This window comes from Polyodon spathula, chromosome 4, assembly GCF_017654505.1.
Source record: "Polyodon spathula isolate WHYD16114869_AA chromosome 4, ASM1765450v1, whole genome shotgun sequence".
In the NCBI taxonomy this organism is placed as follows: Eukaryota; Metazoa; Chordata; class Actinopteri; order Acipenseriformes; family Polyodontidae; genus Polyodon; species Polyodon spathula.
In genome coordinates, this window is record NC_054537.1 from 54,446,307 (window position 1) to 54,734,664 (window position 288,358).

At 38.6% G+C, this 288,358-nt stretch overlaps 2 protein-coding genes across 2 annotated transcripts; both read right to left on the minus strand.

Annotated features, from left to right (window-relative positions):
* Window positions 1–69,613: 69,613 nt before the first annotated feature.
* LOC121314639 (serine/threonine-protein kinase Nek11-like) lies at window positions 69,614–201,178 on the minus strand. The gene is made up of 9 exons (XM_041248090.1): window positions 201,107–201,178; window positions 199,702–199,787; window positions 196,498–196,617; window positions 189,093–189,186; window positions 188,777–188,915; window positions 155,665–155,798; window positions 153,276–153,336; window positions 132,359–132,455; window positions 69,614–70,547 (listed from the first exon to the last, which is right to left on the minus strand). The coding sequence occupies exons 2-9, from the start codon at window positions 199,782–199,784 to the stop codon at window positions 70,346–70,348; spliced, it is 930 nt and encodes a 309-aa protein (XP_041104024.1). The 5' UTR covers window positions 199,785–199,787; window positions 201,107–201,178; the 3' UTR covers window positions 69,614–70,345.
* A 6,128-nt stretch (window positions 201,179–207,306) lies between these two features.
* Window positions 207,307–235,026, minus strand: LOC121313952 (serine/threonine-protein kinase Nek11-like). Its single transcript, XM_041246725.1, has 8 exons — window positions 235,015–235,026; window positions 234,207–234,398; window positions 230,231–230,349; window positions 229,713–229,777; window positions 219,699–219,825; window positions 215,413–215,562; window positions 210,325–210,496; window positions 207,307–207,429 (listed from the first exon to the last, which is right to left on the minus strand). Exons 1-8 carry the CDS (start codon window positions 235,024–235,026, stop codon window positions 207,307–207,309), a joined length of 960 nt encoding a protein of 319 aa, XP_041102659.1.
* Window positions 235,027–288,358: the final 53,332 nt, after the last annotated feature.

The window sequence follows — 288,358 nt, forward strand, 5'->3', positions numbered from 1 at the left end:
ATATTATACAGTACATAACAGAAAACTTCATCTAGATACTACTGCTTTTGAGCATGTGAATTATAAATTTGTACCCAACTTACACTGCACAGGAAACAGAAAGGAACTGTCAGGATATTTTAATCATTTCTCATCTTATATTGGGTAATTCCCACACTTCAAATGGTTGCCAAAGGTTTTTCTGATTAGCTTTCCTTTAATTAAAGTTTCATTTTATATGTTAAGTTATTAGTCAGCCCGAGTAGGATCATTTTCTACAAAAAAAAAAAAAAAAAAAAAAACACTCAGAAGAGTGCCAGTGCAGTGTGGTGTTTGCTGTTCCATAAATCCTCCCTCAGATGTCATTTCATCTCAAAAATTTTACTATAAATGGTAACGTTCAATGTAATGTTTATGAATTTTTTTTTAAAAAGTACAAAATATATGTTACAATCAAACAGCCTTTGGGGACTATTTTTTCTCAGTGGAAGGATACATAATATATTATTTTTTTTCCTTAAAAAAGCTAGTTTGTGTAATTATTTAAAAAAAAAATGTAGCCATTTTATAAGCAAAATAACCCACGACAGGGTGTGTGGTAAGACAATTCTTACCACACTTCCTGGGTGGTTGAAGGCACTTGGCCTGCAGCTTCATGCCTCACAACGCACCCAGAGCATGCGGTAAGAATTGTCTTACCACACACACTGTCGTGGGTTATTTCTTACTTACATGACATAATCCATACAATGATTCCATTTCAGATACAAATTGGGTAAGTGACTCCTCTGCCTCTACAATCTGATGTGGAGTTATGCTATCACCTAATAAGAGTGACACAAGTTTGGCCCAGTGAATCAAGTATTTGTCTGGCAAAACTCCTTTTAATACCGGTATACTGTAGTACAGCAGCCACATATATCATTCATAGGCTTTCCACTACCTCCTTTGTGTTAGTGATATAGGCACTCTAGAGGCACCGTATTGAGGTTGTATGTCAATGTCAATGTCAATGTCTTCCACTGATCTACCAACGTACCATGCCATTTGATGGTATTCACTACCAAACCATAATACAGCCAGACTCCGATCCTCACCCAAGAGAACACAGTGCATCTAATCTGGAATGCATCCATCAATGATATCAAAACATTGCATAAGTGAGAAAACTGAGGGCCCTTTAATTCCCATTACAGGAGTGCCTTATTCAAGAGCATGTTCAATGTGACCACTCACAGTGCAAAGAACAGGCCAAATACTAAATAAGGACACCCCATCACAACTAAAAGTCAGAGACAATGTTTCAGGTAATTGAAGTTGACAACCAGGAGTGCTAGCCATGTTCTCATACATCTAACCATCATAAATATTATCAACTGTGTTGGAATACGGTTTATGTCAGTTAAATCTGTGAAGAAGATGTTTATTAACATGTGATAGTCCATCAAATTTATTAACTGCTCTTCGAGTGGGTATATAAAAATTACTGTTTCTCAGGTTCTCTTTTGCATTGTAAGTTATGACACATTTTACAGGACACTTCCCCTTCACATGCTAATCTCACGGAAAGATCACACTTTTCACAAACATGGTGAAATTGTATATGAGGCAAAGTGGTTTGCAGTGCCCAGGTTGTAGGGGTGATGCAGTGCTCAAGACAAGGACAAACAACAAAGTACTGGTAAAATGATGTTTTTTTTTTTTGTAATCCACAGTCTGATGACAACAGTAAACAATAAATGATAACAGGCAATACACAGTGCGGTGTATTGCCCAGTTTAATCCACTTGTTCATTTCTCGTGTTCAGTGCTGTGTTCCCTTTACACAGCACCCTCACAGGTGGGGAGGGAAATTTAACACCAAGAATCATTCTTTCTCTTTCACAGTAATTTAACATCTGCAAATCCTTGTAAAACAGATACTTTGAGGAAGACACATTTTGCTTTCCACTAATTACATTTACAACCTTCATGATATATTCAACAGCATCATCTGTAAAGCCATGTTTAAGTCTCTATGCAAGAAGTAATAGTTTGTTTTGTTTTTTGGTTTGCTCTGCAGTTGTTTCCTGTTCATTGTTGTCTTCCTCCATGTGGTCTTATTCTCTATGCTATTCATTGTTGTGTTCCTGCAAAAAATTAGGGGACGCATTCAATTAATACAACTGTAAGTCACCCTGGGTAAGGGCGTCTGCTAAGAAATGAATAATAACAATTTAATCATATCAAAAATATGTATTAATTATACAATCTTTTCTTGTATTTAAACATAACTTAGGTTACTTTTTTCAACAAAATCAGCCTTTGTCAAGAGTAAACATACAATCACAAAGAACATGTATCGTCAGTGGTTTAGCCAAGTGAACTAATTACAAACAATCAGTTGTTATATAATACAAACGCATGTTTCTCACACAATCCATCACATTGTCTTCTGTTGTAATTAGTTATATTCAGATGTCAAAAATAAAAGTCAGAATTGAGTATTTAATAGAATATCATATAATACTTCTCACAAATTCAACTGAATTTTAGATTAACTCAAGGGCTATCTATGTAAAAAATGTCAGTATCAAATAAATAACCAAACCATTTACCTTACCTCTTGGACCATCATTGTCTTCCTCCCTGCCTTTATTTTCACTGTCTTGCTCATCACTGTCTTCCTCCCTGCCTTCATTTTCACTGTCTTGCTGTTCATCACTATGTTCCTCTCTGCGTTCATATTCACAATCATCTTCATCGTTGTCTTCCTCTCTGAGTTTAAATTCACTGCTCTGTTCATCACTGTCCTGTTCATCGCTGTCTTCCTCCCTGCATTCAAATTCACAGTCATGTTCATCATTGTCTTCCTCTCTGCCTTCACATTCATTGTGCTGTTCATTGTTCTCAAACTGACTTCCTCTGAAAATGCTCTACGTTTTGAATGGACTTCCGGCTTATTTCAAGATATCTCAAACTAGACAGGAAGTCAGTTTGAGATATCTCAAATTCAATTAGAGATATCTTGAATTGAATTTGAGATATCTCAAATCTCAAATATCTAAATTATCATTTAGAGATACCAATTTAGATATTTATTGAACACACAGCTTCTGTTAAAATAGACAAATTAATTTATCTGGTTAACTAAAACTCATAGTTACCTTTAAAACGCATTTTGAATATTTTTTAATGTTAAGTAAATTTTTCAATTCTGAACAGACCTCTGAACTCCCCAAGAAAAGAGAAAGACAAAGCCCAATCAAAGACTTTTGAATGATTCAGGCAGTGAAGCATCTACACAAGAAAAACCTCAGGTGCATTTATATTTATTATTGTAATAGAAAGTAATTTCCAAAACGTGATTTTGAGTAAGTTTTTTATATTTTTTTGGAGGGTTTCAAGTGATTTTAGTATGTCATTTATTAACTTATTTAATATTCAATAAAAAGTTATTAGATGTATTACATTATGATTAGTTGCTAAAAGTGGGTAGACTCTCTCTGTGCTCTGTGCAAAAAAAGCAGGAAACAAAACTCTGAAAGGCCAAAATTATAAAAATCCAATTATCGTTTGAATTGTCACAGACAGATGCTCAGACTAAAGTGCACAATGCAAAAGTGAAAAAAAGGAAAAGTTTCAGTCACATCTTGACTTCAGTGCTACCAAATAGACAGTATACTGTAACCCTTCATATAAACCATAGGCAGGAGCACCAATATCACACACAATAGCCTATTAGCCACACCTGTAAATTGATCAAATAAAGCAAATATATAAATAAGACATTATATAAATAAGATTGTTTGAAAACAATCATTAAATGGCTTAAAACATATAAAAAACATGTAAAATATAACAAAACCATTGTTTTTGATAGTTATAATTTAATTTCTAAATAGCATTACTATTTTAAAAACATCTATAATTTGTTAAGCTTGTGAAGTAAACATGTGTATTCCATAGAAGAAAAAGGACACCGCATGCGAAGAAGAACGTGAAATCTGGGAGAAGAAAAAAAAAAAAAACTGTGACACCCTCCAGTAGACGGTAAAGATTGTGAACCTTGAAAAGGAAAACCATGATCTACAGGAAGAAAAACAAAATCTAAAAAACATGTTAGTCACTGGTAAGTACAAAGAAATGATAAAACATAACATGAAAGCAAAAAATAATCATATTTCTTTTTCCTCACAATTTGTTCTATAAATATTAAATCCATATCTGTTTTTAGTTAGTGACTATCCTGTCAAGTATACTGGGTTACTAGGGAATTATATTCCATGACTAACAGAGTATGTTATATAAAATCTTCATTCTGGAGTAACTCACAATGCAGGACGCTTTAATTATGTTTTCAGAGCTAACATTACTTTTAACAAAAATGAAAAATGTAGCCTCTAATTGGAAAAGGATGCCATTGGTGTTCAGCAGTGCTGATGAAGAGAGCAAGGCTACAACCTCCCCAAGACCATGCACAGCAGTTTCTCTTCTAGCAGTGAAACCTACTGCTGAGACTGTCATACAGTTTTAGTCTGACAACGAAGCAAAAGTAAGTCACTTGTGTAGTGAAGTAGTTTTAAATAATTGTATTTAATGCATTACTGGTTTGTCATATTTTGTGTGTAAACCTGGTGTTACTACTGGGGGGGGCCTTTTTAAATGGAAGTGGTGATATGAACAATTAATATATATATATATATATATATATATATATATATATATATATATATATATATATATATATATAGCGCAAACAATTAGAAATGTTGTTCATTAGAAATGTCATTCATTCAAGTCAAATTCATTCAATTCATGGAAAATGCTAAATTCATTGCCCATTAATTCTATTACTATACACTTCTGGATGCCTTCATAGATAATAATGATACTCTTTCCAATCTGGTTTCCGTCCTGCTCATTGTACAGAAGCTGCTCTTCTCTCTGTATCTAACTCTCTGCTTTCTGCTCGTGCTGCCTCTTTGAAATAATTTCCCTTAAATAAATTAATGGTTCTACACACTATGCAATAGCGAATAAGTAATAATGCTGGTCAGTATTTATTGCATAAATAAATGTAAACATGTAGTGTAAGAGTATCAGTATTGGACATCGCAAAAACAGGGGGTCAAGAAGAGTTACTTCCTTGCAGTGAACCCTGGGCAACGTCTCTGATGGCAAAAAGCTGGAGGTTACTGTATTTTTAAAAAAATATGAAATCCCTTTATTTTTAACCATGATGTGTAGCAGTAAGGTGCACTTTGACTATCTGTTGTATAATTTGTCTTTTAGGTGGAAATATACAAAGGCTCAAATGTATTTTGTGACAGAAAGGTGTGGAGAACAGCCATTCATGTCAATTCTGTGACAGCAATTGTTAAAAACTTGCTGTTAGGCGTCTTTGACCTGCAAACCCTATTGACGAGCAGCCTTAAAGGTGGAAAAACCAAACCCATGATGGAGATCAAAAGATTGGATCCTGCCAAGCTTGAAGCAATTTACAGTAAGTAATATAACATTGTTTTTGTGGAAAATAAGTAGTTTTATATTAAGTCATTGTAAATGTTAGAAATTAAACAGTGTGTACAAATTATTTGCTTAATATGCAAAGTCAAAATATATCAGTAGAGATACACTTTAAAAAAGCCATTTTGCTCTCATTTGAAGGTAAATGTTTAAGATGGCCAGTAAATGTTAAAGCGGCCCATATCGTTTATTTACTTTCCTGCATTCTGGAGCTCAATTTCCAAAGATTCACGGGACGTTTTTTGAGGCTGTAAGGAAAGAATAGAGGAAGCAGAAACAAGCTTTTTAGTGAGACAGAAGCAGACAAAGAGAGCCCGGACTTAGGATAGAAGGCAAGCCAATGGCCCAAATTAGAGGCAGGCTTGGAGGATAGAAAGAGATCACCGACTGATGAGCCGCCTTTACGTAGGACTGGGCTTGGTCGAAGGCTGAAGCCTCGAGGATCTGAAAACACATAAAAGGGCTCTGACTCAGCAGAGGTGCCTCTCGGGGCAAAAGAAAGTCTGATGAATTAGGACCTGAAAGGAGAGATAGAAAAGGGTTCCCTGACTGATGTGGTACTGCACTCGGACAAGGTGAGGCATAGGCCTCACTTGTCCGAGTTGCTCTTGCTGTGTACAATTTTTTTTTTTAACTGTGTATATATGGTGATTTTAAAAGCCTTTCCCTCTGGATCAAAATTTCCTCCATGGTTTATCAAAATAATTCTTTCAGTTAAAAGTTTACAGATTTAAAAAAAAATCTAAATATATGCATGAAAAACAGCAATGCTAATTCTATTTAAAATTAACTGGTGTTTCTGTAGAACTAGAAAGATTTCAGCAAATCTCAAAGTGGTGTAAAAAGCATTTAAAATTGTCCTATGATTTTTTTTTAATAATAAATTGCTCAACTGATTTAAATTTTTATTACACTTTAGATGCCACATTGAAGAAGTTTCCCAACAGCGAGAGGGCAACCTGGCATCAACTCAAACCTTTCAGAACTTTGGTTTAAATCTGAGAGAGTAATGATGTATATGTATGATCAATGACTCATTGAGTATTATATATAAATAGATGGGGCACATTTGGCACATATTTTTCTAATATATATATATATAGATATATTGGCACATTGGCACATTTTTTCTTAACTTTTTTCACAGTATATTGGCATATTGAAGAAATGTCTGCTAGCTAAGAAATTAATTAACATACTTAATACATAATATATTTCTTATTTTTTTCCTTAAAAAAGCTAGTTTGTGTAATTATTTAAAAAAAAAAAAGTAACCATTTTATAAGCAAAATAACCCACGACAGGGTGTGTGGTAAGACAATTCTTACCACACTTCCTGGGTGGTTGAAGGCACTTGGCCTGCAGCTTCATGCCTCACAACGCACCCAGAGCATGCGGTAAGAATTGTCTTACCACACACACTGTCGTGGGTTATTTCTTACTTACATGACATAATCCATACAATGATTCCATTTCAGATACAAATTGGGTAAGTGACTCCTCTGCCTCTACAATCTGATGTGGAGTTATGCTATCACCTAATAAGAGTGACACAAGTTTGGCCCAGTGAATCAAGTATTTGTCTGGCAAAACTCCTTTTAATACCGGTATACTGTAGTACAGCAGCCACATATATCATTCATAGGCTTTCCACTACCTCCTTTGTGTTAGTGATATAGGCACTCTAGAGGCACCGTATTGAGGTTGTATGTCAATGTCAATGTCAATGTCTTCCACTGATCTACCAACGTACCATGCCATTTGATGGTATTCACTACCAAACCATAATACAGCCAGACTCCGATCCTCACCCAAGAGAACACAGTGCATCTAATCTGGAATGCATCCATCAATGATATCAAAACATTGCATAAGTGAGAAAACTGAGGGCCCTTTAATTCCCATTACAGGAGTGCCTTATTCAAGAGCATGTTCAATGTGACCACTCACAGTGCAAAGAACAGGCCAAATACTAAATAAGGACACCCCATCACAACTAAAAGTCAGAGACAATGTTTCAGGTAATTGAAGTTGACAACCAGGAGTGCTAGCCATGTTCTCATACATCTAACCATCATAAATATTATCAACTGTGTTGGAATACGGTTTATGTCAGTTAAATCTGTGAAGAAGATGTTTATTAACATGTGATAGTCCATCAAATTTATTAACTGCTCTTCGAGTGGGTATATAAAAATTACTGTTTCTCAGGTTCTCTTTTGCATTGTAAGTTATGACACATTTTACAGGACACTTCCCCTTCACATGCTAATCTCACGGAAAGATCACACTTTTCACAAACATGGTGAAATTGTATATGAGGCAAAGTGGTTTGCAGTGCCCAGGTTGTAGGGGTGATGCAGTGCTCAAGACAAGGACAAACAACAAAGTACTGGTAAAATGATGTTTTTTTTTTTTTTGTAATCCACAGTCTGATGACAACAGTAAACAATAAATGATAACAGGCAATACACAGTGCGGTGTATTGCCCAGTTTAATCCACTTGTTCATTTCTCGTGTTCAGTGCTGTGTTCCCTTTACACAGCACCCTCACAGGTGGGGAGGGAGATTTATAACCAAGAATCATTCTTTCTCTTTCACAGTAATTTAACATCTGCAAATCCTTGTAAAACAGATACTTTGAGGAAGACACATTTTGCTTTCCACTAATTACATTTACAACCTTCATGATATATTCAACAGCATCATCTGTAAAGCCATGTTTAAGTCTCTATGCAAGAAGTAATAGTTTGTTTTGTTTTTTGGTTTGCTCTGCAGTTGTTTCCTGTTCATTGTTGTCTTCCTCCATGTGGTCTTATTCTCTATGCTATTCATTGTTGTGTTCCTGCAAAAAATTAGGGGACGCATTCAATTAATACAACTGTAAGTCACCCTGGGTAAGGGCGTCTGCTAAGAAATGAATAATAACAATTTAATCATATCAAAAATATGTATTAATTATACAATCTTTTCTTGTATTTAAACATAACTTAGGTTACTTTTTTCAACAAAATCAGCCTTTGTCAAGAGTAAACATACAATCACAAAGAACATGTATCGTCAGTGGTTTAGCCAAGTGAACTAATTACAAACAATCAGTTGTTATATAATACAAACGCATGTTTCTCACACAATCCATCACATTGTCTTCTGTTGTAATTAGTTATATTCAGATGTCAAAAATAAAAGTCAGAATTGAGTATTTAATAGAATATCATATAATACTTCTCACAAATTCAACTGAATTTTAGATTAACTCAAGGGCTATCTATGTAAAAAATGTCAGTATCAAATAAATAACCAAACCATTTACCTTACCTCTTGGACCATCATTGTCTTCCTCCCTGCCTTTATTTTCACTGTCTTGCTCATCACTGTCTTCCTCCCTGCCTTCATTTTCACTGTCTTGCTGTTCATCACTATGTTCCTCTCTGCGTTCATATTCACAATCATCTTCATCGTTGTCTTCCTCTCTGAGTTTAAATTCACTGCTCTGTTCATCACTGTCCTGTTCATCGCTGTCTTCCTCCCTGCATTCAAATTCACAGTCATGTTCATCATTGTCTTCCTCTCTGCCTTCACATTCATTGTGCTGTTCATTGTTCTCAAACTGACTTCCTCTGAAAATGCTCTACGTTTTGAATGGACTTCCGGCTTATTTCAAGATATCTCAAACTAGACAGGAAGTCAGTTTGAGATATCTCAAATTCAATTAGAATTTGAGATATCTTGAATTGAATTTGAGATATCTCAAATCTCAAATATCTAAATTATCATTTAGAGATACCAATTTAGATATTTATTGAACACACAGCTTCTGTTAAAATAGACAAATTAATTTATCTGGTTAACTAAAACTCATAGTTACCTTTAAAACGCATTTTGAATATTTTTTAATGTTAAGTAAATTTTTCAATTCTGAACAGACCTCTGAACTCCCCAAGAAAAGAGAAAGACAAAGCCCAATCAAAGACTTTTGAATGATTCAGGCAGTGAAGCATCTACACAAGAAAAACCTCAGGTGCATTTATATTTATTATTGTAATAGAAAGTAATTTCCAAAACGTGATTTTGAGTAAGTTTTTTATATTTTTTTGGAGGGTTTCAAGTGATTTTAGTATGTCATTTATTAACTTATTTAATATTCAATAAAAAGTTATTAGATGTATTACATTATGATTAGTTGCTAAAAGTGGGTAGACTCTCTCTGTGCTCTGTGCAAAAAAAGCAGGAAACAAAACTCTGAAAGGCCAAAATTATAAAAATCCAATTATCGTTTGAATTGTCACAGACAGATGCTCAGACTAAAGTGCACAATGCAAAAGTGAAAAAAAGGAAAAGTTTCAGTCACATCTTGACTTCAGTGCTACCAAATAGACAGTATACTGTAACCCTTCATATAAACCATAGGCAGGAGCACCAATATCACACACAATAGCCTATTAGCCACACCTGTAAATTGATCAAATAAAGCAAATATATAAATAAGACATTATATAAATAAGATTGTTTGAAAACAATCATTAAATGGCTTAAAACATATAAAAAACATGTAAAATATAACAAAACCATTGTTTTTGATAGTTATAATTTAATTTCTAAATAGCATTACTATTTTAAAAACATCTATAATTTGTTAAGCTTGTGAAGTAAACATGTGTATTCCATAGAAGAAAAAGGACACCGCATGCGAAGAAGAACGTGAAATCTGGGAGAAGAAAAAAAAAAAAAACTGTGACACCCTCCAGTAGACGGTAAAGATTGTGAACCTTGAAAAGGAAAACCATGATCTACAGGAAGAAAAACAAAATCTAAAAAACATGTTAGTCACTGGTAAGTACAAAGAAATGATAAAACATAACATGAAAGCAAAAAATAATCATATTTCTTTTTCCTCACAATTTGTTCTATAAATATTAAATCCATATCTGTTTTTAGTTAGTGACTATCCTGTCAAGTATACTGGGTTACTAGGGAATTATATTCCATGACTAACAGAGTATGTTATATAAAATCTTCATTCTGGAGTAACTCACAATGCAGGACGCTTTAATTATGTTTTCAGAGCTAACATTACTTTTAACAAAAATGAAAAATGTAGCCTCTAATTGGAAAAGGATGCCATTGGTGTTCAGCAGTGCTGATGAAGAGAGCAAGGCTACAACCTCCCCAAGACCATGCACAGCAGTTTCTCTTCTAGCAGTGAAACCTACTGCTGAGACTGTCATACAGTTTTAGTCTGACAACGAAGCAAAAGTAAGTCACTTGTGTAGTGAAGTAGTTTTAAATAATTGTATTTAATGCATTACTGGTTTGTCATATTTTGTGTGTAAACCTGGTGTTACTGCCTTTTTAAATGGAAGTGGTGATATGAACAATTAATTTACCGTATATATATATATATATATATATATATATATATATATATATATATATATATATATATATATATAGCGCAAACAATTAGAAATGTCATTCATTCAAGTCAAATTCATTCAATTCATGGAAAATGCTAAATTCATTGCCCATTAATTCTATTACTATACACTTCTGGATGCCTTCATAGATAATAATGATACTCTTTCCAATCTGGTTTCCGTCCTGCTCATTGTACAGAAGCTGCTCTTCTCTCTGTATCTAACTCTCTGCTTTCTGCTCGTGCTGCCTCTTTGAAATAATTTCCCTTAAATAAATTAATGGTTCTACACACTATGCAATAGCGAATAAGTAATAATGCTGGTCAGTATTTATTGCATAAATAAATGTAAACATGTAGTGTAAGAGTATCAGTATTGGACATCGCAAAAACAGGGGGTCAAGAAGAGTTACTTCCTTGTAGTGACCCCTGGGCAACATCTCTGATGGCAAAAAGCTGGAGGTTACTGTATTTTTAAAAAAATATGAAATCCCTTTATTTTTAACCATGATGTGTAGCAGTAAGGTGCACTTTGACTATCTGTTGTATAATTTGTCTTTTAGGTGGAAATATACAAAGGCTCAAATGTATTTTGTGACAGAAAGGTGTGGAGAACAGCCATTCATGTCAATTCTGTGACAGCAATTGTTAAAAACTTGCTGTTAGGCGTCTTTGACCTGCAAACCCTATTGACGAGCAGCCTTAAAGGTGGAAAAACCAAACCCATGATGGAGATCAAAAGATTGGATCCTGCCAAGCTTGAAGCAATTTACAGTAAGTAATATAACATTGTTTTTGTGGAAAATAAGTAGTTTTATATTAAGTCATTGTAAATGTTAGAAATTAAACAGTGTGTACAAATTATTTGCTTAATATGCAAAGTCAAAATATATCAGTAGAGATACACTTTAAAAAAGCCATTTTGCTCTCATTTGAAGGTAAATGTTTAAGATGGCCAGTAAATGTTAAAGCGGCCCATATCGTTTATTTACTTTCCTGCATTCTGGAGCTCAATTTCCAAAGATTCACGGGACGTTTTTTGAGGCTGTAAGGAAAGAATAGAGGAAGCAGAAACAAGCTTTTTAGTGAGACAGAAGCAGACAAAGAGAGCCCGGACTTAGGATAGAAGGCAAGCCAATGGCCCAAATTAGAGGCAGGCTTGGAGGATAGAAAGAGATCACCGACTGATGAGCCGCCTTTACGTAGGACTGGGCTTGGTCGAAGGCTGAAGCCTCGAGGATCTGAAAACACATAAAAGGGCTCTGACTCAGCAGAGGTGCCTCTCGGGGCAAAAGAAAGTCTGATGAATTAGGACCTGAAAGGAGAGATAGAAAAGGGTTCCCTGACTGATGTGGTACTGCACTCGGACAAGGTGAGGCATAGGCCTCCGAAGCCGGGAGCAGAGAGGCATCCCAAAGGTAACCTGCAACAAAGAGAGATGGATTAGTCTGGAACTTGGCACTGAGAGTGTAAACTCTATTTCCCCATGTCCCGGGGGAAATAGAACAGAGCCTCGGGTGACGAGGTAAGATTTGTGCATGAGCTGTGACAGGATGGTGTGGCCGGGGGTCCCCTCTGGCTCACAGCGGTGAGAACCCCCCAGAGCTAGGACAAGGTCGCTGAAGCAGACCTGAGGTCGTGGAAGTGAGACTCACTTGCCCCCCAAAGAATGGACCCCAGGCTCCATGCAGAAACCCCACCACGAGAGAAACAACAGGAGACGCACCAGTGTATATCATAAAAGAAATAGCTGAAAAAGACAGGAAAGGAAGGGACATACAAGACAAACTGGAGACGTTAAAATAATGCTAGTGTGGTATGGTAATGTGATTACCTGCCACTCAGTGGAGAGGAAAAAAAACCTTTGCTAGAAGGGGAAAACCTCTGGTGTCTCCGGCAGTCAGGTAGCCCCCACTCTGGGCATGCAAACTAGTCTTTAATGGGCTATTGCTATGCCGGTATGGGATGAACGGATGTATAAATTGATTACTGCAGAGGACCAGCGCCCCATGTTTTTTGATTAGACTGAGATTGATGTTGGCTTTGAAAGTAGCTGCTCCGATCTGAACTGAATGGGGGGTATAAGGTTAGGGAAAAAGGCCGGTTTTGGAGACGAGGGTGGTCAGAGAATCTTATGTGTTATCTAATACAGGATCAATCAGCAGTTTGCTACTATCATGTCTGCTTGGAATGGAAAAGGTGATCTCACATTCAGAGATTTGTGTTTCGTAAATCCAGTCATTCTCCTATTAGTAGAACTCCTTAACTCATAATCAAGACAGATTTCCAGTCTCGTACCACGCCTCTCACCATGTATTAAAATTTGTAATGTTGAAAGGATGAGAGGACATATGACTAGAAAACTGGAGAAGTCAAGCGAAATGGCTGCCACGATCCGAGTATTGGAGGAAAGCTGGAAGAGGGCAGTTGCAGATTTAAAATGGTAAACTAAAGCAACTTTTGCGTGCTGCAACGTTAAGCAGATCTGAAGAGGGAACCAAGATCTGCTGTAGTGAGACAAGATTAAGAGCAGAGAGTAGGATCTGCTAAACAATGCAGAGATATAAGGAAGTAAACGATGGAGTACTGTCAGTAGTGTGCAGAAGCCCAGCTGTAGAGAGCAGAGATCTGCTGTAACAGTTGTCTGTAATAGTGAATGGTGGACTGCCATCGGTAGTGATATTGGTCTTTGAGTTTTAAGTTGGTTTAGATTAAGCAGAAGATGTGGCTGCCTTTGGGCAGAGATAAAGAATGCATAGATCTGAGACCATCGTAGAACCAGAAAGGATAATAATACGTTGCTTTGAGGCTGCTGAGTAACCTATTGATTTGATCAGGAGCAGTCTATGAGTTTATTGTCCATTGCTGGATAGGAGGGTGACTTGACAGAAATGTTGATAATCGTAGGAAATGGTTTCCGTATCCGACATGTGTCTCGCATCGAATGAAATCTTAACTTCTGAAGTAAATTGGTCCTGATTTGAAAATACATGACTTCTGCAGTGAAAGAGGACCTGCTAATATATAAAGATGGTGTTATACTGCCATCTAGAGTTTATGATTAGAATAAAACCATTGACATAGAAAGTGATGCAGGGTAGAATAATTGATTATTGTGATTAATAAATCTCACAATAGGAATGTTTATACTAAATGCTCTGATGGTGTATCTGGTTGTATTTGGCAGAGAGGGGTAGAATGGGCTGTGAATTAGCTGAGTCTGCAGGCTTGGTTTGTGGACGGCTGAAAATGCTGTTAAGAGGACTGACTCGGGGAAGACCGATGAGCAAATCTGGTTATCTGCTGCTTTGATGGTGACGGTTTTAGTGGAGAATGTTTTTTAGTACTCTTAGAACACAATACCCCCGTATCTACGAGAGCTTGATAATGTTAAATGACGGCGGTGTGGAACTTGAAGAAAAGGGGTGAGTCGTTGGAGGGGCTGAGATGTAGTCTTCATAGAATAGTGAAAGCCTGTTCCAGTTTTAAATTAATAATGCAGACATTTTGATGTCCTTCCTGGATTGCGCAGATTTGCTTTTCTGAGCTTCCTGGCTTGATGCTGTAGAAAAAGAGCAAGGAGTCATGAAATGAAGGTTTTACCCCTGGGGGATGATGCAAAATTCATAATTGAAATGGCCCAGTAAGGATAGCAGGTCCCAGTTTTGTAAAAATTTTTTAATAGAAATTAAGAATCCGAGGTTGCTGAGTGTACGTTATTGTAAATGTGCGATGATACATTACGAAAACATCTTTAGTTCAGTAGCAGTGAAAACTGGAAGAAAGTCTGGTACAAATAGCAATGTCTGTTTATGAAAATAATCTTGACAATACAACAACTCAGCCATTTCTTTTAGTACTTTCAAGCAGTCTTAAATTAGAACCGTACTTAAAAATGAGATCTTTCAGAAAATAAATTAAAATGAGTTGGAAAATAGCTTTGAGAATCTAGCCCTTAATGTTGCAAAAATATTGGAAGTAAAGCCATATGTGGTCGCTGAACTTGATTTCTAACTACAGGTGCGTGCTACAGACCACTGAGGGTGACTGATGCCAGGTTTAAGTGCTGAGCCAAGATGGCAGCCATGACTGGAGTCGCGAATACTGGGCTTGACAGAGATTGCTGCAGCATTGGAAGCGACCTGTTTGTCCATACAGTATCGTTGAGCTGTGTATTAATTGAAGCGATTGAGACGGCAATGGGGTCAATGAGGGGCTTTAGGTCTTTGAAAATGTTGTTTATGAAGTTGAAGATGGGACCTCTTTTGCTGGAGAGGAGGGTGGTGCTGCTGGCCTGTCCTCTGAGCGAGCAAGTTTGCAGAAGCACGCTTGAGGAACAGGTGAAGCAGATATAAGGTACAATAAAACATTGAAGAACGCCATACTATCTTGTCCAGCCGGGATGTTGACATTGTTGTCGTGAGGGGTTTTTAAAAGTGTGGCCAATCCTTATAAAATAGCTGCTCCATAGGCTGGGCTTGCTGGCGGGAGCATTCTGATCTCTGTAGTGCCGGAGCAGCAGGTCTGGTTGCTGAGAGAAGTCTGCATTAGAAGTAGACGGTACTGATTGCAGGCGAGGAGTAAAGAGAGATTCAGCAGACAAAGCTTTGTGGTAGATTTAAATAGAACTAAGGCAAGGCAATCATTGACGAGGGAAAGTCCATGTCTTATCGGCGGAGCTTTGAAAGTTTCAGAAGTGGAACAGTTTTTTCTAATGAAGACACAGAGAAAGTGAGTAATGGAGCTGAGCTCTGAATGGTGCTGTTGCTGGGCTGGAGACTGGATGGAGCGTTGGAGCTCCTGCAGCCAAGCAAAGAGGCTGAATGATAAGAAGAATGATTGATAATATCTTGGCAGCGCTGTGCATAGAAATGACCTGCAGTGAAAGGAGCAAGGCAACAAAGTTTAGATATAGCAACATTAAGCTGAAGCACGAATATCGGCATCTAAGCGTTTGCTACAAAGTGAAAACACTAGACAGGGGAAGTGCATAAAATTGTGCCATAAATAGAGTTAATAATGATAGACATTAATTAAGCAGCCCCAAGACCCGCCCCCTGAATTTCACAAATGCTAACATATAAGACATATACAAATGGTGCCTGGTCCAATCAGAGGCTAAAAGCTTGGGATGTCCACAGTACAAAGCACACCAAAAACAACACTGACCACATTCATTCTAAGGTTGGAAACAGAGAAGTGGAGGGGTTTTAGATGTTAATTGCTGTGTACAATTTTTTTTTTTAACTGTGTATATATGGTGATTTTAAAAGCCTTTCCCTCTGGATCAAAATTTCCTCCATGGTTTATCAAAATAATTCTTTCAGTTAAAAGTTTACAGATTTAAAAAAAAATCTAAATATATGCATGAAAAACAGCAATGCTAATTCTATTTAAAATTAACTGGTGTTTCTGTAGAACTAGAAAGATTTCAGCAAATCTCAAAGTGGTGTAAAAAGCATTTAAAATTGTCCTATGATTTTTTTTTAATAATAAATTGCTCAACTGATTTAAATTTTTATTACACTTTAGATGCCACATTGAAGAAGTTTCCCAACAGCGAGAGGGCAACCTGGCATCAACTCAAACCTTTCAGAACTTTGGTTTAAATCTGAGAGAGTAAAATATGATGATCTTACTGAGTCATTGAATAATTATATATATTATATATATATATATATTATATTATATATAATTTTTTATATATATATATATATATAACCGTGTAACCCGTGTAAAAAACATTGAAAAAAGTTTCAGTTACCGTATAACTTTTTTCACAGTCATATATTGGCATCTTTGAATTAATTCTGCTAAGAAAATTAATTAATAATAATTAATTAATAATAATAATAATAATAATAATAATAATAATAATAATAATAATAATAAGAATAATAATGATAGATGGGTGCCCAATCCTGGTCCTGGAGGGCTGTAGTCCAATTTTTTAGGTCTCCTTAAATCACTAACACCTTCAGAACTGGAAAAGTCAAATGGGTCCAATTGACACAATAATTAGTTTAATAGATAGTGAGCTGCTGGGGTGGAATGAAAACCTGCTGTCCTATGGCCCTCCAGGACCCAGATTGGGCACCCCTCTTCTATGAGCGCCACAAGTATTGACTTTTTTTAATTTGCCCAATAACCGATTAGTGCAGGCTACTGTTGTAGTCATGATTGTCATGTCATCCATGTATGCTCGAATTGGTGGTAGTCACATTCCAGAAGTCAAGCACTCTCCTCCCACTACCCATTTTGATTCCCTAATAATTACTTCCATAGCCATGGTAAAAGCCAGTGGAGAAATGGTACATCCTGCCATTATTCCAACTTCTAGGCATTGCCATATACTGCTGAATTCTGAAGTTGAAAAACTATTGCAAATCTCCAAAGTAGGCTTTCACTAAATTTGTTATTGTCATCGGTACACTGAAAAGATCAAATGCTGCCCAAAGAAGTTAATGTGGCACTGAACCATATGCATTAGCCAAATCCAGGAATGTCACAGAACTCTTTCCTCTCCTTTTTAGCTGATTTAATTTGTTGCCAGATTGCACTAATGTGTTCCAAACATCCTGGGAAACCTGGAATGCCCACTTTTTGTACTGAAGTGTCAATGAAGCTGTTCTTTAATAGGTAAGTTGACAATCTCTGAGCAATAATGCTGAATAAAATCTTGCCTTCTGTGTTTAATAGAGAAATAGGACAAAACTGATGATTATGATGAAAATTCTCCAAAATACATCAAAGTCCCGAGAATTTCAAAATACTGCTTGTCTCAACTAATCGTGTAGCACTGACAGTATAACACAACATGCTTGCAAATTGAAGATTATAGTTTCAAATTCCATGCATGCCAGATGCAGGCAAATGTTCCATTTTAAAACAGATATAAATCATTTAAATCTGTTCCCTAGTATATTTCCATGCTGACAAAACAAGTTAATTATAATTAAACTCAGAGGTCCTGTAATATAAATATGCGTGGATAAAAGTGCCTGGGGTCTGCAGGAAAAGGTCATGTTTACCTTACTTTGGGCAACTTATTTCTCTTATTGTATGACATGGGCCCAGATGATATCGACAGGGACAGAGACACAATCAACCAATTTAAATACCCCTCACCGCAATTAGTGGTGGAGAATTACACACCTCTCACAATGTATAGCAGATTTGGGTCAACTCTGCGTGTGTTGGCTACACATTCCAAAAGAAAATTAATGGCACATAAAGACCTCAGCCTGGTACTAGTCATGGTGATGAGGATGCGCAGAAGCGAAAACTGAAAACTATCAATATGGAATTGAAGATTTTGGTACAAGCAGTACTTGTAACACATGACGATGTTTTACAAACTAAAAATACATCACCAGGACAAATGAATAAAATATGGAATGTGTGGTGGATTCTTAATAAACAAATATACCACTTCAGAGTTTGTAGTAGGTTGCTTATAGAACACATCATCATCAGTTACAGTGTTTTGAATATTAGTTCAAATATCTTGTTTCGTATAGAATAATTCCAGGCGTACAGACTTTTCAAACTTCAGAAACAATAAGTTTTATTTACTTACATCCACGACAGTCAAACAGGTTGATAATCCTTCCATTGTTGTACAGCAATATGTTCAGCAGCAGTACAGCTGCATACAAACAGCCTTCAGTTTAACTATGATTTATATCTTCTTAAAGTCTTATGCAGTTATTTCTATTTCTTATGTGTGTCGGTATGTATGATTTTAAAGCCTATCTGTATGGTATATATGGTTGAAAAACTGTACTTGCTCTAGCTGTAAACTAACTGTGTCATCTGTCCCTCTGTCCTTTTTTTTTACCGTTTTCTTTCCAACTCGAATTTAACAATACTGCCTGAGCCAGTATTATTAAATACCAGAATTCCATATTACAAAAAATACATTCTATAGGCATTACTAAAGTAACGGTGGAGGATGAGCCCTCATTGTATAGAATATCATTCCATCTTTTCTTAATCTCCTCCACCGCTCTTTTAATAATGCCTACACTAAATAAAGACTCTCGTTCATAGGCGCAGACCTCGAGGGGGATGAGGGGGTCAAGTTCCACCCACTCTTCATAGTGGGGGAGGGGCCATACATGTATTTGTCCCCCTCCACATGCACACACACTTTTACCACCCCTTAAAAATATTTTTAAATGGTTTTATGATTCAGAATTGTTAACTTGTTTTGTTGGGACTGTAACCCACTAGATTCTCCATCCCTCCTTATTTGTGAACCTGACACGCCTCATTGCTTGCACACGAGTCATTGATGAAGCTGATGCGTACAATAATGTTTTTTATTTAGAAATGGAAATTCGATTTTGTTTTAGGAAGCAACCTGCAAAATAAACAAACAAACATAACAATAGGTGCAACAATGCAACAACTCCATGGAAGCAGTGAAAAACTGACAGAAGTTAGTGAGGTAGGACTTGTTAAATTTTTTTATATATAAAATAAGGGCTACTCTTATACACAAATGATTTTGGGAAACTTAATGCAGCTTCTGTTATTTATCGAAAACGCTTTGACATGAATATGTTTAATTAAGGGAACGTGAAAAAATGCACAGTAAAAACAAAAATTGAGATAGAAAAATGTTTTGATGAACTAGTTTATCGTTTTGCGAAGGTAATCGCTGTGACTAGTGTAATTTCAACCTGATACACAACTTTTTTCTAACTTGTATTATCTAGCTAGCTACAACACATATGAAACCTACGCATAGATAGTTGTGATAGACTGTTTAGTAAAGAACTGTGTAAAGCAAGAGACAGAGAAGATGTATGTATTTCAAATGTATTATTTTAATACAGGTTTGGCTATATCGACTACTTCTTAGAAACCTGCTGCTGTAGATGCAAGTAGTTAATTATTTGTCATCATTTTGCTGCAAAATCTAAAATAGCCTACGCCATTTACAAGTATTATTCTGACTTTTAACAATAAAACAGTGTTTTCAGGCCGAACGGTTTCACAGGCTATCGTTAGGTTGTTACCATAACCGTGGTTCCCTGAAAGAGAATGACAACCATACCACTGCATCTGGCAAACCTCATCTGAATAGACGGCTCAGTTCAATGGTAAGACCCAGAGTTGGAGCTGGGCTGGGTACGGTTGCCATAATAGCCCATCCACTTGGCTCAGGAGGTCCTTGCACAGCGGTAGCTACCACGGTTGACCCGACAACATGTCGGAGAGGAGACCAAACTAGGGGCGCCTCGGCCATCTGGATGCAACCTGTGCTCCCTCCACCCTGATTCTCTCTCGTGTCAGGGGTAATAATGGTAGTGGAGGGAACACATACAAGAGCCCCTGTGACCAGTTGTGGGCTAGCATGTCTACTCCCAGCACCCCACAACGAGCTGTCTGGAGCTCTTTTGGACATGAGGTCTGCTGACTTGTTGCCCACACCGGAGAGGTGAACTGCCCTGATGGCAGGCCACCTTGGTGGTTTATGTAGCCTACCACTGTAGTATTGTCCATCTGGACCAGCATATGTTTGTGCGCTAACTGCTGGCGAAAATGAGATAAAGCCAGGGTTACTGCTTGCAGCTCTTGGCCATTTATGTGTGCTTGCTGCCAATGTCCCTTCCACTGACCTCTTATTCCTCTCCCATTCCAGACCGCTCCCCAGCCCAGGCTGGAGGCATCTGTAGTGATCACTTCCCTTCTGTGAGGGGATCCGAGGGGAGATCCGAGGCGCAGATTGCCGGGTCAGAGCCACCACTCCATTGTCTTCCGGCATTGTCTGGACACTCGCACCAGCTGCTACCGATCACGGACCAGGTGCACTTTGAGCGTATTTACCCAGGCTTGAAGTGGGCTCAGTCTCAGCAGCCCTAGTGGAAGGATTCTCGAGGTGGCTGCCATCAGCCCCAACAACCTTTGATATATTCTGACCGTAGGAAAGCATCCTCTCTGAAAAGGGAGAGTGTGGCATTCGATGACCGAATCCTGTCTTTCGACAGTGAGGCAAGCATGCTCACAGATTTCAGTTTTATCCCCAGGAATACTGTGGACTGAGACTGTACAAAGTTGTTCTTCTGTTGATGTATAGAGAGCCTTATCTTTGTCACATGATCTATGACCTTTTTGTGTGCGCCTCTGCGCGTGCTTTGCAACGCTCGCAAACTAGCCAATTGTCCAGATAGTTCAGGATCTGAATACCCCGCAGTGGAGCCAGTGCTGCATCCATGCTCTTTGAAAATGTGCGGGGTGCCAGCGACGCCAAACGCCAGCATGCAGAATTCATATGCATTGCCTTGAAAGGCGAAGCGCAGATACTTTATGTGTGCAGGATGGATCAGGACATGGAAGTAGGCGTCTTGCAGGTCGATCGATGTGAACCAGTCGCCCAGCTGGATGGACTGGAGGATACGCTGTTCTGTCAACATGTTGAACATCCTCAGTTTGAGGAACAAGTTGAGGACCTTGAGGTCCAGAATAGGTCTGAAACCGCTGATCCTCTTGGGAACCAGGAAGTACCTGGAGTAAAAGCCGCTGACGGCATCGCTTGGGTTTACCAAGCACACATCGTTCTTCTGTTGAAGATTTGCGATCTCCTGTTGAAGGAGTATCGCACTCATTGGTTTTGACGGTGGTGAGGAGCACACCCTTGATGGGTGGCGGACCTAAGCAGAATTGTAAAGCGTATCCGTGTCTCATTGTCGATAACACCCAGGATTCCTGGGTGCAACCTTGCCGTGGGTTGTTTCCTTGGGTCAGTCCGGTTGTGAGGGGGGTTGGTGGCAGCCGGGGCCCCTCAGGGGCGGTCTCCCTTGGGCTTGGGAGGGGACAGGTCTTTCTTAGGCCCCGGTCTCGGTCTCTAGCCAGAGAACAGGTTACCCCTGGTCCCTTGCCTCCAGCTCTTCATCTGCTTGCTTGTTTGTTCTGGGGTGGAGGGCGGCGTTCAGGTCCAGTTGCCCCTGCAGGCTGTGAAGGCCACCTTGGGTGCTGACGGTAAGCAATATTTGGAGTGGACTTCTGGGACCTCTCAAGGCTCACATCAATGGACGGCCCAAAAGTTTGCCCTGGTGTATCTGGGGCATTGAAAAATGCCACCTTATCAGTCTCTACCACCTTGGCCTGAGTTAGCCACAGGTGTCTTCGGGCGGCTACCAGCGCCGCTAGAGACCATCCTGATGCCTGACCTAACTCCCCCATTGGGTCGGTCATCGCCCTTGTTAATGCCAATAGCTCCCCTGTGTCCGTCTTGTTGCCCTCTCCTGCAGCCTCTCAGCCAGCTGCGCCTGGTACAAGACCAGTATGTCCATAGCATTGGCCGCTTTTGTTGACAGTGCTTCTGTGATACATGCAGAAGGGGTGGTATAGAGCACCCTGCTGTGGCCTGCCCAGCTGACGTGGTGGGTTCGGACACATCTAACCTTGAGCCTGTGAAAGACAGCTTGCCTGGGCTCGGAGGTCTGTGTGCCAGAGATGGAGATCGGGACTGGGGTGGTTGGGGCTGCCTGGTGGTATGGGGCAGTCTGCCCTGAGATTTCAACAGGGTCTCCAGCATGGGCTGCTGAGCCCTCACTGTCTCCGCCAGCTCCTGGAAATGCAGCTCAGCCGAGCTATGGCATTTCTGTGGTGACCCCAACAGAGAGCGCCTGTGCCTCCATGGGGAAGGAGAGCGGTGCCTCCCAGGTGACCGTCTACCCCCTGGGGAACATCCCCTTGAGCAGTATCATCTGGGCGGCCACCATCTCGCCTCTATGGATGGATGTTTGCGCCTCTGCACCGATGACGGAGAGGGTGAAGGTGATCCAGGAGTGTCCCTGGTCACCGTGGCAGACGGGGTTCTTGGGGACCTTTGGGTGGGGCCCTGAACCACTGATCTCATTCTCCCTTGCTCTGGGGAGAGAGACTCTGCTGGGGAAAGGGCTGCCCTCCTGTGCCAAGTTCTTCTTGAACTTGTGGCAGGGAGAGCAGTCCAGCTCACCCGCCAGATCTCTGGCCGCGTGGTCTAGCCCTAGGCATCTGGCGCAGATCAAATGCTCATCCTGCTTGGGGACCTTTGCTGTGCACTGGTTGCACTGGTGGAAGCCAGCAGAGGACCCAGTGGAGAGCACTAACATGGCGCAGGACGTCTGTGCCGAGTGATGCGTCGGTGCCAAGTGTTGTAAACTGGCGCCGATTAATCAGTCTGTGTCGGTGTAGAGGGTGCACTGAACGGTGTCGGTGCCCAGAGAGTGTGGACGAAGACATGCTGAGTATATCGGCTTCGGAGTCAAGAACACGCGGTCAGTGCCGAGGTCGGTGCTGAGAGCGACAGCGGTCAGTGCTGAGTCAGTCGGTGCCGAGTCAATCGGCGTCGACAGTAAGCGCAGCCGCACTTAGGAAACCTGAGGCTTGGGAGGGGCATGTAAGCCCAAGCTGCAAGTAGTTGAGGCCGTGTAAATTGGTGTAGGGGACGACGCCGAGAGCCCACGGGGTCACCCTGCAGCACCATAACACGGTTGAAAAACTGCACAAGGTAGTGGAACAGAGAGTAATGGCCGCTTGCCAATCTCAAATAGACCGGTCGAAACTAGCTCTAGTCAGTAAACTGACGCGAGAATAAAGCAGGAGCACTCTCAATTAATGCTCGAAAGCGTAATATTACCATGTACAAAAGTAATTTGAAGGTTTAAAAACCAACAAACCAGCCATATTTGGACAAAGAAAGTATGAGGCAATCTGTGACCTGTCTCAGTGAAGTGAGAGAGAAAATGGCAACATGCTACTGTGAGGACGACCCTCCAGCAGGAGGTGGGAGAAACTTCTTCCTCACAGCAGGGCCCTGATAGGGCAGTGTGATGGAAAGATGAGTTCTGGTGATGAATCTTCCTCCCGACCTGTGAGGGCTCTAAAGAACGAGAGGAGAAGTATCTGGAAGGGCTGGCCTGACAGTTCGTTTCCGGGTCAGGGAAGTGGGTCAGCCTGGAAAGAAGCGCGACTCTGTTGTAAGACCGTATTGATTTGAAAGGTAAACGAGAGGCAGCTGCAACCGTTTACATAGATATCATGCGGGATTACATATAGGGGCCAGGGCAACGCTGATCTTTTCCTTCGTTTGGGTAACGTGAGGAGAGAAGGACTGAGAGAGGAGCTCTCAGAGTGTATTACGTGTTGTGTGTGTCTTTGTTTGTTTATAATTGTCTGTCTTTTTCGCACCACTAGACAGTTAACGCACACCTCCGGAGCTGTCACCACGTAAAGCACTATCCGGAGCACCACTGCACAGAGCACCTGCACGTTTGAATATCACCCAGGACTGGTGACCGTGCCTTTGTTTGTGTGTGAGACTGTACTGTGTTAGCCATCCCCGCGCTTTACACATTGTTGTGTACGGCCGGGGATTTATTATTTGATGGTCGCCAGACCTGGAAACAGCACAAATAAACACTTGTTCACTGAATCACTGTTGTCTGTTCATCACTCCTGCATCGCATCACCGCTACACCTGTTCCTCTTACCAACCACTTTGCCACAGGCAGCTTTTTTATATATGCTCAGTGACTGATGGTCAGAGAGTGCTCATTCCGTTCGGTAATGGTTGTCATTCCATTGAAAGGAAACCCTGGTTATACTGCAAGGAATCAATTAAGCGAGTACAGCACAGTACTTTTTCTGTGCAAAGGCATTATAAATGAAACTAATATATAGTTTAGGCAACAAACAAGTGTGTGTGTGTGTGATGGTGGGGGGAGGGGGTTTGTAAGGTGTGAAATTATAGAGATTAACATTAGGTACATTAAGAACATTTCTTATGCTGTTTCAATACTCGTCACCTGTGTTCAGAAGAATTTGTCGTGACATCACATATTATTTTCCTAAATCGCCATACGTTTTGTCTCCTCACCCCCACCCCCCACCTTACACCTTACATGTCCTTCTCTCATTAGAACCTTGCTTTGCCACTGTGGGGAGACCTTTTTAGGTGCTTCTAAGAAACAATTTTTACATGGATTCTGTATTCTCTATTTGCAGACTTTCTGTTTTGTTGTGCAAGCTATAAAACATGTATTGAAAATTGTAATTTGCAAAACAATAAAGTAACGGTGTCGTAGGAAATAAGTTGACCGGGAAATAAGTTGATCACGCAAGCGCAATAATGCAAAAGGAGGCAAAAGTAAGGTGGGGCAACAGTTTGATTAAAGGGGAGGTTCACTGCATGGCTTTTTATTTTTATCTGACCGTTTTATTTGCAAGACTGTGAATGTTGGTGTGTGTTCGTGCCACTGTGTGTAATTGACAACTCTTTATGTGATAAATTGTTTTAAACCCCTGTCTTTTTATGTTTCTATAACATCGCTGTCAATCAAATGTAGTTTATGTGTGAGCGCTGAGATTTGTATTAAATGATCTTACACGTCAAAATGTTGTCAATCTTTAATCAAAATTAAAATGTTTCAGTAACATAATCTAATAATATGCTGCAGCCATAATATTAGTATGACAAGGTTGTATTTTTATATTTGAATATTAATATAGCTGTAACTTTATTGCAGTTTAGAAGTGACAAAATGTAGGCTTACCACTGCCAGTTAAAAAAATAATAATATAGTACATTTTTTGTCTGCATGTCTTTAACATTTATAGGGTGAAGAAAATTAACCACAAATAGCCAGACATTTTTTTTTTTTTTAGAAATGAATTGGGTTGTGTATTGAATTAAAAAAAACTCATATTTGCACGCAATATATTAACATAAATGCCATATTCTTCATAAACTTTACAATTGTATTCCTTGCAGTAATATGTAATATTACTAAGGGATAAGATTTGTACTATGTTAAAAAAGCAAAGACAAATACACAAATGAAAAACGCCTAGGTAGATATGATTGCTCATTATATGTCTTACATGGTTGTTTCACTACAGGAATTTACCATCATGCTGATATACAGTAGCCTACATATACTGTATGATTTCTCTTTCTTACAATAGCTGTCTTGGTTGGTATTGAACTACAGGTATTTACCACGGTTTAGCAAAGATGTTAACTGTTTAGTGTTTAACTAATTAATGTATTGTTTCTTCCCAAACTTTTGAAATACATGCATGATGATAACCAGTCTCCTGTTTGTTTTCTGTCCTAATTATACAAAGAACTGTATGTAAAAATAAATGAAACAATAAAGTGCATAATACAAAATAATAATAATAATAATAATAATAATAATAATAATAATAATAATAATAATAATAATAATAATAATGTATAAGCAACATTTTTCAAGTACGTCATGTAATTTATTTCCACAGTGGCCTAGTTAGTAATCAGCATGGAGCTCAATTTTTTTCCATGACTGAAACGCATGCTTAATTTTTGCAAAATCACTTGCATACCTGTCCACACATTAGTGCTTCCCAAAACAAGTACACCCCCAGAAATGCAAAATAACATTAAATATGTAACACATTTTGCTAGTTAACCTTTGTTACACAAACAGAAATACACATTAATATCACAGGCTACTTACAAATTTAATTTTAAATTATGTATTTGTTGCTAATATATATTACAGCGATATTCACATTCCTTTATCTGGCATTATACTGTCAAATATATCCAATCTACTTATTAATATAAATTATACTTACAAAATTAATTTAAAAATCTTTATTTTTTGTTAGGCTAATATGTCTGATCTACAGCTATATTCACATTCCCTTATCTAGCGTTATACTGTCAAAGACATCCAATCTATACATTCAAATATGTATTATACTTACAAAATTAATTTAAAATGATTTATTGTTTGTTAATATATCCGTCTACTTATTTCCCAGCCTAAGCTCATAGACATTAGAAACAATGGAACCTCCCCTTTAAATTGTAGAGCTTGATCAACTTATTTTCCGATCGACTTATTTCCTAGGACACCGGTATTATAAACCGTAATTTACAAACTGACTTGATCAGAAGGGTTAAAAAACAAGCTCTTTGCAAAATGTTATTAAATGTTTCTTTGTCCTTGAAAACAGTGTCTCCTTGCTGCATACAAGTCTCTTTGCCTTGACTTTTATATAGCCCACTGTCTGACTGCAGCAAAGTAATGCCTGCTTTTCAGAGTTCTTAAAATAATCACGCAAATACGAGGCCCGCAATTACTGGCAGCTTTAATAAATTAGACAGAATATTTAATAGACCTCATTGCAAAATCCACTCCCACTTTTAGAAGTTTCATTCAGAAACACCCCAGAATTAGATACGCATATACAGAATTGCATTTGCATCAAGAGCTACAGCACAGAGACGTTGCCCCTACAAATCACATATTAATTGTGTGTTTGTGCCATTGCTTGTGTTTTACAAATCCCATCCAAGAATTCAGAAGCCTCAGCGCCCGTTTTACCGTCGTAAAACATGCGCAATCCTTTTATAAATCTGGGCCTCAGTGTCACCCAACTCCCTTTACCCAGACAAAGGATATCTCTGTCTTTATATGCCATGTGGCTGGAGCCTAGTTAATCAAGGCCTCCAGCCGCATTCTCGCATGTATTTTAGCAGGTATAGGAAATTAACCCCATCCCTACGAACCACCACAAAAATACCACCCAACACTATTTACAGGCATACAGGTATTAACTTTTTTGTCTACATTTCACCTAAGAGTGTTCAAACCTATAAATTAGAAGTGAAATGGTGCTTTTGGCTGATTTACTTTTGCTGCGCCAATACCCTGAAAGCACATAAACTATCCTTGCTGTATAGAGATTCAAAGGGGCAATTTACAAGCAAAAACTGAAAGGCGTGACAACAAATCTCTCGCGCTTTTATGGTCATGACAGTTCTGCTGCCACGTTTACATGAGAGTTTATTTTAGAGAGAGAATTTAATCATCCAAATGCAAATGATCTCATTAATAATAAAATAAACTTGGAGGAGGGAACAAGTTTCCTCATCCATCCAGCAGACCTGGTGTTACGTGCTGTCAGAAGGGGTGGAAGCTTGAAACATCTTGTGGGAAAAAAAGCTACATTATTCGTAGTATTATTATTATGATAATAATGCTGGTAATAATGATCTAGTAGTTCTTATGCATCATTCATAATTAGGGCTAGGAGTTTGTCACGGAAAAGTTGGACGTAAATCACGGAGCAGTCACTGTCAATGCATTCAAAATCACAGAGAAAGTGACAGAGGGAGAATAAAGTCACGGGGATAAAAAATCACAGAGAAAGTCAATGGGATAAAAAATTAAGTAAAATAACTGTCTTTAATAAAAGCATATTGCGACGTTGGTGTTCACAGGTTCAGCAAAGAAGGACGAGACAAGCAAATTTTTTAATTGCTCTGCAACGGTGACTACTAACTAACAGTAGCATTTATAAGCGCTGAACTAAGCAGAGAATAAAGACGCAAACAGGGGAAAGGGTAATAGACAGCAAGCGTAACACACTGGGGGAGAGAAATACACATGAGGATCACACAAAGAGGATGTGGGGCTGACAAGAGACATGTACGTTAAATTAAGTGCAACCGTACAACAATTAAAACACAAGTGGAACAATAATTTCAATTAAAAAGAGGAAACTGTTCAATGTATGTCCCACAGGGAATGCTGACAGTTAGTATAGTACACACACACATAATTTATGAACTGTTAACATTACTTTCAACAAGTATTTAATCGAAGAGCTTAGTTTGATTCAGAATTTTTTTTTCTTCTCCAAAAAAATAAAAAAAAAATAAAAAAAGGACAGCAAGTACGGTGTTGGAGCTAGTTCAAAATATGAAATTATTTATTAGAATTAATACAGAATAAATGCATTGTTTTTAAATGTGAAATTTAATGTTAATCAGAAACACTCCAATACAATCACATACAGATTGAACACAATTTACTAACATCCCTGCAAGTCACGCACATCAGCAAAAATCGATGATACTAGCAAAAGACCCAAAATCCGTGACACCTGCACCACTGTGACTAAATCCCAGCCCTAATTATAATACACTAAAATGAATAAATAAAGTTATAAACTGCTGACATCATTATATTGGTATAAATCGAAATCTCTGTATACAATTTATATATATAATTTAGCACCGACCCTCACCAGGAGAAGCGGATTGATAATAATGGACGGTAGATATTTAACTGATTTGTATTAGTAAGACTGGGATAAGGAAAATCTTACGCTACAGTCTAGACGAGGACAACAGTGTGGAAGTAACGTTCCCAGAGAAGAGCATTCTTTAATATAGAGGAAGTGGAGGAGGTATCGTGGTATTTCATGAAAGTCTATCGTGAAGTATTTTGCACGAATGTCGAGTTTGTTGCTATGGGACTAATTAGGCCAATTAGCGCGCCCTTTACTGTGCTTTACTAAAGCGTAATGACACTTAAGTCGCACATTTTTTTTGCCATGCACTTTTGGAACGAGCACAATCATGAGTCATTTGTGCGTGACACGTCATGCATGCACTATAGTAGCATGATTAAAACTTGTATGTAAACCCCGCCATTGTCAGTTCTTGGCACAAGGAACTACCCTTCCTCTCAATCTGTGTCATAGATGATAACAAATAGACTCTTGTTTCCTGCAGAAAACCACTGGTGCTATGCATGGTGATGTGGTTGAGTGCAGCTTTGTATACTCCAGCTAAGGGTTTCTGCTGTTGCAGACATCGGTCGATCCACAGTCTAAAAGAAACAGAAAACAAATATTATATAGTACACTTCACAGTTACCATATGCACAACACAACATCCCCATTTTCCTACCTCAATGAAATGTACAGTTGGCATACACCCAGAGAATTTAGCTTTCATATATAATTTAGAAATACTGAAAATGCTTGTCACAAATTCAACATTTAAAATCAATTTGATAATTACATTTGAAAAAAAATGTTTTTTTTTTTTTTTTACAATCAAGTCAACATTTAGCTGACAGAAATAAATCTCTGAGGTTAGCAATTAAATCTGAAAAAATAAATCTGGGTTTTGTCAAAATAAATATATATGTCAACATACAAATGATCTCTGTCCATCTGACCAACCCCCTGTTAAATTTAATTTAGCTTGTAAAATACATATTTATTTTGACAAATTCCAGATTTATTTTTCCAGATTTAATTGTCAAATTGATTTAAATCTTGAATTTGTGACAAACATTTCCTATCAAGTAATCATTGATCATTGAAATGCAATCATATACTTAAATATATAACCATTACTTATATAATAATAATAATAATAATAATAATAATAATAATAATAATAATAATAATAATAATAATAAATAATTTTATTTATAGATCGCCTTTCATACCACAAGGTTCAAGGCACTGCACAAAAACCAGAAAAGATAGCAAAACACAGAAAAATTCCATTAAAATTAATAAAACTGCATAAATTGATGAGTACAAATAAAATAGGTTAAACAGGTTAAATGCACACACAGACATACACATACATAGACAAATACATACATAAACATACAATATATATATATATATATATATATATATATATATATATATATATATATATATATATATATATATATATATATATATTCTATTATAAAAATAGGTCTTGAGCCTAGATTTAAAAGTAGATACTGTATGTGGACCCCTGACATGGTTTGGGAGACAGATCTACAACTGCAGAGCCCGAACGCAAAAAGCACCCTCTCCTTTCCTCTTGAGCCTCACCCTCGGAATAAAGGCCACTTTCAGTCGACCTCAGTGCACGCAGAGGCTGATAAAGAGACAACAACTCTGAGAGGTAATCTGGTGTCATTCCATTTAATGCTTTAAATGTAAGCAATAGAATTTTAAAATCAATTCGATATTTCACTGGAAGCCAGTGCAGAGAAGCAAGCACAGGAGTTATATACGCTCTCTTTTTGGTTCTGGTAAGGACCCTTGCAGCTGAATTTTGCACAAGCTGCAGCCTTAATAAAGCTTGCCTAGTAAGTCCAGACATTAGTTAGAGTAGTCCAGTTTGCATGAAATAAAAGCATGGATTAATTTTTCAGCATCACATAAAGACAGAAATGATCTAATTTAGTTTCTTAGACTTTTGTAATATTTTTAATATGTGACTCAAAACTTAAGGTAGAATAAAAAAATTCTCACTTCAGACTTCAAATTAGGAGTTAAATCACCAAAATCTATTTTTGATAAATCAATTTGATGCTGAGAGCCTACTATCAACACTTCTGTCTTATCAGAGTTTAATTGCAGACAATTTAAGGATATCCAAGTTTCGTAAGGCTGATGTTGTGTTAATGTCACCAGGTTTCACAGAGATTTATAAATGTGTATCAGCATAACAGTGAAATTGTTCTCCATGTTTATAAATAATCTGGCCCAGGGGTAACATGTATAAAGAAAATAATATCGGGCCAAGAATTGAACCCTGAGGTACAGCACAGGTTAAATTTGCTAAACCTGACACGGACTCCCCCAGCGAAACAATATCAAAGCTGTACGCAGTGCCTGTGATGCAGTTGCGCCGACCCCCGACCTGAAGACAGAGAGAGAGACAAAAGTGTCACACTTACATCTGACTTTATCGCTTGTGTATTACACTATATTGCGAATATTTTACGTGCTTATTGTAATTCTACTTACGCATATTGTGCACTCAGCCGTGGCTTTCGTCTTAGCGGCCTTGTGCCACGCACGAAGCCAGCGGCTACGCTGCTCCTTCCTTGGGATCGAACGCCTTAAGTCGGCTACTTGTGTTCTCTCTTAAGCTGCTAGCTTCGGTTGAAGCTTAAAAATTAAAAGACTTGTTTTTTGTTATAAAAATGATATTAAAATAACAGTAATTGTTTTGTTACTGTATTGTGTGAGAATTTTTTTCTCTGTGTGTATTTTCTGATTGTTTCACAGGAATAATAACGTGGCTGCTGGGCTCAGCTGTCCTGAGTTAGACCGGGACACACGCTTCAGGTCAAGCTGCTTGCAGTTTTTCCCATAGTGTCTTGTTGCCACATTAAGCTCTGCTTGCAGAATAGTGTGGATGCTGTCATGGATCCAGTAGTAGGCTTTCTTCAGTTTTCGAACTGTTGGTTAGCCAAGGGCGTTATAGGTGGGTGTCCCTATAATCACTCCTGTAGTAACTGTAGGTCACAGACCTGCCCCCATTCTCGCTGGTACTTTGTACAACAAACAAGGTTACCTCTTGCCAATTCACTAGCAGTCGCAGGGCTCAGCTCTGCTTTGGGTCTGACTGCTTGCAATCTTTCCCGCAATGTCTCGTTGCCGATCTGGTCTCTGCTTGCAGTGCCACTGCTAAGGCTGTCAAGGCTTGGACAGCGGGCTTCCTCCAGTCTTAGGGCTGTGTTTGGTTAAGCCAGAAACTATACAGGTGGGCATCCCTGTATATTGCTTCTTCGGTAACTGTACATCACTGATCTACTTCCGTTCTTAGTGAACGAGGTTACCGTAATGTACCATGCCCTGCACCATACCATTTGCACTGTACCGTGTGTACCATACCATGTGTACCGTGCACCGTACCATTTGTACTATTTCTGTCCTGCTGACCCTGTAGTTTTTTAACCTCTTCAGCTACAGTGAACAAACAGGAAAACAGCACATTATTAATAATGAACACATTTTGCCCTTTAAAAGTTTACCATATAAATATGTATGGTAATTTTACGGTTTTATATAAATACTATGTATTTACCATTGTTTACCATGATTTGCAACGTTTTTAAATTGGCATTACCACAGCTGTGTGTTTTACACTGCTTTCACTATGGTATTACTATGGTAACATTTTATAAGGGTTACAGCCATGTTTCATGTACAAATGAAATTGCCATAACCCTAAGGCAATTTCACACATAAATAATCCTGTTAAAAAGGCCTGCCTATTACTGTTTCTCTAATTTAATAATAGGAACAGCTGCCACACTAACAAAATATTATGGCCACAATTTGGAAAGGGGCAAGAGCTCTGTTGATGATAATTGATTTTATTAAAGTAATATAATTCATGGATCAATTTGACTCATCATCCCACCTGACAGGAGCCACAATCAATATTATGGGTAATGAGAACAATCGACCCCCAAGAAAGGCAGGTTGAGAGGCAGGGTTGCTGTAAGGGGTGGAGGAGAAATAATTATTTTAAGAAAGGAAACCTACATGTTCATACCAGTGAGAAGTTAAGCAAAGATGGCTGCCCTTACCATTATGCCTCTGCTAAATATAAACAGAAGGGACTGAATACCTGCAAAAAATATATTCACTAAATTATTTAATAGAATGATAAAATAGATAAAATGATAAAATGATTTCCATTACATGAGAGTAGATGTTAAAACTTCATGCTGATTTTAACTCGACTCTTGTCAAGATAAGCATCAACTAAGACGTAGCTTTACAGTAAACTAATGTGATCCATCTGCATCTCCATCCATTTGCATTTCTTTCCATCTGATGATGTAGATATTCTTCTGCCTGGTGTTGATTGCTGAAGTGTAATGCTGGCTCCAGGGATCAGCTCATTTTGCCTCCCCAGCGCATCAGCACACACAACGGCTGCGATGCTGGCTGCAAGGATCAACCACAGTGTAGTCTCCCCAACTCATCAGCATGACAACCATCTGGACTGAGTTAAGTAGGGTACATCTCTGGGGCCTTCAAGTGGGCACCTTCCGTCCCCGGTGTTTCGTCCACTAGCCCACGACACCTCAAGAGGGCTCTAAAGTGATTCTGGTGACCCAGCATCACCCCCCTCCGACCCTCACTCAACTCAGCCCAGCTTACTTACCCTTACATCAGCATTGTTTTCTTTCTATTGTGCTTGAGATCCCCAGCCAGAATATTTCCGTCACAACCACAGCCAGTTGCTGCTCCGTTCTGCTGCTTCAGGTAAGTTTTTCACCTACGCAACTCTTGGCCACTGAACCCGACATCTCTGAGAAACTGGGTTGCAGAGTGTGCCACAAATCCTCGACAACCCATCTCCACTGGGTAAACCCGGACTCTCCATCCTCGCTCTTCTGCTTCAGCAGCTAGTTGAGCATACCAAAGTTTCTTCCTCTCATATGTCTCATCCACAGCATCCTCCCATGACACTGTTAACTCTACCAGATGAACAAGCCAAGTCAGACAATGTCTGGTCGAAGGTTAGTGGTGGCAATCTCAGGTGGAAATATAAGCCAGCATTTTCCAGTCTCTAGCAGCTTCCAGTTGTCCTGGGCAAGGGTTGGTTTTAACACCGTTTCTTGGTGGATGCTTTCCTGGATGGAGGAATATTGTCTTTTCTGTATAATGCTTTGATGGAACTGGTGGCAACTTATTGGTCAGGTTACGCTTGTCTTCCCAGGCCAAACATCACAGCATCTGGTCATGGCACCAAGTAAACCATCCTTGACTAAGACCACCTTACATCCTGTCAAAATGTGCCATAATATTGCAGGTTGTGAACACAAAGGACATGAGGGATCCTCATCCATCCAGAAGTTTAGGTTCTGTGGTGATGGGAGAACATAATATATTGATCTGATTAGGAAACTGATCCTGCTCTGTTCCATTGTCCATAGGTCTTACCAGCCGATCTTGATTCTTCCCATCTCATCCATTCTCCCTGCTTGGTCTGGGAAACAGCCTTTACACACCTGATCCTCTCCTCTTGCTTTTGCACCTTGTTGACTACCATCTTCCTCCATTGAGCTAGAGTTGCCTTGTGCCATGTAGGAGGAGCTGAACTGAGACCAACACCCCCTCTTCCATGCTGAACTTGCCACATAATATCCCCAATTCAAAGGGCAGCCTTAGCATCTTCCACAGCTTTCTTTCCTGCCCTCTTTCTTCCAGTTTCAACATTGGTGCTGCCTCCCTTACGCATTTGTCGCATGAATCTACTAATGTCATTTCCATTCGGACTTTGGCGCACTTAAAACTCCTCGGTTAGAGCAGAGACTGGTAGCTGCAGTATTCCTTTACCATAAAGTCCCACTCTGCTGAGGCAGCGTGGAACTCCCAACCATTTCATGATGTATGAATTGATTAAAGAGTCAAGCTTCTCAACTGTTGTCAAGGAAACCTGATACACAGTCAGTGGTCACAACAGTCTTGGCAGTAGACCAAACTGAAAGCACCAGAGTTGCAGTTTGTCTGGTAAATCGTTGCTTTTCAACCCTTCCACTGCTTGTTGTCTAACTTCTCCCACACTAACTGTGTCCTTTAGATTCCCATCATACCATCTCCCAAGACTTTTCACTGGCTTCTTGGACACTGTTGGTATTGCCTCACCATTAACATAGAACTTTATATTTACTACTTTACCTTTAATTGTAGAGATGCTCCTTGATTTAGTGGGCTTGAATTGCATTCGTGCCCGTTCGATGTTATTGGTTAAAACCTCTTATGCCCCCCTGTTCCACGGGCGGGACAATGGTACTGCAATTACACATTATATTTCAAAAATCATCTGTAGTATTATTACAAAAGCAAAACAGCAATAAAAACTGACTCGATATCAAAAATGTTGTTTTCCTACCGTCAAACTGCAAAGGAATTTTTCGAATTCGCCATTTCACCGCTGAGATATTCCCTTTGCAATGTATCTAGTAACTCATGGTTCAAAAACAACTCCGATCGACTAGCTGTGCGTTTCGCTGCTCTGGCCTTACACATATCTGTTGATGGTGAAATATCCCTGATCACATTGTAGGGGAGGTCACAAGCTGTCCATTCATACCTTGGCTTTGTTTGTAGCCTAATCCATTGAAGAGTAATCGATGTGCCTACGTAAACAAGACGCATATTTGCAAGCTAGAGCGCAGTGTTACGCACATAGGATCAAGGTTTCTTACCATTTTCTGATCATTTTTCAATTTGTAAAATTTATAAAATCGAACAAAATGGTGAGCAGTGTTCCAAAGCATCCCAAAAGAAGTAGATTCAGTCTTTTTGAAGTTTTGGAGGGGATGGATAATAATGAAAGTGACGGCGAAAATGAACTTTCTGGGTTGGAGAGCGCTGATTCAGTGTCTGTGAAGCAGCATTTGAAGATGGATTGGAGCCTCTTCAGGATTTGTAAGTATAATGGAGCCACACTATTATCCATTATTATTATTATTATTATTATTATTATTATTATTATTATTATTATTATTATTATTATTATTATAATACGGAATTTTCAATAGGCATTTTTACTGCAAATGTTATTAGAAAATGCAACCATTTGACTCTCAAGGGACACATAGAAATAAATTTTTTTTAACAATTTTTATTGCATAGTAAAGAGCAACACCATGTCTCATCTGTGCTGTGCTGCTGTATACTGTCCCTGATCTTTACATTGTAGTACAAGTTGCAAGAAGTAATTGTTGCTTCCCGGCCGTCTTTATTATTTTCTCATTGATGTTCATTGATTTAGATTATTGCATGGGAGTGTTTAGCAAACTTTTTTATATTTCCATGATTACAAGGAGTGATGCTACTCACCTAGAGACAGTGTCGGTTTCTTAGCCTTTCAAGATAAGCTGTCTGCCTGCTCCAACAATCACTCACTCATTTCCTTTGTTTGCCACATGTCAATCAAAGTAAACATGAAAGGAACTGAGGTGTTTTCAGTCTGGCAGCCTGATTTAGAGCAGCAAAGGTGTATGCAATATTATTATTATTATTATTATTATTATATTATTATTATTATTATTATTATTATTATTATTATTGTACACATTTAGCAGATGCCTTTATCCAATAATAAACATATGTTCACCTGTCAGCAGTGCTTGAATGAGTGTAACCACTTTATTTTGGAAAAAAAAAAAAAATCTACACATTATTTCACTTCTTGACATTTACATAATTTCAAGAAAGTGAGTAACAAAAATACAGTCAGGTACTGAAAATTAAGAGCTACAAAAAAATCTCAGTAGCAACATTCTCCTGCACAAGCACACAGTTATGTGAGAGCAATGTGTCTGACAGTTGTGGCATATGAACTGAGAGTATTTGTCATGCATACTCATCATGGACACATTTTGGGCACCCCAAAGCTCTCCAAAAAGGCCACCTTTTGAATGAAATATTGGACAAATAAGTAAAAAAGAGGATTACAAAATCTAATTCATGTGGCAATGTATAGCATGTGAGGTGCCAGAAGGTAACCTGCTCAAGAAACTAGTGTATGACTGGCCATAAAGATTTACACAATATTCATTTTTGGAGCGGTTTGGGGACCCTTGGGCCTAGCTTTGTAAAAACTCATGTAGAATTTGATCCCTTTATTCAATCAGTGTCAAACTTTAGTCCAATGTAGTAGACATGTTGGGAAAGCACTGGAAAAAAACCTGGCTCTTTCATATGCTACAAGGTGAAAATATGACAATAAAATATAAACAAATGAAATGTGTTTCTTGTTTTTTGGGGGTTTTTTTTTTTGGATATCTCCTTCCAGAGTGGTACTGAGTACGACTTATATCAAATCTGAAGTTTCGGTCCTAATGGCCAGGGGGTTACCTTGAATTCAAGCCCTGAACCATGCCTGTGCTGTCTACACTTTGGAAGATAATGTGATTTATTTAAGGCCCTAGCCCTCCAGGCAGAAATTGCCTGTGGGAGGCTGGTGGTTTAAGAGGTTAATTTGCCCAATAACCATTTAGTGCAGGCTACATGTAGTCATAGATGTCATGTCATCCATGTATGCTCGAATTGCTGGTAGTCGCATTCCAGAAGCCAAGCACTCTCCTCCCACTACCTATTTTGATACCCTAATAATTACTTCCATTGCCATGGTGAAAGCCAGTGGAGAAATGGTGCATCCTGCCAATATTCCAACTTCTAAGCATTGCCATGTAGTGTTCAGTTCTGAAGTTGAAAAATTAAATGGCAAATCTCCAAAGTAGGCTTTCACTAAATTTGTTATTGTCATCGGTACACTGAAGAAATCAAATGCTGCCCAAAGAAGTTCATGTGGCACTGAACCATATGCATTAACCAAATCCAGGAATGCCACATGGAGCTCCTTCCTCTCCTTTTTTAGCTGATTGAATCTGTTGCCAGTTTAAGCTGATGCATCTAAGCATCCTGGGAAACCTGGAATGCCCGCTTTTTGTACTGAAGTGTCGATGAAGCAGTTCTTTAATAGGTAAGCTAACAATCTCTGATCAATAATGCTGAATAAAATCTTGCCTTGTACGTTTAATAGAGAAATAGGGTGAAACTGATTGATGATTGAAGAATCTTTTACTTTTGGTATAAAGACTCCAGCTGCTCGGCACCATGCTCTTGGTACAATTTGTTTTTCCCATGCCACTTTCATCAATTTCCACAGGATTCATAGAACTCCAGAAGCACTCTTGTACACTCTGTATGGAACTCCATTAGGCCCTGGAGATGATGATGCCCTTGCTTTTTTCACAACTTACTCTACTTCTTTCCACTTAGGTGCACAGCCCTCCATTTGCTATTCTGACATCACAGGGTAACCAACGGGAAAGCATATACATCACTAATAATACCAAATACTTGTACATGTGAAATCACCAAAATTGTATTCAATAATTAAAACTAACTACTGTACTGTAGGTCTCAACAGGAATACTTTACTACACTCCTAACTCATTCCTAAGAACAACTATATAAAAAGCATCTTTCAATAAATGTCACTTTTACCAGAAACCGTGTGTCAGAACATGGACAGAATTATAACAAACAATATCATAGCAAACCCACTTAATATGGATTAAGGTTATTATATAGGATCCAAAACAGAACTAAAATGCATTTGAAAATGCAGGGCTTAATGTTTTCCACTGAGATGAAATGTATGGAACTGACATTTTGCCCTCTGAAAAAAAAATACATTTGCCTTTCTTACAAGAATGCAGACACATTTTTTTGTTTAGTTAATTCAAAATGTCTAAAAAATAGAACTAGATAAGACAGAATTGTTGTAATTAAATAAGTATTTAATTAATTAATTGAGCAATCAAAATGTTAATTAATGTATCACCTTTCAGCACACACATTCCCTCTCACCTGCTTCTGAAGTGCTCTGCTGAAAAAACAACCTTGTCGGGCAAGAACTTTTATCAATATTTTTTATGCAGTCTTCTGAAAAAAAAAAAAGCGCTCAAATGATTCTACATGGTGTCCAGCACTTCAATCCCTATCATGAAAGATGCTCACAGGAGTGGCATAGGAACTGTTTAATAAAGCTTATTTCAGACAGCACTTCAGCAATGGTTGAGGAGTATAAAAGCAACAATTTTGTACCTAGACTGGACGTACCTGTGTATAACCACAAACAACTAAAATCAATTCTTATACATTATATTTAAAAGAAAGAAACAAAAAAACAGTCCCTTTCAACTTCAAGTTTTCAGAGGTTTATTTCTATTTTTTCATTACCAATCTGAAATGGTACCATTATTGTAGTTCTTGCCAGCTTTTAAGCTCTATTCTGCAGATAGAAGCAGACAGTTGTTCTCCAGAATTTCTGTTTACATTATTATAGTGCTGAGAGAATGGCTCCAAAAGCAGTCATTAACAAATAATAAGTAAGGAGAATGCATTCCATAAACTTGCTAATTTAATAGTAGCACATCACTAGCCTTTGAAAATGCATAAGTGAAACTATGGTAATTTTAAATCACATTATGGGGTTTACCAGCAGGGAATAATGTTCTAAGCTTTAGTCTGTCCGTAGTGCAAGACATATGCAGTAGTGTCTTCCTTCCATTTCAGTCTGAGACTCGTATTCTCAGGTTTTTCAATTGCAATCAATACATTATTGTTTGTTGCAATCACTGTGAAGATGATATCTTAAAATGCTAAACATCATTTTCAACTGCAGTCAAGGATCCAAAGATTGCTTCTGCTGCTTATGAATGTATTTAGAAATGTCTGCCATTATTCCATGATTCGATAATTAACTACTTATTTTCATTTGCAGCTAAATTTAAATTTTTAAGGTCTTAACTCACCTCCCATAAGTTTTCCTGATTTTTTAATGTGTAAGTTAAGAATAATGATGGAGAACTGTACTTTATATAAAATAGGTGTAACTAGAACTGTCATGTATTTTTGGCATGTCACCTCTACATCACTTTCTCTAAGACATAAATAGCTATATGTTATCAGTTACATCACATTTAATACATATTTAAAGGGCAGGTGGCAGATGGTGTGTCCCTAGTAACACCTGTGGTGAATCACTGTGTTCAGACAGAAGTTGGTGTTTATTATGACATCACATGGGTAACCAATGGCAACTTGTTATCACATTTCCCTTTGCATATGATAACACGATTTATGCCCTTATTAAAAATAATAAGACTGCAAACTTTACTAAACATATTCTCACATAATATTTCTTGTTGTTTATCTTGTGGTTTTCTTTATACATCTGCCAGAATCTGATTTCATGTATGTACCTGATTAAGATTGTATTCTACTAATGAGAAACAGTTTGCTGCATTTGTGCCCCATTCCCACAAAAGTTATGACGGCACAGTGGCTGCACTGATGCAGCATTTGTGTCTGTATGAACTACCTATAACAGCTCTGTGCCGGCACGTTTTATGTCAGTAATAAATCACCTCAGGAGATGGTTTAATAATGGCACTGTGCTGCTATATCTTCTGTGTGAAGAGGTTATGATGCCACTGTGCTGCTATATCTTCTGTATGAAGAGGTTATGATGGCACTGTTCCACTATAGTGGAGTTGTGTTCTACCTAAACATATTTGCATTCATCCGGCATAATACCAAATAGTGTGATCAGAAGAAAAGCGTCTCAGTTGTAGTCAGCGTGCTTGCAAATTCTTTCGGGCATACATAGTTTGTTTCTTCCGCCATCTTTGAATCTTGTCTGCCAAAAAGTCGCGTTTCAATGGTTTTTTTTTTTTTAATTTAATGAAAAAGTCAACAAACGACCTGTTTTTTCTGGACAGTAGTGTGTATGTACTAAAGGCTAAACTTTTGAAGAATGTAGTGAACACATACAAATGAATTATATAATGACATTGAATTTAGTTGAGGGCACCACTGTTTTAAATAAAATCTATGCTCCGAACAAACATCTTTATTTTTGTATAAGAGCCTGTTGCTGAGTATCTCAACCTATGTATATATTAACTAGAGGTGTATCATACAATTTTTATTTTCTTTATGTTTATGAAAATGGTCAGAACTATTTTTGCACCCTTAGTGCATGGTTACACACAGTAAAAGGTGAATGGAGACGGTATTCTGCTCCACTGCTGTAGTAATTGCACTAATTAGCAGTACACTGTTCTCTGATCTTCAAAAACAAAGAATGTAAAACAATTCAAATATCAAATCAATACGGTTATACAATATATTCCACATTATTACATTGTTATTACAATTGTGCGTCACTGTTTGGCACAACACTGGTATTCAGATGGAGTTGCAAGCCACCAGAGAACTGGAAGCGTTGTCATGACATATAGAGATCCAAGTTGTTGTCTGCTTTTCTAGAGCTGGACAAAATGTTTCCATTAATTTTTTCAAATGTTGCTCAACCTATTCGAAAATGTTTTCTACACTCCTTGTTAGAGCATCAGGGGAGTGTTCAGTCTAAATATCTCACTGTGGTGGCGGTCCTTTACCCAAAACATTTCACACGCGTTATACAGAGCATCTGAAATGCTGTTTAAAAAAAAACAAAAAAACAAAAAACAACTGGAATCTTTTCCTTTGTAACATATGGCTTCTTCCTCATACTAAAAAAATGCACACCCCACATTGCTCCCAAATCTCCTGTAATCTGGCTCCTAACTGCTGGTTGCAGATTAACATATTATTTATCAATAAAACAGAACTCTGTAAAACTACACTCATTGACTGATACATTTCTTCCAGTTGTTGTCTTGTTTCTTTACAATGACAACAGTGGCATGACTGAAGCATGAGGATTCTATTCTAACAGCTGTGTGAAAGCCTTGTCACTGGAAATTGGCAGACTATGAAAAAAGTAGATGTCGCCTTTACTGCGAACGAACGAATTTCTGAAATTAAAGGGCGGGCTTATGGCGGCAGTTGGCATTTTCTATCTGTGAACTTTAATCGTTGAACACCCCGTATATTGATGTCTTTATTTTAAATGTTTACTCTTGTTACAGCACTCCTCTTGGTCCAGGCCTCTGGCTGACTTTTCCCTTCCTTTCCTTACAGTCTCCCTAACCCTAGGGACCCTATCCCTAACCCTGATAAATCACTCTTGCTTACTTATTTAGTTATAGGAAGAGGGCCAGTCCTGTCTCCTTAAGGAGAGTCACAGTGCAACTCGCTTCTCATGTCTTAACCAGAGCGGTCATGTCCCTGGTGGCCCATACAGGGACCCTTTGTTTCTCATAATTCATTGGTTTAATTCATTGGTTTACAGTTTTGGGGACCTAGTCTCAAAAATGGAAATCAGAACTTGTCATCGCTAAACTTCTCTGAGATTGGCGGTAGACCCCATGACTATCAGAGAGCCTGTAGCAGAATTAACCACCCCGCCTTAGTGACCTGTACATCTCCCAGGAAGGGGCAGATCTTTCTGGAGTTAGATGATGATGAAGGTACTCTTACTGACAGTGATGTGATAGGGCAATTGACTGATCACTGTTTCCACCTCACAGACACGGATTGAGTGCAATTGGAAACACAGCTGTCTGTTTTTGGCGGGAGGGCCAGCAGCAATGCCATTGACTACCTACCTGGACAACTGCAATGAATTCCTTGCGCTACGGCCCAAAGACGCAACCATATAAGATCATGGCAACCATGTCCACTATGCTGAAAGGCTCAGCAAAGAGCTTTGTTGGAGTCGCAGAGTGCAAGGGAATCCACTTTCCTAGGGGACTTCTGTTCAAGACTGACAGAAGTCGGAAAAACGAGTTCGTTTTCGATGCCAGACACCAGCTTTCTAGGAGGTCTCAAGAAGCCTTTCTGCCGTCCGACTTCCAGACCGAAGTGGAAGACCGACTCCGCTCCAGAGTCCAGCTGCCTGACGAGCAAATCCTTGACTTCACCTATGACTATCGGGCCCTATGTCTGCGCTGGAAGCCAGACTTGGAGGAGGCTAAAGTGGGTTGTCACATTCCCAACAGCTGTCTAGCTGTCTGAGGGGAATGGTATGGTGTGAGTAACACAAAATAGTTATTTTTACATTTGGGGGGAAAAAAAATCCTAGTATCTATTAATCATGGCACACTAATGATCCAAGCAGAAACTGCAATAGAAAAAAAAAATATGTTCACACACACACACACACACACACACACACACACACACACACACACACACACACACACACACACACAGACACAAATACCATGGCATAGGAATAGTAAGAAATTCAATATTTAAAAAAAAAAAAAAAAAGATTATATGAAATAAATTTAAGAAATATTGAGATATGTAATGTTTTCATACAGGAAGGGCCTGGTTTGCAGATTGGACACTGGAGGATAGCATAGAGATAGAGCGAGATGTAAAGTGAAAATCTAAGAGAGAAGATGCAGTTTCTTAGGCAGAAAAAAGGGACTAGATTTACAACAGTAATCAGCAATTCACAGAATCTCGGAACTGTATATTATATTATTGAATTGCTACTGTGTAATGCAATAACTATACTTGAAGTGTAGAAATGAAATTACAAAGACAATAAAAATTTATTCACAAAAAAAAGTTTTTGAAAATAAAAGATTTCACTCTGAATATCACCATGAGTCTCACTTAATGTGATATTAGATCAAACATTGCCAAAGAGAAAATAAAAACCCTAGAGCTTCCCTGCAGCTTGGATTTTAAGTTATTCACAATATTTCCATACTGTCCCAGTTTAAGGACTTAAACATCTGGTCACCTTATGTTTTATTATTTTGTTGCCAAAAACAAGTAATATTTAACACAAACAAAACATGTGAGAAGGTTTGAGTGCAGTACATCTGATAATCGGATTTGTTTAATTAACAGTCAGGTCATGTTGACAGTCAGTAGTTGTTTACCGTACTGTGAGATGACCGATTTAATAACTCACCATCCTCATTACTTTTTTTTTTGTTTTTTTGTATAAATCGGATATCAAAATCAGCAAGGGAGCACTATACTGCCCTGGAAAGCAAGGTCAATTAAAATACTATATTTGCCAAACGGGGCTCACAAACAGGTAGAGGAAATTTACACAAGTGGGATAAAAGAAAAATCATATCATAAGTTTATTCTGTGTCAACTCGACCAGAGCTTTCCACCTCAAGGTTTAGATTTTGCTATTATTTTGTGTAGTAAAAGATACAGGTCAGGTATGAAACCAGGCCAGATATTTAAGCAAAATTATGAAGATTTGTTGAGATACACCCCCTTTTGTGTGGGTGGGGGGGGGGGTGGGGGGGGGGGGGGGGGGTGGTACTTAAACGCTGTCGACTCATTAAAGTCTTTATATAGTGTTGGTGCCCCATCTGGACAGAGAATTAATAAACTGTGAAAGAGACATTACCAAGTCAATTATTTCACCACAAGTCCTTCAAACGCTCATCTATAACCATGAATGCTTGTTTCAGAACTTTGCAAGAATCCATTTTTAAAGATGGGAACAATGAAGAAATAACAATACCTCTATAGCCTTATGACAAACCACTTGCATATAAAGATTACACACATTTTATGGTTTTGGTTTTATGGATTTATTTATTTCTATAAATTTTAAGGTTTCTCTTGGTTTAAACTCAAACTATGTGTTAATATAATACCCACAACAACTTAAATGTGTGTTGCATCACCCCCAACAAAAGGTGTGTAGCTCAGCAAATTTTCATCATTGAGCTTAAATATTTGGCCTGGTTTCATACCTGACCTGTATCTTCCACTACACAAAACATAAGCAAAATACAAATCTTGAGGTGGTGATTTTCACAGATTATGGTTGATTTGATACAGAATGACCCAATAACCTGTCAGCAGGTAGGAACATACAGCAAATTACTCTAGTGAATAAATTCCTTTAGTAGTCTGTATTGGTTTTGTATGTGCAATTTTTTTGTTTGTTTTTTTAATTTAGTAGTCAACAATTGTTTTGTATAATTTTCTCCCCAATCTGGAATAACCAATTATTTTTAGGCGCAGCGCTACCACCCCCGCGCTGACTTGGGAGAGGTTAAGACAAACACACGCTGTGCTCTGAAGTGTGTGCCATCAGCCGACCGCTTCTTTCACACAGTGCAGGCCCACCATGCAGCCATCTGAGAACTAGCGTCGGAGGACAATCCGGCCAGACCACAGGGGTCGCTGGTGCGTGGTGAGCCGAGGACACCCTGGCCGACCTCAGCCCCCCCCCCCCCCCCCCCAGTTGTGTGCCTCTCCGTGGGAGCTCATGTCCACAGTTGTTAGTGGAATAGCCAGGCTATAGGGCGCACCCTACACTCCATGTGGAGCGCCTTTACCGGGAGCCCCTTTCGTATGTCCTAAATTTAAGTACATACCTACAATGAGCCATAAAAAATGAGCACTGCTGTCTCATTAAATTCAGACACTGAAATATGATTTAAATCAGAGGTGCCCAACCTATGGCCCGCGACCTGCTTGCTGGCACAGCATAACTTAAAGCAATTCATGTGTTTTGTATTATAATTCACATTTCGCATAAGGTAGTTGCAATGTTTTTATTGTTTCATGCAAGCCACATAAACTGCTCATTAATGAAAGCCCGCCAAGCTGTCACCACAATTAGAAACAAAATGAGGTAGGCTACCTAAGGTAACCATGGCAATAACTCTCATCGCAGAATCGTCAAGGTGGAGTTTTTAAGTTTATTTTAGCCGTGGCTTTCAACTCTACTTTATACAAACTCTTACAGAAGAAATACAAAAAATACAACGCCAACCTTTATATTTCCTGTAATCAACTAGACAGCATTTCTTTCGACTTCTTGATATCTACATAGGCTCATGTAACTGCACTGTAATATCTGTACTACGACTGCACAAGAAAGAAGATTTAAAATAAAAAAAAAAAAACTTGGGGTGAAGTTGAAAGAAATGCTGTCCAGTACCATGAAAAAAAAAAGTTGATTACAGGAAATAAAGATCAAAATAATAATAAAAAAGCTGTTGACATTATATTTTTTTTTCTTCCGTATGTTTTGTGTAAAATAAAGCTGAAAAAAAAACATCACTAGCTAAACTAAACTTTAAAACTGAATCTTTACGCTTCTGCAGATTTTCCGACTTCAAGTCACATGCAAATGAAATCCGTCTGTTTGAAAACCCCTTTGTGGCCGAGGTGGTTAATGTCCCTGCTTCTCTTCAAATGGAATTTATTAATCTGCAGTGTAACTCAGGTTTAAAGGATATGTTTCACGAGAAGAAATTGGTTGAGTTTTACTCCCTGCTTCCCAACGATCAATACTATGGATGAGCGTACTATGGATGGGCGTTGATACCTGTTTACTACAACCTGGGTTTGAAATCTTTGACGTACTATATATATATATATATATATATATATATATATATATATATATATATATATATATATATATATATATACCTATAATAGTATATATAAGAAGTATATTCTTCTTTATTCATAATTAGAGAGTGAGTTCTGTGTTTTTTTATTGTTTTTTTTTTCTTTTTCTTCTATCTTTGGCAATCTGATGCTTGTTTTGTTTGACAGGTACAGTGTGTTTTGTGACATTTTAATTCTGGTTTATCTATTTATTTTATTTTGAAAGAGATAGTCCTGTGCACAGAATCAAGCATTTGCAATCTAATAACAAGCTAAATGCAAATAAATAAATACAGATGACTTTAAAGTGGCAGACATTGAAAATCTATATTTATGGTTCTTTTAAAGTCTCTTAAAAGAAAATATCTTATTTGTTTGGACCGTGCAAGGTTGCTCTTAGGTTTATGTGGCTCATCCAATCAAAAAGGTTGGGCACCCCTGCTTTAAATTATGCTGTACCCTTTATTCATTTAGTCCAGTATTTTAATATTCACATTAACATTTGTAAAACATTAAAAGGTGGAAGGTAATTACTCTCAGATAGTACATTACAGCAGTGAAAAGCTTAATGTGGGAAATGACCTTATAAAATCAGCAGTTACCAACAGAACATATATCAGCCACACTTACTTCAGAACCCAGACAAGGAATTGCTGAGGCGTGGTAGGGAATGTAAATTTGATTAGCCAATTTATTAATTTACATTTAAAATACTGACATTTGTTATACAATGTTGCCAGATACAAATTACAAATGCTTATAATTATCTCATTTGAAGCAGTTATTAACATTCAATAAATCTTTACTTCTGTAGCACTTTGAATTAAATGTTATATTTATACACAGCTTTTCTGTCATATATAGATGCACTTACTGATATATCCAATATGGTTATTAAATGATAAATAGTTGGCTGATGTAATTGCTTTTGTATTTAGAAGTAGACTTTAAAGATGTACTTGAATCCTTTTTACTTCCTGACTCCTAGTGCAATTTTTCTTTCAAATGTCGATGGGTTAATGTCTGTCATTAGTCTGTCCACTGATTGCCTGGATGTGTCTCTAGTTAGTGATGGGTAATTAGAGGATCTATGTCAGCAGCATTTATCTCCTTTGAGTTCATTTAAAATTAAAATAAAACACAATTTCGGCGAAGGAGTCAAATATAGACAGTAATCCATACATCTTGAATTATTAATAGGAAAGATGTTTTGTTCCAAGATACTGTACCATACCTGTATGGATGGGTGTTGAACTTTCCATCGTGAGTGGTGATGATGGGGGAGGCAGGGGGGGAGTCTAGCTGTGAAGATGTGAAATCAAAATTCCAGGCTAGTGTTAACAAGGTAAAAATGTTCCAGAATATACAGTATAGGAAGAAATTGCAGTATGCTCAACTAGCCACTGAAGAGGAACAGCGAGGATGGAGAGTCCGGGTTTACCCAGTAGAGGTGGATTGTTGAGAATTTGTGCCACACTCTACAACCCGGTTTCTCAGAGACATTGGATTCATTGGCCAAGAGCTGCGTCACACAGTGAAGAACTTATCTGAAGCAGCAGAGAGAAGCAGCAACTAGCTATGGTTGAGACGGAAAGATTCTGGTTGGGGAGCTCAAGCATAATAGTAAAGAAAGAAACGCTGATGTACAGGTAAGTAAGCTGGGCTGGGTTGAGTGGGGGACAGAGGGAGGTGATGCTGGGACACCAGAATTACCGTCAAGCCCTCTTAGGGTGTTGTGGGCTAGTCAAGGAAACACCAATTACGGAAGGTGCCCACTTGAAGACCCCAGAGATGTACCCTACTTAGCTCAATCCAGACGGTTGTTATGGTGATGCACTGGGGAGACCGCTGTGTGGTTGATCCTTGGAGCCAGCATCACAACCGTTGTGTGTGTTGATCTGCTGGGGAGACAAAATAAGCTGATCCCTGAAGCCAGCATTACACTTCAACCATAAACACCAGGCAGAAGAATATTTACATCATCAGATGGAAAGAAACGCAAATGGATGGAGATGGAGACGCAGATGGATTAGGGATGAACCGACTTTTCAATAGTACGATATATATCATGATTACAAATATTCGTGATAATGGTATCGTTAACATTTTTTAATTATTCGATAATTGTAGAAAACAATAGTCACATACTCACAGAACAGATGGTTTTCTCTCCAAATAAGGGTACAAAATTTTAGCAGCCATGAACATGATCCCCCCGACGTTACCTTTTAGTTAAAAGCTAGCAAGGTAAGGAGTAATATATGTACGATATTTATAACCCATTAGCTTTTGTAAAAACATTTAACATACATTTGTTTAAATAAATTTAAATAGTTGCTGAAAAACCCCACTGACTTGGGGTTACGGAACGATAAATGTCATAAAAACGGTGTCTGTGCGTCACTTGTACAGAAGAAGCGGAAAGACTTGTAATAAGCTCAAAACGACCAGAGGGAGGACGTAGTCCTCCTACCAGCGAATCAGTTTTGCAAATTCTTCGTAAGTACACTCCTCTGTGTATTCACTGTGCAAAAAAAATAAAAATAAAAAAAATTAAGTGCCACCTCACCTTGTATCCAGAGCAGGGCGACAGGCTTATATTCCTGGCAAACAGCCTGTAACTAAACTGTGCACATTGAAGAAAACTGACTGTATAGTTTGCTCTGCTTTGGAGTTTCAAAATTAACTGTTATATAATGAATATTAACAATATTCAATAATATTAAAAATGAATAAATAAATGATCAGTGATGTTAAACACAGCTGGTATGCAATTTGAGCTATGTAAATCAATGTATTATTATTATTATTATTATTATTATTATTATTATTATTATTATTATTATTATTATTATTGTTTTAGGCCTGGATTTCCGCATTGTGTTTCACAGATAGTGAAGGTTAGGTGGTACAGTATTAACAAGATGCAATGCATGATGCTGCAGCTGTAGCTGAGTTTGAAAGATTAGATTACATTCCAAACTACTGTAATGTGTTTGGAATAAATATTTTAGTAACACTCCTGTACTATATTAAATTTGCTAGGCTTGTTGCGAATGTTGCGTTTTCTTTTGCTTTTTCTCCTGACTACCAAGGCGTAATTACCCCTCGCATTCAGTTTTTGTGCACAAGCTTTTACTGAACTGCAATGATATTAAAATAATAACACCACAGGAAGAGGAATGCTCTGAAAATATATGGTAAAATCATTGATATTTACTAGAATGATTATGTTTTGTGTGCACAATTAATCGATTGCTGTTTTGAGGCTTAACTGACAGCCCTAGTGTGTACTTTCACTACACAATATACATATATATATAGCAGGGAAATACAGTACCACAAGATGTACATCCAATCCACAGAATGTGGCAAAAGCACAACAACTAAAGCAGGAGCAACTTCAAACATGCCCTTCCATACTTAGCACCCACTGGAGTTAAGATGTCAGCAGTCAACAAGTAAGGTCTTAAATAACTATTTTTTTTTCCAGTGTGGCGCCCTCCCTATAATGTTCTCCGTTCCACCCTCAATTATCAGTATATAATTTTAATATGTTCATTAAAGTGTACATCTTATAGGTTATTATGCCACCAGAAAGACAGGCTGTTAATACCGGTATTGAAATATGTTTTCTTAAATAATAAATAACGAAAAAAAGGAAGAAAAAGAGGAATATGCATAAAGAACATCATGCCCATACTGCTCTATTCCATACTTGCAGGTTATATAGTACAAAATTATTTATTTATTTTGCAGACTATTTGAAAAATAATTGAGAATAGTTAGCAGTATGTGTTTAAAGCAAGTACTTTAAATGTATTGAAAGAAATACAGATGCTTCATATTTTGTAATTATATACTGTTTCTAAGTACTTTTAAATAAATAAAATGTGTAAATAAAGCAGGAGGAGGAATAAGCTTGCAGTTCCATTTTGACAGGCTTAAATAAAGGGATCATTTGTTGAAACTATGATGACAATTTAATTAAGATTATTTTTCTTCCTCCTGTGTGCTAGTGTTTTTTCATTCTTGCTAGAATCTTGCTCTTTTTTTAAAGTCTGTAGCTTCCTTGTGTTGCAGACCATATCCCACTGAGAAAAAAAAGACACAACTTGTTATTTTTTTCTTTTTATTCAGTTAAAAAAGTAATTGAAAAACAACCACTACTATCGTGATAATAATCAATGTATCGTGAAAGAGTTGGATCTCAACTATTCGAATCGTGAAAATTTATTATCGTTTCATCTAAAATGGATCACATTAGTTTACTGTAAGGCTACGTCTAAGTTGGTGCTTATCTTGGCTTGAGTCGAGTTCAAATCAGCATTAAGGTTTAACATATACTCTCATGTCATGGCCCAATAAGCCGCTTACGACTCCCACGTCAAGCAAGGCGCCAGTTTGGTGGCCCGGTTGTCCTCGAGCCATATTCTAGCTTCAGCAACCCTCTCAAAGGTGACCAAAAACGCCTCAGTCATGCTAATTTATCCACTAACTTGCCAAAGAACTGTGCCAGCTGTGTCTGCCAGCTGGCGTCTCATTCCTCCATCTGGGCTCTGGATCCATCCCTGGTTTTCGGAATCTCATGAAGACACCAACTGTGACTGGAGTATTTCGTTGGAATTACCCCTGGATCGGGTAGTAGTTTATTTACACAAATAAAAGGAATAAAACGTCCAGGGTCAGGGCGTGAGGATTAATCAAAAACAAAACAGGATCTGGTTGAAGCGCGGTGACTCCACCACTCACCTGTATGTGCTTTGTTCCGTAATTGTAAGTCCCGTATATAATTTAAAAATAAACAATAATTGTTAATTATTTTTTTATAATCCTCGCCCGTGCCCGCCCCCCCCGTCTCTCTCTCTCTCTCTCTCTCTCTCTCTCCCTCGCCCTCTCTCCCCCAGCCCCAAAGTACAACAATGCAGTTCTCTTTGTACTCACAACCCCGCCCCTGAGATCAGTGAAACACCTATCTGTGAACGGCAGGTGTTTTTAATAAACACTTGACCTGGGTGACCGGGTTTAACATACCTGCACTGTTGCCCCACACAAAGATGGCATCCTGGAAAACCGGTCATGTGATCTTTGTGAGGGAATTCTTGGCTTGGCACAGCGTCCTCTGTTGTCGGGAGGCTGAATAACAACACAAGACCCTTTTCTTCCATCACAATAGTATATAAATACTAAATAGTAAAAATACATTATGCAATTTTTATGGCACTGCATTTTTAACCTTTATTTATTAACTTTACAATTGTACTGGGTAAGTAAGTTTGTGCACTGTGGTAAAAAAAATAATACCAATTTCTCCCATCTCTTTTATGTGACATTGTTTTCTATATGTACATTTTTGTGTAGGTTAACTGAGTTTTATTGAATTGATATTCATTGATTAGTACTGATTTGTTTCAGTGCCTCCTGTCTAGGGGCTGGCTGGCAGTCCAGTGTTAAAAAGGAAGTAAAGGTGAAAGAAGTAAGAGGGTCAAGGTATGGAAAAAAGGTCAGTCATTAGAGAGATTAAAGTCTCTCTCCAAGTTGGTGGATAGCTAAAAACATAACTTTAAACCATGAAGAGGTTTTTAATTCTGAAAGACAAAGTAAGAAAAGAATCTGCAGAATCTTTCTCAGTTGATTGCAGTTAGAGACAGAAAAGAAAAAGGGAGGACATTTCTGATGATGAAATATTTCATTCACATGACCTGAAATTACCTCTGGATGTAGTGGAAAGTGACAGTGATATTCACAGTGAGAGTTTGCAGTCAGCAAGTGATGTGCTTTTGGACAGTGACTGTGAGGAAACTTTTGCATCTGGACCAGCAGTGAACCCACCTGATCCTGAAACGGAACCCACTGCCAGAACTGGACCACAGGGCATGCTGTATTAAATAATCATTAAGCTGAAGGGACTTAGTAAAATGGGTTGTTACTGATTTATTTATATATTCTTATGCTTTTAAGATCTATACCTGGTTTAACATCAGCTTATTGGTGGTTAATGATGCAAATGATTATGTTTTATCATGCTACATCCAAATGGTTGCATTTATTACAGTGAATGTCTCCGATTGATTTGGAGCAGTGTATTTTCACTTTATTGTAAACACTGAAATAAGCAATCTTTTTATAAACACAAATCTTGTGTGGAAGTAAAGTATACACAAGTCATTGTAGTATAGGAGTGAGATGGAGGCTTTTTATTTAATAATTATTTTTTTGATATTTCAAGATTTCAAAAAGAGGAACCATGGAGACCAGGGGCTCGTTTCTATATTGTGAGATCATACGTTGAAATACGATAGGTCTTTTGACTTACCACCTGCAATCGCCATCAGTTATCACTTGTTTCTATATTCCAGTCGAATCATAGTTGGTGTTGTGTCTCCATACGACAGGTAGACTAGCCATGTCTGAAAATACATGAGCCATGCAACACAATGAGTGTGTTTTGAATGGTCTTGGAAATCACACTTGCGTAATCATTAGTCATGATATGATTATAGATTTAAGTAACCTAACACCCCATGTTCTATCTAATTTACTGTACACTTGTGACAGAGATCGAATAACGCTTGATGTTAGATCTCCCTTCTGCCCTGAGAGGGCTCTAGGTAAACAGAACAGAGTACCCGGGACTAAAAGGCATGACACTTTATTACTGTGGTAGGTGGAAGCCAGCCCGCTAGAAAAGGGACTGAACTCAATGACCCAAACGGGAAACGGCGTGGCATCTGCGGACTGGAGGAGGGGATGCGCTCGTTAGCCAAGGGGTCATTGAGTTCAGACCCTTTTCTAGTGGGCTGGCTTCCACCTACCACAGGAATAGAGGGTATAAAATAGGGGCGTAGCAAAGTAATCTGTTCCTTTGTAAATGGTTGGATTTGACCTTGAAGAATATCGTACTGTACTAAAAACCATGTTTGTTTTGTGTTTGATAGTATTGGGTGTAACTGTTGTTTGTCTCAGTAGACTACCAGTAACATGATCTGGAACTGTAGCACAAGCCAGCATCAACCCGGACATCACTTTCACCCCTGCATTTCACGGAGTACTGTAATCACACCACTAGCACCTAATCTCACTCACTGTCTTGTGTTTGTGTTTAATGTGGGTGTATGTAAAGCACTGTGCCTTCACAAGCACCGTGTTGCAGATTTAGGGTTGCGTAGCTGTTGTTCCTGCAGGGCGGATGCTCTCCTCTTGAGTGTAAGAAGCACCCCTCTGTGTAGCATGGCATGGCAGTCACCCAGAAAAATCCCGAATCTGAAAGAGAAAATAACCATCAAGGTATGGGATATTGCCGTCAGGCAGTAGGATTGGCTGAGCTTTATAGCGAAGATGCCGATAGGCCGAGAAGGCTTCCAGATCGACCTCGCGGCTTGATGGTTATTTTCTCTTTCAGGGAACCGGAGTTGCATCCGCAACCTATCGTTCCCTTTCAATTCGAAAATAACCATCAAGGTATGGGAACAGTGTACCCAAGCCTTTGCGAGGGAGGATTCTCGGCAGTAGGACAGACTTACGTCATAACGCAACTGCGTAGGCAATATATCTAGGCATATGCAGAGCTGCGCCTCAGCGTCTATGCTTGCAATGACACCTGTCCTAAGGTGGGGTATTAAACATTACATTGCATCCTGAGGTGCCATAGAGTGTAGTACAGATGCTACAAATAATGGAGCGGGGGAATCCAGCAGTTTAATCTGTAAAACCTCATAAAGGTGTGAGGTGTAGCCCAACTGGCTGCCGCGCAAATGTCAGACACTGGCATCCCTCTAAAGAGGGCCCAGGACACTGCCATACCCCTAGCGGAATGCGCCTTCAACTGCCCTGGTGGTGGAAGGCCTGCAGACTCATAGGCTAATTTAATAGCATCCACTATCCAGTGGGAAAGACGTTGTTTTGACAACGGCTGATCCAAGGTCTTAGAACCATGGCATATGAACAGTTGTTCTGTTTGCTTCACGGTCGTTATACGGTCTATATAACAGCTCAATACCCGCACAGGGCAGAGCATGTGTAACCGTTGTTCCTCTGGAGAGGAAAAGGGAGGAGGATGGAACGCCATCAACTCGACTGGATGGTTCATGTGGAACGGGGATATGACTTTTGGTAAAAAGGCTGGATTTGGGCGCATGGAGACCTTAGGAACCGTCTCCTGTGAAGCGAATACATTATGGATGCACTGACAGTGCATGTAACTCGCTGACGCGTTTGGCTGACACTACTGACAGCAAAAACGCAGCTTTCATAGACATGAGCTTCATATCCACAGTGTGAAGAGGCTCGAACGGTGCCTTGGTAAGGACTTCTAGCACCACGTCAAGGCTCCATGACGGTAAGCTGGTCATTCTTGGATGTCGCAAGTGTCTTGCGCCTTTAAGGAACTAAGATGCCAGAAAATGGTAACCTGGTGATAATCCGTCAATTCGTACATGGCAAGCTGATATGGTGGCTAAATACACTTTAAGTGTAGCGAGAGACTTCCCTTCATCCAACAGTTTTTGAAGAAACTGCAATATCACTGCCATAAGACAAGAGATTGGGTCATGGCCCCCCGCCAGACACCAATCCTGGAACAACTGCCACTTGTACGCATACTGCGACCTAGTAGAGGGCGCCCTAGCACTCTGAATGGTCGAAATTACCACCTTCGGTTCAGGTGCCAAAGCCATCCTTCGGCCTGGGACAATAGGTCTGCTCGCAGGGGGGAAGCTCCTACGGTTGACCATGCAGTAACTGCACCAAGCTCGGAAACCATATTCTCCGAGGCCACCGAGGAGTGATTAGAATCACTGTCACTTGCTCTACCCTGACCTTCTCTAAGAAGGCGGGGAGCATCGGAGTCGGTGAAAATGCATATAGGAGGACTGGCGGCCATTCGTGAGTCAGTGCATCAACTCCTAGGGGGCTGTCGGGGTCCCTCCCCAAGAACCATAGGGGGAAGTGCGTGGTCTCTCGCAAAGCGTAGAGATCCACTTGCGCTATGCCGAACCATTCCCAGATGCGTTCTACCACCTGAGGGTGGAGACGACATTCCCCTGCCAGAGGCTACGTAATTGACTCTGCCCGGTAGGTGAACCATGCGCAAAGAGGTCAAATGCGGCTGTGCCCATAGCAACAGCCGTGTTACCATTCGGTGAAGGCGGGGGGACAGTAGGCCACCCTGGCGGTTGATATATGCCACAACCGTGGTGTTGTCCGACCGCACCAACATGTGCCTGCCTAAAAGCACTGGCAAGAAGTGCCGGAGGGCGAGGTCCACTGCTCTGAGTTCCATAGCGTTGATGTGGGCTGACCTCCAGGGTCCTGACCACACTCTGCGGGTCCCTGAGCCGTTCCAGACTGCTACCCAACCTTGGTTGGAAGCGTCGGTCGTAACCACTTCCCTCCGGAAAATGGGACCCAAGCGAACGCCTTGGCGGATGTTTGACGGAACTTTCCATCAGCGTAGTGCTTCCCAGCAGGTTCGGGATACCATACCACATACCATACCATAGTATACATCTGATACAGTAGTTCAGCATTGTAGTTCCTTTTAGTGTCCTTTGTAAGCTGAAAGTGCCACTTCAGCTCTTCATACTGAGAAAGCACTCGATCAACACATTGGCTAATTGCGAGCCATCTTGTGTCAGAAAGCTGCAAAATCTTCAGTGGGGCTTCTTCAACATTAATGGTGGCATAGAGATCGCAGTACTTATTTTGACACTGAGTGCTATGGGAAAACCACGAGTACGTCTGTGATACCATGTACTCAATGTTTCGAGGAAGTATGTCCATTGCTTTAGATGAACAGAGCTGCAGTGAATGACAAACACACTTAATGTACACTATTTTTGGATTCACCTCCCTTAACTTTGTTAGTACCGAATTATTTTTCCTACACATTGTACTGCAACCGTCTGCTGCCAGACCAATGCATCTTTCCACTTCCAGTTGGTTTTCCTTTAAGAATTTGAATAAGCCTGTTGCAATGCTGTAAGAATCATTGGCTGGCAAGCTAACAATCCCGGCAAACGATGTCATGATACGTTCAAATTTTCTGCTGAAGTACCTTAACACCACACAGAGTTGCTGGTTTGCACTGATGTCTGTGCTTTCATCTACAATTAAAGAGTATGGCTCTTTGCCGATGTCTTCAAGCATCTCCTGATGAACAACAGGCCCGATGACAGATTTTATAAGTGCATTTTGTTCTATGAAGACTAATATCCTTCTTTGCAACTTCCCTGACTCTGCATCCCAAATGATTTACAGTGAGGATGCTGGAATGGCAATATGGGCTGCCAGCTTCAACTCACACATTTTAACGGAATTGTCAACTTTTTTCTTAAATCCCGTGTCAAATAAGCTTCTTGCATTTGAAAATGGAGCCGCGTTTCTAGTGTGTTTTTCTGTCTTACAGTGAGCTAACAGATCGCTGTGATCTGCTCGGACTTCACATTTACAGTACCTACACGCTGCTCTTGAGTCATTGGCAGGTACACTGCTAATCCACTCTTTTAACCCTTTTTCTTTCTCCCAGTCTTTGCAGTATTTTTTTCTGTATTTAGCCCACTTACCCAGTGGCATCTCTGGTTCTTTACTTTTTTAAACTTCTTTACTTTTCCTGCTTTTTAGCAGTTTGGATATGTCTACCATTTCTTAAAATGGCTGCTTTTCCCTGTCAATTAACACAATCTCTCCTGTCCACTCGCATGGTCATGCGCAGTGGTGGTTGTGGTCATGTACCACATGTTATTTTATTGGGAAACACAGTTTTACATTGTTTGTGTGCACGGCAGTGGGTAGGCTGCAAACGTTTATTCATTTTAATAAAGTTATTCTTTTATAAATTAGCCAAAAAAACAATGAGACTTCTTGAAAGTAGCCCAAAAAGTAGCAACCAGCGACTCCTAAATATTTCTTGTGGCTGACTTTTTAAAGTAGCCCAATTCCGCAGGAAAACCGCAGACCTGGCAACACTGTCTCCCCCTTTATTCCCTACACCAGCCGATTTAAATACAGCCAAGTACCCATAATGCATCAGCCAGTTTTGCTATTAATTCTGGGTCTTGTAGTTACTTTTGCCTAACCTGGGTGCTGCATTGAAACCAAACTGACCATTTATTTTGCGGTGTATTTTTAGATCGCCGTTTATCTGTACAATATTAATATTTGCACTATTTTTATTATTGTACTCTCGTTGTACCACCTTTCCTCCACTATATATATATATACAGCTCTGGAAAAAATTAAGAGACCACTGCAAAATTACCAGTTTCTCTGGTTATACTATTTATAGGTAAGTGTTTGGGTAAAATGAACATTTTTGTTTTATTCTATAAACTACTGACAACATTTCTCCCAAATTCCAAATAAAAATATTGTCATTTAGAGCATTTATTTGCAGAAAATGACAACTGGTCAAAATAACAAAAAAGATGCAGTGTTGTCAGACCTCGAATAATGCAAAGAAAATAAGTTCATATTCATTTTTAAACAACACAATACTAATGTTTTAACTTAGGAAGAGTTCAGAGATCAATATTTGGTAGAATAACCCTGATTTTCAAACACAGCTTTCATGCATCTTGGCATGCTCTCCACCAGTCTTTCACATTGATGTTGGGTGACTTTATGCCACTCCTGGCGCAAAAATTCAAGCGGCTCGACTTTGTTTGATGGCTTGTGATCATCCATCTTTCTCTTGATCACATACCAGAGTTTTTCAGTGGGGTTCAGGTCTGGAGATTGGGCTGGCCATGACAGGGTCTTGATCTGGTGGTCCTCCATCCACACCTTGATTGACCTGGCTGTGTGGCATGGAGCATTGTCCTGCTGGAAAAACCAATCCTCAGAGTTGGGGAACATTGTCAGAGCAGAAGGAAGCAAGTTTTCTTCCAGGACAACCTTGTACTTGTTAAGACACATGAAAGCTGTACTTGAAAATCAGGGTTATTCTACCAAATACTGATTTCTGAACTCTTCCTAAGTTAAAACATTAGTATTGTGTTGTTTAAAAATGAATATGAACTTATTTTCTTTGCATTATTTGAGGTCTGACAACACTGCATCTTTTTTGTTATTTTGACCAGCTGTCATTTTCTGCAAATAAATGCTCTAAATGACAATATTTTTATTTGGAATTTGGGAGAAATGTTGTCAGTAGTTTATAGAATAAAACAATAATGTTCATTTTACCCAAACACATACCTATAAATAGTAAAACCAGAGAAACTGATAATTTTGCAGTGGTCTCTTAATTTTTTCCAGAGCTGTATATATATTAATATATTATATATAGTATATATATGATATATAATATATATATCTAGAATATATATATAGTATAGTATCAATTAAAACTAAAAACCTGAAAAATCTTCAATAGATAAGTATTCAACGCATATAATGACATATAATGTCATAACATGACATGTAATAAGCTCAGGTGCAACCAATTGCCTTCAGAATTCACACAATAAGTTAAATGGAGTCCATCTGTCTGCAATAAAAGTGGTTCACATGATTTCAAATTAAATACACCTGTCTCTGTAAGGTCCCACAGTTGGGTAGTGCATTCAAAGCAATGATACTACCATGAAGACCAAGGAGCTTTCAAAACAACTCTGGGATAAAGTTCTGGAAAGGCGATCAGGGGAGGGATATAAAAAGATTTCAAAGGCACTGAATATTCCTTGAAGCACAGTCAAGTCGATCATTAAGAAATGGAAGGTATACAGCACCACCCAGAATCTGCTTAGATCAGGCTGTCCTCCCAAAATGAGCAGCCGGGTAAGAAGGGCATTGATCAGAGAAGCCACCAAGAGGCCAATGATAACTCTGAAAGAACTACAGCGTTCCATGGCTGGGTTTGGGAGAAACTGTCCATGTGTCAACAATAACTCATGTACTCCACAAATCTGGCCTGTATGGAAGAGTGGCAAAAAGGAAGCCATTTCTGAAAAAAGCCCATGTAAAATCCTGCTTGGAATTTGCAAAAAGGCATGTGGGCGACTCTGTAAAGATGTGGAAAAAGATTCTGAGGTCCAATGAAACAAAAGTTGAATTATTTGGCCTAAATGCAAAGCGTTATATCTGGTGCAAACCCAATACAGCACATCACCCAAGTACCACCATCCCTACTGTGAAGCATGGTGGTGGCAGTATTATGTTATAGGGCTGATTTTCTATAGTAACATGACAGGAAGGGGGTTAATATCCTCCCTTCCCAAAACATGTGCAAATGAACATTTGTGTTAATTGGTTTATTAGCAATTATCCCCTGCACCTGGCTATCATTGTGAATTAGAGCCAGGTGCAGGGTATTTAAAGAAAGCAGCCAGTTTGTTCAGGACTGCTGCTGTGTGGAGGGCCTGGTTGATGGTGCTTTCAACCTTAAGAAAAAAAAAAAAAGAGAAAAGGTACTGTGTGTTATGTTTTGTTCATAGGTAAACAGCTTAGCTGTCCTGTTTTATAGTTTAGGTTCCTGTTCATGTTTAGTTAGTGCTCAAAAAAGAGCTAGGTGTTTGTTTTTGTTTGTTTTGTGTTATTAAAAGTGCGCGCAAGTGCTTAAACTGCAGTTCTTGTGCCTGGGTCTACGTCCACAAATGTAATATAATGGAGGAAATAGAGTATTTTATTTCAATGGAAATCTTGAACAGTAAAAAAAAATAAAAATTTTGAGTATATAATGCTGTCTCAGTTAACTTATATTCCAAAATATATCAGCACAGAAAAAAACAACAACCACTGACAAGCTGTGAAAATGCAAAGTAGTAAACCGAAAAACTATAAAATGTCCCTTTTCATGAATTCTTTTCTCATACACTTGATAACAATACCCATTACATGTTCTAATTCTGCAACTTTTCCACATAATGTCTGTTGATGCAGAATCCAGTGTAAAAAAAAAAAAAAAAAAAAAAAAAAGTACTTCTCGCTAAGAAAGATCTAAAAAAGGTCGTGAGACATCGGTTAGGTTAGAAAACCAATATACCTCGTGGAGACCAATCAATAGGTTCAAAAAGGCCAGCACTCTGCTAGCCAATCCACTCTTTTGACCAGTCATATGGCGCACCTCTGTTGTTATCACTGTTAGTTTCTTCCAAGTTAACGCAACACTTTCCATAGCTTCTTAAAGTTAAAGTCATTTCCTGTGGTTGTGTTGTTCAAGCTTAAACTTAAAAGATCTTCAATAACATTAAAGTTAATATTACCTGCCATTTCGGTAATACGCTCAGCAGTGTTATGAGACAGTCTGACATTAGAAAAACAATTCTATTTTTTCATGGCATACTATATCAGCTCTTTTAAGCATGCACCTTTTAACAAATTCACCATCTGAAAAAGATTTGGCAGCAAATGCAATCTCTTTGCTAACAATACAACTGGAATCCACAGCACTTTAATTTTTTCTTCTCATTTTCAGAAAAACCTTTTGTTGAGACTCCACAGCTTCTTTTCATTTCCAGTAAACAAAAAATATGTCACTCTGTACAGTGTGTCATGGTGACGTTGTATGTTATAATCTTTCATAACTGCAACCGTCACACTGCAAATCAGACATATTGTCTTGCTGTCAAAATTATTAATTGAAGAACTAATCATCTGGCTAACGATTTTGTTATCTTCTGTGTTCCACCTCCACCTTTCACTTCAGTGACATCTCCAGCTACTTTGTGGCTACTGATTTTAAAGTAAAATAAGCAGTTTAAACAAACCATCTCTTCGCTATACAAATCAAAATGAAGTGTTCTGTGCTGTTACATGTGTGTGGGAGGAAACATAACCTCCATGTTGTTTGATTGGCTATTTTACTATCTCTGTGAGTTGTGATTGGCTTAATGGGTATGTCATTCATACAAGTGCAGACTGCACATGTTGAATACGCATGTTATACTAAAGAGGCAGGTTGTTTTAAAGAAGAATTCCAAAATGATACAGTACATCAATGCAAACTATGACATTCAGCTTTAACTGCAACCTATTCAATAAGCTTCAATTTACAAAAAAAAAAAGCCTTGCTTAAACTTACGGGGAATTATATAAAATTTCTCACACAGAGGACAGGTTTACAGGACATGTGCTATTGATTGTACTCTCGCTCCTCCTGTACCTGTCTGTTTTTGCCTCCCTCTCGACAACACCCTCCCCCATAGCCATTTCTACTCGCTCCTCTACTTCCCCCCCCCACACTCTCTCTCGTGCCCTCTGAAATTATCGCTTGGCATTCAAAAAAGCTGACTTTTATCTCTGCTTATGCCTCTCATCTCTTTCTTGACTTCTTAGCTCTCACTGAAACCTGGAGCTCCCATGATAACACTACCAATCCGGTCCTCTCTCTATGTCCTGTCCCACTCTCCTCACCACTCTGAAAGAGGTGGGCGAATAGGACTTCTGCTCTCTCCCTCCCTGCTTTTTCCTGTCCCCCTGCTCTCTCCTCTCTCTCTGTTAGCGCCTTGGAGTTTCACACTGTTGAACTCACCTCCTCTTTTCACCTGCTCCTCATATTCTCTATCTCCTGGACCCCTTACTCACTGTCTTAATGAGCTTGAGTTCCTCCTCCCTCCCCTCTCCCTCCACCCCTGTTGTTCTATTAGGTGACTTCAACATCCACCACTCCAACCCTAATCATTCTGCTGGATTTTTTCCCCTTCTTTACTCCGTTTGCCATCCATTTCTCCCCCACCCCCCCCCCCCCCCCCACTCACACAGCGGGCCATCAACTGGACTTTGCCTTCACCAGGAACTGCTTTCCCCCCATCCTCTCAGTCAATTCTCTCGATATCTCTGATCACTACTTTATCTCCTTCTCTCTGTCACTCCCATCCTTTCCTACTCTGCCGACCCCCTCTGTCACCTTTCGTCAAAAGCTCTGCTCTCTCTCCCCCTCTGTCTTTTCCTCTGCTGTACTCTCGCACCTCCTCTCTATTGACTCCTTCTTCCAACTCTCTGTAGACACTTCTATCTCCACCCTCTTCTCCTCCCTCACTTCCTGTCTCAACTGCCTTTGCCCCCTCACCCCTTTATCTGCCTGTGGCAGAGCAAAGCTCTGCCCTTTAAATTGGCAGGGATGGGGTTAACTTCCCCTACCTGCCTGAGTTTATTATGTTCAGGTGGCTGGGGTTGATTAGTTGATTAGGTTGATTAACGATCAATCAGCGCCCAGCCACCTGATATAAAAGGAGGCCTCTGCTTCTCATTTGGGGAGAGGGAGCTGAGGAAGCAGGTTGGTTTTTTTTTGGTTGTTTAGAAAGTTTGAATCCAGTGAAGGCATTGCCCAGCCTGGAAACTGTTATTTTTGTAAGTTTTGCTTTTTATCTTCTTTGTGTTGAAATTGCTTTGTTTTGGCCCTTGTGCCCTTTCATTTTGTGTTTATAATAAAATAGTTATTTTTTTTGAACTGCAGTCTGTCTCTGGGCCTCTATCCACTCGCCAGCCTGCCACACTGCCCGTCCCTCCCCGTCCCAGCCCTAGCTCTCCTCTGTGCTCTGCTCGGCTCATACCGAACTGCCCTCTGCTGAAAAGATATGGAAGAAAATCAATCTCCCTGCTGCCTTGGATCTCTATCGCTCGCACCTCTCTTCCTTCTTCTGTACACTAACCTCTGACAAACACTCCTACTTCCACTCAGTCATTCAGTATTCTACTAACAATCCCTGTAAATTTTTCTCTACCATGAGAGTTGATCTTTTAGCTTGCTCCCATGACTTCTGACTTGATCAAGGGCGTGACAACATGCTGGGCAGGCTCTTTGACCAAGCAGCTGTGGTTAATGGTCTGGTGGTCAAGCCCAGATGCTCCACCGCGTACTCTCACTTTGAAATTAATCGAGATCTGTTGTACCGTATTGAAAAAATACCCCAGACAGGGCGAGTGTGTCACCAGTTAGTCATTCCTCAGCCCTTTAAGGAGTATTTGTTGCAGTTGGCTCACTATTCCCCTGTCTGGTCATTTCGTAAGGGACAAGACCAAAGCTAGGCTTGTGACACGGTTCTATTGGCTGGGGGTGGATGGTGATGGGGAGTGTCCTAAGAGCCCCACTGGTGCCATTGCCACTAATGGAAGCTATGTTTGAGCATATTGCAGTACATATAGTTCGACCGCTAGAAAGAAGTGCGGCGGGATACACTCACCTATTGGTCATTTTGGATTATGCTACGCATTCTCCAGAGGTCATTCCCCTCCGATCTTTGTCGGCTAAATCTGATGCCCATGAGCTAGTGAAGGTTTTCTCCCAGGTTGGGATCCCCAAGGAGATACTGACCGACCAAGGCACCAAATTTATGTTCCCAGCTAGTCCTCAGAACATGTAAACTTTGGGGATTAAGAACTTTAGGACCTTGGTTTTTCACCCTCAGAGCAATGGTCTTGTGGAGCGTAAGACCCTCAAAAACAAAAAATAAGACCCTCAAAAACATGATGCACAGATTATTGACAGTTACATGCGCTACTGGGATCAGCTGATCCCTTCCCCTCTTTGCTATCAGAGGTACCTCTGGCTTCTACAGGGTTTTCACCATTCAAAATTTTTGTGTGGACGAGGCTACCGGGTGGCGCATCCAGTAAAGGCACTCCACGTGGAGTGCAGGATGTGCCCTATAGTCTGGGGATTGCAGGTTCGAGTCTAGGCTATGTCACAGCCAACCGTGATCGGGAGTTCCTAGGTGGTGGCGTACAATTGGCCGAGCACTGCCCGGGTAGGGAGGGCTTAGGTCGACAGAGGAATCCAAGGCTCACCGCGCATCAGTGACCCCTGTGGCCGATAGGGTGCCTGTGATTCTGCAGTGGAGCCGCCAGATCTATGTTGTATTCAGGCGCTATAGGTCTGGTGGCCTTGCTGTGGATCCGCAGTGGAAAAATGATGGAATGGCAGGAGCATGTTTTGGAGGATGCGTGCTCAAGCCTCCATTCCCCGAGTCGGCGAGGGGGTTGCGAGAAGTGAGCCGAGGATACAAACTAAATTGGGGAGAAAACTGGGGTAAAAAATTGGAGACTACTAAATTAAAACAAAAAAAAAAATGTTGTATGGGTGAAGTCCCCGGGGCATACTTGAACTGGTCAAAGAGATGTGGGAGGAACAGCAGGATAAGAGTTTGTAGGAAAGTGGGCATATGACAATGTGTAGCAGGCTCAATGCAGACAGGAGACCCAATATAATGGGGGGCTCCGTTACGCACGTTTCAGCCGGGGGTTGAAGTGCTTCTATTATTAATCAGCTCTGAGTCTAAACTTCTGGCGAAGTGGCAAGGACTTTATAAGGTTACACGCCAGATGGACGGTGGATTATGAGATCTGCCACCCAGAGCGACAGAGAGAAAAGCACATTTATCATGTAAACCTCTTGAAGCCCTGTTTGCAACAGGAGGCTTTGTTAGTGGTGCAAGCAGATGACGTCACAGACCTGGGACCTGATCTTTCTGTGTTGGCGAAAAAAAGCTTGGTACAGATTGCAGATAATTTGACACCAACACAGAACTATCAGGATTGGACGCTGGTGGTGAAGTTTCCTGATGGGTTTTCTCCTGTTCTGGGGCAGACTCAAGTAGCCCACCATCACATTGAAGTTGAGCCGGGGGCACCAGTTCGCCAGAGGCCATACCGAAACCCTGAACGCAAATGGCAGGTAATAAAAGCGGACAGCGTTTTCGACTCCCTTTGGGTTGTACCAATACGACCATGCTCTTTGGGTTGCACGGAGCACCAGCCACTTTCCAGCAGATGATGGATCGTATTTTGCGGCCCCATCAGCAGTATGCCGCTGCTTACATTGATGATGTGGTTATCCACAGTGAGGATTGGCGAATTCATCTGTGCAAGGTAGCGGTGGTACTGCAATCCTTGTGGGAGGCTGGGCTCACTGCTAACCCAAAGAAATGTGGCATTGGGAAGAGTGAGTCGGAGTATTTGGGGTATTGAGTAGGGAGTGGCCAGATCAGACTGTTGATTGCTAAGGTGAAAGCCTTGGTTGACTGGCCAGTCCCTATGACCAAAACTCAGATGTGCTCTTTCTTGAGCCTAGCGGGCTATTATACGAAGTTCATCCCGAGCTTCACCACACTCGCTACTCCCTTGACAGACCTCACCCGGAAGGCTGCCTCAAATATGGTTCAGTGGACGAAGTCATGTCAGAGGGCCTTTCTCGCTCTGGAGTGAAGGCTGTGTAGAAAGCCAGTGCTTTGGAGTCCTAATTTCAGTAGGAGGTTCACCCTGCAGACAGATGCATCGGAGACAGGTCTTGGGGCAGTGTTGTGTCAGGAGCACCCAGTCCTGTATATCAGCAGCAAGCTCCTTCCCTGTGAGAAAAACTAAGGTACCATCGATGAGTGTCTTGCAGTAAAATGGGCAGTCGAGTCATTCTGGTACTACCTGCTGGGGAGACACTTCACCCTGGTAACAGGTCATGCCCCCTTATCAAGGATAACAATGCCAGAATCAAACGGTGGTACTTGGCCCTGCAGCCCTATGCCTTCGGGGTAGTCCACTGAACAGGGAAACTGCATCAAAACGCAGATTTTTTTGCTCGGGAAGGTGCAGGTGGTGCCATTCTGAAGGGGAGATCTGTGTTGGCTGTCTGGTGCATGCATGGTTCTGCAGGAAGAGGGCAGCAGCCTCTTAAGACCCGCCTGTCAGTCATGTTGATGACACGGAAATGTGGGGAAGAGGGTGTGTTGGCTTTCCCTCTCTCTGAGTGGCTGAGAGGCAGGCCTTGGGGGATTGGTCAGCCCATAAGTACTGCACTTGCCCCAGTGTATAGTGCATAACAGAGTAGGACGGAGACCCAAGCTGACCGGCTTACCGGCAGTGGGGACACTGCGCAAGCAGCACCTTTATTTGTAGTTTTATTACTGTGTTTTTTATTTTCCCTTTTCATTTCACTTTTTTGTTTTCATTATTATTGTGAGCACCTGCGAGTGCACCAACACCAACCTGACTGTCTACCTGTGTTGGTAATCCTGTGGTCCTGATTACCATTGACGGTATTCAGGCCACGGACAATAGCACCCTCTGCAGGCCAAAATAATTCAGTGCAGCGGAGTGGCATTTCAACTACAGTTCTGTCTCCTGTGTGTCAGTGAATCGCCCACCACCCTTCCACATACCGCATTCTGACACCATGATTGGTGAAATTAATTGTCAATTTTCAAGAGAGAATTCCAACATCAGGGACTGAATGCACTGATATCTGATATTGAGGACATTTTGGAGATGGATGTTATGAAACCACTTGCAGAAGCATATAGTTCAGACCTAGAAGACCTTAGCCATGAGTTACAACGGGCTTAACAGACCTTGGAGCATAAAATTAAGAGTGGCATGGAGAAGCCATCCAGTTTGCTTCAGTTCACAAGAACTCTTTCAACCTGTCAACAGTGCTGCTTGTAACCATAGCTTCTCTACACTGAAGACTGTAAAAAAAGCACTTTCGGACAGTAATGGTAGACAACCAACTAAGTAATACTGGACTTCTAAGCACTGAATCACATCATGCAAAATCCCTGAACATGAACGACTTTGTTAATGTTGAAACCATAAACACAGAAGAACCTAACTGTTGTAATTAACATAAACACCCATTGCTACAATGCAAAGCATGTGTAGGCCTAAGTATAACAATACAAATGTAAATACTGTATAGATGTTAAGAAAATGTGTGAAAGTTCTATTCATTTAATAATATTGGTCAACTTCAATGTAAAAATCTCTCCAGTGGGGTGTTTGTATAACTGCAAACAAGCCTGGCTCTATTGTACAGAATTTAAGATCTTTGATTGGGCAGTGCGATCGCTGGTTCAGACCCATCCACTTCTGTCACTCAGGTGCATGATGGGCTTTCCCTTGGATATGCTGCAGCTGATTGCAGAGGACTTAAGGGAGGAGGACTGTAAGTGGCAGCATTGTATCATGCACTACCACTACGATTCTGCTTCTACTACATGTTACATGCAGCACTGTATGTTACATAACCTGTCTATACATGCAGTTGTTTTATTATTCAAGTTAATGATTAACTCACATAGCAATACAATTGTATTATTTAATAAAGCAGCCACCAACTTCTCTGCAGGATAAGATGCATTCATGACACGAACAACCAAATTAAACAACAAACACATGCAATATAAACTTACTGGAGGGAACAAAAACATAAACTTGAGCACTTTAAATCAAAAAACAAAAATAGTACATTATCATTTCACATAATAAAAAACAAACAAACAAACAAAAAAAACACAAAGCTGCTCAGTCTTGTATATTATACACAGAGGCAGGTTACACACACAACATTCATTATTCATTCCAGACAGATTATTGTTAGAACTGCACTCCCAAATACTTTATCCTTTTACAATTAAACAGGTCTGGGTTTTTTATAGAAACCATTTTGTAGAAAACAACAGTGGTATTGTGCAATTTAGGGATGTCACGGTATACCGGTTTTACGGTAAACTGCGGTATGAATTGCCACGGTTTTGAAACTGTAACCATTCTTCTATACCATGATTACCGAATTCACATGGTTTAAGGTGATATGGGTGCGTTTTTTTTATTCACCGTTTGTACATCGGTGAGCCACTGTGTTCATTAGAACTAACTAGTGAACACAGACATCTCAAGTTCTGAAAACTGCCATGCAAGAGATTATGTGAGTAGACCATTAAATAAGTGACGTCATATTTAATATAAACCACCCTACTAAACAATGATCGCTAGCAAACGTGCTTGTCAGTAAATGAAACACAAATAATCAAAAATATCAGCAAGAGCAAGGCACTGTAACTTTTCATCACCGCCTTCCTATTAATTTACCAAAGTAGTAACAGTAGGTATTATCTATTGTATCGGTTAAGAGAAACACAGTAAGCAGACACCAATGCAGAGAATCAAAAACTACTATATAACTAAGTCTAAGATGATACAGGCATTTGTATTATTTTTATTTTAAACGGTATTGTAAAGATGTTGCCGTCTGATCGAGTTGAAAGTGTTGTAGGGATTTTGTCCCCTAAATGCTGGTTAACTTTTCTTCTTTCCTTTGAGTTTGTTGCTGTTAACATGCAGTCCAAAACAAACAAACAACAAAAAAAAAAAAAAAACAATTTGCAGGTGCCGTCTTCTCATTATTAAGTTTTGCACTCTGCTGAGAGATCAGTGGGTGGGCACTGCATTTCTTAAAACGCACTCGATTGGCTATTGCTAGGTAATACTTTGGTTCTCTTAACTAACAGAATGCCATCCAAATTGATAAAGATGAAGAGGGTATTCAGTTGCAGTGGTCACATCCTTACCCCCTATCGTTCCAGACTGAGCCCAGAAAATGTTAATATTTTGGTGTTTTTCCACAGTAATTTGAAATAAAAAGCAGCATTATTTTGCTGAGCCTGTGTGAGCTGTAGTGAACACTACTTCCAGTTAGATAACGTCTGGTAGAACTGTAGTACCAGTGCGTTGTATTTGTTTGAAAACTTTAAATTAAAGTTATTTTTCTTATTAAAAAAATGACCTGACTTGAGTTTATTTCTTTAATTAGCCATTTAAAAACGGATTACAAAAAAAATGACATTATACCGCGGTACGACGATAACCATGTGTGACGGAAAGATGAGTTCTGGTGATGAATCTTCCTCCCGACCTGTGAGGGCGCTAAAGAACGGGAGGAGAAGTATCTGGAAGGGCTGGCCTGACAGTTCGTTTCCGGGTCAGGGAAGTGGGTCAGCCTGGAGGGAAGCGCGACTCTGCTGTAAGACCGTATTGATTTGAAAGGTAAACGAGAGGCAGCTGCAAGTAATAAGGCAGCTGCAACCGTTTATCTCGATATCATGCGGGATTACATATAGGGGCCAGGGTTACGCTGATCTTCTCCTTCGTTTGGGTTAACGTTTGGAGAGAGAAGGATCGAGAGAGGAGCTCTCGTTGTAAAGAGGAATTACGTGTTGTGTTTGTTTGTAATTGTCTGCGTTTTTCACCACCAGACAGTTAACTCACCTATCCGGAGCTGTCGACCAGGGTCAGCACAATCCGGATCACCACTGCACGGAACCGTCACAAAATACAGTGTCTTCACCCACCACAAGCACGTCTGCACTCACCCAGGACTGGTGACCGTGTGTTCGTTTTGTTCGGGACTGTGTCCTATTATTGCTATCCCCGTGCTTTACACATTGTTGTGTATAGCCGGGGATTTATTATTTAACGGTCACCAGACCTGGATTATAAATAAAAGCACCTTTCCACTGGAAACTGTTGTCTGCCTGTCACTCCTGCATCGCATCACCGCTATACCTGTTCCCCTCCACTAGCCACTTTGCCACACCATGGTATACTTTTAAATTGTTCCCATACTGTCAATTTGATACCGTGACATACCTAGTGCAATTGTCATAGTATTTTAACCACATATCGCAGCATACTGTACATTTTTTACTGAAATATTGGTCAAAGTGTGATATTGAAATCACAGCTAAATAAAAAAAAAGACAAACACAATCTACTTTCCTTAATTCAGAAGGCCAATAAAATGACACATAGACGGTCAGACTGAAAATCTGACTTTACCCTGGCCAGTTAACGAAATTCAAATGCCAATCACTAACCCCCAAACCTCACACACACCTCCTTCCCAAACAGTATTAATGCATGCAGATTTCAAAGATAGTTACTTACCACAAGAATTAAACAATGACATCATTCAAATAAAAAATCAATCATTGTGCTACAACAGTATTCCTCTGACTTTAACAGGCACATCACTTATTGATGTGCTCTGCTGTAGAGGAGAAGAGTTGTGTCACTAATGCCTTATACTTTTTTCTAAAGATTGTTCTTAGCAATAAAGGCAGTAATAAATTAAATCTTGCTTCACTGGCCCATCTGTAATACAAGGAAAGTAAGTCTTGTTAGAGTGCTACAAACACAGTGTCCAGTTCTCAAGTGCCACTTAGATGAGTTTTTTTTTACTTCACGTCAATATATATATTTTTTAATTTAGGCTTCTTCTCGTTTTGATGCCAAGAGCTGCTCTTCAAAGTAAAGAAGCTGATCCACCTCAAAGCAGTCACTGGGCTTTTCAATGATTTTCGCCAAGTACTCCTTGATCTCAGCTTCGTTTGCATGCTTCTGCCTTGCTTTCTTTAAGTAATCATAAACCTTCATGAAGACTTCTGCACCCAGTTTATCTATTATTGACCTTACAAAAGAAAAAAAAGAGAAGATGACTTAATTAATACATTCAAAATGTGTTCAGGTATATCCTAATTACATTTAGATTACATAAAAACAAAACAACAAACAGAGAACACTGTCCAGTGCACGTGCTGTACACGTACTGTAAAACATGAAATGTTTGCAATCAAGACATTTTAAATACTAGCATTGTTGTGCAGTACAGTAGTTTTTATGCTATCTCTTGATGGCAGCAAAATACACAACAAGAGATAGAACATTGCCTACACAGGTGCTGAGTAGATCTGAATGCTGTTTTTTTTTTTTTTTTTTGTATGACTGCTGCATGTATTAAATACTGTTGAGCTTTGTGGATGACAAATGCACATTTATTTTGAAAGGGATTATAGTATCTGCTCAAGACGAGACGAAAGATATGTACATATAATATTAATTTTAGACCTGCAATATAACATGTAAACAAGCATTCTCTAGTCTAGCGCCAACACTCCAATTTTATAAAAAGATTAATTCATCATTTGCCACTAGCGATATTCCATGCTTGCCATACAAAACTCGCTTGAGTTGTTAAATCAGCTTATTTACTGAACACTGAAAGCAGCACCTGCCTTAAGTCTGATCCAGGAGGATATTCAGATGAAAATGTGTTGTGATTTGTGTTTCATAATGATGTTTGCTGCTCGCCTTGTAGAGGCTACAGTGTGTAAGCGTGTGTTGCAAACTCTTCCTCCCAGTCTGGTTTAAAGCCTCATACGTTAGTTTATTATTTGTGGAGAGTTTGCTCAATGCCATTATCTCCATGAAACGAACGAGCACTTAATTCAAAATTATGAAATATACTTTCAATTGCACATCTGCCTTCGAAATCCACATGCGCCAGTGAGCAGTGTCGAAGGTCAACAAGTGACAATATATCCTTGCAGTGAACATGTAGGCTCAAAGAAGCAGAAGAGAGAGAATGAGAGATAAGAAAGAATAATTAACATAAATGAATACAGGTAACACAAATTTCACTGCATTTCACTGAGAGCCTCTCTTGAACTGCAAAGGAGCCACATGTGGTTTGTGAGCCTCAGTTTGGCCACCTCTGATTCCCATGTGTGTTTGCAGGGAGGAATTTAATTGCCTCCCTGCCACCCAATACTCCCCAAATATACACACCTGTGCACTGACAGGGCTTTAACCCTGCCATGCTGCCTCAAATACAAACAACTTTTACTTTTACTGGTAAAAGATCCATACGTTTCCATAAAAAAAAAAAAAAAAAAAAAAAAAAAAAAAACCTTATTCCAAGCACTGCTATTTCAGCACTTACTGTATGTCTCGATTACTAAATGTGACATGAATGAAGTGGACACCTTGAAGCAATAGCTAACTCTGTTATGCTTTTCTGCAATCTTAAGGGAATGGATAGCAAGACAGATAATGGAGAATTCTTCCATATACTAATGCTTTACTTCGAGGGCAAGGCTTTGAATCCATCCTTTGTCAATCATCTAGTAGTGTGCTCTCAGGATTCTGTATCTGAAAATATCAAAATGTAAGAAAGCTTTAGGTATCCTCTGCTTGGAAGTGACTACACCTTGCTAACTGTAGAATCCTGCAAAGTCAAACCATGCATGTTTAATTTTTCATTAGGCATGTCGATAGGTGGATCCGTGTTAAAAACAAATGTTGCATCATAGCAGATAGACAGAGAATATTTTTATCTGCTAACACAATAAAAATTTAATAGGCTTGATGACATAATTGATACCGTGGAAGAGTAAACCCAGTTAGAGTGAACACCACAGACCATACAGGATGACAATAAAATTAGCATCTAAGGCATATGCCAAAGGTCTGGCCTTGTATGTGCATGCCCAATAGAGGTCTGGTCATAGTCCAGCTCTGTAATCCCTCAGCGGGATCAGCAAAAAGAAAACAAATACTGGAAACCAAGACACTTGCAATTCCCGCCATTCAACAGTAAACACACACAGATAACGTAAACAGAACAGCAGGTGCAGGAAATCTCAGCATCTGCTTCCTCTAGAGAAAACATCAGGTGATATTTCGAGTGGGACAATCGACTCAATAATTCAAACATCTAACACAAGTCTCCATGGGGAAATACAAAAAGCTCATGGTGAGACATCTGTCACCAAACTTATTTAAAAAGTCAAGACAACGTATGTATATAGTGGTGCACTTTATCATATATGCTAAATCTCACAGTACCCAGAGGAATGAATTATTTGCTAGTCTGTCAAAATGCATTTATTGCCACTTCACTAATTTTAAGATACATGTTTACAATTCTTCAATATATGTGAACAATTTAACTTTTTCTTGCAGCAGAATGCATTGAGGATGGATGTTGTAAACATGCATTGTATACCAAGTACTGATAATTATATTTCAGTGTAACATTTAGCATGAAAATAAAAACTTAAAGAAAGAACAAACATGGTAAACCATACGTGAGTATAGTAAATCACAAACAAGTTAATGCAGACATGTAGGTAAAAAAAAAACAAAACATGGTCAAGCACAGTAAATACATAGTTTACAAACTAAACAATTATTGTGCAAATAAATAGCTAAGTGACCCCGTAACTGAGACACAACATCAATCCTCAAGCACAAAACAAAGCTTAGGAACACCTCCAGTATAACTAGGTCGTTTCATATGTCTGTGAGTCAGTTATCTGGGTTTATTGTAAATACATGTCAATCATTGTATTGCTGACACATATCAATGGCTAGGTAACCTGATAGGACTTGTTCTTTGTGAAATTTAAGTGATATTTTAACTGTGTTACTTTCTTAATGCTAAAAATAAATTGATTTAAAAACTGCTTTGATGTTGGTTTGGGTATCACTGATACCGCTAATTCAATATATAATTTTTCTTGCATTGTAATTGTTAATTGGCTCAGTGATGGATTAAGCCAGAATGATTCAGTCACAGAACTATTTGTATACCTAACCTGTGGTCATTCAACAATCCTTTCTTTTTGTAATTGTTTTCCAATATAGCTTGGTATCCACCCATACATTTTCTTGGTTCTTCTAATAAACAACCACAATGCTAGTATCTACACATTTAAATATTGCATTATATATAATGTCAGAAATGGAAAACCAGCTCTGGTCCCCAGTTAAGCTACATGTAAATATAGTTAGACCCCATGTGACAATAAGACAGCCAGTCACTGAGTCACTTAGCGATCTGTAGGTCTCTCAAGAAGGGGCAAGACTTACTGGGGGCAATGATCATAATGAAGGGAACCCTACTGACAATGATGAACTTGAACAGATAATGGAGCAGACCAGAGATTTCACACAACTTGCCAAGAATCTATACAGTGTAGATTTGAGAAAATGGAAAGACTGGAGGAATCCATAGCCCAGTTAGAGAAGGGAAGCAGAACTAAGAAAACCGCCATCATGAAAATGTCATTACTCCCTACAGGTAAACAGGGGTGGGGAGCTTGGTCCTGCAACAATTATTATTTGAAGACATCGTTATTTGAAGACATACTAGAGGTGAAGGTCCAAACGTGGGAACAATTTAAACAGACTTTCCGATAGGCTTTTTTCCTATTAGATTTTCAGGTGGAAGACAGACTAAGATCCCGAGTATTCCTAACAACAGCAACTCCAAACTGACCAGCCGCCTTAGAGGAACCATGAAAACTGTTGCTGAGTTGAATCAAGTGGGTACACTAGTTGAAAGAGACAATACCGCTTAGCGAGAATACTGGGCCAAGGCCAATTTCAGCAAAAGCAACCAGGATATCGAGGACTTCCAAAAAAGTCAGCAGATATCAGTGAGGTGAAGTGTGTGGAGAAGAATAAAATCGAAACCAAACCTGCGTCCCACCTGTATCTGCTGGTTTTTACTTTTGGGGTTCAAGACTTTCAGGGACCTGCAATCCTGAACATTCACTCTGATGAGTCTATGAAAGAAAATTGCCCATCCTGAAGAGATCCTAGGCAGCGCTCAGGATCAACGGTTTGAATTAGCAGATGGTCAGTCCCATGGAGCCCTAGGTATGGTGCACCTACATGGCAGCGAAGATGGCAAAGGAGGTATGAAATGAGCTTCAAAAGCTTAGGAACGCCTAACTCGGAAAACGTCAACTCCCTTAAGTTTTCGGTCCTATTAGACTCTGAACCAGGCTTACTTCAAATGATATTTAATTTTTCGGATCCTGTAGACATAAATTCTTCTGACCACTTAACGAGACGGGTACGAAGCCTGCTGGTATTCTGAGTGGCTTACGGTCGCAGAGAGAGAGAGAGAGAGAGAGAGAGAGAGAGAGAGAGAGAGAGAGAAAGGATAGTGGGGAAAACTCACTTTATAGTAGTTTAAATAGAGCCCTTAGCCTTTGCAACATAGTTAACACTAACGACTGCATTTATAGGCATACTCATAATTTCTTAGAAAAACTAGTGACTTAGACCCTGTTCACACTTGCAATTTAAGGTTGCCCAGAGCCGCCTTTTATCATATGTGAATGCTCCAAAAAAGAAAAGGCAGCCCAGGGCCCAGGCACTGCAATATAAGATCCTTTTTGTATTACATGGCCAATGTGGTTGCATAGCTGGGTAGACACTCCCGTACCAATCAATATTGAACGGTAATTATTTCATTATTACAACTATAATTATAAAAATATTAAATAAAAAAATAAATAAATAGCGGGTTAATGTTCAAGTTGTTTCTTTCACATAATATATGAGCTAGAGTGCATTCATAATTATGCTTAATTTATCACAATTAACTTTTCCTCCTGTGATTTAGTAACTAAGCGATAAATATAAAAACTGCAGGATTGTGGATCTCAATAATGATCAATAATGCTGTGAATTGGCATATTCAGCTTCCATTGCTTATTTTGCACGCAATGATATACAGTGGCTCTCAAAAGTATTCACCCTCTTGGACTTTTCCACATTTTATTGTGTTACAACATGGAATCAAAATGGATTTAATTAGAAGTTTTTGCCACTGATCAATACAAAAAAGTCCATAATGTCAAAGTGAAAAATAAAATCTATAAATTGTTCTAAATTAATTACAAATACAAAACAGAAAATAAGATTGCATAAGTATTCACCATCTTGAGTCAATATTTGGTAGAGGCACCTTCGCAGCAATTACAGCCATAAGTCTATTTGGATAAGTCTCTACCAGCTTTGCACATCTGGACACTGCACTTTTTGCCCATTCTTCTTTGCAAAATTGCTCAAGCTCCATCAAGTTGGATGGGGACCTTTGGTAAACAGCAATTTTCAACTCTTTCCACATATTCCCAATTGGATTGAGGTCTGGGCTTTGACTGGGCCACTCCAGGACATTGACCTTTTTGTTTTTAAGCCACTCCAGTGTGGCTTTAGCTGTATGCTTGGGGTCATTGTCCGGTTGGAAGATGAATCTTCTCCCAAGTCCCAGGTCTCTTGCAGAATTCAGCAGGTTTTCCTTCAGGATTTCACTGTACTTTGCTGCATCCATTTTGCCCTCTATCTTCACAAGCTTTCCAGGCCCTGACGCAGAGAAGCTTCCCCATAGCATGATGCTGCCACCACCATGCTTCACGGTAGGGATGGTGTTCTCAGGATGATGTGTGGTGTTAGGCTTGCGCCAAACATATCGCTTAGCGTTGAGGCCAAAAAACTCTATTATGGTCTCATCAGACCATAGAATCTTCTTCCACTTGGTCTCAGAGTCTCCCACATGCCTTCTGGCAATCTCAAGCCGAGATTTGATGTGAGATTTTTTCAACAATGGCTTTCTTTTTGCCACTCTCCCATAAAGACCATTTTTGTGAAGCACCCGGGCTATTGTTGCCGTATGCATAGTGTCTCCCAGCTCAGCCGTGGAAGACTGTAACTCCTTTAGAGTTGCCATACGGCTCTTGGTGGCCTCCCTGACTAGTGCTCTTCTCGCCCGGATACTCCGGATAGTTTTTGAGGACGGCCTGTTCAAGACAGATTCACAGTTGTGCCATATTCTCTCTTAATAATGGACTTTACTGTGCTCCAGGGGATATTCAATGCCTTGGAAATGTTCTTATATCCTACCCCTGATTGGTGCTTTTGAAGACTCTTATTCTGAATTTGCTTTGAATGTTCCTTCCTCTTCATGATGTAGTTTTTGTTAGGAAATGTACAAACCAACTGTGGGACCTCCCAGAGACAGGTGTATTTAACCTGAAATCATGTGAAACACCTTAATTGCAGACAGGTGAACTCCATTCAACTTATTATGTGACTTCTAAAGACAATTGGTTGCACCAGAGCTTATTTAGGTGTGTCATAGCAAAGGGGGTGAATACTTATACAATCAATTATTTTCTGTTTTATATTTGTAATTAATTTAGAACAATGTAGATTTTATTTTTCACTTTGATATTATGGACTTTTTTTGTGTTGATCCGTGGCAAAAACTCCTAATTAAATCCATTTTGATGCCATGTTGTAACACAATAAAACATGGATACTTTTGAGAGCCACTGTACATAGCTACAGAAGTGTGCATCTTTACATTAAAATGCCGATCAATTCTGTAGCTGCTTGCTTTTACACACATAAAAAAAATACTGCTCTTATCCACAAATATTAAAGATCGTTGATGCACTATGTGAGGATGAGACCCTAACTGTAATATTTCAATGCCTGTTACTGTGATTATTATTGTTAATGTTATTCTACTGGCGATAAAGCAGTGGTTTATTATGTATCGTGCATGTTGTTGAGCAAAGTGTATCTAATATGTGATGGCATATTGATGTATTTAGATTATGGTGCTTCCCTCAAAGAAAGTGGTAATAGTTAGGGACTAGAGAATAATAATGACAATGATAATAATAACGAGTAAACAATAGAACAGTTTAGCGATCATGTTTGTAAACAAAGACGGTATTCATGCAGGTTAAACAGATACGTACAAATGAGAAGAAACATGTATAATTTATTAAATGCCGTGTCTTTCCTTCGGAGGAGTTTGTTTTGAAACTGGCTACGCAAAATTGAGATGGATTTACAGCGGGAGCTGGTACATTGTAAAAAGCAACGTTGGACAATTTCTTATTTAAAAATTGTGTTCTTTGGAATTAATTGATTGTAAGTAGAACACATTTTTATGTTTGCTTTACTTATTGTAAGGACAATTGTAGCACATCGTTGTGCAGTACTGTTTAAGCCTGCTCCTTTTTCTTGTTTGTTTTACACACGCATGAAGTAAACAGTTCTATGTTTGGGCATTTTATGTTTCTCATGTAATTTTTTTTAACACTGTAACATTTAAAACACGTGTATTTCAATGCCATATTTGTACATCTACATTATATATCATTCCATATGAATACACTTGAAAATGGGGGCTTTTTGCTTATTGGCAACTTTTGGTTAATGACAACTTTTGCTGGGAACTGAGAGGTTGTTAATAAGCAGCATCTACTGTGTACACACACACACACACACACACACACACACACACACACACACACACACACACACACATATATATATATATATATATATATATATATATATATATATATTATATAGATAGATATATATCATATAGATATATGCATAAGACATATTGTTTCGAATTGTAATTTGTGAACTACAACGCTTAATATTGAAGAGGTGCTGACGAGTATAAGTAAATGTATATTGTAAAAGTAGAAGATGAGCAAACACTCATGTTTTAAATACCAATTTTTTTTTTTCGTATGGACATTCATAGTTGTGCGCTCAACATTGTTCTTCTTCAAAAAGATTCAATGTGTAACACTCCTGCTGATTTATAGTTACAAACATTTCTTATTTATAAAATCATTATTTGATAAAGAAATAAACAAAAAAAAAAAAACTATTCTTTGTTTGACACCTAACGTACCTTCATCAGGTTGTTGATATAGTCGCCAACAATATCTAGCCAGCCGGCTACAGACAATATATATATATATATATATATAGATATATATATAATATATATATATATATATATTTCAGCCATAGCCGGTTTTGACTTCACCGATATTTGGCATATATTTGTTCTAATAAATTGCATGAAACAAAACGGCGGCAGATTTGTTTCTTTTTCTTCCGCGCATTAACGTTGCACTGCATTGAGGGAGTTTATGTTGCCTAGCAGCAGTGGTACGCACAAGTCCTCATCACAAGTTCACCTTGAGGTTTCAGAGGCAGAAACTAAAGGTAAGACAAAATCTTTATTTGGTCCTAAATAATGAGAACTTAATGTTCAGCATGAATCCCCTCTTTCTGTAACACAAACTAAAGTAAATTAAATGTATAGTTGTTTGAGCAACCCGGCTGCTTTTCTTATTAAAAATAACTTCACTAAACATACCCAAATTGTTGCATGGAAGCTCGTAATTGTCAGTTTTATCTTTTTCAGTGAGCAATTTAATTTAAATTCCTTAGGTCACTTAAAAATTTATTTTGGTTCAAATAATCGGAATGTCCCCAACTCGTTTTTTCCACCAGACTTATTTTGTGCTTCTCTTAAAAAATGTAAAAATGCATCCGACCTTAACTCAGTCTGTGAAGCTAAAACTCCGGAATGGGAACTGAAATGCTTGTTTTCTTTCTTTCTTTCTTTCTTTCTTTCTTTCTTTCTTTCTTTCTTTCTTTCTTTCTTTTCAACTGTTAAAGAAAGAAAGACACACTAAAATGACTGACACCGCCCAGTTGATGACTGCACCCTCTGTGCTGCAAAAGTGAGTCTAGGTTCAAAAAAAGAAAAGCAGAAAAATACTTCCAATATCTGGGCTCACCTTAAAATTCACCACCCTGAAGATGCACAAATAAAAAGAAGCAACATCGAAAATCTGAAGCAAATGATTGAAAATGATTGCAATAATGGAAATGATTGCAACAGATGATCAGCTGTTTACAGTAGTGTTGGATGTTGGTTTTCAAGGCATAGATGCACTGGAACCAAGATACAACATTAAAGTGAAAAATGTTACCACACACGTATGCTTGCAGAAATATACTGTGAAGTGGTACAAAAAATAAAGACTCTTATGACAACTGAGAATGCTGGCCACAGAATATATTTTGGGCAGGAGAAACAATCTCTAACAATGAGTATTACTGCACTGCTCACTGAATTGACAGTAACTGGAAGAGAATGTTAAATGTTCTTAATGTACAGCCCAATGTTAGGATCGCACACTGGAGAGTACATTAGACAGACTTTCATGGATATGCTGAAATACTGGGGGATCAGCACAGATTGAGTCCATCCAGTCCTGAGAGACAGTGGAGTAAACATTGTGAAAGGAATTAACTTCATTGAAATCCCTAATCTAAGCTGCAATGCACATGCACCACAGCTTGTTGTTAATGATGGCATTTCTAGTCAAACCTAAAATGAGCAGCCACTCATTTCAATCACTGTGCTAGCCAAGCAGTGTTTACAGGCTATACAGGATGAGCTAGAACTACCAAAACACAGCATAATACAGTCTGTGCCAACATGCTGGAATTCAACCGTGCACATGCTATACAGAATGCTTGAACAAAACTTAATGTTTACTGCACTGAATATGGACAATTTCCATGCTGAGTGCTGGACAGCAGGACATTGTTGCAAATTTAGTAGAAACGGACTCTTGTTGAAGAAATTACTTTTGAAACGAGCATTGCCAGGTCTTGTGCATCTTGCGTAATTCCCAGTGTCTCAAATGGCTACTTCAAGAAGAGGGACCTTCCTCCAAAGGAATCCGAACTATGCGTAAGGTGGTGCAGGAGAACCTTACCAGGCGGTTCTCTGAAATAGAATGCATTAACAAGTGTTCTACTTGCTTGCCTGCAACAAACAAGCTCCTACAGGTTTATTAGATAACATATATGACGATCTGCTTGGAACAAATAAAGCCAAAAGCTATGGAGCTTTGGAGTTAAAGGCTCAGCTTGATCGGTACTTGAATGAGCCACTAATTGATCGAAAAAGTGTCAAGCCGCTGGAGTGATGGATGGAGAAAAGTGAGCTATACAAAGGACTGTAATTTCTTTGCTCTCCACCATCTTCAGTACTACGTGTGCATGTCTTCAGCATTGTTGGCAACATCTATGATGGCAAAAGAAACTAACCTTTTCCTTTTGAACCTTTCTTCATTATAACCTGCAGCTCTTAAATTGGAACTATTAGAAACAAATAAACCGATTTCTGTCATGTGTTTGACAGAAGAAAAACTGAACTGAAGTTTGTGGACTTAATGTTAAGTTAAGATGTTTAAATGTTTATATATAAATACAGTGCTTCCTTGCTATAACGTGGGTCTCGGTGGACACACAATTTCAGCGTTATAACCAAAGAGCGTTATAAATGGGGGAGGGGATGGGGGGGCACCACGGAACACATAACAAACACACATCTGACTAAAATACAAAATAACATAACTCCCTCTCTATAATGCATATACAGTGAAGTAAAAATGTAACTTTCCATGAATTAACCATGCATAAAAGCACTATGTAATCAACGCTATATTTTTTTACAACAAAAAAAAGATAACATTCCCACTCGTGGATCATTTTAATTAGCAGTTTTTAAACTCTAAATAGCCTGGCTAAACGGTGGTTGGGAGTTTAGTTTGAAGCGACAGACAAGCAAACCAACTGCGAGGTTTGGACTACAAGTCCTTCTTCAGCTAGATGGAACAATCAGTCCTGTAAACAAGTTGTCTTTCAGAAGAAAAGTTCCAGTGTGTGTAAAACCATCCATGGCCCTAAACCTTTAATATATTGGTTATAATTAGGGGCCAGGAAAATTCACTGCATTTTTTAAAGAAATTCATCGCTTAAATCACTTTTTCTATTTACATTATATTCGACTGATATAAGTTGCCTAAACTGTGTTATTGATAGTTGATAGTTTATCAAGAACATCACCCAAAAACTAAGGCTGAAATATTGTAACATACTGAGTCAATTCTTTAAAATGTACATTGGAAAATTGGAATGGAGTGAAAATGTATGTGTGTGGTACAATCATAGATGTTTATTAGACCGATTATATTTTGTGTGCCCAATTAATCAATTGCTATTTTGAGGCTTAACTGATAGCCCCAACTTATGTTGACACATTAATTAAAATGACTGTGTAATTCCCATAGCCTATTTTGTTGCCTTTAATCTCATAATATTAAACACAGGAGAAACATTAACTGCAAACCTGAAATGACAAAGCTTTTGTGTTTTTCTATATACACACTGTACACTTCTAGGAGTATGTAGAAATACATTTTTATGAAGTTTTAAAACCACATGCCTTCAAATTATTAGTAAATTATGTAACAATATATATGCCACTGGATCCTATCAACCTAAAAAAAAAAAAAAATTATAAAAAAAACATCTTTTACGACTAAGCATAGACATAAACAGCTAGGGTCCTATTTAGCAACCCTTCAATACAATTTTGCGGACAGTTGGAGCAGCAAAATCAGATGTGTGTGTGGGAAAACAGACTATGCCCACCTATGTGATTTAGCAACCGTGTTTTAGTGCCCACCCGGCAAGTCTGCATTAGTGTTGGACATAGGCTGAACTTTAGGGGTGTCCTCATTTACATACAAATGTAGTGATTTAGCAAACCATCAACAGTGTTAGCGTTTGTGTTTCAATTGACACGTGAAAACCAGGTCTAAACTGCGCAGTTACATAGTCGACTATAAATACTGCTGAAACTACCAGGGAAGCAGGTAAGGAAAAGAGAGAGAGAAAAAAGAAACATAAAAGAAATTTGGAGCGTGCACTGGATTTCTACATGGCCAGACAAAGAGAAAAGTAGGAGGAAGAGACGTCCCCAAATATTTAGAAGTCATCTGTCTTTTCTGAGCCTGTCTGAAACACAATGTATGCAGCAATTTTGCCTCAACACACAATCACTGACATCTGCCAACTGGTCAGGCTGACCTGGAAGGAGTCATGCTGAGAGCACACTATGCCTCTAGCACTAAGGGTACCTGCTGAACTAACATTTAATGCCACTGGCTCATTCCAACATACTGTGGGTTACTGAAAAGCCATACATATTTGCGACCAAAATATTTGGAGAATCTCACCCATAAAACCTATTTTGCTCCAGAAATCTGTTGTAATATACAAAGTATGTATTGTTAGTGGAATTTGATTTTGTGCGAGAAATGTTTGCATTTTTACACAAGATACACAAGAATTCAGACTCAGCATCGTTAATTTTGTCTTTTAAATATTCTTCGTGTGCTGCATACACTTTAGGGCAGGGGTTTCAAACTTTTTTTGCTTCGCCCCCCTTCAGAGATTTTTTTTTTTTTGCGACCTTGTTCTTGTAAACAGTACAACATTTAGAAAAATATGATATTCCTAAAATAACATATTGCAACGTCGCATGTAAAATGAAAGCAGACTCCACATAGGCAGTAGCTTTGTGCTCGAATTCAGCAGTTTATTAGCACAGGACATATAAACAATTAAGGACCCTGCCAAAGCAAAACAAAATTATAAAAACCTATCTCTGTGCTAAATTCCAGTTTACCTCTCGTTCTCATTGAGACAGCCTCTGTCACTCGCACAACTGCGCTCAGACACGCACTCCTATTTATCTCTCTGCATAAAAACCATGCCCTCCATCCACCTTCACCAATCCCAGGCATGCCATTCGGATCCCAACGTCCTGCCAGTGTACTGAGGGTACAAATGCATGTCCAGGATTGGTGAACCCGGATAGATTGGCAACCAGCCACAGAAAAACATTATGCAATATAGAAACATAAAAGACAAGCAAACGAGACAGTCAATAAGTCCTGCAATAATGGAACTCGCCAGGTCGTTACAATATTGTAGTGTTGAGCGTGGTGTAGGTTCTACCAGGATACAGTGCAGCATGGACAGCAGCAAAGATGCAACATTCAAATAAGCAACTAAACTTAAATAAAGTTATAATACATATTTTTAAGATGGATACACTTTATTACAGTCAATATTCGTAATTGTATTAACATCAATACATAGTTCTTCATTTCACATTTAAATGAAAAAGTAAGGCTTGTTTCACAGCCAAACCCCGTAAATTAAACTGATTGTACTGTTATTATTACAGTATTGTTATTACAGTATACTTTTTTGTTTATATCACGGTCTGGTTTTACTAGTAGTAACAACCTTATGCTTTTAATCTATGATCATTGAAATTTCAATTTGTTTTTGCTTGTGAAATAAAAGGTATACTGTATTAACAATACTACAGTAATAATAGTAATAAAATATGTTTAATGTACAGTGTTTTGCTGTGAAACAACTAAATGAGCTTTTAAATCCCCCAAGTCCTTACTTTCACATTTAAAAGCTGAATAAATAATGAGAAAACAAGGGTGCAACATTTTAATAAGTGACTAGTCTTTATCAATGTTAATGCAATTTTGAATAGTAATTGTAATGTTTGTCCAGCTTAATTTTATTATAACTTCATATAAGATTTATTTAATGTCGCATCCTTGTTTGTTCCATTTTCTACCTTCTGCACGTGTATCTAAACCTATTTTTTAATTGTATTTTATTTGTGAATAAAATGTATCTAATATTTATCAAATGAAGGAGGGCTGGGTGATAGTCGCTGAGCTAAGATAGGTCTGAAACGACAGAAGCTCTATGGACAGGGATTGGTCAGATTTAACAGGGGGTTGGTCAGATTAAACATGATCCCTGCCTGGGTGGTTGATTGAGTCAATCATCCTGGAGGCCCACCGTGTCTGCCATTTACCACCGCTTTTACAATAGCCAGGAAGTCAGAAAAAAGTATTTTCCAGTCAGGTATTGGCCCCTGTGCAGCCCACAGTTTGAAAACCTCTGCTTTAGTGAGATACTCTCGTGTGTATGTGTCACTGTTAGGCAGGGCTCCACAATTCGAGATGTTTTTCATTAAAAGACGCCTTAATTTTTCATTGTCCTGCCATTGTATCATTATGCTCACTGCACTAAAGGCTTCCACTAATTCAAATGTGTTGACATTACGTGATTCTCTACTTTCTGTGCTCTTTCTCAACACTTTCTAAACAATCCTATGATTGTGACCTGCTTGTTCGGTAATTGTTTAGCCTAAACTTCAAGTCTGATATTTTTGTTTTTGTGTACTGCGCTGTCAAGGTGCTTGTCAATAGTACTTTTTCTTAGATGATCCAAAGACACATTTCACGTCGAGCAAAACAAAATCCCACCAACTGCATGCAACATCCCCTTTTCGCAGCAATGAACGCGATCTTCTGTTGAAATGAATTTGGCTTTTTTTTTTTTTTGTCAGCTGTCTGCATTTTTAATGCTAATCATACACTGTAAGCTAATAAATCAACAACATCTAAACAACCATTGTAAACTTACGTTACGTTATTGTACTGTATGAGGAATTCACCAATCATGAAGCCAGTATTTGGCCATGTTATAATGCAGAACTGCATCCCATTGCTTTGCATTTGAGAGAGTACAACATAAAATGTGAAAGGAACAGCTTTAGGGTATTCAAGGCGGCCACATCTGTAGTGGGAGAGAGATGCAAACTAGGGGTGGCATGCATTTTTCAGAAAGCAATTGGTTGTCTTCACTCAGTTTTGGATGAATGCTTTTGAATTACGCTCTAGCAGAAAAAATGTCCACGTGCATTAACTAAATGACAAGTACAAAGCATGCTCCTTCCATACTGCTTATCAGGAGAGGAGCCTACAGTCATCAATAAAAAAAGGAAGTATCTTTCTGGACAAGTAAAAAGACATGCAGCATTGTATATATCCACTTTTAAATGATAGATGCTTGTGTGGAAAACACTGCATTTAAGCCTAGGATTGGGAGCAATGACCTTCCCCTTGTCAAAATCAATTAGCTCATGTATTTTCTTCATCTTGTACGAGCTTGTGTGTGGCCCCAACAACCCTGCAGTAGTGTCTTCTCCCTGGTGGCCGGTGTTTCTGGTCACCTTTGCATCGGAGGTCCAGCCACTATCTGTCTGAGGGAGTCCACGCTTCATAAAATTAAATACGTCCTACCCATCATAACTATTGTCTATTACTATAAAAGGGTCCCTATCTTTGTAGTATTAGAAATCAACAGCATTTTTTACAGCAAAAATGCATTCCTTGCACTGGACATTTATATGAAACCCAGTATTTAGAATGTATTTTCTTTGTGAAATCCTGAAAGTCCAGTATAAGTATACAGTTTCTGAAACAAAATCCTATTTTATGACAGACAGCTTCCAGGCAATTTTAAGGCTTACCTCGTTGTTATTTATACTTTAATGGAATCAGCCACTGTTTGAAATTAAAGAACCTTAATCTAATGGTAGGAGAGGATCCGTGGTACCCTTTGTGTTCATTGCCAGCTACATTAAGACACGTTTTGACAGGATGTAAGGCGAGTCTTAGCCAAGGACTGTTTACTTGGTGTCATGACCAGGCCTTTTCTTTGGAAGACAAGCGCAGCATGTCACCAATTCCAGCAAAGAACTTTCCTCCATCCAGGGGAGCAGCCACCAAGAAAAGGTATTAAAACCAAAACTCATCCAGGACAACTGGAAGCTGCTAGAGACTGGAAAATGCTGGCAGGTGTTGGACAACAGCTTATTTTCCCACCTGAAATTGCCACCACTAAACGTCGACCTGATATTGTCATGTGCTCTGGATCAGCACGCCTTGTTCACCTGGTAGAGTGCCATGGGAGGATGCTGTGGATGTGACATATGAATTTAAGAAACTTTGATACGTTCAACAAGCTGCTGAAGCAGAACAGCAAGGATGGAAAGTCCAGGATTACCCAGTGGAAGTGGGTTGTCAAGGATTTGTGGCACACTCCACAACCTGGTTTCAAAAAGACATTGGATTCAGTGGTCAAGAGTTGCAACGCATAGTGAAGAATTTATGTGAAGCTGCAGAGAGAAGGAGCAACTGGCTCTGCTTGAGATGAAAAGATTCTGGTTGGGGACCATAAGCACAGTAGAAAGAAAGCAATGTCGATGGAAAGGATGGTAAGTAAGCTGGGCTTAGCTGAGTGAGGGATGGAGGGGGGTGATGTTGGGACACCAGTCGTGGGCTAGGCGACAAAACACCAAGGATGGAAGGTGCCCACTTGAAGACCCCAGAGAAGTACCCTACTCAGCTCAGTCCAGACGGTTGTCATGCTGATGCATTAGGGAGGCCACACTGTGGTTGATCCCTAGAACCAGCATTGAAGCCGTTGTGTGTGCTGATGTGCCAGGGAGGCAAAATAAGCTGATTCCTGGTGCCAGCGTTACACTTCAGCCATCAACACAAGGCAGAAGGATATCTACATCATCAGATAGAAGGAAACGCAGATGGATCACATTAGTAAAAGAAGTTATGTCTTAGTTGGTGCTAATCTTGGTGAAACCTGAGTCCAATATCAGCATGACATTTTAACACCTACTCTCATGTAACAGAAATCATTGTGTGATTTGTGTATTGGTGGTGGTTGCAGGGATGGAGTTAATTCCTATCCCTGCCAAAAATGTGAGAGTGTGGCTGTTGCCGTTTATTGAATTATGGTTTGAGTGTTGTAATTATTGTTAGATGGCCAGTGGTATAAAAAACGGTCTGTTTCTGTGTTTGAGGTGGATGTTCTAGAGAAGAAATGTGTGTTTGAGAGAGAGACAGGAAAAAACAAAACCGAAAGTAAAAAGAAAGAAAAAGCAATTCCTACTAGTGCTGGTCAGAGCAGAATAGGGTGACCACCTTTTCAAAAGGCAAAAACGGGACACCTGCCATGTCTCATGCTGAGGTATATTTACATATTTTTAAACTTTTTTTTTTTTTTTTACTGCTTTCCTCGAAGAGCGGGGGGCTCGAGTAATGATTAGTTATAGTGATTGTGAGAGTAAAATGAATAGAAATGGAACCAGCACAAAGTATTTGTGAGCTACTTTTTCCTTTAAGTCTGTATTTCAGGTTTATTTGTAGCTTTTATTGTTGTGGATTATTTGGCCCGTCATTGTAGTTGCTGTTCTGTCTCGATGGCAGCACACTGTGTTTATTCATTTTTAAAAGGGGAAACTCAGGAAAGAACAGAAATGCAGCACTCTGACTGAAACACTTTACAGCAGGTTGATGCAGAATCGTTATCGGGTGAGATGAGATGTCTGTGTGGTTCAGTTGTGCATACTATGTGAAAGGTTTCTGGGGGCTATATGCAGTGCCTATAGAAAGTCTATACCCCCTTTCAAAATTATCACCTTTTGTTGCCTTATAGCCTGGAATGAAAAGGCATTAAAATTGTTTTTTTTTTTTTTTTAATTTATCTACACATCCTACCCCACAAGTAGAACATTAATTAAAAATAAAAACTGAAATAGCTTGGTTGGATAAGTGTCCACCCCCTTGTAATAGCAATCCTAAATTAACATTGATGTAACCAGTCACCTTCAAAATCACACACCAAGCTAAGTGGCCTCCACCTGTGTTAAATTGTAGTGATTCACATGATTTCAGGATAAATTCAGCAGTTCCTGTAGGGTCCCTCTGCAGGGTAGTGCATTTCAAAGCAAAGACTCAACCAATCGCACCAAGGAGCTTTCAGAAGAAGTCCGGGACAAAGTTGTTGAAAGGCACAGATCAGGGAATGGGTATAAAAAAAATATCAAAGGCCTTGAATATCCCTTGGAGCACGGTCAAGACGATTATTAAGAAGTGGAAGGTAAATGACACCAACAAGACACTCCAAACTGGATGACCGAGCAAGAAGGTGAGTGATCAGAGAGGCTACCAAGAGGCCAATGGCAACTTTGCAAGAGCTACAGGCTTTAATGGCCAAGACTGGTCAAAGTGTGCATGTGACAACAACATCCCAAGCACTCCACGAATCTGGCCTGTATGGTAGGGTGGCAAAAAGGAAGCCATTACTCAAGAAAGCCCACCTTGAACCCTGTTTGAAGTATGCAAAAAAAAACACTCAGGAGATTCTGTAGCTATGTGGCAAAAAGTTTTGTGGTCTGACAAAACAAAAATGGAACGTTTTGGCCTAAATGCAAAGTGTTATGTTTGGCACAAACCCAACACAGCAAAGAACACTATCCCAACCGTGAAGCATGGTGGTGGCAGCATCATGTTATGGAGATGTTTCTCATTGGCAGGGAATGGGGCACTTGTCAGGATAGAAGGGGAAATGAATAGAGCAAAGTGTAGAGAAGTCCTTGAGGAAAACCTGCTGCCCTCTGCAAGAAAGCTGAAACTGGGACGGAAGTTCATCTTTCAGCATGACAATGACCCAAAGCACACAGCCAAAGCTACACTGGAGTGGCTAAAGAGAAAAACGGTAAATGTCCTTGAGTGGCCCAGTCAGAGCTCTGACCTAAATTCAATTGAAAATTTGTGGCATGATTTGAAGATTGCTGTCCATCAACGCTCCCCAAGGAACTTGACAGAGCTTGAACAGTTTTGTAAAGAAGAATGGTCAAATATTTCCAAATCGAGGTGTGCAATGTTGGTAGAGACCTATCCCAACAGACTCACAGCTGTAATTGCTACCAAAGTGGCTTCCACTAAGTATTAACTCAGGGGGGTGGAGACTTATCCAATTATGATCATTCAGTTTTGTATTTTTATTATATAATTTTTGTTTCAATAAAAACTTTTTTTCCCTTAGTGTGGAGTATGGTGTGTAGATAAGTGGAAAAAAATCCACACTTAAATGTGAAAAGGGTTCAAGGGGGTGTAGGCTTTCTATAGGCACTGTACATACATTTTATTGTTTTAACTGGCAAGTGAGTGAGTTTAAGGCATTGCAAAATAATGCAGCAGGGCTATGATGCGCTATACTAGCTTTGACTGGTGCTAAATTGTAAGATTGCACTGTGTCTATGAATTTGGGACAAATGCCGTCCCAGAGGCATTAAGCACGTGACCGGGACTTGATCTTTACATTTCGGGACTGTCCTGCTTAATTAGGGGCAGATGGTCACCCTAGACCAGCATGGTATTTGCTTGCTTGTCAGTTCAGTATTCGTGATTTGTTTTGGTTTGAAATTTTATTTTTGCTCTGTGAGCAGTGTATTTTGTGAAAGTGTTTTGTTTATTTTTGTGCAAATAAAAATGTACCGTAGAAGGTATACTTTGAAAACTGCATTTACCAACTGAATTGTTCAATATTGCTGTTAACAGAACAAAATACATTTTGGATCAATCCATATTCTTTAGTTTTTTTGCAATTTTTTTTTTTTTTCCCAAAACAACATGTTACCAGTCTAGTTTTAAACATAAAAATAACAGGAAACAGAGGAAACCAGGGTATAAAATCATAATACCATGTGCTAGACTGTGGCAGATGTTTCTGTCACTGTGATTAACATTTTTTTAAGACCCCTTCACTGTATCACAGTGTGCTATTAAACATGGAATTAATTAGCTTTTTGACAACTCACATTTGGTAGAAATAATCAATGACTTGATGCCATGCCATCTTAGCACTGAGTTACAAAAGCTAAATATTAATGTGACATTAAATACAAATCATTGGAAAAGAGCCAAGCTCCAGGGAGAGAGAGCTACTAAGGTATTATTGTGCCAGCAATCAATAGCTTTTCATAGAGATTAAGAATGGCTTGTAGCCTTAACAAAAAATAATAATAAAAAAAATGTTCTGATACTATTGGACAGTTATTTCACTAATTTTAGTAAATGCTGTGTTTATGTGTTTTTGCAGGTAAAGTGTTACAAAAAGAAAAGGAAAAAACACTCATAGTGTTTGAGATATCCTATTGTTTACTACACTTTCCTACTTGCATTTAAAGTTTTTGAACTAGTTCATTGTATTGTGGATTTAAAACTCTAATAGTGGTATATAGCATTTTGATGCCTGTATCTGACTTCTGATATTCACAATAACTAATTTTAGTAAACATTGGGTGACTGATTGCCTACCATAGTTCTTAAATGATCTTAGTTAAAACTCTATATTGGAAAAGTTAAAATGGAAAATTTACAAGTTGAAGTCGCCATGTTGAAGTCCCACAAAAGCTACCTGCCACCTTTATTCTCTGAAGCACTTGAAGTTATATATTCCCTCAGCATTTATGATGCCTATTAAAGCAACATTCCCACGGGAAAATGCTGAGGTAGACTTTGTGGCCCCCCTCCCACGCACCTCTTGAGGAAATGCTCATGTCTTGGTGTTTGACAGGCAAGTATTTGTATTCCAAGCACACCATTTGTGAGTGAACGTTTTGATTTCCTGCTGTCTGTTGGGGTCTGAACTTAGGCTGACAACAGTCTACCACCCACAGATCAATCAAACTGAAATTTGAAAATGGCAATTTCTGTGTATGTTGAAGGAAAACATTATATACCACATATCTCCATTGCTTTGCACACTTCCCTGCATATTAGTACAGGAGACAGACCCGTGTTTTCTTATATATGGATGAGACCTCCCTACTCCATTGGACTTGTGGACTCAACCAGAACCTGCCTGGTTACCTTATAGTATAGCAGAATGCAAAGATGAACTGACCTCTTCACTGAGGGATGCACATAAACATGCAAAAACAGCTCTTTTGGAGAGCCATGCATTATGCTAAGAAACAGCATGTTTCCTACATAATCAATGACCTGGTAAAAGTCAAAACTCATCTAAGATCAGACGCTGCTGTTGATTTCACTGCAAAATTAGCTTTTGTTTATAAAGGACATATTTTAGGGTGCAGGAAAACTGTCAGATTTAAACTACAGACTTCTCAATAAAGAGACTGGAAAGAGAGACTGATGTCTGAAATGTGGAGCATTCTGAAGATACACATTCCTATGGGCTACGGCCTAGAACTGTACCACACATTACCACAAACTGGTCAGTTAAAAATTGGTCACACCACATTAGACATTAGATGGACAACATTTAATTGCAGATTACAGTTTATTAGAAAATAAAATAAATAAATAATTGCTAGCATACCATGTTATATTACATAGATTGTGATAAATGTTTAACACTAGAACTGCCATGTGAGTCAATTTGACCCATTTTGGATTTCAAATGTTAATTAGTCTTCCATTGTAAATCATATGTGTATGTCAGTTTTTGACTTTTCCTAAATATATGAATTAAATATCACAATGGCGTTTGATAGTCAGAATCGCAAAAATTATAAAGTTAGAAATGCTTAATTTGACCCATGCATTACAATACGTGTCTTTTTTTTAATATAAGATATATATTTTTAGAATATTGCAGCAAAGAAGACACGCATCCTCCTCCTAGCACACATTTTTTGAATTTTTATTTCACGCCTTTGTTTGTAGACTGACTACAAGACAGAGAGTGCTATGACTGTAGATTTGTACAATTGCACCATACCCCTTTTTTTTTAAATGTATATTTTATTATATTTGTTTGTAGTCATGCTGTATAGTCTCTTATTTTGAAAGTAAAGCCTTTTATATGCTAAACTTCCCATTTAAATATGGTGTTTCTGCGATGCAAATGTTAGATATGATGTGCATGAATACACCTTTTGAGTTGTATCCAATTTTGAGTTGTATCCGATCGTATGTCGTTACTTTTCATAATGAAGCAGTTTAAAAAATGTATGGGTCAAAATGACCCACATGGTGGTTCTAGGTAGTTTGAAAATCTGGCGGTTCTAGTATTAAAGGGGAAGAGAAAAGGCGTGACTTTGTGCGTTAAAATTATTCATGAAGTGCTAAAGATTACATTTCCCACTCAAAACAACACTGTATTTATCATATAACATAATAAAAAAAACTTTTAAAACTATGGCAACCGGCACTCAAATTGTGATGTGTTCCGCCATATTGATAGAGTTTTCTCGTAACATCACTAGTTGGAGCGCTCGACCGGCGGGTTTGTCAACAAAAATGGCAAATCTCACAGAGCACTGGAACTAAGTGACTTGAAGAATCTATTGGCAAAAACTTTCCAGTACCGTATGAATTTGAGCCAATCAGAGCACCAAATAAGTCCTATTGAAACTGAAAGAAAGGATTCTGATTCCTGGGAATTTGACCCAGATAGTGGGAGATCCTGACAGACCAGCACACAGTTTCTGGTGCAGCTGTTGTAACTGCCGACTCATGAGGATACAGCACAGAATTCCTGAAAATTTTTCAGACTAAATTCCACCCTGCATCACGCAAAATGCCAGTTTTAAAATTATGTGTCTGGCTAGAGAGAACCTTGATACTGCACTGTTGCTTTACAGACATCCAAGCTAACTGTTATTTAACCTATTGCCAGCAGATATCCTGTGCTATTTATGTGTTTCTTAATTCTTTTGCGCATTACATTATTATTACTATTATAATAACAACCCCCCTTTATAGGTATTTAATACATATAACAGCTTTAATGTGTTAAATTAAACGATAAGTTGTTAATGTATTATTAATATTTATTTTATTATTATTTATTATTAAGTTTTATCATTTTTTCCCTGTGGGTACAGTTTCTTTCTCAAGAAACGGCACCGCTAAAGCCACCTCTTGTCCACCTTTGAATCTTTATTGTCACTCTGTATGCAGAAGCCTAAGCACCGTACATATGCGTGCATACTCATCCACCCTAGTTACCGCAAGTGCTGTTCGAAGACCTGATCAAAAAATCTGCTTTGTACACAAACACGTTTTCATAATCTAAAAATGAGTCGGGATCCAATCCTGTTTTTTGATCCCATTACAATACAACCAGCCCCAGGTCACTGATGCCAAGTGCATTTACTTTACTACTAAGTACTATGGCCACTTGGAAACTGGACAACTTGTGTGAAAGCTAAATGTAAATCGTATATAAATTACTTTGTTATAATGATATTGTACAAAATCATCATCAGAAAGTCACAATTACAAAGCTTGGAATCTCATGTTAAAATGTGACATTTTCCAAACAATTTGCATGAGAGAAATCACTTACTTCACACACTTCATGTACTTCTCCCACTGCCTTCTCCAACCAGTGATGTCAGAGAGATTTCCAGCAATAGCAGATTACAGTTTGATAGACAGCGGAATTTAATCAGCTCATTTGACATACGAATGAAAGATAATCAAAACAAAGCCAGGATTACATTGCTTTCCCATCTATTTTATCATTTACAAACAAATTCAAAATATAGTTTTTCAATGTTCAGCCAGTACAGTAATTCAGCGTTCTCATTAAAATGTTGCACCCTCCATGTGTACTTGGGTACATTTTGCTAGTTTTTGTCAGGGGCAACCTTTTTCTCAGTTAGGGGAAATGTGTAATGATCTCTTTAAAACCTGTTTTAGGGCATTGTCCCGCCCCTTTATGTTTATTAGTGTTTTATGTTGTATGTAGGGTGTTAATGTTGGTGTTTATGTATAAAATACACAGGATATAAATATGGGTTACGGGCACATGTGTTTAAAATGTATATCTGTATTTAGGCATGAGGATTGCACAACACTTCACGTGCAAGTAAAATAATATGTGAGCATGGGAATTGCACTTTTATTAATTCACGTGCAGTTGTACCGAGACTCCAATTGAATGATTGATTAGTAATCGAGTCTCGGTACAGCTGCATAAAAGCTGCATGTTTTCATTCGGGGTTGTGTGTTCATGAGTGGAGAATGGGTGAGAGAGAGGAGCTGTTGGAGTTGAAATAACAATTGCTACAGCATGCTGGAAGTGCCAGCACGGTATTTGTTTGTCTGTTCGTCCACTGTCTTGTTTAGTGTTGTCCGTTTTGTTTACCTTTTTATTTTGGCATATAAAAGGTAAGGTAGACTGTGTGTATTTTCCATAGTCAGTGATCAGTCAGGGATCCAGACAGCCTAAATAGTGAAGGAATTGACACTCTTTGTTACAATTTGTTTTATTAAAACTTAGACGCGCAGGGACAAAAAATCAAGAGGCCTGCTCGCCTGGAACTCTTGATCTCTAAGAAATTAGGTCATTTTGATGACATCATCAAGATTAAGATTCAAATGGTGAAAATACCAAAATTATGAAGCTTTATTTTGTAACTAATTAGCTTTACTTTTGTTTCAGCTTTATTTTACTTAACAGGTACACTTGGTTTTGAAGTTATTTGTTAGTAAAAATTACATAGACTGCTATAGTAAATTAAACGGTTTTTGACATTTTGCTGTTTTCAGTTATTTTTTTCTGAAATTTCAAATGTGAGTGCTCAATGTTTACTAAATTACTTTTTTAAACATGATCGCGGAAGCCAGGCTGTTGTGGACGACTTATCGAACCTGTTATATCATCAGTAGGGACACCCAGTGCTGCCACCTATTGGTCAACCCATGACTTGTCACACTAGACTTTCACAAAATTTCTATTTGCCCACAATGGACCTATATTAAGGTGGTCAGCCCACTAATACAAGCTAGGCAATACACAATACACATTTTTGTTTGACAGTGAACAGGAAAAATAACAGCAGTATACTATTTACATGTTTGTCTTTAAGCTACATCATTTAATGCTGGGGCAGTGGCTGCCAAGGCAGTTACTCACAGTCATAAGCATAAATTATGGCTCACACAAACTTAAGTCAACCTGATTTTTTTTTTTTTTTAGGGTCTACAGGATTCAGGTCATGTTGCTAGTTAGAAACAAAAAACACTGTTCTAATTCAAAGTTTTTATTAGCTATCTTAATACCATTAGTTTTTAGTATATGAAATGCAATGCCTACATGCTTAGGAGTTGGGATACACGAAAGAGCAGCACAGCTATCTTGAGCAAGATTAAGAACTTGTTCATGCTGTTTGGGATTGGAGTGACTCTCCCATCTTCACCAACATCTGGAGATGCATCTGTCAGCAACCATGCCACATGAATGTAGAGACTGTTGCTCACACGTTGAAATGCAGCTGCATAAGAAATGCCCATTGTGGGAAATTGAGACTGAGCCCTCTCTCTTGTGACTTGTAGCTCAGGTTGATTTTTAGCTTCCACTACAGGAAGCATCAGCTGGGCTGAGTTGATTGGATGTGTTGCGCTGAAATCTGTCTTGTCTAATGGGTGGTTTCTGGTGGCTTTTATGAAGCTCTTTTAATTCTGACCTAATGCTCTTTGCTGAGTGATAGGACATGGCTTTAAGTTGTGCTGGAGTCTCACTGGGCATCCCCCCACCCCCTCCTCCCCTCCCCTTCACTTCCTTCACAGTATTTAGATTCATCTAGATTTTTCTTCAACCTTTGCACTTCATACAGCAACCTGCCAACACTGCGGTCTGATGAACACAAGAGGCTTGATGTTCCTTTTTGTGGTACAAGCATTGCTCTACACCCAACAGAGCCTTGATAATAATTCTGGAAGTGTTTTTTCAGAGTACATGAAATGGCCATTTTCTATGTCATGCTCAAGTAACCAATGACGATACTAGTCAAGAAGTTTTGTGATATAAAAAACACTTCCATCCTTAAACAATAGCCCATCAATCTGGGAGATTAGCCAGGGAAAGCCATTATCATACAGATTTTCACCACTGATTTCAGGCACATTTTTTACCATGTAAGCACTTAGACAAGAATGATGCTACTGAAAAAAAATTGCTATCATATCAATGCACTGATTGTCATAATCTTGTAATTTATATATCATGATTTCATCTCCCAGCTCTTGCTTTTTCCCACACTGAATTTTGTCGATGAATAGTGGCAATTACAAAAGCTGCTTCTTTCCCTTCTTATTATGGGTTTTTTCCACAAAACATTGTTTATTATAGATAACAGCATGCTAGTGCACTAGCTTTGTGTTTTGCAAACTTGCAATTTTTTTGTTCAAAATAATTTCTATTTGTGTAACTGTTTCAGCACTTTGCATGATACAGAGTTTGGCCAGACCCAATTTTGAAGTAAATTCATCATTAAGTCAAATAGAGTCATCCTCATGTCGGTTTTGAATGGCATTTAACATTGCCAGATTTCCCTACTCAGTCAATCTCTGCAGTGAACCAACTTTCTACACACTAAAAAGGCTTTCTCCATTTTTCATCAGTCCACTTCTAGTGATAATATATAAATATTATAATATAAATCAATATATATATATATATATATATATATATATATTTTCCATATATATATATATATATTTTATAATGGTAGTTTGGTAGTAAAGTAATGGATAAAATATTACATATTCAACATTTGAATATGTAATATTTTGATATACAGTCATCTCCACATAATTGCATGGGCTCGGGACTGGTGCGAGGTCATGCACATAACAGGAGTGAGGGAATACAATGTGATAAAATGATAATAGGTCTATAGGTACGTGTACATGTATATATGACTTGTTTTGGTCAGATTCATAGCTTTATATTTCCCTTATATTGTATTACAAGTAACTTAAAAAACTGAACAAGTTCAGAAAAATAAACTTGAAATATGTTATATACTCAATGCAAACAGCACTTCTCTCTGGCAACACACAATATGAAAAGTAAAATAACATATATAACAGCAGGAATAAATTAACAGTCACATGTTTATTATTTTCATTCACTATGATTCCAAAATAATTCCACACTTCTGATTTACCTCTCAAACTACATGATATAAACTCTGCGCTATATTTTGTTTCACCTCATTCACAAACATTTTTTATATAACCAAGCAGACGTGATAAAAAGATTTTGCGACGTATCAAACAAATGAGAATAACACTGCTTAGTCAGCCAACTCATCCCTAATAGCCTCCTGCTTTAGTGCAGGGAATACTGGTACATGTACACAGAAATCGTTTTTGGCGATTCAAATTCAGACCCAAAAATATTTTTTTTTGACCCACACCCAAACCGGAAACCGCAAAAAAGTTCACATTCCCACCCGAACCCAACCCGCTTTTGCTGGTCACCCACGGGCCCGCGGGTACCTGACCTGATGCAGGACTGTAGGCTCTTGTATGCAGAGGCTCGAGTTTTACAGATTCATTTTCTGTCTTTCTTGCCGGCTTTTCCCGCTGTCATACCATTGCTATGAGCTCTACTTTACTGATATTTCTGAAACACTCAAACATTCTTTTTTTATTTTTTTATTTTTAAACACTCAAACTTTATTTTGCATTATGCAATTATCAGAATTAAAACGCAATGTACAATGAACTTCGGGACCACGCAGCTTCATGCAATTAAGCAAATTATACACTTAGACGATATGCATTTAACCGTGTCATACAATCATAGAAAACTATGCACTACACAACGGGACCAGCTGCATGCTATGCAATTAAGCGATTTACGCAATTATATGGTATGCAAATAAGTGGAGTCAACTGTATTTATTTCATATACAGATTAGATTTTAGGTATAGGAAACTCTTCCCATGACAATGTTAATAAAATCATGTTAGGGCTCCTGAGTGGCGCATCCGTTAAAGGCACTCCACATAGATATAGCTTGGAGGTCACCAGTTCGAGTCCAGGCTATTCCACTGCCGGCTGTGGATGGGAGTTCCCAGGGGGTGCCGCACAATTGGCTGAGTGCCACCTGGAGTGGGGAGGGCTTATGTTGGCCAGGGTGTCCTCGGCTCCCAGTGCACCAGCGACCCCTGTAGACTGGCAGGGCACCTGTAGACTGGCCCAGAGCTGCATGTTCCTCCAACACTGTAGCTCTGAGGTAGCTGCAGGGCAGGGCTGGAGAGTGAAAAGAAGTGGATGGCTGATGGCACATGTTTCGGAGGACGCATGTGTTTGTCTTCGTCTCTCCCGAGTCAGCACAAGGGTTGCAGCAGTGAGCCAGGCTTACGAATTGGGCATTTCAAAGTGGGGAGAAAATGTGGTAAAATACAAATGGTGATTCCAAATAAAAATATAATAATAATTAAGTCATGTTATTTAATATACCTTTTTTCTCATGTTTAAATGGTATATGTTTTACTTAATAAATATGAAAATAATGAAATACCTGCGATTCGAGATTCTCTATACAGAATAACATGATGAATGTTAATAATGATTTTCTAGGAAGAGAGGAATTCACAGAGTGAATTATGCAATGCAGTGTCACAGAGACTGTGTTTAACTGTGTGAGTGTAAGCGAAGCAGGGACTTGGACATAACTTGTTTAACATAATATTAGGTCACTGTATTTGTTAAAACTGGTATGATGCCATTCTTTCTCTTGCAGAAACTTTTACCATACAATTCTATAAACCGTGGTCTTCATATTATTTATAATAATATATAACAGAAAAATGTCAGGAAAGGCTGGAGCTTCAGTTTGTGACACCTGCTGGTGAACAGATGTTTTTCAGTTAAAATCCTTGAAATTCCACTTTCTAGTCATGTAGTGTCCTACAGTGTTCAAAACACGCAATGCCCGGTTAAACAAATCACATCACAGCAACCTCAGTTGTGCTACAAATCATGCTGGAAGGATTTTCCTCTGAACATGTGTTTCCCACTGTGCTATATTCATTTATATGCTTTTGTATGATTGATTGTTAAGTTTGACCTGTTGTCAGTTAGAGAGGGGCTGCTGTATTTTTGGCTTTAATACATTAATAATTGAAAAAAGTACATATATTACTACCATTTTTAAAAAATGTATTCATTTTTCATAAGATATACTCAAAATTTGAAGTGTGACCATCACTAAATGTGTTGGTGGCCACATTCTGAAGCCACCCAAACACGATATGGTTTTAGAACCACTGTGCTATACTATAAAAAAAATTCTTGTGAGCTACTAAAACATTTAAAAGATCTCCCATACAGTCAGAGGTGAAAGTAGTACCATTTTTGGGGCGATTTTTATATTTAGACTTATCAAAACCATTGTTTAGGCTAATTTCCCTTCTCTTGGCTTCTTCTTGGTTGTTTGGTTATTATTGATATTTAAGTCACTGAGGTCCCTTTCACGTGACTTATGATGACAGAGGGGTGATCGCCATGGTGACCGTCACTCTTGCAGCTAGCAATACTGACTGCGAAAGGGGGTACTGCATGCCTGTCAACATTGAGTCTTCAAAATAAGGGAGCTTTTGTAAACTGAAGTTTTGTAAGACAAAAGCATACAACTATTCCACTATAATTTGGAAGAATGGTAGACTGTGATACACTGATTCTTTTTATTGCTTTTAAAAAGGAAAAATAGCAAACAGAAAAACAACCATGATGCAGTACCGGTAAGAAATTAAAATTACTTTCATCTCTGCATACAGCGCACTAGTTGTGGAATATGACCACATTAAAAAGACTAATGATAAGTAAGGAGAAGATCTCCAGGCTCAGAAAGCCTTTGCCTGTTGAAAATCCTTCTTATAAATGTGTCTTAGGTATATACATTGAAAAGAATAACATTAAGCAAATGCCGTTGCTTATACTGTGGACACCTGACATTTAGCAAGCAATGTGCCAAAGCGATTTATCCTTGAGTCATTAATTAAAAATACATTTCATTCAATGCAAGCCGTAAAGAGAAAAAAAAATGATACAGGATATAATGACTTGGTCTGTATTCTTTATAAACAGTAAACAAAAACATAGAGTTGATTTCTTAAAGCCTTTGAGGTGTACTGTATGTCCAAGTGCTCTTTAAGCCTAGTTAAGAGCGGTCTAGCCTTAAACTGTCCAGTTTAAATGTAGGCTTGGCAGACCGCACATCTAAAGTAATTAGTAGCAGCTTCATTTTGTGTCAACAATATTGATTTTTTCAAACACAGTAATTACAAGTCATAGATGTTTCAGACGCAGTTGTATTTATTTTGTTAAGTTCATATTTTACCCTTCTTCGACTTTTGCATCTCTGCAATCATTTTTATTTAACTTGTAAAATCTGTAAATATAATCCAGAATTCAAAATTATGAACCACCATTAAAATACAAAATACAAGGGCTAGCAAGGGGTAGGACTCTAAAAGCCCATGGGGAAAAAAAGAAAAGCAACTACATCACACTTTATTTCAATTAATATGTAAATGACCAGATTGGCTGATAAATAATCACAGCTGCTGAAGTGACATGGACCCTTCGTTAGGTTAGTGAAATATCTCTGCTGGGACAGCAATGACTAATGGAAGAATTTCCTGTTTAAGACAAACACTCTTCACTCTGATGTGAGATCAATGCAGTCACTGCTACAGTCAATCAGATGTTAGACAGCTTTATCAGAGATGTGTTGCTCAAGTACGACTGTCACTCTTCTGTTGTATGTAAGATACTGGACCAAACAAGATCAGCCCTATGATATAAAGGCATTCATTTATTCACAGTGGCAGATCAGGGTTGTAATGCCCTTGGAGTTTAACAGTATGCACCTGGGTGCGTATAATAACCCCAAATTACTTAAACATATTACAACAAACTGGTTTCAGATAGGATCTTTTCTGGGCATTTTTCATTTAACTTGCCAATGATTTTCTTTCAGGTAATACGCAAAATGCCCGAACAAATATGTTTTTGGAAAAAATACATGACTTGATCTATTTGGGGAAATGTGGCAGTGTTCCCTGCCCATGTGAGAGAAAGTCGGGAGTAAACTTTAAAATTACAATATAATTACAACTGCCATACGTGTTGAATTAGATCAGCATGAAACTTGTTTGTTCAGCGTTTGGCCCTGTTTATGTCTGTTTCGTTTAGTGTCAGTATATTTTGTTTGTCTATTTATTTTGGTCTAAAGTGCTGTTTGCTGTTTTGTGTGTCTTTTATTTTTCTGTGTGTTTATTAAATGAACTGAGCGCCACAGCGTCTCAGTTTCACCTGCCAGTACCGTCTGTGTTCCTTTCTAGCCTGACGTCACTCCTACAGCCAGCCTGTTCACAGGAAACCATAATTTTTTATGAATAAAAAAACAAATGTGTCCTTTTGCGGGTTACTTTACAGCCCAAACGTCCTCACCAACACGCATCCCTTGCTCTACAAATAACATTTCAGTGGAATTTTACATACTTTTGAATGTTTTTTTTTTTTTCTACTGATGACTAAACCATTCTTCAGAGAATAAAACAAGCTAATATTCTTTATTCACCTGTTCTTTATTTTGATTGTTAGAGGCATTTTTTATATTGTCCCTTGATTTTAGGAGTAAAATGGCCACACCGACATTAGCCAACATTTTACTCAGATCTAAGTTTAAATAACGGTTTCTTTATTGAAGTGAAAGGTCTGCTTTTTCTTGAGCAACAGCAGGTGCTTTCTTTTCATGGAATTGTCAAGTTTTACATAAGACTTTAGTGCTGGTACCTTATATTCGTCTTCATCAACATCCATGTTACTGTAATTAGAGATAAAAAAAAAAAAAGTTTACTTTGTAATTTTGTAATTATAACTACAATTTGTACTTAAATTAAATGTTGGTTAATATATTGACATGTCGGTTATCACAACAAATGTATTTATTTTTATTTTTGCTGTTGTACAACAGCAGCTCAATCAGTTGTTTCACAAGTTTCTGGAGAATCAGCGGAGTGGTGCTCCTGAAGTCTTTTCACAATCTTTCTGTCCTTTCTGTCATCTGCATTTTAAAACTTCTGTCCAGCACCTTGCATTGCTGATAGAAGGGAAGGAGTGGCTGTATGTTGGTGAAATTTGTAGGAGGAATTTTCAAAGCAGGAATGTGGCACAAAGTCGCCTAACAGATGGACAGTCTCACTCTCAGTAAAGATCTTCTACATACACAAAATAGTCAGCTCCCCCTTTTTTTCCATCCCCGCCGATGCAGTGCATCATGGGAATCCAAAGAGTTCTGGTGGCGACTTTTATCTCTATAATGTAAAGTCTGCTTCATTTCCTATTCAAAGCTTTCTCTTTTGAAATCGACTGCATTTTTTAGCAAGATTCACCTGGATTTATTTAGAGACACCCCCCCATAACACATACGTGTTATTATTTCTACGATTGATGTTTTCACTTGGCCTGACAAGAGCTCTTTTTGCCAGCTCTCATGGATATTCAACAGCAGACAAGATAGGGGCGTGGTTTGGCTGTCAAGGTATTGGGATGTCAAGAGGTTAGCCAGTGATCGAAATTCTATACCCTTGATATCAGGTAGATTGCAGTAATGTTTGATGATTTGAATGGGAAGAAATGTAATTTTCTTTTAAAAATGGATTTAATTCTGCATTGATATCCATAGATCAAATATGCAGCCAATCCTTTCCCTTCTATCAGCAATGCAAGGTGCTGGACTCATGCGCTGTTAAATACTCATCGATTGTTACCCCAGTCAACAGCTTGTCCTGTGACCTCTGTGACATATTTTTGGCAGTGATTTCACGTTCTATCCAACTTGTAACTTTGTGATTTATACTTGTAACTTTTCTTGAGTCGTACTCTTACAGAGACTGTTATCAGACAAACCAGTCTGGGTCTGCTGTACACCTGAAACCACAGTATCCAAAAGAAACTGTGCTGCTACCTGCGTAGCAAAAATATTCAGTGAAGAGGACTGAAGATTTTGTTGCGGCTGTTTGTTGATTCTATCGAGAATTGAAAGCTTTATTGTCGAGTTTGATCCAACATGGGATTGAAGACTTTGTTGCTGGCACTGGACCCTTCAATGGACTGAGTTTCCAAACCAGCGGACTAAAAGTCTAACCCTTTGCAGTCCATTTATTCAGCGCTTGTCAGGCGCGTCAGGTCCGATTTATTTTCATACGCACTGTTTATTTTACACACACTGTTTGAAATAGTTTATTTCAGCGTAAAACAGGTTTAAAAGGCATTGAATCGCAAAAGGACACTCAGTACTGTAGCTCCAGCCAAGCCCCACCCCTGATTTGCTGTATTTTTCACATACCTCTTTCTAGACGTGCATACTGATAAATCCTCTCCTGGTCACTCGTTTTATCACCAAACTCATCAATAAAGCAATCCAAGTAATTATTTTATTACAGTAACATCTGGTCCGACATATTACCGCAAAGGGCTAAGCTTCAAGGAACCGCTGAGTATAATTACAGTTGCATTTTCCTTTCATGGAACTAAATGAATTAATTGTAACACATTCACATATAATTGAACTGTTAATTATTTAGTTTGCATACTTTGTGTGTGAAATAACTTTTAGTGAAACTTGATGAAGTAACTATAAATAATCTACCTTATAATGTCGCATGAAGAAATTTCTTTAAAAGTAAACTTGCCATATACTTAATCTATATACCATTAATAAGCTTAATGTGATATATTCTAAGATCTCAATTGAGGCTGTGTGCTTGGATGTGGGCGTGTGTGTGTGTGTATGTGTAAGCAAGCTACTATGTCACAGCCTGCTTGCTTGCTGCTGCTGGTGGGTGAGGAGACAGGCGGTGTCATATTTCAATTGCCTGCTAGTAAGTTAAGGCAGTGAGAGTTTTTTAATTTTGTTTGTGCTTAGAGACTAAGAGATATATTCTAATATTCTAATATTGTCTGCATCATTTCAGTTTAGGCTGTGTGTGTATGTGGGCGTGTATGGCCTGTGAGCAAGTTACTAGCTATGTCACAGCCTGCTTGTCTGTTGAAGTTGCTGCTTGGTGTGTGAGAAGATAGGCGGTGTCATATTTTAATTGCCCTGCTAGTTGCATGAATGCAGTGAAAGCTTTTGACTTTGTGATTAGAGATGAAGAGATTTACTTTCTGACTTTTCTGATTTCTGTTTAATATTTGTGTATTTAATAAAACACTACTATTGACTAAACATTCCTTGTCTAGTGTGTGTGTGTTCATAGTAAATCCTTGATCTTTGGAACACGTCAATTAAATATTAATACGAGAACTATTCAACCCAGATAAACTCTGAATTATCAATTATTGAATTGTTCCTATATTGCGAGCCGACCCACATTAATAAGACCTGCAAACTGACCCGAACCCACACGTGTTTGTCCTTTACCTACTGCCTGTACCGACTAACTCTCTCATGCTTTCACATTCACACACACTCTACCATTCTACACAGATTGACATGTATTAACTATCTTTACTTTACTAAAATACCTGTATATTCCTTTTGTGCACCATTTGAAAAGTGAGCTATTCCTGTGGTGTCATACACAAAAATAAGATGACAGGTTTTACAAGCAATGAATCCAGTCACATTGTTCATTATTTTCATTCGCTATGATTCCAAAAGTATTCCACACTTTATTATGTGATTTACCTCTTGAACTATTATCTACAACATGATAAAATAATATTGCGACGTATCAAACCAACAGCAAAACAACTGACTCCTCCCTAATCACCTCCTTTGGTGCAGGAAACACATTTTCCTTCTCATGCGTTATTTGGGAAAGGATTCAGGGGCAGATCCAGCCTTTCATGAAGGGAGGGGTCAAGACTATCATAAAGGGGGGATACCGGATGAAAAACATACTGTTAAAGTAAACAATATTTTGACATTTTCAATGAAATGGTGGTGGGGGGGGGGGGCCCACAAAAAGGGCACACAAAAGGTTTTTGGTGATTCAAATTCATGCCCGTACCTCACCTGAATTTGACATTTTCTGATCTGCACCCAAAAGTTAATACAAACCAGCGGGCACCCGACCCAATGCAGGATTCTAGACCGAGACACAGAAATGATACATAGCAAAAATAATACTGTATAAATAAACAGGTAAGAAATTAAATATCATAAAAATGTAGATGATATAAAGTAGCATTTTAAGTATACTGCACATCTATGTCATAAGATAGTATAATTGCTTACTAGGTCTATATATACATTCAACAATAACATTTCAGTATAAAACAGTCATTTAACTAGCAAAGCAGTCTGCACAGTTATGCAGGTCAAGATCAAGCTTTGGAAACTTGCAGCTGACAGACATTGGGAATAAAGATCCTATATAAGATACAAGTACAGCCTGTCATGCTTGAAAAGAAAAAGTCCCAACTCTATTACAGATCAACTTAAATTAGGCTCCTGCATTCTCTGTTGAAAAGACAGGCAACAATAATTCTTTTAAGCAAGGTTTGCATTTAGAAATACAGTTTGACGCAGTTTGGCAGGGCTAATGCGATTCCTCCTTTCAGTAATAAACTGACCTGTCTTGGATAAAATTAATTCACATGTTACAGATGTCGCCACAATGCACTTTTGTCTTCACAAGTGTATTGGTATACCATAGAATGATATTTCCACCACATTAATGGGGGTACTGTTCTGGAAAGCAGAGGTTCATCTAGAAAGGATCTTACTGCAATGATTGCTTCTGGCCTGGGATTACTTGATGAAATAAGATGTGACACACGGTCAAAAAAGTCTTTCTAAAACATTGCTGTCTGAGTTTGTGTCGCAGTTTCTGTTTAATTATCTAGTTTCTGTTGTTGGCTCAGTAGTACCACTAGAGGCAACACTCATTCTCCCATCTGCCACAGTGATATTTCTGACTCTCTCTTCTGCTGCTCTATCATCAGTAAAAGCACACTTTTTAAAGCGAGGATCCAGAAGACAAGCTTTTATAAGCAATGTTTGATACTCAATGTTGTGAAATCTTCTGTACATACTTGTTTGCATGACACGTATGTTTACTAAGAAGCACCGCAAACATACCACAATTTGCATTTTCGTTGCGACACTTAAAGTAAACATTTTGTCATATGTACTAAGAGAATACATGTTAATGAAGACAGCCGCAATATACCAATTTGAATCTTCTTAGCGAGATTTTTAGCATTATAGAATAACATTCTAGTGTACACATGCAAGGGTGCAAGAAATAATAATTATTTATGCTAAATGCAAATGTCATCTGTACAGTGTGTTCTGTTCCATCTTCATTTTACCTATTTTAATACTGTATTTACACACACACATACACACATATAGTTGCCATGCCGTCAAACACCTATAAATTCCTCCAATGTTTTGATTCAAACACAGGCTCCCTTGAGAAAGATATGTACAACATATCGAAACGTTGGGCAGCTGGCTCTTTGAGCTTATATATATATATATATATATATATATATATATATATATATATATATATATATATATATATATATATATATATATATATACAGTGCCTATAGAAAGTCTACACCCCCTTGAACTTTTTTCACATTTTGTTGTGTCAGTGCCTCAGCGTTTCATGCATTTAAATGAGGATTTTTTCCACTTATCTACACACCATACTCCACACTGTTAAGGAGAAAAACATTTTTATTAAAGAAAAAAAAGACCGGGGAAGAGACGATAGAGTCCGGGGAAGAGACGAGAGAGACCGGGGAAGAGACAAGAGAGACCGGGGAAGAGACGAGAGAGTCCGGGGAAGAGATGAGAGAGACCAGGGAAGAGACGAAAGAGACCAGGGAAGAGACGAGAGAGACGGGAAGAGACGAGGGAGTCCAGGGAAGAGACGAGAGAATCCGGGGAAGAGATGAGTGAGTCCGAGGAAGAGATGAGTGAGTCCGGGAAGAGACGAGAGAGACCGAGGAAGAGACGAGAGAGACCAGGGAAGAGACAACAGTCCATGGAAGAGATGAAAGAGACAAAAGAGATGGGGGAAGAGATGAGACAGTCCGGGGAAGAAACGAGAGAGACCAGGGAAAATTCCCACGCAAACAAAAGAAATAGTCATAAGAAGCACTGCACGTTAAGATATTAACATTATTTCTTAAATCAACAATTTCACATAATCACATTAGGACGATTATTTAATAATGAAATAGGCACAACAACTGCTTGAAAATGCCAAAATCAATGCTACATACCAATTTCTTAAATAATACTGGAATTCTCATTTATGGACTTTTGAGAAATCCTGCTTGTCGGGTTTAAAAAAAGAATACAATAAAATCGCACACACATACATATATAGTGCTCAATGAATTTTAACCACTTCAACTCCAGATGTAAAAATGAAACCCCTTCCCAGGTACCACATTTTGAAAATAATAATAATAATAATAATAATAATAATAATAATGTTTTCAAACCTGTAATTGCTATAAAATATTAACATACGATGAATAAAACACAAATAAATTACCTAAACTGTGTTTTTCTTAACCCTTTTATGCTCCTGTATGCTACATACCCATGTTCAATATATAGATAAAAACACGTTTTTTTTTTTTAGTTTTTATTTTTTGTTTGAACAATGAAAACATAAATGCTGCTACATAAATATGCAAATATGAAAACATAAATGCACGCATGTCACAAAATGCCTGTTTACGGTGCACCCCAGACATGTGACACAGACACCTGCTTTATTGTCTTGTACCCAGTATTGTGTTTTGATAGTATTTCGTCAGACCAAACAGCTTCCCGTTTGTAGCTGGCTTACCTGTAATGTAGCTGCATGCTCTTTTGTTTGTACAGTCACAGAGGTATGTGATTAGCTTTTCGGGAACAAAAGCCATGAGTGCACATCTGTATAAATACATGCAAAATCAAATTATGGAGGACTGGCATCATTGTAGGATCAGTAAAAAACACCCAGTGCCCTGCTATTCTTGGCTCCACATCCTCTTCATCATCATCGCTGAGTGATAAGTCAGCATCACTGTGGCTGGTATGGAAATCCTCTGAACCAACTTCGAAATCTTCAAATCACTCCCATGGTTATTCTCTGTGTATGTTGACATGTTTAGCTTTCGCTTAAAACTATATAAACTACAACTAAACAAGTAAAACTATTAATAAAACAAAAAATAATAATATAAAATACTATATATAGTATAATGTATACCACCTCCACGACCACACCTCATCACGCTGGTATCCAGACCCCCGATCCCAATGGGCAGCCTAACCTCCCATACCATGGAGGCGACGACTGGCCCCCAGCTGGAGTTGATTCAATGCCCCTGACCCACTGCCTTATAAGCAGCGGGACAGATATGTAACCCCACTGCCTTCTGCCCTTCCTATCTCTTCCAGGTGCCATCACAAAAGACATACTGCCTGGCTGTGGTCTTCAGCAAAAAAGTGCAGTGTGGGTGCATGTTAACTGACATCGGAAGCAGGTAATAGATGGGGAAATGGTCGGGAGGGTCCTTGTATTGTTGATGTGGGTGTTGGTAAAGTGAGTACCCATGCATTTTTGGACTCAGGGTGTGCGTCTCCTGTATCCATGGAGACACGGCGACATACCCCATACTAAAAGTATACAGAATATATTGGTAGGACAGATGCAGTGTCAACTCATAGTGGGGAATGTGGAAAGGCTACCACACCCAGTAATTCTGGGTCGGGTCTGGCCAGAGTATAAACAATTAATTAAGAAGGCAGTCCCGATTGTACACGTAAATATGGCAGACAAACAAAGGGAAACAGTTGGTGATATTTTCCCCTTACACGCTGACTTGTTTTCCCTATTTCATCCTAGAAAAACAAAGAGAGACGGATCAAAAAATGGGAAGGTGCATCAATGAGACAAGGCTGGGGTCTGGTGGGAGAAAGCTCGGCCTGTATCAAACGCCAATCAAAGGGAGTTGGTACGCAATGTGACTGAGATGGCGAGGTTACTGGGCCATCCATGGCAGATGTTACTCCCGCCCCTCTCAATATACTAGACATGGAACCGAAGCAAGAACCCAGTGTGGGACCAACACAACCACCCCACACTGGTGCACGCTTGGGGACAGGTCCGGTCTATTGAAGGTAATGATTTTGAAGGCGCTGAGGCGCTAGTATATCCACACTTCATTATTAGGGGGCAATTATAATATTGGGTGAACCCTGCCACGGGCACAGGACAGCCTGTAACACAGTTGGTGGTTTCCCAGTCTTATAGCTTGAGGTCATGAGGCTGGCGCATGATATCCTTTTTGCAGGACACCTGGGAGCTGATAAAGCTAGGGAATGCAAATTGGCCCGACTTTCTTGGGTGGGACTTCATAAGGAGGTGTCAAAATATGTAGCCACATGCCCAGACTGCCAGCAAGTAGCGCCAGGTCAAGTGTGCCCTGCCCCTTTGTTCCCACTGCCAATAATTTCCACTCCCTTTGTACGCATATACTATTAGTCGTAGATTAGGCAATGCGATACCCAGAGGCAGTTCCATTGAGGTCTGCGAGTGCAGCTGCAATAACCAAAGAATTAGTGCAGATTATATCTAGAGTAGGAACACCAAAGAGATATTGACTTATCATGGAACTAACTTCTTGTCTCAAACGTTACAGTAAGTGTATAAAATATATGGAATGAGTACCGTTGAAGAACAGAGTGCCAACGTTTCCATAGTATGGTGTATTGATGTGTTATCAAACCACCTGTAACCTTGTTGGTTAGTCTGGCGTTGGTGTCTATTCGTCGTAAGAAAGCTGCTAAACACTTGTTGAACGTTTTAGCAAAATCGTTGCGAAGAAACGATGGAGGAAAAAATTTTTTGCGTCTCCACTAGGTCTCAAGAGCTGGTCCAGAGTTCGACAGATATGCCATACTGTCGGAGCGTCTCGGTCACAGCAGACCTTGTCTGTTGAAGATACCTTCTAGTGTTCCGAACAGGCTTGTTCAATCAATGTCTTACACAGCATGAGTCTCTAACTCAGAGATTCCCAGCCACAACCGGTGTTTGGAGTATGGACAAGTCTAAAATCAACTCGCCTTTGTCGTCGTCATGTGTTGGTTTTTACGTACCGTAAATGCAGCATTCGCCCTTTCGACCAGGAATAAGCTATTTTGCTAAACAATTTTAAACATAGGGAGGTTAAACCGTGTCAAAAGACCCGGAACACTACACGTAACGTGTCATGTGCATGTTCAGCACAAGCATTATCAATTAATACTGTGTCTGGTGGAGTGTCTAATTAAATGCGAGACTTCCCTTGAGTTGTATGATAGTTGGTTTATTTTTGTTGTGTTAATTGACCATAGAGGATCATAAGTACGAGGTACTGAGATTTGTCAGTATAGGGTAGGGAGATCATAGTGAGGATCATAAGTATGGGGTACTGAGATTCGTCAGTATGGGGTACAGAGATCAGATCTTAAGTACGGGGTACTGAGATACGGGGAAGTACGGGGAAGAGATCGTTGCTGGGTAGAGATGTCTCCCCATTGACCATTGAAAATGCACAGATAGCCTTTCAAAAGTTATGGAAAGTGTCAGGCTGTGCAGGGTCTGTGCCTCGCTGCCTTGCAGATTCAAAGAAAAAGAGCATGACCTTATTTGGGCATAGGAATGCTTTGTTCCTTTAGAAAGGAATCTAGCGAGTAAAACTGCCAATTGAATAAAATGACTTCTTAGGATATTTACGTGTAAAATCAAGGGAATTTGAATAATGTTTAAATTATTTTACAAGCAATGGCAAGATACAGGGGAAAATATCTGTTTTCTGTTGAGTGCAGCTTAGCTGAACAGCTTGGTACTAGGAGAAAGGGGGATAAGATCAGGAGAGAGAGAGAGAGAGAGAGAGAGAGAGAGAGAGAGAATGTGAAGGTGGCTGTTACACAGACTGTGTTGGAATAAACTTTTAGAAAGAAAACTAATGTTTTTGGAGATCTGTACATCTGAAACAATATGAAAACTAATTATGCGTAAAGGTAATTCTGTTTAAAACAATTAAGGAAAAAGTTTAAGATTTTATCAAAGTATACTGGTAATATTGTAATGATTATGAGTGAAGCCAGGTGTGGTTTTATTGTGATGTTACATAAATTAGGATAATAAGTTTCAAATTACACATTAGCATCTGTTACAATATGAATCGCAGATTGAAAAAATGAAAAATGAGGAAGGTAACATTTCAGGCATGGATGGTAAGAGGTTATCAAACGATCTCAGAGCTAGAATGATCTACAAAGATTTCAACTCTGCAGCAACAGGCTGTGGAGTCACAGTGAGTTGGGTGCATCAGCTGAAAGACACAGTAAGCAGTATCAGAACTACAAGTATGTATGGTGTGGTTTAAAGTGATGATTGAACCATAAGTAAGATTGGAAATGAAATAGGAGTGTTGGTGTGAGGTATTAACAAGGCAATACAGAACAGATGCTGAGTTAATGGCAACACCAATGCGGTAAGACATAGGGTGGCCAAATACGTATACTGAGGGACCCAAGGGTGGGGCCTTATTTCCTTTGTTCAACTGATTCACAGGGGAAAAAAAATGTCCTCCGTGTCCACGTGCATATACACCTCCATCAGACGGTCTGATTGAAATTGGGGAACCTCTGGGTTTATTAGAAAACATTATCTGACATCGGGTTCAGGTTTATGTCAATTTATTTAGCCTACCTTTTCTAATCTGTATCAACTGTTTATGGGTTAATGATGCTATTAAATGATATGTCCAACAGAGTAAGGTCACCCCAGACGGAAAAGCCGGAGGTAGACAGCATCGTGAAATCTTATCTGAAGCTGCTGGATGGTTCAGGGCAGCAAATTCTGAAATCAATACATTAAATGATGAGTTTCAAAATCAATATGATAACAGCACACATATGTATGCAGCTAAAGGGTTAGCAGAAGCTGCTATGGCTATACACAGCAATGCTGAAGCTATAAATGTAACATTAGGATCTATTAGAATGTTATTAATTGTGCTTATGAATTATAATGTTACTCAGCATGAAGAAAGATGTTACAGGATGGGAACAGCTATGGTAAACCAATTTGAAAGGGATATTACTGATTTACTGTCCAGAAAACAGCCAGTGAATCATAGAGCTCAATTATGAGCAAGCACTGAAGATGGCTTAGGGATAGAATGGGCTGCTGAAGTAAGGGACGCTGTACTCACCCATCCATTTTGGGGCCTATATGACACCACAAACTTACAACCGAGAGCAATGATAGCTGTCCGACATTTAGCAATGCAACAATGTAATCATGTATGTATGCTAGCCACTGTTGGTTGGGTGATATTGTATTATTAATAATATTGTATTATGTACAGTGGCTCTCAAAAGTATTCACCCCCCTTGGACTTTTCCACATTTTACTGTGTAATGGAATCAAAATTGATTTAATTAGGAGTTTTTGCCACTGATCAACACAAAAAAGTCCATAATGTAAACAAAATAATTGATAGCATAAGTATTCACCCCCTTGAGTCAATATTTGGTAGAGGCACCTTTGGCAGCAATTACAGCAATTAATCTATTTGGATAAGTCTCTACATGCTTTGCACATCTAGACACTGCAATTTTTGCCCATTGTTCTTTACAAAATTGCTCAAGCTTTGTCAAGTTGGATGGGGATCTTTGGTGAACAGCAATTTTCAACTCTTTCCACATATTCACAACTGGATTGAGGTCTGGGCTTTGACTGGGCCTGTGGCAGAGCAGGGCTCTGCCCTTGGAAACACTGGCAGGGATGGAGTTAAATTCTCCTCCCTGCCCAGGTTGATTGCCCCAGGTGGGAGCAATCAACTAATGTAATTAATCAATTATCATTTAGCCACCTGGCATAAAAGGAGGCCTCAGCCTCCCAGTAGAGAGGAGGGAGCTGAGGAAGCGGGTTGGGGGTTGGGGTTGGGGGTTGGGGGTGGGGGTGGGGTTGGGGTTGGGGGTGGGGTTGGGGTTGGGGTTGGGGTTTTGAATCCAGTGAAGGCATTGCCCAGCCTGGAAACCTTGTTTTTGATTTGATTTTGCCATTTGTGCACTTTTATTTTGTGTTATTTATAATAGAATTAGTATTTTTTTTGAACTGCAGGCTGTCTCTGGGCCTCTATCCACTCACCAGCCTGCCACAGGGCCACTCCAGGACATTGATCTTTTTGTTTTTAAGCCACTCCAGTGTGGCTTTGGCTGTATGTTTGGGGTCATTGTCCTGCTGGAAAATGGATCTTCTCACAAGTCCCAGGTCTCTTGCAGAGTTCAGTAGGTTTTCCTCCAGGATTTCTCTCCATTTTGCCCTCTATCTGCACGAGCTTTCCAGGCCCTGACGCAGAGATGCTGCCATTATGCTGCCACCACCATGCTTCATGGTAGGGATGGTGTTCTCGGGATGATATGCGGTGCCCAGATCAGTCGAGGAAGACTGTAACTCCTTTAGAATTGTAGGTGTATTTAACTTGAAATCATATGAAACACTTTAATTGCACACAGGTGGACTCCATTCAACTAATTATGTGACTTCTAAAGACAGTCGGTTGCACCAGAGCTTATTTAGGTGTGTAAAAGCAAAGGGGGTGAATACTTATGCAATCAGTTATTTTCTGTTTTATATTTGTAAGTAATTTAAAAAAATATGTAGATTTTATTTTTCACTTTGACATTATGGACTTTTTTGTGTTGATCAGAGGCAAAAACTCAATTAAATCCATTTTGATTCCATGTTGTAACACAATACAATGTGGAAAAGTCCAAAGGGGGTGAGTACTTTTGAGAGCCACTGTACTTGTGATAGGAAATGTAACACTATGCTAATTTGCATTTGCTTGCTGTTGCTAGGCCTCTTAAAGGCTTTGAACAGGTCCATACTCACTGGTGTATTACTTATGATCGCACTCAACTTTCCATACAATATAGACAGTGTTCCACTAATATGTTATACTGCATAGGTTCTAAAACCATGTATGCTTTACCACACTTATATGTGAACTCTGGCCAGGGCTCTTGATCACTCAGCCCTCCTCCAAATGATACAGAAGATGAAAACTGCTCGACAATGCTCAACACAAAGCAGTGATGACTGAGGTACATGCTGATATGGCGCAAGCTGACGCCAAGATTGCCTCTTCCTCTGGATGGGGTTTTGGACTAGGGTTAAGGGTCGATTGGTTCGACTGTCGTGTGCTGGTAACCTCTGACAGGGGGCGCAGAAGATGGTCTCATTTTGCCCTCTGGCTGTATTGGCCATGGGCCAAAAGCGGGGGGGGGGGGGGGGGGGGTTTAAGGGTTAAAATAAATATTAGTTTAAAAAAGTAGTATGAAAATTCTTCAGTATGTTTGTGTAAGCTAGATAGGTAAGTCATTACTTTACAAGGACGTTGCTCTTTGGCTGTGTCCCAAGAACAACACCTTGTGTGTACCGAGGACATCTTGTGATGCTTTGTTTCCTTTTAAGATGAATATACGTTCTGCTGCACACACACACACTATTTTGTCTTGTTTGTGCATTACTATAAAAGCTGTACCTTGTAATTACGTGTTAGAGATGCATTAGCAAATTGCCTGCGATGTGTTGTCTCTCCAGAATTCTGCTTAATAAAACTGCTGCTTCATATCAACTCTCAGAGAATCTTTATTTCAAATTTGGCCCCTAGCACTCAGAACATTCTGATGGGGGAACAGTTACTTCCAGATCAGCAGAGAGATCTGTGCGAGTTAATTGGTGAGTTCACGGATGTTTTTCTGATGTTCCCAGCAAACTAATGTTGCTGAGCATGCCATTATCAATCCTCTAGGTCAGGGGTTCCCAAACTTTCTCAGCTGAAGGCCCCCTAAAACATTCTGAATCCTGGCTGAGGCCCCCCCCCCCCCACTCAATGAATATGTATTATTATTATTATTTAGTCATTAGCAGACATCTTTATAATTTGTATTATTAAGTAATTTAGCTGCAGGCACCTTTATCCATTGTGACTTACATTTTTTTAAACCTAGATATAATGTACTAGATATACGTTACAAGGGTAACAACATCACTACAAAAAATACACTTAGCCACACATTATGCCTCACTGCATGAGAAAAAGAGACAGACCAGTAGTAGTGCCAATGTTTTTTCTTCTAGATACTTTCTTCGCGGTTTCATTCCAGTCAATGATATTTGCATGTCACTCTCCACATGCAGACGTGCTGTCAGTGTGGAAAACCCATTCTCACACTTATATGTTGTAGCAAAGTGTAAAATAGTTCTTAGAGCATTTTCGCTAACAACAGGGTACTCATCCATAATGTGTATCCAGAACTGTGGTAACGGAACAGCAGAGAATTTAATCTTTAAAATCCCGTTGTTTGACAGTTCAGTCAACTCCTCTTGGGATTTCAGGTCCCGGTTTGTATCAATTTCAGAATCAAAGGGATTTCGTTTCCAATTTAAATGTTTGTTTCCGAGCTCTGGAAAGTATTCACTGATGCACTGTTGCAGACTAATCAAATGAGACATGATGAGTGGTAGGATGCTGCTAGTACTCATGCTGTAAGATTTAAGTTCTTCATTTAAAAGGAAAACATTTCTGTCATTCCTTTATTAAGTTTATTTTCCCAGAGAGCATTTGTTTTGGTGAATGCTCAACTTTGTCTTGCATATTTAATACGGTTACATCTGTCTTGAATGCTTTGATTCAGAGCTGCAAACCAATCACATTTCAACTATGGTCAATTTGCATATATTGCAGTTTATCTATGGTAGAATGTGGTAGAGTGATGAAACTTTATAAGAGCAGTAGAGGTCTATAGGAATTAATATCAATGAAAGAATAAAGTTGATTGGTCACACGGTTTGGCAGCGATATTGGATTTTTCTAGACAAATTTTTCAAATGTCTGTAAAATGCAAAAATGGCTTTGTAACTCCTTAGAGAGCGCAGATAGTCATGGTTACTATAGAACACATATAGGAACCCATATATGCTCTACTACAAAATTACCTTGCTTGTGACCTTTGAAAACTCCTTTAGGTTAAATGTAAAACTAGCTTACAACTCCTTATATCGTGTAGATAGGTTCATGGTTGCTATGTGCTACAATGCTACTGCTTGCCAAAATTTCGAATTGGTACCGAGCTTGGAAGCCGTAAAGCTACCTGGCAGTTCTAGTTTTAAATTGAAAGTTTTTTTAGTTTATTATTATTATTATTATTATTATTATTATTATTATTATTATTAATAATAATAATAATAATAATAATAATAATAATAATAATAATAATAATAATAATAAATAATAATAAAAATAATATCAGGAATGACAGCACAATTGAATCTCACCCCCCTCCCCTCGTCAGTGTCCCCTTGGGCTCGGTCCTTGGACCCCTGCTATTCTCCCTGTATGCCTCACCCCTTGAAGCCCATATTTCCTCATTTAATTAACCCCATCATTTCTTTGCTGATGACAACCAGATTTTCTTTTCATTCCCCTCCTTTACCCCTTTTATGGTAAGCCGATACCTCTTCATCAACACATCTAAAACTGAAATTATTTTCTTCCCCTCCCCATCTTTTCCCCACACCATCTCATTCTCTTCCTCGTCCCCCATTCCATCCCTCTCTGCTTGTAACCTCGGCACCATCTTCGACTCTACACTCTCCCTTTCTGACCATATCTTGGCCATAACATGCACCTGCCATTTCCACCTATTCAACATCTGCAAAATACACCCCTCTATGTCCTTTTCTGCTACTAAACTCCTGGTCCAGTCTTGCATTATCACCGGGCCTTGACTACTATAACTCCCTCCTCCTTGGCCTCCCCTCCTAAGCTTTTACACCATTACAACCAAACACCTATGCCTGTATCATATTCAACCTTTCCCGCTCCTTCCATACCCCCCCCCCCCCCCCCCCCCCCCCCCCAGCTACACTGGCTCCCTGTCTATTATCGTTGCCTGTTCAAATTCCTTACCCTTGTGTACAAATCTCTCCATGGTCTTGCCCCACCTTATCTGGATGCACTGATCACCTACTGTGTTCCCTCACATCCCTTACGCTCCCAATCCCTATTGTCCCACCCTCGCCCTGTGCCCAATCCCATTTCCATTCCTTTTCCCTTCATTGGAATAGACTCCTACTTATCATAAAACAATCAACCACACTATGGAGTTTTCACTCCTCCCTCAGAATGCATCTTTTCTCCCTAGCCCACCTACTAATACTCCTGGCACCTGACCTCCTTTATGACCCTCCCCACCCCCCCCCCCCCCCCCCCCCCCCCCCCCCCCCCCCCCCCACCCAGCCCCCCCATAAAACTTACATTCTTTCTTCACCCATTTTTCTTGATTGTACCATTTTGTTTAAATTTGTAAAGCGCCTTGGTTAAAAGTCGCTATAAAAATGTAAATGTAAATAAAATAAATCCTGCTTGAAAACGTATTTGTTTGGGTCTGTTTATTTGTAACTAGATTAAATATTAGGACACAGGCTTTTTTACATTTTTTTTCGTAAAGCGCCCTGAAATGCTTGTATGAACAGCGCTATATAGTATATGTGAAATTTTTATTGTATTGTCATTGTATTATCATTATTAGGCTTCCAAGATGGCTTGGGAAGCCTATTGTTATTGTTAGGACTGACTTTTCTTATTTCTTATTATTATTCAAGCCAAAATGGCTGTGAAGCCTATTGTTTCTGCTAGGATTTTTTTTTCTTTTGCTCTTTTTTTCAAAAAATCTCTAAAATCAACACCGCTGTACGGAAACTCACGAAACTCGGTAGGGTGGTAGGCACCTAAGGGAGGTTATGTCAGAGCGTAAATGAAGGTCATAAGTCACATGATGTGGTGTAGGGGAATAATTGCATAGAACCATTCCTGTACCTGTTTGTTGCTACGCTGTACTACAATTATTCACTGAGTTATAATATGCTTTAAAGCAATTTGAGTTTATGATCTATTAAGTTTATAGAAATAATGTAAATGTATTAAACTGCAGGTACATGTAACTGAAAACCAAACTGTGGATGGTGTGACAACTGAGCTGGCTCTAGCTTATCGGTTGATCTTTATTGTACTATCTCATAAATACTTGTCTCCCTTTCTTTACTACCCCAACTGAGTTGGCTCTAGGACGTCCGAAAAGAGCTCGTGTGTTTAATTGTCTGTTGATTTGTGCTCATGTGTGTTTAATTGTCTGTTGATTTGTGCTCATGTGTTTAATTGTCTGTTGATTTGTTGTCTCTTCTTTTCTCTCTCTACTTTAATACGTTAACAAACAGAATAGATCAGAGCTATAGTAGATACTTTCCAAAGTAGAGTAATGGTAATTAAGAAGTTGTTTATTAATGATTGTTTGGGTTGGACTGGTTTTGCTTAAGCAAGGAGATAAAGCAACATCTTAAATATATATATATATATATATATATATATATATATATATATATATATATATATATATATATAGAGAGAATATAATTCCTTAGGATCCTTTAAAAAAGGAATTTAGAGAATTTGTTTATTAATGATTGTTTAGTTCATGCCTGAGCTGAGCAGGGAGACAACATTTTCTGTGAATGGAAAAACAAAAAATAATGAAACAGAGACTCAGTACTATAAAGTACCGAGTTATGTTACCAGCATCGAACTGCCTTTATGTTGAAGTACGTCGTTTTGTGTTTTTGTCTTGGTGTGTTTAACTGTATGTGAGTTTTGAGTAGGCCTATGTGTGTGCGTGCATGTGTGTGCGGGAATGCGTAAACTGTGTTTATGATACGAATCAGCAGAGCTATGTATTATGACACCGCAAAGATGGCACTAAAATATAATGCAGATAGGAGTTAAGTTTTGAGTACTCTCTGATTTCACAAATGATAATTTAAAAGGCTTTGAAAAACATGTTTATGTTATGACAAAATACGAAGGAAAGAAAAAAAAAATAGATTTATGGTTTGACAAGGGCGGGTTTTCACTAGGAGGAAGTTTAAGTGTAACTAAATTAGCCAGTGTACGCAGCCAGTTAGAAGGTTGGGAAAAAGAAAAGAAAAAGAGAAAGGGCAGATAGACTGGGAATAGACTGGGATAGCTTTAGGTAGTGGGAAAGAATGGCAGATGAGGACAAAGAGAAACAAGAAAAGGGAAAGACAGACAGGGAAGCTCAAGTTATGTTGCAGATGGATCAGAGGAAGTCGAAACAGCGCAGAGAGAGACTCGCTCGCCCTCCATACTCCGGGGTGACCGCACCTCCGGTAACCATACCAACTGCACCGCCACCCCTCCCCCCGAAACAGTGGTGGAAACTGACTACTCCACCGCAAGCAAAGACAGCGCAAGAGAAGCGACTGATCCACACCCAACAGTGAGAAGATACCCTAAGCGAGAGCAAGAACGTAACAAGAAAGATGGTACAGTACGACTTGCCGGACCACCGTAAAGACTCTGGACAGTTTGTGTACATTGCAAAAGAGCAAGTGCAGGGACTAATACAGCTGTACTGTCCTAGCGCCGACGAAATCGGACAGGTGTTGTGTAGAAAAATGCAACTGGACTGGCACAGTGTTAGCAAAGGATTTAACACCAACATGAACTTTGAAGCAGATGGTGACTTCCAGCGACAGTTCCAGGACCTACGACCCTGAGCTAGAATGGTTGAAAGACATACCCCAGCAACTGTGGCCAACCAGTAAAAATGATTTTGGTCGTATTAAGAATTGTGAACCTCTGGTGGTGACACCCAAAAGCACGCACCGACCCAAATGAAAACAGCACCCCTTGGGACGGAATGCTACTGACGGCATAAAACCACTGTCAGAAGAACTGGTACTAAAAGGAGCCATCATTCAGGCCCCGGGAGCTCGGTGCAATTCTCCCAGTCCGAAAGGCGAATTGAGAGTGGCGAATTGTACAGGATCTCCGTGAAATTAACGATGCCGTACAGCAGCGGACCCCAATTGTCCCTAATCCAATAACCTGTCTCTTTGCCGTTCCCCCATTAACAAAATGGTTCACTGTAATTGATCTGGCAAACGTATTCTTTAGTATACCCATTGAGAAGGGTTCACAGGAATGGTTTGCTTTTACCTTTGAAGGAAAACAATGGACATGGACAATCTGTCCACAAGGGTACACTGAAAGTGCGTCTGTATTCAGTGCTACTATGCAGGCAAATTTAGCAGGATTCATACCCCCCCCCCCGCTGGGAGTAAGTTGGTGCAGTATGTCGATGATTTATTACTGTGCTTTGAATCCTTTGAGGAGAGCGAAACCGATACTAAGGCTTTGTTGTGTTTTCTTGCACAAGCTACAGCTGTGCAAACAGGAAGTAACTTATTTGGGTCACAAACTATCAGCTGCAGGAAAGTCGCTGGGGTCTGAAAGAGTGCAAGCTATATTCCTTTATGGCACTAAAACAGGCCCTTTCTAGCAGCCCCTGCCTGGGACTACCTGACCACAGTCACAGTAGTTAAATGCGCAGCGCACACTAACTCCACTGATGTTGTTTCCCTAGGTAACGCACATGCAGACGCAGCAGCTAAAGCTGCAGCTACACAGGGGATGACTTGCTGCCTCATTGTTTACTACTGTTGTTACTGACCAACCCTTTTCTCTCCAAGATATTCTTGATTTACAGGCCTCCACCAATGACAAGGAGAAACGTAAATGGAAACAACGTGGCGGCCAATCCTCTTCTGGTCTGTGGTTAGGCCCTACCGGCAAGCCCATATTACCCCAATCTTGCTATCCCTTTATGTGTAAGTGGGCACACAGTCTTGACCATGTGTCCAAAGGAGGGGTAGTAGATTATGTCTATCAATTTTGGTTTTGTTTTAGTTTTACTGCTTTTGCTGAACAATATTGCTCCAAATGTGTTATATGTATGCAGAACAACATGGGAAGGGGTACAGGTGTTCCCATGTCTGCCGATCCCAAACCTAATCAGCCATTTGACCATATAATGATGGATTTCATTGAACTAAGCCCATGGCAAGGGAAAAAGTATTGCTTGGTACTCGTAGACATGTTCTCTCGTTGGATTGAGGCTTTCCCCGTCAAACAGGCATCTGCCCTAGCGGTGGCCCGCGTGTTGGTAAGGGATATCATACCCCGGTATGGAGTACCCATGAAATTAAGTTCTGACAACGGCTCCCATTTTGTAAACGAGATCATTGACTGTTTGGGAGCCTCGTTCCACATTGATCTTAACCGACACTGTGCTTACCATCCACAAAGTGGAGGCTCAGTGGAACGTGCAAATCAGACCCTGAAAAGCAAATTGACAAAATTGTGTGCTGAAACTGGACTGGCCTGGGGAACGGTACTACCTTTGGCTCTGATGTACATGAGGGGACGCCCTTTTGCTGCACATGGTTTGAGTCCCTATGAGATTTGACTGGTCACATTATGTGTATGCCTAATCAGTTGCCCCACACCAGACACCAGTTAATGCTCCAAGGCTGTGATGATGAGCTCATGGCATACTGTGTTGCTCTTAACGATGTGCTTAAGAATCTCTTTTCTAGGGTAAGAGTTGCCCTGCCTGACCCAACAGAAGGACCTGGACACAACGTCCACCCTGGCGATTGGGTGGTGATCAAGGACCGTTGGAGGAAGTATTGGCACCAACAGCGCTGGACTGGACCATTCCAAGTATAGCTAACAACTCCCACCGCAATAAAGGTAGCTGAGAGGTCCACGTGGGTCCACGTCAGTCACTGCAGGAAGGTACCGCACGATCCAGACCAAGATGTCTCCACTCAAGTTTCTCCTGGGACTAGTCACCATTCTCTTGAGCGTGTGTCTCCTCACCCTGCTGCTCCTTGAGTCTCCCAGTATTAAAGCAAAAAAAAAACACGCTGCACCAGTGGAGTGCTGAACACAATGTAGACCATACAGTAATGCCTTGTGGTCTCTGTTGCACCACACTACCAGGAACACTTTGAATATCACTGAACCTTTTGTTCTCTAATGACACACTGAGCAGGGGAACCTTTCCCCTTGTACCCAGTAGAAGTGTCAACAAACACCCTTGTACCTGCAATGACTATAGTTACGGCCTCCAGCATGGAAATGACACAACAGAGCTGTATAAACGAGATGGTGGATCTCCACAACAAGAGCCAAAATGTATCCATGAACATTTTTAGAGGATCCATGAATATTTATACAGGAACTGATCACAGCACCTCCGATTGTACCGTCAACCATGCTGATTGTTATTCAAATGATAGTCTGAGTATATATGTACAGTGGTGTAAGCAATTGGTTGGTGGGCCGAATCGAAACACGCCATTAAGTCACCCTGTCCTACGAACTGCCTCCTTCTCTAACAACACCCTTTGTTGGTGTTGGGGAAACAGGACAAATGGAGTATTTATGGGGGTTTCACACTGCGAAACATATGTGTACTATGTAAAAATGTCAACCACTGACCTCCAGGCTAGGCGAGGTAACACTGATAACCAGGGAGTGGTCCCTCCAATGCCATTGGACCTCCTTTATTTTGGTGAACAAGACCTCACTGTCTGAGCAGGACCTATAAATATAGGTCCTGGACGGCTTGGCGCAAAAACAATGATTGATTTTTATTGGATCTGTGGTAGAAATGTGTATACTAGCCTCTCTCGTGATTGGATAGGCTGTTGTGCTTTTGTAACCCTAAACACCACCGTGAAAGTATTTCCAGCTAACCAATCCCATGAGGTAACACCACAGAGAACAGGGGGTCTAAAGCGACAAAAGCGTAGTCAGTTCTTTAAGAAAAATGTTGTCCCCGTTGACCATAGACGGAGTGCCAGATGGGATAAGTTTTGGGGCTCCCTCATGCCATGGATAGGGGCCAGTCAAAATTCCCATGAAATTGATAGAGTGGGTTATGAACTAGAAAAACTAACCAATTTAACTTTGGAAGGATTCCAGATTATGCAACCTGAAATGAGAGCTGTCAGGATCATGGTTATGCAAAATCGAAATGGTCCTACATATGTTATTAGCTGAGCAAGGTGGAGTATGCCATATGGTGGGCGAACATTGCTGCACATATATTCCTGAGGGAGACACCAATTTGACTAGCGTGGTAGACCACATGACCAGCCTTGCAGAACATGCCTCCGATGGGTTCTGGGATCCTTTTTCATGGATCTCTTCTCTATTTGGGGGATGCGGGGCTAAACTTTTCCAATGGTGTATCTACGGTATTGTCTGTTTACTCTGCCTAAAGAAACTGCGCACTAGAGCTACTGATTTCACTCTTAATATGCCCTTGCTTACTAAGGGAGGTGAATGCATTAACAAAGATGAGGAAGATCCTTTTGCAGGATTGCAATTATCTGAGTTGTAATTATATTACAAAAGGAGAGAATGTAGGGGAATAATTGCATCGAACCATTCCTGTACCTGTTTGTTGCTACTCTGTACTACAGTTATTCACTGAGTTATAATATGCTTTAAAGCAATTTGAGTTTATGATCTATTAAGTTTATAGAAATAATGTAAATGTGTTAAACTGCAGGTACATGTAACTGAAAACCAAACTTTGGATGGTGTGACAACTGAGCTGGATCTAGCTTATCGGTTGATCAGGGCGAACCCACCTTTCCACCTAATCTTTATTTTGTACTACCTTGTAAATACCTGTCCCCCCTGTTTTTAATTACCCCAACTGAGCTGGCTCCAGCTTATCGGTTGATCTTTATTGTACTACCTCGTAAATATTTGTCTCCCTTTCTTTGGTACCCCAACTGAGTTGGCTCTAGCTTATTGGTTGAAAGGGAAACCACCCTGTCTCTCTGTAAAGGTATAATAACTGTATGCTAACTCTGTATGGCAGAACACTGCTCGGGTTTTCCTAGCACTGATGTGTTGAGCTGTTCTCGTTTGCGCAAACTAATAAAGCTTTATATCTCTGAACACCTGGTGCAGTTGGCTCTTTTAAGCTGCGGACCTGAAAAGTTCCACGACAGTGGCAGCAGATTGGATTTTTCGATAATTTTGGACAATTTAAAAAAAATCTTCTCCGAACCCACTTATCACATACTACCCTTATGGCCTATATTTAGATTTGTTCAACACAAGTTGATTGGTCACATGGTGTGGCGGCCATATTGGATTTGTCAAAAATATTCAAACGTCTTTTTTCTCTGAAACCGTTATGCCAAATTAAGCAAAACTTTGCATACATAGCCTTGGCAAGGTTGTCTATCAAGTTTGTGCAAAAGAACTTGCTACATAAAAACAATATGGCTACTGTGAGGCAATCAAATTTCAGCTATGGTCAAATTGCACACATTTGCACATATTACCCTGCTAAAGCTCAAATGCAAACCTTGTTTAGAACTCCTTTGAAAGTTAGACAGTGTCATAGTTACTATAGAATACACCTATGAACCTATATTTGCTCTATTAACTTGACTGTGACCTTTGACCTGTCCTTAATGTCAAATGCAAAACTAACTTATAAATCCTTATAGAGTACAGATAGAGTAATAGTTATTATGGAAAACATATAGGAACTCATATATGCTCTATTAAAAAATTAACATGACTGTGACCTCTGACCTCTCCTTAAGGTCAAATGCAAAACTAGCTTATAACTCCTTACAGAGTGCAGATAGGGTCATGGTTACTATGGAACACATACGAACCCACATGTTCTCTATTCAAAAATTGCCTTGACCGTGACCTTTGACTTCTCCTTAAGGTCAAATGCAAAACTAGCTTGTAACTCCTTAGAAAGTGCAGATAGGGTCATGGTTAGTATGGAACACATAAGAACCCATACATGCGCCATCAAAAAATGTCTTTGACCACGTCGTTTGACCTCTCCTTAACGTCAAATGCAAAAGTGGCTTATAACTGAAGTGGCTTATAACTGCTTAGAGTGTGCAGGTAGGTGCATGGAACAAAGATAGAAAAAAGAATGCCTTGGAAGCCATCAAGTTGCTTGCAACTTCTAGTTATTATTATTATTTTTACATCAACATCAAACTGCTCCTGTTCGCACGTGGTGTAACCAATCAACATGAAACTTGATGGGTATCATCCCGTGCAGATTATAGTTCAGATGCAAAAGAATTGCGCCCCTGCGTCAACCAAGATGGCGCCCTGATGCAATTTTGTAACCACCTCTCAAAATCTTCTTCTTGATCTGAAACTTCGCATATGTCATCAGCAACCACACCCGCTTCAAGTTTGCAAAACAGAAGTTGCTGCGATAAATTGTTATTATCAAAATGGCTGCCACCAATTTCGCCAAAATGTGCCTCAAACATTAAACTGTTCTGTTTGCAAACTGTTTAACCAACTAACTCTAAACTTGGTAGGCATCATACTGGGGAGAAGGGCATTCAAATTTGACTAAATGTTTTTCATTGCATTTAAAGAAAAAAGACGTATTCTCTTATTAATAACTGTAAATAAAACAAAGCATTCGGTACAATAACAGACATATTCTCCGTAATTGTAAATACTATATATATATATATATACCCACACAGTCATTTCCAGAAGCATTCATTCCCCTGTCAAAGTTGGCACATGAGCATATTCCACAACACTTTCAAATTAGACTTGTACATGTAGAATCTACGCAAACTACTCTACACTGATCAATTTAAATATGCATATACAATATAAATTAGTAAGATTTACAGAGAAAAACAGATTACTCTCAGTTGCATAAGTATCAACCCTTTTGCTACTGCATCAGTAAATCAGCTCAGATGCAAATGATTTGCTTGAAAGGTCACAAAATTTGTGAAATGGTTTTAGCCTGTATGTACTCAAAGTGTTTTAACTTATAGATAGGATTCCCTCAGGTATATAAAGACTTTCAAGCTGCAACTCACATAGTGATCCAACAAAGCAAACATGAAGACCAAGGAGCTTTTGAAACAAGTCAGGGATAAAATGGTAGAGAGGCATAGAGCAGGACAAGGGTACAAGAACATTTCAAAAGGTGCTGATTATCCCTCTCAACGCAGTGAAGTCCATCATTAAGAAGTGGAAGATGCATCATACCACCCAGACACTATCCAGATCAGGTCGACCTCCCAAAGTCTTCAGCAGAGACTGAGAAGCTTGTCAGGATAGATGGCAGAATGGATGGTGTAAAGTATAGGCAAATCCTTGAGGAAAACCTGTTTGAGTTAGCCAAGTTCACATTTCAGTGAACAATGACCCGAAGCACAAAGCCAAAGCCACACTGGAGTGGTTGAACAAAAAGAGAATCAAAAAGACGTAAAGCACAGGTCTCAAGTCATTTTTTCCACCGGAAAAAGCTGCGAAAACCTTTCAATGGCAGAGTGAGACCGATAGGAGCCGAATGAAACCAAAAAAAGGGCATACCTCATAACCTAATGCACCACAGAGATAACATGGACATAACAAAGGAGGTAGCTGCTTCTGCATTCAGTGCTCAAAGAATATCACAGACATTTGCAGAGCTTTTTGAGATGTTATAGTAATAAAATAATGACTTGGATCACATTATTAAGGAGTTTGGCGATAAAACGAGTGATCAGGAGTGGATTTATCAGCATGCACATCTATAAAGAGAAATGTGAAATATACAGTGAACAAGGGGTGGGGCTTGGCTGTAGATACAATACTCGGTGTCCTTTTGTGATTCAATGCCTTTTAAACCCGCTTTACTCTGAAAAAAAAAATTTAAACAGCGCATGTAAAATAAACAGCATGTGTGAAAATAAACTCCTGACTTGAATCCAATCGAAACTTTATGGCGAGATTTGAAGATTGCATCCCATTGACGATCCCCAACAAACTTACCAGAACTGGAGCAATTTTCCTGTGAAGAATGGCAAAATGTCAGCATCCTACTGTGCAAAGCTAGTAGAGACCTATCCAAAAAGACTCATAGCAGTAATTGCTGTAAAAGGTGCTTCTACCAAGTACTGACTTAAGGGGCTGAATACTTATGCAACCAGTAAATTTTATTTTGTATATTTTCTTTGCAAGTTTTGCTGACATTTAATCTCCTCCTTATATAACAGTGTTCAGTTTACACACTACAGCTTTGAATAAAAAAGTTTGTTTGAAAAACTATTTTTAAAAAATAATTTGTAATTCAACAAAATGTGACATTATTGGTAGGGGGTGAATACTTCTGCAAACCACTGTGTGTGTGTGAGTGTGTGTGTGTGTGTATATATATATATATATATATATATATATATATATATATATATATATATATATATATATATATATATAGTAGCACAGCAGGGAGGGGGTTAATATCCTTCCTGTCAAAAAACATATTTTATGGTTAATTATCACGTGCGCCTGGCTGTCATTGTAAATTAGATCCAGGTGCAGGGTATTTAAAGAGAGCAGCCAGTCTCTTCTGGGCTGCTGTGTGACGAGCCCGACTGTGTGGGTAATCAGTCATATCTGTGTGTTCTTTTTCTGTGTATTTTTGTTTTATGCCAGGTAAACAGCTTAGCTATCCTGCGAGCTAGTCAGGGACCTGCACAAGTTTAGTTAGTGCTCAAAAAGAGCTATATATGTGTGTGTGTATATATATATAATCACCATACTTAGCTTGATTCATGTGCTTGTAGTGGTCTTGATCCCTAGATTGTTTCCCCAGTATATAATATATTTTATGCTCTAAATCAAGAACAATTATATCATAATTTTATGACAATGTAATAACACAAGATTTGTTTCCTTTTTATACAAAAAGATCATTTTAAAAAAAGTGTTGCAATAAAATGTGTTGCTGTAAACCAAACAGAAAACGTTTAAATAAGCATTTGAAATACAAATGTGTCTCATCTGTGATTTGGATAACCATTGTTTCCCGGTTTTAAAATGGAGATTTCCTTTGTGAAAGTGACCGACCAAGCAGTAAACATTGAAAAAAAAGCTAAAGTGCATTGAACTACCAGGTTGGGTGAGGACATAGGGAGGTGATGGCAACGAGCACTAACTGCAGTATTGATCCACATGAAGTATGGTCCTTGTCCATATCACCCATGAACGGTTTTTACAAGGTACTGCAAAGATAATCATAGAAAGGAAAGCTACCCTACAGCAGGGATGGTGGTGCACATGGCCTCTAGATTCTTGGCTTATCATCCATTTTAGGTCCCAAGTGAAATGAATTTGGTGATCTCAAGACATTGATCAGTGTCACAAAACCAAACAATTACGTCATTTCACCAGACCAAAGATAAATGAATTGGTCTCACCAGGCTAGGCTAAGGTGTTGATCAAGTATCAACTGTGAACAAGCGTGAGATGTCATGAATAGCTGTATACTTCAGTTCAATTCAATGTGAACCCAGTTCATATATACAGTAAATGCATTTCCATAAATGGCATTAACATAACATACAGTGCAGTGATACATTGTTTACTGCAGACAGGGCCAGATTAAAGGACGTGGGGGCCCTGCACTAATCCATATTTTGGGGGCCCTATGTATATTATGGCGAATGGTGTTATTGGCATATTGGTTAATCCGGCCTCCTATGGGGACAGAGAGTGTGAGCGGAGCGGAGCGGGGAGCAGAGTGAGCCATTTGCAAATGGAGCAGGGGAGCAGGGTAGTTGCTGGAGCGAAGTGCAAGCGAACATTTCTAGCCTGCTCTGTCGCAGCACTGAGAAGAACTGAGCATTGTTTTATTTGTTTTAAATACATGTTTGGCCATGGAGTTTGCACAAAAGAAACAAGGTGACGCAGTCATTGTACAGTATTGTCCATCATGCCTGTGCATGGTAACCATTCATTTTCCAGTTTCAAACCACAATTAGGCATTTTTATGTTTTGCATTTTTTCAGTACCAATCAATAATAATGAGAACGCATCTTCGAATTGAATTAGATAATTTTCTGAGTTATTTATGTAGGTGCTCGGCCAATTGTGCGCCACCCCCTGGGAACTCTCGGTCATGGTCAGCAGTGACCTGAATTTGAACCTGCGATCTCCAGGCTATAGGGCGTATCCTGCAGATGAACCTAATTTATTTTATTAACAAAGCTGAACTTACATAGTGTAACCGCTAAACTAGAATATAACTGAAAACAATAAAATATTCTTAAAAATAAACTACACAAATATGAACCCTTATTAATTAATACTGTACTTTTTTAAAAAATAACATTTTTAAAGTTTAAAATTCTGTAATGCTTCTACTAGAGATGGTTACTGACAATACGGTTTCAACAAGCTGAAGTATTAAATTAAAGATTTGGTCCAACAACACTATTTTAGCTTTTGGTGTCACTTCAGCTCACCATATCTTTACAACTTCTTGAGTTTCATACACTATGCAGCGACAGTGTATTAAAATGATCTAATTAATAGCAGATCTTAATATCATCACATTTAAGTCTGTATTATTCTCACTGGTGTGTCATCATTCCCCCACTCCGAGTGTGATTTGCTTTTATTAGCAACGCTGAACACAATTAATGATAGATCAACTTCAAGTACTTATACTAACATACTTTATCAAAATGAAAATCTACTTAAAAATAGTACTCTCTTAGCTGTACTGTAGTAACAGTGTGTGTGTGTGTGTGTGTGTATATATATATATATAGTATATATATATATATATATATATATATATATATATATATATATATATATATATATATATATATATATATACACACACACACACACACACACACAGAGTGGCTTGCAAAAGTATTCAGATCCCTGACCAATTCTCACATATTACTGAATTACAAATGGTACATTGAAATTTCATTCTGTTCTATATTTTATTTTTAAACACTGAAACTCAGAATCAATTATTGTAAGGTGATATTGGTTTTATGTTGGGAAATATTTTTAAGAAAAACAAAAAAACTGAAATATCTTGTTTGCATAAGTATTCAACCCCTGTGCTGTGGAAGCTCCCAGTATGCAAGGAAAGAAACAAGGACACAATTACCTTACCATTGGCCTCCACCTGTGAACCATTAAAGTTGCTGTCACATTTTCTGGATAAAAACCCCACTGTAGAACGATCATTGGTAAGGCTGTGAATCTGAAGGAAAATGAAGACCAAAGAGCATTCTACAGAAGTAATACAAATGCATAGATTAGGGAAAGGGTACAAAATAATATCCAAGTGTTTGGATATCCCAGTGAGCACAGTTGGATCAATAATCAGGAAGTGGAAGCTGCATCACACCACCCAGGCACTGCCAAGAAAAGGCCGTCCCTCAAAACGCAACGCTCAAACAAGAAGGAGACTTGTGAGAGAAGCCACAGAGAGGCCAACAATCACTTTGAAGGAGCTACAGAGTTCAGTGGCTGGAAGTGGAGTAATGGTGCACCAGTCAACCATATCAAGAGCTCTGCATAACACTGGCCTGTATGGGAGGGTGGCAAGAAAGACGCTGTTGCTCAAAAAGTACCATCTGAAAGCACGTCTGGAGTTTGCCAGAAAGCATGAGAGTGACCCAGCTGCGATGTGGGAAAAGGTTTTGTGGTCAGATGAGACCAAAATAGAGCTTTTTGGACAAAACTCAAAGCGCTATGTGTGGTGCAAACCTAACACTGCCCACGTGTCAAGACACACCATCCCTACAATGAAGTATGATGGTGGCAGCATCATGCTGTAGGGATGCTTCTCATCAGCAGGGACTGGGCATCTTGTTACAACTGAAGGAAGAATGGGTGGAGCAAAATACAGGAAAATACTGCAAGAATCTGCTTCAGTCCACTAAAAAACTGAAGCTTGGGAGGAAATTCACCTTTCAGCAGGACAATGATCCCAAACTCAAGGCCAAAGCAACATTGGAATGGCTAAAGAACAAAAAGGTGAATGTGCTACACTGGCCAAGTCAAAGTCCTGATCTCAATCCCATTGAGAATCTGTGGCACTATTTGAAAATTGCTGTCCACAAGCGTCATCCAACCAACCTGAACAACCTGGAGCAAATCTGCCAAGAAGAATGGGCCAAAATCACTCTGACACTGTGTGCAAAGCTGGTATATACTTACCCCAAAAGACTTAAAGCTGTTATTGCAGCGAAAGGTGGCTCTACCAAATATTAATATGTGGGGGTTGAATACTTATGCAAGCAAGATATTTCAGTTTTTTATTTTTCTTAAAAATATTTCCCAACATAAAACCAATGTCATCTTACAATAATTGATTTTGAGTTTAAGTTTTTTAAAATAAAATATTGAACAGAACAAAATTTCAATGTACTATTTGTAATTCAGTAATATGAGAGAATTGGTCAGGGGTCTGAATATTTTTGCAAGCCACTATATATATATATATATATATATATATATGCGCACTGTGATGTTTCATACCAAATCTAATTTCCCCATCATTGGATTTTTATGACAGGTATTGAATTTCGTAAAAAAAAAAAAAAAACAAAAAAAAAAACACAACCCTGTAACATCAGTTCAACAAGATGAATCAGTAATGAAACAGAATGGATAATAGAGTTTTTGACAGAATAATATAATTGAGATAGAATCCATGCCTTTAGAATGGAAGTGGATTTTAAGGTACTGATGTTCAGCTGGGTTGAGCATGGGCTTATACCCATGATGGCTTTCTACACTGACAGACTGACAGACGGAAGGATTGATCAAAAGCCTACTGCTCCTCAATTCCTATGGCTTCAGATAATTACAGATCTTGCACTCATTGTAAAATAAATGTATTCCTTAAAAAAATATGTTGCTCAACAGTTAAACAATTATCTACTGTCAATTGACCCCATCTGCCATACATTGAACTAATTAAAATTAGCTCACTTCTTGGGCTCTCAAACAGATATAGGGCCTTGTTGTGCAGTAAAATGGATAACTGTGATTTTTAGACTATAAACACACTTTTATGAAAATATTGAGATTTCTGCATGTTATATAGGAGTTGCGCATTATATAGAACTTGAACAGTATACTTGGATAATAGCATTCTAAACAGTGGTGCTTTTCATAAGGGACACAAGAAGTGTGCATTATACAAGAGGTGCATATAATAATAATAATAATAATAATAATAATAATAATAATAATAATAATATCTTTATAGCGCCTTTCATAGTGGACCACCATCACAAAATGCTTTACAGAGGTAGGCTGTGAACAGAGTCACATACAATAGGTTAAATGACTTGCTCAGGGTCACACAGTGAGTCAGTCAGTGAAAGAGGTGGGATATGAACCAGTGACCTGGTTACAAGCCCTGGACTTTAACTACTGGACCACAAGGCTTTCTAGTCATGTGCATTGTACATAAGGTACATGGTATATAAGCTAACTCATTCCTCTGAGCTGGACTGGAAACCAGGGCTCCAAAGGTGAAATGGAAAAAAAGCTGGTGAATTATCCAGATGCAATGTTTTACAAATAGATATACAAGATTTTTAAATGAAAAATTCTACTCACTCCTTCATGCGTTGCACCTTGGTCTCAGCCATGGTGCTGTTGATAGCTCTCGGTGTCAGGGGCACTGCTGGAGCCACGCTGGTAACTGTCCCAATGCCTGAAATTAATGCACGGACACATTATGTTATTCACCTTACTATGATCAGCACATTACCTAAAAATCCATGACAACATACTCAAGCACAAACACCAGAACATTTGCCTTCATAAATAAGGTGATGCAGTCATTAATTAAAAGATGAGTTAGACAACAGTCTGAATTTAAAACAATTTTCACTGAAAAAGAGCTACTGCTCAGATCTTGTGTGGACGTGGTCACAATTCGTAGGTGGATGAAACTTGACATGTTCAATATTATGCTTTCTTTTTGCTTATACAGTTGCTTATGTTACATACTGTATGTCTATGACTGGCAACAGGAGCTGATGAAGCACTTCTAAAATAGTCAAAGCACCTTAAAAACAAACTTATGAATTAGTAGATACCAAGTAATCCAACCTTTAATCAATTAATAAGAAAATATACATGTAACTTATAGCTACTTACACTGTATATTTACAGAAAGATGGTAGAAGGAATAAAAAATGAACTAAAACAAACTAACAAACCATATATATATTCTTCCCTGCTAAAAACATGAATTATCATTGTAGAATTGTGGAATTATCACCTATACCTGGGCAGAATTGTAAATTAGAACCAGGTGCAGGGTTTAAAAAGAAAGCAGTCAGTCTATTGAAGGCTGCTGCAGTGTGATGAGCCCAGTTGTGAGTGCAACCATAAAAAGGTATTGTATAAAACGGTCTGTTGTGGTTTGTGGATGGGGAAACAGCTAAGCTGTCCCGTGTTAGTCAGAGAAGATCCTGTGTTTAGTTAGTGCTTTGAATGGGAGGTAGGTGTTTGTTTTGTTTGTTTTTGTGTAAATATTAAAAATAGTGTGTCAGAGCTGATAAAATTCCATTTCTGTGTCCTGGTTCTTGCATATTGGGGGAAACGAACGACCATGAGTGACAGCCTGTTTACTATATAGTAAACATATATATATATATATATATATATATATATATATATATATATATATATATATATATATATATATATATATATATATATATATATATATATATATATATATATATATATATATATATGTAAGGGAAGCACCAAGTGTCACTGCTTTTAAAACAAGATTAAAAACACACTTTTATAATGTAGGGTTTATATGCTAAAATGATGCTCATTTTCTTCAATGCTTTGTTTTGCTGTTCTATGTGTTTCTTTAGTTTTTATTGCTTTTCTAGCATTTTTTTATAATATTTGTCAATGTTTTTATTCATGTGAAACACTTGGCGGCAATTTGTATTGTGAAAGGCGCTATATTAAAAATAAATATTATTATTAATGATTAGATTTCTATTTCAGGGAACCAGGGTTATGATAATAACCTAACATTCCCTTTCAAGAATGAAATGTAACCATTACCGAATGGGTCAGCCATCGCAAGGGCAAGATTGCAGCACAATCGGAATAATACAAGGCTAAGCCGAGGCTGCCTTGTGCATTACCATTCTGAACCCCAGTAACAAGTAGCTAGGGCTAAAAATTAGAGGGAGAAACTCATCTGTATGCCCGAGTTGTAGGGGTAAAATGAGAAGCTGCCCTTAACATTCTAGTTCCAAAACCAGGGTTTTGAGGAGCCACAATCTAAGTCTGTAGAACCTAGTAGGTATGAAGAGTAGCCCACACTGTTGCATTGCAAGGGTCCTTGACAGATGCACCCTAGAATAAAACCCAGTGACCTTTCTGGAGAGGGCAAGTTTGCCAGCTTAGGCAGGGCTTGACCATGGGACTTCGTCCTACAGCAGACAAAAGCATTGTTCGGACACCTCCAATTCCATAGACTGGTTGACGTGGAATGCCGAGATTGTCTTTGGCAAAGGCAGGATTGGTACAGAGTGTAACCTTTGTCCTGGCCTCTGTGAAAATTAAGCAGGCTCTCACTAAGGAGAAAGCCTGATTCTCGCTCACCTGCTCTGCGGAGGTGATAACAAATAAACAGTTGCTTGAGCGATAAATATTTCAGCTTATCTGAATGCATGGGCTCATATGGAGGCTTCAAGTGCATTGAGCATCACGTTTAACCTCCAGTGAGGAACAATGTCCTTCATGGGTGACCAAAGTCGCCAAACCCCTTTAGAAAATTGCCTCGCCAGGTCTGAAAGAAGCTCAATTTCCTATTGGACAGACCCAGATGGCTCAATGTAGTCATCCAGGACCCAGAACCAGAGCTACAGGCTCGATGTATCAGTATGCCATAAGGTCCCCCGTGCCTGTGAGCAGGTCATGGTACTTGGGCAGTCTCCATGGCTGGCCATGCAGGAGCTGCATGTGAAGAGCCAGGGGGGACAGTGGGTTCATTCCTGGGTGGCAAAGAGATCTATCTCTGCTCTCCCAAACCTCTCCAAATGAGGCTCACCAACACGGGGCATGAATAAACAGACATAAAAATAAACATAGAATTAGCTCTAGGCTAGAGGCATTAATGCAATTGGTCTTCCAATAATTACTTCATATTTTCAGTGGTTATCTTTATGGGATGGTGTCCCGTCCCCCATCCCTATCCCCCGTCCCCGACGTTGGTAAGACCTTTTTAAGCTGTCTACATGATATATGAATACTGACTTGGGGAATCAAGGCTTACCTTGTAGTTTATCGGACCTACCCTTGCTTGTACAGTGGCAAGACTTTTCTATTTTGCAGCTAGTTTAGCCATGAGACCTTTACTAGCATCAAAGAGTGGGTGGTCTCGTATTCAGACTTTATCACCTGTCTGATAGCTAACCTGACACCACCTCTTATTATAGCAGATTGCCTGCGTGGTTTTTGCCTGCACCACATTGTTCCTAACTTGATTAAACAGATGCTGTTGGCGTTCTACTACTGCATATGATTGTTGGTCAGGGTCAGGTGGACTATGCGTTATGCTTACTGACCCCAGCAGAAATGAATTATTCAGTTGCTGAAAGAGAATGTCTTGCAGTTATCTGGGCCCTTGAATAGTGCATTAATTTCCATCTTCTGCTTGCTTCAGCACCACTCCTACGCCCACATTGCTGGCATCAGTTTGTACTCAAAATGGCAACTGATAATTTAGATGTCGCAACACAGGTGCAGAGACCAAAGAGGCTTTCAGATCTTCGAATGCATCTTGGCACTCCCGGCTCCATTTCCATATGGCATCTTTGCGTTTCAAAGCGTTAATCGGATCAGCCCATTCAGCAAACCTGGGTATATACCGGTGATGTCACCTGGCCTCACCCAGAAAGCTCTGGACCTCCTTCAAGGACTTGGGAACAGGAAACTGTTGAACGAACATCTTCAATCTTCTGGACATCTGTGGCAATGTCCTCAGCTGACACCTGGTGTCCAAGAAACACAATGCTTTTCTTCATAAAATGACACTTCTTAAGAATAAGATCTGATCGGTGTCTTACAAAGATTGAAAACAATGTCCCTTATCAGAGTAAAGCACACAATATCTCAGTCCCGCGAACAGTCCAGCAAGAATTTGCATAAAGTAAGATTTTCGGTCCCACACCGATCTTACCCAGTCTCGAACAATAGATCCACGAATAGAGCTGGAGAAAACGATGTATCCACTGTATAGAGGCATCAGGTGAAAATCACGAAAACCATCCAACCATTGCAGAAACGCACAAATGGTAAAAAAGTAATCCAAGAAAAATAGACATCAAAATAAGGTTATCCAATGGCTGATTTATTTGCAGGAGCAGGACATAATACATAGCTATGTTTCTGCTGACAAACCAATGCAACAATTTGTCCATATATAAATGTAACTTTTCAAATCTCCCTCTCTAAAAACACGGAGAAACCAGCAATCCTGTCTATAAACCACAGGGTTTATAAGGTTGTTAAAACAGACACTTTGCCTCCTGGTGGCTGAGATTAGATATTACCGCACATAAATACAATGCAGCATAAATAAATAAACAGGCATAAGAATTAGCTCTAGGCTTCAGACATCAGTGCAATCCTGAGAAAGGAGTGGAAAGTAAGGATGTTCTTAAACTAACGTAGTACCATCATGTTTTAAAATGAAAATACATGTTTGTAATTATAAAATGTGTTTCTTTCCAAACTTATATATATATATATATATATATATATATATATATATATATATATATATATATATATATATATATATATATGGAAGAATGGAAGTGTAAAACAGGTAAGGGATATAGGTTAGTTCCAGTAGAATTACTTTAAGGTAATGGGCACAGTCATGGTCACTACAGTACATACCCTGAGCACAGTGATAAAAGAGCATCTTCATGTTGCTTGCACTTGACACTTGACACTCACTCACACAACAGTAGTCACGGAATAGTTTATAGTGTTAAAAGGATTCGTAAAAAAAAAAAAAATGGTTAGTCGATGCTGCATTGCAGGATCTTTGAGAATCATAGGGTCAATTTGTAGCTGCTGTAGCCTGCACGCTGTACATATTTAAGACATATAATTAGCCTAACAAGGATCTAAAAACCTGTTTAAGTCCTAGTATATTCTCCTTTCATATGGACCTGAATAAAGTAATGATAAAGTAGTTATGTGTATGCTTGTCTAATCAATGCTGACACCCTTTAAGAAATCTAAAGTAGCTGTGGCTATTGGCCAAATTCATTTGCTTCCTTAATGCTCTGCACTGACTCTTGATCACTGAAACTAAAGCTGAATGAAGATATCTTAGCAGGATAAGTCTCTTGTGGTGTAACCCCTTTAATCTCAGATATCCCAATTTATTAAAGATTGAAATCCTGTTTCTGATCTTTTTAATGAAGCAATAATGAGCTCTATGCCCAAGGCATTTCCTGGGGTTTATTGCCCTGGACTGAGTTTGTAATACATCTTCATATATTTAAAACTGTTTTACACTTTGAATCACTTGTTCTGGACTGGGGGTTAATAAATAATAACCTGTGACAGAAATACAATGATTCTTGGTTGTAAATCTGCCTCCCAACCTGTGAGGGCGCTAAGCAGCGAGAACAAAGTTCCCTGGTTCAAGGGAAGTCAGCCAGCTAGAAAGGGGGTGAGACTCCGTTGCAATAACGCATTGACCCGGAAGGGAAAAGAAATGGCAGACGCAGATTGGAGAGGCGGGTGCACTCATTTACCAAGGGGTCATGTGTGACAGCATAAAAGGGAACGGAGAATCGTAATCTGTTCCTTCATACTGGTTTTTGTAAATAAACTGAGAAGGACTGCGGGAGACCCCGTTCCATAAGTAAAAAATATGTGAGTGTTTTGTTTGTTTTGTCTTGGCTTGTCTTGCACATTACCAGAAAGCTAACAGTTCCGGAGCAGTCGCCAAGGGCCAGCACTAAACTGGAACGGCACTTCACCAATAGTCACTAAATAAACAGCATCACCCACCATGAGCACTACTGCACGCACCCAGGACTGGTGACCCTGCATATATTATTGTGAGTCAGATATCGTGTTTATTAGCTGGGACTGCAATGCCGTTATTGTTTACCCCATGCAGTACACATTGCTGTGTATAGCCGGGGGATTATTGTTTAGGTCACCAGACTTGGAATAAAAATAAAGAATCACTTTTCCATAACGGATTACAAGGCTTTGTCTGTTTAATTGCCTCACTGTATCACTCCTGCACCTGTTTCTATTGAGCCACTTCAACCACATAACCTAACTAATGTGCCTGTTTTAGTTGCCCCCATTCCAGCTTTCTTATGAATTAACTTTGAAACATCTAAGAGCAGCCAACTCCAAATTGGTCGAAATCTATTTGGAAGAATTACCCAGAAAGACATGTTCAAACCTTAACCTTAACTATACACTATAAAACTCTGTAGAATGAGAGTACCTGAATATATTTATCAATCAATAAACCTACCTGTTCTTTGAGTGACATGACATAGCTGTTGAATCTATACAGTTTGGTTTTCCTCCCTTATCTCTACCTGCCTCTTGGCCATCTCCACCTGGATGCACGTGCATCACCTTAAACTCAACCTCTCCAAATCAGACCTCCTTTTCTTCCTCCTCTTCATCCCCCACAACTGATCTCTAGCTCTGTTCCTTTTGAATCCACCACCCTCTCTCCCTCCTCATCCACCAAGAACCTCAGTGTTACCCTCGACCCCTCCCTCTCCTACTATCAGCACATCTCTACTCTGGCACGCTCTTGTCGCTTCTTACTCAGCAGGATACACAGAATTCGACCTTTCCTCACCGACTACTCCACTTACTGTCCTGCCTTGACTACTGCAACTCCCTCCTCACCGGCCTCCTTGCCTCTGCTATTTGTCCGCTACAGCTCATCCAAAACTCTGCTGCTCGCCTTGTCTTTTCCTGTCCTTGTTTCTGCCACACTACACCGCTGCTCCGCTCCCTCCAATGGCTCCCTTTCGCTGCTCGCATTCATTTCAAAACCTATTGTAGCCTATTGCTGTCTCGAACTTTCTGCTCCCTCCTATGTCCAGACACATTTCTCCCTACATCCATTCTCGCCAACTCCTCTACTCCAGCACTGGCAGATTAGCTGTACCTCCCACTCTGCTCCCCCACTTCCAGAGTCCACTCCTTCTCCACCTTTGCCCCTCAGTGGTGGAACGACCTACACACGGATATCAGGACTGCTCAGACCCTGACCACCTTCTGGCGCCTCCTAAAGACACATCTGTTCAGACATCATCTGTAGACCTCACAACACTCGACTACACTAGACTATATAGTACCCAGTTGTTCCAGTACTTGCATCAGCTTGTACTCGCACTGAACTGCTCCATACCGTTCTGTATTCTACTACTGCTCTTAATTATAACTATTCACTGTAGTCTGGGGAAAGTAGAAATACTTTGTTACACTACTTAAGTATTTGTTTTCGGGATCTGTATTTTACTTAAGTACTTTATTTTTGGGATACTTATATTTTTACTCAAGTACATTTGTTTAGAAAATAGTATACTTTTTACTCCACTACATTTCCCAGAAACATCTTGCTACTCGTTCTTTCAGCACACTGACTCGTGTGCTGGCCAGGATTCTGATTGGGTAAAGCAGAGCCGCACGTGCAGTTTCTGCTTGCTTTGATGATGACATAGTATGTCGATGCCCAACCAGAGGCCATTCTGATTTTTAAAATAACAAATCAAAAAAAACAACTTTTAGCTGGAGAGGATGCGTTAGTAGTTTAGAAGAGTAACAGAAATCTACAAGCAGTTTCAAAACAGGATTTCACATTTTTAACATTTGATCCTAGAATTGTTTCATGAATTGGGTTTTATTTATGGATAAAGGTTTTGACTAAAATTTAAATTCCTGATTTGAGATTTAAATCAGGCATCTGAGCCCGAAGGAGTGTGCTTAATCGCTTCGTGCAGTTACCTGCCCGGGCCAAAGGCTTCTGAGGGCTCAAATGCTATTAGAATATGGATACGTAAAACAAAATAAAAAAATATATATGTTTTTCTAATAGTTTTATCCTGATTTTATGAATAACTAGTTTGTGTTGCTAAGTGTTTACCTTCAGTATTCCATGAGTAATGTGGTTTTCTCAAATGTTTGTTTTACAATTTGTGAATAAAACCACAGAGCAGTTACAATAGCCGCTGATTAACACTATTTTCGAAAGAGTTAAAAAACAAACAAACAATTTGTTGTTCTAAATTTAAATAGATACAGTAAGGACAGCTAGGACGTAGACATTGACAGACTGCGCTCAGAGTGTGTGTACAATAAGAATGGAGATGTCCTTCCATCAAGCAGGAAAAGGTCAATAATATCAGACGCGAATACATACCGGAGGCCTGCAGGACGGTTGTTTTTTTGTTTTTTTTCAGGCAGATTTTCACGGGTAGAATTTAAGGGCGGCTACTTTTTACTTCTGATACTTGAGTACTTTTAAGATATGATACTTTGTACTTTTACTCAAGTAGTTTTCTAGAAGGATACTTTGACTTTTACTTAATTTTTTTTTCCACCTAGTAACAGTACTTTTACTCAAATAACACGTTTGAATATTTTTTTCCACCCCTGTCTGAGCCCAATGGTGTTTAACATCTACATTAATGAGTTGGCCACGATGTTGGAGCAGTCTGCAGCCCCTGGACTCACTCTACATGACAAAGAAATAAGATTCCTGCTCTCCGCAGATGGCACTACTAGAGCACTACTGTCAGAAAAGGGCACTGACAGTAAAACTGGACAAGACCAGTTATGGTAAAGCAGAAGAATGCCAGATCTCAGGGAAACAGGTATCGCTTCACTCTGGGCAACACCACCTTACAGCACAGCACCATTTACAACTGCCATGGCCTGAAAATCAGTGTGTCAGGGAGTTTTAACCTGGCTTGCAAATACATTAAAAAGGCACACAGGGCTTTCTATGCCATAACAAACTACCAATAAAAATGTAGCTAAATTGTTTTTTACAGTGTCATTCAGCCAATTCTTCTGTATGGTAGTGAAGTATAGGGTTCCCTTATGAACCCCAATAGTAACAAATGGGATGAAAGTTCACAGGAGTGCAGCCAACAGCAACTGCAGGGATAAACTGGGCCAGTTCCCCTTACTCCACGCCATACAGAAACGAGCGCTGAATTACTGGGTCCTACTACCACACAGCACTGCGAAGCTCCACACTATCCTCAGAAAAGTACTGGAGCTCAGCCAATTGAGCCAAATTAACACCAGAGAGCTTCCAAACAACTCCAACAAAAAACTCCCAGCAGCAAAAAGGAGAAAAAAAAATCTATTTCAATATGGAAACAAATATATATCCCATTGGAACAATCTAATTAAATCACATAATAAACTAGAATGCTGTCTGGCCCTAAAAAAAGAGTTTACCCTGGCAGAATATGTTGTCAAAATACAAGACAAAGGTGGGTGTATAGAGAGAGGGGGAAGGGGATTTACGAGGGAGGGCAAAAGGAAGGGTGGGACGGGGGTTATCTGTTTGTATTGTGTGTTTTTTATTGATGTTTGTTGTTTAAGTGCTTAGGCAAAACTTTTATTTTATTTTGTAAAGCCAATAAATAGAGAGAGAGAGAGAGAGAGAGAGAGAGAGAGAGAGAGAAATATAGCTTGGTCGTTGTATTTTGAAGAGTTTAGTGGGTAGGATTTTTGTTTAAAAATGTATTTTGTTTGTGTTTTGTTTGTTTATTTTATTATTAAATGTGTGGGTCTACGGTTTCAAAGAGCAGCAAAAAGCCTAATTGCTAGCTAGTCTAAGAGTTGCATTGCTGTAGAAGCCATCTACTGTAGTGAGGAGGCAAGGACAATTAGGAATTGACTGCGTTCAACTACGTAAATATTGCAGAATGACAGCTTGAATAACATGGTTAACTATGTAGCGTCAGAGTAGGTCATAATATCATTCTGTGTATGACATTAACAGAACCGAAATATACAGAGGGGGCTCCTAAGCCATTCTCTGTGTCTGCTTGGTTTATGGTCACAAACTCCCCCACTGACAAAGAATGCTTTTAGAAAGGGTCATAAACTAACTGTTGGACAAGTGTTTTATCTTCCCAGTCGCTGAATGAGTCCTTTAGCACCAGCAGTATCTTGCAGAGAGGGTACAAGCCAGACAGTTTTGAGTGCTTTGACACCTCGGACAGAGAACAGTACCCCTAATAAATACAGCCGACAGGAGGCAAAACCACGAACCATGGGCCATCTCAGAACGAAAACAACCAATGAGAAACACTTCATGTGGACTCGGGCACAGCCCACAATAAACAAACTAACCAGTCACAGGTTTGAAGAGAGAATCACAAAAGGCAGCAGTGCGACTTTCAAACGACATGCTTCCCACACTAAGCAAGCTCTCCACAGGTTCCCCGTAGGAGAAACGGAGCACTCCCCACACTAGAAGTGTGCACCACACAAGGAACAGCTCTCCAGGCAAGAGAAAGAATGCTCCCGACATGAGACCTAAGGTTCCACACATAGAAACAAGTCTCTGAGTTTTGCTAATCAGGAGAAGTGCTTCTGAGGGGAAGTGGTGTGGTCTGAAATGAAAGCTAAACTGCTCTGAAGAAAGTTTCCGAAGTCATGGGAGCACAATTGCTCGAATTCACGGAAGGCAAGGAAGAACTAATGTTCTGAAGAATGGCTAAAATCAGCTTAAAGAGAGCCGTAGCTCTTTGCCCTACGAGAGACTGAAACAGTAAATGGGATACTGCATTAAATGGATTGACTTAGTTGAAAATCAATAAGTATTCAGCATATTAAATACTTTATGACTCAAGAATTTAACTGTAGCAAATGCTATCAAGTTAGTGGATAAACTGTTCTAGGAATAGGATATAACTTCTTGTTTTAGAGTGTTTAAGAAATGTATTTTGTTTGTTAAAATGTGCAAGTCAAAGAAGCTCCTTCATAAATGCAGAGAATTTGATCATTGCCCCATTTCTGAGTTAATTTGAATATATAATCAATTGAGGTTGATAACATTAGTTTGGTACATCATGTCTAAACTAAATTAACATGGTAAAACTAATTTTCTAAATTAGGTACTGGAATTTTGGATTCTGAATGGGAAGTTGAATTAATTCTCATGCATATTGATATGAATTACAAAAAGAAACGGTTATTGAAAATCTTAATGCAAAGAAGACACTTTGTATGATCAGCCATAATTAATATTAATATAAACCATGTATGCTAATGATGTTATGGTCATTGTAATCATTTGACTATGAAATCAATGAACTGTATACTAGTCATGCATATCTCTAACCAACAGCCCTTCTTTTCTGTAATATTAGATTAATTGTGCTCCCCTTTTTATTCTTAAATAAACTATTGTTTCATATTTCTGACATGTTGTGTGAATGTGGGTTGTTGTCAAAGGAATCCGAGTTCTACATGATCCAGAACTTAAATATGGTATGTCTCATTTCTTACATTTTGAAGTCCCGAGAGGGCGACTAGAGACTAATTTATATTTAAATAAATTGTATACCTAATTCACTACAACTATAACAAGGTCAGATGTGCCTTACAAAGGGAATTCTCACAAACGTAGGTAGCAAACATAATTTAAATCTGAAAAAATATCTACTCTTACAGATAAAAATAATAATAATGCCTCTTTATAACCTTATTTATATCCAGTGCATTTGTAAATTAAAACGTAAATCATGATAAGTACTGGCTTTTTTCAGCAATGTCCTCCTTTAGATGTATGTATATCATGCATGTAAAAACAGCAATGACAAAAATAACTACACTTTAGGATCACGCTTTATTTTAAGGGCCTTTTCTTTAGTTTATTACCTGTCAATAAGCATTGTTAATGTTTAGCTAAGGGTTAGGGTTAATAAAAATCTGATTTAATTTGCTAAACATTACTACACTAACAATCTGAACCGATTTCAAGCATATGATCAACTGAGTATTGATCATACATAGGGTTATTTTGTTTGATTGATCATCCATAGGGCTCTGGTGTTTGCAGATTTAGCTGGACTATTGTGTATCATTAATTAACAGTTAACAGAAAATAATGTATATTAACATGTTTATTAGCTGTTTGTTAACAGTTAATAAACAAAAAAAACGGCCCTTAAAATAAAACGTGACACATCCCCACTACAGTACTTAGGTGACAGAGATCTCCCTCCCAACCTGTGAGGGCGCTGTGTAAAGGGAACAGAGTACACTGGACTGAATGGACCGACAGTTCATTCCCAGGGTTAGGCAGAAGTTGGCCATCTAGAAAGGGGGAAGAACTATGGTACACTAAATTATCGACCCGGAAGGGAAACGATGTGACATCCGTGGATTGGAGGAGCGGCTGCACTCATTGACCAAGGGGTCATGGTTGATGGTATTTAAGGTGACGTAGTGATGTGATCTGTTCCTTTGTGAATGGTTAAATTGCATGACCAAAAGGAGAACCTGTATTGTGAACCATGAGTGTTTTGTTTGTCGTTATTTAAAATACTGTTGTATTGTTATTTAGACGGCTAACGTGATCCGGAGCCATCGCCAAAGGCCAGTAATAAACCCTGATCAACATCACTGCACTTTGGTTTACAAAGAACTGTATTCACTAAGAGTACTGGAGCACGCACTGTGGACTGGTGTTTGTGTTTGTGTATGTGTTACGTGTGGGTGAATTAAAACAGGATTGTTATTATTTCGGGGCCAACACGCAGATTATAAATAAAAGCAATACACGCCATTGTATTGCTTATCATTGTTTATTATTAAGTGATGTTTACCATCAGGCCGTTGGATTTAAAAATAAACCACAATTGCACCTGGATTATCATTGTTTGTCTGATTATTGATCACCTGCACACTGTTAGCCACTTTGCCACAAAGGCAAACAAATGATACTAATCAGCTATTATAAAGAACAGATAAGAAAATGACGATTTTTTTTTTAAATCAATAAATCAATTGAATGTATTAAATATATAGAATAAGACAATGCCAGTACATAGAAATGATGAAAATTGATCAAAAAGATTTGCTGCTTTAGTTATCCAATAGACTGCCAGCCTCAGAATTTCCCCAACCATGCAAACTGTAGTACATATAAAGTACAAGGATGCCATGACGTTGCTTTGGATATCCACGCTTGGATTCTCTAGCCAACAGACTTATGTTCAAGCCTGTATCACATGGTTAATTGGCTATGAAGTAGACCGTTAAAATCACTGATTGATCAAAGTTGAATGAATTAATCTATGGGCTTCAATAGCGCCTCGTATGGTCCATTTTTATTGTGTAATTTTGCTCCTCTTGGCTTGTTATGTGTCCATTCCAAAATCCAGAATTGCATGTTAACTAGATATACCATTGAACATTTTCATTTTCCAATTTTTTGTCCCACCCTGAATTTGACATATACTGCAAACATGAACATCACTAATGTTGGATAAATAAGGTGGTCAAAAGCCCAGTATTTTCATTGGGAAACAGAGTGAAGGCACTTTGGTTAATTACATTTATTATTATGTGATATGTATTAGAGGGTGATATGTATTAGAGGGTTCGTCTGAAATTTGGGGGAGGGATTATTGAAAGACTGTTCTCCCATTTACGATTATTGAATAATTGCCTCATTAAATCACTTCTCGTATGATATATAAAATCACAACTAAACTTACCTGGGCGTTGCTATCACAATCTAGTAGTAATCCTACCCTCCACCTCCCCAACCTCCACCTGACTTCCTTGGAATTCCGTCAGCCTTTGCTGTGGGGGGGGGGGGGGGGGGGGGGGGGGGGGGGGGGGGGGGAGTACATGGCTGGCTTTGTCACAGTCCACCCTGCTGACCTGGCATTGTCAGGTCAATTCCTCTTTTAGAGGGCAGTGACTTCTTCTTCTCCCCTTAACATGTGGGACCAACAGCCAAATTGTCCATAATCACTTCTCATCATACCCATGCAAGCAGTCATGATCCCAACATTGAATATACAGTTGCAGTCAAAAGTTTACATACCCCAATGGAAATTTATCATTTCTAGAAATTTCTTGAAAACAAAGAATTTCAAAAAAAATCTTTTGCAGCAAAAGTTTTGATTTTGTGGATGAGGAAAAAACGTTACAAGAAATAGATGTTTACAATTATTTCAGTATTTTTTTTTTATTTTTTATTTTTTGCAAAAAATAAAAAATGCTAATTCAAAAGTATTTAAACCCTTTGATGCTATGATAGTATTGTCTACAAGGTGTTAGAAATTTCATTATGATAATGCAGAACCTAATTCTAGAAAAGTTTAGAAATGCTTGACTGTAAGTGAACATTCTTTGAGAGTATAAAAGGATTAGGCATAGGATGATTGCTGTCACTACCAATAAGTCAGTATGGGAAAAAGTAAAGAGTTATCTGAAGCAGGGGTCGGCAACTAGTCCATACACGGACACGCATGTCCGTGGCAGTGAATATGTCTCTCTCATAGACACGCACGTAACTGTATATAACTTTCATTGTTTGACAAGGGACAATGTATATAAAAAATGTCTGTCACCACTCGATATGGTGCCGACCCCTGATCTGAAGACTTTAGGCAGAAAACTATTAATGTTAAAAAGCTGGAGAAGTATACAACAAGATTTCTAAGCATTTGTGTATCCCAATTTCAAATATAGTTTCTATTATACAGAAATACAAGACTCATGATACTGCCACAGTGCTCCCTCGGTCTGGAAGAAAGAAGGTTCTTTCACCAAGAACATGCAGAAGAATTGTGAGGAAGGTTAATAACAATCTGAGATTGACTGCCAAAGATATTCAAAGTGAATTGGCTGAGGTCGAGTATTGCATGGTGAATATCTCAATGGTCGCAGGCCAAGGAAAAAGCTACTCTTAGGAAAAAGTCACATGGAAAATCACTTAAAGTTTGCAAAACGACATTTGAATGATGAATCATAATTCTGGTCAAAAGCTTTGTGGAGTGATAAAAAAAAAAAAAAAGAAGTCAAGCTATTTGGTCACACTGATAGTCGTTACATTTGGAGAAAATCTGTTGAGGCGTTGTGGCAAAGTGGCTGCTGATTGTGCACAGGTGATGGGTGATGCAGTGTAGGAATAATCGCAGGTAGGCAATCCAGTTAGAAATACTTTATTTAGTAATTCCTGGTCTGGTGACCAAAACAATAAACCTCCTGCAATACACACCTACGCGTAAAGCACGGAGGGTATTTACACAAATGGTTCTGCACAACCAAAATAATAACATGGCATTTATCTGCCCCACAATAATACAAATCATGGTCACCAATCTGGGTGCGTGCTGTAGTGCTCGTGGAGGGTGATAATTTATTAAAGACAGTGAGTGATGAGTGCTGTGATGATCCGGTTTAGTGCTGGCCCAAGGCAACAGATCTGGATTTGTGCTTAGCTGTCTCGTGATTACAAAAAGACACAGACAGTTACTAAACACACAAACAAACAAAACACGCATAAACTGTTTTCTATTTCAAGGGACAATCTCCCGGTTCTTCCTGTTCCTCGTATTTTAAACCAAGCGAAGGAAAAGATTAGCATTTCTCTGGCCCCTTTTATGCTATCCCGCATGAACCCTTGGTAAACAATTCCAGCTGTGTCTATTGCTTGCAGCTGTTACCTCATTTACCTTCCAAGTCAATATGTACCTGCAACAGTCTCGCTTCATTCCAAGATGAACGACTTCGCAACCTCGGAAACGTACTGTCAGGCCAGCCCGTCCAGAGACTTCTCTTTTCGCTATTTAGCACCCTCACAGGTCGCGAGGGAGATCTACAACCAGAAATCATTGTATTTCTGTCACAGGTGTACAAAGAAAAGAACACCATACCTACTGTCCAGCCTGGAGGTAGTACTATCCTTCTATGGGTCTGTTTTTCCTCTAATGGCACAGGAAATTTTGTTCCAATTCATGGTAAAATGGATTCTATAACATACCAAAAGATATTGGCCAATCATTTGAAACCCTCCGCTACAAAACTTGGTTTAAAGCGCAACTGGACGTTCCAACACGACAGCAATCCAAACATCAAAATTTACTTCAGAATGGTTAAAGAAGAACAAAATCAAGGTTCTGGAATGGCCTAGTCAAAGTCCCAGTCTAAATCCAATTGAGAATCTTTGGTATGAGTTGACGAAGGCTGTGCACAAGAGAAGTCCTTGGAATTTGAATGAACTGGAACAATTTTATGTTGAAGAATGGTCAAAAATCATTAAAGGATCATAATTAAGAAATATCCTAATTGTTTAAAAGAGGTTATTATTGCTAAAGGTGCATCAACTAGCTATTAATTACATTTTTCTTGTCAAGGTATGAATACTTTTGAATTAGCATTTTTGGAGTTTTGCATAAAAAAATGCTGAAATAAATAATTGTAGACATCTATTTCTTGTAACTTTTTCCTCCTTCACAAGAGCAAAACGTTTGCTACAAATGATTTTTCCTATAACTATTTGTTTCAGAAATTTCTAGAAATTATAAATTTCCACTGGTATGCAAACTTTTGACTACAAATGTACATACAGTGACCATTACATATCTGTAAAGAGTACTTGAGAGAAACTCAGAAGGAGGCTTGGCACACTTTTATCTTGAAAGTTTCCTAATAGGCAAAATAGACTTGTCAGACGGTATCCACTTTATTGGAAAAAAAATAAAACAATCTTTAAAAATGTAATAAAGTTCACAGTGTAAAACTGAAAAAAATGTAAACTGTCTCAATGAAACATGTTGTACAGTGGCCTGGAAGGCTATTCTTAAATGTATTACTCTTAGACCTCAAGATTACTGGTCCATATGCTTGGTACTCGTCACTCTCATTTATATCGATTTCATGTACTGTATATTTTTGACAACTAATTAAAGTGTTACTGAAAACCCTTTAGCATGCATAACTTACCACGGCTGTCTCCTCTGTTATATGTATTATTAAAATATATTTTTCAATTTAACAACAATTATTTTAATATTTTATTCTCATACCCCGAGTCATAAATCTACTGCAGAAAGAAAACAGAATAAATTATTTATCAAATCTTTCATGTGAAATTGGTAGAAGACAAAAACAAACCATGAAAACTGCATTTGCATCCAAATAAAATGCACTTACTACATCAACTTTTCTGTTCTTACACAATTCCTAACATGTGAAGATATGTGTATAATATCAGTGTAGAATATGTGTCAACATATAGATCCATATGGAAGGTCACCCAGGGGGTCAAAAACATGTTATTTAGTACACATTTCAAATATTTTGTACATGTTCTTAATTTGATTTACTACCTGCACATATTACTTTGGACCAAACAGAACACAGAAAATAGTATGTGCTCTAATTAAGCAATAGAACCCGAAGAAGAGGGCTTTACTGTCTGGTAAGGCCTGCCTTGTGCCATTAAATTTAACATAACAAGAAAGGCCTTACCAGGTTACAAACCCTTCTTGTGAGGGTTCTGTTGCTATTAGACAACGGCTGCATTATAAACATTGACATTTAACGTGTTTGTTTGTTTTGCTAATGAATACAAAGGTGTTTCTCAATATTCTGTGATTAATTCGGTTTACTCAGAATCCCATGTGTGGTATGGTAGCCTTCAAGCTTCATTATCCCAGTTGAAATTGTAAATTCAGAGTTCCTCTGTTTTTTTTGTTGAGGGGTTCCGTGCTGTATCTTTAAATTATCACTGATAGATAATGTTACAGTGTGGATATTTCCAGTAGCCTATATAATAACTTAATATTTAATAAAGTTTATTCAAAGCCTTCTGTTAGAGAAGAGAGCACAGTGCCTAGTGCTTGTGGTGTTGTTATGATGTGCTCAAATGGCACTAGGGGCTATTGCCGGGCTAGTTTCAATCTATATTTTGAATAATGTACGGGCTGCATTTCATCGAGGGGTTCTGCAACATCATAAACAAGCCAGTCTGGTAATTTACAGTACCACCTAGTCATGACAATGTAGTTGCTTGTAATGACTTTGTATTCACAACAAAATTTCAAAAGTAGTCAATCACCTTTGAGATAACATCTCTTCAGACATGAAACACATTTCATCGAGGGGTTCTGCAACATCATAAACAAGCCAGTCTGGTAATTTACAGTACCACCTAGTCATGACAATGTAGTTGCTTGTAATGACTTTGTATTCACAACGAAATTTCAAAAGTAGTCAATCACCTTTGGGATAACATCTCTTCAGACATGAAACACAAAATTCAAGAATAAGGAAAATTGCTAATATGGCGTTGAGAGATTTTCTTATGGTGCAAATACAGATTTAATGAGTGCTGATACTAATTTGACATGTACACTGCAACTGTACTGTGTTGAGGGCTGTAGTAAGAAAAAATCTGGTTTTGGCTACCAGTATAGCAAGTAATTCCCACAAAGTGGAAACAGACAAAAACTGTGGTGGAGAGGTAATAGATGAGGAACCTATCCTTGTCACCAATGTAGAGATAATTATTCAAAATAATGTTCCGAGACACAGTACAATGCTTTACTTATAAGAAGGAATCGCAGGAGACAAAACATCAACTGCAATGACACCAAACTCAAAACAGGAAAAACACACTCCTTAAAGCTCTGTGGTTTTTTAAAGGTAGGTGTCTAAAACTAACTGGTTAAACAGTATTTCTGCTATTATGTATAATGTAAAAAATATTACACAGCGTGTGGACCTCTCTTCTTGATCTTGCTGAAAATCCCTTTGTTAAAGTCATACACTTCATCATTTTTACTTATTATTCTCTTAAACTTTATATTTGATCTATGGACATCAATCTAAAATGAAATACTTTTTTTTTTAAATACTATTTCTTCCCATTCAAATCATCAAACATTACTGCAATCTACCTGATATCAAGGATATAGAATCTTGATCACTGGCTATCCCAACACCTTGACAGCTAAACCACGCCCCCGTCTTGTCTGCTCATGAATATTCATAAGAGCTGGAATTTTCGGACAGCACTTCGACGAAAAAGCCCTTGTCAGGTCAAGTGAAAACATCGATCGTAGAAATAATACATGTGTTAAGGAGAGGTGCCTCTAAACAAATCCAGGTGAATCTTGCTAAAAAATGTAATCGTTTCCAAAAGAGAAAGCTTTGAATAGGAAATGAAGCAGACTTATAGAGAGCAACACCGGAACTCTTTGGATTCCCATGATGCACGGCTTTGGAAATTCCAATGCTAAATCAGTGGGGTTGACCATCGTGTGTATATAGAAGAACTATGGTACTGCTTATTGAAACCAGGTGGTGTCACAGAACCAGCTGCACAGGAGAGCGCGATGAAGAGTCAGGAAGAAAGTATTTCAGACCCGGCATACATTACTTGGGCTGCGTGAGGAAGCAATGCTGTGCATTTGGTTACTATGGCAACGAGGTCAAACAAACACCGGCTTCATGATTGGTGAATTCCTCATAATGTACAATGAAGTAACATGTGAGTCAGAGGCGGGAAGTTTAAAATGACTGTTTAGAAAATCCCCAATTGTGCAGCCGTGCCTAACAGTGACACACTCAGACGAGAGAGAGTATCTCCCTAAAGTGTATGCAGCACCTGAAGAATATTTAAATGGCAAAATTAATGATTGTCCTTAATGTTTCACTGATCTCCCTGATTCAGCACCAAAAAGCCATTTAGAATTGCCCACCAATTTTTCTGCTAATACTTTAGATTCCTCACTCTTTCCTCCTTGGTCGCTGTCATTGTCACTTTCCTTTTCTTTTCAGTGCCCTTATGTAGATATACTATAATACTGTGTGTAAACCTTGCAAATGAATCTTTAACCTAGCTTTACTTGTGTATGTAATTAGCTTAGTGAATAGAGCTACCGTTGGTTCATTTTTGCACGCGGTGTGGCTTTCCCCTGCCATGCGCTAATTCTGGTCATTTACCTCCTTAAAGTGAATGAGGCCCTAAATGTTAAAATGGCTTACCATAGTACATGTGACTGGGTTCCTGAACCATGGAATTATGGATAACAAAAATAGGCTACAAGCATCAATTACAATTTAGTGAACCATTTCAAAATGATTCAATTTAAAAGTAAATGGCTGCACAACTCATATCATTATCATTGTTTTTCAAAATCTTCATAGTGTATAGCGATCCTAAGGAATGTCACTGAGATTTATCAGCATAAGGATTATCCCTGTTTAAAATGTTTTTTGGATTTGGGATTTTGGGAACCGGAAAGACCAAAACAATCAATATAGTGCTGAAAAAAGATATTTCAATATGTATAGCACAGGAGACTGCAAAGGTTGTTGTTGTTTGCAAACATAAAGGGTGCTTTGTAACAGCCTCTGTTCAGGGAATTGGTTCTTGCAATAGGGTTTTACACTGACAACAAGGACCTTGACAATTAACCCATGGGGTTTGTTTGCAATGATATTACAGAATTAAATCACATTGAGAATGACCCATCAGCCCTTTGTTGTTATGGCGATAGACAGATACTGTAAATAAATACAGCTGAAAATGTACATGTTAAAAATATGGTTTTCGCATAACTTTGCTATAGAGTTCCATGTTTGTACAAATAAGGCAAGTATTGATAATATTTAGAAAACAGTTCAGTTCAGTGTTAATACACAGTAGATGCTCGCTGGAACATCACTGCATCACCTGTGAATCACATTTAAAATCAATCCGCAAAAATATTGGCTTTTTCATTTTGACTTGCTGTATTTTTAATTATAGTTCACATCTATTGGAAAAATACTAAAGAAAAGACACAACTGATCCAAGTTTTTATTACCCACTAAAAAAATCCAATCAATACTTTGCATCAATTAAGCAACCAATCCTCCAGCTGCAACTGCTGAGTCAGCCAATCACACCCTGTCAGCTCGATTGCAGCTCAGACAGTATCTTTCAACAACAAACTGTGACATTGCTGGCACTGTTAAGATAAACTATAATCAGACAAGTAAAAACGTTATTTATTCAATACAGGTTTTTTTTTAGGGTTTTTTTATAATTGTGTGTCATTCTTTATGAACAGTTTTGGGACTATTTTCCTAAAACTTCTCAGTGGATGGGTAACCAGCAAATCATTACAGCTTCAAGATAAATGAAGGTTTCAAAGTGTTTTTTTAAAAGATAATAATGAGAAAATTCATTTTCCAACAGGAATAGAGCCCTGTCGATGATCTACCATGTGTTTGTTGATCTTGACTTTAGTTAGCGCCCTCCTCTCAGGCTCAGGAAGCATAACTCCAGTCATGGTCAACGAAAACCATCATCGACGGGCACTATCGCTTAATTAAAGCATGAGTGAAGAACTGGTGGCACGATTGGCTATTTTGTTGAGAATGGCAATTCAGTATCATTAGCAACAGGAGTACAGTATACAGTAATAACAGCAACCAAACTTACCATGAGATTTATTATCCAAGACACTCTCCATACACTTCACCATTGCTTCCAAGTCATAGTCCTGAAAATAGAGAAGAGCACTGATTATGCCACAGTGCACCGCTGACAGCAGAGATAAACCAAATGACCCACTGATTCCAGCCATTTTCTGTCCTGTCCTTCATTTGTCAATTTCAAATAATAGTACATCTTAAATGAAAATCTTAATTGAGGTCCCAGAATATCAACTAGTGATGCTTGCATTGAGCTAACTTCCACCTGTAAGATTTAGGCAAATAAATATTTATTGCAAGGTTACTGTCATTCGTAAAAGAAATAATGTTACAATGACAGAATAGCTTATGAATGTTCTCAGAATATGACACTGCAGTCCATTATATACACTATTCAGACCCATATAGGCAAGAGGAAAGATATTTGTTAAAACGGAGTCAAGTAAATCTGATGAAATTGAATTAATGTCCCTCGTTTCTCCTGTCATTTCTTTTTCTCTTCTTCTTTTTCAGAGAAAGTCTTGTTAATTCTGGTACCATTTTCTAAGGCATCTTGTCAATTTATTCATTTATTTTCATAAGTTGTCTGAGGATTACAGTCTTATTAATTACAGGCCTAAAATCAATACTAACAGGTAAACTGCAATTTATAGAAAAAATGCATTTGCTACCTTATAGTTATTAAAATAAGTTAATAACACTTTGCAGAATTTGTCATTTCATAAAGGACACTATACTTAAATAACTGTAAATAACTTCAGCAGGCAATCAAACAGACATTCTTTAGATGAAAGATTTCACTTGTCCTTTATTAAATTACACAAGAATCACATTTTAAAGTGTGTTTCAGTGTTTTCGTTCTTTACGTAAGGAGTGCCAATGCATTCCATTACTGTATCTCAATTTACATTATACTGTATTAGACTCAGTTTGACCTACAGTGACTAATAAACCCCTACTCATATCTACAAAGTTGCATTCTACTAAATGCAAGGCAAAAGACAAAACTGAAAAAAAAGATCCTAGCAATAAGGTTACAAAAAGCATAAACCAGTTCAGCTACAGTAAATGCAACAGTTTGTTAAGCCTCGTCTTGTATTGTTAGTCTACTAGTCACAATAACAAAGTCCCCTTAACCTTCTATGTGTTTCATGTACCGTATGTAAAGTTATCGTATTGACCTGCACATCTGTAGCTGCACAGCCAATTTACTACAATATACTGTCATTGAAAGATGCTCAAATATCCTACTTAAGGCAGAAATGTGTTAGATAGGGACACATTTAGGTTGTTCAATGTGAACAAGACATGTTTTTTATCTAAACTAAGGCAGATCTAAATACTGCTACTTCTTAGATAATTAAAACAACTGTATTTGTGTATCAAGGTAATGAAAATCTAACATCTAAGTGCACATGAGTTTCTCTGGTGTATTTTTATATGCTTAGATCAACTAAACAGAGCCCAGGGTGCCTCAAGCTCATAGAAGGCTAGTGTACTGTTGCAAACATCTAAATTACAAATCCTTCAGCTACACAGAAAGTATTAAATGATGTGAAAGAATATTTAACCAAGACAAAAGATTAGCATCGTTGAAATTCAAAATCCTAAAAAGTTCTAAGAACCACACAGAATCTTTTGCAAATAAGAGTTTTTCCAAGGACACACATCTCAGGAGGTTACCCAGAAGCTATAAAATTTTAAAATTTTGAAAATTATATATATATATATATATATATATATATATATATATATATATATATATATATATAAATTGTTGAACTGACATAAACTAGCATTTGGTTTGCACTTGGGATGTGCACTTGGGATTTGTCACATCCTATCACCATCCTTAGGAAAGGTTAGATAACTGCAGGGTTGCAGCCTCATGAATTGAAGCAAGAGAAATATGCTTTAAAAGTAACCTTCCTGTTTATTCTGGGGAATGGGGTAACATTGAGTATTTTCAAGGTCCTAGTAAAACTAAATACATAAATCAGGGCAACTGCATTCTAGTTATTAAGGTTGGTTTACATTGAAGTTAATGACTCAAAGGAAGTTAAATCTGTAATATCTGAGCTTTGGCATACCATCTAATTTACTGTTGAAGGCATCTGACAGAATATAATACGTTGCCGTGGTAACTTCTGGCCGTTGATTCTGAGAACCTCTTGTAAAAAGTTAACTTTATAGGCAGTGCCTTTTGTATTTCCTTTTTTTTTGCTTTACTGTAATCGTAAATACCATATAACTTCAAGTGTAAAACCGGAGATATGCATTTACTGTCTGCTAATTGTGTGGGCCAAGTGAACCGGGTTTATAACCCATGTGCCACCTACCTTCCTATTTGTCATATCTTTTTATTCATCCCTTTCTTCCATGAAAAGGTTCAGTACCTGTCCACATGTTCTATACATTGTTTCCAAGGGTTCTTCTTCGGAATCTTCAAATTCAGATTCTTCATCGGAGCAGGACTCAAACCCGTCTTCGTAATAATACTCTTCTGCAGTCTGGGGGTCCTCTGGGATCTCTAAAAGAATACATTTCAGTTATTTAGACAACATAGTTTTCCCCCACCAATCAAGCAATGATCTTTTAAGTTTTTATAACACTGGCTTTAGAACTACTCAGAAAAAGATCAAAGATTAAGAATGTCATTTATAGGGTGGAAAGATATGGCTCAATGCATCCTGTAACTGAGCATTTCAGGTCAAGCATAACAAGAATGATAAATAAAATATAAGTTTCAAAAAAATGTCAATCTTTCACACTGTAAAGGAAGATCACAAAAAAAACCTACAAAAATGTTCCATTCACAGAGAATGTTTATTTTTAGAATAAACATTCACTAAACAAACTCACACAACACACACACACACACACACACACACACACACACACACACACACACACACACACACACACATATATCGTTGGACAAACTCTTATATTCATAGTTTTAAGCAACCAATAATGCAAAAAAACCCAAAAAAGCAGTAAAACATGGAGGCAGAACCAGAGCCCAAATGCAATATGGCAGAGGAAATCAGGGAGACTTCAGTAATTTCATTTCAGTGAATATTTATGTATTAAACTTCGAGATTAGAGTTTATTGTGCTTTTTAAACTTCTGGACGAATGTTGCTTAAACATAGTTTTACACTGGTAAGAGGGACCACAAATGGACATTATTTAGCAAACTACTGAACCGGAAAAAGCTACCACAACCTGCAATACAATGACTGTATTCCACAGCTCATACTTATGCAAGCATAATCCTATTCAAAACTAATTTAGGTTTACTGATATTTCCGTGCATGAAATAATCAGATTTGCCCTAAGAGCTACCAAAAGTCTTTCACCATCAATTGAAATTTATATAGGGCCTTTCATTGCACGGCATCCCAATATGCTGTAAAAACTTGGTTATTAAAAATGCTATGATAATAGCCAACAATAATGAAAGATCAGAATGAAATGAACAAGAATGAATGAATGAATGAATAAATAAATAAATGAATAAATAGCAAATAGGGTGTCTAGCATTTCAATAATATTTTTACCCTGGAATATTGCCATTGCTGGTCAAATCACATTTGATTTAAATGCCACTCCTCTCTGAATTTGAAGCATCTACAAAATACAAATAAAGCTCCAGGCTCTAGTTAGAAAATAAAAAGTAGACTTTACTCTTTCCTGGCAGCTGATAGAAAAGGGGATTCACCTGTGTTTCTTATAAAAGCAATTTTAGGCACCAGAATTTACTAGCACGACTGTGGCTTCTTATACTAATTTATTCAAAGAAGTGAGACATTCATTGGACCCGGTGGGGTTTTCTACATTAGACAGTTGCCAGTTTTAGTTGAAGTTATATGAATTTTAAACAGGTATAAATATAATACATCTCAATTGTAAAGTACCGTATTACTTGAAATTAACATTGCCCCTGAATTAACGCCTCACTCAGATATCGGCTTTTTAATACACACCGCCCTCGAATAAATGCCGTTCTCAATAAAGAAATGTAAAGGTATTTTTCTTTCTACCCCTGCTTAAAAAATGAAGAAAGAAACGCACAACTCTGGATATGTATATCAGGGCTCGTCAAAATCATATTTCGGACAACGTTTTTTTTTTTGGCTGCTTGCCTGACAGGCAATCCGATTTTTTACTCTATAACAAGATAGTGTTCTCTGCTTTAATCAAACAGCGGTTTTTCAATCGAGATTCCACTCACAGATCATCCTGGTAAAACATGCTTAGAGGATCAGTGTTTTTCATTGGGAATGCTTGAGTGATTTCCAGGGTGACGTGGATATACACATTGCTTATGACCAAATCCAGCGAGGATTGCCCCGTGTAACACCCTTGACAACTCGAGCAATCCTATATAGTCAGCACACTGGTGCTGTCTGCTCCAGTGAAACGAAGGGTAAAATGGACACTCCGACAGCCAAAGTATATACATTTATATTTAAGGCTATGTTTTTTTAAACAAAGTTACAGACTGGAATTACAAGCTACTGTGCTCTGCTCACCAAGATTCATATTTTGTTATCTTGCTGTTACCTTTATTAAATCATTAACGTTATTTCCCAACCTAAATAAAAAAAAAAAATCGAATAGGATAGTTATTACTACTGACTCAGATTTAGCATGTAGCATGCTGACATCACTTTTTTCATTTCTTTTATGTGATTAATAAAATGTAACAGTCTCAGGTCTAAACCATCAGCCGAACTATATGCCCTTCATTATATGATTAAATACTGATTAAAAATAAATAAATAAATCAAACTGCTGCTGATGTTGGGGGGGGGCTGTTTGTACTGTGTTCTTCAATGAATAGGATATAGCCAGAATACTGGATGCAGCATGCCATAAACTGGGTAATGTACTTGTAATTCTACTTTTATTAACAATCTCACTGCTATCATTATTAATACTGTAATAGTAAAGACAAGACAATCTAAGAATAAAACATTACTAATATTATTAATAATTTAGCTAATGCATTTATCCAAGGTGACCTCCTTAACTTACTCCAGCAGCTTATATTGTTCATTTTGGATTGTCCTTTTACTATAGAAAAAAAAAGGCTTTGGACCCAAACAGGGTTGTTATAGCGAGGGTGTACTGTATTAAGTATTTGATTTACATGTATATGCTTAATATACGACACTTGCACATTTTAATTTAAATTTTGCACATTTGTTATTTCATTTTCGTTATTTTTCACCTCCCATAGTGATCAACATTTATAAAGAAGTTTAGATCACAATTTTTGATCAGAAGTTTGATGTTGAAAAATTGAATGAACCCTGAGATACTATACATATTGAGTACAGTGTACGTTGTACAAATCACAGTCCATAGGTCAATTATGGGCAACTTGACATTTTTTTGGACAACCAAATGCCAACAACGGACTGCCCAAAGGGTAAGTACCATTACCACAATTTTGCGAGCCCTGTATCTGTGATGCTCCCAAAGAGGCTGCAGCCTCAATCCACCATGTACTACAAACTAATGTTCACACACCTTAGTAAGCACATTTTATTTTATGGTACAGTCCCAACTGACAACCCAAGATGAACTACTTACAGCACAGCAGTCCTTAACTGTAACTATAACTTAACTATATAGTGTAATAGGCTCTCGTTAACTGTCAGTAAATGTACTGTATACAAGCCGCAAAACACACAGGAGTATAGTGCTGCCATTTCTAAAATGCCTTTACTCATGTAATAAAACATTGCAGCATTTGTAAAGCATAATATTATTAATAAAGGCCACCCTCGTAAAATCGCCGCCCTCGTTTAAGGACCGCTGTCATTTTGATCTGTTGTTCAGATACTAGAACAAAATAGAAGCGGCATCATTTGTCAGATGGCAGGACTGAGGCCCTGCACTTGTAAATAGTGTGTGTGTGCTTTTTGTTATAAATAAAGCTTGTTTATTTTTAAATGTAAATTTAGAAGGGATGGGCTTAAAATCCCATTTCTTCAAAATCCATTTGCAGAATGTGGCCAGGTGATGATTGATTGATTGGTTGTCAATCAGCCCTAGGCACATACATAAGAGCCAGATCCTGTATTCTGGGCTCATTTAGTTTAGGGAAAGGACTGGGAGGTTGTGCTCCCAGTCTTTGCACTTTGATATTTCTTCTTGGGTGCATTGATTTGTTTGTAGATTTCTGCTACGGTACATGTCTTATTACTGCCGCTAGCCAGCCTTGACCTTTAATGTACTGTATCACATAGGAGAGTTTCCTGTACAGCGAGAGAATATTCTATATATATTTCTCATAGGCCACAGAGGAAACAACACAGCACCAGTCAAATAAATTATTTATATGTGAAAAAATGTTATATAAATCATATTTTACAACAAACACGCAAGAATGTTCTCCTACAGCGCAATAGAAATGCTCCTATGTGATGTTAGGGTTAGTGGAATGTAACTGCAAAAATAATTAAGATACACATAAAACACAGTAAGCCAACAGATAAAAGAATTCCCATGAACATGATCACTTTTTAATCAAGTTTTCATTCTATATAAAATTTAGAAAATCCCCATGTCTGCAAATGTATTTGGTCAGGTAACATGTCATGTCATGTGTTCAATAAGCTGCATGAGATTTGTGAGCAACTATTGAGCAACAAACAAGGGAAGGCAGAGGGATCATTGACAAAGGCATTTTCATCAAGACAGTCTCCCAGGTGTTTCTGGAAAACACCACCAGAAAGCATCGGACATGCTACAGCGGCCAAAATCACAAAAATCTCCAACACTGGGCAAGACGCCTACGTTTCCACTACAAGTGTGAACTTCATTAGCAGGTAACTATTTTAAACAGTCGTGTACAATATTAAAACATTTCATACATCTTTTTCAATCTTCCCTTGATCAAAAATAATGTATCTTTTTTTCTCATACAGAAACAGCAGTCTAAAACCCAGGCTTCGTAAACTGGACACTTCATTGCAGTCCATCATATGGTAACCTGCATGCAAAAGGAAAAGGAAACTAAACTGCAGAACAAACCAAGCCTCTTGGAGACTGACCCCTATGTTAAACCAGCAATGTGCATGCCAGAGAAAGAGAAACGTCTTGTGGCAGAGCAAAGCTCTGCCCTTTAAATTGGCAGGGATGGGGTTAACTTCCCCTACCTGCCTGGGTTTATTATGTTCAGGTGGCTGGGGTTGATTAGTTGATTAGGTTGATTAACGATCAATCAGCGCCCAGCCACCTGATATAAAAGGAGGCCTCTGCTTCTCATTTGGAGAGAGGGAGCTGAGGAAGCAGGTTGGTTTTTTTTTTGGTTGTTTAGAAAGTTTGAATCCAGTGAAGGCATTGCCCAGCCTGGAAACTGTTATTTTTGTAAGTTTTGCTTTTTATCTTTTTTTGTTTAAATTGCTTTGTTTTGGCCCTTGTGCCCTTTCATTTTGTGTTTATTTATAATAAAAGTATAATTTGTTTGAACTGCAGTCTGTCTCTGGGCCTCTTTCCACTCGCCAGCCTGTCACACGTCTATAGGGGGATTCTTGTGAAAATTAACAGCTGGAAACAGATCTGAAACACAGAAAGGGAAGTAATTCACTTTGGGCCCAACAACCTGAATGAGCCAGATTAGATTGCTATCATAACCCTGGTTCCCTGAAATAGAAATGTAACCATTACCGAATGGGTGTTTACCTCCAGGTGAAGCCAGAGGTGTCAAAGGTGGAAGCAGTAGCAGAGGCAGCCATACCTACCACAAAGAAAGAAGTCAGATCTTTCCTTGGGTTAGCTGGCTACTATCGTAGATGTATCCCCAAGTTTTCACAAATTGCAGCACCTTTGACTAAGTTAATCAATAAGTCCAAAAAGAACCAGGTAAATTGGACAGATGAATGTCAAGTAGGTTTTGAGATACTGAAAAAGGTGCTGAAGTCGTGTTAACTAGTTCTGATTTTACCAAACCCTACATTGTGCAAACAGATGCATCGCAGGTGGGTTTAGGAGCAATACTACGTCAAGGAACTGGAGGGGAGGAACATCCAATTCCTTACATTAGTCGGAAACTGTTCCCCTGAGAAATGTGATACAGTATAATTGAGAAGGAGTGCCTGGCTATTAAATGGGCCTTGGAGATTGTAAGGTACTACCTCTTAGGCAGCACATTCACGTTGGTTACTGATCACCATCCACTCACTTGGATCAATAGGATGAAAGACAAAAATGCCCGCATAGCTAGGTGGTATCTAGCATTACAGCCATATCATTTCCAGGTGAATCACAGAGCGGAAAGTAAGCATCAGAATGCAGACCTCCTCTTAAGGTATGGATTTGAGGTGGTTCAGGAAAAAGAAATGTCAGAAACTATGGTTCCCTCTTAAGGGGAGGGGTATGTGACAGGTCGGCTTTTAATTTATTTTGGTCTAAAGGTATTTTTGTTGACTCCAAGAACCTTTCCTACTTCTCTTCATGTATGAATCTGTGTGTGCCTGTGATATGCATGAGGAATGAATTCTTACATACCATTTTCCCAAATCACTGCAGTGTATCCCCATTCTTGGAGAGCAACATAAGCAAAGAGAAAATATAATTAAAAAGCCAAAGCTATATTATTGATACCTGTGTGCAAAAATCCTTGTTGCTGATAGTAGCTGGTCAGCATTGTATAAAAGATGGCTGCCAGTGATACCTCAGCATATAAAGATGACTGATAGTGCCACATCAGCAGAAATAAAATGGTTGCTGACCTTGGAGGTTAAAGGTCATAGCTAATATTTAAAAGTGCACTTTTTATGTTGTTGTATTGTATATGTGTATGGTTAACCTTATGTGTATGAGTTTGGCCAAAATATTTTTTTGATGATGTTAATGAAGCATTTTTGTATCTGTATTTATTTTTATTTTTTAAAAAATGAGAGCTGTTTCTTTAAATGAGAGTTGCCTTATGGGAAATTTATGCTATACATAAGGTCCTGAGAATGCTCAAATGGGGAGTGGAGCTCTAACCTTGAAAGTGGATGCTGGAGAGACACATGGAATATGTCTTTCTCTAGCTTTTCTTTTGTTTCCTATAAATAAATAATTTTTTTGCAATTTAATTCTGGTGTATTTATCATCCTTTTTTGGCAAGCCAAACCCAGTCACTCGGCCTGGTGACACAGACAATACATTTTTTGGGCTGCCTCCAACTTTTCATCCTGTTAACTTACGCCAGGGCACACACTGAGCACAGCATGTGGAGCTGCGGCTCTCTGACAGACTGGAAAGGAGGTGGATAATAATCCTCCAATTCCACAGACTGGTTGACATGGAATGCCAAAATAGTCTTAGCCGTTTTTCCGTGAAGGTACCAAGCATGACCCTGGGAAAAAGGCCCGAGACATTTTTAGCATTCGTCCAAGAATGTTCTTATCCAGGTAGGTCCCAAAACCGGTTTTTGGACCCGTTCGCGGTCCCCCGTAGGGGGGGCACCCCCCTTGGACTTTTCCACATTTTATTGTGTTAGAACATGGAATCAAAAGGGGTTTAAGTAGAAGTTTTTGCCACTGATCAACACAAAAAAAGTCCATAATGTCAAAGTGAAAAATAAATTCTACAAATTGTTCTAAATTAATTACAAACATAAAACAGAAAATAATTGATTGCATAAGTATTCACCCCCTTTGCTATGACACACCTAAATAAGCGCAGGACAACCAATTGTCTTTAGAAGTCACATAATTAGTTGAATGGAGTCCACCTATGTGCAATTAAGGTGCTTCACATGAGTTCAGGTTAAATATACCTGTCTCTGGGAGGTCTCACAGTTAGTTAGTACATTTCCTAACAAAAACTACATCATGAAGACAAAATAACATTTAAAGCAAATCCAGAAAAGGTTCTTCAAAAGCACCAATCAGGGGTAGGATATAATAACTTTTCCAAGGCATTGTATATCCCCCGGAGCACAGTAAAGTCCATTATTAAGAAATGGAGAGAATATGGCACAACTGTGAATCTGTCTAGAACAGGCAGTCCTCAAAAACTGAGTATCCGGGCGAGAAGGGCACTAGTCAGGGAGCCCAACAAGAGGCCTATGGCAACTCTAATGGAGTTACAGTCTTCCACGGCTGAGTTAGGAGACACTGTGCATATGGCAACAATAGACAGGGTGCTTCACAAAACTGGCTTTTATGGGAGAGTAGCAAAAAGAAAGCCATTGTTGAAAAAAACTCACATCAAGTCTCGGCTAGAGTTTGCCAGAAGGCATGTGGGAGACTCTGAGACCAAGTGGAAGAAGATTCTATGGTCTGATGAGACCAAAATAGAGCTTTTTGGCCTCAATGCTAAGTGCTATGTTTGACGCAAGCCTAACACCGCACATCATCCTGAGAACACCATCCCTACCGTGAAGCATGGTGGTGGCAGCATCATGCTATGGGGATGCTTCTCTGCGTCAGCTTGTGAAGATAGAGAGCAAAATGGATGCAGCAAAGTACAGAGAAATCCTGGAGGAAAACCTGCTGAAGTCTGCAAGAGACCTGGGTCTTGGGAAAAGATTAATCTTCCAGCAGGACAATAACCTCAAAACATACAGCCAAAGCCACACTGGAGTGGCTTAAAAACAAAAAGGTCAATGCCCTGGTGTGGCCCAGTCAAAGCTCAGACCTCAATCCAATTGAGAAAGAGTTGAAAATTGCTGTTCACTAAAGGTCCCCATCCAACTTGACAGAGGGTAAGCAATTTTGCAAAGAAGAATGGGCAAAAATTGCAGTGTCCAGATGTGCAAAGCTGGTAGAGACTTATCCAAATAGACTCATGGCTGTAATTGCTGCCAAAGGTGCCTCTACCAAATATTGACTCACAGGGATGATACTTATGAAATCAATTATTTTCTGTTTTGTATTTGTAATTAATTTAGAACAATTTGTAGATTCCTTGTTAAACATCTGAAACTGAAAAAGTGGAAACCTGATACCTGAAAACCAACAACTTAGTCACCGTTTTTGAGGATTAATTTAGGTAAACTAAGGTCAACATTGTGTGATTTTACACCTGTTTTCACGGTCCCCCCTTATGAAACTCTCGGCTGTATATATATATATAATAGGATATATATATATATATATATATATATATGTGTTATATTATTATGAACACTTCCGTATATTGACAAATCATTATTAATAACACACTTATCTAATACTTGTGAAGGCATGTAACTGTTTAGTAATAATTTATTGTGTGATAGATTTCAAAGCAGATGTGCTTCAACCCTCTTCAATGCTAACGTCTTTATCAAGCACATATATATCAGAAGAATTTTCAATCACATTATATACAGTATCTTCCCCAGTTTCAGTCACGGGTGTATAGCACTGTTAAATGAATTATTATCTGTGAAGTTTAGGTACATGTGATAAAGACAGAAAGGATCGATGTGGTAAATCTCCCTCCCGATCAGAAAGGACATTGTGTAGAGACGGTGGTACGCTGCCCCCTAGATGGACTGCCTTGATGGTAGGTGGAAACCGGAAGGTGACCATATTAGGGGGAGCACGTAGTTGCACGTACCCGGAATGACTCCATTGTGATCAGCTGCAGGACAGCCCTCTATTGGAGAAACCATGGCGACAAGTTGATTGCAGGGAGGAGGTCATGGCTACAAAAGGGAAGCAGCTACGTCAGTACGCCGCTTTACGCTGAAAAGACGTAACCTGGTGGACAGAGCCTGTCGTTTGTTGTTTTTGTGTTACGTGTGTTTCCTTGTGTTGCGGAGGAGGATTGATCGCCCCGGAGCTGTCGCTACCAAGCCAGCAAGCACCCCAGAGCACTTCACTGCACAGGCCCACGTCTTGCACCATGGTCCCCGGGAATGGAGCACGCACTATTTCGTGCACGGAGGACACGGGACCGACCATCGCACTATTGTTTAATAAATATTTTTTTTGTGTCTGCAAGCCCGCCGTGTACCCCCAGTACCATTGCTGGTAAAGGGGTGGATTCTTTTTGTTATTTATTATTAAAATACATGGAGTGTTTTTGGGAGAAATACTGCGTGGATATTACTTTCATTCACTGCACCACTTACACCTGACAATAGTACAATAAATAAATAGGTTGTTTTGACCAGTAACAATCCTGACAAGGCTTCCTTACAACTTGTAACACCAACAAATAAAAAAAAAATAATTAAAAAAACTTATCATTTTATTCTCTGCAGATACACAGGCATCCATTTTTCACTCTTAGATATGTGTACACTGACGACCCGGTCTGTTAAGTACATTTATTAGGGGCTGCTGCCATCTGCCAGTAAAAAGTAAAACTGCATACACTTTTACAAGTTTTCTAATTTTTTTCATTGAATCATGGTAAAAAGACGTGTTAAACATTGCAGATGTATGGAAGGACATCTGGGTCAGAGTGATCAGGGAATCTGAGCCTTTGCATATTTTTAAAAGCCGTCCAAAAAAAATACTTTTTTAAACTTGCCTTTCCAATTATTTAACTTCTGTTTGTACAGAGGTTTTTTATTTTTTTTTTATATGCCTTTACTTTTCCTGTAGTATTTTTTTTTTCTGTCATAGTAAAACTTTCAATAATCGCAGGGTTTTTGTAAACGGTGAGTTATGAATAATACAATGCGTGTTACACTGATTGTGGTGTTTTTAGTGGATTTTATGGTTTTTATTATTATTACCAGTGGTAGATGTAATTCAGTTTTTCAATGTAGATTCGCTCTTCTGCTTGTTCATTTTCTAAGGTTTTGCATATCCTTGTTTACTTTTGCTTTATACTTTGGGGGTGCACAACACAGTAAACATAACAACATAAGAAAGTTTACAAATGAGAGGAGGCCATTCGGCCTATCGTGCTCATTTGGTTGTTAGTAGCTTATTGAAGCTATTTCTTGAAGGATCGCAGGGTGTCAGCTTCAACAACATTACTGGGAAGTTGGTTCCAGACCCTCACAATTCTCAGTGTAAAAAAGTGCCTCCTATTTTCTGTTTTGAATGCCCCTTTGTCTAATCTCCATGTGTGACCCCTGGTCCTTGTTTCTTTTTTCAGGTCAAAAAAATCCCGGGTTGACATTGTCCATACCTTTTAGAATTTTGAATGCTTGAATCAGGTCGCTGCGTAGTCTTCTTTGTTCAAGACTGAATAGATTAAATTATTTTAGCCTGTCTGCATATGACATGTGTTTTTAATCTGGAATAATTCTGGTCGCTCTTCTTTGCACTCTTTCTAGAGCAGCAATATCCATTTTGTAGCGAGGTGACCAGAACTGAACACAATATTCAAGTTGAGGTCTTACCAATGCATTGTACAGTTTTAACATTACTTCCCTTGATTTAAATTCAACACTTTTCACAATATATCCGAGCATCTTGTTGGCCTTTTTTTTATAACTTCCCCACATTGTCTAGATTAAGACATTTCTGAGTCAACAAGAACTCCTAGGTGTTTTTCAGAGATTCCTTCTTCAATTTCAGTATCTCCCATATGATATTTATAATGTACATTTTTATTTCCTGCATGCAGTACCTTACACTTTTTTCTATTAAATGTTATTTGCCATATGTTTGCCCAGTTCTGAATATTGTCTAGATCATTTTGAATGACCTTTGCTGCTGCAACAGTGTTTGCCACTACTACTATTTTTGTGTCGTCTGCAAATTTAACAAGTTTGCTTACTATACCAGAATCTAAATCATTAACGTAGATTAGGAATAGCAGAGGACCTAATATTGATCCCTGTGGTACACCACTGGTTACCTCGCTCCATTTTGAAGTTTCTCCTCTAATCAGTACTTTCTGTTTTCTACATGTTAACCACTCCCTAATCCATATACATGCATTTCCTTGAATCTTGAATTAATCTTTTATGCGGGACTTTGTCAAAAGCTTTCTGGAAATCTAAATAAACCATGCCATATGCTTTGCAATTATCCATTATCGATGTTGCATCCTCAAAAAAATCAAGCAGGTTAGTTAGACACAATCTCCCTTTCCTAAAACCATGTTGACTGTCTCCCAGGATACTGTTACCACATAGGTAATTTTCCATTTTGGATCTTATTATAGTTTCCACAAGTTTGCATATAATAAAAGTCAGGCTTATTGGTCAGTAGCTACCTGGTTCGGTTTTGTTTCCCTTTTTGTGGATCGGTATTACGTTTGCAATTTTCCAGTCTGTCAGTACAACCATTGTGTCAAGAGACTGTTGCATGATCTTGGTTAGCGATTTGTAAATAACTTCTTTCATTTATTTGAGTACTACTGGGAGGATCTCACCCAGCCCAGGGGATTTGTTTATTTTAAGAGCTCCTAGTCCCTTTAACACTTCTGCCTCGGTTATGCTATATCTAAAACTGGATAGGAACAGGTTGACATGTGGGGCATGTTGTCCATATCCTCCGTTGTAAAAACTTGTGAAAAGTAATCATTTAATATATTTGCTATTTTTTTTTCTTCGTTTATGATTTTGCCACTTGTATCTCTTAGACATTTAACCTCCTCTGAATGTTCTCTTGCTGTTGTAATATTGGAAAAACATTTTGGAATTGGTTTTAGTCCCTTTTGCAATGTTCATTTCTGTTTCTCTCTTGGCCTTCTAACTTCCTTTTTGACTTGCGATTGCAGGTCTGTGTACTCTTTCTGATTACTTTGTTTTTGGTCCCTTTTAAGCGCTCTGTAAAGTGCCTTTTTTCACTGAATATTTTTTTTAATTGATGTATTAAACCATTTTAGCAATTTAGTTTTAGATTTGGATTCGTCAGCTTTTGGGATGTAATTGTTTTGCGCCTCTAGTTTTTAAAAAACAGCCATCCTGTTTCTGTGGATATTTTCTCTATTTTACTCCAATCTACTTCTGTTAGTCTCTGTTTCATACCTTCATAGTTTGCCTTTCTAAAATTGTAAACCTTAGCTTTAGTCATTACTTTTTGGGTTTTAAAAAGCACTTCAAATGAGAACTTGCTGTGGTCTGAGTTTGCCAGTGGTTCTCTAACTTCTGTTTTAGTTATTCTGTATTCGTTATTTGAAAAGACTAAATCAAGGCATGCCATTTCATTGTGCTACCCATGGGGTTTTCCCCCATTTTATATGGGGGAAGTTGAAATCCCCCATTAGTATGGCTTCTCCTTTGCTACACGCATTTCTAATGTCATTGTATAACAGATTATTTTGCTCGCCGTCTGAATCTGGCGGTCTATAGCATGCTCCTATTATTATGCCCTTTGAATTTTTTGTCCATTATTCTGACCCATATTGATTCGGCTTTGTTTTCTTTCTCCAGATTTAACACCTGGGTTCAAGACTGTTTCTTATGTACAGCACTACCCTTCCACCTCTTTGACCCCATCACTCTCAGATAACCAAGTTTCTGAACACCTATCACATCATAATTACTTGTTAGTGCAGTAGCTTCAAGTTCTACCATTTTGTTTCTGATACTTCTAGCATTAGATAAATACATTTAATGGCTGTCTTTCCTGAGTTGTTGTCCTTGTTTTGATGTGGTCTCCCTTCTGTTTTTTTGTTGATTTCTCCCCCCTTTCTAGTTTAAATGCTTCTGAACAAATGTTGTAAAGATCACCCCTGCCGCTACACAAAATAAAATAATAATAATTATTATAATAAACAAGGTCCCTGTCTGGGCCAGGACCACGCCACGTAAAATACCAAATGCCAAACCTCAATGATATGGCTGCACTCAGCAAATGTATGCTTGCAACTCAGAAGAAAATCTCTTGCTGCCATATTTGCAATACTCTTTATTTAAATTGATGTCTTCTTGTCTAAATGATAGACCAAATGTTATTGGCTACTGTGCCAATTACGTTGTGCATAAGAAGCGATTACAAGCGAATGCGTTGTCATGACAAACCACTAATGTAAAATGACTAGACACCAACGTAGCTAATACGTAGCTCGTGTCATTTTTTAGAGCATGTACCAATTAAAATTGGTAAACATAGTAATTTCTTTGTTCTAATTGATCCAAATGAGTACGGGTAGCGAATATTTGAAACGTGTACTACACAATGCATTTTTGACCCAGGTGGCCTTCCATGCAGATGCACATATAAGCGCCGGCACACTATTCTCACGGGAGTGACACATTAGGGCTCGCATGTGCTCCACGGGATAAGCAGCTGGGTGGTTAAAGTAAAACCAGGCAATTGCTATAAAGGACATTTAAAACAATGAACTTGATAAATAAGAGAACTGAGGCAGGGATAATTACTAATATGTTATGAATAAAAGACAGAATATATGAAGATTTCAGTAACTTTCAGCTTTTACCGGGAAACCTCAAAAAATGACATTTGTGACTTTAAACTGCTTAATAAGCTATCAATTAAACTTTGATAACCTGGCCAGGTTTTCTAACATCCAGTTAAGTAGAGCAGGCAGCAACTGTCTTACGTTGCACAAATGTAGCTAATGCTACAAGGTTAAGCAACTCGGGGGAATGACTGCAAGGGCTGCAAATCAGGGTTTATGCTTCTTCAGAACTGTAAACAGTCCTCCCTTTAGGCTTTGCATTATCAAGTGTATGTAGAGGTATATTTTCTGCTTCGGTTAATGTGGCGTTTGTTTCTCCTGAAAGCTGCTCCCTCTGCTTTCATGAAATTGTTTGGGATATTGCTCTGCTAGTTGCTTAGAACTTAACATCACCAGTTTTATACTTCTGTGCAAGTTGTGATAATTTAATGAGCCCCGAAGTAACTGTAACATCAAACTTTAACCCTTTGCAGTCAATTTATTCAGCGCTTGTCAGGCGCGTCAGGTCCAATTTATTTTCACACGTGCTGTTTATTATATTTTTCAGAGTAAAACACATTTAAAAGGCAGTGTATTGCAAAATGACACTCAGTACTGCCTCTCCAGCCAAGCCCCACCTCTTGTTCGCTGTATTTTTCACATACCTCTTTATAGACGTGCATACTGATAAATCCTTTCCTGATTACTTGTTTCATCATCAAAATCCTCAATAATGTGATCCAAGTTATTATTCTGTTACTAATGTTGGATGCGGAAGCAGCTATCTCCTTTGTTTGTGTCCGTCTTATTGCTGTGGTGCATGGGGCTACTGTATTACTCAGATACGTCCTTTTTATCCAGCTTCATTCAGCTCCTAGCGGTCTCAATCGGCCATTGAAAGGTTTTCTCAGTTTTTTCCTGAAAAAAACAACTGGAGACCTGTACTTTATATCTTTTTGATGATGACATCGGACTGGAAAGGGAAAATTGTAATGTCGGACCTGGTGTGTTACCGCAATATCCTTCTATGTTACCATCAAACTACATTCAATCAAAAGCAATATATACTTTACAGTAATCATCAAATTCTGTCTATACATATGATTGATTCATTTGGCATGTGATTCAATCTTTAGACAATATTCAATCATGATTTAATTCAATGTTATCATATATCATTTCAATGAATGTCTGTTTTGAATGTTAGCAGGATGACATAAGTCCACTATTATCTTCATTCAGACAGTCATAAATCCTACAAAATGCATTCAGTTAAAAATATTCTTTTGTGAAATATCTTTTTCTAAGTTATTCATTTTTACTTAATAATCACATTTCTATTTTTCTGATGTGATCTCACACAATGTAGGATCAAAATAAATGATATAGTACAATAATTCTAATTAATTAATTAGATTTTAATCAATACACTGAATGATAAATTACTTCATTTTAGTGATTTAAGTAAGGCTTTTAATGCACTACATTTTCAAGTTGGTAAATTTATGAGTTCACAAGAATATTGTTTTAATAACAATTACTATAAATCTCCAGCGAAGACAATGTGTTTTAATTACAAACTGAATCATCTCCATTGTCTACCAGATAGCAGTATTACTCAACCTTTGACCACATTTCATATGGAATACACATTCTGCAGACATCAAGTCTCCATTTAATCTTTATTGCCACAAGTGTAAAATCTATCATTTGAACCTTGGTACTCACATCTGATAAAGATCTGCATTTGTTTAAAAAGGTTAAACCTGGCCAACCTTCACAGCAGGGATTATCTCTAAACAAATGGTACTCTGGCTTTATATGAATTTGTGTCAAGATCTCTGGTCAGAGTTGTCTTAGGAAGAAATTCAATAGTATATTTTCATTTAAGCAAATATAAATTGTACTTTCTACATCAAAGTATTCACTGTTATTTGACATTTGCTAACCACGGCAGTCCAACCATAAGTGAGCAGAGGCGGGACATAAACAGTTGATGGCCTTGAATAAGTTTAACCAATGAGAGAGTGTGATGGCTACACCCCACCCCTGTGTGTATTTGTGTTATTTTGTATTTGTTGTATTATTATTTAAAACGTATTGTTTAATTTGTAAAAGCATAATGTTTTGTTATTGTTATTTTGCAGCATGGATGGGGTTAAAATTCCCCAGCCATGCTAAAATTGTGTAAAATGTGACCGTCTCCAGATTAATAAATTCACTGCTAATTTGGAAACGGTCATGTGTATAAAAACCCGCAGCTGTGGCTGAGCTAGGTTGGAGTGTTCATGAGTGGAGAACGGAAGTAGAGAGATGAGTTAAAATAACTCCTAAAATACCTAAAATAAAACAATTGCTATGCATGCTGGTTCAATACCAGTATGATACTTGTTTTAGTTAGTGTCTATTTTGGCCAACGTGATGTTTTCTTTTATAAAATGTTTTGGATAAATGTTTTATTTGTAATGGAAACACGCAAGCAGCGCACTCATACCCCAGAGCATGAGTCAATTTTGTTATGAATCAATTTTCAAGAACTTTCTCAGAAAAATTGGAGATAGTTAAAAAGGGGTGTATATGCCACAAATACCTGAACTGACATAGGAAGGAAAGGGATATCCTCACCACTTTCAACATTTAAATGATGAAAGGTATCCGGGCTTACCAGTAGTTATCAATTAAAATAATGATACTGCTGGAACTGTCTCTTGTTCAGTCCAGAAAAGCTGATATGGAACAGCACTGGTTACAGCAATCTAAGATGTCTATTGAAGTCAGCACAAAAACATAAGCATGGAGCAGGATGAAGGCACCAATTCCTCAAATAAAGTTAATGATGTAGAATCTCTTTCTATCATTTCTGACTACGACAGCATGTTAAGCAATCACTCAATGGCCACAATATTCTCGGGTACCTCTAACAAGATTCAAAAAGAATAAAAGCAGAAGTTCAGGACCTAGCTGTAATGGTAGAGTAAGACGAAGAAAATGCATCTCAGCTATGTTGTGTTTTGAGGTATGTGTCCCAGAAGAATGGTTGTTCTGTTACATTTACTAAAATAACAATAAAAATGCTTTTAAAAAAGACCAAATTCCCATTGGGCTTATTTTATTATTGTTTTTTTTTTTTGTTGTTTTTTTTTGGTATTACTATGCAGGACAACCGTTATAAGATCATTATCTTAATAAAAAAAAAAAAGTGCACAGACTAATCTGTCGATTAATCTACCCATTAATCAACTAATGCCCATAAATGCACCGAATAAAATGTTTTGAGTGACAGCCCTAGTTAAAATGTATTCCTGGAGAGCGTCTTCATTACACTATTTTAATGCAGCAGCATAATTTATTTTGTGTTACCGGTAGGCTAAAGTAATAAAAAAATTTGCTACAACATTTGATTTTACTACTGTATTTATTAATTCTGACAACAAATGTCTCCATCAAGAAGCTCAAGAAGGATGAGGAAGACCGTGAATACAGTTTCCAATCATCAATTTTGTGGACCTACGTAATACGCTAGGAAAGTCAATGTGTCATTTGTTTCTGTTCTGAAACAGGCTTAACTCCTGTGGACCCCAGGTCCTTGTTTCTTTTTTTCAGGTTGAAAAAGTCCCTTTTCGACACTGTCAATACCTTTTAAATTTTGAATGCTTGAATTACATCGCCAGCGTATTCTTGTTTGTTCACAGACTGAACAGATTCAATTCTTTTAGCCTGTCTGCATAAAAAGCATGAGAATAATTCTGGTCGCTCTCTTTCACTCTTTCTGGCAGCAATGAGACCGACAGGAGCGAGGTGAAGCTGAAAAACAATATTGTAGATGAGGTAGCCCCATGCATTGTACAGAGATAACACTTGATTTAAATTCAAACTTTTTTTCAAAGGAGACAGCTGCTTGTGAGTCCATTTTTTAAAGCTTATCACAAACTTTTGCAGTGCTTTTGGTGATAAAACAAGTGATCAGTACAGGATTCCTTCAGTATTTCACGTCTATAATTTATAATTTACATTTGAAAAATACGTGCTAGTAAACACTTTACTTTTGTGGGCTTGGCTGCAGATGCAGTTATGGAAACGGTCAAAAGAACAAATCTTCAAATTTCGTGACGTGCGACCTGCTACTTTATAAAGTCAATGAAGCTGGATTGAAAAACAAGGCCTTAACCCTGAATGACCTTTAAACTGCATTACAGTGTTTCACCTACTTTGGTGTCGTCGCCCATTCGCCCTGTCCAACATCATGTCAAAAATGAGCTGGTAAAACCACATGATCTTAGTGTGCTGCTTTCTGGGTCCATAAAACAAAAGTGATCAAATACATGGGGGCCTGTGTTTACCATCAGTATGCGTCTGATGTTAAAGGTTAAAAAGGGAACAGCTGATAGCCGGGGGACAGGCAAACTTATCAAAAGATTTATTTATTTATGAACCATTTTTCCTCTGAAAACATGTCATTAAACTGCTCCTGTTCGCACGTGGTGTAAGGAGTCAACATGAAACTTCAAACAGGTAAAGCACATGCCTGTTTAGATTACATGCTTCTATTTGCAAACAAAAAACACAGCTATTAACTGCGTAGGCATGCTGGGGACAGCAATACTGATGTAGCCGAATGAAGTCCTTGGTGATAAACCTTTCAGGCCAGGATCTTCAGGTTCTTGGGATACCCATTCAATGTAAACCAATTGATCTGAAACCTGTCATCCTGTTCGCCACGTGTGTGTAAAGAGTCAATCAACATGGAAACGTTGTCAGGTTCATCCCGTTGGTGATAAACAAAGATGAACAAAAAAAAAGCGCTCCTACCTGTACCACTTTCTCATAAATCTTCTTCTTTTGACAGCACCATATGCGAACCAATTGATGCTGAAACCTCTACGCAAATCGTTTTTTAGCAATCAAACCTGCTTCCACTTTTGTTGGGAAGCAGTTGTTGTCTGCAATAACAATTGTTTTGACTATCTTTATATTGACTAACCCTCCAAATTTGCTGACACAGTAGCGCCAAACTATAAATTGCTTTCACATTTGTCAAACTGTTTAACCAATTAACTCTCAACTTGGTAAACGAGCGTCATCCGGTGGGGACACTTGGCACATTTCAAATTATGGCCAAACAATTGGGTCCTTTCATAAACATCCAAATGGTGGCCAACCTACGTTTTGTTGTTCTCTAAAGTAACATGTTCTACCCTTTGATGGTTGAACATGATTATCTCCAAAGTTGAACAAGCATCAGTCCCTGTGCTCCAAAGTTGACGAGCACTATCCCTGTATCAATACAATCAAAAATGGTGTTTGTGCGTAAAGCAAAATGGCAGCCTGATGCATTTCTTTAAAAGCCTTTCATAATCATCTTGGGAAGTGATGAACCAACTGATCTGAAACTTTGCATACATCAACAGCAACCAAACCCACTTCAAGTTTGCAAAGCAGAAGTCGCTGCGATAATTTTTACTAAAGCATCATCCCTGTGTCAATACAATTGACTTTTTCAAAAATAGTGTTTGTGTATAAACCAATATGGCCACCTGATTCATTTCTTTAAAAACCTTTAAAAGTTTTCAGTGAAATGTAAAACTAGTTTTTAAAACTGGTTAAAGGAAACCATATGTGCTCTATCCAAAAATGTCCTTGCCTGCGATCTTTGACCTCTCCTTAAGTTAAAATGTAAAACTAACTTATAATTCCTTACAGAGTGTATATAGATTAATGGTTACTATAAAACAAAGACAGGAACCCATATATGCTCTATTAAAAAATTACCTTCATTGTGACCCTTGACCTCTCCTTAAGGATAAATGTAAAATTATCTTATAACTCCTTACAGTGTGTTGACAGGGTAATGGTTACTAGCACAAATTTCAATATTTCGAAACTGTTCTATTACTAAATTACATATAAAACTTACTTTGTACGAGGATTTTTGACTAGAACAACAACTTTACGACGGTCCTGTTGTTTCCTGCGTTAGAGGAAAGACAGGTGGTCTCCCAGGAAGCTCTCCTAAGTCTCCTCCCTTCTTCATAGCCGGCAGCTCCCTCTGGTTGGGCTCCGGCCACACTGACACCTGCGGCCAAGCAGAGCGATGAGGTGCAGCAGGCAACCCCAGGCGATGCGAAGCAACAGGCAGTCTCAGATGATGCAGAGTGGCTGGAAACCCAGCGATGTGGAGTGGCTGGCAACCCCAGGCGATGCGGAGCAGCTGGCAACCCCAGGCGATGCGGAGCAGCTGGCAACCCCAGGCGATGCTGAGGCAGGCATCCTTGGGCGGTGTGAGGCAGGCATCCCTGGGCAGTGTGAGGCTGGCATCCTTGGGCGGAGCGAGGCAGTTATCCTTGGGCGGAACCAGCAGGAATTCATCCTCTGCTGGTGGAGGTGGGAGCTGCAAGTAGTCCTCCCACGGCGGTGGAGGCGGAACCAGCAGGAATTGATCTTCTGCTGGTGGAGGTGGGAACTGCATGCAGTCCTCCCATTGCGTTGGAGGCGGAACCAGCAGGAATTCATCCACTGCTGGTGGAGGTGGGGGCTGCAAGCAGTCCTCCCACGGCAGTGGAGGCGGAACCAGCAGGAATTCACCCTCTGCTGGTGGAGGTGGAACCAGCAGGAATTCCTTCTCTGCTGGTGGAGGTGGGGGCTGCATGTAGTCTCCTGGTGACGGAGGTGGTAGCAGAGTGTAGTCTCCTGGCGACAGGGTTGGGAGCAACGTGTAGTCTCCCCCTGTTGCAGGGGACTGGTGCGGCTCTCCCTCACTTGCGGGGGACTAGTGCGGCTCTCCCTCACTTGCAGAGGAAGGTGATGGAGGCAGAGGAAGCACCTGCTCCTCTCCTCCTGGTGGTGACGGTAGGCAAAGTGATACCAGCAGGCACACTCTCTGCTGGTGGAGATGGGGACAGCAGGCATTCTTCCTCTGCTGGTGGAGATGGGGCAACAGCTCCTCTCCCTCTGGCGCTGGAGACGGCAGCGATGGCTCCTCTCCCTCAGGCGCTGTAGACGGCATCGGCGGGGCTTTTCCCAATAAAGTGGGAGATAGCGGGAGCCCTGCCATATCTGCAGCCAGGTAGTGGATTACCATCTCCACAATGTCTGGGAGGGACACTGGGCAGTGTTGCTTTTCCCAGGCTTCCTATCGCTCTCCATCTCTGGCCCGCAGGAGGTTGATCACATCAGGGAGGGCCTCTTCAGCATTCCTCCCTGGCTCCACCCCCAGATTCCCTCAAAAGAGAGGGAATTCGTCGGCCCCTGAGCCAGTGGGACCTCACCCCCTGACACCGGATGCTCAGGCTCCTCCATCTCCTGCCATTCGTGGCTCTGGCTGAGTGGGCGGTACCTGACCTCGCCACACAGGAAGCACCACCCTTCCTCATCCAGACAGGCGAGGCAAACACTGATGAATGGTGGTGAGTTTTATTGTAAATAATAACAAACAAAAAGGTTTAAACAAAACACACAAAACAGGACACGGCACTTGAGGCCAAAATAAAAAGGTAAACAAAACGGACAACACTAAACAAGACAGAGGACGAACAGACAAACAAGTACCATGCTTGCACTTCCAGCACATTGTAGCAATTGTTTTCAAAACCCAAAAAACTCCTTCTCTCTCCCATTCTCCACTCACAAACACACAACCCCAAGTGAGTGAAAACATGCAGCTTTTTTGCAGCTGTACCAAGACTCGATTGCTAATCAATCATTCAATTGCAACAACTGCACGTGAATTAATAAAAGTGCAATTCCCTGTGCTCACATATTATTTTACTTGCACGTGAAGTGCTGTGCAATCCTCGTCCCTAAACACAAATATACATTTTAAACACTTGTGCTCGCAACCCATATTTATATCCAGTGAATTTTATACATAAACACCAACATTAACATACTACAGTCAACAGAAAACACCTAAACATAAAGGGGCGGGACACTTCGCCACACTCTGTGACAGCTTTTAAACAAACATTAAAATTGCTGTCCTCACGCAGTGACACGAATTGAGGAATTTCAAAAATATGATGTCAGAGCTCAAAAGTCAGGGAAAAGCACCTGCACATTATGACAGTGGTCGATACTTTGAACAGGTATACAACATCACAGACTTTGATCGACGCTTCCAAGACTTTGCAATCCTGGAACCTGTGGCAACGTTTATGTGCTTTCCGTTTGGTGTGGCAGTTGATGTTGACGAAATTGCAACAAAAATAGCATCATCGTTTCACATGGAGACATCAGCCTTGGAGAGTGAAATTTTGACTCTGCAAAGCGACCTCCAAATCAAATCAAGGGCATCAGGGGAACACTTTTGGAACCTTATCATAGAGGAAAAATATCCAAATATGAGAAAAATTGCCATGTACTTAACAGCATTTTTTGGATCTACCTACCTTTGCGAGTCAGCACTTTCAGACATGAAGTTAGAATACCGGTCCACTCTAACAGATGATCACCTGAGCACCTGCTTGAGGCTAGCAATCAGCAGCTACAACCCACACTACGCAAAGCCTGCCTACACCATGCAAAATCAATAAGGTAAAAAAGTTATTATTTCTTATTATTGTACAATTGTTTTATAAATAAGGCCTATTTTATTTGTGGTCTGTTAATAATGTAGTGTGCAGCATGTTTGAATGGGTGGGGGTAGACAGTGTTAAGATGGGGATGGAAAAAGTTGATCTTATGTAACTGAAGTCTGGGCACACCGGTATGTACATTCTTATTATATTCTTAATCATGTTTTTATCATTAAAATACACTTTGTTTTCTGGACACGTAATATATGCTGTTTGCAAACTCTATACAGTAAGCTTGTATTGCAGTAGCACGTTGTGGGCAAGTAAATAACTGCAGCTAACTGACTTGGTCAAAACAGATTTAACAGTGGCAGTTCCATGAACGTTATCCTTCACATTTCTTTTTCTTTTGCCAGTTATTGAAATTTATTAATAAAGTATCACCAACACAGAACAGATGAACAATTCACTATTGATTATGAATACTAAATTCAGAGATAAAAAAAAAATGACATTATACCTTTATAGAGGATAAGCATAGTATAATTTTTGATGGTTATCATACCGTCAAAATGTAATACCATGACATCCCTACTACAGACAATCTCTTAATGATATGATGTCTATACACTTTAAAGGCACAGTTATAAACTCATAAGGAAATAAATTAAATTACAGTATCATACTTATGCATATCATACACAATGAGGACTGCACAACAAGCACCACGGGAAAGCACTTGACGTGCACCGCGTGGAATACAAATTGTCTGTTGTTATTATTATTTCTGGGACTCAAATCTTGCCATATACCCCTGATACCATTGTTGGTAGAGGGGGCAATTTATTATTTAATTTAATAAATACGGACAATTTGTGATACCGAATTTCTTGTTGGATATTCCATTTATTCACCTGCACCATTCACATCCTGATATGCCCTCAGTCTCAAACACAAGAATGTTGTATATATATATATATATATATATATATATATATACAGACGTGCTCTAATTTGTTGGTACCCCTCCACAAAAAACAAAGAATGCACAATTTTCTCTGAAATAACTTGAAACTGACAAAAGTAGTTGGCATCCAGCATTGTTTATTCCATATTTAATAGAAATCAGACTTTGCTTTTGATTTTTTATTCAACATAATATTGTAAATAATAAAACAAATGAAAATGGCATGGACAAAAATGATGGGACCGCTAACCTAATATTTTGTGCACAACCTTTAGAGGCAATCACTGCAATCAAATGTTTTCTATTGCTCTCAATGAGACTTCTGCACCTGTTCACAGGTAGTTTGGCCCACTCTTCCTGAACAAACTGCTCCAGCTGTCTCAGGTTTGATGGGTGCCTTCTCCAGACTGCACGTTTCTGCTCTTTCCATAGATGTTCGATAGGATTCAGATCAGGACTCATAGAAGGCCACTTCAGAATAGTCCAATGTTTTGTTCTTATCCATTCTTGGGTGCTTTTAGCTGTGTGTTTTGGGTCATTATCCTGTTGGAGGACCCATGACCTGCGACTGAGACAGAGCTTTCTGACACTGGGCAGTACGTTTCGCTCCAGAATGTCTTGATAGTCTTGAGATTTCATTGTGCCCTGCACAGATTCAAGGCACCCTGTGCCAGGCGCAGCAAAGCAGCCCCAAAACATAACCGAGCCTCCTCCATGTTTCTCTGTAGGTATTATGTTCTTTTCTTTGAAAGCTTCATTTTTTCGTCTGTGAACACAGAGCTGATGTGACTTGCCAAAAAGCTCCAGTTTTGACCAAAGGACATTCTCCCAGAAGGATTGTGGCTTGTCAATATGCATTTTAGCAAATTCCAGTCTGCCTTTTTAACGTTTTTCTTTCAAAAGTGGAGTCCTCCTGGGTCTTCTTCCATGGAGCCCACTTTCGCTCAAAAAGCGACGGATGGTGCGATCAGAAACTGACGTACCTTCACCTCGGAGTTCCGCTTGTATCTCTTTGGCAGTTATCCTTGGTACTTTTTCTATCATTCACACTATCCTTCTGTTCAACCTGGGGTCGATTTTCCTCTTGCGGCCACGCCCAGGGAGGTTGCCTACAGTTCCATGGACCTTAAACTTCTTAATAATATTTTTAACTGTTGTCACAGGAGATGATCTTGTAGCCTTTACCTTTACCATGCTTATCTATTATTTTCTTTCTGCTCTCCTCAGACAACTCTCTCCTTTGCTTTCTCTGGTCCATGTTCAGTGTGGTGCACACAATGATACCAAACAGCAGAGTGACTTTTTTCCATTTAAATAGGCTGAATGACTGATTACAAGATTGGAGGCACGTGTGATACTAATTAAAGAAACTAATTAGTTTGAAATATCACTATAATCCAATTATTTATTATCTTTTCTAATGGGTACCAACAAATGTGTCCAGGCCATTTTAGAATATCTTTGTAGAATAAGCAATAATGCATCTCTTTTCACAGCTTCTTTGCTTTATTCTATGACATACCAAAGGCATGCAAGTATACATGATAAAATAGCTTTTAATTTCATCATTTTTCAGGAGAAATGAAGCATTATTTCAATGAGCTGTAAGGGTGCCAACAAATTTGAGCACGTCTGTATATTTTAAAATAACAGCACTAATGGATGGGTTGTTCTCATGACTGAAGAAGTCAATGTTTAAAGGGAGGTAATATTAAAGTTTGAACATCTATGAAATTGAACACAATCTGATATCTTAACATAATGGAAATAAAAGCCATTGCAAGTCTCTTAAAATGTTAGCTATATATTTTCTTAAAAGTTTTCTTTTACTTAAGGAATTAGTGATACATTAGAAGTGCACTGCCTGTAAACTGGAAGCCATTGTACTTGTGAATTCCAACCTCAATTTACCTGATCTGATCACTTCCCAAACTTGAATTGTTAAATATTGTCCCCGTTTGTTTACTAATATAACATGGCAACATGTAAAAAAGCATTATATTTTTAAATTAGATGTCTTTGCCTATAACAAATATTTTAAAAATAAAGGAATGTGCTGTTGTGGTGTTAAAAACAAAAACAAAGAGGCCGTATATGTAATTGTGCTTATAATTACCTGACACTGTTCTGCTTTTCAGATCTATTTTATTATTTTAATTCTATATTAAAAAGAAGAGTGATTATACAATAATAATTTGTTATAACTACTACATATAATTTTGTCATTAACAAATTTAAAAAGTGAGATAATATGTTTAAAAAATGTACTGTATATATTTGATTGCTTATGGAACTATGGTTACCTCACCAGACATTGGATGGTAATGCAAAATAGATGATAACTTCTTTCTTTTACAAAAAATAAACAGTTTTAACTGCTAATTTTCAAAAGCTATATATACTTTAGCTCAGGATTTTGCTGCAGTGACAGTGTAACAGTCAGCTAACATGAAAATGAGCTCAATATCTTATGTGTTCGTCTACTCTTTGCAAACCTTGCCTTAATTGTGTTGAGCCGGCCCTGGAAAGGGATTTCTCTGTTGAATCACAACTGTAGTTTTTAAGATATTTTCTATTTTTTTAGTGCCCTGTCTGGGAAGCACACAGAGATGTAATAACCATGAGATATAGTTTTCACATTTGACATGACAGTGTCAGTACAGGTGTGTTGCCTTCTTGTTTGGCACAACTGCAACATGGCGAAAACATTTTAAAAAAAAGTACTATTCTATAATAGCAATTTCCTGTAAAAGCATACGTATACTAGTTAAAAAAAAAAGAATAATTCTTGATAGCAGTATTTCCTCGCAGGGCCATGCATCAGAACAATTTAAACTAAATGCATTTTGTTTTAACCACAAGATTGAATGAGAATAAAATCAATGCTTTTTTCTGTGCTAATTTCTGATTGCTTTGAATCCCTTAGCAACAACTGCTAGAGGTAAAGTCAAAAGTACCTTACAACTTGTTTTGTTTTTAACTCTATGGCGGAGGTAATTGACGTTGGCCTGTGGCAAAGTGGTTGATTGTATACAGGTGCAGGAGTGATGCAGTGAGGTAATGAACAGACAGAGATGTTTTATCTGGTTTGGAAAGGATGCTTTTATTTTTTATCCAGGTCTGGTGACCAAATAATAAACACAAAATATCTGTCCCACAATAATACACAGTCAACCAGTCCTGGGTGCGTGCAGCAGTGCTCGTGGTGGGTGATAATAGGTTATTTCGTGACGGTGTTTTAGTGTTTTTCCAGCTTTGTGCTGGCCCAAGGCGACAGCTGCGGATACGCGTTAGCCATCTGGTGGTTCACAAACAAGACAATTACTAACAACACGAAAACAAACAAAACATTCACAATTCGGTTATGTTTCTCTGGGGTCTCTTACAGTCCTTCTAGGTTTAAAACACAAAACCAAAAGCGAAGGACCAGATTACAATCCTCCGTCTCACATGACCCCTTGGTAAACGAGTGCAACCACCTCTCCAATCTGCGGCTGCCACGTCGTTTCCCTTCCGGGTCAATGCGTTCTTACAATGGAATCGCTCCTTATTCCAGACTGGCCGACTTCCCCACCCTGGGAAAGAACTGTCAGACCAGCCCATCCAGAGAACTTTGTTCTCACTGCTTAGTGCCCTCACAGGTCGGGAGGGAGATTTACAACCAAGAATTATTTTGTATTTCTGTCACATGGCCCCATACAGTCCTCCAAGGTTCCAGTGCAGAAAATCTGTTTATTTTGAAACACCAGAGTAATGTATTATCATTTTAATGTTCAAACATTTCCAAAAAGAAGTGGAAGGCATTGGAGTAAGGAAAAATGTACATGCAATTATGGTACCAGACCTATAAGCATTCCCTTTAAGCCAGGCATTTATATATTAACCCTTTCCAGTCCAATGTTGGACCCTGCCCAACATCATCAAAAAGATATAAAGCACATGTCTCTAGTCGTTTTTTCTCCGATAACATGGATACAAACAAAGGAGATAAATGCTTCTGCATCCAACGCTCAAAGAATATCACGGACATTTGCAGAGCTTGGCTGGAGATGCAGTACTGTCCTTTTTTGATTCAGTTCATTTTAATCCTGTTTAACTCTGAAAAAAATATTTTAAACAACGCAAGTAAAATAAACAGCTTGTGTGAAAATAAATTGGAACTGACGTGCCTAACAAGCACTGAATAAAAAAATAAAGTAAAACGGTTTGCTGTTAATGATCTGTAACCCTTCTTAAAGTTTTATTTAAAACACAAATTTAAATGAAAACCTAGTAAACAAAATCAAAATCCATTAAGCATTAGCTGTAATTACAAATGACAAAAAGGACATTTAGGAAATACTCGCCATGATTGGTTTTGTAAAGTCCTCTGTCCAGTCGACACTGGGTTACTACACTTGCTTCTGAAGGACTGGGTTCATATTTGGTTTAGGTAACTGGTCTCGAGTCACCTTCAGTGACCCCAATCGGCAATAGGAACCTTCACAGGCAGTTTCTTAATAGAGGGGCCACATATTAAATCTACATGGAGACCAAACTGCTCCTTAACACCCTGAAATGGTGATCCTTATAGTTCAGTGCATGCTGTAGAGATGCTTACAAAAGTAAAGTGGGAAAGTTCACCTTGTCCCATAAATTAAGATGACAGTGTTGCAAATGTATAGTTGTATTTAGGCACGGGGACTTCACGTGCATTTAAAGTATTTAATAATATGTGAGCACGGGGTTGCACAAATTAGTTCACGTGGTGGGATTCAAGTGAATAATTAATTAGTAATTGAATCCTGGCACAACAGTATATATAGATGCACATTTTACACACTCGAGGTTTTGTGTTCAGTGAGTGGAGAACAGGTGTGGAGAGGAGGTAGAAAGTATTTAAAAGAAACAAAGTAAATAACAATTCTTACTATGTGCTGGAGAACCAGCACAGTACTTGTTTATGTCTGTTTGTCCACTCATTTGTCTGTCTGTTTATTGTCTGTTTGTTTTGGCTACTGTTCCATTTTATTTTACAAAGTTTTTTTGGTGTTTGCTCAAACCTTTAATTTTGCCATGTTTAATAAACCCGACAGCAGTGCTTTCATTCACCGTTAGACTCGCACTGCTGTGCGTTCATTTCTGGTCTGACGTCACCACTGAAGCCAGCTTGTCACAGGGTCCCACAGAGCTTCCAAAACTCCCCACCTGCAAGCTCACACATGTGCTCGACAGCCAGCACAGATCTACCCTGTCGCATATCCTTCCCTGCAGAATAGCACCGCCAGTCCATTGGAAAATTCTACAACTCTATGTCTTCCCGAGCTATAAAGTCTGTGTTTTGATGCAGGCATTATTATCCTTCATCCAGTGGAACCATGTTAAGGGGGCATAATCTGCAATCAGGGTGAAATGTCCCCATGAAGTAGTGCCAGAGTGCCTCCACTGCCCACTTTACTGCCAGGCACTTGATGGTACTATAGTTCTTTTCACTGTAAATGAGTTTCCTGCTGATATACAGGGCCGAGATCTCACTTCCCCGCACCTCCTGTGACAACACTGCCCCGAGACCTGTCTCTGATGCATCCGTCTGCACGGTGAACCTCTTACTGAAATCTGGACTGGGCAGCAGTGACTTGCTAAACAGTCTCTTCTTCAGTGCAAGAAAGTCCCTCTGACACGGCTCCATCCACTGGACTGTATTTGGGGCAGCCTTCCGGCCAAGGGAGCGGCAAGAGTGGAAAAGCTTGGGATGAACTTACGATAGTATCCCGCCAATCCCAAGAAGGAATGCATAAGGGTTTTAATCGTAGGAGTCGGACAGTCAGCCAAGGCTTTCACCTTTGCAATCAGCGGTCTGATCTGGCCGCCTCCTACTCGATACCCCAAATACTCCAACTCACTCTTCTTTGGGTTATCAGTGAGCCCAGCCTGCCACAAGGATTGCAGTACTGCCTCTACCTTACACAGATGGCTAGGTCAATCTTCGCTTGAATGACCACATCATCAATGTAAGCAGCAGCCTACTGCTGATGGGGCCTCAAGACGCAGATCATCATCTGCTGGAATGCGGCTGATGCTCCGTGCAACCCAAAGGGCATAGTAATAAACTGGTGTAATCTGAAGGGAGTCAAAAACACTGTCCTCTCCCATGACTCTGGGGTTAGAGGTATCTGCCAGTACCCCTTCATTAAATCCAGTGTCATCATTAAGTGCACCGTGCCTAAACGATCCAGCAATTTATGTACCAGGGGCATAGGATAAGCATCAAACTTTGATTTTTCATTGACTCTCCAATACAAAAATGAGTCGATCCATCTGCCTTATCCATTAAAACTATTAGACTAGACTATTCCAGTCACATTGGGACTCTTTTATTACCTGTATTTTTCGTTCACGTACATGGTAAGGCCTCTGGCGAACTCGTGCCCCCGGCACAATGTCATTGTGATGGTGGGATACTCCAGTCTGGAGAGAACACGTCAAGAAATGTCGTCACCAAATCTTGATCTTGACGTTCTGTTTTGGTGTGAAACTGTCTCTAATCTGCACCGACCCTGTCAGAAAGATCAAGTCTCAAGTCTGTGATGTCAGACTGCGCCGTTAACAATGCCTCCTGTTGCAACTAGGGCTTCAAGAGGTTTACATAATGAATGTGTTTTTCTCTTTGCCATCCCGGCTGTCAGATCTCATAATCCACCATCCCAAGCCGGCGTGTAACCTTAAAAGGTTCTTGCCACTTTGCCAGGAGTTTAGACTCACTGCTGGGTAACAACAGAAGTACTTTATCTCCCGGCTGAATTATACCGGGTCTCCTGCCTGTGCTGTGCTTGCTGCAAGGTGTCATGTGCCCATCGACCAATAAACTCTATAAACGCTTGCGCAGGTCCAACACGTACAAGACCGTATTGGTCGAATTGTCATGCTGTTTCTTCCACATCTCCCACAGTTGAAAGAATATGAGTGTGTGACACTCTCCCTGAGATCCTGAGTGACCACTGTTTTACCTTTTGTGTTTGGAAGCACATGCGAACCAAAGCACCTCCAAGGTGACTTGAAATCAGTTCTGATGAAACTCTATTTAAGACTGAAAATACACCGAAACCGACTTAATTTACTATCGACCCTGAATGTGCATTGCCCCAAATACGGTCCAAATGTGGAAGACACAATCCCTGGGTTACTTTTGACATGACTGGCTTAATGTCTCAAACAGGTAGGCAAAAATATAAATGTTGTCAATTTTCCAGTTATACCAGATGTTACATAATCAATTTACACATGCATTGAGGAAAAGCAAAGCTGCACATTAATTCAAATATTGGAAAGCTAATATACAGTAAAGAACAGTGGGACAATTTGGAAGGGTATTGATGAAATATTAAGTCTTACCTTAAAAAGGTATTTACACAAGTTGTTAGAGATAGAGCTGTTATTAATGAACCCAACATGGTTACTGATTATTTTAATGATTATTTTATTAACCTGTGTAGATAGTTGCCTGTTAATTGTAATGAGCCACACCAAGTTGGACAGTCAGAAGAGGAGTTTCAGAATTGTGTGTGCCATTTAAGGGACATAAATGTGATAAAAGGGGGGGGGGGGGGGGGGGGTGGCAGAGTGTCCCGGGGGGGGGGGGGGAGGGGGGGGGGTCCCTTTGTGTTTATTAGTGTCCCGTCCCTTTGTGTTTATTAGTGTTTTATGTTGTATGTAGTGTGGTAATGTTGGTGTTTATGTATAAAATACAGAGGCGATAAATATGGGTTATGAGCACGAGTGTTATAAAGTGTAATTTGTATTTAGACACGAGGATGCACAACTCACGCCACATGCATATTTAAGAGGGTATTGATATGTAAGCATGGGAGTACACAGATTAGTTCACGTGCTAGGATTCAAGTGAATAATTAATTGGTAATTGAATCCCAGCACAATTGTATATATAGATGCACAAAGAACTCACTCGGGGTTGTGTGTTCGTGAAGTGGAAAACAGGTGAGAGAGAGAGAGGACAGCTAATTTAAAATAATAACAATTGCTACAGCGTGCTGGAAGTGCCAGCACAGTACTTGTTTGTTGGGTTCGTCTATGTCCATTTTGTCTGTCTGTTTGTTTGGCCAATGCACCCTTTATTTTCAATGTTGTGTGTTTTATTTAAATCTTTTGTTTGTTTTATCATTTAATAAATATACTGAGCGCCACAGCTCAGTTTTCACCTGCCAGACATTATTTTGGAGTCTGTGTTCTTCCGGGTCTGACATCACCACTGCAAGCCAGTGGTCGACTTGTGAGGGGCTAGTGCAGACTGTATAGCTAAACCAATTGCTTACATTTTTAACTGAACTTTTTCTATAGGTTCAATATCAACAACTTGGAAAAAGTCTAGTCTTGCTCCAATATAGAAAGCTAACAATCCTATGGATGCGGGACATTATGATCCAGCACTTTCAAAGATCTTTACAAAATTGTTCACGCTGAGATAACTAATAATCTTATGACTGATAAATGACCTGGCTTTTAGGCAAACCTTTCTACTATTACTAGTACACCATTGTTGAAAAAAAGTGGTTTTGCTAACAGCATGGATAAGATCTTAGTAATGCATTTGGTCTAGTAGGCCACAGTCTCTTGCTAGCAAAACTCAGGAGTTTTGGATTTGGTCCCTCAGCCTTGACCCGGTTCTAATTATTTGGACAATACTGACCAGACTGATTGGAAATCGCTTATGATGGGAGTACCCCGGGGTTCTGCTTTGGGACCTTTACTGTTTTCGATTTTTGTCAATGACTTGCCCCATGTCTCTAAAGAGTCCAACAGTCAACTATATGCTGATAACACAGTATTGTATAATGCCAACAATAGTTTAATCAGCTCAACACAGACCTGCAAAGAATGTTTTCATTTGTGCAACAGTTATTTCTGTACAATAAACAGTTCTTAGATGTTACAAAAACTAACTTAATGTTGTTTCAAGCCTCCTAGAATTATGAATTGCAAGTTAAGACTGGAAGGGCATGCTTTACCTTGACTTATGGCTTGATCCCATTCTTACTTTTAACAAACATATTATCAACACTACTTTAAAAAATGAACATATGAAATCTTGTTAGCTTTGCAGAAAGCCTCATTGCTTTGGAGCACAAATAAAGAAAACCCTTGTTCTACTCATTTTTGCCTCTCTCTTTAACAAATGTAGACACGGTGATGGTCCAAATACCTATAATCTATGTTTGCAAGTGAAGTTAATGAGTATTATATTTTAAGAAACACTGAACGTGTGTCAAGATGTTTCACAATTAAACTGTTTTTTAAGAAGAAAAAATGTTGTTGTCATACTCGAAATTGATCATTTTGGTCTCATTATTATACAATGTTCCTAAATATTGAAACGTTTACCTGCAAAACAGCAAATTCTAAATTATAGAAAACAATGTTTACACCAGCACTGAATTATCATACAAAATAAAAACAAAAATAAATGTGAAATATGTCCCCTTCTTGTACTGAACAGAGAGATCTTTAACAGAAATATTTCCAATCTTTGATGCAGCTGGTGTCTTCTATTTTGAAGACATTTTAAAGAAAGCATACAGTTCTATGCAGTGCGTTCAATCATTTACTGGAAGCAAACTAAACTGGCTGCCAGGTTCCTAAATGCAGTCTGTCACTAAGGTAAACATTTGCTGTATTTATTTTTAAGTGATGAAAATAAATAGTGTGTCATCCTGTAAAGATTTTCCCCATTAAGACAATATGTGAACATGTGAGCTCTGTTGCAAAAGTAAGATCTTATTCCTACCATGATCCAGTAGTTCTGACATGCACAGCCGGTCGGTTTGCACCTTCTCTGAAGGGTTAGGGTGGCCCAGTGATCTATAGTCCTGGGCAGTGACAGGCTGAGTCTGATGGACCTGCTTCACAGTCTGTTCCTTACATATCTATAACACAGAAACAGAAAAATATAAATTACAATTGGCTAAAATGTACTGTTGCTATTTCGATTTGAATTAGTTCATGCAAAAGCAATCACATTCCTGACATGTCTATATCAATATTTATACACTATTTAATACAAGATGAAATATCAATGAGCTAAAATTAACAACAACACTTACATTTAGAACATCCACGCTTATTTGTTGAAAATTGCGAGACCTCAATTCCTGCATCCGTCTGTAGTTTTCCTGATATTTTTCTTCTGCAAGTTGCCTGTTATGCAGATGAATATTGTTAGCTAGTCAAGACAAAGTATTTTTACATTTGTTAAATTTGTACATGTACAGTAGATATATAGTATCTGTTCAGGATGGAACAATGTTGACTATGACATCACAATAGTAACCAATGGAAACATGTCATCACATATTTGTTAAACTCACTGTCTATCTAAACTGCAATCAAGACCAATCTTGATAGCATGACTTATCACATACAATGGATAGAGTAAGTATATACTGTAGAGCCTTAATATTGGTAAAAATATCATACAGTGAATGCTTACAATAGATTAACATGAGCAGTCTATTGAAAGTAATAGGTGAATGTGCAATTTCATATGTCCAATGGATATAATAGGGTTAACATGGCACTAAATGGGATTAAAATAGCCTTTTCATCACTTTAAAGAGTAAGTAGCAGGGTTCTGAAAAATAGTGTTAAGGCCCTGTGAAAATCATCGAAATTTTCTTTAAAATTCACAGCAGTGTCACGGGTAAAGTATCGTATTTTGCTGTATCTGCATGGAACTATTTTATAAATTATGTGTACACAATAAAAAAACATTATTTTTTAAACATCTAATATAGAGATAAATGCACTGACATCATCAAAATCAACATCAAAGTTATTCAAGCACTTTACAATTGCTTGTGATGCGGCTTGTAATTAACAAACACCCTGTAAGTAAAGTGTATCTGCAAGGACAGCTTTCAGTTTTAGCAAGTCAGATGCATGTTCACCATTTAGGTCTTGCAAAACAAATACAATGTGTAACTCACATTGATCTTGGGCATCAGTCAACTCATGTGTGTGACCAATGACAACCAATCAGACTGTTTTACCAATTCCATAATCTCCTGCTTCTGATACTCAGCAACTTTAAAAGTACTCATGTCTCAGCTGGGCTGATGAAGGAATCACTCCACCATTTGCTACACTTTGAATTTGCATAACTTTTGGTTGTTCAATTTTTCAAGAGGGATATTTGCTCAAACAAACGCCTCTGTCAGGTCAAAATTTTATGTGTTTCGTGCTTCACAGTTTTCAGTGGACTTTTGGAACACTTTTTTGTTTCTTTGCAAGTAAAGCAGCCACAGTAATGCTCTGGATTTCCGTCTTTCTCTTTCAGTGAATACTTGATGTCTGTAAACAGCCGATTCTTGGTAGTGATCTACAGTAACATTGCAGGACATACAGAAGAGCTTACCTCCATCACTGTGTAAAAGTCCTGCTGGATACTTCAATACATGATCTGTTGCAGACACATTTGTAGCATTTTTAGAGTGTGTGGTTTTTTATTTTCCCGCCTAGATTGCATATAGTCACATGACAATCACTGCACAGCACTATGTGCTTGGCAAATATTACACGCATGCACACAGCAGAGCTGTACAGTTTTGTTAAGGGGATATTTTTTTGTATGAAATACAAATAATAATCATGAAATCATTTATTTTTATTTCTTAAGAATATTGTAAAAATTGCGGTATTGGGCTATGTGAAGGGGAGCCCCAACCCTATGTATGTATTGTGCGCTATCTTTAGGATTTATTTGTATTATAGAATATTAATATTATATAATATTAGATAAAAGGGACCCTGAATGAACAAATAACACAACATTTTAATATTTATTTCATTAAAGAAAGTTCTGCAACACCCAATGCTCCTGTGTGAAAAAATAATTGCTCCCTTAGACTCAATAACTGGTTACGCCACCTTTAGCAGCAATAACTGCAACCAAACAATTCCTGTAGTTATTGATCAGTCTCTCACAGCGCCATAGAAGAATTTTGGCCCACTCCTTCATGCAGAACTGCTTCAACTCAGTGACATTTGTGAGTTTTCTAGCATAAACTGCTTGTTTCAGGTCCTGCCACAACATCTCAATGGGGTTTAGGTCTGGACTTTGACTAGACCATTCCAAAACTTTAAATTTCTTGTTCTTCAACCATTCTGATGTAGACTTGCTTGTGTGTTTAGGATCATTGCCTTGCTGTATGACCCAGCTATTCTTCATCTTCAGCTCAGGCGGATGGCCTAACATTCTCCTATAGAATTCTCTAACACAGAGCAGAATTCATGGTTCCTTCAATGATGGCAAGTCATCCAGGTCCTGATGCAGCAAAGCATCCTCAAATCATGACACAACCACCACCATGTTTGACCGTTGGTATGAGGTTCTTACTGTGGAATGCAATGTTTCGTTTTCGCCAGACATAACGGGGCCCATGTTGGCCAAAAAGTTTTGACACATCTGTCCATAGAACATTGTTCCAGAACTCTTGAGAATCATCCAGGTGCTTTTTGGCAAACTTGAGACGAGCATTCATGTTCTTCCTAGTGAGCAGTGCTTTCTGCCTTGCTATTCTGCCATGAATCCCATTTTTGCCCAGTGTCTTTCTGATGGTGGAGTCATTAACACTGACCATAGCACAGACGAGAGAGGTCTGCAGATCCCTGAATATTGTTCTAGGGTTCTTTGTGACTTGCTGGACGATTCTACGCCTTGCTCTTGGAGAGATTTTGGCAGGACAACCACTCCTGGGAAGATTATGTCCCAAACTTTCTCCATTTGGACAATATGGCTATGACTGTGGTTTGCTGGAGCCCCAGAGCCATAGAAATGACTTTGTAACCCTTTCCAGGCATCAACAACTTTTTTCCGGAGGTTAGGAATTTCTTTTGATCGTGGCAAATATTACACGCATGCACACAGCAGAGCTAATAAAACAGTTACAGCAGGTCTGTGACACTGAAACCGGAGGAATCATCAAGCATGTAAATACAAGGTAGGCTACCCTTTTAATTAATTAGAATCAGTCATTCTTGAAAATACTACCATAGCAATTAATCGATTTTTTAAATCATTATTTTCATTTTTAATGATTCAACAAAAATTTAACTTTTATGTATGTTGACTAACTGTTTGGCTGAATTTATTAGTACATTGTGTATTTTTGAAATGTAAGCCTTAACCAAATTACTAAATAATAAGTATTATTTGAATGATTGTCATTTTCCTGTTTTTTAAAAAAAACAAAACTATTTTCTATGTAGTTATTTTTATTTATTCATTTATCTGACAATTCTGTTCTGACAATATGAAAAATTACATTTTACATGCTGTAATAAATATGCTTATTTTAAGGACTGTTAGCTAAACTGTAGAAAAGTACCTGATCATGGAAAAAACCTTCCACTGTCTGCCATCAGCAAAGAAAGTTTGAAGGTGTTAGCAGCACCTGATCATGAAAAAAAAAAAAAAAAAGCGCCACGCTGCGCTCACCAGGTAATTTTTTTTTTTTACTGGTCAGGTGTTACTATTTTCCACTTTCAGAAGTTGGCATCTCTGCAAAATCTGCACATCATTATTTTGTCACCGTCAGCTGCATACATTAATGATGTGCAGTTTGTGAACAATTTGTTCTTTTTTGAACGATTCATTACAGTGAAGCATGGGAATTGGATCAGAGTCCTGTCAGAATCAGTTCTTTGCGTGACACACAGGTCGAGTTACCAGTCTATCAAAACTCATGAAATGGTTAAGAAATGCTTGAGTCCGGCTGATTCGTTGTAACAAGAAAACCAGGTTGTCTATCAGCTCATTGAGTTATGAAACTGAACTGTATGAGCCATGAGAGAGAAAAGTAATACTGAGTTGTATTTTTTGTTGGATTTGTAATAAGTCAATTCTAAATCTGATATGTCATGTGACTACTCTGATTGTTACGTTTTTCCATTCTCGTGGTGACTGAAATTAAATTTGAATGGGTTTGTTGCAAATCAGTATAATTAAGGGCGGATTTGTGCTTTGGCAGTATTTAACTTCTCGTAGCAGCGTTGTATGGTAGGGATGGATGTATCTGTCAAATCAAACAGAGTCGTTAGTTTGAGGGCATTTTTTTTTTCTCCAGGATTCTTACTAAAATGTAATATTGCTTGTCAAACCAAATTTAATTTCATGTTTAAGAACCCAGACAACCAACTATAGATTCCAGCTAGCTATTTCCCATTAGTGATGTGCAGTTCGTGAACGATTCATTCTTTTCCGTTCAAATAAACCTTCGTAACCAAGTGATTCGGTCTACATTGAAACAAATTAATCGAGTCAATAAAAAGGACCAAACTGCCCACCACTAGCATACATCCCCTCATGCTCAAATCCTTTGCAGCGATGTTTAATTGTTATGCACGGTTTAGGCATTTTATAAACTGTAACAGTTTCTAAAATGCTTGAATGATTCATAGTGTTAGATCTCCCCCGACCTGTGAGGGCGCTGTATAAAGGGAGCACAGTACCCTGGACTGGTGGGCCCGGCAATTCATTCCCAGTGTTCAGCGAAAGTCGGCCATCTAGACAGAGGGCAGAGCTACAGTTCACTAAACCATTGACCCGGAAAGTTAACAGTGTGGCATCTGCGGATTGGAGTAGCGAGTGTGCTAGTTAACCAAGGGGTCATGGTTGATGGCATATAAAGGGGACGTAGTGATGTGATCTGTTCCTTGTGATGGTTACGCTATGACTGAAAGGGCCAGAATTTTGAAACTAACCATGAGTGTTTTTGTTTGTTTTGTCTATCTGTCTGAAGTCTACTGTTTTTCTTGTTTGTTAGACTAGATGGCTAACACGATCTGGAGCTGTCGCCCACGGCCAGCACAAATCCCAGACACCGGAACACTAACTGTTCACAAAATAAATTGTACTTTCACCAACCGCACTGCAGCACTCACCGGGAGAGGTGACCATGTTTGTGTTTGGTGTGTTTGGACTTTGTTATTATTTACGGGACTGCAACCCTTCATAAGTCCCTGTACAGAACCACATCACTGTGTATTGCCAGTCCTCCTATTTGTTTTCTGTTTGGTCACTCCTTGAATAAAATAAACAGAACTAATTTTCACCTGTACTTTGTTGTCTGTCTTTTCATTGTTGGATTACTAGACTGCACCTGCACGTACCACTTTGCCACAGAAACAAACATCACTTCTCTTCACAGTCACTTCCATCACAATTTTAATTCCCAAACTTGCTTCAAATTATACATTTGCGCAAGTGCTAGTCACAGCGTCTGTTTTCCTTCACACTGTGTCTACGGTAATGGCTGAGCCCTGACAACTACGACTACAAGTATTTATTTAAAGTATTTTCTGTATAAACCTCACATTTAAAAAACGTCATTCTGTGTTTGTTTTATAAAGATTTTTCGTGTTCATTCTTTTTATATTTGTATTTCGTTTTACATGTTATATTTCGTGTTATTTCGGATTTACGAAAAACATGGGCCTCGAGCAATAATCCTTACACTATCAGTGCACTAGAGTGGCCATTTTGAAAAAAAAGCTTTGAAACAGACATTAAAGGTATACGTGTAAAAAGTTGCCAGCATGTTAACAATGAAAAGAAAAATTACAGGTACAGTATTTAAACAGTTGTAGCATGTGGGGATATGTAAGTATATATTTTTTTGGAACCTCGCTACTTAATCTAAGGACTTTATTATATACATATACACAGCTGCAGGAAGAATCAGTGTTAAAATGTCCGAATTATGAGATTCAAGATTGTTGAGAATAAGAATTGAGCAACGTTAAGAACATTAGAAAATAGATACATAAGTAGAAAATAAGATTAATATAAAAAATGTGTAAATCAATACATTAAGCTTCAGCCATCAATAATATTCAGATGATAGCTCAGCTTCAGTATAAATATCGAACGTATTCACCAACCGTCTGTAATGTATCTTTCTCCTTGGATAGTAGTATTCTTAAAGCAGCAATAAATATAAATATGCAAGCAGGATAACTGAGCAAATATGAGTCAGTAAATATTAGAAAACAAATCTCAGTTAATTAAATTAAATTCAGCAGATTTGCTTCCTTAGTCGATTTTGACGGTTTTTGAATTGGCTTTTTTCACTTAGCACGTTCACAAAGTAAAATATCACATTTTTGCATTTCTACTTTTAATTTCAAAAACATTTAAATACATGTTTATTTAATGACACTTGTCTTCTAAAACAGTATCTCATTTACAGTAACTCGTTATAGCATCGAAAATGCACTGCAGCAACTTGGAGAACTAATTTTAAGATACCAGTAATTGGAAAGGATTAGTAGCTGCACTACACTTTAATGATAGGCATTTGCTAACTCAGTTTTAAAACGTAGCTCTGGTTCACTAACATAACACAGTGGAATTATCACAATATCATTTAGTAATTGTAGGACAGTATTGACATGTGAAAACTTTAACAATAAAGCCAAAACAAAAATGCCCTAAATTTAAAACTAGTTAATACACTAGCAAGCACTGGCAAAATCAATTAATTTTTATACTGTGCAGAACTAATTAATTTTAACATGTTGTTTAGGGACATCGACGGTAACAAACCAAAGCAAATTTGCTTTTGTTACAGACTTTCACTAGACTGGAATAAACTATTTTGGCTGTTACAGTACTTAATTAACCCCTTGTAAAAAAATAACACAAAACTGCTTAACATAAAACAGAACAGTCGTAAAGATACCACAGCAGCAGACGCAGTTTACACTGCCTCTGAGTTCCTGATTGCATCATAAATTCCAGATTTTCTAAATCCACTGATGTAATGTCTGGCCTGCTTTTAAATTTTTCAAGCAAATTGTCTTCATCACACTGCCATTCTCATAGTCCCCTATTCACTTTGACATTTGACACATTCTTTCCCTTGCCCAGTGCTTCTTTAACCTGTGTTGCATACCAGTCTGTCATGCCGGGATAACTCACTCTTGCCACACTCTTATTGGTGAAATAAATATTGGCGATTTAATAAAGCCAAATTAAATTCCCTGCCAATATTTCCCATTATATGGTACTATTTACATGTGCAGGGCTTCCGCCCTGTCACAGTCCATTAAACAATCTTTAGGTTTTCTAAAGTTTACTGAATTATTGGTGTGTTTTAGCTTGATATTATTAAAAGTGGTATTCCAGTTATTGTCTTGTGCTCTCTTCTCTCTCTTTGACCAAAACTCTCATTAAAACAAAAGACTGCTCTTTTTTGTGATTTTGGGGTGTTTACAAACTTACAGATATATCAGTATCTTGTTGCTTCAAAAACAAAAACAAAAACAAAAAACTTTCCAGCCGTCTGGAAAGTTCCAATTAGTTACCCTAGCCTTAGTCTTTATCACTTGTTGCTATGGTTGCCATGCCAGTTTTGTTCCCTGAATAAAATAAAATATCCTTGTTAGATTTGTAAAGGTACTTGTGCAGTTACAAAGATGTTTACAGTATAAACAGGATTTAAATCATACTTTAGTTTTCTGGCCTTCTCATCCGCATCCTGTAATTTACGCAGCCTCATGCGCTCCCTTGGTGTCATTTTCTGCACCTCCGACCGCTCACGCAAAGTTTGCAGGTGGACCTTTTTCTGCCTGAAAAGAACATATGCAATAAAATGCACTGTTGAATTAAATACAATTCAGAGGTGCTGCAGTAAACAACAATCTGTATCCATTTGTACGAACTGGCAGGACATTCTCAGCAGGGCTCGAGAGACTGCACACAATGAACGCTGGGAGACAGCCTAAGCTACTCACTTGAAAATTTATTCTGTGTTAAAATATGCTTTATTTAGAAACAATTTAGACATTTAATCCTGTAAATATCTGTTTATCTGTGTATCATTTAACGGAGGCAATTTTACTCCCCCTGCATCTCATATTACTGAACTGCAGAGGTAAGTGTTTATCTCCATACTGTGATAGGGTAGAGGCCTACAGTACTATGAATGCCCTCATGCTGTAGCGACAATGAAAGGAAGCAGAACAGGGCAGACAAATCGAGGCTGAGTGGAGCTGGCCAATTATCTCAGGACCATGTGCTACAAGGATAATACACCTCTCCGTTCATAATATCAGAATCGCTTCACAGCACAGTGCAGACGCTACTGTACTGGAATACCAATGCTTTTCTGTTTTTATTTTACATATCTAGTTCAAAATGTGTGTTTTGTGGCTGCCTTTATACAGCCACATGTTAATTAACTGTTTAATTATGCTATTGTTTAATTATTTTATTAGATCATTGAAAAGTGTGGAATGTGACCAGGTGGTGATTGATTTGACTGCTTGTCTAATCACCCCTGGCCACACCCTATGTAAAAGTAATTGAAATGTTTGTGTGTGAAGAGCACATGGAGAGAGAAAGGCTGAGAGTGCTAGGAGAGTCCCTCCATCCTCCACCCGAATAGTTGCATCTTGGGTGCCATTTTGTTTAATTGTGATAGAGTTTGTTTAAAGAAAAACTATTGTTTTAACATTGTATTTTTTTTTTTTTTTTTGTGATTAAAGTGCACCAAGATGCTTTAAACTTAAGTTCTGTGTCTGGGTGTGCTATTTCTGCTGTTGACCAGCCTTGACCGCCCACCACTACGCCACAAAACGTAATACCCAACACTACTATTGAAATGCAGTGGATCACTGTAAGTCAGATCTAAAATATTTACAAATTCTGATCCAGGGTTTGACACTGGACACATTCATGAGAAGAGAACTAAATTAGCTGAACTTTTCTACGAACCTGATTATATATATGATGATGATATGCCTAAATTAAGAGCATTGAAGACGTTGAAAACGTGTATTGTGGTAGCTCTATTTTCCTAGATAAAGTCATTTTTCTGGTTGATTTACACTTTTCTGTATCTACTCAGGTAGTGGTGCTATTTTGTATGCTAGCATGACGTGCTTCTCAAAAACAAAGTATTGCATTTGCATAAAAACTAAAAATATGTATGCTTCTGAAATTGATAGCTGAGAAAATGTACTCAAACTCCACTTAGTAAGTTGTATAGAGTACTAAAGGAATATGATCACCTGAGTGCTGAGTGCCAAGGTTTTTATATTCGTTTAACATTTTCAATCAGCCAGAAAAAAGTGTTTAACAATGTGCTCTACAGTGGGGTTTTTTACTAAAATATGCACCAGAACACAAAAATTGGACTATGGAACAATGGTCAAAGGTGCTTTGGACTGTTGATGGATGGAAGACACCTGTGCCTTCTGTCAGTTCTTTTGTCATTTCAATGCTTGTCTTCTTTCTATTCCTTAAGGATATTATCTTCAAGTATTGTTCATCACATTACATGATTAATCTAACACAACGTTTTATATACATTATGTCAGTTTTTTCCCAACTAACGTTTGCTATTCTGCAGTTGCGTTTTAATTTTCACTTCCTAATATATATATATATATATATATATATATATATATATATATATATATATATATATATATATATGATATATATATATAAAATATACTGCTGCACAGTCGCATGTATTGTAATGATTACAATTTACTATTTGCTATATATACATATGTATGGTATAATATATATATATATATATTAGATATAGATATATATAGATATAATATATATATATAAAAATTTTAATTGGCAAACTATTTTTCTTATTTTTTTCACAATCTGGTAAGCCTGGCTCACTGCTGCCACCCCTGTGCTGACTCAGGAGGGATAAAAATGAATCACATGTGTCCTCCAAAATGTGTGTTGTCAGTTTCTTTTCACTCTGCTGGCCTGCCATGCAGCTACCTCAGAGGTGCAGTCAGAGGACTATACAGCTCTGGGCAACTTACAGGCAGGCTTGCAGGTGTCCAGCCAGTCAACAGTGGTCACTGGTTGTTGTGAGGTGAGGACACCCTGGCTGACCTAAACCCTCTCCCCCCCTTGGGGTGGTGCTTGGCCAATTGTGCACCACCCCCAGGGAACTCCCATCCATGGTTGGCAGTGGAAAAGCCTGGACTTGAACCAGCAACCTCCAGGCTATAGGGTGTCATCCTGCACTCTATGCAGGGTGCCTTTTACCGAATGCGCCACTCGGGAGCCTCCCCAATACATTTTTAAGAGTTGTTTGTTTGTTATAATACAAAATAAAATTACAACAACTCAAAGGTCAAAACAAGAGAAATATAACGAGTAATATGTAACAAGTACTATAACATGCTACTTTTTTTATTAAGTAACAAGTAATGCCATTATATTATTTTTTTTCTGAAGAAACGAACAACAAGTGATAAGCAATTTTTTTTTTTAGTAACATGTCCAACACTAAAATAGTCATGATGATATTATATAAATTAACCACAGAGGCTGAGTCAGTGGGTGCTCTGGAGCTAGAGCTGCATGGGAAATAATGGGATGAGAAGCACCTGCCAGGAATGTTAATAGAAGTTGAACAACAATCGATTTGGCTAAAACGTTGCCTATACATAAATCTCTTCCCATCTGATGTTACATTTTTTGTGTGTATTTATGCAACCTACAATAGTTATTTTATTTTCACTTACCATGATAAAATGGAGGTCTATGTGTGATGCAGTTTAGTTAACCTTCAATTACTGACATGAGACACTCACAGTGAAGTGTAACCTTGAGTTACATTTGTGAACCTGTTGCATGTGTAAAGCATGGCAATAAGGAGGCATACTTACAAAGCACTGCTAATTTGAGAAGCTTCTTTCTGACAGGCCACTGTCTTGTTTTTCAGAGTCATGCTTGAAAACATACACTTCATATTCTGAAACACAATATCAGTCAATGTCACATATGAGGATTCACAATTCCTGCTTACACATATTAAAGGAAGACAACAGAAAACGGACAAGCTTTTTCTAATGCCCTTGAGCATACGGTTTTCAATCTCAGATTTATAGAATGGAACTGAGAGCTGATAGAGGACACCAGTAGAATATTTGATTTTGTCAGCTCATTTGTTGATAACACAGATCTGAATTTCTGTGACCAGGGAAATAATAACTAAAGATTAAAACAAATAACATTGTCTTTATTTTCCTCAAAGTTTTCCAAAAAATGCTCATTAACCCAATAATTACATTTGAATTATGGTCAAATGTACCTCATTTTAAAGAAGTTCTAAATAACAAAATGAACAAGAACTTCGGAATGATGGAATTTCACAGGCTATTCAGTCCAGGCAGGAGTCTATGAACAAGCTCAAATCAGCTCAAAGCCAGATAATGGCAGATATATTCGCACACATTTATCCTTTTTATTTTATTTTGTACTTTGTATAAGGAAAGCATCACTTTCATTAAAATATAATCTTCATACTAGTGGGTTAAAGAGGCTTTTTTTAAATGAAATTAATATAGTGTATCCTGAATTACAATATAAAAAAAAAAAAAAAACATATCCTAGCTGACTTCTCACACCTTTTCAAAATCACTTTAATTACCTTTTTTTTTTTTTTTTTTTTTAAATAGACAATGAAACAGTAGGCTGGAGAATTACATTCATCTAAAAATGCTTTGCTGTAAAACCCTACTTGGCAGATGATGCCAGTCCCGTGGCTGTTTGGTGCTGACACAGACTCACAACACCAGTAGAAAACCCTGTGCTGTATTCAGATCATCAACAGGGCCACTTTGTGTATAGCTGAATTACAATGACCTATGACAAAAATGCTCTAAGAGAACAGATGGAGGCTGACAGTTTTTAAGGATATAAAAAGGGACATAAAGTCTGAATTAAATGAGGGTAAGCCTGTCATTGAAAATCTTGATTCTGCAGTAGGTAGAGCTTTTTGCTTTGGGCCTGGAGGCTTCAGAAAATAACACAGGCAGGACCCTGTATTTACCTTAAAAAAATAAAAAAATAAAAAAATAAATGGGAATTTATTGTGCAGGGGCATAATGCCAGTAAAGAAGCATTTTTAAGAGGCATTAGGGAAATGCACATTATGTGCAACAAAATCAATGACCAGGCAAAGTATTTTCTGTTAATGAATGTTGCCTCTAATTGTGTATTAAATATCATTTATTACAAGTAAATATGTCAATTATTATATGCAAATGTAATATTTTAACATAACTGTACCTGGACATGTTCTTCAATGAATTTTTCTCTCAGAATTTCTGCAGCAGACAGTCTTAATGAAGGACTCTTGTTTAGCATTCTAAGAGCAGACAAACCACAGGCATTATAATTCAAACATCTTCATCATAGTCTATAGTGACTAATAACATTTAAAATGACATGGGTACATGATTGATTCTTCCTTTGTATTCAAAAACATGGAATGCTTCTCATGTAAAACAATTAACCACTGCCTTCAATTGAACCTTTAAAATAAATCAAATATGAAGTGACAAGCAAGGTGAAAATCCATGAATGGCATACACTCATTTGTAGCCCCACAAGGCATGAGTTATCTTGAACAGCTTCTAAACCCCCTTGTTTTACAAGTGAAAGTGAAGTTAAATGTTAAACTGTATGATTTAATTTGTATTTGTTTAAGAAATTAAACACCAAATATGAAATTAGCTTAATTAGTTCTGATAACAAGACTTGACAGAATTTGTTAATCGAGGAAATTGTGATACCAGATTTGAAGAGTTGATACTTTTATTAGATTAACTAGCTTTCACTACGTCAAATTCTCTTCTTCAGGTGTAATAATGCTTTTTAAAAAATTTCATAAATCTGACCATTCTTCTGATATGCAAACATAATAATAATACAGTACATGTTTTAAAAGCTAGTGTTTGCATATCATAGTTAATATAGTAAACATAATGAATTATTTAAATCAAATAAACATAAGTACAGGGTAAAGTTACACGTGAAATCACAATGTGCCCACAGTAAAAGTAAGTATTTAGTGTTTGAACAGACAGATGAAAACTAAAATGTTATTTTTGTAAGTGACTTGAAAATGATGGTCTTTTGGTTGGAGTCAGTGTGCATTTAATTGTCCCTCAACTGAACCTGTCTAACACAGCTCAATACAGAAAGAAAGCATACTGAATCGCACCATAACTCTGCCATCTCACAAATGAGGTTAAGAGGTGTGCATTTATCAATACTGCATCCATCAAGTTTGTCAAAGCTAAAAAAATAAATAAAATTAAAAAGTGCTTTCGCTAGTTTAATTCTGACAACTGATACATGAGAAACATATTTTAGAGAATACTGCAACAAACTATTACTTGGCACATTATATCATACCACTGCATTTTTGGCTTGGTGCTAACAAGGACTCAGATAGACACTGTAGTAAATCCTGTGTTTTCCTCTGCTAGTTGACCATTTCCTTCCCCTTACCAATAGACGTTACAAGATAAACTTCTGTCCAAGTGAACAAAATCTTCTATAGGTAGTCAGACTGACTTTGACATTACATGATAAGTGCAGGCTGTTTAAAGTGTTAATTGAGATACGTAGCCATTCAAAGTCTGTTTGCCAGAATGGCCATCGATATTTTGTTGTTGTTGCACGTTGAGTAAGTAATTGTCCACTCTTGGATATGGAAGTACTTGAAAAGCAGCTTGCTCCCTTGCACATTAGTAGACTTAAACTGACTTTCAACAAGAACAGCAGAATCATAAATCATGTGGGGAAATGCTCATTTTCAAGAAATCGTGGGATACAAACTATATGGCAAAGGCAAATGGCTAAATGTGCAATTTCCTAATCAAATATCAGGTAATAAACAACATTAAAACATTTACTTTGATGAACTAATTAATTCTACGAGTCTTTTAAGGTAAAGGGGCGTGCGGGGCAGACATATTGTTGATTACCGAATCCACAGTTTGTGCTACAAATCCACACAAAACAATCTGAATATAATTTTATTACGCAACAATCATTTCAACAGTTAGTTAGTTATTTCAAGTGTAACACTTAAAGGGCTTGCGATTTCAGTTTAGCATTTCATAGTTTGCTAAAAGTAATACAATCATACATCAACATAATGTAAACAAAAAATTGTTTTCGTAATTACAAATTGTGACAAAGCTTCTTTATTTACATTATAACTTTGAACACAGTTCTGGGTTCCAAACACTGTCTTTGGTGGATAAAGCACTCTGGGTTCGGTTTAAACAGGATGGTACCTGCATGTTTATTTGTGCTGTGATGTCCCACAAATCACAGATTTAAAATACTTTGTTTTATCATACATTGTATTCAAGTCTATATTCAGGTCCTTACCTTCATACAGATAACTACTTTCTTTGAAACCTGTCCTTTTATACCTGCCTAGCTTGTTAAATTACGAACAGTTGTATTAGCGTAACTGGTTGCCAGTCAATCAGTGTTATTGGATAACTACGGAATTCTAGGAGATGTAGTTTTTCATTTCTCATTTAAACTGCAAGAACTAAAAACATTTTTTTCCATCCACTTTTTATAAAGCATACCTTACATTCCAGGTTAAAGACTGTATTTTATTCAAGGTCCTATGTATCTCCCTTTTATGATTTTACCCCATATTTTACCACATTAATTTTCACATAAACACCCCCCTTCTAATTTGTATTTCACATATCTTCTGGACAGGTTGAGGAATAGCACCAATTACATTATCACTTAATAAATCTTCATCAACTGGCAAAGCCAGTTCCAGTGGCATAATTGCACAGTGCTGTACAATACCTACATTTCCAACATGCATCTTATTAAAGGGATGTGCTAAACAACACAAACAATAACATGTACAAAATGTTATATTATGTCTTTTTTATTGGTAGATATATTGACATGTGTATGTTAACAGTTAAAATATGTCTAGCTTGGCTTGTTTTAAATATAGTGCAGGATGCTACAGAGAATGTTTTTTTCACGTTTTGTCAGCAGACATTGCTGAGTTCAATTATCACAGTGAAAGCAGCTGCTACAAGACTTTCAGAAAGTAAATGCTCTCTATCTCAAAGCAATGCTTGGTGCTGATAGGTTGAAACAATAAGCACATGCCCTCACATGGCAATGCTTAGTGCAAATTGGTTGCAATACTCAATGCCAGCCCCCCACATGGCAATGCTAATTGGTTGAAACTGTTGATACATGACATTATTATAGGCAGTCCAGATCAACCATGCTTAAAACTATGAGAAAATCATGATTTTTTTTATAAAGAAGTTGCAGCCACTGTGTATTAAAATTGTGGTTTCGGCGCTGTCATAAATACAAACAGTTTGCTCGTATATATTTGCTTTCAAGGTGGATTTTTGTTCAAAAACATCCAATTAGATAAATATACAATTAGATAACCAGAACATAAGTTCTTAAGACTCCCTCTTTAACATCATTTGAAAACAAACATTTTATTCTGTGTTTCATTACAAGTGAAGAGTTGCAGCTAACAATAGTAACACATAAAATACAGTACTTGCATAACAGTAAAAGTAACGAAGTAACGAAGGAAGGAATGAAGGAACGAAGGCCCAGTCTTCTTTCCTGTTGCTGACTATAGCAACGGGAGAGAAGATCACTGACTGGCTAAAGAGGATGACAAGGAATACCAGTCCCCCACTAGCAAAAGACAATGTGAAAAGTGTGTCACAAAGACAGCTGTAGTGGGCGACGTCAGACCCGAAACCAGGAACCAGGAAATAAACAACAGAGGTGGAGTTTGGTGAAGCTGAGCGATTGGTACCGCTCAGCATTTAATAATTAGGTTGCAAGACAAACAAAACAAAGGACACGGCACTTTCTCCAAAATAAAGAGACAAACAAAAAGGACTACACAAACAAACATGGTGAGCTGATATTTAACTATTATTATTCTTATTATTATAACCTCCGTTTCCAATCCCGTTCTCCACTCACCGGGGCGGGCAACATTGCCACAGAGTGACATTTCCTTTTCTGTTTCAGTTTATTTTTCAGTATTATTTTGCAACGAAATTACAAATAAATAATTGTAGTCACATTAAAAGTTGCGGCAACTATAAAACGTACTGGTTCGTGTTAAAATTTGCGGTTAATGTATAAGCATGGTTAAGGCACGCAATTTTCTTACAGCCTTAACTATGCTCATACATTAACTAGAGAACAATTGAGTGCAGCCGCACCACCAGCACCCCCACTCCCTGCATCCTTCAGCACCAAAATAAATTAAAACAACATCTGCAATAAAACCAGATGCGCCCCTGGAAGGGGAGGGGGGGATGTTAGTATGTGAAATTTGCCCACCCCAGACCAAATCCACCCATATTTGTCAGGTGCTAATTTTGAACCCTACAATTGATCCAAACAGTGCTGCCAGACTGGTGGTTTTCCAGCCAAATTTGGTTTGTTTTGAAAGCATTTAGCATGTAAATATTTGAAAGTTTGGCTATTTTTCTTTATTTTGGCTATTTGTATAATTATTTTCTATTCCTTTCGATTATGACGTTGTTATCAGTGCAGAACTTCAATCAACACAATTGTATGTCATGCCCTCCCTGTCTTTTTTTCTGGAACTCAGCATCCAATGAAATTAGAAATCACACAAATGCTCACACTTGCTGTGGCAGAGCAAATCTCTGCCCTTTTTAAATTGGCAGGGATGGGGTTAATTTCCCCTACCTGCCTGGGTTTATTATGTTCAGGTGGCTGGGGTTGATTAGGTTAATTAACGATCAATCAGCGCCCAGCCACCTGACATAAAAGGAGGCCTCTGTTTCTCATTTGAGAGGAGGGAGCTGAGGAAGCAGGTGGGTGTTTGTGGGTGTTTGTGGGTGTTTGTGGGTGTTTGTGGGTGTTTGTGGGTGTTTGTGGGTGTTTGTGGGTGTTTGTGGGTGTTTGTGGGTGTTTTGCCCAGCCTGGAAACCTTAATTTTGCAAGTTTTGTTTTTGTATTGCTTTATTTGTGTTTAAATCCCTTTATTTTGCCCTTGCACTTTAATTTTGTGTTTTTGTAATAAAAGTAGTATTTTTTTTTTAACTGCAGACTGTCTCTGGGCCTCTATCCACTCACCAGCCTGTCGCACTTGCATTCAACAAATCCGGCTCAAGAAATCTGTGAACCCACCCTTACCTCCGGACTGGTTAATATGGGGATTCTTATATTTAAGGTGACCAGATTTTCAAAGCTCAAAACATATTGTTAAATAATTGACTTTTTAAATAAAAGACCAATTAAACCAGTTAAATATAAGACATTTAATGGTTATTTAAATAACCACCCTTTAACTCTTAATATTATTTTTTTTATTTTTATTTAAGCAGCTAGCTAATTTCAGTACATTTCCGTGTGTATAATTTGTGGCCAATTTGTTTAACATTGTGGTATACATGCCAACAGTCCCTATATGGTTGGGACAGTTCTGACTACCAAGCAAATGTCCCACATCCCGATGCACAGGAAAAAAAATCACGATATTTATCCTTGGAAATTCTTCACAGCTTTAGGGCATTTGCGCTCGAGCCCATGGTCGTCGGTTGGTCGGTGACCCTCATGTATATGTCATAGCCATAGAAAATTTATGGTAGTTTTTCAAGAAATTCACAAATGACAATTTAAAAAAAGCAATATGTCACAGAAGTGCCATTTTATTAAAAAAAGTTTCCAGTGTAAGTTTCCTAAAATTAATAACGCATCAAAGAAAATTACCAAGGTTGAAACATTTTACCACTTAATTGTAACGTTTAAAACAATCTTTTAAAATGTAACAAACACAAGGGTCATTTAAAAGTGTTGGCTGAAAAAAGTAACAAGCAGACAAAACGGATTAAAACAAAACAAGGTTGAATGACAACATTGTCGAGTTTTGTAAATGTTTAAAACTTAGGCTATGTTCATACAGTAATTAAACAGACTGTGTTGTATAGCGCTATGCTGACTTCGCTATCATTTTAATGACAGCCTGTCCTACTGTTCTGTGGTTAACAGCGTCAAGATGCAATGTATCTACTAGGAAAGCTGTAAGTTCCCCTGAATTAGCAGTAGTTATAAAAATGAAAGCGATAGTACAAAAATGAAACAGTGCAAAACAATAACACACAAGGTGGAGGGGGAACCCCGTTCTAAAAATAAACAATACAAAATACAAATAAAAAAAAACATATTTTAATTGGCAGGGCTTTGCCTTGCCCCCTTTTCTATGTGCAGGGCTCCTGGCCTTGTTACGGCGTGAAACCAGAACATCGAGTGACGCATTCAGTAAAGGCGCTCCATGTGGAGTGCAGAATGCGCTTTATAGCCTGGACATTGCTGGTTCGAGTCCAGGCTATTCCACTCCCGACCATGGATGGGAGCTACCAGGGGGTGGCGCACAATTAGCCAAGCGCCACCCGGGGAGGGGGGGGGGCTTAGGTCAGCCAGGGTGTCCTCGTCTCGCCGCGCACCAACGACCCCTGTAGGGCTTGCCCGTAAGCTGCCCAGAGCTGCGTCGTCCTCCGAAACTGTAACTCTGGGCTGGCTGCACAGTGGGCCTGCAGAGTGAGAAGAAGTGGTCAGCTGATGGCACACACTTCAAAGAACAGCATGGGGTCGTCTTCGCCATTCACGAGTATGCGCAGGGGTGGTAGCAGTGGGCTGAGCTTAAATACATTTGGGCATTTCAAATTGGGAGAAAAACAGGGTAAAAAAACACAGAACATAATTTGAATACATTTTAACTCATTTTGTCTCAGACTGGTTCTTTGACACGTATTAATAACGTTTTTCTGGAAGGAAAATCCACCCACTAATCAACGCATCATATCCAAGCAACATAAACAGTCTGTGTGGCTTGCATTCATGTTGTTCTTTTTTGTTTGGCCTCTCGGTCACGCATGACGAGGCCAAACAAGGAGACGACTGTCTCCCACCCACCGCCCAGCCAGTTTGCACACAGGCCCACCTACATCTACGTCTATGTGAATGCCTAGTTTAAGTACATTTTTGAAAAAATAAATAATAATAATATTAAACGGCATTTGTGTGCCCGGAAGGCGGGTGTTTAAGTTTATGTCAAACAGGCTATTTTTTAAATGAGCAGGGTTTAACCAATCAAATCAATGTAGTAATTGTGATGCAATATTTGGGATGGATCTTCCTCTCGCACAACAAATCATGTGCAAGTCACGTTTGATTGACAGCTTGGGAGGCAGTTGGCGCGGATTTGTTCAAAACAGACGTTTATTTTAATGTGCATTTTTAAAGTAAGTTGCTAGCAGTGCGGCGGTCCACATGGCATAATAAATATGCACTCAATTTTAAGAATTTAGTTTAGTAGAAAGGCTCGAGTGAACAGGATTACGACAGCTGACCGAATGCTGACAAATAGCTTAAAATTGTTTGAAGAGATATGTGCGATTTTCTGGAGTGTCATGACTATATAACTGCAAGCCCCGACGCTTTATTCTGTGGACGGTGGAGCAGAGAGGGGAGGATACTGACTAGGCAATGGTAAGTAATTGACTGACTTTCATTGTATTTAGTTGCTTCAAATGTAATATGTGTTCTCATTGGTTTGGTGTCACTGCCTGTTTGACTTTTTAAAGTACACGCACTACGCATATATGTAAGTACATTTATTTCTGTCTACTTAAAACATTAAGTGGTTTACATTGGAGATATAGTAGTTGGGAGTGTTCCGTATAGACAGTTCTCCGTCTTTAAAAATATTTTGACAACTAAAATGAGTGTGTTTGGAATGTGTAATGTAGGCGGGCATTGGCAAAAAAAAATTAGTTGCTTTCAGCTTCTTGCAATTTACCATGAAAAAATAGGCATTTTATTTTCCTTACAGTTTTTTCACATTGTGAATTCATACTTTTATCAGTGCAGTGCATTCGGTTACTATGCAACCCGATCAAACAAACACCGACTTCATGATTGGTGTTCGAGTCGTACTACTGTACAATGACCTAGCGAGTCAGTGATATGTATGATGTTACAATTTATTAATAATTTGAAGGTATCTGTGGTTTTAAAACTTGATAATTATTTCTACGTAGTAAAGCAATACAAAAACATGTTCCATCTTTAAGGTTTGCCGTTAACCTTTCTCTCGTGTATAAGATTTATGGAAATTGCTTCATTAGCGTGTCAACATAATTTTAAAAGTTTTACAAAACTTGAAAAATGTTGCTGAATGTGTCACTCAAGGCTGGTTTAAAAAAAATCTATTTTTGTCTGCTTGTTATATTTTTTGCAGCCAACGCAATATCTTTGTTTAGCTGTAACTGAGAAAATGCAGTGGAAATGAAAGCAGCCCTATTTAGCTGGAAACAAGGTATTCTCAGCACAGCTAAGATTTTACTTTTGGTTTGAAGGCAGTAGGAGCTTAGCCTGATTTTTAATTTTTGCTTGTCAGACATCCTTATGCAGGGCGAGTTACAGAGGTAACAAGTTATTACAATATAGCTAAGAGATTACAATACAGCTAAGAAAAAAGCAATACAGCTTTTTGTTTGGGGATTTTTTTAGTTTCTAGTTGTGTCAAATGAAACGGTTTTTGCTGTGTTTGTTTCTGTAGGCTTATGCAGTGTGCTTTGTATTTGTAGTGTATATGTGCAACTACTGCAAAAAAGGTTGGCCTTGCTTCACTCTGCACCATTCTCAGTCTTGGCTACTTTGCTCTGCTCAAACCCCTGGAGATATTTGATGTATTCAGAGTGTTAATTGGTTTAAATCATGTTTGTAATGTAAACTATTTCCTGTGACGTCAGACCTTGGCACTTGCCCGTTCACCCGAAGTTGGAGCCCACCCAAATTTCCATTCCTAGCTACGTCACAGTTTTTTATGTTGTATGTAGTGTGTTAATGTTGGTGTATAGTCATTGGTACACGGGATATAATATGGGTTACGAGCATGAGTGTTTAAAATGTTTATTTGTATTTATGCACGAGGATTGCACAGCACTTCACATGCAGGTAAAGAAAATGGCAGTAACCACCTCAGGAGGAGGACACAAAGGAGTTCCGCCTTAAGGCTATGAAACCGTTTTTGCAGTTATTGTGCAGTGTGTTTGTTTCTGTAGGTTGTATGCACATGTGCTTTGTATTTTTAGTGTTGCCGGTGTGCCCCCTCTGTGAACAGGGGCATCGCTTTTCTAGCTGTCCCTTCCGCAGTTATGAAGAGGCGGAACTAGCGCCCAGATGGGAGGAGCCCAAACGTCCTACGCTTGAGTGGGAGGAGCCTGAGCATCCAGCTCCCAGAAGGGGGGAGCACAGGCGTCTACAGCCCACAAAGGGGGAGTCGGTGCATCCACGGCCCAAGAAGGGGAAGGCAGAGCGTCCACAGCCCAAGTCTCCCCCAGCAGAGGAAGAATACCTGCTGTTCCCACCTCCACCAGTAGCAATGCCTGCTGATTTCACATCCACCGCCGTGGGAGGAGTACCTGCCATTGCCTCTCCAGGGTCGCCTCCTGGCTTCGGCTCCCGAGTGTCCAGCGTCGGTGGGAGAAGCCCCGCTTGCTCTCTGGGACTGGCTGATGGACCCTGAAGGGTGCCTGGAGACCTCCCAAAGGTGATTCACCTACTATGTGCTCAAGATGGAGAGCGTTGGGAAACCTGGGAACAGCAACACCCCCCAGCGTCCCTCCGAGACATTGCAGCCATGGTGCTCAACTACCTGGCTGCAGATAAGAGAGGGGTCCTGCCATCTCTGATCTCATCAGGAGAAGCCCTGCTGCTGCCTCTAGTGTCAGAGGTAGAGGAGCGAACGCTGCTGTCTCCAACACGATGAGAGTCGCACCAGTTCCCCGCGACCAAGGGAGAGCCGCATCAGTCCCCGATGACAGAGGGAGACTACCTGCTGCTTTCGCCTCCACTGCTAGGGTGAGACTACACGCTGCTCTCACTCTCGCCGCCAGGAGGAGACTGCATGTTGCTACCACCACCACCACCAGCAGGGGGTGAATACCTGCTGGGTCAATGATTGATTAGCAATCGAGTCTTGGTACAGCTGTATAAAAGGAGCATGTTTTCACTCACTCAAAGTTGTGTGTTCGGTGAGTGGAGAACGAGTAATAGTAAATCATAACAGCTCACCGCGTTTGTCTGTGTAGTCTGATTTGTTTGTCTCGTTGTTTTGGCTACCAGTGCCGTGTCCTGTGTTTTGTTTGTCTTTCAAACATTTATTTTCTGTTTGTTCATTTATTAAATGCTGAGTGCAAGCAAGCACTCAGCTTCACCAAACTCGCTCTCTCTGTGTCTGTTCTGTGTTGGTCCCTGTTTCTGGTATGAAGTCGCCCACTACTGCCATCTTTGTGACATGGATGTAATATTTTTACATCACAAACATCTGAACAACCGAAGCGCACACACACATAGATGGATAGATTGATAGATATACAGTACTATGTAAAAGTTTTAGGCAGGTGTGAAAAAATGTTGTAAAGTAAGAATGCTTTCAAAAATAGACATGTTAATAGTTTATACTTATCAATTAACAAAATGCAAAGTGAGTGAACAGAAGAAAAATCTACATAAAATCCATATTTGGTGTGACCACCCTTTGCCATCAAAACAGCATCAATTCTTCTAGGTACACTTCACACAGTTTTTGAAGGAACTCTGCAGGTAGGTTGGCCCAAACATCTTGGAGAACTAACCACAGTTCTTCTGTGGATTTAGGCAGCCTCAGTTGCTTCTCTCTCATCATGTAATCCCAGACAGATTTGATGATGTTGAGATCAGGGCTCTGTGGGGGCCATACCATCACTTCCAGGACTCCTTGTTCTTCTTCACGCTTAATGACTTTTGCTGTATGTTTGGGGTCATCATGCTGCAGAATAAATTTAGGGCCAATCAGATGCCTCCCTGATGGTATTGCATGATGGATAAGTATCTGCATGTACTTCTCCGCATTGAGGAGACCATTAATTTTGACCAAGTCCCCAACTCCATTTGTAGAAATGCAGTCCCAAACTTGCAAGAAACCTCCACCATGCTTCACTGTTGCCTGCAGACACTCATTCGTGTACCGCTCTCCAGCCCTTCAGCGAACAAACTGCCTTCTGCTACAGCCAAATATTTTGACTCATCAGTCCAGAGCACCTGCTGCCATTTTATTGCACCCCAGTTCCTGTGTTTTCGTGCACAGTTGAGTCGTTTGGCCTTGTTTCCACATCGGAGGTATGGATTTTTGGCCTCAAGTCTTCCCTGAAGGCCACTTCTCTCCAGACAGTAGATGGGTGTACCAGGGCCCCACTGTTTTCTGCCAATTCTGAGCTGAGGGCATTGCTGGACATCTTCCGATTGTGAAGGGAAGTAAGCATGTGTTTTTCATCTACTGCAGTAAGTTTCCTTGGCCGACCACTGTATCTACGGTCCTCAACGTTGCCTGCTTCTTCAAAAGATCTTGGACAGCACATCTGGAAACCCCTGTCTGCCTTGAAATTTCTTCTTGGGAGAGACTTTGCTGATGCAGTATAACTACTACTACCTTGTGTCTTGTTGCTGTGCTCAGTCTTGCCATGGTGTATGACTTTTGACAGTAAACTGTCTTCAGCAACCTCACCTTGTTAGCTGAGTTTGGCTGTTCCTCACCCAGTTTTATTCCTCTGTGACGGGGAACTCCCCGTCTATATGACTATGTTTGGAACTGGCAGGGAGGGGGTTAAAATTCTTCCTGCCAGAAAAACATGTGAGAATGCGGCTGGAGCTCTAATTGAGTAATTATTGATCAATTGGGCTCCAGCCACAGGGGATAAAAGCCATGGGAGAGGCCCTGGCTGGGAGTAGTAGTGAGTAATGTGTGTTTTTCTGGAAAGACGTTCTTTTGGTTTGGGGATTTTGCTTTGTGTTTGAGAGTTTTTGTGTTTGAGAAGAAATAAGGCCTTTTTGTTTGTTTTATTATTTGGTGTTAATGCTTTGGAACTTGACCATTTACTTTTGTAAGTTCAGTTATTTTTATTTGAACCTCTTTTCTGTTGGCCCTTGTGCCTGTTTATTTTATTATTTTATTTAATAAAATAACTTTAATTTTTACCTTTTATTCTGTCTCTGAGCCTCAATCCACTCGCCAGCCTGTCACATCCTCCTACACAGCTGTTTGTTTCAATTAATGATTGTGTTTCAACCTACATATTGAATTGATTATCATTAGCACCTGTTTGGTATAATTGTTTAATCATACACCTGACTATATGCCTACAAAATCCCTGACTGTGTGCAAGTGTACCTAGAAGAATTGATGCTGTTTTGAAGGCAAAGGGTGGTCACACTAAATATGGATTTGATGTAGATTTTTCTTCTGTTCACTCGCTTTACATTTTGTTAACTGATAAATATAAACTATTAACATTTTTGAAAGCATTCTTACTTTACAGCACTTTTTCACACCTGCCTAAAACTTTTGCACAGTACTATATATATATATATGTGTGTGTGTGTGTGAACATTTATTTTACAAAACAAGAAAATGTAAATAAAAACATCTGAACAGACATCAGTTTACAACATACATATTTATAAAACCGAAACGACAGTGATACATTTTTAACTTTAACAGCAATCTGTTTTATTATCAGATGCGCACAAGCAACTGAACAATGTAGACAAATAAACTTAGAAAACATTTTACAGAAGCACACAGCACAACGTACAAAAAAAGCCTAATTTATTTATTTATTTTCTTCGACGAAATAGTATTCCTTTACCTTGAGTCTAAGGCTGTTCACAATCAATACTAATAACGCGCTTCTCCACGGCGCCTTTCTGCACAGGGCAGAGCTGCCCGAAGTTTTATTTTTATTGTACTTGCCATACTGGCATTGACGTCTCTTGCGGCTGTCAGCGGGGTTGCCAGCTTCAGCAGTCAATTATCTGAACTAATTGGGACCAATCCCAGTTTACATAATCGATTTGTATGGATAATCGAACAGGTATTAGTAACAATTACTGTACTTTTAATAGTGTATAGAACAAAGTTAGCATATACAAGTACCTACTGATGACATACAGCTAATAACCTATTCTAACACATTAAGCATACAAAATTACAAACCTTTACAAATCATTACATTAATGTGTAGCAATTCCCATGCTACATAATGTGGGTGTAAGTCTCACCCACCTGCCCCTTTAATTAGGATCAGTACCTGGCCAGGTCAACGTAATTTTTCTCAGTTCCTTGCAACCACCCTCTGTTCATCCTCTCTCCCCATTGGCTCATTCAAATATCCACTCCTCCAATCTCAGAGCTCCTTAGAAGCTAGCACCTGTACTAAAGCTGGCTGATTAGTCCTAGAGGGTGGACTCCCTTTCTCTGAGGAATCCATCATAATTTAAAGCATTAGAAACTTAAGCCTCACTAAATCCTTTGGCATCTTTAGATAATTCCAGTGCAGGCATTATTTTTTATTGTATCCTGCACTTTGTCTAAACTCTTCTTTTTGTTTTAGTGTTACTTGTTTAAGTTTAGCTGTTTTTTAAGTTCTGTTTAGTGTTTGTTGCTTTGTGTATTTATTCTCCATTTTTTTCAAACAACTGTTCACCATTCAACTCAGCACTATGGCACAGACTCATCATTTTCAATGTACTCAGTTTTTTTAACCTTCTACAATCACTGTCATTACTGGATTCCTTGCTGGACTTTGTTATCTGTTGGTGAGATCATTCCTTTTTTGTTTGGATTTTTTTCTACTTTAACTTGATACTTTGTTTCCTGTATTTTTTGGTTATGTATTTTTGTTACTTTGTTTGGTTTTCAATTACATTGCTGCTCTGCTGGACTTGTTAGGCCTAACTTTCATGCACCATCCATTGCCATCCAGACTTTATTATTAATGTTATTACCACCTGTGATTTTTTTCATTCACCTTTATCTTTCTCTGTCTGTGCATTGTTTTTGTGTTTGTGTCGTGGGTTTATTTGAGGCCCACCAGACACTACACCCATTTCTCTTTTGTGTTACTCTTTGGCCTTCTGTTTTCCATTTACCAGCTTACCTGTCTCATCTTTATACTTGCCTGTTTTGTCCCCCTTTTTGTTTACATTTCATTTGCTGACATTGTTGACAACAGTAAACTGGTTGTTTGTGAAATTGACACCTCTGATGTCCCTGCTTTTGCTGTCTGTCACTATTGCTGACTTATTTATAGGAATAGGGCCAGTAGCATCTCCTTGGAGGACAGTGCAACTGCTTCTCAGTTGTGCAGAATGATTGTTACAAACGCAATTCAGTAAAACTTTAACACCTACAGTCAAGGTAATGAAATACTGTAATTAAATGTACCCTATACCAAACTTTGAAAATCAAAAATCATACTACTGTACAATAACCTAGCGAGTCAGTGATATGTATGATGTTACAGTGTGTGTGTGAGGCCCCAAATAGTTTTTGAGGTTCATAAAAAAAAAAAAGACATTGCATTCAACGATCGATTAGTCAATTAAGCATCTCTACAGATAACAGATGTTTCCATTTGTTATCCACTGTATTTCTTCAGATAAAGGGGAAAAAAGTATTATAAAATAAATACCTTTCCATGATTGAATTTAATTCTTTTGAATATCTGTCTGGCAGGGATGGAGTTTTCCCCTCCACAATTTTCAACACGACTGACAAGAAGTTATTGCCAGTGAATGCATGGTCCAGACAGCACATCTCATATAAGATACAAGCTAGTGACCTGCAAAAAAAAATAAAAATAAAAAATCAGATTGTGACAGTTTGTCAGCATTTAAATAACAGGTATGCCAATATCCCACCATTATGTTTTTTTTATATATATATATATTTAAAAAATGGATTTCCTTTTGAGAGACCGGAGTGTGGTGTGTCTATAGTCTCACCTTTAAGACAAATGTAATTCAGAATGCAGTAGACGTGAATCAATCATGTCTTGCTTCTTAAATTGCAAAATAAAATTTAAAAAAATTTGAAATTAATGCAGAGAAACTGAACTTTATTTATCTTGTCAACCTATTCAGACAAATTTCCTAGCCAATAAAAATCACACAGTTGTATAGCCCATTCATTTTGGCAGCTGTTTGATTTCATAGTCTAGAAATAAAAGGACGACTGAGTTCCCATCTAGAAGCATTGATCACACAAATAATGAACACACTGCTCCTGTGTTCACCTGTAACTCAAATAATATCCTTTTTTTTTTTAATATATTTGCAATTATTTTCTCTAACAATAATGTACTATACTGTGAAATCATATTTCACTCGTCGATAACTCAGTTGTCCTACTTCTTTCTGTCAACCATTTCATTGTCGCTTCAATCTTAAAAGACTCTCAATTGCAATGCTATGATTATTTTATGCATTTATTTTGAGCAAGAAAAGCCTCGTTTGTATTAACAGACGAGGAGTTAGCTGAGTATATCGTGTGTGTGTGTTAAACTGTTTTTGTTTGTAACTGTTCAGTGAAGGAAAATGTCCAGCCTGACAGCAGTGTTTGGATACAGGATTGCTTTGTTTTGAATCTTTATTTTGGCTCTCGTGCCAGTTTGTTTGTTCCTGTGTTTGTTTAATAAATGTGTGCTTTAGTGCTTGAACTGCAGCTTCTGTTTCTCTCTCCTGCCGGTAACAACCTGGGCCGTGACACTACCCTGTCACATGTGGTGTCACGGGGGATAGTGCCCCTTGTGTCTCACAGCAGGACTGCAGTTCAAATATATAAAATATATATATAATTTATTTTTAATGGCTAATTGGATCTGCTAGAAACCTGACGCATCCCAAACCCAGTGGGATGATGGACTGGAGTACCTCCTTGGTGACCTTGAGGACCAAGGTTGGTGCCTTGCCTGCAGGGAGGAAAAAAAGTACACAACAAAGCTATACTTTTTGGTGTTCTGGTGACACTATAAACACACAAGTGCTTTATTCATGTCTCCCAATACCTGAGATCCTTACCTTGCTACTAAAGGTTATGAGACTTTTCCTCCACTGCAAATCTTAAGTCTTACTATTATAATTTAGATATGTCATTTCTTGCCATTGTAAGATTTCAAGACACTGTAGTTAATAAGACTGCAAACTTTCACTGACTGAGCTTATTGAAAAAGTTTGATCTGTGGGTACCGGAGATATTTGGCAAGACATAAAATAATGCAAGTAAACATTAAACAGCATTGATTTAGAAAGTCGGTGAAACCCTACTCTGTGGAGAAGCAAAACCTCAGAAATAATGACATTTTGGCAACCCTTTGACACGTTGGCTATTACAAGCCACATACCCTCTGTGGTATCTTTTTTTATAAAAAAAAAAAAGCTTATTAGGTTACCATGGACTATAACAAACAAAATATGCTTGACTACTGGACATAAAGGCTGTAATTCCATCTCAGGGTTCAGATGACTGAAACAGGGTCACCTGTTGAAACATGGTTGGAACAGGGTCACCACACACCCTCTACGACAGTTGGATTAAAATGTGTAGTAATAATAATATTAAGAAATTAAAATGCAAATAAAGTTTTTACTCGGCAATTGTTAGCTCTCTTGTGGCACTAGATACGATGATGATTACCATTTGGAACATCGAGAGGTAATCTGATTTTATTTTTTCTACATTGCTATAAATCATTATCACTTGCCTGCATAAATTATACATTTGTTAAAAACTCCCAGCAAGGATTAAAGTGTGGCAGGTACTGAATGTATAAATTATCTCTGAATGCCTGAGGTCCTCACTTTCTGTGCCTGAGAAATATTATTTCATAGATAGTTTCAGAATTAAGTGGCATTTCCTAATTGTAAAGAAATTATAAACAAAGACTATGAAGGGAGTTTTTTTTTTTTTTTTTTTTTGTGGATAAGCTGGAGGGGTGGGCAAATAAAACAAATTGAAAAAATATCTGTCAACACTTTTAATTTACTAACTAGCACATTTAACATATTATAAACCTTTGGGAAAGGAAACTCTTTCTAAAGTCTGGCCCTTTCAATTTTCTTTCTCTGAAAGCTTGGAACAAATAGTTTATGTAACTATTTCAATTGCTACTGGTGTGTACTGTAGGAGGGATGAATAAAAAATTGAAACATTGTTATAGTAAAACTACATTTAGTAACTTGTTTGGGGGGTATTAATGCTCAGCAAATTACAAGAAAAGACAAAATACAGCATACAGACAAAGGTGGAAATACATGTAGTCACCAGTGCTACTTTAATTTAGCAGTATGTGGTATTTCTTTAGTATTGTACTTGTGATAATCATGTGGGATACAAGACGTTATTGGACAAAACAATACACTGAACAAAAATACAAACGCAACAATTGCAAAGATTTTACTGAGTTACAGTTCAGATAAGGAAATCAGTCAATTGAAATAATTTCATTAGGCCTTTAATCTATGGACTTCACATGACTGGGAATACAGATATACATCTGTTGGTCACAGATACCTTAAAAAAAAAAAAAAAAAAAAAAAAAAAAAAAAAAAAGGTTGGGGTGTGGATCAGAAAACCAGTCAGTATCTGATGTGACCACCATTTTCCTCATGCAGCGCGACACATCTCCTTCGGATAGAGTTGATCAGGCTGTTGCTTGTGGCCTGTGGAATGTTGCTGGATATTGGTGGGAATTGGAACACGCTGTCATACACGTCGATCCACAGCATCCCAAACATGTTCAATGGGTGACATGTCTGGTGAGTATCCAGGCCATCGAAGAACTGGGACATTTTCAGCATCCAAGAATTGCGTACAGATCCTTGCAACATGGGGCCGTGCATTATCATGCTGAAACATGAGGTAATGGTGGAGGATAAATGGCATGACAATGGGCCGCAGGATCTCGTCACAGTATCTCTGTGCATTCAAACTGCCATCGATAAAATGAAATTGTGTTCGTTATCCGTAGCTTATGCTTGCCCATACCATAACCCCACCAGCACCATGGGACACTCTGTTCACAACGTTGACATTAGCAAACTGCTCGCCCACACGACGGCATACACACTGTCATCTGCCCGGTACAATTGAAACCGGGATTCATCCGTGAACAGCACACTTCTCCAGCGTGCCAGTGGCCATCGAAGGTGAGCATTTGCCCACTGAAGTCGGTTACGATGCCGAACTGCAGTCAGGTCAAGACCCTGGTGAGGACAACAAGCATGCAGATGAGCTTCCCTAAGACGGTTTCTGTTTGTGCAGAAATTCTTCGGTTGTGCAAACCCAAAGTTTCATCAGCTATCCGAATGGCTGGTCTCGGACGATCCTGCAGGTGAAGAAGCCGGATGTGGAGGTCTTGGACTGGCGTGGTTACACGTGGTCTGTGGTTGTGAGGTTGGTTGGACGTTGGACTGCCAAATTCTCTAAAACGACACTGGAGGCAGCTTATGGTAGACAAATGAACATTCAATTCTCTGGCAACAGCCCTGGTGGACATTTATTCCAAGCATGCCAATTGCACACTCCCTCAAAACTTGAGACATCTGTGGCATTGTGTTGTGTGACAAAACTGTACATTTTAGAGTGGCCTTTTATTGTCCCCAGCACAAGGTGCACCTGTGTAATGATCATGCTGTTCAATCCGCTTCTTGATATGCCACACCTATCAGGTGGATAGATTATCTTGGAAAGGAGAAATGCTCACTAACAGGGATGTAAACAGATTTGTGCACATAATTTGAGAGAAATAAGCTTTTTGTGCGTATGGAAAATTTCTGGGCTCTTTTATTTCAGCTCATGAAACATGGGACCACCACTTTACATGTTGCGTTTATTTTTGTTTAGTGTAATATTCATGAAGCTCAGGGCTGCCAAAACTTTGGTCTGTGAACCTGCTTCCTCTCCAGAACAACCACTTACCATATATCAGATTTTGAGTTGTAGCCTTGGTGATTCAGAGCTTCCGGGCTCATGTAGTAGGGAGTCCCAGTGAATGTAGTGGCAAGATCACACGACCCCATGAGGAGACAGGAAACTCCAAAGTCACCTATAAACAGAATGAACTGAGGTCTTTGGCAAGTTTGGGTATTTCTAATACTGTAAATTTGGGGACCTGGGACACATACAGATTCTTACTGTACTACGCATGCACATCAAGCCTTTCCTTGATGGCCATACAAACACAATAATCAATAAAATAATTCCAACATTAAAGCATTATTAAAAGGATCTAGAATTGGGATTTTTCTGTTGCTCTGCAGCACGGCTGCCTTAAATGACTTCCAGAAAAGTTTGTAAGAATACATAAAAAAAAAAAAAAAAAAAAAAAAAACCTACAAAAAACCTACATACTGATTCTGATTTAAACTGTCGACAGGCATGTACATTATATATTATATACCCTGGGATCAAATTTTATTTGATATATGAAATACTTTAAATTGTTAACCGTCCTACACAAATTGCGAGAACTCACTTGAGTGTCTTGGATGCGACTATTTGAACATTAACTGTATTCACATAATATATATATACACACACAAACACACACAAACACACACACACACATACAGTCAGCACTCACATAGCTGACCCTATAAAATGTTGACTTCAGTGGCTGTTAAGAGTGTGACGCATATCTGATTATTTCATTTTGTCCTGTTCCAACACTTTTTTCAGGGAACCGAAAAAAGATAGTGTCAAAAATAGATGGCTGAAAGGACTGTAAAATAAGTAGTCTTCTATTTACATGTACTGTAGTTGGTTTTGTTGGTACAGTACTATATTTTCAACAGAAGAAGTATTTAAATTCAGAACAATATGATTCTGAAAATATCACTTGCCAAAAGAGACGACGGTGGACACATGTACTGTAATACAGTACATACTTTTAAATCTGGTACATATATTGTAGCAGTATGTAAAATTCCCCATTATCAACCCAATAGCAAAATTAAATCAAAATGTTACCCATGCACAGAACTGCATAATAAAGGCAATGCAATTTAATCATATAAACTTGATCATGACATTTTCTATTGATCGATTATTGAGATCAATGAATTGATTAATCACACTTGTTTGCTAGTGAGGAAGTTGTATTGAAAGACCATTTCAATTTATACAACATAGAAATATAAACAATGCTATTACTGCAAATGTTTTGTAATTCCACCTAATGTTTAATACACATATATTTATTTGTGTACATTGACTGTTTGAAAATATTTGCTTACATGTAATTGGAAGTTAGCCAAGTGAGAAATTTAAAATATGAGCTTGGTTTTTAACTGCTGTTTGTGGTGTTTTATGGGGGTGGAAGGGTTAACACCTGGCTCTTTAATTTGGAAGTTTCATTGGAAGGGGAGGGTGAGAAATACAAATGGAGGGTTTTCTTTTTTATTTTCAATCAGTGATGCTGAGGATGGTCTAAGAGTGTATATTGCTTTGAAAAGCAAAAAAGAGGGACAAAAGGTGAAGATGTGTTTCTGATTGTTTGGAATGTCAAGATGTACTTTTTATTTGAATGACTCTTGTTTGCATGTTTTTTAACCATTCAATAATTTCATCTAAGTAAAAAAAAAAAGAAAAAGGTGCCCAGTATTAGAAATTCCATTAGCTTTCTTTAGCTTAATATATTGACGGTTCTGTTTGATTAGGCAGTAAACAATTATTTAATGAATTACAGGTTTTTATTAAAGGGCTGGCAAGTCCATTAGTGTTGAGATTGGAGTGCACCTGGTGTGTGGAGGTGTTGATTGTAAAGCCGTCTAAAGCTAGTAGAGCACCCTCAGGACTATATTCTCTTTCTTTTTTGTTTTCTTTTATTTAAACATTCTCTGGATAAATCCCTGTAGAAGTTACAACCCTGCATTGGACAGGTGCACCTCACTTCACCTTTTCTAAGGTTTTAGTGTTGGGTGTCTCACAGGTTTGTTTAAAAAAGTAATCTAACTCTTAATGATTATATCATTATATGTAAATTGTTTTGAAAATGTGAAGTTGATTACTGTGTGTAATAAAATTGTCCAGTTTTGGTGCTTTCAAACTGTACATGTCTGTGTGATTGGTTAAGAAGTAACACTCCTAACAAACAGCAAAGACTAACTGTATACATTGTAGTTTAATCACCAGGGCCATGCTACGCGATGATGAGCCCTCACCCCGCCGTCCGACAACCAGGCCTACTTGCTCGACTGGTGCACTCCTTAAGAAACTCCAGGCTGCTTGGGCTGGCGGGAAATGAGAGCGCCTTCAGTCGCATATAACAGAGATGGCACCTTTCTGCACACCCTAGTCCACATTGAAGGAGTTCCGTGCACTGCTTGATTGACACTGGGTCTTCGATCTCCATCATCTGACCAGATGTGTTGCAGCAAGTGAGTAGAGACTGGAGAGAGCAGGTCCACCCAACACCGGTGAAGCTGAAGACAGTCACCGGAGAGCTGTCGCCAATGGAAGGCATAAGATGGCAGCAGGTCGATTGTGGAGGAGTTGCCAAGTCCCACGAAGTCTGGCTGGCTGGCGTTCAAGACCCCTGCATTGGGCATCTGGAGCGGGTAAGCGTGGGGAAAATGATCAGTAGGAGCCTTGTATTGTGAATGTAGTTTTAGGCACCCACGCATGAGTGGACACCGGATGTGAGCACACCTTGATTAAAGCAGCTCTCTTGAGCGGTGTGTTGTGGCAGCCACGAGGCCAGCTGGTGATCTCCTTTGTCCATGAAGATACGGCAACATACCCCACCCTAAAATTAGGACCGATAAAACGCCACCTAGTAGTTGGGGTGGCGGAAAAGCTACCACACCCAGTAATTCTGGGAGGAGACTGACCAAATTATAAAGAATTCTTTAAATTAATGGCAGTCTTGACCGCACATGTAAACGTGGCAGAAAAAAAAAGTAACACATTGGTGAAGTGTTTCCTTTTCAAGCTGAAATGCTTTCCCCCATTTTCCGTCCTACAAAAACGAATAAAGAGAGATGGACTGCAAAATGGGAGGGAGCACCATTAAGACAAGGCTGGGGTCTGGTGGGAGAGTGCTCGGGTGGTAACAAACGCCAGTCAAAAGGAGTCAGAACGCAGTGTGACCGAGAGGCAGATGCTACTCCCGCCCCTCTCAACATACCAGACATGTGGTACTAAAGTGTGGACACAGTGTGGGGCCAACATAATGGCCTGTCACTAGAGCACGCTTGGGGGCAGGTCCGGTCTATTGAAGGTAAGGATGTTGATGGCACTGGGGCACTAGTATATCCACACTTCGGTACCAAGGGGCAATTACTGTATAGGGTAAACCTAGCTGCGGGCACAGGACAACCTGTAACACAATTATTGGTTCCACCATCTTGTTGAACCAAGGTCATGAGGTCTGCGTATGACTGTCAAGAAAATGCATGGTTGAATTAATTTTAATATAAGCATTTCCCAGATATTTAATTCAGACTATCGTCTGTGTGGCATGCTGTAGTGATTGGGTTGTTAACACTGATTCCAGAACATTCTTAACCAGATCTACTTCAAAGCTTGTTGATTAGACCAAAGGCCAAACGTAGTGTTAACTCTTTGAAGCTCACCTTCCAAAATGATATTTGTCTAGTCGATGGGGTCATAAAACTTACCAAGCCAAGCTACAGTGACTATTTAGTTATTATTACTATTTAACATTATTGTGCTAAAAGTTAGTTAAAATGCTTTAAGAATCATTTTGAATTAGACACAAGTTTTATAGTTATTTTAAGTTTCCCAATAAACCTGAACAGTTTATTGTGTTTTAAATTAATATTATAAACAATTTTTGAATATTATTCTATGATTGTATTATGATGTGTTTTATATGCTTGTAATCGTAATTTTGTATAGAGAATTAAACTGAAATTTATATGCTTCTCTATTGAATTTAACTAGTTATATTGAATAGGTGGTTTAAGGATAAATGTAAAATCCTTTGATAACAAAATAGGTGGATACATTCCATTTCTAACACACCCTTTTTGTGTGACACGCAACTGTCTATCAAATACTGTGAACCAATGGAAGGACCGACAAGGATTTGTTTACAGTACAAGGGAACGCCTATACATCGTGTTATTTAAACTCAAACCAAGGATTTTCACTCTGGATTCGCTCTTGCTCACTAGAGTCGTTCTTTCTTCAAAACATCTCATCGCTCTCAACTCATCAAACTCCGAAGTTCTTCAACAAAGACGTAATGATGTAATCTTCAAAACTGTCCCAGAGAAGATGGGCTCCCTCCGGAACGATGTTAGCTTTTGCCTACAGACTACATGGAGATAATGCACTGCACTGCTGCACAACTAACTTCTACAGAGAGGATGGATGTGTTAAGAAGACTTTGTTTTAAACATCGAACCAACAGAATAAGTATCAAATCGATATTGTGGGTTTACAAGTAACTGAACTGAAACTGAACTGACCAGAGAGCACATCAGGTATTCAATTATGAACATTTAACAATGCATTAATTTTCCTTGAATGTTTTATTTTGTTTCTTCTTTTATACATTTATTTTTTTAAAACTATGAAGCCTAACCTTTATTCTTCATCCTTTGAGAATATGAATAAATGTAATAATAATTTTGATTGTTAGGTTTCTTTTTGTCTTATAACAAATACACATTTATGATTGATTTGAAATACTTAAACATACATAATATTAATTGTTAATCTCTTTTCATCATGAATCTAGGGATAATTAAGCCAGAATCACTAGTTCTTATTGTGGTATTGTGTTTATTATGGTTAATAATTACATTATGAGCTATAATGGGTATTTCATTTAATGGCAATTGGCGAGGACCCAGTTGTGACATAAATCGTATATATATACACGACATGATAACCCTTTTGAGGGGCACCTCTTAGCTGACAACACAAGGGAGTGGATATTGCCTCGATTCTATTGGGTAGTTCTTCATCCTGATGTGTCATGATATGTAGCCACATGCCCAGACTGCCAGCGAGTAGCACCGGGTCAAGTGAGCCCCACACCTTTGGTTCCACTGCCGATTATTTCCACTCCTTTTGAACGCAATGCAATGGACACAGTGGGCCCTTTGCTACCTTCTGACTCCGGGTATTCACATATATTAGTAGTGGTAGATTGTGCAATGCGATACCCGGAGGCAGTTCCATTGAGTTCCACTAGTGCCACTGCGATAGCAACAGAATTAATGCAGATTATGGCTAGAGTGGGGATCTCCAAGGCGCTCTTGACTGATCATGGACTGATCATGGAACTTTCTGTCTAACACGCTACAGCAGGTGTATAAAATATAAAAAATAAGTCTCGTAATCTGTTCCTTTGTATTTGGTTTGTACTGAGTAAAAGCCAGAAGGACAGTAAAAGTGTATTGTTACCAGAAAACATGATTGTTGTGTTTTTGTTTGTTTGTAATTGTCTCATCTTGTCTTGTACAATACCAGACAGTTAACACAGTTCTGGAGCTGTCGCTAGGGGCCAGCGCAAAACGGGATATCACTGCACCTTATATAATATAAACTGTATTACCCACCACAAGCACTACTACACACACCCAGGACTGGTGACCATGTCCATGTGGATGTACTAACTGTGTTTATTATTCGGGACTGCGACCCGCTATTATTAACGATTTGCAGTCCAATGTCGGACCAGGTCCGACATTACGATTTTCCCTTTCCAGTCCAATGTTGGATCCTAAAGACGTAAAGCACAGGTCTCTAGTCGTTTTTTCTCCGGAAAGCAGAGAAAACCATTCAATGGCCGAGTGAGACCGATAGGAGCCGACTGAAACTGAAAAAAAGGGACGTGTGAGCAATAGCCCTAACAGCTGTGCCATACAGAGAAAAGCAGACATAAATAAAGGAGGAAGCTGCTTCCGCATCCAGCGCTCTGAATACACTGTGTAATAATTTTTTTTTTTTTTTTTTGTTCCTGGGTAGTAAGTGTTATTTCCTAATTGCTTATGCCTCAAAAGTATAGAAAATGGCTATTATTCCCCACAAACTTTGCTTTTGTGACCAGGACAGTGATATTTCAAAATATCACTATTTCCATTCTATTTTTTGGACCTGACATGTCTGACTAAATGCTGAATAAATGGATCGCAAAGGGTTAAACAGTGCAATACACATTGCTTTGTATTGTCTGGGATTATTGTTTGGTCGCCAGACCTGTAAATAAAATAAAACATTTCTAAACTAGATTATCTCTGTCTGCTTCTTCCACGCATTGAATTAGCCCTGTACCTGTCTACAATAAACCACTTTGCCACACTGTCCTAAAACAGTTCCAGTCGTGCTTGTGTGGGAGGCGTTTCATGCTGTGGACAGACCACGGATCCCTCCAGTTGCTGGTTAGTTTTAAGGAACCCAAAAGGCCAACTCGCCCACTGGCTGGAAGAGCTGCCAGAATACGACTTCATCATCTAACTTGGAGTTGGCACCAGCCACTCAAACATAGATGCTGTGTCCTAACGTCCTGCAACAATACTGCCATCACTGTGAGAGGAAGGAGCAGCATGACTGGGGCCGAAAGAATGGGGCGATTGGAAGACGAAGCGGTGAGGACACAGGAAGAGACCAGAGCCTGCGACTGGAGCGAGAGGTGCGGGGAGATCTCCACTTTCCCTGCCAGACTGGAGAGCTCAACAGGAACAGGGCCCTGATCTACAGCCTGTCGTCCAGTGGCTGGTGGAAGGAACACACCCCTGTGGGATGCCATTACAGGCTGCTCCTTTACAACCTAAGAGCTAAGGATACAATGGAACGGCCTGGCACTCCAGAAGGAGGTGCTGCAGTGATTCTAGGTGAAGCCAGCGTCCGGAGAAGAGCGGTGGCAGTAGGTGGTCACTTGAACTCTCCAACCCACTGTCCACAGAGACCACTCCAGGCACAGGACTCTCTGGGGTAGCCAAGACCTTGCGGCGCCTACAACAGTCTTACTACTGTGCAGGTGCGTTGAATGCATAATTCACAAAGGACCCCCACGGGCAGTCCCACGTCGCGACTGTGGAGAGGGTCGGAGTGGCTATCCGTGGCCCCTTTCCCATGTTGGACAGCGGCAACAGGTTCATGCTGGCGGTGATGGCCCACTTTTCAAAGTGGCCCGAGGCGTACGTCCTGCCAAATCAGGAGGCAAGCACAGTTGCAGATTCTTTAATTTGAAGGATACTTCTTATGTTTCGGAGCTGCACTCCGACCAAGGGAGGAATTTTGAGTCCTGGGTGCTTGTCGCCGACGGCTTAGTGGAGCGATTTAATCGCACACTCTCTGTCCAACTGGCGAAATTACGATGTGAGGAAGAAGGGCCGGCACTTCCAGTGTGGGGAGTCCGTCTGGTTCTATGGGCCCAAAGCTTGATAGCCCCTGGGCTGGGTGGAGCCCTATAAAATCGTCAGCCACTTGGGGGAAGTAGTCTACAGGGTGAGGCTTCCGCCCACCGGCCGCCACCTCGTGTTGCACCAGGACCTAGTGAGCTACAGCCTGCTGCCCAGCTCATCATCACCTTCTCCTCTACTGGGGGAAACCTCCTCCACCCTTCACAACCACCCAACTTCTGCAACTGGGATGAGAATACGTCGCCAGGTCTGACTGCCCCTTCACTTCAGGACTCAGGTCAGTTCTTCCTGGGCCAGGAAGTGTTTGAGAGGGAAGCAGTGTAGCAGTAGGCAGCTGCAACGAGGGACCCATGTGAAATAGATTGTGTTATGGACTGGGGAACGGGATGGGACTTTTCATACATGGCCACTGTACTGCGAATAGGCCAAATGGGTGAAGAGTGGGTGGAGTTGTGCCTGCATAAAAGAGGGCACCATTGTGAGTGAGGAGTCTTAAAGAGCAATCCATGAGAAAAAAGCATTCTGAAAGTGTATCAATTGCTGTGCAAAGCAGTAATAAAAACTGCAATTTTCAGTGCTTGAACTTCACGCTGTTGTCTGCCTCTTCCTTCACTGCTGGAGCCTGCGATAGCCTGCTGCTACTATATATATATATATATATATATATATATATATATATATATATATACACCGAATCCATCTCGAAAGATTTGGCCGAATACTGAATCTACAAAAACTGTCAAGAAAACTGAAGGAAACTGTTGAATAAAAAACAGACTGGCAGCTACTAACAAGGGATGCCACAATCTACAGTTTTGAGCATTTTAGTTAATACTATTTTTATTACCGAATGGAAATCTATCCCTGTTGCAATATTGCCCCATCACTGTGTGTATTTTTGTGTTGTATGTTGCGTGTAGTGTGTTAATGTTGGTGTACTGTAGTTGGTACACAGGATATAATATGGGTTATGCGCACAAGTGTTTAAAATGTATATTTGCATTTAGGCACGAGGATTGCAGAGCACTTCACGTGCAGGTAAAACGTAATAATATGTGAACATGGGAAATTGCACTAGATTAATTCATGTGCAGTTGTACCGAGACTCCAATTGAATGATTGATTAGCAATCGAGACTCTGTACAGCTACTTAAAAGCAGTATGTTTTCACTCACTTGGGGTTGTGTGTTCGGGAAGTGGAAAATGGGTGAGAGTGAGGAGAGTTAATTTAAAATAAAAAAACAATTGCTATGAGTGCTGGAGGGCCAGCACTCTGCTTGTGTGTTTAGCGTTTGTCCACCATCTTGTCTATCTGTCTGTTTGTTTGGCCAGCGCGCCATTTGTTTTGTGTGCTTTGTTTTGTCTAACTTTTTTTATTTTGCAATAAACCGGTGCAAGCAAGCGCCTTTCTGCACCGTACCTGCAGTATCTGACTCTTCCTGTTTCTGGCCTGACGTCACCACGCCCGCCATCCTGTCACAATCCCGGAATAAGATTTCAGTTTGAAACGTACACATTTTACTACTAGCCCCCTCCCCCCACAAAAGAAATGTCAAAATACAGAATAGTTTACTTCTCCTTTACAAGAAACAAGAGCTATATCTTTGCCAAAAACCTCTACTTTTTTTTAATGACGTTTCAACCTGTGTCACTTCATCTGAGAGTAGGGTTGTCAACAGGTTCCAGAATCTGGGGACACTAAGGCAGGTCAAGTTTTGTAACTTGCCTCTCTAAACTGCAGTGTATTCAGTAAGGTGAGTGTGAATTGTGCAAACTGTCACTAAATTAATTTAATTGTTTTAGAATTGTTACCAAAAGCACACACCTGCCTGCAGGGATCGTTTCCATCAATCAGATCTATACAGCAGCTGATTGGCTTTCTGTGTCTCTGACTGGGCGGGACTGTGTGAAGCAAGAAATATTAAACAAATAGAAACTTTACCTGCTGTCACAAGGTTAAATGAAAGACTGCAGGTGAGTGCAAAGTTATCTATAACAATGGTGTTGCGCTATTTTGATAGATATTGTTTACTGCCTACAAAAATTCAAGCAATACAATTAATCGTTGTTACGAGGCTCTCAGGACAGAACAATTAAACAACTAAATACATTTACTAAATTTTTATATATATATATATATATATATATATATATATATATATATATATATATATATATATATATATAAAATTTATTTTTATCTCATGATCTCTAGAACATGTTTGACAGACAAAACAACAAAGCACTGGGCCGATACAGGATTTGAATTCTGTTCACCGAATCCTAAGTATTCGTCCAAATCCGAACCCTGCTCAAAAAGATGGTATTATGGCCGAATGCGAAACCAGATCCTGGATTCGGGGCATCTCTAACATATTAGGACCCCAAGCCGAAATAAGACCCCATCAGCTTGGGGTTAATTGACATTTTTAGAACCCCAAAATCTTTTTGTGTTCGATTTGGGGTTGTCTTGCAAATGACCCCATTGCGATGCTGAAAATTCACTTTATCTGCCCTTTTATTACTCTGTTGTTGTGGGTTCATTCTAAAACTATGTATGTTTTAGAAATGTATAAATGGGACATCATCTTACCTATTTTAACAATATTGTTTTTAAGGAAAATATTTTTTGTCTTTAGATCCCTGTGCAGTATTCTCCTACAAAAAAGAAAAAAAGGGAAAAGATTAAAAAACAATTGTGATTCATTGAGATAGCATATGAAATTAACTATGTTTAGCAATACCAGATTTACATAAAATGTTATTAACATATTAAACATACAGTGATAAATGCATATCATATCATTTTATTACACTTTTTCAACAATATTGTTTTAAATTGTCATGATTCTTTGGTTTTATATGCAAGCAGATGCGTATTCTTTGAGTTAATTATTACTGAAGGATGCAAGTTATGGTTTTAGTGAACACATATGGTGCATAGTGTACAGATTTCTGAAGACTATTAAACCTGTTCTTATAATTGTATCTTTAACAGTGAAAACCCTTCTACAAATATTGGTTATCTTTCTGTTTGCTTGCAAGACTTTCCAAGTTAGAACAAGATTACTTTTCATGTTTAATGAAATGACCCTGCCCTTACTATGATACCTTTCGTGCGTGTAGTGGACACCCAACAGGAGCTGTATGAACCACTCCAGAACCTGGCTTTCGGGGAATGTTTTGCCAGCTTCTTTGCACTCATTGATTTTACAATCCAAATCTCTACCCTGAAACAAAAAGGCAGTTATTTTTAGCATCACTGTGCTCTAGTTGCTAAAGGTAAAAGAGCACACAAGCAAGGTACTGTAGAAGGTAAAGCACATGTTTGCATCTTCTCATACTTTTCCTATTCCTGAGTATTTAAAATGGCTTACAATTTTATCAATTACCATGGTTGTGTAATACTTCTGTTTTACAGTACTTTGCTATACATTTAATCAATCAATAAACAGCACTGTCAGGCCGTGCAGTTATACTCTCTTGCAACAGATTATTAAGAATTATGGATTTTATGCAGTGCTTAAAAAGTAATAACATTGTATTTTATTGTTTTAATCAGACTACGCTTTATTTAATGCCCCTCAGGGAAGTATAATAGATTGTAGATGTAAGAAAGTTTCATGTCAAGCATATTATTTTTAAAAAGATCAATTGTGAAATTAAACTGTTGGTCCATATTTCACTATTATTATTTGGGGGACAAAAAATAATACAAATGAAAATGATATAATAATGACATAGTATAGGTATTATAAAAAGTAAACAATTGAAAAATAAATAGACTTGAAGTTACATGTGTTTAATGTTTATTCATTCATTTTAGTTATTCTTAAATGCAATATTAATCTCTTGTTTGTTTTGTTGGTTTTTTTTGTTGTTTTTTTGCAATTTTGTGGTTACAGTATTTGTAGAGTCAGTCTATAATGTTAAAGTTTGTTTTTGCCATTTTTTGCTGGAACTGGAGACCATCTTGAGCATTATGGGAATTCCCATTAGCATTGTCATGTAGATTTTAACATGGATAACACACATTGCTGGATGACTACTATGCCCTTAAAGCTACAAAGCACTGTTAAACTGGAGGGGCTTCAGGAAATGCAATGATCCCAGGTGCACAAGGATTTGTTTTTAATGTGTCTGTGTCAGGGGCACCCCTATGTAATGCAGGACCGCTACAGTATGTAAAGTATTCATCTGTCATTCTTTATGTCTTTGCCTTGGTTTAATTGGATTGGGATGAGAAAGACACATAACCTGGTGTCTGTATTTCTTGGTCTCCATTTCATGTTGAGTCACATGTCTGTATGTCAACTAAATTTGGGTCAGGTGGAGGACTTGCATTTTATACATGGTGTTAGTCCCTAAGGGTTGAAGACAAGACTAAGGATAATCGTCTTCTCGCACCACCATTGCTTTTTGTTTGAAAAGCAAGGGATAACATTCATTCCCTCGAATGAGTCTGTGTAAAGACAGGTACAGATGGGATCAGCATGTTGGTTTTATAATCAGTTTATTAAATGTGTTTGACCAACCAATATAGTAAGCAGCAGAAAAAAAAAAAAAAAATATATATATATAATATATATATATATATATATATATATATATATATATATATATATATATATATATAGCTCTGGAAAAAATTAAGAGACCACTGCAAAATTATCAGTTTCTCTGGTTTTACTATTTATAGGTATGTGTTTGGGTAAAATGAACATTTTTGTTTTATTCTATAAACTACTGACAACATTTCTCCCAAATTCCAAATAAAAATATTGTCATTTAGAGCATTTATTTGCAGAAAATGACAACTGGTCAAAATAACAAAAAAGATGCAGTGTTGTCAGACCTCAAATAATGCAAAGAAAATAAGTTCATATTCATTTTTAAACAACACAATACTAATGTTTTAACTTAGGAAGAGTTCAGAAATCAATATTTGGTGGAATAACCCTGATTTTCAAGCACAGCTTTCATGCGTCTTGGCATGCTCTCCACCAGTCTTTCACACTGATGTTGGGTGACTTTATGCCACTCCTGGCGCAAAAATTCAAGCAGCTTGGCTTTGTTTGATGGCTTGTGACCATCCATCTTCCTCTTGATCACATTCCAGAGGTTTTCAATGGGGTTCAGGTCTGGAGATTGGGCTGGCCATGACAGGGTCTTGATCTGGTGGTCCTCCATCCACACCTTGATTGACCTGGCTGTGTGGCATGGAGCATTGTCCTGCTGGAAAAACCAATCCTCAGGGAACATTGTCAGAGCAGAAGGAAGCAAGTTTTCTTCCAGGACAACCTTGTACTTGGCTTGATTCATGCGTCCTTCACAAAGACAAATCTGCCCGATTCCAGCCTTGCTGAAGCACCCCCAGATCATCACCGATCCTCCACCACATTTCACAGTGGGTGTGAGGCTTGTAGGCCTCTCCAGGTCTCCGTCTAACCATTAGATGACCAGGTGTTGGGCAAAGCTGAAAATTGGACTCATCAGAGAAGATGACCTTACTCCAGTCCTCTACGGTCCAATCCTTATGGTCTTTTGCAAACCTCAGCCTGGCTCTTCTTTGCTTCTCATTGATGAAGGGCTTTTTTCTAGCTTTGCACGACTTCAGCCCTGCCCCTAGGAGCCTGTTTCGAACCGTCCTTGCCGTGCACTTCACCCCAGTTGCCTTTTGCCATTCTTTTTGTAGGTCACTTGATGTCATCCTACGGTTGCTGAGTGACATTCGAATGAGTTGGCGGTCATCCCGGTCAGTGGAGAGTCGTTTTTGCCCTCTGCCAGTCTGTAGCTTTGTTGTTCCCAATGTGTGCTGCTTGACCTTGTTCTTATGAACCGCCGTCTTTGAAATTTTAAGGATGGAAGCAACCCGACGCTCACTGTATCCCTCTGCCAGTAAAGCCAGAATTGAACCCTTCTTTTCCTCACTCAAAACTTTCCTTTTCAACTCTTTGGGCATGGTCAATAGTTATTTTTTGATTCCAATTACTTTTGAGGTACTACTAGCACTGTTCTGCCATCCAGCTGGTCCTATTGCAGGAGGATAGTGATGACCACAGGAGTGGTTTTTATACTTTTCCTCGTTAAATAAGATTTGGTTCAGGTGATCCCCTAATCAGTACCTCATTCAGTAGAATGAGGTGTGCCTGTGTTGGAATTCAACAGACACTGGAATGGAATGGCTGCCATACATGTAGAGATGCTGATTTAAGAAATATTTGCAGTGGTCTCTTAATTTTTTCCAGAGCTATATATATATATAATATATGTGAATGCATCCTCTGTATAAATATTGGCTTTTACAGAGCTGCGCCGCTGTGTGGAAAATGAATGGCATACCAGTCCAGTTGGTAATGTAGTATGTGATATTTCTTATCGTGAAATTATAAGTATAAACCATTTTTGAAGAGCGAGGCAATCTGTTTGTGTTCCTGGTAATTTGCCTTGGGATGACTCACTGCAATCTCCGTCTAAGTTTTTTATGAAAATACAGTATGCTGTTTATTTGGAATGTAGTGGAAGATGAAGATGAATAAACATGATCAATCTATTTAAGCACGCCAAGTGTCTTATCCAAGTGAAGGGGTACTCCCCACCTGCCTGCTGTGTATACACCTATCCACTACATACTGCATGTACCCAATAGATTGTATTTACCATATTGTTGAATTTTTTATATAAAAAAAAAAAGATTAGAATGTTGGCTGTCATGTGCGTCTCTAGCTGCCCCCCATGCTTTATGTACTATAGATACTGCACATACTGTAGACGTACTGTGTGTGCTCATGTAAGCGAGGTGAAGGAGAGTAAGCAACTACAGAGCTTGAAGCTACTGTTAAAGACAGCAGAATTAAAAATGGTGTGAGTGACCCTGCAGCCCCTGCCACCACAGACAACCTCAGCCTTCTGCATCCAGTCTCCTATACTCCTATACACACAATTTAGCTGTGCAGCTGACACATTAAGAATTGTATTTTTGTATTGAAGCCTTTGTTGCTTGTTTCGTTATGAATGGCAAACATTGTTTAATTAAACAAAAAATAATATTCCTGTGCTCATAAATCTTAATTTTCACAAACCATACCTCACAGTACTCTGTTATTATGCAAAAACTGTTGTGTTCAAGAAAGCTGGTGTAGAACCTGACAATAGTTGGATGATTAAGTTGTGACAACAGCTGTGCTTCCAAATTGGCTTGAACTGTCTCATTGGGTTTGAGCTCCCCAACAGAAATCTCCTTCAGCACCTTTCTGTAAAGAGAAAAATAAGCATTAAGCTAAGCGCAGACTATAATACTGTATTATATTTTGGGCCTCAAGGCTTTTTTTTTTTTTTTTTTTTTTTTTTTAAACCAGCTGCAATTATTACAAAATGCAATATAAATTATTTAGAAATGAGTGTCAACTATTTTCCACTTTTGCCTTTTTGCCTCCTCAAATCACAATTTTGACTTTGTTCCTTTGTGGCAAAATCAACAGTTTCATCTATACATAACTTTATTTATAAACAAACAAACCCCCTTTTCACAACTTCTTAATTATCTGAGCTGTCAATTTTGATTTGCAAATTGTGATGATGCTTATTAAAATGCATCATAACATGTGCTTAGTTGCAGATCAGAAAACATCAAGGAATGTTAGTCCTTAATTCTGTTTGAAAAGATGAATCAGAAACAAAAACACATTGGAAATGTGAAAAAACATGCAAGTTATCAAAACTGCAGAGCCATTTAAAGCGGAGATATCCAAAACATTTCAAGAAACCACTGGGGCAACTTTGCCCGGCACAAAGCAAATAGGCGCAGCTGTAAAACCGATGGGGGGTCAAGGTTGCCCCAATTTCTAACTTAGCTTGTGTTTTTGATACAAATTAGAAGAAACTATTGGGGCAACCTTGGCCCCCATCGGTTTCACAGTTGTGCCTATTTGCTTTGTGCTGGGCAAGGCTGCCTCAATGGTTTCTTGAAACTTGGCTTGTGTTTTTCATATCTCCACTTTAAATGGCTGGGCACTTTTGATAACTTGCCTTTTTTTCACATTACTAATGTGCTTTTGTTTCCGATATCACTTCTTTTTTAACTTAACGGATTATAACACACACACACCCACATTATGGGAATAGCAAAATTGTTCAACCTATACTGAGGTAATGTATTGCCGTTTGGATAGGGTAAATTTAAATAGTTGCCTAGTCTTTTGAAAGGGTTAAGATGTGAATGTGTGTAGCGTAGCGTTTATGTAGTTGAAGTGAAAGTATGACTAATTGAGTTCAAATCCTGCCTCTCTCTCTCTCTCTCTCATATATATATATATATATATATATATATATATATATATATATATATATATATATATATATATATATATATATATATTTTTATTTCACATTACAAATGTGTTTGTTACACATAAATAAAACACTTCTAATTTTTATATGTTTGCAATATAAACCCTGTATGGGAATCGAACCCAAAACATGCTTCCAATGCAGTTTGTAATGCAGACAACATGTGTCCTTCCATTTCACATTTGCAAGTAGTATAGCAGTGAAGTTACAGTTAACAAGTAACGAGACAAAAGATTTTGTAAATAATGATTATGTATTATCCCGCTTGTATTGAAAACTTTCGTATGATTTTGCAAGCTATCATAATAAGCTTGATATGTTCATTTAGTATACTGCAACATTTTCATGTTTAGGAAGTAGTGCTCATGGAGACAGTGTTGAATTCTCAAAATGTTTGTTTTATTTGAAAGTACAGAGAATTCATGTCATGTGCCGGAATTCACGCTACCAAAATAATAACGCTACGATTTAGTCTTGGTACTTTCAGTGCATATTTTCTCCGGTCACAGCTCACACGCTCGCTCAGTCACACCCACAGTTTCTCATTCAAGTCCAGTCCCCAGGCTCATGCACCCCCTTAAATAACCTCTCGTCGTTTCAAGCCTCTGTCTGCTCATCAACCGGTAACATCCATGCTCTGCAACCCCCAAAAACAACAACACACATTCTCCTAACTCATTCACTCACTCCCCTTTCCCATGCTAAATAACGACGTGACCCGTTCCCCGTACAATACATACAAGACAGTCCTGCAACAAAGCAATTGTACAGGTCATTACAATATTTTTTTTTTAATTTGAAAGCAAAAATATATGAAAGCATGACAACCTTTATGTACAAAAATCTTCACTTATGTACATGTGAACAAGAACTGTTGAGTATTTATTTTTGTTTCATACAGTATTAAATGGCTGTTTATGTCTGATAGAAATAAATACCAATATAGATACCAATGTAAATGTCTACGTTTTCATTTATTTAAATATTTATTAATGTGTTTATTTATTTGTTTTACTTTTACAGCATAGCTAATTCTCAGAAATGAACATTCCTTTTTGTCCAGTGGGAACCACAAATAGCGTTACTCTCATCAACCAGTATTGATAGGAAACCATACTTCCTTGCGCCAAAATGGACCACAATGAGTGTTACACTGACAGGAAACCAAAAAATGTCTCAGAATGATGAGATGACTCAAAAAAAAAAAAAAAAATCTCAAAAATGTTAAAAAAAAACAAAAAAAAAAACAAAGTCCCACGAATTCTCAGCTGGCTGACATCAACATTCAAAATACTGCTTGTCTCAACTAATCGTGTAGCACTGACAGTAACACAACATGCTTGGATACACTGAAGGTTATAGTTTCAAATCCCATGCATGCTAGACCTTTTTTTTTATATATATATATATATATATATATATATATATATATATATATATATATATATATATATTTTTGCAAGCAAATGTTCCATTTTAAAACAGAAATAAATCATTTAAAATAAATGATATATCCCCTAGTATATTTCCATGTTGACAAAACAAGTTGATTTTCATTAAACTCGGGTGTCCTGTAAAATATATACGCGTGGATAAAACTCCCTGGGGTCTTCAAAAAAGTTTTTTTTTTGCAATGTGTGCAACTAGTCCATTTTAAAATATCAATAAATTGTTTAATATGCGTGGACAAAAGTGCCTGGGGTCTGCAAAAAAAAAAAAAAAAAAACAGGAGAAAAAGCAGAAGGACATTTTTACTTTACTTTGGCGACTTATCATTCTTACTGAATGGCAGGTTAAGGGGGGTTCCTCCCCTATAAAATGTATATAAAAGTGCACTGTATTATTGTTGTTTTATTATTTTCATTATTATTTTGTATATATGATTTGTCTGTGTTTTATTATAAAAAAAGTATCTGTATTATGTACAACCGTTTATTATTGTTTATGTGGCTGGCGAAAAAGCCGGCATTATTGGAATTTGGCAAAGATGGGGTTACTTCCCCATCCTTAAATAATCCTGTGAGAATGTGGATATAAAAGAGACCAGCTTGGCTCATTAAGGGGGAGAGCGAGCAGGAGGATAGTGGAAAGATACTGTGAGTAAGAGAAAGACAAATGATTGCTACCAACTGTGAGACCTTGTTATATACTTGTTCTGTTTTTGAAGTTTATTTTTTTTGTTTTGTTTTACTTTGGTCCGCGCGCCGTTTTTTTTTTTTTTTTTTTTGTTTGTGTTATTTGATTTTCTTAATAAATATACTGTGCTGCCACACAGTTTCAGCCCTTTACCTCGGTCTGCTGTGTAATGCTTCCTGGTATGTGACGTCACCACCCACACCACATCAATCTATCCTGTCACACAGGTATTGACTTTTTTTTCTACATTTCACCTAAGAGTGTTGGGAACTACAAATTAAAAGTGAAATGATGCTTCTGGCTGATGTATATTTGCTGTGCCAATACCCTGAAAACACGTAAAGTATCCTTGCTGTATAGAGAATCTGGCAGTTCTCACTGATATAACTTGGCGTGAGGAGCTACCGTTCCTCTCAATATTAAGCACAAGTGACAAAATGTTTATTTGTTGACTTATGGATGATAAAAAGGAGTGTGATTTTCAGTGAGGAAGAATTCCCCTGAGTGAAAAGACTGTCATGTCAAGTGTTTTTTTTTTTTTGTTTGTTTTTGTTTTTTTAAGCTGGGTTCATAAAAAGGTGCAATTAAAATCTGCCTGCCTGTCTTTCTGATCTGTTTAATGAAGGAGTGTGATTTAATAGGGAATCTGGTTAGTCTACCTTAGGCTTCATTGTCAAAAATAATAGAGCAGAACAGTTTCTTTTCAAACCTTTCTTCACACCACATAACGAAAGATAATGCAGCCCTATTTTATTAAACATGATGCAAGGATACACCAGTGTTATAATGTTGTTCAGGCTGTTTTTATATAAGAACACAGTTTATTCCCCATGCAGTATAAATACACTAAATGCTAGAATGCACAATTGCCAGTGAAACAGGTGAAAATGACAGTGAACTACAACATACTGTAGCTTGCTGGGTGTAGGCAGGGAAGGACATCATGCTGTCTTTGGCAGGATCTGATTTGGCAGAGACATGACACCCACAACAGGCTGAGCTTTAGAATGGCTACTAGACAGGAGAGGTATTCATTCTGTGCAGGGAATCGAAGCCCTGATCTTAGACCTTGTTCCAAACACATCTAGAGTGATCTGCAGTCTATTCTAACTTGCATGTACAGTCGCAGACAAAATTATTGGCACCCCACACTTAATGTAAGATCATTCAAGAAAACATGTTAAATACAAGCATTTAGTGAACATTAGCCACTAATTAATATGACAAGGACCAAAATACACAATTTCGGCTACTTTACAGAACAATATTTATAAAAAAGACAACAAAAGTACTCAAATGTTTGTTTGACAAAAGAATTGGCATCCCTGGTTTAGTATTTCGTGTGTCCTCTTTTGGCTTTTATTATGGGTTTCAGATGTTTATGATAGCTCTTATGCAGTATGTTACATCTTGTTGGTGAAATCTAGGGTTGACTTAATGTGACAGGATACTCCCTGCCCCTGTGTATTAATGTTATTTTTAATTCCTCTGGATAATGCGTGACTGATCAGCTACTCATTATTTAATTAGCTGACAGTCACACAGAATTATTAAACTTGTGGACTATGGCTGAGGGGTTAATAAGATAATTAATAGCCCGTTAATCCCTCAGTCATAATATAAAAGACCTGAAGCTTTGGCTGCACATTGAGTGTTCAGAAGTGGAGAATGGGAGTCTGAGAGAGAGGAGGTCAAATAATAATTAGAAGAGAACAATTGCTACTTGTGCTGGAACTACCAGCATGATACTTGTTATAATTATTATTTGTTTGTTTGTTTTGGCCCTGAAGCCTTTTGCTTTAGGTGGTTTTGTTTTGTGTAAACCTTTTATTTTGATGATAAATATCCCAGTCTGCTGTATTGTTGTGGTTTCATTTCCTAGTCTGACATCATCCACCAGCCATCCTATTCACACTTAGCCATATGCTTTGGGTTATTGTTGTGTTGGAAGATAAACTGTCTGCCAATCAGCCTACGAGCAGATGGTATAATTGTACTGTGTAGAATGTTTTGATACATGGCTGCATTCATTGGCTCTTCAATCACTTGAATGTCTCCAGTCCCTGAACAGCTAAAACACCCCCATATCATGGTTGAACCACCTCCATGTTTAACTATAGGTACAAGGTTTTCTTCATTGAAGGCTTTCCCTTTTTTTTTCTCCAAACATACTGTGGTCCATTTTAGGGGGAAAAAGGTCTATTTAAGTCTCATCGGACCAGATTCCTGTTCATATTTCTTGGCTTATTTAAATATTTAAGTGGTTTGCAGTGAGGTATATGTGTATACAACTCTTCTGTGTTCTGTGTCCTTCATACGGTTCTTTCATGCACTATTTTGCTTGATGCTTCTAAATCTTTCTTTAAGTCCTTGTCTTTTAATCTTGGATTTTTTTTTTGATGGTCGGACAATTCTCGTACCTGCTGTACCCATAATTTCATTTGTGTATCCACTTTTTTCAAGCATTTCAGTTGAGTTTGTTCTGTGGTACTTCTTGATTATTGCTCTGATTGTATGGCAAGCCGAATTATAATTTAGAGATATCTCGAAATATTTAAAGATATCTCTAAATATTTGAAGATATCTTTACATATTTAAAGATATCTCTAAATCATTTTGAGATATCAAATGCATTTAGTGGTATATTAAATTGATTTCACAATTTAAAATCATTAAAGATATATCTAAATGTTAAGATATCTTAAAATGACTTCCTGTTCATTTAGATACAGTATATCTCTAAATTATTTAAGATATCTAAAAATAACTTCATGTTTATTACAGATATCTCAAAATAACTTCCTGCTCATTTAGAGATATCCCTAAATCATTTAGAGATATCTCAAAATAACTTCCTGTTCATGTAGAGATATCTCCTAAATGGACAAGAAGTCCTTTCAAAACATAGAGCATTTTCACAGGAAGTAATTTTGAGATATCTTGAAATGGCTTCCTGTTCATGTGAAGATATCTTCAAAGTATTTAGAGATATCTTTAAATATTTCAAGATGCAATTTGAGATATCTCTAAATGATAAATGCTTGCCATACTGATTGTGATTTTGGTATTCCATATTTCTTTGATACTGTAAGCCTAGAAACGAGTCTCTTTGGGGATAGGCGTGGTGTTTGAGGTTCACATATGAAACAGGACTCTTAGACACAATCATTGTTCCATGCACCTGTTTATTGTTTTTCTTTAAAGCCGAGTTGCAGTTACAAGCAGTAGAATACCGCCAATATACCAGAATTACAAGACTACGTGCCTCCCTCCAATCTGTCTGCCTTTACAACACACAACTGAAAATAATATGTTCCAATGAAGCAACATAACAAATAGAGATTTGTTCCTGCTGTATAAAATAATATAATACACAATATTTCCATTTTTTCCACCTATAGTTTTCATACATATTTATTGTTTTAAAATAATAAACTAATGCCACAATACTGTTTTGTAGCTATTTACTTTGTTGTAGTTTGCTATGACTACTTTTCTCAAACGTTAATCCAACTCCTTTGTCTTGACCATCATCTCCTGTGTTACCAAACTTATCTTCTTCGACCGTTGGAGATAATTACCTTCTTTTCTAGCTATTGACTTTATAAGTCAACTTAGTTACTGTGTAATTGTTTTCAATCAATTAATATATATTTTTAAATTAATTCTAGTACATTTTTACAGACTCTTAATATAAAGGTGCCAATACTTCAAGAACAAAGAAATGCTAGTGCATTTTTTTTTTTTTTTTTTTTTGTTTTGTTTTGTTTTTTAATAAAATTGTTAAACTACCAGAGATTGTGTATTTTGGTCTGTATCATATTAATTACTGGCTAGTGTTCACTGAATGTTTGTATTTAACATGTTTTCTTGAATTATCTTATATTAAGCTTAGGCTGCTAGTACTTTTGTCTGCATGCAGTTGAGGCTGGTGGGCGAAAAAAAAGGGGGAGGCAGAAAAAAGGCAAAGGTTTGGGGTCCTCTTAAGCCCCCAGCAGCAGTAAAATCTTATTATTGTATTGTGACTGACAACATTTTTCTTCTTAATGTTTCAGATCTTCTCCGTGTGTGTTGCTTTGTGTTGCCACTGACCCCTGTTCACGCTGAAGGCGGCAAGGAGAAAGGAAGGTGGGTGCTCTGTTGTGACATGTATTGAATGCAGGATTCACGAGCAGCATCAATGACAGAATTGAGGGAATTATTATTTTTTTAAATACTTTTTAAAGGAATTAGTTGTTGTGGTGAACTACTCTGGTAACCTGTACTAAGAAAGTACATGTATTAGAAAACAGACTATATATTTTTTTAACTATTTAAGTAAAATAATATTTATTTTTATAATTGGGTTAATTAGTTGATTTGTTAATTAGTTGAGCTGCCTCTGCCTCCATCCCTACCACATGGAGAAGAGAACCAGGAGCTGCCGCCACAGAGCCAGCACTACCTCGTGAGCACTATCTTCCTTGCACAACACAGCACAGACACAAGCACCACTTTCCCAGGATTAAAGGGAGAGCCACAACAGTCCCCTGCAAGTGAGGGAAAGCCACACCAGTCCCCTGCAACAGGGGGAGACTACACACTGCTCCCACCTCCACCACTTCCACAACTGCCAGGAGCAGAGCAGCAGGAGCTGCATCTGCCTCTGCCACCTCCACCAGCAGAGGATGAATACCTGCTGGTTCCATCTCTACCGCCCAAGGATGCCTGCCTTGCTCCGCATTTCCTGGGGTTGCCTGCTGCTCTGCATCGCCTGGGGAACTACCGGTTACAGGGTACGAGGGAGAAGTGGAGCTCCAGTTCTCGCCTTTATGGCCAGGAGCTCCCCTCCTGAGTTCGCCTCCCGAGGGTCCGCTGCTGCTACCGTCACCTGGGATCGCCAGAACTGCTTTGCCTGGGGTTGCTGTCAGCCCTGCTTTTCTGCAGGAAATACTGTGGCCAGAGCCCAACAAGGGAGAGCTACTGGCTACGAAGAAGGGGGGATTGATCAGGAGACCACCTTCCCCTGCAGTACTTGCATTGCAGGGAATTTGGTGGCCGGAGCCCCACAAGAGGGAGCAGCCGGCTACAGAGAAGGGGGGAGGTCAGGAGACCACCCCCACAGACAGCCATGCGATTGCCAGGATTGCCTTGGCCGCTACAGCTGTTTGGGTGGGAAGAACACCTCCCACCGTGGCCGCCACCTTTTGCCCGTTGCTGCCCGTTCCTGGGCTGGGACTATAAACCAGGACTTTGGAGACTAAGGGGGGAGGTGGCCTTTTAAGGCCATGTGTGCTGCGCACAAAGGGGGCATGTGTGGCGAAGTGTCCCGCCCCTTTGTGTTTATTAGTGCTTTATGTTGTATGTAGTGTTTTAATGTTGGTGTTTATGTATAAAAAACACAGGATATAAATATGGGTTATGAGCACAAGTGTTATAAAGTGCAATTTGTATTTAGGCTCGAGGATTGCTCACGTGCAGGTAAAATGTAATATGTGAGCACGGGGAATTGCACTTCATTAATTAATTAATTCATCGTGCAGTTGTACCGAGACTCCAATTGAATGATTTATTAGCAATCGAGTCTCGGTACAGCTGCATAAAAGCAGCAGGTTTTTACTCACACGGTGTTGTGTGTTCAAGAAGTGGAGAACGGGTGAGAGACAGGAGAATTAATTTAAAATAATATAGCAATTGCTACAGTGCGCTGGCTAAAAACAAGCACAGTACTTGTTTGTTGGGTTCGTCCACGTCCGTTTTGCGTTTTGTCTTTCTGTCTTTGTTTGGCCAACATGCCCTTTATTTGCACTGTTGTGTGTTTTGTTTAAATATTTTGTTTGTTTATTATTTAATAAAACGCTGGATGCCATTATGTGTTTTGGTTTCTGTGTTCTTCCGGGTCTGACGTCACTACTACAGTCATCCTGGTCACAATTGTGCTTTTAAAATGTTCCTACCATTATGATGGATTTTTATTTTATCTCCTTTTGAGAAAGTGGTGATCAAAGGTGCAGGTGATCAAAGAAGAGACAGACAACTGTAATCCAGGTGAAAAAGGTTTGTTTATTTTTATTCCTTAAGTCCTGTGCCTGACGGCGAAACAAACAGTAAATAATAATGCTGGTAATTAATATAGCGGTGTGTATTACTTATGTTTATAATCCCTGGGCTGGTCCCGAAATAAAAGTCCTGTTATTGTATCCCCACATTAAACACAAAACACATACACAAGTCTGTTTAGTGTGTGAATTAGTGCTTGTGGTACAATACAGTTTACAGTGGTACAAGTGAAGTGCTGTCCCAGGTTTTTGCTGGCCTCTGACAACAGCTCCGGAACATGTTAGCCGTCTAGTGATTACAAACAACAATAGACAGAACAAAACAAACACTCACGCACACAAATGCAGGTCCTTCCAGGTCACTTATTAATAACCACAAACGAAGGAATAGATACATTGCCTCGACCCTTTTTATATCGTCACTCATAACAGTATAAAAAGGTAAACGATTGCAGCTGTTTTTTTATGATCTGCAGCTGCCACATCATTTGCCCTTCGGGTCAATGGGTTAGTGTACCAAAGTTCCATCTCTTTTTTACATGACCGACTTCCTTTTAACCCTCGGAACGAAGTGTCAGGTCAAATAGTCCAGAGTATTCTGTTCCCGTTACTTAGCACCCTCGTAGGTCGAGAGGGAGATTTACCACCAAGAATCACTGTCTTTCTGTCACACTCCTTCAAAAAATTGGATGCAAAACCGAATGATGCAATTTCCATTATTCAACACTTCACTCATAATCGCGCATACTCAAAACAGCAATGCTTCAACAGGGGGAGTGAGGGTGTGAGTGGCTCCTCCAATTAAAACATGTGCTCAGATCACATCATCTGCTACTGCTAGTACTGTTGTTACTTGCCGCCTCCTGAGGGGGGAAAAAACAAAACAAAACTCTGGGCTCCTGTAGCAGCTATGTTAACTCGGGGGTTCAAGTTAAAATGTCATATTTTCTTACATTTTAGACCATAATTGTATTAAACATTATATCTATATAATGTTACATATATATATATATATATATATATATATATATATATATATATATATATATATATATATATATATTTTTTACTTTGAAATATTAAGGAGGCATTGGCTCTCCTGCCTCCTCTAAGGTGCCTCCACTGTCTGCAACTGTGTGATCCCCGACAGAAATAGGCATCACCACTATTTCGTTACTTTGGCCCATTACCAGAATGAAGTTGCAAGCTATAGTAATAAGCAAATACTTTGTAGAAGTCTGTAACGTGTTTTTTTGGGGGTTTTTTCTCCCTCGCATCCACAATATTTTAGAATTCTTTTTACATCCTAGCCTTGTATTTAATGTATTATGTACTGTTTTTCACTGTTCATGTATTATGCATTTTTCACTGTATTTCATGTATTATGCTTTTTTTTTTGTTACTGTATCTTGTAAAGGGCTTTGTGATGGTGGTCCACTGTGAAAGGTGCTGCATAAAATAAAGATTGGTTTGATTGATTGACTGATTAACTGACCATAGCCAAAAGATGCCCAAAAAACACTACTATAATGTGAAAGGGTTCTAAAACAAGAATCCAAATGATTTTTAATATAAGACAGCACAATGTAAATTAACTCTAGTTTGGCCATTTACAAATTGTAGGTGCTGAATATAAAAGTATAATATTCGTTGGAGTGTTGTTTTACTGCATTTGTTTCATAATCATCCATCAAGTATTGACAGAAATATGCTGCAGTGCTTTTACAAGCTACTCATGAAAGACAACACAACCTTTAACTGCACTGGCTTTGACTGCCATATGAATTCTGCCTTTTGCCTCAGAAATAATAGCACCGTGTAACAATTATTATTATTATTATTATTATTATTATTATTTTTTTTTTTTTTTTTTTGTTCCTGGGTAGTAAGTGTTATTTCCTAATTTCTTATGCCTCAAAAGTATAGAACATGGCTATTATTCCCCACAAACTTTGCTTTTGTGACCAGGACAGGTAAATTTCAAAATATCACTATTTCCAATGAGAAAAAGGGTGCTTTTGTGTCTTTTCGTTCACATAAAGTCAGAAAAAAACAACATATGAATCCAAATTAACATGTATTTATACTAAAGTAACACAAAAATGACTACAAAAGATTTAGAAGTGAGCAGTTTTTCGAGTAAAAAGTATTATACTGTAAATACATCATTACATGCATACACCAGCATTTGGATACTATTAGTATCTATTAGAAAACATATACTAAGAGAGCACATTATGAGGCAGCATTAAAACCTTAATCACATGTCACAGGATTCAGAATGGGTAGTTTTTCCAGTTTCTTTTGTTTTTTAAAGGGACATAGTGTACTGTGGGTTCTTTGGATGATCTAATCTTTCTAATGTCTTGTAAAATGTAATGTAAATGTAAGTGTCAAATGTACATTTTCAAAATACCATAAAACCTGATAACAATGTGCATAGAGATTTGTTTTTTTAGAAACGTTCATCAATAATCAATATTAACCGGGTATGCTAGCACAGATGACACTGTACAGTCCCAGAGTATCCTCAGGTCGGGAACCGAAACCTAATTCCCATCTAATTATGAAGAAATTATTTGAGCTTTCTATAGTTCACTGCAGATCAACAAAGTTAATTTAAATCCCCTGTTCCAGCTCTAGTATGCTGACATGAAGAGTCATTTTATGAAATCTCTCTAGAGTTATAAATCCATCATCACTGCACAAACATTCTGTGTTTTGCAGGCCCTATTATAAAGAGCCCATTAACCTTGTTTCATAAATTGAAAGAACCCTCTTTTCTTCCTGCTGTGGGACTTGATAAGTGACTACCCTGTCAGTCATTATACATCGAGCTGAATTCCACTGGGGAGACTGAATCATGCATTGATTTCTTGTTTTGTAATAAATACAGTATCACTGCATTTAAAATAAATTGATATATATATATATTATATATTATATATATATAGATATATATATATATAATATATATATATGACACTGGACTATTTTGAAAAATAAAAAATATGCTACCCCCCCACAGAAAATCATAAAAAATGAATATAAATGTGCAGTACTACATGCAGTAATGTATACTATACTATACATTGTAATAAGGATTTTTTTTTCCCTCCAACACATGCAATTTCAGGAACAGAACTATCATTTAAAATGACAAGAGAAACTGAATACTTTCCTCAAATGCTGAAAAAGGAAGAATGACTAAATAACACTTTATTTCTACCTCCCCCCTCACCACCCTGCATTTTAAAACATATGGCACAGTACATTTACAGCAAAGAGATTAGCACTGTGCTCTACCGACACAGAATGACAGAGCTGTGTTTCACTGTGGGCAATAGGATAGGGTGAATGCTTTTTCTGATGTATGACCAATGATAGAGTAGCAAATAAAGCCAGCCAACATCCTACCACATATAATAGCTCATTTGGGACTGAAACATACAGTGGCTTGCGAAAGTATTGACCCCCCCCCCCTTGGCATTTTTCCTATTTTGTTGCCTTACAACCTGGAATTAAAATGGATTTTTATTTGGATTTCATGTAATGGACATACACAAAATAGTCCAAATTGGTGAAGTGAAATGAAAAAAATAACTTCTTTCAAAAGTTATTTGTAGTTAAATAAAGACCACCTTTGTGCAATCTAAGTGTCACATGATCTGTCACATGATCTCAGTATACATACACCTGTTCTGAAAGGCCTCAGAGTCTGCAACACCACTAAGCAAGGGGCACCACCAAGCAAGCTGCACCATGAAGACCAAGGAGCTCTCCAAACAGGTCAGGGACAAAGTTGTGGAGAAATACAGATCAGGGTTGGGTTATAAAAAAATATCCGAAACTTTGAACATCCCACGGAGCACCATTAAAGCCATTATTAAAAAATGGAAATAATATGGCACCACAACAAACCTGGCAAGAGAGGGCCGCCCACCAAAACTGACGGACCAGGCAAGGAGGGCATTAATCAGAGAGGCAACAAAGAGACCAAAGATAACCCTGAAGGAGCTGCAAAGCTCCACAGCGGAGATTGGAGTATCTGTCCATAGGACCACTTTAAGCCTTACACTCCACAGAGCTGGGCTTTACAGAAGAGTGGCCAGAAAAAAGCCATTGCTTAAAGAAAAAAATAAGCAAACACGTTTGGTGTTCGCCAAAAGGCATGTGGGAGACTCCCCAAACATATGGAAGAAGGTGCTCTGGTCAGATAAGACTAAAATTGAGCTTTTTGGCCATCAAGGAAAATGCTATGTCTGGCGCAAACCCAACACCTCTCATCACTCCGAGAACACCATCCCCACAGTGAAGCATGGTGGTGGCATCATCATAAGAACATAAGAAAGTTTACAAACAAGAGGAGGCCATTCGGCCCATTTTGCTCGTTTGGTTGTTAGTAGCTTATTGATCCCAAAATCTCATCAAGCAGCTTCTTGAAGGATCCCAGGGTGTCAGCTTCAACAACATTACTGGGGAGTTGATTCCAGACCCTCACAATTCTCTGTGTAAAAAAGTGCCTCCTATTTTCTGTTCTGAATGCCCCTTTGTCTAAACTCCATTTGTGACCCCTGGTCCTTGTTTCTTTTTTCAGGCTGAAAAAGTCCCTTGGGTCGACACTGTCAATACCTTTTAGAATTTTGAATGTTTGAATTAGGTCGCCACATAGTCTTCTTTGTTCAAGACTGAACAGATTCAATTCTTTTAGCCTGTCTGCATATGACATGCCTTTTAAACCCGGAATAATTCTGGTCGCTCTTCTTTGCACTCTTTCTAGAGCAGCAATATCTTTTTTACAGCAAGGTGACCAGAACTGCACACAATATTCAAAATGAGGTCTTACTAGTGCATTGTACAGTTTTAACATTACTTCCCTTGATTTAAATTCAACACTTTTCACAATGTATCCGAGCATCTTGTTAGCCTTTTTTTATAGCTTCCCCACATTGTCTAGATGAAGACATTTCTGAGTCAACAAAAACTCCTAGGTCTTTTTCATAGATTCCTTCTCCAATTTCAGTATCTCCCATATGATATTTATAATGTGCATTTTTATTTTCTGCGTGCAGTACCTTACACTTTTCTCATGTGTCTGCCCAGTTCTGAATCTTATCTAAATCATTAATGTAGATTAGGAATAGCAGAGGACCTAATACTGATCCCTGTGGTACACCGCTGGTTACCACACTCCATTCTGAGGTTTTTCCTCTAATCAGTACTTTCTGTTTTCTACATGTTAACCACTCCCTAATCCATGTACATGTGTTTCCTTGAATCCCAACTGCGTTCAGTTTGAGAATTAATCTTTTGTGCGGGACTTTGTCAAAAGCTTTCTGGAAATCTAAATAAACCATGTCATATGCTTTGCTATTATCCATTATCGATGTTGCATCCTCAAAAAAATCAAGCAAGTTAGTTAGACAGGATCTCCCTTTCCTAAAACCATCATCAAGCTGTGGGGATGTTTTTCACCAACAGGGACTGGGAAACTGGTCAGAATTGAAGGAATGATGGATGGCGCTAAATACAGGGAAATTCTTGAGGGAAACCTGTTTCAGTCTTCCAGAGATTTGAGACTGGGACGGAGGTTCACCTTCCAGCAGGACAATGACCCTAAGCATACTGCTAAAGCAACACTCGAGTGGTTTAAGGGGAAACATTTAAATGTTTTGGAATGGCCTAGTCAAAGCCCAGACCTCAATCCAATTGAGAATCTGTGGTATGACTTAAAGTTTGCTGTACACCAGCGGAACCCATCCAACTTGAAGGAGCTGGAGCAGTTTTGCCTTGAAGAATGGGCAAAAATCCCAGTGGCTAGATGTGCCAAGCTTATAGATACATACCCCAAGAGACTTGCAGCTGTAATTGCTGCAAAAGGTGGCTCTACAAAGTATTGACTTTGGGGGGGTGAACAGTCAAGTTTTCTGTTTTTTTGTCTTACTTCTTGTTTGTTTCACAATAAAAAAATATTTTGCATCTTCAAAGTGGTAGGCATGTTGTGTAAATCAAATGATACAAACCCCCAAAAAATCCATTTTAATTCCAGGTTGTAAGGCAACAAAATAGGAAAAATGCCAAGGGGGGTCAATACTTTCGCAAGCCACTGTATACTGTAGTTCTTGTTCAGTCAGTATAATGTGTTTTTGTCGTGGTAGCCAATTTTATGCCTTCACAGAGAGGAGTCGGAACGCCAGGAGTACTGAACCAAAGGTAAGTTTTATTTAATTGAAAACAATAAATCAAAACAAAAACCTGCGCATTGGGCACTAACTAAACTGTTGTTCTTTTTCTCCTGTCTAGCCCTGCTGAAGCTTGCCTTCACCAGGTAAAAAGTACAACACACAACAAACAGTAGGGTGAGGGTGACTGTGGTAATTATACCACAGTAATGGTAATTCCTGTGGTGAGGGCTTGTCAAGTGAATCTCAGTCCTGAGCTTCTTTGCAGCGATGAGGTTAAGTATGCTTCTCCAGGTATGTACTCGTCTCAGTGTTTGATTTTCTCTTTCCCCAGGTATTGCCTTTTGCTGTTTCCAGAGTTGGCCACCAGCGTTTCCCACACGGCGGCCACAGAGGACTTGAAGATGATGCACTCACACACAAGGTAAGTATCACTAACTACTGCACAACAGTACTTATTTTGCCACATTTTTCTTATTACTCTTTTCTTTGCTTACAGGATAGCGCCTTCTTGTGGAAGCCCAGCAGTCCAGCGGCCTCTGGTACTTAGGCCCTGCAGCCCTTCGAAATGTTTGTCACAATATTTAAATAAAGTACAGTATTGAAATCAACCCACTGACTTCTTTTCCTTGGTATTTTGGCTCAGTGTTCCCTTTTTAAAATAACACAGTCCTTTATAGGGCAGTACACTGTTCCTGTAGCCCTGGGTTAATCATTTTACATCAGAGTAACACATTGAATCCTTCTTCACACATTATTGACCGATTTAAATGTGCACGACATATTAGCAGTGAATTAAACAGGTTATTTCCTTCAAGTATAACCAATAACAAAAGTGCAGTTACTGCGGGGGCAGCTAAACCAGTTCCTGGATAAGGTAGGTCACACTTTCATTTTTGTTTCAGCAGGAGCCTCACGCTTTGTCCTGCTGTTCCACACAATATCTATTTGTTCTGGTAAGTAGGTTCCACATACACACAAATTCCTTTGTCTGTACCAAAGACTCTTTGTCGTTAAAGATTTACAAGCAACACTCTTCTTTTCACGTTGCACTTCTCTCCATACTCTTGCCTTGGTTTGCATTTCTTATCTCTACACCCAACCAGTCTAAAATACTAGACCCTTTTTATACCAGTCTGGAAGTCAATCAGCTCCTTTTCTTTCCTACTAGCTAGGAAAAGCTAGGAAAAGCCATATCCTCTTCACAATCCCAGCTTTACATTCCTCACAAATGATAGAGCAATACTAATAGACTACTAAACTTCTGAACAATTGAACATTTGTTAAAATGTTTGCAATTAAACTAATTTATACATACAAAATAACAGATTTATTGTTCAGTGTGCTGTATATTGCTGTTCTAAAAAAAAAAAGGTTTTCAACCTAATATCAGTAAACAATGTAAGACCTATTTAGGGCATATACTTTTAATAAATGACACTTATTGAGCCCTGTCCCTTTACATTGTTTGGGACTGACTGATATAGTTCGGCTTTTTAGGTTTAGGGTGCCCAACATGTGTTGTATGAAATAAAAGTTACATGAATGGTGATGTTCTGCAATCCTGTGCCTGAGTGGTTATCATGTGCCTGAGTGGTTAAGTTGATTGCCATACTATCAGACCTACCCTTGCTCCTCCACCTACAGAAAATACACCTTACACACTGGTGCCAGTTAATATATCACTTTTATTTTAAATTTTAGAGTGCATAATTATTTTAATCCCTCTATTTCATCAAAACCCAAGGTGAGATTTCATCAATAATCACTAAAACAACACAAATAGCGTTAAATGTGTTCAAGCTGAGCCTTTAACCTTTTCCTGTGATTCTCTGTGGCAGAGCCCCTCATCTTGAAAAGGTGGATAAGGGTCACTCTGAAAATTGAAAATATAATGAAAGCCCTAAGAAATGACCAATTGTTTTTCAACTCTCACAGCTGAGCCATGCGTGTTGTTTTGATGTCAGTTTCTGAGCTTGTCCCAACACTACAGTCAGGACTATTTGAAGAATGGTAATGCAGCATTAAAGACTAAGTAGCGGGAGTTGCTACAACTGTTTAATTTCTCTTTTCATTTTTAATATCCTGACTTTTTACAATTACAGTGCCTACAGTGCCCCCCCCCCCCTTTGGATGTTTTCAGTTTGTTGTGTTACAACCTGAAACCTTGAGACATTTAAATTGTTTTTGTTTTTCCCCCTTTGACTTACATAACCTACTCAACACTTTCAATGTGTGAAAAAAAAAGGGGGGGGGGGGTTAAAATTAAGAACCTGAAAAGTCTTCATTAGATAAGTATTCACGCCCTTTGCTATGACACTCCTAATTAAGCTCAGGTGCAACCAATTGCCTTCAGAATTTACACAATAAGTTAAATGGTATCTTTGTGCAATAAAAGTGGACCAAGACCAAGGAGCTTTCAAAACAACTCTGGGATAAAGTTGTGGAAAGGCACACATCAAGGGAGGAGTATAAAAAGATTTCAAAGGCATTGAATATCCCTTGGAGCACAGCCAAGTCAATCATTAAGAATTGGAAGGTATACGGCACCACCCAAAATCTGCTTAGAGAAGGCTGTCCTCCCAAACAGAGCAGCCAGGTAAGAAGGGCATTGGTCAGAGAATCCACCAAGAGGCCAATGACAACTCTGAAAGACCTACGGTGTTCCATGGCTAAGATGGGAGAAACTGTCCATGTGTCAACAATAGCTGAGGTACTCCACACATCTGGCCTGTATGGATGAGTGATAAGAAGGAAGCCATTTCTGAAAAAAAGTCCATGTAAAATCACACTTGGAACTTGCAAAAAGGCATGTGGGAGACTCTGAAAAGATATGGCAAAAGATTATGTGATCCGATGAAACAAAACTTGAACTATCTGGCCTAAATGCAAAGCGTTATGTCTGGCGCAAACCCAATACAGCACATCATCCAGGTCACACCATCCCTACTGTGAAGCATGGTGGTGGTAGCATCATGCTATGAGGATGCTTTCCTTGCCAGGGACTGGGAAGCTTGTCAGGTTAGAGGGCAAAATGGATGGAGCTAAATGCAGACAAATCCTTGAGGAAAACCTGCTTCAGTCTGCAAAAAACCTAAGACTAGGACGAAGATTCACCTTTCAGCAGGATAAGCACACAGCCAAAGAGACACTGGAGTGGCTTAAAAACAAGAAAGTAAATGTCGAGTGTCCCAGTCAAAGCCCGGACTTGAATCCGACTTGCAAATCTGTGGCAAGACTTGAAGATTGCTGTCCACCAGCAATCCCCATTCAACTTAACAGAAATTGACCAATTTTGCCAAGAAGAATGGGCGGATATTGCACGATCGAGACGTGCAAACCTGGTAGAGACTTACCCCAAAAGACTCGCAGCTGTAATTGCTGCCAAAGGTGGTTCTACCAAGTATTGTCTCAGGGGGGTGAATACTTATCTAACCAATATACTTCCATTTTTTCATTAAGCGGAAGTCATTAACTGTTGTTTCACAGTAAACATTCTCTTGCCTCTTCAAAGTGTTGAGTACGTTGTGTAAATCAAAGGGAAAAAAATCCCATTTAAATGCATCAAGATTTCAGGTTGTAACATGAATAAAAACTTCCAGGGGGGTCCAAGGGGGGTGAATACTTGCTATAGGCATTGTATAGTATGTTTCAAAGTTATTTTCAAAATGGCCGCTCTAATGAACCGACTGAGACCTGTCCTGTAAATCAATGCAGGGAGAGCGACAAAATTTAAAAAAAAAAACATAGCAATAAGTGCTGGCTTTTCTGTTCCGTACCACATCATGGATCGTTATTACTGTGTTGCCTGTTTGATGATGTGGGCGATAACCTTACACTATCAGTGCACACAGTATTCTTTGGAACCCTGCTACTTACTCTTTAAGACATAACAGGGGATGTGTTGACATGATATAACCACCCCCTGGAGTTCCTTAATGCTATTAGAAAACAATTATAAAATGATTTATTGTTTCTTTTAAATAACAGCAAATTGAAAAAAAAAATGCTTCCAAAAAAGTAAATATTACCACACACAGTTGCAGTAAAAAGTAAACATTTGTTTAAAAGTGTTTTAATAAATTAACATCAGTTTATTCATATATATAATAAATACTGATTAAACTAAGTAAACAATGCATGCATATCAATTACATTAACCTATTACATACCAATTTATTATTTCATTAATGGACATACATATTTAAACTTAGTAAACACAGGACATTGGGGAAACACAGCAGCTCAAAGTCAAACAGCCACATGTGTTTTTCTGATAACAAGCTGAAACTCGGAGCAGCTGATTCAAATTCAGCGCCGTTCTGAGACACGGGCAAGGGGAGGAGCCAACAGCACAGCAGAACAACGCAGTTAAACGAGGCAGTCTTCCCAGCGACAGCGAGTGGAAGAAGTACAGGCGTGGAAAAGTGCAGAGCAGTTTAGAAGCAGTTTGAAAGCAGGTTAACAGCTGCAGAAGAAACTAAACTTCAAAAAAAAAAAAAACTCAACTCGTCTTCAAGCCAGTAATCTGTGACACCTGCTTGATGTGGGAAATCCGAGAAAACCCAGCGGAGCTAAACCAAGTGTGTCTAAAGTGCCGCGCGATCCAGGACTTGCATAAACTAGTAAGTATGCTAGAAATGGAGCTGGAAGAAGTGAGACAGCAACAGGATCTTGAGGAACTGGCACACCCACAATTCATGGAAGTCTGCATCACCCCTAACAGACTGAAAGCCACCAGGGAGTTAGAAGGTCAGAACAGCTGGGTTCAGGTAGGCAGAAGCAGGGAAAAAAAGACACTTCGTCAAACACAACCACCAGAAATCAAAACAACCAACAAATCTGAGTCACTTCAGAATTCTGATGAGCAGAACCAACAACAAGAGAACAAAAGGAACAACATCCAGGACCCTATTGACAGTGGTGACCAGACAGCAAAAAGAAGGGAGGTCATGATTGTTGGGGACTCCATATTGAGAAACACAGCAAGTTCAATTCGCAGTTTGGACCCCCTTACTACAACAGTGTGCTGCCTTCCGGGAGCCTCGGTCAAGCACATCACTGAGAACGTGGACAGGCTCCTAGAACGAACAGGAGATGACCCGGTAGTAGTCGTCCACATCAGTACAAACAATATTGGAAGAGGCAGATCAAAATCCCTGCAAAACATATTCAGAGAGCTAGGAAGGAAATTAAAAGAGAAAACCAAAACTGTGGTATTTTCTGGTATACTACTGGCACCTTGCAAAGGACCATATGGACAGCTGGAAATAATTAATCAAAACGCATGGCTGAAGACGTGGTGCACACGGGAAGGCTTCACCTATCTTGATCATTGGACCACATTCTACAATGAGGACTATCTGTATAGATGGGATGGACTGCACTTAAATAACAAGGGAACCAGTCTACTTGGAGAAAAGATCCTCGAGCAAGTTCGGAAGCATTTAAACTAGAAAGGAAGGGGGGAGAAATCAACAAAAAAAACAGAAGGGAGACCGCATCAAGACAAGGACAACAACTCAGGTAAGACAACCATTAAATGTATTTATCTAAATGCTAGAAGTATCAGAAACAAAATTCTAGAACTTGAAGCTACTGCACTAACAAGTAACTATGATGTGATAGGTGTTACTGAAACTTGGTTGTCTGAGAGTGACGGGGACGAATATAATATTTGTGGGTATACACTGTATAGGAAAGACAGGCAGGACAGAAGAGGAGGAGGGGTAGCGCTATACATAAGAAACAGTCTTGAAGCCCAGGTGTTAAACCTGGACAAAGAAAATAAGGCCGAATCAATATGGGTCAGAATAACGGACAAAAATTCAAAGGGCATAATAATAGGAGCATGCTATAGACCGCCAGGTTCAGACGATGAGCAAAATAATCTGTTATACAATGACATTAGAAATGCGTGTAGCAAAGGAGAAGCCATACTAAATGGGGGATTTCAACTTCCCCCATATAAAATTGGAAAACCTGGTGGGTAGCACGTAGGATGAAATAGAAATGGTGGAAATGACAAATGACTGCTTCCTAACACAATTTGTCAAGGCACCGACTAGAGGGGAGGCATGCCTTGATTTAGTCTTTTCAAATAACAAAGACAGAATAACTAAAACAGAGGTCAGAGAACCACTGGCAAACTCAGACCACAACATTTCTCATTTTAAGTGTTTTTTTAAAACCCCAAAAGTAATGACTAAAGCCAAGGTTTACAATTTTAGAAAAGCAAACTATGAAGGTATGAAACAGAGACTAACAGAAGTAGATTGGAGTAAAATAGAGAAAACACCCACAGAAAAAGGATGGTTGTTCTTCAAAAATGTAGTACTAGAGGCGCAAAACAATTACATCCCTAAAGTAGACAAATCTAAATGTAAAACTAAATTGCCAAAATGGTTTAATAGATCAATTTAAAAAAAATATTCAGCAAAAAAAGGCACTTTACAGAGCATTAAAAAAGGACCAAAAAGAAAGTACACAGAAAGAGTAAATGGAACTGCAAACGCAAGTCAAAAAGGAAGTTAGAAAGGTCAAGAGAGAAATAGAAATGAACATTGCTAAGGGGGCTGAAACCAATTCCAAAATGTTTTTCCAATATTACAACAGCAAGAGAACATTCAAAGAGGAGGTTAAATGTTTAAGAGCTACAAATGGCAAAATCGTAGATGAAGAAAAAAAAATAGCAAATATATTAAATGATTACTTTTCACAAGTTTTTACAAAGGAAGATACTGACAACATGCCCCACATGTCATCCAGTTCCTATCCAGTTTTAAATAACTTTAGCATAACCGAGGCAGAAGTGTTAAATGGACCAGGAGCTCTTAAAATAAACAAATCCCCTGGGCTGGATGAGATCCTCCCAATAGTACTCAAAGAAATGAAAGAAGTAATTTACAAACCGCTAACCAAGATCATGCAGCAGTCTCTTGAAACAGGGGTGGTACCGACAGACTGGAAAATTGCAAACGTAATACCGATCCACAAAAAGGGAAACAAAACTGAACCAGGTAACTACAGACCAGTAAGCCTGACTTCTATTATATGCAAACTTATGGAAACTATAATAAGATCCAAAATGGAAAATTACCTATATGGTAACAGGGTACTGGGAGACAGTCAACATGGTTTTAGGAAAGGGAGATCGTGTCTAACTAACTTGCTTGATTTTTTTGAGGATGCAACATCGATAATGGATAATTGCAAAGCATATGACATGGTTTATTTAGATTTCCAGAAAGCTTTTGACAAAGTCCCGCACAAAAGATTAATTCTCAAACTGAACGCAGTTGGGATTCAAGGAAACACATGTACATGGATTAGGGAGTGGTTAACATGTAGAAAACAGAAAGTACTGATTAGAGGAAAAACCTCAGAATGGAGTGTGGTAACCAGCGGTGTACCACAGGGATCAGTATTAGGTCCTCTGCTATTCCTAATCTACATTAATGATTTAGATTCTGGTATAGTAAGCAAACTTGTTAAATTTGCAGACGACACAAAAGTAGGAGGAGTGGCAAACACTGTTGTAGCAGCAAAGGTCATTCAAAATGATCTAGACAAGATTCAGAACTGGGCAGACACATGGCAAATGACATTTAATAGAGAAAAGTGTAAGGTACTGCACGCAGAAAATAAAAATGTACATTATAAATATCATATGGGAGATACTGAAATTGGAGAAGGAATCTATGAAAAAGACCTAGGAGTTTTTGTTGACTCAGAAATGTCTTCATCTAGACAATGTGGGGAAGCTATAAAAAAAGGCTAACAAGATGCTCGGATACATTGTGAAGAGTGTTGAATTTAAATCAAGGGAAGTAATGTTAAAACTGTACAATGCACTAGTAAGACCTCATCTTGAATATTGTGTGCAGTTCTGGTCACCTCGCTGTAAAAAAGACATTGCTGCTCTAGAAAGAGTGCAAAGAAGAGCGACCAGAATTATGCCGGGTTTAAAAGGCATGTCATATGCAGACAGGCTAAAAGAATTGAATCTGTTCAGTCTTGAACAAAGAAGACTACGCGGCGACCTAATTCAAGCATTCAAAATTCTAAAAGGTATTGACAATGTCGACCCAAGGGACTTTTTCAGCCTGAAAAAAGAAACAAGGACCAGGGGTCACAAATGGAGTTTAGACAAATGTAGAATTCAGAACAGAAAATAGGAGGCACTTTTTTACACAGAGAATTGTGAGCGTCTGGAATCACGTTGTTGAAGCTGACACCCTGGGATCCTTCAAGAAGCTGCTTGATGAGATTCTGGGATCAATAAGCTACTAACAACCAAACGAGCAAGATGGGCAGAATGGCTTCCTCTCGTTTGTAAACTTTCTTATGTTCTTATGTTCTTAAATTACATAAATAAATCTAATAAAACTTACAGTGGCTCTCAAAAATATTCACCCCCCCTTGGACTTTTCCACATTTTATTGTGTTACAACATGGAATCAAAATGGATTTAATTAGGAGTTTTTGCTACTGATCAACTCAAAAAAAAGTCCATAATGTCAAAGTGAAAAATGAAATCTACAAATTGTTCTAAATTAATTACAAACATAAAACAGAATATAATTGATAAAATGTGGAAAAGTCCAAGGGGGATGAATACTTTTGAGAGCCACTGTAAATTATAGATCAGTGGTTTTTGGCATAAATGTTCACTTGAACAGTCAGATACTGTACAGTTTGAAAAAACATGCTCTGAATGAACTGTGCTGATTGCTGTACTGCCAGAAGGGGCGCTGCTACAGGTGAAAGTAGCGGTGTCAGTGTGAAGAGGCTCATTGTGTGCCTTGCATGAATTGTTTCTTTGTTTAGCTCTGCTGGTACTATTGGGGATAGTGTGCTGTTTTGTCTTTTCTACTTCGTCTTTAATTACTATGAATATGTTGTTAGCATTGTTAAATGCTGTGTCTTTCGCTAAATTCACATTTCTGCTGTATGGTGGGTCACTCAAAAAGTGATTGATCCCAGCTCGCTGACTTATTCAGTCAAGTTCGAGTTGATTCAGTTCTGGTTTTGTTAGTTCACTGTGCCGTTGAATTACTGGTACTTTGTCTGGTTCAATAAATTAATCTTCATACTATTGTTCAACAGTTTTTCTATTAAAAAGATCAAAATTTGATTCTGGGTAAGTTAGTGGTTACTTACAGATATGAAATGTTATAGAATTAGGATAGGTAAGTGGCAGAGGAATTTTAATCAAAGATGGTGTGTCTGCGTTGAAAGGTTGTGTGAGATTAATATATGGCTGACAGAATACAGCTAACCAATCAGAGAGCAGGATTTTTCCAAACAGATTTATAATCTTTAACAGAACTTATTGTCACGTATTACCCTAAAATCCTTCCTCCCTTGTACAAGGTGTATGCTGCAGAGGTGTATGGCTCTTTGATAGAACCAGCTTCATTTATTTGAAGTTTTCCCACTGATGATGGGAATGAGAATGTAAAGATGGGAGCCTGGCTAAAAAGGCTTTTAAAAACTCGCCCACACCTGTGATGTGCAAAAATGGATAAGGGATCCTGTAATGGCTTTGACAGACTCACTGATTGCAGAACCTGACCCAAGTCTGTCACACCTGCTAGGATACAAATTCTTTGTAAAACTATAACAATGTTAAAAAATTTGAATAATGTACTGTGTTTTAAAGGCTATAAAGCCAGCAGGAAAATTATTGCAGAAAATGGAGAGGAGGCAATTATCTAATGTTAGAGAGAAGCATGTCTATTTAGAGGCACCTCAAAAATTATTGGCACCCTTGATAAAGATGAGCAAAAAAGGCTGTATAAAATAAACCACACAAGTAATGAGCTATATTGTAATTTTCCAACATATGGAATACATTGTACTTTATTAATTCGGGAATCAACCAAAATTACATATTTCTCAAATTATAAATTTATTTCCAAAAAAATTAATTGAAACAATTATTGGCACCCTTGTTTTCAGTACTTTGTGCACCCTCCCCTTGCAAGGATAATGGCACTGAACCTTTTTCTATAATTTTTTATGAGATTGGAGAACACATTGGAAGGGATCTTAGACCATTCCTCCATACAGAATCTCTCCAGATCCTTGATATTCTTCAGTCTGCACTTATGGACTGCCCTCTTCAATTCAAACCACAGGTTTTCAATGGGATTCAAGTCCGGAGACTGAGATGGCCATTGCAAAATGTTGATTTTGTGGTCAATTAACCATTTCTTTGTGGATTTTGATGTGTGCTTGGGGTCATTGTCTTGCTGAAAGATCCACTTTCAGACAAGTTTCAGCCACCTGGCAGGGGAAACCAGGTTTTTGGCTTAAATGTCCTAGTACTTGGTAGAGTTCATGATGCCGTTGACCTTAACAAGGGCCCCAGGACCAGTGGAAGCAAAACAGCCCCATAACATCAAAGATCCAAAAACATATTTTACAGTAGGTATGAGGTTCTTTTCTGCATATGCATCCTTCTTTCCATGCCAAACAACCCGCTGGTGTGCGTGGCCAAAGAGCTCTATTTTTGTCTCATCTGACCATAGCACCCGGTTCCAATCCAAGTGCCATTGCCTTTTAGCAAACTCCAGGCACTTACATTTGTTGGTTGCTCTCAGTAAAGGCTTTTTTCTGGCAACCCTTCCAAATAGGCTATTGGCATGGAGGTGGCGTCTAATTGTAGATTTGGAGACTTGGTGACCCAACATGCAACCAAGTTCTATAATTCTCCAACTGTGGCCCTTGGATTCTTCTTTGCCTCCCGAACCATCTTCATCACTGTGCGTGGGGGCAAGATGCACTTACTTCCTCTACCAGGCATATTTACCACTGTTCCACTGGTTTTGAACTTCTTAATTATTGCCCTAATAGTGGTAAGTGGCATATTTAGGTTTTTAGATATTTTTTTTACCCTTTTCCTTATTTATGAAGGTCAACAACCATTTGCCTCTTTTCATTTGCAAGTTCTTTGCCTTTCCCCATGGTGATGGATGACAAATGGATTTTACATGCATGTTACCTCATTGTTATACCACAGTGAAACAGGATGCCATGGAAGGCCACAATTAGTATAAAAGAATATAGTTTTCCCATATTTTTGAGCATAAAATATAGCTCATTACCTGTGTTGTTTATCTTATACAGCCTTTTTTGCTCATCTTTATCAAGGGTGCCAATAATTTTGGAGGTGCCTGTACCTTTGTTATATGTGCCTTTGCTTATTAGTTCTTGGAAACTGGCCAGGCTTAAGACATGGGCCTTCCTCATCTAAGAGCTACTCAGAGCTAGAAAAGAAAAGGGTATTTGAATCTTCCTGGAACCAGCTGATCTGCTTGACATGAACTGACTGATATAAACAAACTGTTGAAACACACTGTTCAGGATGTTACGATATACTCTTTATTAAGCTTATAAGTAATATTGTAGGACTGTATTCCTTTTTGAATATTCTAGTATAACAGTAGAAAACTATTATTGGATTTGTGTAAGCCTGTGTGAAGGGAACTCACTGAATTGATGTTGTGCTGATCAGTAACACCTGTGAAATGTTTATTAGTCATTGGAAACTGGCTAGACTTAAGACATGGGCCTTACTTATCTGAGAACTACTGGTGCGGAAGCCTGTAGCCTTGGAAGGAGAGAAAATAGGAAGACTTAACTTTCCAAGTTTAATTGACTTGGAAATGTGTTCTCAGTTGAAATTCCTTATCAGAAAAACTTTAGTTAGGAAACATCTTTTTAAACTAAACTAAACACAGAAGCTTTTATAAGCATTAAAAACCATTGGTAAATGCATGAAGCTACAAGCCCTTATCAGTATACTTAATGAAAAAGGCCTCCCATCTATGCCTGCTTGAGAAAAGCAGTACTTGACATTCTGAGATAATGAGAATATGTTTTGAATATGTATGTACTTTATGGTACAAGAAAACAAAGTTAATGGTCTTGTTCTCATAACCTCATTATGTTATCTATAAAATTAAGGATAACTTACTTACAAAATTAGTACAGAAGCCTTTTCTTATCAGTGGACATACCAGTGTGGGCAGTTTCTTAAGTCCAGCTAAGGCATGGCTTCATGCAATGGATTTGGGAAAGTGCTTACAAGATGAAGTTTCTTATTAATTAAAAATTAACTCCGGCTGGAGAGAAGGGATTTTTAGGTAGAGAGGAGCCAAGTCTGTTGAACACACACTTGTAAATGAAAAGAAAAAAGTTTATTAAAACATTCTGAAAATTATGACTTTATTGTTAAGAAGGAAATATATCTTAGACCAAGGCTGGGATAATTAAACAGAGCTGGTGTTATATATTAAAAACATCTCTCTCTATATATATATTTGATAATAATGAAATAATAAGAACTTTATGGTACGGAAAACATGTTATCAGTATGAGGATATTTTAGAGATTAGAAAGGTAAAGATCATGAGATCATATCCAATTAATTTAACAGGAGTTGCCAGGACTTTTTAAATATATTATTCACTTAAAGATAAGAGCTGCCAAAACAGACCAAATCTTTACATTGAATGAAGTCTTCTAACACATGAAATGGAGGAAATGTTCTACAAAAATTGAGGCAAGACTCCAGTCAAGTATCATTCAACTTGGTAACACAAGCTGTTTGGTCCATTGTCTGAAGATCTCTGAAAAGCTGGTTGCTATTTGGTCGTAATTCAGAAGCCTCAGCCTTCGAAGACAGCTCTTGTTTATATTTATATTCTACACAAAACTTTCATATATTGGGAGGTAAGCATAATCTTGAATTTATATCTCATTGTGATAGAAATACAATGATTCTTGGTTGTAAATCTACCTCCCGACCTGAGAGGGCGCTAAGCAGCGAGAACAGGGTTCAAGGGAAGTCAGCCAGCTAGAAAGGGGGAAGGACTCCGTTGCATTAACACATTGACCCAGAAGGGAAACGACGTGGCAGCCTGTGGCAAAGTGGCAATTAGTAGCAGGTGTATAGCAGGTGCAGTAATCCAAAGAACAGGCAGACAAAGTACAAGTGAAATGGATTGTTTTATTAGGTTTATAATCCAATGGTCTGATGACCAGCCAGTAAGTAATCAAGAGCTTTGCAATACACAACAATGTGTATTGCGCAGTGAAAAACAGGGTTGCAGTCCCGTAAATAATAAGCAGAGTACTTTTTTTAACACCCACAATTAGACACACACACGATCACAAAGTCCAAAGTGAGTGCTCTCAGTGCTTGTGGTGCAGTACAATATAATACGTGCTATAGTGGTGAACAAATGGTGATGACAATGTTAATCGTGACTGTAGTGCAGCGTTGATCCGGTTTTATGCTGGCCCTTGTCGACAGCTCCGTATGTGTTTAGCCGTCTAGTGATACTAACAAGACAATTACTAACACAAAAAACGCTCACGAATACTTTAAGTACGCTTTTCTCTGCGTCTCATGGGCCTTCCAGTTTATAACCCAAAATCAAGGGAAGGAAAAGATTTACAATTCTCCGGCCCCTTTATGCTATCATGCATGACCCCTTGGTAAACGATTACAGCTGTCTCTATTGCCTGCAGCTGCTACCTCGTTTACCTTCCGGGTCAATACGTTCCTGCAACAGAGTCCCAGGAAATGAACTGTCAGCCCTGTCACTAATTAGCGCCCTCATACGCTGGGAGGGAGATTTACAACCAGAACTCGTATTTCTCTCACACAGCTGCAGATTGGAGAGGTGGTTGCACTCATTTACCAAGGGGTCATGTGTGACTGCATAAATGGGGACAGAGATTCGCAATCTGTTCCTTTCACTTTGGTTTGTGTTTTGAACCGAGAAGGACTGTGAGAAACCCAGAGTATTAAGAACAGTATCGTGAGTGCTTTGTTTGTTTGTCTGTGTGTAATTTGTCACGTTTGTAAATTACTAGATGGCTAACACGGTTCCGGAGCTGTAGCCAAGGGCTGGAGTAATATATATATTTGAACTCACATCATACTTCTGTGCAAAATAACTCATTATTTTTTTTGTTTTGGTTTCTGTAACAGGGAGAGATCTGTGCTGACTCTGCTGGCGTGTTCACGGGCTGCAGAAAGAGGGTGGCAGTCGTCCAACAACCGCCTGTGAGTCATGGCAGTGACACGGGGAGGTGGGAAAGTGGGTGTGTGGACTTTCCCCCTCTCTGAATGGCTGAGAGGCGCGTCTTGAGAGATTGTTAGCCCTATAAATTAAGCTCTGTTGTTTCCTCAGATCTGCCCTTTTAAACGCGTAGAGTGCGCGGAAACGCTGGTCCACGGCCGAACGGAACGGAACAGAGGTTCAGAGCGAGACAGTGAGGGAGGGGAACCCTTGGGCAGATCCCTGAATAAGACAGCCGAGCAGGCTAGGTAGCCGGCAGCATAGGACGGTGATCCGGGTCGCACGGGCAGCTTTTCTTTGTAGTTTTGTTACTGTTTTATTTTTCCTGTTTCTTTGTGCCTTCGATTTTTGTAGTATTGTTTTGAAGCACCTGCGAGTGCGCCTGAACTGTTTACCCTTGCTTGGTATTCCCGTGGTTCTGTTTACCATAGTTGGTAAGCAGACCACGGACCAACAGCGCCCTCTGCAGGCTACAGAAACCCAACGCGCCCCTGAAATAAAACTGGGCACCTGTGTGGTGTTTTCAGTTACACCTGTCTGTCTCCTGGTCAGTGAATTACCCACACCTCTTCCACAGTTTCATATGGCATTTTATTTTGTTTTGGTTTCATATGATATTTCATATTTGCTTCATATTGCACTGAAACAACACATATACTCAGTTTGATTAAAACAAGCTCTGAAAAGGTTATTGCAAAAGCGCAACATTTGAAATGCAAATTATAACAACTGCATCACTACTATATAAAGTAAACACAAAATAGGCTACATACAGCAAATATTCCAGTATTGCATATTTAATGGAGTAACACTAAATATACATTTTAGTCAACTGTACAGTGCAATGGCATTGAAAGTTTCTTGATTTTACCATTGTGCTTTTAAAGTTAACATGTTTCACCTTCAGAGAACTAATCAAATATTACAAAGAGAGAATGATGGTCTGCAAGCATTTTTAGGGAAGAGTTTAAATTATAATTGGTGCGCAGAACAGTGTGTTGAGTCATGCATGCAGGGCCATTATGGGTTTCTTTCATGAACCAATAGCATAGCTTGTCTTCATAGGTCTGATAATGAACATTCAAAAGGAAGAGGGTTTCCGAATTGAACATGTCATAGCTGATTACCCAAGGAGTTGCTTCTTCAATCTGTGTTTATACCGTGAAAAAAATGGTATGGTTGAAAATGTAGCTTTTAATCTTTGGGTTATCTGCACAGAAGAATATAAGCTACATTTTAGTCTGTAAACCCAATGTAAAATGTAAATTATGTAAAGTCACTTAATAGAACAACAGGGGTGGAGGGAGAGGGGAGGGAGCCAGCCCAATCTCCAGACCTGAACCCCATTGAAAACCTCTGGAATGTGATCAAGAGGAAGATGGATGGTCACAAGCCATCAAACAAAACCAAGCTGCTTGAATCTTTGCGCCAGGAGTGGCATAAAGTCACCCAACATCAGTGTGAAAGACTGGTGGAGAGCATGCCAAGACGCATGAAAGCTGTGCTTGAAAATCAGGGTTATTCCACCAAATATTGATTTCTGAACTCTTCCTAAGTTAAAACATTAGTATTGTGTTGTTTAAAAATGAATATGAACTTATTTTCTTTGCATTATTTGAGGTCTGACAACACTGCATCTTTTTTGTTATTTTGACCAGTTGTCATTTTCTGCAAATAAATGCTCTAAATGACAATATTTTTATTTGGAATTTGGGAGAATTGTTGTCAGTAGTTTATAGAATAAAACAAAAATGTTCATTTTACCCAAACACATACCTATAAATAGTAAAACCAGAGAAACTGATAATTTTGCAGTGGTCTCTTAATTTTTTCCAGAGCTGTGTATATATATATATATATATATATATATATATATATATATATATATATATATATATATATATATATATGTATATGCATTTATTGAGTCAGCTTTACAAATTTCAACTGCAACATTTCTCCTCTCATTCACATTCTCTGGCTTCTCCATGCCACTGCAAATCTAACTCTTCTAACCTGATCTTCCTCCTTTCCTCTCTGGATTTGCCATTCGGCTTCCAACAAAGCAGACTCTGTCTTTGCCTCTCACCTCTCTCTCAGCGCTCACTGAAACCTGGACTTCCCCTGATAACTCTACCACTGTGGCCACCCTTTTCTCTATCTATGTCCTTTCCCACTCTCCTCACCCTTCTGGACTGGGAGTAGGAACAGGAATTTTGCTTAACTCCTCCCTGCTCTTTTATGTTCCCTCTGCTCTCTCCTCTCACTCTGTTAGCACCTTTGAGTTTCACAGTGTTGAAATCACCTTCCCTTGTCGCCTCCTTCTCAATGTTCTCTACCACCCTCCTAGACCCCTCACTCACTTTCTTGATGAGCTTGAATTCCTCCTCTCCTCCCTCCCCTCTCCCTCCACCCCTGTTGTTCTATTAAGTGACTTTAACATCCACCACTCCAACCTTAACCACTCTGCTGGATTTTTTCTCCTTCTTTACTCATTCGCCTTCAGTGTTGTGTGCCCCCCCACCCCCAGGGACTGCTCACCCCTCGCCCTCTTGGTCACTCCTCTCGACATCTCTAATCACTACTTTATCGCCTTAGCTCTGTCACTCCCATCCCTTCCTACTCCGCAAATCCCCTCTGTCACCTTCTGTCAAAACCTGTTCTCTCTCTCCCGTCTGTCTTTTCTTATGCTGCTCTCTCGCTTCTCCCAACTCTCCGTAGACTCTGCTACCTCCACCCTCTTCTTGTCCCTCACCTCCTAACTCGACCCCCTTTGCCCCCCAACCCCTCGCATTGCACACGTCTCCCTGCCCCAGCCCTGGCTCTCCGCTCGGCTTGTACTGCACTTCACTCTGCTGAAAAGAAATGAAAGAAAACCAATCTCCCGGCTGCCTTGGATCTCTGTCACTCATTCCTCACTTTCTTCTCTAAACTCAACTACTTTCATTCTATCATTCAGTCATCTATTAATCCAACAATCCACATAATCTTCTCCTCCCTCCCTAGCTCCCCCTTCCACCTTCCTCTATGTCTTCTACTCCAAAATCAAAGACATCCACAAACTCAATACCTCGCCTCCTTCCACATCCACCCCATCCTCTGCTCACTCACTCCCCACCACCCTCTGCAGCCCCTACTAATCTATCCTCCTTCTTGCCTCTCTCGCACTGATTCCTGCTCCACAGCCATAAACCACTATGTGCGCTCTGGACCCCCTCCTCACTCTCCTTTTCCTGGCTGCTGCCATTGCTCCACTCCCTTTCATTTCCTCTCTTCTCAACACCTCTATGCTCTCTTGCCGTTTCCCCTCTGTCTTGACCTTTCTGCTCCCTCCTATCTCCAGACTATTATTTCTCCAGTATGAATATTTACATAAACCTGGCTGGGACCCATCTGGCAGCATGTTGATAAAGCACATGTAGCACCCACAAGACTAAAAAAAAAAAGTGAAGTACTTACCTACAAAATAATGTAATGCTTGTGAAATATCTGAATAATGCTTTTTTTGTGTGTGTTTACTAAAGTCCTGCAAACTGGGAGGCAGCCTGTTGGTGGTGACATCTGAGGTAGACAGATGTAGACTGGCATTGCTGCTTGCACTTCAGAACTTCACGGACCACTGAAGCAATACTGATTCTGTCTTTATTAATTTATATCCAGGTTAGTATGTTGAAGGTTGAATAAATGTTTTATTAAATAATAACATTATATTATGTTGCTTCGAAAACATAAAAGTTCTGCTATTGTCTAATTGCTCCTTAAGAAGCTTTTAAAATAAACATTAAATACTGCATAACCACATGGATATTTTTTAAGACTACAGGGCCACATGTTTAATGTATGGGTGAAAATAACTTGAATGTTATTGCATAAATGGTTATTTCTGCAGTAAAGGCTAACCAAACGCACTGCTTCCTTTCTGTAATTGTGTGCATTTTATTTTGAATTTTAAAATTAAAAGAGAACTTCACTGACCACTGAAGCAAAAGTAGCAATACCATCTCTGTCTTTATTAATTTATATCCAGATAATTAATCTGCCACAGGACTCAACTGTCTACGCGAGGATCCTTAACACACACATACCATCTGATCTGACTAGTTCTGATGTCTAGTCTAGAGCTATTAGGAGAGGTAATTCCTAATCTATTCAGACGATTTTGAAACATTATTCAGTACCTTGCACGGGTCCCTCAAAGTTATCAAACGGACAAGCACAGCATGCCATTATCTATTCAGAAGAGCTTTCAGACCTAGTTTTTCATGGGGGAAGGTAATGGCAGAAATGTAACATGGTATATTTGACAGCTTAAACCCCTTAGTGTGATGGATCAGCTACACTGTAGCTACACTCTGATATAAATACAAAGTAGTCATTTCAGCCACACATTTAAACTGTGTAGCACTTTTCCTGCTGGTTTATCAGAACTTAAAACAGCACTATCTTACTGTACTTAAGGTAACTTTAGGTAGCCCAACATTAGAGCTAATCAGAGTCTGTGAAAGTTAGAGCATTTAAACCCCATTCACACTACTGTACTCCCAGGGACACCTCAGGGCCGTCACATATTTAGGTCTGCAACCCTGTTCACATTTGCGGTTTAAGGAGCCTTTGCAAATTCACGCATGTGACGGAAAAGCTGGCCTAAAATGTAGGAATTTTTTAATTTTTATGGAATGATAGCCTGAACTCAGAATGGAAGAGCTATTGGGATATACAGTAATCCTTGATTTTAGTCCTTGATATATATATACTCACACTGAATGTACAAAACATTAGGAACACCTGCTCTTTCCATGAAATAGACTAACGAAGTGAATCCAGGTTCAAGCTATGATCCCTTATTAATGTTACCTGTTAAATCCACTTCAATCAGTATAGATGAAGGGGAGACAGGTTAAAGAAGGATTTTTAAGCCTTGACACAACTGAGACACGGATTGGAGACATGCCATTCAGAGGACAAAAGATTTAAGTGTCTTTGAACGGGGTATGGTAGTAGTTGCCATGTGCGCAGGTTTGAGTGTGTCAAGAACTGCAACGCTGCTGGGTTTTTCACACTCAAGTTTCCCATGTGTATCAAGGATGGTCCATCACCCAAAGGATATCCAGCCAACGGCAGGCCAGTGGTCGAAAACGGCTAATTGATGAAAGAGGCATAAGGAGGCTGACACGAATTGTGCAGAGCAACAGACAGACTACAGTTAGTCAACTGACAGTCCAGTAAAACACTGGTGCCGAAAGACCCATAAAAGAATGCATCGTACCTTGACACAAATGGGGTATGGCAGCCGACGACCTGAGTTCCACTTCTTTCAGCAAAACACAAGAAACTGTGGTTGCAGTGGGCTAAGGAACGAAAACACCAGAGGATTGGAAAAACATTGCCTGGTCTGATGAATCCCGGTTCCTGCTGTTTCACGCTGATGGGAGGACTAGGGTATGGAGAAAATCATATGAGTACATGCATCCATCATGCCGCGTGTCAACATTGCAGGCTGGTGATGGTGGTGTGATGGTGTGGGGTGTGTTTTCACGGCACACATTGGGCCCCTTGATAAAAGTGGAGCAACATTTGAATGCGACAGGATATCAGAACATCATTGCCAATCAGGTGCATCCCTTCATGGCAACAGTGTATCTATCTGATAATGGATTTTTTCAGGAGGAGAATGCCCCATGCCACAAGGCTAGGATTGTCCAGGAATGGTTCCACAAACATGACAGTGAATTCAGCTTACTGCAGTAGCCAGCCCAGTCACCAGATCACAATCCAATTCAGCATCTGTGGGATGACATGGAACTAGCTCTTCAGAGTAGAGATCCACTACCAGCCAACTTGACACAACTGTGGGAAGCACTGGAGTTAACATGGGCCAGCATCCCTGTGGCACGCTTTCGACATCTTATAGAGTCCATGCCCCGACGAATTGAGGCTGTTCTAAGGGCAAAAGGGGGTGCAACTCAATATTAGGAAGGTGTTCCTAATGTTTTGTACACTCAGTGTGTATATATATATATATATATATATATATATATATATATATATATATATATATATATACATGATATATATATATATATATATATATATATATATATATATATATATATATATATATATATATATATATATATATATATATATACACACACACACACTGAAACACTGAATGTACAAAATATCATATATTTTTTTATTTCATATTTTTATAATTAAACTTGTATGATGTAAAAATAATTACCATCTTGGCTAGCAGAGCATTCACCTTTCTATTTACCTTTCATGCGCATGAGAGTATGGGCGTACTGAATGACTTAACCAAATTGGTCCCTAAGTCTGCTTTATGTTCATATATATGTAAAGGCTGGCCCTGGTCCTGCAATTGCCTAAATCCAGGCCAGCCCTGGGCTGTCTTTTCCTTTTTGGATTGATCACATATGAGAAAAGGCCCTGGGCTGCCTTAAATCGCAAGTGTGAATGGGGTCTTAGTTAGTCTGTAGTTTAGCCCTTACATATGTCATCTACAACTTTAAAAGGTGAAAATTCTGCAGATTAAACATTAAGTGGACAAACATTTTAATACTGGAGCAGAAACAACAACATTATTGAGACCAGACTGTGGTTCATATCAAAAACTGCATATTTTTTCTAAAACTGTAAAAAAAATGCTTCAAATGATCAGTTACAGTCTGTTTATCACAGCAGTCGATGTCTGTCTTGTTATTTGGTACTTTTTAAAAGGCACTATAAAGGATAGAGGGTGAATGTCTGTCAATACTTAATTGAAAGTTAAAGGTGTCCAATACAGTTTTAAACATTATTTTATATATTTAAGATGGCTGTTATTACCTCACTAGTTGATGTTGAAAATATTAATCTTTATGGGTGAAAAATCAGTATACAAAAAAATACATTATGTAGATAAAAAGAGATGCAATGTAAACAAAATAGAAAATCAGCAGAGCGCAAAAGGTAAAAATGTATCCCATAAACACATGAGTTCATGTTTCTATAACCTTGTGTCATGAAATAATCAAATCATGATATGCAATGTATTTATATTTTGTGTTCATATGGATGTTCAAATAGCTATGTATCTTGCAAACTATCAGGAAGTCCAGTACTTCGTGGGAAACCCATGATGGAAAAAGTAACCTAATTAATTGGATTATAATAGGCTCAATGATTCTGAAAGCAGTTAATTTGATTTAATATACCACGTGAGCATTAACCTAAAAAATATTGTGTTAGGTAAGTCCAAACCACTTAATTAAAGATGCTCCTTGGCACTGATTCAACTAACTAAAAATAAAATAAAAACTGCAGTAACCTAAGTGACCAAAGTGAATCATTTAACTAAACACTATTTTCCTATCAAATAGAAAAAGCCTTTCACACCTCATAACTCACAAAGTAAGATATGGAGGTCACTGTCACTGTCCTTGTAATTTTGAGATGTCCTGCAGTGTTGATACCAAGCTTTTTCTATTTTGTGGATGGAATGCCCTCCACTTTTAAATAATCATTGTCTAATCCTAAATTTTTAAACATTATACAGACATTTAGGGGTATATTTACTAAAGAGTTGCTCTGTCACTATAGTCACAAACAAGTCAGAATTCTAGCGTGAAATGTACTAAACAAGCTCAATGCTGTTAGTAATTTCTTAGGGAATGCTTTGCAGCAGTTTTTCTTTGTGGTTAAACCTTAGATTAATACGTAATTATGGGCATTCCTGCATAAGTTCGCAAAAAGGGGGCAGAGAGTGCAAATGAGAGTTCACAAATATTATAAAATGAGATGTACTAAAGCTGCAGACAATGGCAACACTTAGAATTGCATGAATTTGTTCAGAACTTCTGAAAGCACGTTTTATACAGTTGCAATTGTTGCTGGCATTTCCCAGTCTGCTTTTTCTCGTATGTTGCAGTTGTGCTCAATGAACTTTCAAGTACCTAATTTTTACTAAAGTCAGGGTGTACTTACAAGCCTTGAAAACTAATTGAAATGACATTTCTGGTACCACTAACCGCTCCAGCTCGTTCTGATCATCTGTATAGGACAATGATCTATTAATTGTCTTGGCAACTAAGTAGACCAAGTTAAAAATAATACTAAGGCAACAAACCTGTCGGACCACAATCAAATCACTGTGTTCCTGAAAAGAATTGGACATCCCAGGAACGTACACACACAGCCCTGTAACTTGTACAACTTAAACCAGACATACAGATGGGCAGCAAACAGCACAGACAAATTTACCAAAGCAATTAGTTCTACCCAAATCACTAACCTTATAAATATTTTCAATATAACATAATATCAACATAACAAGACAGCCGTAAATCTGGCCGTTGGTTTGATGATGAATGCAAAACTACAAGGAAAAAACTAAGGCAATTACCTAATCAGAAACATCATTAACCACACAACCCAGATTTATGCCTGCAGTACTGTGAAACCTTGAAACAATATAAACACACCCTCAAACAGAAAGAACAAAAACACATCCACAAAACTCACCGAAATTGAAGAATGCATTGATCAAAATCAGTTCTGGGAAATGTGGAATAATCCAAACACAACAAAACCGCAGGAATTGGCTATTCAAAATGAACTTATTTGGAAAGATTTGTTTGAAAACCTCTATAAAGAAATTCCCCAAAAAGATTTAAAGATCGGAACAAAAATAAAAATGCTCGAGTCATCAATTAAAAACAACCAAAACCCACTAGACACCCCAAGAGTTAACAGAGAGGCTCCAAACACTTAAATGTGGAAAAGCCTACGGCCCTGACAGCATCAGGACTGAGATGCTCAAATACAGCAACCCTGAGCTACAGAAGGCCTTGCTTAATTATTCAACCTGGTACTGAGTACAGGCTGTTTCCCTGACATCTGGAGCCAAGGGCTTGTATCCCTAATTTACAAGAATGGAGACAAATTCAACCTCAACAACTACCGGGGCATCTGTGTGAGCAGTAATCTAGGGAAGGTATTCTGCAGTATTCAAAAAGCTGGAATACTGGCCTTTCTTACTGAACACAATGTCTTCAGTAAGAGTCAGATTGGGTTTCTACCAAAACACCGGACTACTGACCATATATACACACTACACACCCTTATTAATAAACACATCCACCAAAACAATTCTTCTCACAAGGGCATGGACTGAGACAGGACTGCAGCCTGAGTCCAACGCTGTTCAATATTTACATCAATGAGTTAGCAGTGATGTTGGAACTGTCTGCAGCTCCTGGCCTCACTATCCATGACATGGAAGTCAAATTTCTGCTCTATGCAGATGACCTGGTCCTGCTGTTGCCCACTGAACAGGGGCTGCAGCGGAACCTGGCTCTGCTGGAGCAGTTCTGTCAGACCTGGACCCTGGCAGTGAATTTGAAAAAAAATGAAATCATGGTTTTCCAAAAAAAGGCCAGATCTCAAGAAAACAGATACCACTTTACTCTAGGCAACAATGCCCTAGAACACACACTGAAATACAGTTACCTTGGACTAACAATCAATGCATCAGGGAATGCATTACATTACAAGAAAAAGCTTGCAGAGCTTACTATGCCAACAAAAGAAGGCTTTATAATATAAATATACCCATTAGAATCTGGTCCAAAATTTTTGACAGCGTCATCCAGCCCATTGCGCTCTATGGAAGTGAGGTATGTGGTCTACTCAGTCATCAAAACTACATAAAATGAGACAAGCATCCTGCAGAAACCCTGCATGCAGAATTCTGCAAAAATATATTACAAATACAGAGGAAAACACCTAACCATTCATGCAGGGCTGAATCAGGTCGTTACCCACTGCTCATCTACATCAAAAAAGAGCCCCCCAGACTCCCTCCAGTACAAGGCCCAACAAACCCTAGAGCTCAGCCCAGAAAAAAAAAAGAGTCTCCTCAGTCAGCTGGCCCTAAAGCTCACTGCACTGCCCCCCACTAACACTAACCATCTTCAGATCAGCACTGCTAACCAGGTGCCAATCAGAGTCAACCAAATTATAAAACAAAACAAAGCATCTTATCTGGAACATTGGGACAATGAAACTAAATCCCAAAATAAACTTGCTATCCGACCCTAAACAGCTGTGTGGTCACAGAGACAGGAGAGATAGAGATGCACATTCTCCTACACTGCAATAAATACTCCCAAATGAGGAAAAATTATTTTGAAAAATTTACAATATCCCCCCCCCCCCCCCCCCCCCATTTCCCAAAAATGACCACTCCCCCGATTTACTGGGGGCATCAGGGTCCAATATAAATCCTCTATGTTATAATGAGGGCAGCGATACATCAAGAAACACATAGCAAAAACAGATGGTATAACTGTAATAAGCATTTAACTGCACTTTACTGTTTATAGCTATAGAAAATGCCCAACCACTGTATGCTACATGGCAAACAGTAAAAGTAATACGTACATTACATACTGCACCAGCACTACTAAACAAAATTGCATGAGCAAATCAAAAGTAGAAACTTAATATTCAAGCGGCATGAGCAGTAAGACTGTAAAAATGGGGAGGCAACTCCAGGACTGTGATACAAACCCCCAGTATAGCGAGGAACGGGTGTATCTCAAATCTCTATGTGTATAGACACACACGCACATACATTTAATTGAAAAGACATACGTAGGTATTAGTTGTAAGTGAAGATGAATCAGATGTACAATGCACTATTAAGACCTCATCTTGAATATTGTGTGCAGTTCTGGTCACCTCGCTGTAAAAAAGATATTGCTGCTCTAGAAAGAGTGCAAAGAAGAGCGACCAGAATTATTCCGGGCTTAAAAGACATGTCATATGCAGACAGGCTAAAAGAATTGAATCTGTTCAGTCTTGAACAAAGAAGCCTACGTGGCGACCTAATTCAAGCATTCAAAATTCTAAAAGGTATTGACAGTGTCGACCCAAGGGACTTTTTCAGCCTGAAAAAAGAAACAAGGACCAGGGGTCACAAATGGAGTTTAGACAAAGGGGCATTCAGAACAGAAAATAGGAGGCACTTTTTTACACAGAGAATTGTGAGGGTCTGGAATCAACTCCCCAGTAATGTTGTTGAAGCTGACACCCTGGGATCCTTCAAGAAGCTGCTTGATGAGATTTTGGGATCAATAAGCTACTAACAACCAAACGAGCAAGATGGGCCGAATGGCCTCCTCTCGTTTGTAAACTTGCTTATGTTCTTATGTTCTAGATGAAACCTAAAAGCAATTACTCCTAAAGTAAGTTCACGTGGGCTCTGGCAGGAATTTTTTCTAGTCTGTATCTCTTCACTTGGGTGGATTAAAGTCTCATCTACCTACCTTCCCTTACACCAGGCTGATTAATGCCCATAGTAACCATATCATCTGTCTGAGCGAACAAAAAGCTGTCTTTATTTGTATGGGGCATCATCAACCTCATGCTCTAACAATTTCTTGGTAATAATTGCAGTGGTTTATAACTTGAGTCATTTTCTTTTCTTGGGATTGCCTTACTAATCAACTTTGTGTTCCTGGCATTTCACTCAATATCTTGTAAGCCTTGTCAGAGATTGCTGTCACTGTCTAGATTTTTATCAAGCGAAGAAACCAAAGTGACAGAAAATCACTTCTATATTTTTGGCTCATGTTGTTTTTGCTGATATAGGGTATTAAGTCTAGGTATATGTTTAAAAATAACTATTTGGTTCTGAATCAAAAAATGGGTGCAATAAATATGGAGTAGTTTCTGCTACTGCAGGAGTGTATATTTCAATGAGCTAAACATCTTTTGGTTCTTTGTTGTTATACTATAAATTGTGATATACAGTCAGCATACACATATCCAACCCTATAAAATTTTGACTTCAGTGACGGTTAAAAGAGTATGACACATATCTAATTAATTCATTTTGGCCCGTTTCAACCCTTGTCCATTTTTCAGGGAAGACAAAAAAGATACAATGTCAAAAATACATGTAGTTGTACTGTAGTTGGTTTTATTAGTAAAGTGCAATATTTTCAATAGAAGAAGTAGAAGACCTTTCTGCTCAATAATGTTGAGGGGTTGACTGAACTTGGACTGTCCTTTCTTTCGAAGTCCAGGTTGCTGTACTCGTACGAAAGATCCAAATTGGAATTTTGGAAACTTTGCTCCACGAAGTTTATCCGTGTACTGCTTGGACTTCTCCTGCTTCTGCTGGACTAACTGTCTGACATCTTGTTGTGCTGCACTGGGTTTAGCCATCTTGAGACCATTAACATTCAACTTAGTGTGCAGTGTTCTTTTCCATGTAAAAGTTTAGCTGCAGACTTTTGGGTTGTTGCATGTTTTGTAGGTCGATAGTTTTAAAAGAAATCTGTCACAAATGACTTCCAGGGCTTCCCTTCGAGAGCCGTAGTGTGTAGACACTCCTTCAACACCTTGTTAAAGCGTTCTATCTCCCCATTGGCTTGTGGGTAATAAACAGAACACCAATGGTGTTTGATGTTCCTTTCTTCTAGGAATATTTCAAACTGAGCTAAAACGAACTGGGATTGTCAGAAATGAGTTCTTGAGGGTTTCCCTCGCGCTTGAATACTACTGTCAAAAACTTAATTATTACGGCTGAAGTTACCTGAGAAGTAAAATGCCACTTCCGGCCATTTGCTGAAGTAACCAATCAATGTAACAATATAGCGACAATCCACTGGTACTTTCTCAAATGGAACCACTATATCAATGGCAAGTTTTTCCCATGCAGCATCAGGGAAGTTTACTGGTTGCAACGTTGGGACATGGTTTACAGCTGTTTTGTCATGTAGCTGGCAGGTAATGCAATATTTTATTGCTGCTTCCACTTGTAAGTCTAGTCCTGGCAACCAGTAGAGATCGCTAAGCCTCTGTTTTGTTTGTACGATACCCTGTTGAGTTTCATGAGCTGGAGTGCTGCAGGGACAATCAACTGGTGAGTGCCACGAACCAAGTAACCATCATATAGGGCCCACAAGTAAGTACACCATTTTTCAGTTGCCCAGACATAGGCAAGGGCTTCCTTTTCAACTGTAGAATACTTTCGTTCAGTTTCTGTAAGTGTGCAGGATGCAAATGCCACTGTTTTCTCTGTACTGTCCTGTGGCAAAGTGCCCAGCCCCTGGGCTATTTATTTGTGTTGTATGTTGCGTGTAGTGTGTTAATGTTGGTGTACTGTAGTTGGTACATGGGATATAATATGGGTTATGAACACGAGTGATTTAAAATGTATATTTGTACTTAGGCACGAGGATTGCACAGCACTTCACGTGCAGGTAAAATGTAATATGTGAGCACGGGGAATTACACTTCATTAATTCACGTGCAGTTGTACCGCGACTCCAACTGAATGACTGACTAGCAATCGAGTCTCGGTACAACTGCACAAAAGCAGCATGTTTTCACTCATTCGCGGTTGTGTGTTATAATAATAATAACAATAACAATAACAGTTAATAGTTAAAATATCAGCTGACTGTGTTTGTCTCTGTAGTCCATTTTGTTTGTCTCTTTAATTTCATGAAAGTGCCGTGTCCTGTGTTTTTGCTTGTTACAACCTTTTTATTTACTGTTCTCTTCATTCATTAAATGCTGAGGGAAACCAATCGCTCAGCTCCACCAAACTCCACCTCTCTGTTGTTTATTTCCTGGTTCCTGTTTCTGGTCTGACGTCTCCCACTACAGTCGTCTTTGTGACACTTCATCAGAACAGCAACGTATTGATCAGTAGATTCATCTGGTTTCTGTGCCCATTGGCGAAATGTATTTAGTTCGGCAACAACGTTCTCTTTATGCATGAAAAAGAATTTTAATGCAGCAAGCGCAGCAGCGTACAAGTCATCAGCAAGTAGAAAACACACACTGTGCTTCAGCCCCAAGGGAGTATATTAACAGTGCTGTTTCCTTTCAGAGTTCCCTTCATTTATTGCAAGTAAATAATTATTCAAACATACGAATCCAGGAGATAAAAGGCATTGTAGGCTCACCAGGACTTTGCAAGAAGGCAACAGGTGGTCCTCGTCGGCAGTATGTTGTAAGTAAGTTTATAGGATTTTAATAGCGTTACAACAACAACGACTAAAACCTCTTTCGTTATCCTTCTCGTTCCTTCTCTACCACATTAGACTAAGTAAACAGCACCATCTATGGTAACTATTTGTACTATAACTCACTATACCACAAACAGTTTCCAGAATTAAAACAGAATCCAGAAGTCAACATTCAAAATTGCAGAATATACTGCTCAATAAGGCCATAATGTCACAGTTCACTTGCAAATGAAAATGCATAAAAGCAACTAAAGATTGCAGATTAAAAAGAAATACATCGTTGTATATCCGAGTGCTGACTGTATTGATAGTTTCATATTACTAGGATACAGATACAAATATACAGATGCAAAGCAAGCCATATGGGGTGCTGTAAAACCACAAAAATATATGAGAGTGACAACAGGATTGCACAGAGCATTTCTGATGTTTGCCATTTCTCTTTTCTGTTTACATTTTATATTTCACACTAAATAAGCCATGTGTTACGCATATACTGTAGGGTAATAAATATAGTTATGAAAGAAAGGACGCTATTCTGTCCATTTGGGCTGTACAATTCGTACTAGCCAGTTGATCCAAGAACTTTGTTGTCTCTTAAAGAACCCTGGCGCAGCCACACCATGGTTTGGTAACCTATTCCATACACACTCTGTCTTCATGTTCACTTTCTTCATGGTTTATTCTGTGCCAAATGTAGCATTTTACTGTATGCTGGCAAGATTAGCTACAGCATGTGTGGCACATACCCCTTGCAATTGTATGCAAAGCTCTGTATGGTTATTAGATCATTTTTTATACTGAAATGTCAGAAGATATTGAAAATTATACCTCTTTCCAGAACATAAAAGTAGTTTGTTTTTTATCTGTCTTGGATTCTTACTATACAAACCGGTACTTCCAATAGAAGCATAACACTTATCACAAGAAACACAATGTTGCCTGGGGGAAAGAAGCTACTACTGCTCACCTGTTAGCTGAACCTCCACATCCTCTTTCTAGATAAACTCGCATTTAAAGATTATACAATTAAAATAATGTATCTTGTTTAAAATCCAGCATTAGGAACTGAAGACAATCAAATTTAAAAGAGATTAAAGTCTTGCACAATGGACAGTACCGCCTCCAACACAGTATCACCATCCTGAGGTATTGTTTGAGCTCAGAAGGAACACTGCCACCTACTGAGCAACCAACATAATTGCCAGAAGTACCTTTTTTTTTTCTTGTAGGTCAAAGCACAAAAGGTTTGAGCACACGCAACCATGTGAAAAAATACTAAATTACTAGCTGTATATTCCTATAGTTTCCTATAGTATTCTGCAGTACATACCATAGAGGAATATACTGTATCACAGTCTGTAATTTCTTATTTCATGTTTCATAGACCTTGATACACAAGCTGTCATATTCAGGGGAACATTTTCCTTCAACAGAAGTACCCTACTGAATTTTAAAAAGTGCACTTTAATTTATATCTGTGTGCGTGTGAATCTGTGCGTCTTATTAAAATTATCTATATGGTAACAGTATCCTGGGAGACAGTCAACATGGTTTTAGGAAAGGGAAATCGTGTCTATCTAACCTGCTTGATTTTTTTTGAGGATGCAACATCGATAATGGATAATTGCAAAGCACATGACATGGTTTATTTAGATTTCTAGAAAGCTTTTGACAAAGTCCTGCATAAAAGATTAATTCTCGAACTGAAGACAGTAGGGATTCAAGGAAATGTACATGGATTAGGGAGTGGTTAACATGTAGAAAACAGAAAGTACTGATTAGAGGAAAAACCTCAGAATGGAGTGTGGTAACCAGTGGTGTACCACAGGGATCAGTATTAGGTCCTCTGCTATTCCTAATCTACATTAATAATTTAGATTCTGGTATAGTAAGCAAACTTGTTAAATTTGCAGACGACACAAAAATAGGAGGAGTGGCAAACACTGTTGCAGCAGCAAAGGTCATTCAAAATGATCTAGACAAGATTCAAAACTGGGCAGACACATTTGACATTTAATAGAGAAAAGTGTAAGGTACTGCACGCAGGAAATAAAAATGTGCATTATAAATATAATATGGAAGATACTGAAATTAAAGAAGGACTCTATGAAAAAGACCTAGGAGTTTTTGTTGACTCAGAAATGTCTTCATCTAGACAATGTGGGGAGGCTATAAAAAAGGCCAACAAGATGCTCGGATACATTGTGAAAAGTATTGAATTTAAATCAAGGGAAGTAATGTTAAAACTGTACAATGCACTAGTAAGACCTCATCTTGAATATTGTGTGCAGTTCTGGTCACCTCACTACAAAAAGGATATTGCTGCTCTAGAAAGAGTGCAAAGAAGAGCAACCAGAATTATTCCGGGTTTAAAAGGCATGTCATATGCAGACAGGCTAAAAGAATTGAATCTATTCAGTCTTGAACAAAGAAGACTATGTGCCGATCTGATTCAAGCATTCAAAATTCTAAAAAGTACTGACAATGTCGACCCAAGGGACATTTTCGACCTGAAAAAAAAAACAAGGACCAAGGGTCACAAATGGAGATTAGACAAAGGGCATTCCGAACAGAAAATAGGAGGCACTTTTTTACACAGAGAATCGTGAGGGTCTGGAATCAACTCCCCAGTAATGTTGTTGAAGCTGACACCCTGGGATCCTTCAAGAAGCTGCTTCATGAGATTCTGGGATCAATAAGCTACTAACAACCAAACGAGCAAGATGGCCCGAATGGCCTCCTCTTGTTTGTAAACTTTCTTATGTACTTATGAGAAAAAGAGGCCAGTCATTTGCTGTAGCATTATTGTTCATTTTTTTCATTTTATAGAACATAATGATTTCCTTGGAATATAGCACACTGATTACTACAGCTTTTGGTTTTCATTTTTAACCGATAAACAACGATAAAACATAATGAAATCTGTTATATTCAATAAACTCCGGAAAAAACACTAGAAATGGTTACTCAATTCACCTTGACTTCATCCTTTTTCCTGACAATTAAAAAAAATTAAAAATAACCTGAAGTGCAGTTCGGCAATGTCCCTCCTTCCTGATTTGTTTCTCGCATTGATTCATTCTGAATGCTTAAACCCACCCCAACCACTGAGTGGCAGCAAATTCCTACACTTCTATTGGAGGATTTAAACAAGTGTGCAAGATTTAAAATTAGATTACAAGAAACGGATGATTATTCTTGCTGATATTTAAACTATCTTCCAGTTTGAGTATTTACCCGCTTGTGGAATTTAGAACAGAATTGCAAATTGTGGCGAAATGTAAAAAAATGCCAAACACACAAAAACCCCAGAAGAATGTGCCCATGACCATAAGGATTTCGTTGTGGGACAACAAAGGAAATAAGGTACAATTTAAAAAGTGTGCAAGTACTGTCGTGCTACTATACATGTTTTGACAGAAAAAAAAACGAAAGTAATGGGAAACAATATTTTCATACAGTATATAAAAAGCAAAAGCCCAGAAAAAAAAGATTTATGTATAACTTGAAAAGAGCTCAAAAGCACCGATAAATGAAATGAGTAAAAACAGAAGCCCTACATATACAACACTATCCTTCTCAATATTGCCCTGCCTTACTTCACCCCTGCTTTGTAAGCTTTGCGGTTGCTGGTGACTCATCTTGGCCACAGTTACTTTTCTTCCGCTTCAGAAAGATTTTCTTAAGCTTCAAACGGGAGTCTGGCATGACTGAACTGACCTAAAGCATCAGGTAAGTAATGCAGCACTTCCTGTTTTTAAAACAGGTCAGCTACCAACTCATGATACTTCCAATTGTCAATACCATAGAAAAGAAATAAAGGTATGATTTACTGTATGAGCAAAAATAATGTACACAATACAGACACTTTTGTTGCAGGGAGAACCACATGAACTCTTGCAGTATAAAGCCATGAACAAATATATATATATATATATATATATATATATATATATATATATATATATATATATATATATATATACACACACATAAAATTAGTGCTCAATGTAGCTGCATACACACAATATTTGTTTTCATTCTGTAAATTTGTCTTTACACTTGCTTCAAAATATAACATAATCATATAGCATAATCTGATGCTGTAATAATAACATTTAAACTAAAAAGTTTTGATTTTTTTTTTGTATGCACATTTGAGAGATAAAAGATAACATGGAACATGCCTGCCACCTAGTGATACAGTTCTGAACTTCAGTGCTGATTCCAAAGAAGCAAGTTAATTTTCAAAATTGTGGATTTATTTCTGTTGTGTTATGTTTTGTTGTCATGACAGCAAAAACAAACAAGCACGAGATAGATCTTGTTGTTATATATGTCACATGGTATCCATTGTTTCAAGCATATTTACCGTTATCTGTACAAAACTATGTAGTCGTCTAAACATTCAGTTCCCTACTCAATACAACTTCACAGTATTTTAGGGCTACCCCCACTTGGAAAAACATACTTTACCAACCCTGTAAAATCTAATGTTTCACTTACTGTTAGATGTAAGATTACTATACAGTGGGCTAGATTGTCAAACTTACTGCAATAACTGGACATACTCTTTGACCACCAGTAAGAAAATTGGACAACAGCAACAGAGCAAACTAATAAAGTCAATATAAAGAAAAACAACAGGGATAACCAAGGCTAGATGGGCTAATCCTAATAAAACCACTGATTGTGGATAAATTAACTGTACTGCAGGCTATACAATTCTCAATACATGTGATATAAAAGATTAACCCAATTTAAGAATTCCTATCACATTCATCCCCGGGGACAGTTGACATGCTTTCCTGCATTGAAGTCCCTAAATCTCTAACCGAGGCAATCACAATATAGTGAATTAGGGGTATACAGCATGGCATGTACTCATGAAAACATGGCACTTACTGTTCTTCTCCTTTTTTTGCCTTCTTATCCAGCACAAGGTATACAGTTCCAAAGCTCCCACTGCCAAGTTTTTGTTGAATGACATATCTCTTTGCTATGAGGCATCCTGGGCAGATAGCAGCAGGTACTGAACTATAGGCTGTCTTTGAAGGAAGCTCTTTGAATTTAGGCATCTCTCCAAGTGTAGACGATAACTACAAGAAAGCATCAGATTTGGTTTATGTGAACAGAGTGATTTGGTTTATGTGAATAGAGCTAAAAATTTAAATTCACTAAAGTGAATTTTAGACAGTTTTTGCATAAGACCAGACACTATATGTGAATGTAATATTACAATATGAAAGTAAGAAATTATGACAGCTGAATCATAACACGTAAGGAAAAGGTTACTTCAGTAACTTCATAGAACTCCGAATGACAGGAAAGTGTTTTGGGTTGTTATGCAGTCAATGATGAGCATTTACACTATTTAAGACGAATGGAAGAGCTGGGCTGTGTAGAGCCACAGGAAGTCTTTTGATTAACTTTCTTTTGCCAACTGTTGTATTGGTGGCCAAGTCATAATTTAGGCTGTTTGGTATTGTCTGTAATATAGAACAAACAGCAGTGATTATCTGAGCATCACAGCCGCATCCCACAGTCTTTCGTGCATCTGTGGGATGTGCTGGAGCTTCACTAATTTGGACAAATGGAACAGAATTCCACCGGATCCTACATGTGGGAAACTATGCCTCACTCCATTGCAGCTGAAATTTATTTTTAAAGGGAAACAAACAAGTACTGAGGTCATTATAATGGTATTCCAACATTACACCAGTACAGTATAAAAAGATGATTTAGCAGCTTGTACACAAGAAGACAGCATCTAAACTTTATGCATTAAGGTAGACAGTGAATAGAGTATTTGTCATGCATATTTGAGACTTGTACAGTACACTGTATTTCAAACTCAAACTGCAGTGCTGTTTCTCTATGACACATTTTCAACAACAAGCATCACGTTTGGTTGCTCACGAATGTTGCTCAACTCAAGTTTTAACCAAGCATAAAAATAAAACATTTTTATCTATAATGCACACATTTTGCAATGATAATTTTCGTTCTGTTTACACCTGGAAAGCTAAGCTGCGATCTGTTTTTTTTGTTTCAAAGCAAAACGACGAACGGCAGGGTTTTTCTGGCACTTACAAAGTTTCGTTATGTTTGCAAACAGAAAATGTAAATTGTGCGCTGTTTTTTGCTGCTTTCATAACATGTGTCACAGTATAATATGAAGTAAAGCAGACAACCATGTTTCCCAAATTGTTTATCAAACTAAACGTCTGAAAACTGTACTCGTAATTGGCAGAGCTGTGGAAGCTGGCCACCTTTTACAAAAAAAAAAAAAAAAAAACTCAAATGCAGTCTGTGCAGCATTGACCTAACTTCATGAAGAAGTTTTATTATTGAATTTGGTTTTGCAAACACACAAATAACCAAACTTACAGTATTTTACCTTGTAGTCTTTACAGTTCGATGTTATTTGAAGTACCAGAAGTAAAAAGCAGCATGCTGTGTTAGCTCGCCTACTTGATGAGCTTTTCAGTTGGTATCCAGTGTGTTTACACTTTTGTTTCTAAGGTTACGGGGGCGGGTAATTGTCAACACGCTGAGATAGGGTCCATCAGTTACTACGTCAAGCTCCACAAATAATTTTCCTTTGGAAAGTGCTCAATGTAGCTGCATCTTATTGTATAGTACTGTACTTAGCTATTTCACGCTTGAAATGCATTTTTATTTATCTTTATTGATACACAAATGTATAAGAAATCCATAATAATTAAATCTTGCAGCTGCTCAAAGGAATAATTATACCGATAGTAAAAAGGCTAGGACAGTGACTAGATGGGCGGTGCTAAAACAGGGGCGAGTGCCTGGAGTCCAGAAAGGATATTCTTGGTCAGATTACTATGGAAATAGAGTGACAGTGAATACAGTTTGCAGGCATTTTGCAATGATTACTAGAGCAGCCAAGTTAAAAGAAAGGCTGGAGTAATACTGCTGTAACTCTGTACAGTGAATGCAAAATTAATTATTATACTTTAATAGTCGTTATGAAAAAATAGGAATCAAAAAGGGGTTTTATGGATACTCGTTTTATCACATATTCGCTAATGCCAATCTGCCTTTACTGAATTAATACTATATAGAGGTTAAAAGTTATTTGGATGTGTTTATGTGTTCAAATCACCTCTACTGTTTGTTGCAATAATTAATCACTTAAAAAGCTTATGCAGGTAAGTCTACTTTTTTCTTGCAGTATTTGTTGCTTCCCCACAGCCTTTACGCTCATTAATTAAACCATCATTGAAATATTCACTCTTAGGCACAAAAACGTGGCCAAATAAAATGTATGTATCACAGCCATATGGATGAAATAAAATCCTGTTATAATTTTATTTTATTCTACACGTTTAAAAAAAAAAAGCCAAAAACAGACGTTTCCGTGCATTGACACTTCATCAGGGCATCAAAGTATAAATAAGAATCACACAAATATACACTGTATGTTTCGGTAAAAGTCACACTATGGGCAAGTCTTACTGGTAAATGTCTTTTACCAAGCAAAATGGTAAATATCCGAAATAAACACGTTTTTTTCTGACATTTACCGGTAAATCTCAAAATAACCAAGTGGCCTTGACTAATGACCAATTTAAAATGCTGTTAAAATGCAAATTAAATCATTTAGGACCTTCGTTTTTTCACCAGAAAATCACACTTTGGTTATGACACAAAACGCAACAAATAAAGGCACTAAATACACAGCAGTCCAAAGGGCAGATATGTAAAAAGTCAGATAAATGAATCCTATTTTAAATAGCATATCGTACAGCTGTCGACAATTGTTAAGGATATAAGTGTGTTAAATAATTATTCATGTTGTATAAACGGTTAGGGAGGATACGTGACGGGTGGATACACGACAGATTATTGTATTTACTTACTGCATCGTGGTTGTAGACATTTTTGGCATATCCTGAAGCCCTACGTATTTGGAGTACAATATCCGTCAGTATCATTGTGAATTGTTTTATACACAAATTTACCAGAATTTTGGTTGTTCCCAACAAAGTGATCACAATATGTGTATAACAAGTACATGGTTACAACATTTTGAAAATACTGGAGGTATGCTCATAATGGTTATTTGTTCAATAACAAATGTGTTTTATGGATAATATATTGATGGATAATATATGATAGTATATATACTAATATATATATATATATACTATATATATATATATTATATAATATAGATCTAGTATATATATATATATATAAATGGGAGATTTTGTATGCATAAATGTGATCTTACTTGCTACTGATGTTTATTGTACTATTATAACTTACTGATTTTACTGTACTTCTGTAATGTGATATTTTGTACTGTGATATTTTGTAGCAATTGTAAGTCGCCCTGGATAAGGGCGTTAATAATAATAATAATAAATAATAATAATAATAATAATAATAATAATAATAATAATAATAATAAATGTCTGAAGAGCAATCTTTTTCTTCATAATTTCTGACCATCATATTTGGTAAATTTTGACATTTACCAGTAAAATTTAAGATTGACTGAATTCTGACTTTTACCGTAAAATATATAATTACAGATAAATAACAACTGCTATTAAACGGACCTCAGTTAGACAGATGTTTACTAAAACACAAAAGCATACAGCATTTACTTTCAAAAATACAAATAAAGAGAAAGAAGGAAACAAATACACATTAAGTTCTAAATTCTTCATACTTAAGATGGGATCAAATCAAAACTTTGACAACCTGCTAATTGCACTTATCAAAACTGTATTTAATAGCGTTTTCTTTGTATGAGTAGAAGAAATAAGATACAAAAAAAAAGTAAACCCTATTAAATATAGTTTTGTTAAGTGCGATTAGCGGGTTGTCAAAGTTTTGATTAGGTCCCAGTCTTAGTCATAAATTGCATATCTAGGAATCAAACAACTGTTATTATAGCACATGACAGGAATACAAAATCAGTTTCAACTGTCTCAATCATATATTTATTACACCCCACCTGGGAGGTGGGACAAGATGGCAGAATGAGTTGTAGCAGAATTTGAGTGCTGCAATTAGTGTAGCGTTGAGTCTTGTAGGACTGCCGAGTGGGACTTTATGGTGCTGCATTAACCTGCTGGGGGACGGGATTTGTGTTGTTCACTGCCTGCCTGTCTGTCTGTGTAGCTGCTGCAGCCTGGGTCCAACCAGGTCTGCTCTTTCTCGCCTGCTGGACTCTATATAAGGCGCATCTTACGTGCGATTTCGGAAAGGAGTGTGCTGAGCGTGCTGAGAGAGTGACAGCAGCAAGAGCCAAGACCATCTGCAGAATAAAACAATGGCACTTATAAGCGCCAATCCTATTCAGCATTAAACGGCCTTTCCAGCGCCAAAGAAATCCTTTGTTGCAGTGTCTCTTTCTCCCGCTGAACCCATGTTAAACCGAGATCACCATATTACCCTCCACCAATGAGGTGGCGAGACAAGATGGCGGAATGAGTTGTAGCAGAATTTGCATGCAGCAGCTATTTTTATACCCCTAAGCCATAAACAGAACTTGATGTTGTCTTAAATTGAACTAAACATTTGTGGTTGTAATTGAAATGGTCTTTAATTACATTTTGATCTCTTACCTGTTTTGTTTTTATCCTTTTTTTTTTATCAGCAACACAAATAAGTGAACGACGAAACTGAAAATCTGCTCGGCAGATATGTGTATGAAATGGTCAAAGAAAAGAAGAGGTCGGTTAAACCTTCAATATCTCAAGCCTGTTTTATACTCGGAAACAAAAAAAAATTAACAATGGCTGCAGCAAAACCTTTGGACTTTCCTCAAGGAAAACAGAACATGGACTCAATAGCCTTTCCTGACTATGCTTTGGAGGTAGAAACTGAAATGATCAACATGAACAAAGCCCTAGGGCCCGTTTCATAAAAGCGATTTGCGTTGAATCGCAGTCACGTTGCAGATTAATATATGTTTCATAAAACTTTCGCAGGGCTGAAATATCTCTTACTATAGTGTTGTCCCAATTCAGTAAGCAGGAACAATACCTAAATTTGGCCAGTTGGTGGTGCTAAACCAGATACTTACCTGTTCTGTAGTAAGTGAAAATAAAATAGTTGGAAGTTTCCAGTTGAATTCTGCAAGTTGGTGTGCTGCATGGGTATTGTAAAATAATAGTAAATAAAGAATTAGAAGGTTTAAAAAAAACAGTTTAAGTACATACCATGCCACTCATACAACTAGCTGGCCATTGATATGGGAGAGAAATCAATAGGGCTTCTTGCATATAAAGATATAATATCAAAGTACCGATTGCCAAGAAGGGAGTGTGGGAAGGCAGCATTGTGGTGTAATTTTTAAGGGCTATACAAATATCAGTTTAAGGACTCGTGTGCA

Coding starts and splice junctions, on each gene's coding strand:
- LOC121313952 (XM_041246725.1), bottom strand. Junction 229,778..230,230: donor GTCCACTACACGCACGAAAG/GTATCATAGTAA, acceptor TCTTTTTTGTAG/GAGAATACTGCACAGGGATC. Junction 210,497..215,412: donor TTAAATTCAATCATGGAAAG/GTATTTATTTTA, acceptor TGCTGTTCCCAG/GTTTCCCAACGCTCTCCATC.
- LOC121314639 (XM_041248090.1), bottom strand. CDS start 199,784: ATGAAGTGTATGTTTTCAAGCATGACTCTGAAAAACAAGACAGTGGCC. Junction 189,187..196,497: donor GAGAAGGCCAGAAAACTAAA/GTATGATTTAAA, acceptor TCTGCATAACAG/GCAACTTGCAGAAGAAAAAT. Junction 188,916..189,092: donor TAAGCGTGGATGTTCTAAAT/GTAAGTGTTGTT, acceptor TCTGTGTTATAG/ATATGTAAGGAACAGACTGT.